At 41.5% G+C, this 268,775-nt stretch overlaps 1 long non-coding RNA gene across 1 annotated transcript; it reads right to left on the bottom strand.

Annotated features, from left to right (window-relative positions):
* Nucleotides 1-83,871: 83,871 nt before the first annotated feature.
* Nucleotides 83,872-246,956, bottom strand: LOC131480100 (uncharacterized). The gene is made up of 3 exons (XR_009245253.1): nucleotides 246,759-246,956; nucleotides 175,768-175,834; nucleotides 83,872-83,961 (listed from the first exon to the last, which is right to left on the bottom strand). It is a non-coding gene; the product is annotated as an uncharacterized LOC131480100 (long non-coding RNA).
* Nucleotides 246,957-268,775: the final 21,819 nt, after the last annotated feature.

The following is a 268,775-nucleotide window of genomic DNA, read 5'->3' as shown; positions in this document are numbered from 1 at the left end:
CGGGGATGGGAAGGGAACCACTGCACTGTTATTTCCACCCCGGCTTTCTCTCAGCCAAAACCCAAGCTTAACTGTCAAAACTGCCGGGGAGGGGGTGGGGGTTGTGCTTTGCCTTCTAGATCTCCACAGAACTTGAGGCGTCGTTTGAGTGTGAGCTTTGTGCACAAGCCCAGTTACCTGAGATCTGGGAGTGAAGGGAGCCTGGTGCAAATCTGAGGTGTTTTTATCATGCGGTTCAATGGGTGCTTGTGGGGGGGGTGGGGAGAGATGACACGAAATCTCCTCCCTCTGAAGCCCCTTTTCGCCTCCCTCCAAGCCATGCAAGTTCCTTGATTTGTCCACCACGAAAGGGCCAAAGGGCAGCGAGTTTTGTCTTGTCACCTCTCCGTTCCCCGAGCCCCCAAACGTCCTTCCAGCTGGTCAGAGCCCTGCAAAGCAAGTCAGGCTCCGAGAACAAACTGCCATTTAAAACCCTCGCTCTCAGCCTCTTCCCCAGAGCTAAAACATGGTGAGTCAGGGGTTCAGGGTCCGCGTTCCGGGGCGCAGAGGCAATGTCATTGCGGAGCACCAGCCGAGCCGCGGGGGCGGCCCGCCTGGGGGTCGGAGGCGGCTCGGCGACGCGAAAGCTGCTCCCCAGCGAGAACAAAGGCTGGCGCGGAGCGAGGAGCTGACTGGCGCCGCGTCCTGGCCGCCGGTGTCCTCGGGGCCCGTGGACACCTGGGCCGCCGCAGCGCCGCAGCCCGACCGTGCGATGACATCACCTGTTTTCGCGTTCGAGAACCCGATCGAGTATTCCGGGCTGCTTCTCTCAGAGTCTCGAGAGGGCCAGGGCTGCGAAGCCCTGCAGTCTGCGGGACGCAGTTGGTGGAGATGATTTTAAAGAAGGGCCCCTCCGGTTTTCATTTATTTTCTTTGGCAGCTGAAATTTCTACTTTTTTGGGGGGTGGGGATTCGGGACTGATACAAAATCAAGAAGGTACACGTGGAGGAGCTAGCAAGTTTAGCGTATCAAAAACTGTGAGACCAAAGTGTGCTGTGAAAATCACCAGTCTCCTCACTGCTCTGCTCATCAGCTGTCTCCTCGCTGTGCCTTTCAGAGACCAACACACACAAATCAAGTCTACACAAGGAACAAAAGAGAGACGGGCCGATGTCGGCTCTATCTAGAGTCATGCGATCTATAAAACCCCTCAAAAACGGTGAAATTATGTGTCTGGGACAACGCGTTGATCCATTTTGCTAGTGACAGATAAAGGTCGCCAAATGTTGTGTAGACAACAAACATGTAATCAGTGGCTTCAGAAAGTTCGTGGAAATACGTATCATGAAGAAATTTGTGAACTTCAGAAATTTGTTTTGCACTACAATAACTTCCAATGAGTTCAATTTTCTGGGAACTTTTAGAAGTCTTAAAAATCTGGATTAGCAGTGGCATGGGCTCTACTCCTAATAATTAAGTAAAAAGCTTTTAAAAAGTAAGACAATTTTAGTAAAAGAGGAAATTACCACATGCCCTTCAGTGCAGAGAACCAAGAAATCCAGGGGAAAGCTCAGCAGAGCAGATCTTCTAAGAACTGAAACATATGTGTCCCCATTTCGTAGTAAAATTCTTAGGCTATATTCTTGGCAGGTTCTGTCTTTTAAACCACATTTGATGTTAGTATGTTTACAGGAAAGGAGAAACTGAAGTATTAAATATCCTGAGTTTTTCTCAAGTAATACCTAAACTTCAATTTGAGTACCATTCTTTCTACCTGCACTGCAAGATTTCTAGTTATTTATTTGAAAGCCATAGGTGTAGGGAGAGAGAGAGAGAGAGAGAGAGAGAGAGAGAGAGAGAGAGAGAGAGAGAGAGAGAGAGAGAGGTGCGCCATCTGCTGAGTCACTCACTGCTGCACTGGTCAGAGCAGGATCAGGTGGAAGCCCGGAGTTGGGATTCTCGCACTTGAACCATCCCCTGCTGCTTTCCCAGGTACTTTAGCAGGAAACTGATTTGAAAGTGGAGCAGCTGGAACTCCAGCCAGCACTGATATGGGATCTGGTGTTGCAGATGGCTTAAATACACTATGACAAAATGCTGGCCCCAAGTAGGATTCTTAGAACCTTTGCCGTTTAAAGAAAAGCTAATAGTTGTAATCTTTTTGTAATGAGTCTCTTTACATGCAATGAGTAAATCTCAAAGAATGGCTAGTTAGGAATCCAGCCCTGTCCAATACCCAAAGATTGGCCAAGGGAACAAAGTTTGAAAATCTTCCATGATAGGAGATCAGATCCGTAATGGCTGTCTCCATCCATCTCTCCTAAATCTTTTACTATTTATTGTCTGTGATGCCACTTACTTGGCAGTTAATCACATACTATACTGTAGCATTTTTTACACTGAATCATTATTTATGTGTCTGAGTTTCACCCTTGTACTACTCAGTGCTGGGAACTCATTCTAAACACTGATAACCACTTTTTCTTTCTGGTCCTCACGCCCTCATTCCCAGCATGCTGTTCTGTCTCATAGTGATGTATGTCCAACTTCTTGGAACCTCCTTTCTCTCTACTTATCACCTGGCCTTCCTTCATTTGCTAGCCAGCCTGAATAACATAAAGCAAATATGACTAAAAGGATAGGTGACTTGTTCATCCAGCATCACACTGATCCTTGATAGATATTTGTGATTTCAATTATTACTGTAAACACTACTGCTGCAAGGTAGTGAGACTGTGCTCTTGTCTATACATCAACCTTTCCTTCTCTGACCTTGAACATACTAATTATTAGTTAGGGACTTGCTGCTTTCTCTCTCTTCCCCTCCTCCGCTTTCTCTCTCCTTCCCTCCTTCCTTTCTTTCCTTCTTCCTTCTCTTTCTCTCTTCCTTTTAAAAATTTCTTTGGATTTATAAATGAGTGATCTTGTCATAAACCAAGGATGTGGGGAGGACTAAGGAAAATGTTTTGTGTTGAGCACTTGTGATGGAAGGAACCCTGTTAACATGCTGTTACTTTCGGCCTTGATGCTGTTTACTTCTCTAGAGATTCTCATTCTAATGACCTAAGAATTGGGCCCTTATATAGTTCCAAAAAAAAAGGATTGAATGGGAAGAAAAACACAATTACTGAAGATATTTAAAAGATCATCGCTTGAGACAATAGATCGCATTCTAACATTTTGCTGTTTGAGACATGTTTTTTTTCTTTTGACACCAGTGCATTTGGATTGCATAGAGAGAGCTGCATTATTTACAAACTTGCAAATACTGTAATTTGCTTCTTGCACAAAGGAATTTACACTTCACACAATTGTAAATTGATTGCTCTCTTAGACTGCTAATTAGATTCCTGCTATTTTCCCAATGGCCCAAGACCAATACTACTCCAAAGCAGAAATAAGAAAATCTGACTCCAAAAAAGCGACTACTGTAGCTTTCATTCTCCATCCTCACTCACTTCCCCCTCATCACTCAGCTCCACTGAGAAAATTCTACCAAGATTCAGACTCTTTCAGCCTTCTCTCTTTACTCGAAGCTGGAGTTCTGCAGATCATTCTACCAGGAAGCAGAGCATTGATGAAATGCCTTACAGATGTGGAGCTGGTTGGTTGTTTGGGCCTGTACAATGTTAGCTCATGGAGTGATTTAAAAGAAAAACACGTTACTTTCAAATATTTGTAATTTAAGAGACCTTTTTTTTTTTTACAACAACAATCTAAGTTTTCAGCTTCTTCTGATAATGTGTCAAATGTGGTCACAATGGGTTTATATTCCTACATGGCAATCATCTGTTGAGCTCACAGCTTGTTGTTCAGTCTGAACATATACTGCCTAGTTCACTATGGAGCTTGACATCCCCAATATTGCTTGTCTTTTTTAATTGTTAATTATTTTTGAGAGGTGAGAGAGAGAGGGAGATCACATCTTCTGATGACTCCCCAGATGCTGACAAGCCCTGGGGCTGTACCAGGATAGAAGCCACGGGCTAAAACTCAGTTACTATTAGGCTAAACACCTGCCCCCTGTGGGTGTTATGTTTTTTGCTACTTTATTAACATTCTATTCTTGACTTGTAGGGATTAGAGTTTGCCGCTTCTATCGCTTCTCGACCTTTTGGCTAAGATCAAGTGAGTTCGCCACTTCTAGAACTACACACTTTCTGTAGCCTCTAAATTATTGATTGATCTAACTGTCACTCTTAACTTTATCATAGAATATGAATTAAAAGTAAATTTTTTGCCTCTTGATTATAATAAAAAGTGAAGGAAGGCATCAACTCCAAAGAATATATAGGAAATATGATGATATCAGGTAAATAGATAGTGGAATATACTTATATATACACACACATATATGTATGCTTTTATGCTAATAACTGCACTCCTGGTCCTAATTCTTCTGCATTTTAGCTGTAGTTTCAGGAGAAAGGAATCATAAAATATAGCTAGAGTAGAACACTAATAAAGCCATGCCAGATGTACTGAGAATGGTTTCTTTGATAGGCAATATCACGTAGAGGCTAGCAATCCTGCTCTTAGCAGAGTTACATATGAATTTGAACTTGAACTTTGTCCCCACTGCATAAAATGAGTCTTCAGAAGTTCATGGGACATGCATATTATGGAGGAAATATGTGTGGATTTCAAATGTCTTTGTTCAAAATAATTCATCTTCTACTTAGATTTTTTTCACAAATTTTTTTGAAGTACCCTTGTATATGACCTTGGGCAAGTTAATAAGTATCTCCAAACTCCAGTTTCCTTATCTGTGAAATTAGATAACAATTTCTCCTATCTCAAAGAATAACTACAGTGATTGAATAAGAAAATGCATTGTACAGGAACATTATAAGATCTTAGTAAATGGTAGTTGTACACACTGCAATACAAGAGTACTCTGTTTGTCATATACTGTGTGACCTTGGTCTAATTACTTAACTTTTCTGTGCCTTAACTTTTATCATCTGAAAACTGAGGATATTAGGATTAGCTTAGTCATAGGGTTGTTTTGAAGATTAACTGTGTTCTGTGTAAATAACCTCAAAACAATGTAAAATTTGTAAGAAATGCTACGAAAGTCCTATTATTGCATGCTTTGCCAGATTTTCTTATTGGTCTCTTTTTTCAATGCAAATCTTTACTTTTTAAGATAGTTTTTCACAAAAGTAAGATATTATAAGAGTAGTGGAAATAGCAGTGATCAGGAAGTCAAAAGACCTAGGGTTGAGTTCTGTACTGCTATGAACTGCGTGGCACTGGGGCCAGGACAAGATCCAAGTTTTGTGGGAACTAAAGCTTGGATTATATAATGACTCCCCCTTTGAGAAAAGAATGTAAAATACATGTGTATAGTCATAAAACAAACCGTCTAAAATCAGCAAGATAGTCACAAAGAGATTTTAAAAGCTGAAAAAGACCATTCACATCACAAATCTAGATGACCAACAATTTTTTAATTGCCCAATATACCCTAATGTCTTCTGTACATCTTTGGGATTGTCTATTCTGATGTTCTCTTCACATACCTGTGAGTTTTGTAATATTATCTACTTGGGAGAGAGTGGAAAGATAATTCAGTTTTTTTTTTCCTTCCCATACATTGCCAATGCTGAAAGCCCTAGGTCACATATGTATTATGAAACAGCATCTAGCCTTCCACCTTTGTGGAAACCTGGTAAATTGGCAAGGTCAGCAGTCGGAGTTATCGCTAGACTCCATCTGTTACTGAAATTATTAGAAATAACAAACACATATTGAAATAAATGTCTTTGGTCCACATAAATAGAATCCAGCTCCATTTCTATTTAGCCAGAGGTCATGAAGGATAGCCACAGCTTCTCCAGTGTCCCCAGGGTCAGTGAGAGTGAAGGGAGCACAGTGTAGCCTTTACTACCAGTGATTGAAATAGCTTACTTTTGAACTTGAATTAAAATTATGACCATGGGGAATACATTGCTTGGGCATCTCCCAAGGGGACAATGTTTGTGTTGGATCCTGAAGTTTAAACTTTGTTAACCCAAGACTAATTTATGTCTGAATAGAAAATTGGAAAGATCCCTTTGGATTTTTAATTCTGAGAATTTGCTTTTCTAAATATTTCCATGAAAACCAGCATAAGTAGGAGCATGTCTTCATCTTGGCAACTCTACTCTCAGAAATCCCTAAAGCTGTCTTGGTTTTGGTTTGTTCCCTCAAGTATGGTTCTTCCTGTTCCCTTCCTTGATATTCCAATTAATTGTCTCAAGTTCTTAATATCTTTCTTTCAGAGATGATGAAACTAAGACAGAATTATTTTTTATAATTTAAAGAAAGATCGTCTTAAGATACACTGACCACTGGGGTGTTAAAAAGGAGAATGGATGAATAAAATAGAAAAATCCAGGAGTAAGACAGTGTGGGAGTAGAATGCAGTTAATGGGAACACAGTGCATACACAGTGTGGTCAGAAGTTGTTGACAGTGTTAGATTTAGTATCATCAGAATGTGGGAGGAATTTGCAGAGAATCAACACATGGAACTGAGGCAGGATGGAAGGGACCCTTAGAAGGGTAGCGGTCTACTCTGGAGCTTTCAGATTCTCCGAATGTTGAAGGTACATCCAGACTCTGACCTCTTCAGAGTCAGTTGTATTTATCTGAGTAATTCTAGTACTTGTAATCTAAGAAGTTCTTGCAAATTCTGTCTGGATGAAAAGACGAGATGTTTCACAGTTTTTTAACTAGCAACCAAATGAACACAATATTATTACAGATGAAAGTCCTCAAATTGTCTTAAAATTGTGAACACATTGTTATGCAAAGGTAAACTCTGCCTTGTTAGTAAGAAGATAATCTTTGTAGCAACTGATGATGACAACAAAGGTAGCACCCTCAAAGATAAAACTTTGGCTGCAGAGAAGGCATTCCTACAGGAATGGCAAGCTTGGAACCATGATCGTAACTTGTAAGTTTCTGGAAGGCTGAAAGTTTGGAAGAGATTTTTTAGAAATATATGCCATTTAGATATTTCTTCATTCACTCATTTATTTATGGAACTCTTACTAAACAGCGAATACTGGTGATAGAAATAACAAAGAGGCTTCTAATCTGGCAGCGAAGCTGAAACATAATCTCTGTCTTGGTACAGAAGATACATGGAAATTTTAGAATAGTACGAGAGAAGGATTATTAGCAAAGAGCTCAGAAGGAGCTTCTGGACATTTCCAACTGGAAACTTGTTAGTGGTAGTGTTAGAGATATATGGCATGGAATTCTTTCTGCGTTTGAATGCAATTTACAAAGTCAGTAAGAAGGTAGGATCAACCCCTATAAATATTATAGAACAACAATATAGACTAGTGTATGATAAAGTTGCCACCTAACTCCACATTCAATACTAAACAATGCTAAATCTGTTATGAGTGGTTTAGTAATGAAGACACAGGGCATCTAACCTTGTCTAGACCTCCTGGAGGAAGTAAAGCATAATCTCACCCAATGGGCTGCCCCGTAAATTCTGAGGTGACTTCCAGGTATTTCATTCTGGAGGCTATTTCCATTTGCAACTCTCATCTTCATGTCTGGCTTCTTGCTCCTTCCCTCTTTTTCTAAACTTTATGTATTTTATTCTTATGTACTTGACAGGAAGAAAGAGTGGGAGTTCTTCCATCTGCTGCTTCATTCCCCAATGCATGCAACAGCCAAGGCCAGACCAGGCCAAAGACAGGGGTCACATTCTGTTGGTTTAAAGAGTTCTGCTGCAATCACAAAACTCCTGTGACTCTTAGCTTTTCACATTGTAGTAAACAAATTTTAATGCTGGGTACAATACGTTCGATTTCTGAGAAGCTTTATCCCTACTAAAATCTCACTCAATTTCTGGTGTTCTGTTGCACAGAAAGGTTATCATAGACAATAATAATGTATTTTATATTTTCTTGAAAAACCCTGGAAGAAATGGTTTTAAGTGTTTTTTTTTTATTTTAATTTTTTTAAGATTTATTTATTTTTATTACAAAGTCAGATATGCAGAGAGGAGGAGAGACAGAGAGGAAGATCTTCCATCTGATGATTCACTCCCCAAGTGACCGCAAGGGCCAGTGCTGTGCCGATCCGAAGCCAGGAGCCAGGAGCTCTTCCGGGTCTCCCGCACGGGTGCAAGGTCCCAAGGCTTTGGGCCGTCCTCAACTGCTTTCCCAGGCCACAAACAGGGAGCTGGATGGGAAGTGGAGCTGCCGGGATTAGAACCGGTGACCATATGGGATCCTGGTGTGTTCAAGGCGAGGATTTTAGCAGCTAGGCCACTGCACTGGACCCTAACTCTTTTTCTTGATTAAAGAGTATCACTGACGTTTACTGTCTCGTGTTTGGTCATTTATTTTTCGCTGGCCATTCTGCTAAGCTCTTTGTGTAAATTGGTAATTGTGTAGCATTTCCAGTATGTACATTTCCTCCTGTTACATCTCTACCTTATGTTACATAATCCTCATGACACCCATAGTGATGATGGTCATCATAGATGCACTAATGGAACCAGTCTCTGCTATTTACTGAGCACTTCCTATATGCCAATCATTCTGTAGTAACCTACATATCTTTCTTGTCTGATTTCATAAATATAAAAGTATAAATATAAAATTTTATAAAACTTCTATGAGCTGGTTACTATGATCTCTTTTACACATGATTTAAAAGAATTGAATACTTAGTCTCAGGCTCACAATTATCAGAATGCAGAATTCTGATTTGAACCCAGGTTGACTTGATACTCCCTGCCACTAGCACTTGCAATATTATGCAACTCTGCCTTGGCAATATATAGGTAATTATTATTGTAATTATTTTCTTACTGATTCTCTGTGTAAGATTACTAAAGTATGAGGCCTCCCAACTTAGATTTCTCGTAAGTTCACAAACTATAGTTTAGATATTTTGTTAACTGGTGATCTGTTGAAATATATCTTATGGAAATAAGAAAAGAATTGTTCATTATTCTCTAGAGTATTGACTACTGATACGTTACTCTGAAATAAGCCAATTGGGGGTCATCTTGGGATACCAAAAAAAAAAAAAACATGCTTTGAGATTCCTTAGGCTAGTCATGGAAATAAAGTAATAGGAATGATGGAGCTAGAGTTGATCAATTTTGGGACAGGCATCATGTTGCAGCCCTTCTTGTCGTCTTGTTTGGTGTGACTTATGAGGGCATTTGAGGAGTGACCCAATGAATCTCTCTCTTTCTCCTCCCCAAGCCCTTCTGCCTTTTTTTTAATTTTCCAAGTAGAGAAAAATAACTAAATATTTTAGAAAAGAGTTGACAAAATTGATGGATAAGGAAAGAAATTCTGTGGCCATTTTCACATACTGCTCCAGGAAAAGTCTGACTCTATTGCAATTGGCTAGAATTATCTCCTCTAAAATGAGTAAACTAGTCTCCACATATTCTGCCAACAAATTTGAGATACTCTTCTCCATCTCATCCATATCCTCTTCTAAGGCAATCTTTCTGCTAGTGGCCCTATTCTAGACAGACACTCTATGCTATGTGGCTGTCCCTTGTCTCAGATAACTGTGTCAAGGGACAGACACTTGACTCAAAGAAAGCAGTTCTGTAATCTGGCTATCCATCTATGTGCACTAGGTTAAAATGGTAATGTGGGCCAATCATGTTGCTTTCTTGGAAAACTGGCACTAGCAAACTAGATACTAAAGCAGTTGACAGCAATGTCAGATTCTAGGAGGATGCCATGAATCATATGCAAAGTGACACTATGAAAGAGCAGAAGATACAAAGAATAGAGGGTTAGAAAGCTAATGGGGAAAGGAGAGTGAGCAACACACAGAAGGACAGCAAAGAAATCAGGACTGGCATTTAGAGCTGCTTTAATTCTTGGTGCATTTCTGCTTCCAGTTCTTGTGCATCCTTGTAATGATTCTCTTCACTCAATGTAATCTTTGCTAATTTCATGAAATAAGTGCACCTCTGTTTCTTGCAACCAAAAGAGGAAATTGTCCTCCATTTCCATGTCAAGCACTAGTAAGTATGAATATTAACCTTAGTTCTCATTAGTAAGTGGATGTGAAAGTTAGACATTCCAAAAGAAAGAACTAGAAGTTACTGGGTCAGAAAGCCCCATTTTAGTTTTTGCACATAAAAATTTTTTACAGCCTATGTTTCATTAAGAAAGTATGCTCAGTAAAAAACCTCAAACTTCTTAAAAACTTTTTTTGTGTGTGTTATTCCTAGTTGGAGAACAGCAATTAGCAATTTATTACTCAGATCACTTCTCTTCTGCAGGCTTAAAGTTAAAGTGGTTCTAATGTCTTTGCTCTAAACTAACTACAAATAAAACTTTGAGACAAAGACTTTTCTTCCTTTCTACTCATTATCCTTTGTTCAAACTTAATGCCTTCAGGCCCAGTTTAATGATTTTCCAGAGTTTATGAACCAAGAATATAAAGGAAAAGCAAACAAAAAATCAAAGTTAAATTTTCCAAAAAGTTTCCAAAAACTAAGAAAAAGATCAAGTGAATGAGGATATCTTTGTGTTAAGTTAAAGATCAATGGGATGGTCTTCATGGTATAAAAAGGGGTCTAGGTAAATTCTGGGAGGTCATTCTATTTGGGCAATGCTGTCTAAATCTGATTCAACTTGCCAGATATGGAATGTGCCTGAACAACTAACTGATCTATTTTTGTACAGCCAAGCAGTAGCTTCAGATGAGTTCATCTCAGCTGCTCACAATAGATGTGGAATTTGTTTGGTTTCCATTCCTGTGCATCATACTCCTTATCTCTGCAGGAGCCCTGCTACTTCCTGTTCTCTCTCTCTCTGTTTATACTGGGATTATTCTAGAATCGGCAACCCTCGAACCTAGTTTTCTATCTCATAAGCAAAATAGTTGCTAGGATTTGGTAAGCCCTTACAAAGTAAAGGAGGTATTTCACTTCACTATGCCTGTGGGAGTCATCTTTGCAGGTACGAAAGGAGACGACAGTATCCCTGGGCAACAGTAGAAGAGCTGTCATTTTGTTGAACTTGCTGTTGATGAAATAGCCTTACTGTTTTTCTATACATATAAAACCTGTCACTTTGCATTTTCTGCTTCTCAGTCAAGAACATCTAGAGACTCACATATCTGCAGGGAACTAGAATGCCCAGGAATAGCAGCAGATGGAAACATTCTTATATTCCATGAGTATAATTTTAGCTGTAATCTGAAATATATTGCCCATGACTTCCATAAATGGGAAGTTATTTCATCAGTTTTTTTAACCTCAATATTATACAATCTAGTCTGTCTTCAAAAATTCCTTAAATTTTATTTTTTTAGCACCTAGTTTATGGTTTCTTGTGAGGATTTAATAAAAATATGTACATAAAAAGCTTAGAAGAGTGTCCTTCCTGTTATAAGCACTTGATGAATGCTAATTACTTTTATTATTTAAAAGCTTTCCTACAACAACAATTTTTTTCAACAGTCATTGAAAATTACCTGAATTTTGATGCCAAGTCAGGCTGTTTTGATTTTAGAGAGCCTCAGTTGCTTGATAACATGCAGGGTTTATTATTAAACATCTTTATTACATTTGTGCTTACAAAGTATATTTTTTGTCTTTGGTTAATCTACCTGGTCAAATTCTAAGAGAGAGAACACTATTTCAGAGAGATTATTCAATAATGAAAAAACTAAGAACAGGGAGAAATTAAATGACAAGAATGTGCCCTTCATTGTAATCTTTCTCCAAGTGAAGAAATGTGATCTTCTGGTTGAGTTTACCTGTGTACATAGCAAAGCATACTGTATACACACACAGATATATGCATACCTTCATATGTTCTTTTCCCCACACATTCTCTTTTTTTTTCTTTTTTTCCAAACTAAAGACAGGGGTCATTCTTTAAACTTTGAACTGAGAATTGTAGATTTCCCGTTAATGAAAAGAATATGTTTTTCCTGTTGAAGAGCTAGGGCTCCAAGGTACAGTTCTCTTGAATACTTTAAGAACTTTATTACTAGTGCTAGCTATAGTGGATGAATGGCAGTTTTACTTGGCCTAAGGCAATAATCTTTTGTGATATGAACAAATTCATAAAATTACATATGCTCTGTGTATTCTATATGATTTAGCCAAGAATTTAACCATGTCATAAATGAATCTGGATTTTATAAATATGGGGCTAGGATGAGAGGGTCCTTCCTTTGTATGGTATGGGGAGAATAAAGCTACATACAGTCTGTCTTCTCTGCCTTTCATGATTCCCTGCTGTTTATAGAAAGTCTATTTGTGAGTCTTCCTTGGTCATCAGATAAAATACTTTATTTCCTGATTATTTACAAAGTAGCAGACCCAGGTTGCAGGATATTTATACTGTATACATATTGTCTATGAAAACTTCATTGGGAAAAGAAATAAACAATCCATGTGCCAGAAAGACTGTGGATGTGAATGTTGAATGCACATGAAAAAGATCACTGCATTACCAGGTTACGACTAAATGATTTTTTCTCTTGAGCTAATGATGCAGTGCATTTAGGTTGGTTTGGCCTTCCTTGGATATCTTGAGCATAACTTCTACTTTTCATCTATAGTTCTTAGCAAATTGTGCAGTGATATCTCAAGTAAAAAGCTGCTGAAGTTAAGATTCCTGGTAAGTATGTCCCCTTTTGCATAGAAAGAGGGAGTGTGTTCAGCTAAATATGGTTTAGGTTCTAGATGTGGAGGGTAGCAAAGAGGAATGAAGTTTTTCTGGGTAGGAGAAACAAAGATGGGAAGGCCTGGATGGGTTGGCATCATGATTTCTGTAGCCCTGTTGCTGCCCAAAGCAGCTTCAGAACAAAGACCATTGGATTTTACCTCTGTGTAAGGCAACACGTTTGAGAGAATAGAGGCTGCAGGCCCACGATACTATTCTGGAATGAGGTCAGCTGCTCAGAGTTCACAGATCCCTCCGTATGACTTGCAGTACCACTGTTTTGAACAATATGGCATGATCTTAAAGTTTTTTAATGCTTCTTGTCTTTGTCCTACTATTATCTGATCTGCTTCCAACCTTTCATGCTCATGTATCTCATTTGTTTTAGGAACTTTTTGCTGTTCTTCCTATCGTCTAACTATTGAAAAATACTAGACCCCCAGTCTCTGTCCTATTCAAACTCTCCTCGAAAGTCACCCAAATTATCTGCATAGCAGTGAGTGGCTAGGGATGACCAGACACGGCTTGTTCACTATATGTAGTTCGTGCTTCTTCGAGAGGGAAGTCATGAGTGTGATTTTTGCCTAGACACACTTTGACGCTCCTGTGGTTAGCGCCACTCATGATGACTCAGCTATGCTTAGCCAAATGAAGGCGACTGTCTTCACAGAGTGGTAATAAAGACATTGGTGGCCTTCATGTGATGGAAAAAGTATGGGTTCTCTCTGTCCCTGTCTATGAACAGAATCTGAAACCTATCCATTTTCTTTTGAAAGAAAAACCCACTTTCATTGTTAGACCGTAAGCCCCATGAGGGAGCACGTATTTCTGGGTTCTGTTCATTTAGGTATTCCAGGAAACACAGATTGGAACTTTTCCATTGTGGTGTTCAGGAAGTGTCTGTTAATTTGAATTGCAAGTTCATGGAGTTATTCCTACAGCACAGCACAGCACAGCACAGCACAAGGCTTTTTCCATTAAATAGTACAATGCCAAATGAGAATGGCTGAGTATATTTTAATAAACTAATTATAGTATGTAGAAAAATAGATTATTGTACCCATATGGAACTTTGTATGAACACGAGTTTCTGACGGCAGTAAATATATCCTAGAGAACAGGATTAGAAATAAAGCAGAATATAGCATAATTCAGGAATACCTCACATGAAGGATAGTCAATACAGAGAAACAATATGTATATATAAAATATAAATTCATATTTTTTGCTTCTACCTGAAATGCAGAGTCTCTCTCTCTCTACTAAGCCAAAGCAGGAACTGAGAAACCTTTGTGTTCTCTCATATGGATGACAGGGTCTCTAGCACTCAGTCTGGCTCCCAAATTGTCTCTTCATAACAATTAGTAAAACATTTTCTCTGTGTGTGGCATTGGGCTAAATATATATATGTGTGTGTGATATGTGTGTATATATATATACACACATTCAAATTTTTTTATTGCAAAGTCAGATATACGGAGAGGAGGAGAGACAGAGAAGAAGACCTTCCGTCCAATGATTCACTCCTCAAGAGACCGCAACAGCTGGTGCTGAGCCAATACAAAGCCAGGAGCCAGAAACTTCCTCTAGGTCTCCCACACGGGTGCAGGGTCCCAAGGCTTTGGACCATCCTCAGCTGCTTTCCCAGGCCACAAATGGGGAGCTGAATGGGAAGCGGGGCCGGTGGGATTAGAACCAGTGCCCATATGGGATCCTGACATGTTCAAGGTGAGGACTTTCGTCACTAGGCCTCAGTGCAGGGCCCTATACACTTTAATTTAACCCTAACTTCTTAAGACCACTATTTTGCTGAGGAGCAAGTTAAGTTTCTCAGTCCTACAGCTGTACCACCGATAAATGGTGAAACTGGAATACCAACCCAGGCTGAACCAAAATGTCATGCTTTCATTCGTCACAGAAAATTGATTTCCCTTTTGGGTAGATGAATACATTTCCGAAAACCAGAACCTTTTCTTAGACATCATCTCCCCCACCCCCCGTTAAACTATCATTTCTCTTAGAACTGCTTCCAAAGTACCCTAAATCCTCACCATACTGGAGTCAGTCTCTAAAGCATAGGAACAACCCTCTTCAAACAGCTCAGCTCAGTTTTTTTCCACTGTACAAACAGGCTAAAGTAAGCATAACTTTGTCTTACCCATCCGTGCTAGACTCAGGTCTGGACACACGGCACAAATGGACAAGCCATGCATTTGGAAAGCCTCCAAGAAAGCCATCCCAAACCCTGAACGGTCCTGGCCCTGTTTCAAGATTTTACTAACCTTCCACAAATTGTGATCCCAGACATGTTTATACCTTGGCCCCCAGGATAATGGAAGCCACAAAAGAAGCAGAAATGAAAATGTCAATCCAGTTGAGTCCACAGTGTGGGCCAGCAGTTACAATGGAACTGACTGCCTCTTAGGTCACTTGAAGGTAGCACATGTGTGCTTCATGCAGAAGGGCTCCCAGAATAATCCAGAGCTAGTTCCTAGATGTTCCTTAATAATCGAATAGTATATGCCACTCACTAATAATAACCAAGATTTTAGTAAAAGCAGAGATCAGTAATCTGCTGAAGAACTCATCCAAGTTCACACATGTTGTAATTCAGCTATTACTGTCATTATTCAGGAATGAAAGCATTCAAGGTAGATGGCGGAGAATGGAGATGCAGGCAAGAGAAAACATTATTCACTGCTTATGCCAGCAGGTAAGAGCACTGACCATTTCCTCAGATTTTGAGGCATAAGCATTTACCTAGGCCATTGCAAGTGGGAAAAAGATACCCACAGTGCAAGTGGCTCCTAAGACATCATCTGCTCTTCAGGTTTGTGACAAAGATTTAAAGCATCAAACTGAAAAAAAAAAAAAAAAAAAAAAGCAAGTGAAACTGAGGGCCAAGTCAGAACTAGGGGTAACACAAGAACTGGGAAATCTGGACACTGTTGATTTCCTGTAGCCACTGACGGAAACCCCTCATTTGACATGAAGTAATCTGTTGATTTCAATATCTGAGGTGTGACATTTGCTGGTGTTGACATGGAGCCCTCTAAGCAAGTGCAGGGCTTTTTGTCTGGTATGCCAGAAGAAAACAGGTTCTTTCGGTCAAAGTAGCGCTTCTGCCAGCCTGCTTCCTTATTCTTGAGGGGCAGAGAGTGACGTTAACAAGGGAAATTGATATCATATTCATGAAGGCTCTTGATTCAGATGTTGGGCTTTCGTTTTTTATATTTGGATACAACTAGGGATGTGGGTCATTTGTTTTCAGTGCTTGTCATCTGTCTTATGAGTTTTTTAAAATTAGTTGTCTTCCTTCTCTGTAAGGTCATGATTTCATGAGAACAGTTTTCTTCATTGCTATAGACATGAATAAAGAAAATCAACACATAAACATCTTTTCATTTATGTTCTAGGAATAGTGAACTTATATGAGCTGAATAAAATGTGGGTTGCGTTGCTTATGAGTTTTAATAACCAGTGGTTGTAACTGAATTGATATATAAGTGTAATCTAGGTTTTGGGATAGGAGCGAGTGTTCAGGTGTGGTAAGTAACTGCTGCTTTGTCTGACGGCTTTCTCTCTTCCCTTGGGCAAGTCTTGGCCAATTTGGGTGTGGGAAATCGACTCATCCTTTACTCCCAGCCTGTCCTTGTCCTCTTCTATAGGGGTCTCTCCCTCAGGTGCAGTGGACCTGACATTGGTATGTGGCTCTCTGCTCTGACTGCCGCAGGCCGTGAAGCTTTTTTGGTTCAGCTGAAGTCCCAGCTGGTCTTTTCAGAGGAATGCTGCAACAGAAGGGAAGCAGTCCTTTAACTGCTTTGAGAAGAAACGGGCTGAATGTGTGGGGCCTCTACATTGAAGCCATATAGGCGAAAGCGGGGAAGTTAATGGATGGGGAAAGAGAGAGAAAGAAAAAGAGAGAGGCAGATCGGGGACGGGGGGAGAATCCTGACATGACACCATTAGAGAACACAAATCACAGCATTTTTTTTCTGCTATGTTCCACAGAATAAACAGTAATTAGAAAGTCTATGTTGCATTACTTAGTTTGCTGCATCTAAACGAAAGAAATCATTTCGATGGCTCCTGGAGGAAGCAAAGCTCAGCAGGTCTTGGTCTTAGGCAATTCAGTATTTTATTGGACAGAAATATGCTGCCCTAGAATCAATGTTCCAGCTTCTGAAACTATAGATAACTCAAATATATATAATCTCATTTCACTCCGACAGCTGCACATGAAGAGAGCAATTAGGATTTATTGATTCATCCATTCAATCAGTCAGTTAGTCAATATGTATTGCACACCTACTAGGTGAAGACATATCTTTTCTCCAGGCTGCCAGTGTAGCCCATTTTCTGATATGTCTCTCCTATCACTGGGAGTCTGGAACAATACCCCTGCTCCTTCATTAGAAGGACTACACCATGTCAAATGATCCCCTTTACAATATGGTGTCCAGAGCAGAACATGGGCCTTTCACAGGGGCCTGAACAAAGGAATGGGGGCTTAATGGTTCAAGGCACTGCTGAGGCTTTGAGAGGGCAGGAGTATGGGTTGCAAGAGGAGTACAAAAGAAGTAGGACCAGAAAAGTTGTCAGGGATAAGCTCATGACAGGTGTGAATGCCATATTGATGAGCATAAATCCTTTCCTACGAGGTGACAGAGAGTCTCTAAGGAAAGAGGACTACATGATCCGTTTATCCCAGATACTGTAAAATAAGTCTGTAAAGTAAGTCTTACTGTAAAGTAAGTCTGGGCCTGTAGGAAACAGAGCCAGGAAAACTAGCTGGTGAGGAGTGTAGGCGGAAACCATTCTAACAACAGGTGTGAGGGTGGAATGGGTTTCAAAGCCAATGAGGACAAGCAGGCTTGCTGTGCTCCAGGTCTAAGGACCAACAGCTTCAGTCCTGGAAGCTTGTAAGGAAATAGAATCCCAAACTTAACCCCAGACCTGCTGTCACAAACCATTCAAAGGCACATTAAAATCAGAGAAGCACTGATTGATCTAGGTGTTTGGCATACAGGGGTGAAGACACAAAACAGCTGAAGTTCCTGGCCTCATGGAGTCCACATTCCAGCAGGAAGAAATGGTTGAGGTAAAATATTTATAGAAAACACTAACACTGATTCACTAACTGTGATTAGTCCTAGAAGGAGGACACAGGAAAACTGGGAGATCAGTGGAACAGAATGTATGAACATGCAATTGATATTTTTTTTTATTAATTATTTTGCATTATGTGACAGTTTCATAGGCTCTGGGAATCCCCCTCACCCCTCCCCCTCCCCTCCCCCCTGGTGGATTCCTCCACCTTGATGCAGTATTACAGTTCAAATTCAATCAAGATTCTTTCCTTGCAAACATATACCAAGCATAGAGTCCAGCTATTTATTGTCCAGATGGGTTGAACAGTTTCTTGGGGAGACCTTTTCTGGTCCAAAGTTAGAGCTGGTAGAATATCATCCCAGTCAATTAAGAGTCCCAATATAACATCAACAGCAATTCATGCAATTGATATTTAATCAAAGTGCTCAGACCATACATTGAAGAGAGTATAATCTCTTTGATAAATGGCACTGGCAAACCTGGAAGGAGGAAATCAAAGCCATACGTCTTATTATGTACAGGAGTCAGCTCAAGATTAAAAAAACTTGAACTGAAGACTTGAAACCATGACGTTGATGTAAGAAAATCTAGGGGAAACCTTTCAAGACATTGGTGTAGATGATGACTTCATAGACAAGATGAAGTACAGGCAACAAAAGCAAAACAAGCTGAACTGGATTATATAAAAAACAGAAGCTTTTGCACAACAAAGGAAACAACAGGTGAAAAGACATCCAACAGAATGGGCAAAAACATTTGCAAGCTGCCTATCTGACAAAGCTTTAATATCCACTATATATCAACAAGTCTACTCAACAACAACAACAACAACAACAATAAAACAACCAATCTGGTTAAGGAATGGACTAAGAACTTCAATGGAAAGTTCCCCAAAGAATAAATACAATGACCAACAAATAAATGAAAAAAAAAAAAAAACTGTTGAACATCACTAGTCATTAGGGAAATATAAATCAAAGCCACATGAAATATCACGTCACTCTTGTTAGAATGGCTATTATCCAAGAGGTGGAGAGTAAGAAGTACTGGTGAACTTGTGCAGACAGGGGAACTCCTATACATTGTTGGTAGTAATGCAACCACTGTGGAAATTAGCTCTTCCACTGTGGAAAACGGTGCGGAGATTAGAATTAGAATTACCCCATGATCCAGCAATCCCACTATGGACTGACATGAACATATTGTTTCAAAGAGAAATCTGTGCTATCCAAAAAGATCATCATGTTTATAGCAGCGCTGTCCACAATACCCTAAACATGTAACCAATCATAGTATTCATCATCAGATGAATGAATAAAGAAAACAAAATACACAATAGAATACTATTCAGCTATAAAAAAAAGAATGAGATTCTACCATTTGCACCAAACTGAATGCAGCTGGAGGACATCATGTTGACTGAAATAAGCCAGACACAAAGACAGATACTACATATTCTTCCTTAAATGTGCAAGCTAAAATTAAAAAGAAAAAATGCCTGTGTATCACTTTTGCTGCACATATAGTTTTGACAAGCTTTGCTTTATATCTTTGTCACACCAATGGTTAAGAATGATATACTATGAAAAGAATCATATGCTAGTAAGAACTGAATGATACACTACTGTAGTGTTAATGATCTGTAATTATTTTAAAATTTATTGTAAATGAGTGAAATTGTCATCTTTCCATTTGGTTATTATTTATGGCCCTTGTTTATATTCTCGTTGAACTCTAGAGTCTTTTTGCTTGCTAAACTCTATTTAGCGAAACAATGAAGCTTGTGACTATAATGCGAATTAAAAATATGTTATCCTAAAAACTGAGGGGGCAGGGATAGAGAGAAGGAAGAGGGAGAGAAAAAGAGGGAGGGGAAGTACCATTATATTATTAGGGTTGTATCTATGGACTACATTGAATATGTTCTCTTTGTATTAAGATCACATTAACATAAGAATTGATGAGAAATATGATGTAGTAATTATCATACATTTGTTGTGACGCCGTGAATCTAATGCATTCATAAATTCCTTAAAAATTAAAAGAAAAGAAGGTTTCAGGCTAGTTATGAGATTTTGCTTCACTAAAGACACTTATATGTAGTGAAACGAAGAAGAATTACCAGCTTATGAACCTGTGTCTTCTCACATGAATTGCTTCCAAGCCGTTTGTTCCCATCCTCAGTTCCTCTCCACAGAATTTGACTTTTTTTTAAGCCTTCTCTCTTTCTGTATCTTACGTAAGTTATCAGTTTCCCAGCTCTCCCAACTTTTTTGTAGCATGTGGATCTGATGAACATCTTTCTTTTGTGTATGTTAATTTGGATTCTGCTTTAAAAAAAAAAAAAAAAAAAAAAAACTGATGGCAAGTCCCAGAGGTCCCTTAATCCCTATCATGGTAGCAATAGTGATTCCCTTGCAGCTGATTGTTAGTCAGTATCTGGAAGGGTATCACATGCTATTTTTTCCTGTGCTGTAGCCAGAGATAAATGACCTACTTTCAGATACTCACTGTTTCTGTGAACACGTGTATCACACTACCTAAAATAGGACATTTTAAATTTACTATGGACCTGACTATCAATAAAGTCTGAAATTATACTTGTCACTGTATTCCCAACTAATCCCATGCCATTTTTAAAGACATGCGTTTTGGGCAAAGAGGGCAGCAACAGCACAGGTGTGATATGTCTGTTGAACAGACAGGAGAGAGCAAGGTATGGAAACTGCCCATGGGACAACAGAATGCTAATGAGCAGAGATCCTATTGTTCAAGATGACAAATTGTTTGTCACCTTAGGTAACATGGAGACACAGAGATCAGTAAGTTTTTCTGTATTTGCACAGGAAGGAAAAATGTGAAGATCTCAGTGGTGTGAAATGGAGCTTGTTTCTAGGAAGAATTTTGACTAAATCAGGAGTCCAACACCAGAAACAGGAGAACTGTGAATCAGCGGGGATACATGACCTTACTATGTTCCCTTAAGGAAAAAGCATCAATTACTGGGAGCACGGGAGGAGATGCAAAGCCGGTGAAAGCAGCTGTGCATGTTCTGAAATGCAAGTCACGGTGCGGTGTTTGGGAGTTTCAGACTTCAAGAAACAAAATAAATCTTGGCACCTCTCTACTGTATGATCTGTTCCCCAATCTCCTCATTCTTTCCCTCCAATATTTTGGTCTCATAAGCCATTGTTGATGGATTCTCTCATTTTCAAATAAGGATGGATGGGGGAGTTTTGTTTTCACCGGAGCAAGCCAGATGTGGCTGACTCCTCTGCTTACGTAACTTAAGGAAGCTAAGATATTTCAAAGGGGATTTTAAATTGAAGACAAGGAAGGTTTGGAGCAAGCAGTGAAATGAAAGAGAAAGCCTAGCCAGACAAGATGAAAGCCAAGCAGAAGGGGAAGGTTAACCAGCCAGGGATAAACAAGGGCAAACCAGTGTCTCCTCAGAGTCGAGGAGGAGCTTGCTGGCCACTGTGAAACCGTCTGTGATATCCAAGTTATTGAGCTGGTTACTAAGCCTGCTATTTCTGCTCTGTCAAAGTCATTCCATTAAAATAAGTCTGCCACTGGATAATCTTACCCTTATAGAAACCTTATATAATATACGCAAATGTACATCTGAACTATTAAGATTTTTCCCTGAATGATGTAAGTAAAAGCTTGTGAATACCTAGAGATTTCTAAAATAAATGTGCATCTCAGTGTATCTTTAAGTAATTTCCAAAGGGCCTGGCATGGCAGCCTAGAGACTGAAATCCTTGCCTTGCACGCACCAGCATCCCATATAGGCACCGGTTCATATCCTAGTGGCCCCATTTCCCATCCATCTCCCTGCTTGTGGCCTGGGAAAGCAGTTGAGGACAGCCAAAGCCTTGAGATCCTGCACCTGCATGGGAGACCCAGAAGAGTCTCCTATGTTCCTGGCTTCAGATTGGCTCAACTCCAGCCATTGTGGCCACTTGGGGAGTAAATCAACAGACAGATCTTCCTCTCTGTCTCTCCTCTTGTCTGTATATCTGACTTTTCAATAATAATAAGTAAATCTTCTTTAAAAATCCGAAGACAATGGGGCCCCGGCGGCGAGGCCTAGTGGCTAAAGTCCTCGCCTTGAACACCCTGGGATCCCATATGGGTGCCGGTTCTAATCCCGGCAGCTCCACTTCCCATCCAGCTCCCTGCTTGTGGCCTGGGAAAGCAGTTGAGGATGGCCCAAAGCTTTGGGTCCCTGGAACCCATGTGGGAGACCCGGAAGAGGTTCCTGGTTCCTGGCTTCGGATCGGCACAGCACCGGCCCGTTGCGGCTCACTTGGGGAGTGAATCATCGGACGGAAGATCTTCCTCTCTGTCTCTCCTCCTCTCTGTATATCCGGCTTTCCAATAATAATAATAAAAAAAATCTAAAAAAAAAAAATTCCAAAGACAAATGTTGTCATGAGAGCTACTGAGAGGTGTAGAAGAGCAAAGTGCTGGATCTGGATCCCAGTGCTGATTCAGCCACAGACTGTACTGGCCCTTGCTAATCAGCCTCCCAAAGCTGAAAGATGTTATGTCCCAGTGGAAGCAGTTCAGAAACCAAGGGCAGAAAGCCTGGAGGTGACTCCCATCCTTATCATTTATGAGCTATGTGGCTGACAAAAAATTACTGTTTAGAAGTGTGTTTTCTTATCTATAAACTGGGGGAAGTACAGCACCTAATTCATCAGACTGTGGTGAGGGACGTAGGTGATAATGTAAAGACAAAATACTTTGCTTCCTCTAAAAAGCAATAGGCAAATGGGCTTCTGCCCTCACTTCTCTAGTATATCTGGGCTTCACAGATGGCTGAGATAATAAGTGAGAGCCAGTTTAGTCACTTATTTACAGATAGTCCTAAGTACTGTGCCACAATTCATTGTAGTGAGTGAGGACATACTTTAACTCTGTTGGTCAAGACTAATTTGAAAGTCAGCCCCACCTAGCAGATGTATAAAACACCTTCCACTTACAAAGAAAATGATAATGTTCTTGCCTTACTTTGTTGTATTTTATGGGGGAGGGGGAGGTTGAATGCCTAGGAGGAGACAGTGCGAAAAGAAAAAAAAAAAAGCATTTGCTTGGGGCAAATGAAATCTGTAATTTGAGTGCTGTAAGATGACTGAAGTGATCACATACATAAAAGAGGTCTTTTAATTCCATCTGAGCCATAACCTGATTTCTCTGTTGAGTACAATATCCCCACAACAAGAATTTGAAGACAGTATGGAGGGCGCTGCTGCAGAAGTTTTTCACCCAGCAACAGGATGATGTCAGCGGCCTGGGAACAACCAATCAGCGGGTAGCATGATTCAGAGTGTGGCTGGGATTTTGCTCGATTGTCTCCTAGCAAAGCAAGCTCAGCTCTGAAGTGCAAGGGCTGTTTGCACTTCCTCTGCACTTGAAGCTGAGACTGAAGAGCTCTGTAACTGAAAGCATACCAAGGGTATGCAATCTGTTAAGATTGTTTGCTTCTAAACAGCCAGTTCTGTGGGTAGTGAGTCCTTTGTATATTGTTTTACAAACAAATAGTTCATCATAAGTAAGCACTTGAAAGGCCGACTTTACGTGTAGTTCCTTAAAGCTGTTTGGACCCTGTTTAGCTTCGTGCACTATATGCTGCTGGGTAGCTAATGTACTATGTGTCAGGTTTTGTGCATACTCTTTAAACCTTACAGAGTTTAAACTTGCCTGTGATGCTTCAAGTCCTCTCTCTAATGGGTCAGGAAATTAACAGCTGTTTCATTTCTGGGTCAAAATCCTAGTTCTCTAACTGCACTAAAATATATTTTGTATAGGCTTTAAAAATAAGTCTAATTAAGGAAGTTACGATGTAATTCATAAATATCACCTTATGAGTTGGGGTAAGCTTTATGTTGGTATTCAGAAAATGTGGCATGATCTCCAGACTTTTTTTTTTTTTTTTTGCAGATCTTCTGATCTTGCTAGACAGTGACAGAAGACCCTAGAGAGGGATACAATCAAAGGGTTAAAGCTACTTACCCAGCATCATAATCTGTCACATCTCCCATGCAGTTTCCTCATCCATACCTTGTGAAGATATCAACCAAGGCCAGGAGGCAGTCTGTCCCATGAGTGATGAAAACACATCTTTTCAAAAGAAAGGAATATCTACAAAGAGCAAGTGATTTTTCATCTTGTCTTCATACAGAGCCTGTGGTAGCTGTCAGGAAGTTCTGCAGACTGAATCATTTGCCTAGAGCTGCCACAGTCTTTCTCTCCTTCCACAATTGGCCTCTTGACCGAATATTTCATTTTTCTCAATACTGAAATGAAAACTGTTTATGAAAGCAAGGTACGTGGAGCTAATTGTTGACAGGCTATTCTGAAATCTCAAAAAGACTGAATTTGGGAATATATTCAGAGAAAAGGTTGATGATGTGTTGGAGGGCAGCAACAGAGATCAGGTTTACCTGGGTTTGGATCCCAGCTTTGTCACTTAGCAGCCACGTCTCCATTCCATGGGTGCCAACTACAGCAATGCTTAGCACCGAAGATGACTGTGAAGATAAACAATCTCTCAGGGAGTACAAGCAAAGTACATAGTAGCTACTCAATAATTCATAAATCCTCCATCCACCCTCTTTATACTAGAAATAAACAACTTGTTGGCAAATAGAAATCCCAGAGGAACCCCTTTCACAAATGCTGTAGGATTTGTAATTAGCATGTTAAAGGATTGCTTCCAAGCCTTGAAAACATGCTGTCCTTTAAAGGCTCTTCTAGGCAGACCCTGGGAGCCTTGTTTACACTCCTGCATTAATTGGCTTAGTAAATCCACATTGCTAGCGCAAAATTAAATTTCAGTTTAGGCTCTGTTTGATTGAGCCCAAACTACAAATAAAGGTGGTTTCAGTATGATCTAACTTTCACTTTTCTTGGAACCTTAAGGTGAATGCAACGGACCCTCTAGTGCTTCTGTAATGCCCTGATACTCTTTGCAAGAAAGATGGGACCTGTGAAGTGTCTGTTAACATCCCTTCCTCCTCTGAACATCTCTCAGTGGGCCTTGGTTCTGGTACCCACAGGAGCTCAGGAAAGGTTTCAGTAGAACAAGATGGACAAAGAGTGTGAACTGAGTTGAAGGTTATGGGGAAAATTACAAGTTACAGCAGCTGTGGTGCCCAGAGAGTCAGAAGGAAGTTGAGTGGGGGATGCACTTCCTGGGTGAGGCCAAATCAGCTATTTTGGACTCTGGTTCCTCATTACTCAGTAGTCAAGAAGACCACAGAAATGGCAGAACTCTATTATTTCCACCTGGCCTTTCTCTTGAAAGATGCATCTGCTGACTAAGATAATGAGGTTGTAAATTCTCTGTCCAGTCAGAGTTTAGCTTACCATAATGCAAAGAATCTTCCGTCTTCTTTTTGCACAGAAAGATAAGCTGATTGCTTGCTCTGGGAGTTTCTGAAAGGCCTCATTAGGACCTTTCAGAAAGAGAAGAGAGGTACTGAGCAGGGCAGAGTGAAATAGAAAATGTGATGTCTTGACGATTGCTCCTCTATTCCAGTCATCTCAAGTCCCAGTGGAAAAGTGACCAAAAAAAAAAAAAAAAAAAGTAAAAATTGCTACCAATGTAACCAGGAGTCAGGAACTGCTGATTTTTAAATAACTGGATCTCTGTGTAACAACCCTAACAAATATTTACCTATATATTTAGGCAAGGGTGCTGTTTTGGATCAAATCCATATGGTATAAAGGATTCAATAAAATTCTCATTTGGAAATTTGACATAATTTAAGAATAAGCTCATTCCAGATATGATTAGTTAAAGTGAGGTCATACTGGAGCAGGGTGGGCACCTTGCTAACATACCTAATATCCTAATAGGAAGAGGCAGGGTGTATAGGGAGACTGACATGGGGCAGCATAAGTTTAGACACTTTACAAATCGCCTGTAAAGAGTACCTAGGCATTTCAGAATGAGTAGAGGGCCCATTTCATTCATTTCAAGGCTCCCAGAACTCTACATGAACACAGAGAAGTGGCCTGATGCATATGCAAGCCAAGAAATGGGAAAGATTGGTAGCAAACCAACAGAAACTAGGAAGGGATAAGGAATGCTTCCTCTAGGTTCCTGTGGAAGACTGGTCGTGCTGATTTCTTGACTTTGGACTGCTGTGGCACTTTGTTACATTGCGCACTGACAGACTACTGTGCATGGCAACAGGCAATGTCACTGGTGTCTCTCCAGACTGGGTAAACTTGCCCAGCTGTGTGAAACTCAAAGTAAGAGCAGAATGGATGACTCAAAGCAATCTAAAATCTTCAGGGAATACACAGTTGCCTCCTGGTATTTTACAGCTTTTCTTCCCCTAATCTAGCTCTTAAATCTTACTATCTTTTCATATGCACTTGCTCATGTATTAATTCAGTTATTTCTTGTCTGGAAAACTGCAAAAATTGTTCCCCTCCAACCCATAGAAGCATATAATAATTGTGCCTGAGAAATTCTCATGAAGGCAGCTTTTACACAGCATTTCCCTGAGTGCACCTTCACAGCATGGTGTTGCCTAAGAATCCTGCAGAAACTCCTTCTCTTGGCACTAGGCTCTTCACATCTGGACCAAACATCTGCCTTCAGGCTTATTTCCTGTCAACCCTTCTCAGTTCTCTTCATCCCCACCTTTCACATATTCTAGCCACCCTAAAAATATTGTTCCTAGTTATGAACTTCCCATTTCTAAAATCCTGCACCCACCTCCTCCCTATAAATTTCCCACTTACATTTGTGTTTCCCACAAGATGGTAAGTAATCTGAGGGCAGAAATTCAGTCTTGCTCACTGTTTCTACTTTTTTTCTTTCCTCTGTCACCTAACACTTTCCATAGCATATACTGTAAGCTTGTTAAGTATGGGTAGAGGAAAGAAATCTTTTTCCTCAAGATCCACTTCAGGATTTTCTTTTTTTGCTTCTTTGAACACTTAAATCAGGTGTTTTCTCCCAGATTCCACTGTACCCACATAATTTCCTTACATTAATTCTCCCATCTATGAATCCTGCCAGATCCATGCATGGTGATTCCCAGGAAAGTACCAAATAAATGTTTGGGGGAATGGACGGAAGAAGAAATGTTGGACAAGACGTGACCATTACAAGTATGGATATCATTTCTTTGTTCAGTGTGAAAATCTTCAACTCATCTGCTATGAGGGGAAGAATTTAACTTGGACTTGATTGACCTTTTTCTTTTAATCTGATTGTGAATCACTCTGTTGGTCAGATGCCTGCAGAGGTGTGGTTTCCTGCAGAGCCCAGCTCTTATTGGGGTCAGTCACAGCTGGCTCCTCAACCCCAGGTGGGATGGGATTGGGAAGTCATACAGAGCAGGGCATTCCCCTCAGTTCTAAGGGGTTGAGCATAAGACACTGCAGAGGGACAGGACACTGAGATGGCGGCCAGGAATTGGGTGGTCACTGAAAGCAGGAGTTTCACCATGTGGGCCTCCCCCTTTGATATGCCTCGGCTTTCTCTTTCTCTCTACAGCTCAGTTTGACCAAACAAACTGGTCCTGGGCAGCTGGGGAGGAAGTGACACTTTGTGACACCTTGTGGGAACCAATACAAACACTTTTTAGTAAAGGCTCCTCCTGCAAAACATTAGCTGCCAGGCTAAGCCTCACACACATGTCAGGAGAATCATGTTTTCAATTAAAATGATGATGGTCATGTATTTGTACTACTATGAGTCAAGTCTTTTCAGAGTTGAGAATGAAAATTGTTAGTGATGTGTCCAAAGTCACCCAGTTAGTGAGTGGCAAAAACAGGAATTTACCTCAAAGTAATTTGTCCATTTTTAAACCACTAATCACAGCAATTTCCCTGCCCATTACAATCTCTTAGATTGCTCAATGAATTAGTTAACTAAACAATATTTATTTAACTACTACAAATTGTAAGATACAGCTGAGGTTCTAAGGATAACATGGCAAATGGAGTTTACTCTTTAGAGAATAGAAATAGACAATAAAACATAAATAAATAAGTAAATGAATAGATAATGATAACTGCTATACTGAGGATTAAACATGGAAAGGGCAGAAAATGGGATTGACAGCCTTTGAAGGTCCACAGCAATTCCTGCCTTCTGGTGTTCATGACCTTGTATCATTTCCTGAGTGTGAACTGAATCTAGTACCCTAGATGTGTTGATTGGAATATGGTAAAAATGGATGGATAACATCTCTGAGAATAAGTAACAAGATTACTTTGTAAAATATTTTGAAACATTTTAAACATATAAGGTTCAATGAGATATCACAGTTCTATGAAGTTAACATTGCTATATTCATTTACATTAAGTAACAATTTGCTTTACAGGAGCCTTAAACTGTAAAAGGACTCCTCTAACTGCTGATGCACGTGTTTAACTTCCTGGAGCCAGGAGACTCACAGTCTGATACCTTCTGTTCAGTTTTGTTTAACGTCTCTGCCCAGGTCATTCCAAGCTATCCCTGCAGACAGAGAGTCCATTTTGATATTCTCTAATAACCCAGATTTCTGAGATCTGAAGTATTCAGAAGTCTGACCTTGACTTTTATGGGTAAGGCTTTCAGGGAATATTTTTGTATGCATTTTCTCAAGTAATAAAGGAATATAAAGCAAGAAATTCCTTCAGTAAGACTAGACCTTGAACAAGAGTTTAAAAATTAAACATTTATGAATAATAAATATTGAAAAGTCTAACCTCAATAGAAATAAAAAAGATACAAAGGCAATGATGAAATCATTTTTACTTTTGAAACTGAGAAATATAATTCTTTGTGTGTCTGATTCAGTGACCTACAGCCTTAGCCATCTCATGTGGCATGAATTGCTAGAATCGACATTCAAGTGCAACAGTAGTCATACATACAACAATTTTTTATGTCTCTGTGACACCAAAGTTCCTCAAACTGCTCTACCAAAGGCAGCATGTCACAGAATCCAGTAAGTGCTTATGGAATTAACGAACTGTAGTCAATATATACCTAACAGAATTTCAAACAGTGAAATCTTAAAGTATTTATTTAGGTCTATCGAAGCATTTGTTTTTATTTTGGGCAAAATGAAACAGAGTTTTGGCCACATAAATTAGAGAGTGATCACTTTATGGAACACCTTTCTGCCCCTAAAATGGGACTTTCAGTAGATTTTTAATAAGCAAAGTGGGACAAAGACCAAGATGCTGATAGGTGTATATAATCCCCATTTTGCGTGCTAAGAAGGCAAATGTGTAGCTATTCACAAAGAAAATAATGTACAAGGCAATACTCCACAATGTAAATGGGAGTTTTCTGACTTTTGCTGTCTTCTGCATACAGTGTTGTCATATTTCAAAATTTTCTATACTGACTTTGACTTACAGCTAGGAAAATTGTTTATTGTTATATAAGAAAGTGACATTATAAGCATTATAAAAGCAATTTTTCAAATGTCAGATTACAAAATTTAGATCTCTAAAACTATAAAATGTATGAATCAAAAGGTGTACAGTAAGAAAAAACACTTTTGCTTTCCCCAAAATGCTAGAATCATGCTAGAAAATCAATTTGCTTAAGTACAGAGAGAGTCCATGTCTAATAGTAGAGAGGGAAGCATTCAGCTTTGTTGGATTCAACTTTTTTGGTTTTTTTTTTTTAAGATTTATTTATTTCTGTCTTAAAGCCAGATTTACAGAGAAGAGAGACAGAGAGAAAGATCTTCCATCCATGGGTTCACTCCCCAGATGTCCACAAATGCCAGAGCTGGGCCTGAGCAGAAGGCAGAAGACAGGAGCCTCTCCCTGGCCTCCCGTGTGGGTGCAGGATCCTAAGAACTTGAGGCTTCTTTTGATGTTTTCCCAGGTCAGAAGCAGGGACCTGGATCAAAAGTGGAGCAGCTTGGACCAGAATTGGTGCCCGTGTGGGAAGAGGGCACTGCAAGACAGAATATTAGCTGATTAAGCCATGGCATCTGGCCTGTTTTGTTAGTTTATACCTGGGCTCTGATCCTGGCTGTGTAGCCTCTAACCCATTATTTAAACGTTTAGTGTCACAGATTCTTCATTTGTAACACGAGACAATTACCAGCATTCATCTCCTAGAACAACTGCTTGTATTAAATAAAATATGTGAAACAGAGTCTGTTTTAATCCATGATGAGTACTGCCTGTGGTGGCTCTGGCCACACTATTGTTTCTAACAAAGTATAGCTCTAGTTAGTCACAGACCTGCAATAAACTCTCTCCATTCCCTCTTGGAAAAGGAGAGGCTCACAGTAAGGCTTCTGAGTTTTCTGAGTGTGTGTGTGTGTGTGTGTGTGTGTGATTTATAAAAGCATGATAAAGATGATGAAAGGACTTAGATGAACTGACCCATTGCTGTCACAGAAGCAAACACTTTGAAATGTAGTTCATTATGGGCACTTGGAGTTTTCTTACCTTAACATTGTTCAGAATAATCACAAGCTATCAGTTCCCAGATGCGTTCTCTCAACCTGAACAGAGAATGGGATAAAAGCATGATAGCTTTGTGCTTGTGAGGTTAAAGCACCCTTCTCTGAACACTGAGTGGACACGTGAGGTTCGGATCCCATGTTTTCATTCCGTTGGAAATCTCACCTGGCCTGCTCAGCCAGTCTGTTTCTCTGTCTTCTTAAGTCTCTCTGTTGTTTTATTAGAATCTCCAGAGGACTATTCCTATGTCTCTTGTATTACAAATTGTGTGTGCGCGCGCACACGCATATGTGTGTGTGAATATAGATGTTACATTTCATGTTTTATTATTCCTGATTTCACCCAACTTCATTGAGCATGAGGAAACCTAAATAGCAGAACTTTAAGATTTCTGAATGAATTGAATGATAATTATTTAGAGCTGGAAAAGGGACCTTAAAGATAACATCTCAGAGGCAAAATCCTCAGGGAATGGTGAAGCAGCAATTTGCAAAGAGATCTTGGGTTTTAATCCCATAGTAGGCTGTGTGGTTTGAGAAACTGTCTAAGTTTCTGAAAAATCACCTGTGTCGCAGAACTTCTAAAGGGGTAGAAAGATAATTAACTTGCAAATAGTTGTCACTCAACAACATTAATGCAAAACTTTGCTCAAGGCCACCTAGCTGAGTTGCTGCTAAAGTTTGCCCAGCACTTTCTTCTTTCTTTGATCAACTCTGAGATTTTTGGCTGAATACTGTGGCTGTGTTAAGAGGATTTTTTTCAAGGAGGAGACGAAGTAAAGTTTATTTACTGTCTGCTGGATGGACAGGGAGCTTCACCCATATACCCATGGTAGTAAACCCTACGGAGATGAATGGAAAACAAATGAACTGCTACATTCTCATTACACCAATACTTTAAAAAATTATCTATCTATCTATCTATCTATCTATCATCTATCTATCTATCTATCTATCTATCTATCTATCTATCTTCTATTATTTGAAAGGCAGAGAGGCAGAGGTAGAACTATCTCCCATCTGCTGGTTCACTCTCCTCACTTTAGGCAACAGCCAACAGCTGGTCCAAGTCAAAATCAGAAGCCAGGAACTCCGTCTGGGGGTTATGCGTCAGGTACTCTTGAATGTCTTCCTGCGATCTTGTTCACTTTACTTCTCTTCACTCACATGTCAACAGCCAAGCTGTCTGGAGATGGAAGATCAGATCATTGCACTGAAAACCTCTGGGAAATTAGAGGAAGAATCATTTGTTGAGGATAACTGGAACTCCGGGTTCTTTGAAAGTGTCTGGGAATGCTACATTCTTACAGCTAAAGTGCTAAATGGAACTATTCTCAGCCTTCCTTTGAGTCTTGCAGGAGACATTTCAAACAGCCCAATAACCTGGTCAGTGCAAGATGACTATACCATGGCTGACAAATAGACTAACTCAGGACTTGCCACTGACCACCCAATGACTGTTTACAAGCAACAACAACCCTTATCCCCAAATAACAAGTTTTAAATGAGGATAATAAGCACGTATCCTATACTTAATCTAAATTTTTTTTTTTTTTGCAGTAAAATGTAGCCTAACCAGATAGAATCTTTCTCTTTTCTTCACCTTTTTTTTTTTTTTTTTTTTTTTTTTTTTTAAGTAAAGAAATACCAGTGAAGACCTGCCATGGACAAACCTTATTTTGGGCGTTTCATCATGTTATCCCACTCTTTTTATTTGCAGTAATCAAGTCAAATAGCAGGATTATCACTCTCCAGAAACAGTCATTGAACAATTTACTTATTTCCCTCATGTCACACATAGATCCCAAGGAAAAGAGACAGGAATGATGGGTCAAACTTTTTCTTCTTTGTTTTCTTTTTCTCAAAAGTATGCCATTTGATCACTCATTTTACATAATAAACATTTACTGAGTAAACGATGTGTTTCAGATATAGTGGAGATACCAAGTTCAAAAGTAGTTTCACTCTAGAACTCAGTGACATCACCTCTAAGATTGTCTGATTTTGTTTGGATCTGATTGTCTCAGAAATGATTTTAGATAAATTCATACAGAGTCTTATTAGGGTCATCTTAAATGGAAATTGTCATCTGCCAACTATCAGGTAACTTTCAAGCTCATCGTTGCTTCAGTGTGTGGAATACAAAAACATTGTGAGAGGTTGGACCTGTTAGGTGTGTAGGGTGTAACAATCCTACCAAGAGGTTGGGCTGTCATGGCATGTGATATGATGAATATCAGATAAACAGCAATTGCTCTCTTAACGCATGCTCTCTAAACAAAGGGACAGTTGGCACATGCTTCCATAAATGTAGACTTTAAACTTATTGAAAGTATGGAGAAAATGTTTTCCATTAGTAATGTGTAACAGGAGAATCAAGATGGCAGAATTGGGTAAGGATACGTTTAAACAGATGGAGAAATATTAGCCAGTGTGATGCAGAGAGGACACATTCCAGGAAATAGAAGAGGCTAGAACAATAGTAGAGGGGTACCAGTAGACTGACAGACACAAGAAAGCAGTGGACACAACAGTGTGGTGTAGTAGTGACTGATACCCCAGCAGCATTTAGTGAGCAGTGATCTGAACTGCACTGGCAGCCAGACTCCAGCAGCAACAAGTTGGGAAAGGACTTTCACTGGGAGCTCCAGAGGTGAACCCAGACAAAGAATTGGTCCTATTGGCCTGTTTGATTTAACCAGGAGCAGAGGTGGAGCATCAGATCCCAGACAGGTGGTGTGGGAACAGAGTGGCATCAGGCGCCATTTTGTGTAAAGAGGCTAGAGCTATGGGGAAGTATTGTACATGCATTGAGCTGGGAATGAACTCATTTCTGACTCAGTGAACTGCAACAACATAGCATCGTACAGGTTCCACCCAAGACAGGTCCAGGCATCCCTCACACCTGAAGGCCAGCAAATCAAGAACTCTACTAGTGGCACATCAGGTGCCATTTCTTACAGTGTGGCAAAGAATTTAAGACTTCAGGAAACAACAGTGAGCTGCACATGTGCTTAGCTCAGGGAGAACTCACTAAGGTCAGTGCATTGCACTGGTCCCACAGGGAAAATAATACTGACTATGGAAGCATATGGGTCAAACTAGGTCCGTGAGGCCCTCAGAACTAAAGGTCAACAGGTTCTGGCAAGATCAGCACCACCAACAACCCAGCTATATAGGACACCTGGTGTCTTCCTAATCCTGGGACCTACTCCAACCAGAAGTGGGAGAAAGGTTCTACAGACAACAGTGCAGCCACAGCATGGTATAACAGGAGGTGGAGACTGGTGAGCTAAGAGGCTATGGAGAGCATGGTGGAAATCTAACATAAGAACCCAGACCTAGAACTTGCTGGAGGGAGTGGCACAAGTGATTGCTATCAAAGAGCTATGTACCAACTGTAATCAGTAAAATCAAACTGTAGACCTGTGGGTGACAGAGCTTAGAAACCTGCCCCAAGGAGAAGAATCTGATAACCAGAAGTACAATGACCAAGAGCAAAACGAGAGACAAAGGCACAATGGATACTACTGAAGACTCCCCTACAAAGGAGCAAAACCTTTTGCCCACCTTAGAGTTCACTGAGGAAGACATCGAAAAAATGGGGGATACAGAATTCAAAACACTTGTTATCAAACTTCTTATCAACAACAAGAAGCACGTAAAGCAGGCATTCAAGGAATTCAAGGAATATATCATTGTGGGAATGCATCATATGAAAGCTGATATATCAGAAATGAAGAGTAGAATGGAGCAAATTAAAAGTACAGTGGAGAGTCTCCAAAATAGAATGAAGCAGGCAGAAGAAGGAATCTCAAAATTAGAAAATATCTCCTGTCACCAGGGGGAAACAAATAGCTGGAAGCAGAACTGGAGCAGGCCGAAAAAAAGTATTCAAGAATTGAAAGACACTATTAAAAAGCCAAATATAAGAGTTATGGGAGTCCCAGAAGGTGCAAGAAGAGAAACTGGGATTAAAGGTGTATTCAATGAAATAATAAGGGAAATTTTCTCTAATCTAGAGAAAGAATTGGGAAACAATATCCAGGAGGGGCACAGAACTCCCAACAGGGTTGACCAAAAGTGATCTTCACCAAGACATATGATAATCAAGCTCTCTTCAGTTGAACACAAGGAAAAGATCCTTAAATGTGCATGTGAAAAAATCAACTGACATATAAAGGAACGCCAATTAAACCACAGGAGATCTCTCATAGGAAACTCTACAGGCCAGAAGAGAATGGAGTGACACATTCTAGATTCTGAAAGCAAAAAATTGTAGGCCCAGGATAATGTACCCAGCAAAACTTCCCATTGTCTTTGAAAATGAAATAAAATTCTTCCACAGCAAAGAAAAGTTAAAAGAATATGCCTCTTCCAAACCTGCCCTACAAAGGAGACTCAAAGATGTTCTCTTGACAGAGAAAAGGAATAGCAATGTGTATTAAAAGGAATGTGCAAAGTTCTGGCAATGAGGGCCTGATGTGGTAGCCTAGTGGCTAAAGTCCTCACTTTACACTTGCCAGTATTTCATTTGGTTGCTAATTCTAATCCTGGTGGTCCTGCTTCCTATCCAGCTCCCTGCTTGTGGCCTTGGAAGGCAGTGGAAGATGGCCCAGAGCCTTGACTCTTACCTGCATGGCAGACCTGGAAGAAGTTTCAGGCTCCTGGTCTCAGATCGACTCAGCTCTGGCCATTGTGGCCACTTGGTGAGTGAAAAAACAGAAAGAAGATCTTCTTCTTGTCTCTCTTCCTCCCTGTACATCTGACTTTCCAATAAGAATAAATAAATCTTTTTTTAAAAAGTTCTGGCAATGAAGACCAGTTTAAGTGAAACTGTGTTGAGGGGGAAGAGCAGAAATACATAGTGTATGGCTAAAGGTTATTCTGTTGGCAAGGAAAATCTGGTCTCAAAGTCTGTTGTGGTTTAATATGATAGCTGATAGACTGTATGTCTTCAGAGCCTGGTTCGAACCCTAAGCCCCTCCTATTTGTCTTCTTGTGCTGCAGTAAGTCATTCAGCCTTCATGAGCCATTCTTTTCTCAAACATTTTAATTCCTATTTGCTGGCATTGTTGTGAAGATCAAATGAAATAATTTCTGTTAGCACAGCTCCCAGCAAATCATATATGCAGTAAGTGGTAGGAATTTTAATTAATTTAATTAAAAATCAATGTGGGAATAACAGATGCTAAGTATTTGGCAATACTCTTTTTTTTAATCTGTGGTAACATCAGTTTTCTAGCAGTTGTTTTTACAACTTGCCATCTATGTTTTTTAAACAATATTAGGATTCATCGCTCAGAATGTGAGCTCCTCAAGAACAAGGACTCTGATTATCCTCATGTACTTTGCATCTACAAAAGTGTCTGATCTTTGTACTGGGCTGTTGATAAGTATTGAATGAATCAGTTTATTGGATCAATCACACTTTAAGTGTTGTGGGAGACACAAAAGTGAACAGGTTTTTCATTCAAGTATATTATAATGAATTAAGAAAAAGAAATTTACAAATAGAAAATGCTCCTTCAAGTAACACTTTGAATAAAGAGAAGGACTCTAAGCTTAGAGGATGAGGAAGAGGGACAGGAAAAGGCGAGAGAAAAGCTGCAAAGTGGAATGATATTGGAGTTGATCTTAAATAATTTGGAAAATAAGCCCAATAGGGAATGGGGACAGTGTTGTTTGAAGTAAATATCATGAGAAAAGATACAGAAGCAGGGAAGAGCCAAGCATGCTTCAAAACAGGAAAAAAATGGTCTGGAGTTTTGTCACAGTGGATTAAGCCACTGCCTACGATGCCAGCAATTCCATGTGGGCATTAGTTCATGTCCCAACTGCCTAGTTCCCATCCAGTTTCATACCAATGGTTTGGGAACAGCAGTTAGAAGGTGGTCCAAATTTTGGGTCCTTGTCACCCATGTGGGAAACCTGGATGAAGTTCCTGGCTGCTGAGTATGGCCTGACCCAGCACTGGCTGTTGGGGCCCTCCGCAGAGTCAATCAAGGTATGTAAGACACTTCAGTGTCTCTGTGTAACTTTTTTAAGTAAGAAGAAAAGAAAGAAGAAAGGAAGGAAGGAAAAAAGAGAGAGAAAGAAAGAAAGCAAGAAAGAAACAAAGAAAGAAATAAAGAAAAGAAAGGAAGGAAGAAAGAAAGCACTGTTTTGCTAACAAATAGAAGACTTGAAGAGAAGTTAAGGAGAGGGATCGTATTTCTAAAACACTTTCTACAGAGCCCAGAATTGCATCCAAGGTTCAGTTAATTGGCTGTGAGTCATTGCAGTGGAGTCTTGTTGAAATGAATGTCCAGAAGGTCCAGAGAGAAGATTGTTTAGCCACAAGAAAGAAGAAGACTGGTATGAGAATAGCTTCAGACAAATGAGGAAGTGTGGTATTGATTATCATGCACTTTCCAAAATTACTCACCAGTACTGTTTGAGAGAATTTCACCAAATCCTAGGAAATTAGGACTTTGAAAATCAGTTTATTGGATTGGAATTAATGTGTCTCTGCATTTTCATTCTACATAAAAATATTGGTTCTTCCATCACATGAGTCTGTTTTTTTGGAAGAGCATGCTGTTGTGAAGGACATGCGCGTGTCACAGAGCTGTGACTTAACAGGTGGTATTCAGCTGTATGTAACCCAACTCACTGTAGCGGTTAGAACTGATAGGGCAACACATTGTCTAAATTCTGCACCATCGAAGAAAATGCGGAACTGAGCTGTAGTGGACGACACTTGGGTTTTCTTTAAGTTTCTAACACTTTGAAATGATAGAATCAGCCCCCAGATGATTCGTCCCTACCCAGATTAATGAGAGATAATAGTAACGGCCAGATTTGTTGAGCACATTGACATTCTGTGTTATCTTTTTTGATTTATTCCTCACAATCATCCAATGGAAGCAACTCCTGTTATAGTGGGAACTATTACAAACTTGCTAAAATAAGGTCCTATGTGGTTAAATTACTTAAGCAATTAGCAGAGATCTTGGACTCAAAGACATTTATTTAGTGAGTTAATTATTTCACTGCAACAATGAGGGTAAAAAAATTGAAAGATTCTATCTGTTAGTTACAAAGAGTTGAGGGAAAACACAAAACTTCCTAGAATTGGAGTTGATTTAATGGGGTGGGTGGGGGAGTCTCAGAAAGCATAAGGAACAGAAGCTAAAGGGCAGTCAATGAAGTGGAGATAATTGAAAAGCTAACAGCTCTCCTAAAGTGACATCAGCTTTCCTGCTTCTCAGTCAGGTGTAAATGGATGTTGCAGGGTAACGTCATGGTCCATCTGGTAGAGCAAAGGTATTTGAAATAAAATTCACATAGTGTGTCTGCTCTAGGACCACAGCCTTGAGATGCAGCCATGCTTGAATCCTGGGCACCCACCTTGAGCAGGCCTCTGTTGTCGTTCTGGTTAATCATTAAGCCTGGGGATTTGCTTCTACCAGAGACAAGCCAAGTTCCAGACGCATGACATAAGCAGCTCATATTTCCCTTGCCACACCCAGCCTGGTGCATTTCATGGAGTCAGCTCCATCCACTGAGATCTGCAGCTACCTATGCTGCTGAGAGAAAGAAAAGGCAGTAGTGACTCTGTAGCTTCTGAACCTCCCAGGCAACAGGAAGTGGAGAAGGAAACTCAGAAGACAAAACAGAGTTAGCCATTTCAAGATTTGTTTTCAACTCAGTTGAAACTCAGTTACTAGAATGGAGGCAGACCCCTCCACTACAGGAGAAATGTTTCTGTGTTGTTTTAATACGGAGATTTCAACTCTTCTAAAAAAGCTTTTGCGCATTCAGTGTTTGACATCTGTTGTGTAAACCCCAGGATCTTCGTAATATAAGTTTCTCCAGAAGATTCCTGTTTCCATTTGAGCTGAAAGTTGGAGTGGGTAGAAGCAGAAAGGGCCCAAGACAATTAAAGTAAATTGTGAGGGAGGAAAGGAAGTGGCTCAAATGTAGACCCGGCTCAGCAATACTTGCATTTGGAACAAGAGCAAACAAAGAGAAATGGAAACCAGATCTTAGACTAATCTGCCAGCTGACAGAGGCCTCAGTAGGATAAACAATTGGCTAAGTGTACGGACTCTGAGGTGCATCCAGGAAGGGCAATCTGTTCATCATTCTTCCGTCTAAAATGGCTTCTCATATCTTCATCATGCCTACAAGGCCCAGCATAATCTGGATTCTTTCCTCTCCATTGCTGGGCTGTAGCTACATTAGCTTTTCCTCGGTTTCTTGAACATCTCAGCACTATGTTTCATGTTGTACTCAGCCTGAACTTCATACATGCTTTCCTTTCTTCCTGCATGCACATTGTCTCCCCATTTCCCCAATTCAGCAACACACACACACACACACACACACACACACACACACACACAGAGTTATCTATCTGCCTTTCCATCAGAAAACGTTAGCAACTTGAGTACAACAATCATGCCATTCTTGGTCACACTCTATCCTCACACCTAGAACAGTGCCTTGCACATAGTGTGAGAAGTGATTCCAACATCCCCGCATGGACCTAGTGCAGCTCCCTGCTTCCCTTTCCCACTGCTTGTGAAATTCATGCCGTTCTGGTTATCCACCAATGAAATGTAATCTCATGCTGTCTTTCCTGAAAATCCCACCCCCCAATCTCTCGCAGCCCCAGCCACCTACCCGTGGCTCAGATCATCTCAGCCACCAGTCCCTGGGCCCGGCCCACAGCCCCTCCTTTCTCCTCTCTTTCCTTCCTTTTTACCTGAATCTCCCCGTCCTCCTCCATCCTGTCCCCTTCCCCTGCCCTGGCAGCCCTCACCCTTCCACCCAGACAGGAGAGGTTTCCCTTCTTTTCCTCCCCCCAGCGCCACTCCCGTTCCCACTCTGTTGAAATAAATGCCCTCCTACTATCTCATTGCGTCTGGTATTTTGGCTTGTGGTAAACTAATTGTGGAAAGAGGACTTGGCTGAGGGTATTAGCTGTGCGTAAGAACTTGAAGAACTTTAAGTGCGTTTAAAACCTAACAGTCAGTGCTCAACAAATATTTGTTAAGTGAACAAATGAAGCCAGATTGCCTCAAACAGTCACAGTTTCATCACATGCCATTGATCTGTTGGACAAACAGTATGAACACAAAGGGTGCTTACATAACACACTTCTACACTGTATCACACACTACATACCAATCAATAAGCAACTTGCACCTGCAGGGTACCAAAAGGCTTGCTTAGTGCTCACAACTTGACAGTTGAACAATTCTTTTACCTTCAAAACCTCAAAGAAAAACCACAGTAGGTAATTTCTGGTAGTTAATATAAAGATAAATTGCTGTCTCATGAACTTTGTTTTATACATACAATGATGTATACTTACCAGGTCTTAGAGATATGCATCTGATATACAGGGACTATGGCCACAATTGTTAAAAGCATCTCCATATTCAAGCTGTTCTCATCACGTCACATTTCTGCAGAAATCTTATTCTCACATTCGTTTATTTTCTTCACATTTCTAATCTATTGCTTTCTAGTCATTCTTTCCTTTTAATATCTAATGCCCTCGATTTCTTTCAGTTTCAAACTGTACTCCTTTGACCTAGATTTTCTCTGTCTCACTCCTGTTCTTAGTGAAGCAGCACTATCTAAGTGCTAGAGCTCTTCCTTACTCCCATGACCACCACGATTGAACTAATTTCTAAGAGGTTGCAAATGCTCTTCATACTACTCAATAAAAGATTGTTTTAGGTTTATCTGAAGCTATCTTTTAGACTTTATGTTGTTGGCCATCTGCTTAAAAGGTTCACTTATTCTTGATCCCTTCCATGGATCTTATTTTTCTTGACTTTGTATCTTTTCTGTTGCTTAATTCTGGTGTCCCGCAGAGTCCCAGTTCCATCCTCTGATCTTTTCCCAATGTATTTCCCAGGCTTCTTCTCCTTTTCATTAGCTAATGACTCTGAAATCTATGTATAGTCCCAGCCCTTAACTCCTGTTTGAGATTTGACTTTTTGTATGTATCAACATGTCTGCTCCATTTGTTTTCTTCTCCTTCAACACATTCCAAGCTGAGCTCACCAGTACTCCGGCATGTGCAGTTCCTGAGTATCTCTGATGAGGCTGTTGACTGTATCTGAAATGCCTTTTCCTGCATTTATTTACTTGGTTAACTGTCATGTGTATTTTTGAATTATCTTGTTTATATTTCTTTTGAAGTCAGAGGGAGAGAGAGAGAGAGAAAGTCAGAGGGGCCAGGCACCTGAATCTTCACTTGCTGTCTGTCAGGTGTGCATTATCAGAAAGTTGGCCCTGGCAAGGAGAGACGTGGACCTCCATCCCAGGCCCTTTGATACGGGATGCAGGCAGTCATCCTAAGAAGAAGGTTAGTCAGCTGGGCCATAATGCCCATCCAACACACATTTAAAACTCAGATTAGAATCAGCTTGTTGAAGAAGTCAAGATGTGCTGAAATTCCAGCCTGACTTCTAGGTCTATGAAGATTTGCCTTATTGTGTCAATGCAGTTTGTGTTACTTTTCACTAGACTCCAAGTACCTCGGGGAAGGGAGATTTTAAATGATTTTTTATGTTCCTAGTTCCTAACATGAATCACTGGCATATTATAAGTGCTCAATAAATATTTCTCAAAAGTGTTGTGTTAGTGGGGAACAAAACCTACGCATGCATTCACAGTTCACAAACAGACCCTCAGTTTTGGATTCAACAATCTAGTCAAGGCAGATCAGGAGTCTGCTATTGCCTCCTGGGCAGCCTTCTGAGATTTATAGTTGTGCTGCTTTTTAAATGGCTTTGTGCTTTGTAGATCTGATATAAATACACAGACAGCTTGAAATCAAAAATTAGAACTTAATTAGCTGTTAACTAAAACTAATGACTTGGAGAATAGACATTGCATAGCTTACCTAAGTTACTGAATTTCCCAAAGGGGTGGGGGGATAAATTCAAGATGCGGTTGAATTTATTCAGGATCTAATTAGAGAAGCTCTTCAAAATTGTATCACACCCATTATTGGATTTAATCATGCTTCGAAATTGTTGCCAGGATTATTTTATTTTTTTATGGAAGATCTGTAATAGAATTATAACATATCTGCTTTACCTGATGATTAAAACGCTCTTATGTTCTAGTTGTGGCATTAAACCGAAAGGTCATTTGGAGATTCTTTTCAGACATCTCTCCTACTTCCTTCAGTACCCGTTTGTTCTCTAATCTTACTGTTGAGGACCAGGGAGCTGACAGACTGATGATAAACTGAGTTGGGAACTTGTCTCAGATGCCTTTTCCTGTCACCATCTTAGAGGTAGGGTTTGTCTAGGGTGGGGAGAATCTTACCAAGATTATGTGATTATTGCCATCAACTGCTTCACAAATACTTGAATTAGTGAGAGCGTGCTTTCACTAATGCTTTAATGTTGATTTTGTTAGTTCTAATATTCGCAGTGAAGAGGGATTTCATTTCCTCCCAAGTGGGTTGATACATAAAACCAGAGGCCCAAGGATATACTGAAAAAACCTTTGTGTTATGATTCAAACTTAAGTGGCTCAGATGTTTCATGTTTCCTTCATAGCCTCCTCAGGATTATACATGGTCTGAAAAATAAAAAGCAAATCCCTGTAGTTCACTCTTAAAAATCATAATTCTGGATACTAGACCAGCATCATAGTTTACCAAGAGATTTATACACGCTACTTCATTTAATTCTCAAAACAAGTCTCATAATTAGGGCCTGGCATGATTGCCTAGCGGCTAAAGTCCTCACCTTGCATGCACCAGGATCCCATATAGGTGCCGGTTCTAATTATGGCAGCCCCACTTCCTATCCAGCTCCCTGCTTGTGGCCTGAGAAAGCAGTAGAGGACGGCCCAAAGTTTTGGGTTCCTGCACCCGCATGGGTGACCTGGAAGAATCTCCAGGCTCCCGGCTTCGGATCGGCTCAGGCCGTTGTGGCCACTTGGGGAATGAATCAGCAGAAAGTAGATCTTCCCCTTCGTATATCTTTGTCTCTTTGTATATCTTTGTCTCTCTTCCTCTCTGTATATCTGATTTTCCAATAAAAAAAAAAAATAAATCTAAAAAAAAAAAAAAAAACCAACAAATAAATCTCACAATAACTCCTGATTTACAGAGATGTTAGACTGACATGTCCAAAGTCACACCATTCGTGGAGAGTAGGACAAAGAGCCATACTGTGTGGAAGAAAGACTTTTTATACAAAGAACTTCTGAAATTTTGTTTAAATTTAGTGCAATCAAACGTTAGTTTTAGAAAGTATTTTAAATACCTAAATCTAGCAACAGCTATTACCCGAGTCAAGAATAGTTATTGTCTGGTTAGCATAAAATATTTACTGAGGTAAATTTCTTCTAATGTTGCTGTTATAGTTAGCTTTTCTGTAGTTAGTAATGTCATAGAAATGTCCTCAATTTTATCTATAGGGAAGATCAAAAATAGTTCTGTTGGTTGCTTTCATCTCTACCAGGTACTTCAGTGATAAAGAAGATAAAATTCCAACCATCTGTCCCTATGCTCCTTGTAGAGTCAAAGACGTTTAGAGCCAGAAGCTGCAAGTCACTGTGCAGCCCTGGATATGGAAAGCCTCTCCTAGCTCTATCATATATATTTTTGTAGATTATGTATTTTTATTGGAAAGGCAAAATCTACAGAAGAGTCAGAGAAAATGTCTCTTATCCACTGGATCATTCTCCAAATAGCCACAACATTTGCAGCTGAGCCAGTCTGAAGCCAGGAACCAAGAGCTTCTTCTGTGTCTCCCACGCAAGTGCAGGGTCCTAAGGCTTTGGGCCAACCTCTACTGCTTTATCAGGCCATCAGCAGGGAGCTAGATGGAAAGTGGAGCAGCCAGGAAACCAGCACCCATAGCAATGCCAGCACTTTGGGGTGGAGGATTAGCCAATTGAACCATCAAGCTGGCCTCTTTTATCAGATTCTCATAGCACTATATTAACAAGGAGTATGTATGTATGTCAGTTCCTGTTAATGGTTGGGATTGTCGTCAAGATTTTTCTTTCTTCGGTCATTTACCTCTATTTTTTCAGACAGTACTACCGATGAAGTCTCTGATCTGCATTCCAAATCTGATTATTCGCCACAATTTTTGCAGTTGGTTTATATACCTGTGAGGGTACATAAAATTCTACCGCAGGAACAAATAACCCCCACATCTCTGTGGTTAAAACAACCAGTGTTCATTTCTCACTCAGGCTGCATATCCCTTGCCTATCAGCAGGAAGATCTGCTCCGCTTCTTCCTCACTCCAGACCCCTCATGAAAAGACTCTAGAATCTGGAATGCCACTAACCACACGTGCAGAAGGAAGGCAGCACAGAAAGCCTGCAGCCAGCAATCAGGTGCTGCACCAGGCTGGAAGAGATTACACTTTACCCCAAGCCATTGACTGGAACTAGTCACAAGTCATAATCCTGACACAAAGGGAACAAAGATGTATAATTTTTCCATGTGCCTATAAGCTGAGGAAAATAGTCACAAGTCACTGTCATCCTTTACTTGAATTTGTAAAGAAGCATCCGAAAAAATTTTTGAAAATGTAAATCAGAAAATCTCTTCCTAGTCAACTGACATAACACCTTCAGTGTTGTCATGGAGTTCTTTAATAAACACTGTGTTAAATCTTTTTAAAATTTTGTCTTTATTCTTTTATTTTTAGAATGCTTCACACAGAAGCAGGTGACGGTGGTGTGGGAGAGGGAGGTGTGCCGAGCAGGCGCCTGCATCGTTCTTTGGTGTCCAGAGTTGCGGTGAGAGAGGTGAAGGCAGTGCCGGCTGTTGGAGGAGTGCTTCCTCACAGTGAGGACTGGCCGTGACTTCCTTAACTAGATTATGGTCTCTGATGCTAGCCATACTGGTTCAGCTTGGTGTGAGAGTATAAAGGAAGTAGGGAGTGGCTGGTTTTCTCTCCATACCAAATAGGTGTCCAGAAAGACAAAGACACATTGCGTTCTTTCTTATCTGATCTTCTGCCTCCAGTATCTGTAAAGCATGTCAATGTTCTGATTTTCCAACCCTCCCAAATCTTTGCCAGTATCTTGCCTGTGGCAGAATCTCCACTTTTTCATTGTTGCTTCTAACATTATCCTGACTGCAATGAGAATCTACGGGGACAAGTATGTATACCAAGAAAGGAATATAGCAACACAGGGAGGGAGCAAGCTATGTCTTAAGATCTGGTCTCTGCTTGGTGTTCTCTGTTCCTCAGTGCTATTATTATCCATTCTCTGACCCCAGACTCTGAACTCTGTCTGCGCTGACCTGTCGTGCTTCCTCCACCCTTCCTGCACTGGCTGATTTGTTTAGACTTGACTTCTGTCTTATCTAGATTTATGTTTTCTGTCCAACCTTTTTAGTCTTGCATGCTTCTGCAGAGTCACCACTCAAATGTTTCCCTAAGTATACTTTTGGTTCACAATACAATCGTGCTTCCCTTGGCCTCAACATGCTTTTAATAATTCTAATGTATTTCACAAAAGCAAGTCTCAAGTTGACATCTGTTTCTGGGGAGAAAGTTACGTTTCCTTACGTCACCATATCCTAGAAAGAAATGCTCTGAGAAATATAATTCATCTAATTTGAAAAAAAAAAAAAGTCTTATGGAGGTCCTGAGACATTGCTCCAAAGAACTTAACCTGATTTTTAAAATGTGAATTCACAAAAATATATGTGTGTTGTCTAGGTATTGTCTAATCCTACTCTCTTAATATACAACATTAAAGAAATTGAAGAGAAAGAGAATAAGAAAAATTGTCCAAGATTCCAAAATCAGTTCCTACTGTGTTGAATCCAGGCTTTAAGCCCAAGGCACTGCTTGCTCCAGTCTGCAACTTGGTCTCTGGGTTTCATATTTTCTTAAGTAGTCAAAACGCTGACATATCAGTGCTGATTATTTCAGTGAACATATGGGTTTTGGGATCCTAATTTTAGTAAATATACCTTTAGAGTGTAGAACTGTTCAAAATAAAAAGCATACCCATTTGTGGAATGTGGATTTTTTTAAAGATTTATTTATTTATTTATTTATTTACCTTTGCAAAGTCAGACATCAGAGAGGAAGAGAGACAGAGAGAAAGATCTTCCATGCAATGATTCACTTCCCAAGCTGCCATAATGGCCAGAGCTGAACTGATCCGAAACCAGAAGTCCAGAGCCTCTTCTGGGTCTCCCGGATAGGCACAGGTTCCCAAGGCTTTGGGGTGTCCTCCACTGTTTTCCCAGGTCACAAGCAGAGAGTTGGATGGGAAGCAGGTCGCTGGGATTAGAACTGGCACCCATATGGGATTCCAGTGCATGCAAGGAAAGGACTTTAGCCACTAGGCCACTGCGCCGGGGATGTGGTTATTAATATTGCTTTTTATATATGAGGGAACACATTAAAATTTTCTGTTTTTGTGCAAGAGAACTTTCTGAAATCTCCTTTTAGGATTTTCTTTCTTTATAAACAGTCTTTTGTTCACAAGTGAAATTGATAGGGTCTGAAAATCTAGAGTATCACTTTGACAGGAACAAGCATACAGTGATTCATAATATAACCTGTATCTCTCCCTATTAATTTCATTTAAAGAATCAGAAGAATCCATAATCCATAATTTCCAATTCCATTGGCATTTTTTGTCATTCCATGCCACGTTTAACTTGAAATACTTCCAGCTACAAATTCTCTGTTTACTCAGTCCAGCAAAAAAATAAATTTTAAAGTTGTTTAGAAGTTTGAAATCTCCTTTATGACAATACACTACATCTCCAAAAGAGATGGGCCATAGAAACAAAGCATTAGAACTGTCTCAATTAGGAATAAAATGCCCTTGTTGTCTATTTCAATAAGATTAAATACTTTATGGATTTTAGTTCTACATATTATTCATCCAATTTCATTTTAATCTGTTGTATGAGATTGTGAGTATTGCCCTGGGAAGATAATTACTTTTCATGAGTACATATTTTCATTTCATTGTTAACCAGAAGAATCAAGCACAGTTAATGAGAGACAAGAGTCAGAACATTTTTCTGTCATCATCCTCAGTAGTAGTGAAAGCTGTGGATACAAGAGAACAACTCAAAAGTATGAGGCAAGGATGCAGAATCTAAAATGTTGGGGTCTGATGAAGATGTGTTATGTGGTTCTGGTGAAAATCACTCAACATTTTCTTTTTTTTTTTTTTTAAAGATTTATTCATTTTATTACAGCCAGATATACAGAGAGGAAGAGAGACAGAGAGGAAGATCTTCCGTCCGATGATTCACTCCCCAAGTGAGCCGCAAAGGGCTGATGCGCGCCAATCCGAAGCCGGGAACCTGGAACCTCTTCCGGGTCTCCCACGCGGGTGCAGGATCCCAAAGCCTTGGGCAGTCCTCGACTGCTTTCCCAGGCCACAAGCAGGGAGCTGGATGGGAAGTGGAGCTGCCGGGATTAGAACTGGCGCCCATATGGGATCCCGGGGCTTTCAAGGCGAGGACTTTAACCGCTAGGCCACGCCGCCGGGGCCCTACTCAACATTTTCATACCTTCATCAATCAACAGAATGGAACAACAGGTATATCTGCTTCCCTAGTGTGCTGAGAATTTACTTAGAGGTCTGACGGCAATGAAAAGTACTATAAGTTTCTGTGGTGTGTGAACTGCTCAGTCAAAGCATTTTCAATGTACTGTGAAGGGAGAGCCAGCTGGGCTTGAGTTTTAAGAACTGGGTGCTGTGATTAATCACATAATCTAACTAGCTGAGGACCAGCCGTGAAACCAAGTTCATTTCTCTTTTTGTTATTAAAAGGCTTCTCATGGTACAGTGGATTATAATGCTACCTGAGATGCCTGCATCCCATATCCAGATGCAACAGTTTATGACAGCTCAAGTACTTTAGTCCCTGCCACCTGCATGAAAACGTAGATGGAGTCCTGGCTCTTCGCTTCAGCTTAGCCAAATCCAGTTTATGAAAGGCTTGTTCTTTCTCTGTCTCTCTTGTTTGTCCTGCCTTTTAAATCATAAAATAGATACATAAACATTTAAAGAATTGCTCCTGAATATGTGAATAAACTCCTTTACAAATGTACAATAGTATGAGGCAGAAATTCTGGACTTAGGTAGTTCAGGGTTCAGATCCCACACTGACCTTTGGTTTTGTTTTAAGCAAATGGCTTAATTTGCATGAGTTTGAGTGTATCAGAGGTGGTTGTTCTTTTAATTGTTGATTGTGAAGTTAAGATTACGATTTAAATATCCCAATGGATAAATGCCCCCCCAAAAGGGCATGGCACAAGCTAGATAAATAATTCCAAAGGTTTGAGGTTGGATTCTTGAGATACAGAGGCTTTGAAGGTAGGTTTTATGCCTAAAATTTTCTGAGACAGTGCTCTCAGATGAAACATGTCAAGTAGTGAGTGGAGGAAGGCAGAGTAAGGCAGAACTAGATGTAACCCGTATTCACCCTTGATCCCATGGGGAACTTGAGATGATGGGTAGCCTTGCAAGGCCTGCAAACTCTCAGGCAACGAAGCTTAATTTGACCTAATAGCAACTGCTAGAGCTGATAGATAATCTCTCAGGCCCTTCCAAGATAGATGCTTCACTTCTACGGAGGACAATTCTCAGGAACAGGTGGTAACTTCTGGCCCTTAGCAGCAAATGTGTATAGGAGCTGGGGCATGAAGGCACTGGCCTGGTAAAGCATGTGCGAAGAGCTTGGAAAGTGTCCTCCACACTAAGGCTAACTAGTTGCCCATTGAGGGCAGACACCATTTTGTGATATTGTATCTCCTGTTCATTCATAATTCAATCATTGACTCAACAATTTATTGTATGCATCTTCAATGTCAAGTATTCTTCTAAACACATGTATGCATCAGTGAACAAAATTAAATGAAAGTTTTTTTCTCTCGCACTACAGTAGGAGAGAGATAAGCAACTGGATACAATAAATAATTACATACCAGGTTATACAACAGTAAGTACTTTTGTGAATGGATAACAAGATTGTTTTTGTCATCAAAAATGTGCAGTATCTCGAGACTTCATAGTAACCTTATGTCTCCTGTGGAATACTGTAAATGGACAAGGGGTCCTCAAAGCATTCATGGAAAATGTGCATTGGGTTTTTAAAATTACATTTTGTGCTTGTTTGATGCTTTCTTGTATATGATACAGAACTAGATAGGTATAGATTTTTTAATAGCAGGGAAAAACTTATAGATTATGTTTAAGATCTGATGTCATCTGCACTCATCTCTGGGTCTATTTCATTTGTATTTTGGCTACTATTTGACATGATTTGATTGTTGTATCTGTCCTTTTCTCTCTAAAATTGGATTGACATTTTTCAGTTAATTATGCTTTCTGATAATTTGATTTTATTCAATAATTCTATAAATAGTATTTGAGTGTTTACTTTATGCTAAACATTAATGAAGTCTGGAGAAAACAAAAGTCTGTGCTCAGAGAACTTCTGATAGGCAGTCACCAACTTGCACAGGTCAATTTACAATTTCTCAACTTTACAATGGTGTGAAAGGTTTATGTATACAGTAAAGATTATCCTTTGCATTCTGCTCTTTTTCTCAGGTAGCGAGATGTTATGTAGTATTCTGTCACAATGCTGGTCCCCAGCAGTGAGCTGCGGCTCCCAGCCAGCCATGAAATCACAAGGGCAAATAACTGACACCATATCTATAAATAACTGTGTTGCTAAGCTAGGATGTTTGGCAGGTTAGGTGTATTCAATTCATTTTTGACTTGTGATATTGCTAACCTATGCTGGGTTTTTTGGGATGTGACCTCATGATAAGTTGAGAAGCATCTGTGTTACAGGAGATAAGGGAGCTCTCCTAAGAGCTCAGCTGTAAGGAAGAAAGCACCAGAGCCAGGATCCCTACACACAAAGCCCAGCAGAGGAATGGGAGATTAGTTGTAGCCTACAGGGTTCAAAGAAGCCATAAGGCAAAGTTTTTCCCTGGAGCTCAAGGGCTGTCTGGCATGTGGGCACTTGAGCATGTAGGTGATGGGCCTTTGGAGCAGAGAGAACTTATAACCAATAAACAGAAGCAGCAAAGCCTAGTATCTCTAATTCAGTCTGATTCATGAACTAAAATAATGGATTAAAAAGATAAATTTATGACTCCTTGAAGAAGAGTTAAATGTGTTCTGGTCAAGGATATTTCGGTAGGAAAAAAAACATAAACCGACTGAAGTTAACACATATAAAATGATTTGGTAAAATAAAACAGGAAAATGGCACAGCATTCAAGAAGGAAAGCATAATTAGAGCTCACTGAAATGTATACAGAATAAGAAAGCTGCAAAAGCTCACTCCATTTTCCCAGGCCAATCAGGTCTCTCGTCTGTACTTCTTTTTGTTTGCTTTCCCTTTCTCCTTTCCTTCCTATGTCCTGTGTGCACCTATTTTTCTCATAGCTCAGCCAGTATACCGTCCCTTCTCTGGAACCAGGTGATGAGCAAAAGCTACCATTTCCAGATCCTTTGGTGCAAACTTTGCATACAAAATCTTTCACTAGCTCTTTTGGGGCATTGTGTCCAACTAGTCAAGTCACCAGGGGGACTTTTGGGGGGCATCACGAACTCCCTGCCTTCTCAGTCGACTCGGTGCTAGGTGCCCCTGGAAGCAAGTCCTGTCTGGGCAGCCAGCGTGCATTGTGCATGGCCTGACTTAGTAGCTCCAGTCTTTAGGAAGAGGCGAGGAGCCTCAGACACTTTTCTTTTCTTTTCTTTTCTTTTTTTTTTTAAGATTTATTTATTTTATTACAGCCAGATATACACAGAGGAGGAGAGACAGAGAGGAAGCTCCTCCGTCCGATGACTCACTCCCCAAGTGAGCCACAGCGGCCAGTGCTGCGCTGGTCCAAAGCCGGGAACCTGGAACCTCCTCCGGGTCTCCCACGCGGGTGCAGGGTCCCAAAGCCCTGGGCCATCCTCGACTGCCTTCCCAGGCCACAAGCAGGAAGCTGGACGGGAAGTGGAGCTGCTGGGATCAGAACCGGCGCTCATATGGGTCCCGGGGCTTTCAAGGCGAGGACTCTAGCCGCTAGGCCACACCGCCGGGCCCCTCACACACTTTTCAACCAGGAAGTTCCAGTTCATTCATTCCCATTTTTCTTGCTATAGTTGCCTTGTTTCCAGATTTCATGAACTGCTGGTGACATTGTTGTCTTCTGAAATTGTTAGTTGTACAGACTTTAGTATCTGCGAACAATGAATAGACAGTACCCAGGGTCTCCAAGAGGCTCAATTGTACTGTCTGGGAATGTATGTGACAGCCTCTCACTAGATTTACTGCATTCTGTTGCAAGTATGTCTCCATTAATCTCTCTTTGAGGGACTCTGGGTACCTTGGTAGCAGAGAGTCACATCTTTGAGTTCAACACAGTACTAGGCATGTAACAGAACCTTAATAAGGCCTGTTTCTGCTTTTGAAGCACTTATCTCTCAGAAACTTATGTTGAATAGATAAATCTACATACATACATATTAGAAGTGAAGCCTGAAAGGCAAAGCGGGGAAAAAAAAAAGAGAATGAATCTTCCATTTACTAGTTCACTTCTCAAATTCCAATTGCCCAAAACATCCCTGGCTGGGCCAGGCTAAAGCTAGGAGTCAGGGATTCCATACGGGTCAAACATATGAGTGGGAGGGTCTTAAGCTCTTGCACCATCATCTGCTGACTCCAAGGATGCATTAACAGGAAGTTAGATCAGAAGTGTGGTAGTTAGGACTCAAACTGGCACTCTCGTAAGGGATACAGGCTTAACACACTGCACTGCATCACAATACTTGTGCCTACCTTCTGTTTTTGTATACTATTTTCAAGCATGCCAATTTGTTTGAGATTATGTATGGAAAGTTCTAAGCATAAATTACAGCTATGATCATTGTTGTTCTTAGGACTTGGTATTATTAAATTACACTGAAATGATTACGCAGGTAATGCTGAGGAAGAGATGGGAGCATGCTGCCGATGGGCATTGGGTCATCATGATCAAGCATAGCTTTTAAATCAGAGTCCCGTTTCAAGCAAGTTAGGCCTCATGCTTTTCTTCTGTAAAATGGGAATTGTAATGACTGGCTCTCTAATGTTTACCAAGCAACAACTCAAGGGTAAGAATGCATGCCAATAATTAGCAGTATTCCTGCTGCGCGGAAAGTTCCCATAAATACTTGTTATTAGAATCTCTCTCTCTCTCTCTCTCTCACACACACACACACACACACACACACACACACACACGCACACACTTCCCAATGCCAGCAAATACTTCGTCTTTGCTTCAGGAGATTTTTACTCCATGTGTCTGAATATGGCTTGACATTAACTTTACATAGAAGCGCAGAGTGACTGCCCAAGTAAGCTGTTTGTGTGTGTATGCAAGGGAGAAACATATAAGACTAGCTAGCTCTAGCTCATGATTCAAAATAATTGTTCCAGAGACCCTGGGTAAAGGCAGAGGAAAATCAAAGCAGCTGAATCCTGCTTCATCCCAAGCCAAGTGTTTACTGCTCCAGTAAAACAAAGCTGCTGAAAGAGCATCAGCAGAACAAAAGCAGAAACTTGGAAAGTAACTTGGAGAGATATTGGAGGGAATTGTAAAGAACCTGTTCCTTCTAATCCCAAAGTTGATGAAACAACAGAAAAGCTGGTGGAAATTAACCATTTGTGTTACATGCAGGATACCATATGCTGTTTGCCTTCCCTGGAGAAATAAACTTGAGCAATTGCTTCCCACTCCCCAGCAGGGCTGCTGAGCTCACTTGGGCTGTCTCGTGAAATGCAATTCAACAAGCCAGGCCCCAGCATGCTTAACCTTTGGACCATGGATGCCAGCGTTTCTGGAGAAAGAGCCAGTTGTGCTTGTCTTGGTGACTGTGATGCAACCACTGAAGGGGAAAAAAAGGCTTATACCCACTATGATTTTGCAATGGCTCCAACAAAGGGCTTAAAGGATTTCAGATGCATTTGGAAATTAAACTCTGCTGGTCCTCCTGAGCCAGCAGCTCTTCTGAATACCAGGGGGGCTGACAATGACAAAACCCAGACCCAACTGCTGATGCAGGCTTGGTGGTATTTGGGTTGTCTAGTCATGACAAGGCATAAACAAATCTCTTTGCCACTGTTTGCATGTGGAAAAATGGCATCTCATCCAGCTGCTTTCTACCCAGCTCTGTTGGCAGCTTGCCCCAACAGCCCCTACTCCCTCTCCCTAAGTGGTTCTTTGGGAAATTGACCTTGAACACAAAACACAGAATTCTTAAAGGATATGAATGCTCCCATTCCTTTTTCTCTGATTTAGAGGTATTTCTGGCCAAAATTGGATCAACAGTAAGAGACTCACAACATTTGCAAACGAAGTCAGCTCTTAACGGATTTCAGAGGTGGTGTCCAATTGAGAAAGACATGAGAAATGAGAGCTTGTCACAAAGGCAGGAATGAAACAAAATGTGATTTTTAAGATAGCAGTTTCTTCTGGTATCAATTCTGTGTGTTTACAAGGGTAAATCAGATCTCTGCAACCCAGACAAGAGAAAATAAGTGGGTGGGGGGCTAAAAAAGAGTGGTGTGGAAATGTTCTACCATTTGTAAGTGCATGTAGACTTACACATGGCAGATGCTGACCACTGTATTTATTTGGCTTACTGCAGGTTCTTTATAGTTCATATAATATTTGAGCTATAAAGAAAACAGTTTTTTGGGTGTGTTATCAAAATGCTTTGGATTTTACATTAATTATAATCTGTCAAATTAGGCAGAGGAAATATGGGCAGCCCCTGACTTGTTACACTTCTACTTAGGAATTTTTTTTTTTTTTACTTTGCAATGGTATGAAAATGCTACACATTCATAGAAACTGACCTTCACATTTGGAATTTGGATCTTTTCCTGGATTGGTGATATATGGCACCGTGCATTTTCATGGTGCTGGGCAATGGCTGCAGCCATAGCTCTGCTAGTCATTTGCTCACATGGTTACCAGGTAGAAGGATAGCACTAACTTTGTGTTAGACGTTTGTGTCGCACTGTGGCCCAATAGAAGTGTTCTGAGCTGGCTTAAGACAGGCTAGCCTAAGTCATGATGTGTAGGAGGTTAGATATATTCAAAAGGCAGTTTTGATTTCACAGTGCATCCAACATACAATGAACTCACTGGGATGTACTTGATTACAAGTTAAGGAGCATCTGGATTTACCAATAAACATTTACTGAATTGAAGGACCGTGTTTCCACACTCACATTGCTATCACATGTTCTGTGCCTTTCTGATGTGAAATGTTGTTTCCATATAACATGACTCATTGACACATAAAAGCTTGCACTGCTGAATTATACATATCAAAACAATGCTACTCATGGACAAAACTTCTGATGAAGGAGTATGCCTCCAAATACCAGCTGAACAGGGCTTTCCTTGGTGTCCAGTCTGTGAAGAAGCAAAGCAAGTCATAGCTGAGTTCCACAAGAACTATACAAGTCTCCAAATAACCAGAGGATGTTGGCAGGTTAACCTGCAAAGTGACAGATTGCTTGGATTCTTGGCCTGTTCTTAATAAAAATTTATACAGTCCTGTATACCTGTCCTTAATAAAATTTGACCTATTTGTTCTCTTTCTTAATGTTAATCTGGCTCAGTGAAGAGTTTGCCTCAGAATATGAAAATGGATTATTATTTATATATGACAAAGACAAATACAAGTGGAGAAAAGGATAGAGTGAGGAGCAAGATAAGCACAGAAATCAGAACAGCACATGTATGAAAAAAAAATAGACTTAGGGCAGTCACACTTACAGGAAGCTAAGAGATGAAGAGAACTCTGTGTGTGTGTGTGTGTGTGTGTGTGTGTATGTGCGTGTGTTGGAGAGTGAAACAGTAACATCCAATAGCCCCAGGAAGTTCCATCACTGAAAATAGAAGCTATTTCTGCTTTTCTTGGCTCAGTTCTTTGCTTATCTGCCTTAGCCTGGGTTCCACTGAAACAAAGCCTGAGCCAAGTCCTATAAAGAGCAGTCTATTTGTGAGTGGACCTAGAGAGCAATGGAAGTGATGGTGGGATGGACAGGGAAGGACCAAGGGCTGAATTAAGGCTGTGTTACTGAGTTGGCCCCTGCCACAAATCCTTGATCACTCAGGCTCTTTTGGCATTCATGAGTTGCATCAGACCATATCAAGACTCCTGGCCACTGTCATCCCAGTGTGGCATTATGGGCATCAGAACCTTGATATTTGTGAGTCGCACACATGAGACTGTTCTTGCCAGGAGTGAAGGCATTCTATGCCACAGAATCAGAGAAGATAGGTCACGAAGTGGGAGTACATGACCTGTCACTCAGGGGATACAATCTCAGTTGGCATCTGCCCAAAGCTACTTAAAGTTCTGTCTAGAGGTGGGAACCACAGCAGTGATAGGAGTGAAGAGTGGGGCAGAAAAGACTTAAGTTAGTCCCCAAGAATTAACTTTAATCCTTGATCATCACAACTTTTGCTTAAATAATTACAGAACCCTCCTGAGAATTCTGTCTGAGTCTCCCTTCAAAGTCACTTTTTGAAGTATCTTCCTGAAATCCAGGTCTGGTTATCTCCCCCATTCCTGGAAAACCTTCTCCTCCTCGAGCCTTCTTCGCTCATGTCTTCGCTTTGCTTATTCCTTGACTCTCTTTGGAAGTTCCCGTGTGATTCAAGAGGTAGTTTTCAAGATCTTTCTGGCCTCCTTTCTCACCTTCTCCAAACAAGTATCTTTCATATCAACCCCCCAAATTTACAACTTCTGTAGTGTAAGATCCTAAGGAATAATTTCAAAAGATCCATGCACCCTAAAATGTGTGGTCTAAATAAATAACATGACTTAAACCTATGTCATAATCTTGTGTATGCACATAAAGTGGAATGAATTTTAATTTTGTTTAGATGCTATCTAGTGTCTTTTGCCATTACTCCCTATATCCCATATGCTTGTAGCAGACATCAATCCTAGCTCATGTGGCAGGTGCTCTTTTGTGGTCCCAGGGCCTGGAAAATGAGCTGAGGGAAGGAGCAGGTGATGCTGCTGCCACTGGTGTGCTCTAAGCCTTTGGGTGTTTTTCTTTCTGTGAACCTACAAGGTATCCTCTGATCAGTATATCTGCTTTTGAGTATTCCGTGTTACACAACTGCAGGACCAAGCTTCAACAAGGTCTGTGGAGGGAGCACACATAGCCTCTACTCCATGACTTTGTTAAGCAAACCCAGACGGCACATTCTGATGACTGGGAAGTTGATTTTTGGCTAACTTGTTCCCAGGCACCACGGAAAGATGTCAACCTGTCTAGTGCCTTGTGAGGTGTCCTCATTCTCTGGCTTGATCTCCTTTGTCTTGTCTTCTTGAAGCTTCCTCTTTGAATCCTTCATTCCTGACTGCCCACCCCACCCTCTCTTAAGAAGATCTGTTCTTGGGGTAGAGTATGGTTAAGCACGGCAAATCGTAGGTGAAATTACCTAACCATAAACATACCTCTTCATCGTGAATTTTTTTTTTTTTTTTTTTTTTTTTTTTTTGTCCTTCTGGAGATAGTAGGATCTATTCTCTCTTGAGAAATGGCTAAAACTGCACCAAGTCTGTTAACTGTGAAGTAACAGCTCTGGCATGATTGTGCTAAGGGAAGACTATCAAGGACAGTGCTTTACCAGAGCACCTGGGCCGTCCCTGACACGAAACAGGATAAAGTTTTTTTCTGGCTTCTTTTGAAGATAAGGAAACCTACTTTGAATTTGTTGTTGCTGTTGTTGTTTCTTTGAGTGGCAAGGATGTGAAAGCGATTGGAATGGTGTCTTAATTGTGCTAATGGATATATAACTTTTAAGATAATCTTTATGAAAAATAACATAAAAAGATGTGCATTTTTGAACAAAGAAGTCAGGAGTCTGTAGGAGGAAGTCACTCCAGGGGCAGTTTTTCAGTTTCACATCCTAGAGGCAGTCACCATTCATGTGCTGTGCTTTTCTTTGTCCCAGCAACTCAGCACATTAAAAGATACACCTGCAATTCTATTTCTTATCATCAGATGGAAAAAATGATTGGCTTTTCGTTATGAGGAGCAGTAACTCAAAATTCTATCACCACCCCTCATACTACTCTTTATCTTTGTCTCCTGTTTTTCTTTCTTATTCAGTATTTCTTTCTTTTTCAGCTTTTAAATTCTTTTGTTGTTGTTCCAAAGAGGTACGTTCAGGCCCACGGGTGATTTCCGTGCTTGGCCAGGCTTGAGAACTATTGCCCACGTGGTGTCTCTCAGGAAAGCTGATGGGGGCGGGGGTGGGTGGTGGTGAAGAGGGCCCTGACAGATCCCCCGCTGGATGAACGGCCATCAAAATTCACCTTCAGTTTTCCAAAAGTTTTCCTTGGCTCCTGTGAGCCGCCAGCGTGAATACTCAGAGCTCACCTCCCTCCTGTCCTCTGACAACACCCCCACTGCTCCATCCTCCTACAGGGCTAAGGGCAGCTGCCACGCTCTCCCCCACATTCTTCAGGAAGTTCGCGCTGCGATCTGCTGAGGGAGCAATAGCTGATTCCGCTGTGGAGCTGGGAAGGGCATCTCTGCTCTCAAGGGAGGAGAACATAGGCTGAAGTTCTAGGGGTGGGGGCAGGGAAATATCCCAGCTCGGCCTCCTGAGTGCCTGTGTTTCAGCTTCCAGAGCAACTTAGCATTCCTCGGAGAGACACAGAGCCGCCTGCGGGGTTGGGAAAGAGGAGCCTGTGGAGCTCCTGGTGTATGCCCTTCCTCTCGCAGGCCGCCCCACACCATTGTATTCTGGGCAGACTGGGCACTTTAGCATATTCCCACTCCCAGCCGATTACAGATCACATTGGGGTAGCTACATTGCAGTGTACTGCTGAGAACAGGGAAGGTGGCTGTCTCACCCACATTCCTTCTCCTCCTTAATATAGATCTGGAGGATGACATTCTTTACCTTCATGGAGCACACAGCCATCCATGTCTGCTCCTCCTCACTGGAGAAGTCAACAAGGTCCCCATCCTCATGGGAACTGACTGATCAGAGGTTTCTGTCTTACACAAGAAAAGAAGTTCAGCCACAAGAAAAAAGGTAGCAGTAAACATGTTGACCGAGTTTGATGGAAATGCTGTACCTTGGGCAGGGGCAATGGCTCAATTGGCTAATCATCCCCTTAACAGGCACTGGGATCCCATATGGGTACCAGTTTGATTACCGGCTGCTCCACTTCCCATCCAGCTTCCTGCTTGTGGCCTGGGAAAGAAATAGAGCATGGCCCAGAGCCTTGAGACTCTGTGTCTACATGGGAGACCTGCAAGAGATCAAAAGCCAGGATCCAAGAATTGTTTTCAGGACTCTGACATGAACACAAAGTCCCACGGTTTGGGTCATCCTCCACTGCTTTCCGAGGCACAAGCAGGGAGCTGGATGGAAGCGGAGCAGCTGGGACATGAATGGATGCCTATATTGGATGACAGTGCTTGCAGGCAGAGGATTACCTAACTAAACCATGGCACTGGTTCCCCTGATTGTACCTTTTATTTATTTATGTTTTTTAATAAAGCAAACATTTATTAAACTATAATAAAAACAGTCCATCAAATTACAAAACCTGAGCAAGAAAAACAAACGGCACATGCTTAACTGTAGTTGACATTCAAATAAAATTTGCATTCCCAAAATATTATACAGTAATTAGAAAATACCAGCCAAAGTAATATTAGGATACTTTTACATGTACCTTTTAAATATAGCATCTTGTTCTTGTTTATCATATGTGAATCTTCAATTTCTAATCTTAAAAAAACTTCAATAATCTTTTTAAAAAACCCTCTAAAAGGGGGGGGGCTTTATTTGTTTCTTGGATTATCTGTTTCCTCTGTGATCAATTGCATGATTTTCTTTATAAGGAGGTGCTTATCTCCCAATATCTCTTGGTTATTTCCACTCCAAATTTGAGTGAGGGGTCAGTCATTGAATACGCCTTCTCTGCACATGTATACATCCTTGGATTATAGGATTACCTATGGGTTCTTTGTAAATAGGTTTTTCTCCAGAAGGCAACTTGGGGAGCTGTACATTGCAAAGAAAGATGGTTTCACTTTAGTCTTAGGGAGCTTAGAAAGACAATATTTCACCCAAGGGCAGAGTTCCTTTTCAACTTCTCAACTTGACTCCTCCATATCCCCAGACTGAAACACTATTGTAAGTTTCAGTGGGGTTCAAGAACAAAGTCCTGACAACACATATTATTCTAAGGCAACTATTCTTTCCTTTCTCTCTCTCTTTCTCCTCCCTCTCTCCCTCCCTCTCGCACTTCCTTTTTTCCTCTCTCCTTCCTCCTCTTTCTTTCTTTCCTTCCTTCCTTCCTTCTTTTCTTTTCCTTTCCTTTCCTTTCCTTTCCTTTCTTTTCTTTTCTTTTCTTTTCTTTTCTTTTCTTTTCTTTTTTCTTTTCTTTTTTTTCTTTTCTTTCCTTCTTTCTTCCAAAGCCCAACAGAAAAGCACAAGAGACAGAGAAAAAGCTCTTCCATTTGATGGTTCACTATCCAAATAGTCAAGACAGCTGGGGTTGGTCCAGGACAATCAGGAACCTGGAGCTCCACCTGGGTCTCCCATGTGGGTGTCAGCAGCCTCAGCACTTTAGTCATCTTTCACTACCTTCCCAAGCATGGAGTAGGGAACTGGATGGGAAGGATCAGTGACTGCAGTCAGTGCTTAGACACAACATGAGCCCTCTGTTAGCCGAATACTTAGAGGGGAAGAAGACAGATGTAAGTGTTAAAGTTTGACATAATGAATTTCTATTTTTCTGATCATATGTGTGGTTATTTCAGTGATCAATAAAACAAACTTTTGTTCAAGACCTTTGCTAAAGACATGGCAGGTTTGGCTGCAATGTACCTTCCCATTCAGTGGATACTAGCATTCCTATGTGGGATGCCAGCATTTCAGGTGGCTGCTTACCTGATGCACCACAATATCAGCTTTCCGGGGTTTTTAAAAATTGTTCAAGAGGAGGTACTCACATATTTCTGTGAAGATTATCACTTTTATTTCATGGACCACATAAAAAGAGTAAGGACTCCATCCCAAAATATTAAGAAGGAATGAGAAAATACAAATAAGATTCACTGAAGACAAGTATTGGGAAAGAGAGGATAACTTTCCATTATCTAAAAGTTCCCTTAGGACCACGTTTGAGTCTACTATTACCTTTATGTCATGCATTCATTTATTCGTGCATATATTTACTCTATTGATAAACATTTACTGAATGCCTTTAGCAAGCCAGGCACTGTGTCAGACCTTGAGAAAATGCTTAACATTGCAGACATGGTCCCTGTATTCATGCAGCTTATACTTGCTTGGGCATTTCATCATGTTGTTAAATGACTCATAGAGAAGTCAACAAAAAGGCATGTTTATAGATCATTAGACAATGACATTTGTTGGGTATTTCTCATGTATTTACCCCAGTGGTTAGCTTTGCAAATAATTAAAAAGTAAGGTAGATCTTGTTTATGAGGAATCTACAACTTGAAATGATTAGAGACTGTACAAATGGTATAGTCAGCAGATTTGGTGGCTGATAACACAAGGAATTCATGGTTTGGAAAGAGTCCTACTCATCAGTTTCTTTGGAAGTACTCTAGATGAGGACATTGGAGGTCTTTGAATGTCCCTCTGATACATTCTCCCTACTCTCCCTTTACCCATAGTGCCCACATAGATTTTCTAAAAGAAATAGCTTAAACTTGCTGCAGTTGAAACCTGTGTGAATGTATGTCATAGGAAGTGACAATTTACTTGAGACTTGAACAGTGAAGAGAAAGTTTGTGATGGAGTAAAACAGGATTCCAAGTCAAGTCATGTGAAGAAGGATTGGTGTAGCAAGAATCATGGATTTCAAGATTCTGTCAGCATGGCAGGTATAGAAAGAAGACCATGTGTGTAGCGGGGAGGGTGGGGGGAGAAGTGAAGAAGAAGAAGAGTGGGTGGCATAAGATTAGGTACCCAAGTTATCCCACTCCTAGGAATATGTCCAAAGGAAATGAAACTATATATGAGAAGGGGATCTATCATCCTATATTTACAGCAGCACAGTCTATAATAGCAAAGACATGGAAACAACCCAGATGTTTGTCAAAGGGGAGTGTTAAAGAAACTTTGTACATGTACTCAGTGGAATATTACTCAGTCATTGAAAAGAATGAAATTATACCATTTGAAACTAAGTGGTCCCAACTAGAGACCATTATACTCAGTGAAATAAGTCAATCCCAAAAGAACAAAAGAAAACACATAAGCCTCTTGGGTAAAATGATGCCATCATGCAATCCATGAGCCAGTGATAAATTTGACAAGAGAAAAGAAACTATTTGGAAGAAATGAAAATGAAAACAAAAACATCAAAACACATGGGATGGGACCAGCGGCGTGGCTTAGCGGCTAAAGTCCTTGCCTTGAACGCTCCGGGATCCCATATGGGCACCGGTTCTAATCCCGGAAGCCCCACTTCCCATCCAGCTCCCTGCTTGTGGCCTGGGAAAGCAGTTAAGGACGGCCCAATGCTTTGGGACTCTGCACCCGTGTGGGAGACCTGGAAGAAGTTCCTGGTTCCCGGCTTCGGAATGGCGTAGCACTGGCCCGTTGCAGTCACTTGGGGAGTGAATCATCGGACAGAAGATCTTCCTCTGTCTCTCCTCCTCTCTGTATATCTGACTTTGTAATAAAAATAAATAAATATTTTTAAATAAACACATGGGATATAGCAAAAACAGTATGGAAAGGGATACTGATCTTACAATTTGCACGAAGGCTGCTTTATTTCAGAGAAAATATGGTATTTGTTCTTTTGGGATTGACTTATTTCACTGAGTATAATGGTTATACAGTGGCATGTTTTTCAACTTGTGATTTTGTAAATTTTTTGTTTTAACTTCATACCTGTTGTTGGTTTTGTTTTGTGGATTTTCATTTAAGGGAAAGAATAGTAATAGCATAATAGAAGCTATCATATTCAAATGTGAAGATACAATGCAGTATGCATCCCTACTTCCAAACCAAAGATGGACTCTCAATGAAATTGTTGAACATATCTAGACAATGGGATGCTGAACAGTCTGAGATTGTCTGTACCAGCAATGTCAGGGCACACTTAAATAACAGACTGATGGACTTACGACTGCGTATGAAGGGCTATATGATTGTAATAACATGGGGGAAAATCAGTCGGGGAATGGGAATTTGGGAGGAAAGAAATCCTAGGTCCTATGGAATTGTACCATAAAATTCAAAATCAAATTAAAATATATATAACTTCTTAAAAAGATTAGGTTGGAAAAATAGGAGCTGAGCCATGGATTTCACTGCAGTAGTGTTGTATAAGAGAAACTGATTGAAGGTTCTCTGTCTGGATAATGCACAATCATTGTATGACTTTGTGATGTGCTATGCATTCATTTTTTATTTTAAGGTTTTGCTAATATCATATATACATGTACATACACACATCCAGAATATATACGGTTATATAAAAGAGTACTTCATGTAACAGCTTGTGTATTGATTATAGACATCGTCTATAGTCGTATATAGTCTCACGATAAAATGAACCTGTTAAAGGAGACAACAGATGGTTAAGAGTGAAGGCGACACTCAGTAGGGTGGGGTGGCAAGTACCACTATGCTCCTACATCTGTACTGTGAAAATGTGAAATTTGTTCACTTTATATAAATAAAAAATAACACATCCACCTGCCCCCCTGAAAGGAAATATTGTTACAGAAAATAAGAAATTGTACTCAGTATATGAACACCCTTTGTGTGTGATTCAGCTCCACTGTATAGTGAGTTCTATTCTTATATTTACCACAGGAACACTACAGAAAGGACCACAAACTCTTGCTCCACTGAAAAGGGGAGATGAGCTATCCGATTTCTTCCTGAAAAACAACGGAGATTGCCTGAGAGGGTATACATGCAGGCTGGTTACAGCTGCATCTTTAAATGTGCAGGCAACTTTCAATTACTGGAAGGGAAAGCAGTGAGGATTAAAAAAAAAAGTCTAACAACAGATATTCCAGAAGTCATTGAATCTTGGCTTTCAAGTGAATTGTGTTGTTTTCTTGCAACAGATTTGTGCTCCTAATTACGCCTTGCTTAAGCTAATAGTGAAACAAGTTTGCATTCAGAAAGAAAGCGCATATCAACTGGGCAAGGCAAGGAAAAGGTCCCAAAACTTGTTGAATGATGAGGTTGGTAGGAATAGTTGTAAAGGAAGCAGCCTAAGACTAACTTTGTTCAATAATTAAGAATAGCCCTCTGAGCACTTCACAATCCCCCTGAAGTATGCTGCATATAGGCACAAACATTGGAAAATTCATTATTAGTAAATCAAGGAACTAAATAAAAGGGGGCACAATGTTTTATATGATACACAAAATACTTTTCTGTTTAGGATCATTTTGTATTTCAAAAGCTAAATTAACCTTTGTTGTGACATGTGATTGGGGGAGGAGAGGACCAAATTTAAAAACTGCCTGACCCCCATGGAATTTAAACCTTAATTATCACTTAACCTAGGAAAGCACTGCCAGTAGTATAACAGTAAGGGCCTTCAGTACTGTAATTAAATCTCTGCTTGTGGGTTATGTGGGTAATTCTTGTAAGAGGGGCAAGTCAATTATGTGAACATTTAAGTGAGCTGTAAAATCCAGGGCTTCTTCTAGACACAAGCGCTCCTAAGTGGCATTGGAGAATTCTTGGATTATGAAAACCGTATAGTTTTACAACCCTACCCAAGAAATAGCTAAGATTGAGTACTATGCATGGGAAGGGATGCTCTGAGATGGATACCACAGTCATAGACTATCAGAACTCAAAGAACGTAGTGAAAAAAAAAATAGCTAAGATTTGTTGAGCATGTACAGCGGGCTGTAGTGCTTTACTTGTAACCCACTAAGCATCCAATCCAGCATCCCTGTTAAGGGTGAGGGAAAAGGTCTTCAGGGATTCAAAGACAGAGCCACGCTGCATAACTACAAATGGGCAGAGGCTGAACTAGAACCCAAACTTCTGACTGTAAATTCAGAACTTACCTTCTGTACCAGTTACTGTTTCTGTCAGCAGGAAGATCCTATCACTTGATCACACCTGCAAGCTGCTGCTGCTGATTCTTCTCCTTTTTTTTTTCTTTCTTTCTTTTTTTAAATAAAAAAATATGCTGGGCACAGTGGAAAAGGTTGGACTTTTGACTCTGGTTTGATCACTTGCTTCCTACTTGTAAGAGTTCCGCCTTCTGCAGCACTGCCGGGCCTGTCCATGGCTCTGACTTGCCTACAGCTACCTGGATAAAAGTCTAGCCTCCTTGTTTGGTCTAAAGATGAGGCTGGTTCTGTGGTCACATGCTGTCCTAGCCTCCTCATCCTTCACTTTGTTGCAGTGGCCACCTTTGCCCTCTACTCCAGCACCACGTGGCAGGACTGTGTTTCTTCCCCTGCCTTTTAAGGAACTCCTCAGGTCTCAGCATCCATCTCACTGCTTTAGGGAAGCCTTCCTGAATTCCAAGTCTAAAACATCTCTCTGTTACATAGTCTCATTGACCCTTTGTGGCTCTTAACCCAATCTTAACTAACTGGTTTTCCGTGTAGTTGTTTAATTGTCACAGCTCTACAGGAATAGAAATTGACAGAACAAGGACAAATTCTTTAGCATGCACTTTAGTATTCCTAGTGCTAAGATCCATAGGAGGCACTCCAAAAATATTATGAAAAGTAAATGAACTCATCTTGAGTAGATAACGTAGATAACTCATTGAGTAGATAACTCATCTTGAGTAGATTGCTCACGATTGTGAGCAATAAGTGGCATGTTCATTTAAGTCATCCAACTTTATGTGAGTGGTACAGGATTGCATAATCATGCATTCCATTATATGAACTCCTTTTCCCTCTAGGACAGTGTCTCTGAGGCACCAAGCTTGCCTGACAAATGGAATGCTGTTCAGGATAGCCTGGTTACAAAGTAACACCTGTGCACTCGGAGTCCTTGCGCAGCGGCTGCCCACTGATGGCCTGTATGGCAACTCTCCACGAAGCAGTGTTTTTGAAGAAACAGGGAACCTCACTCCGCAGCTGGACAGGATAACAGAGCACTTACTGTGGGCATGGTGTTCTTGGGGTCAAAACCTTAAACTAATCCCCCTGCTGAATTATGCAGCAGATAAAAACAACAGCAGCTGCTCTTCTCAGCTGGTGAGCTGCTGGAGCCTGAGCCAGCATGGTGTTCAGGTGTCCCTCCCCCCCACCACCCCTCGCTCCAAATGCAAACTCGACACAGAGTGACAGGGAGGCTCAGAATTGTGCATTTTTGTGTGCATATATGGAAACCTGTGGCTGAGATTCCCTATGGAAGGAAACCACCAGCGCTGCCCCTTCCCCCACAGCTGGGCTCCAGACTCCCTGCAGACAATGGATTCTGTTTCCCTCTCAGCATGCTCTCCTGTGGATTTTAACTCTCCTTAGAGCCCTTGACCCTTTGCAACTTTCAAAACTCCATGGGGAGTATGGGAGAGGAAACCGATTCTGAGTGCAGTGCCATTTTTTGTTTTGTTTTGTCTTTCCTCAACGAAAAGATGAGGTGGAACATGACCAGGGATGCGGGCAGCTGAGAAGGCAATCACAAACCCTTTAGGTACCAGCTATGGTGAGTCACTTCAAGTTTACGTTAAAGGGAAAGGACAATTTCAATGTGACTTAAGGTAACAAAGCTGGTGTTTAAGACCATGAATAAGGCATCAGATGTGGAACCAAGACTTGTTCCTCACGCTCTGTGTGGCTTTGGTAATTATTTCCGCTTTCTAAAAATGTTGGCTTCTCTGCAAAGTGGGTGCAGCTTTAATCCCTATCTTACAGATCAGGAAAGAGAAACAGAGAGCAAAATATTCTAGCTTTGTGGCCCATACAATCTTTTTTGCATATTCCTTTGTGTTTCACTCTTTTTTTTTTTAGAAAACTTAACATGTGCAAACTATTCTTAGCTGGAGGGCCAATATAAAAATAGGCCTACTGTCAGATTTGGAAGTTCTTGTTTAGGGTTAGACGATTAAGTGAAACAACTTACAGAAAATGCTTTACTTTGGACCTAAGGCACAATACATTTTCAATGAATGGTAGATGTGATGATTCATCCTGGTGATTGTGTAGAAGGCTAACACAAGACAACAATGAGAACTTCGACTTGTGCAATGACAGCAGCCCTGCCATGCACACAAACAGCAGAACAGACATTGAAACAGGAAAATGTAACTCCTACAACTTAAAGCCATCCATGTAACTGTCCTTATTTGATGTGAAGCATTTGATAATCATATATGCTTCAGAGGATTGGGACAAATGGATGTTTCTGAGTGCCAAGACTTTGTGTGCTCTTACAACATTACTCTCAGTGGGTTTCCCTGTCTTTCTTGTAGAAGAGGAGCAGAGGCTGGGAGAAGACCATTGTCCCTGGAAGCCAGGTCTGTGTGCTCAGGGACCCAGTGCTGTACCTGCTGCACGTTATAGTCAGTAACCTCTGACTTTTTTGAATACACATCCATGTGCCTCCCTGACCCTTGAATATATGGCTGCCTAGTGAATGGAATTGAATGAGTAGTTCAAAGGCTGTTCCACTTTGTACACCTTCTGTGTGCCAAACCCTGGGCTGAACACTAGCATGAGAAACAACAAAAAGAGGGTATGATAGAGTCACTCTTGTTGAAGAGCTCAGAGTCTAACACAGAAGACGCCACTGCTGTAAATAAGGACAACGCATTAGAAAACATTCTGCTAGCATTGTTTCCTAAGTCAACCTTTTTAGGAAGCCATGTCAATAGTGCTTGGATTTGTATTTTAAAAATCCGACTCTGATCTTGTCACAATCTGCTCAGTCCAGCATAAAAGCTTCATCACCTGCCTGTTACCCACGGAATAAAGTTCAAGCTTCCTGGATTGTATTCAAGGCTTTATACCAAAGCTTCCTAATGATTGAGCCAGATATACTCCCATAGCAGCCTTGTCCACTTCCTCTGTTGTCAAGCCTAAATATAATCCTTAGTCTACAAGTAGCTTAGGCTGAAGTTGTTTGGGGGGTCATCGTCTTTTACCACCTGTCCTAGTTTGTTATTGCATTGCTCACGGTGTCTGCTGACCGTTCCTCTTATTTTCTCTGCATTTTCCAATTTGTACATCTTCTTCATATGTGAAAATCTTGCCCTACTGTTCAGGCCACTTTTGCATAGTCTGCAGATTCTTTCAAAGAATAACCCAGAAGTTATCTCTTTCATGAAGAGATCCCCAAGTTCATTACCTCTGAACTTTAAAAGCATTTTGACTTTTTTTAAGGCACCTGTAACCTGCTCCCTCTGTACTACTGACTATTTTTCGAGGCAGGTATATTGTGAGGCTCCAGTGGCCAGTCTGCCTTGCCTTCTCTGATTTATTTGTGAAATTTTAGAGATATTAAATCGGTGGTTCCCAAGGAGGGCTGCACATTAGAGTTGCCTAGAGAGTTTTTCTGTTTTGCTTTTAATTTGGTTTTGTTCTTTTTTTCTTAGTATTTATTTTATTTTTTATTGGAAAGTTAGACAGAGAGGAGGAGAGACAGAGAGGAAGATCTTCCGCCCAATGATTCACTCCCCAAGTGAACACAATGGCCAGAGCTGAGCTGATCCAGGATATTCTTCCATGTCTCCCATGCGGGTGCAGGGTCCCAAGGCTTTGGGCCATCCTCTACTGCTTTCCCAGGCTACAAGCAGGGAGCTGGATGGGATGCAGGGTAGCTGGGATTAGAACCTGCACCCATATGTGATCCTGACGTGTTCAAGGAGAAGACTTTAGCCACTAGGCTACCGCACCAGATCCAGGTTTTGTTCTTTAATGATGACCAGGCCATAACTCAGATCAGTCAAAGTAGAATCTCTAGAGGTTGGGCTCCAGTGTCAACGTTTCCCAGGCTACTCCCATACAAAGCAAGGTTGAGAATCATTGCTTTAAACAACCTGGGCCTTGTTTCCAGGGTTGTGGTAAAAATTAAATGCAATGTTTGTAAAAGCTTGGCACAGCGCCTGATGCATTGCGAGCGTGCAATTACTGTAAATGATTGTCTTATATTCTCCCTGGTTTTGCATTTCATTGCCAAAAAATGTTTTGCACATAGTAGGTACTTGTTGAATCTAAAACTGTTAATGCCAGGGAGGTAGTGAGGACTAAGGAAAAATCCTAGCAGGTTATTGTAGCAAACTGGCCTTAGTGCAACACCAAAGGCTGTGTCCAAGGCAGAAACCTGGACGTGACAGCAGGCATGAGTTCTCTCTGGGTGCAGATAGTAGGACGGGAGTGGGAGGGAGCTAAAAACAATAAAGCCAAAAAAAGTTGGTCTGTTTTTCATGACCACATTGGCACTGGAATTCCTTACCATCACTGACGGTAAGATGCCTTTTTCAAGAACACACATCTCCCTGCCATCCCTACCCCCTCCAGCTCACCTTGATACACCACTGGCCAAGAGCCAGGCAAGAAAGGACTGAAGAGCTCTTACAGTCAGCACTATTAATGAGCTAAATGACTTGAGAAAGAGACAAGGGAACTGTAAATTATATTTATAAATTAAGTCATATAAAGCTGAACTAAGTAATTAAACTATGCACCCATAATTAAATTCTTCCATAACATGCAGGCCCTGAGATTTCTTTCTGCTGTAATAAACTAGCTTTGACCTCAGAATTGTTGGCTGTCTCTCCGGTGGGCTGATGACTCATGCAGAGGTCCTGGGACAAGGCTGTGCCAGGGTCACTTTCTAAGTAGAAGGATCCTTCAGCGATATTCAGCGATGAGGTCAAAGGGACGGGCAAGTGATGAATGGGGAAAGAGTCCCAGGCTTCCATAAGCATGTAAGAAGCCTCGCAGTACAGAGAGGTTAGTACCAACAGGCCCAGAAGCAGTGCTCTGAGGCTGACCAGCAATGGAGGGTCCCAGACAGCTCCCCACTGTCATTTCCTAATGTCCCCTCCAGGTCTCAGAAGTCAACAAGCATATTCTGAATACAACCCACATTTTATATCCCTCTGCTTCCCTCTTGTATGTTCTGCATGCCCTTCCCATCTCCTTTCCTCACCTAGCTATTTAGCTCTTCAGGGTTTAGGTCCTCACTTAGGCAGGTGGCAAGGCAGCCTCTAGCTCCCACAGCTGCACTGCGTGCAATCCTCTGCTGAGTCTCTATCCTTTAAAGATCCTGGGAACAATGCCCCTATTCTTAGCTCCTAAAAGTTGCCTGGCAACTTTTTTGTGTGTGTGTGTGCGTAAAACATGTCTGCTGAGTGAATAAATAAGTGAAGGGTAGCTCTGTGAAAAAGGCAAAGTGGTGTTGCCCTGATTTTTCAGATAGAAGAGTTAGATGAAGATCTAGAAGCCAGAGGCTATGCCTTACTCAGTTTAATGGTGCTCTGCACACGGAAATCACTTCACGAACGCTTGGCTAAGTGAATAGGAGACAATCAAAAGGACATATACTTTGACAGAACATTCCCTCATCCCAGCCTGCGACTAAACAAAGCAAGAATACTAGCAGGACAAGTGACAGTGTAAGCTGATGTTTACAGAACAATGCTGTTTTAATTAACAAAAATATGGGAAAGTCAAGAAATGCACCCAGATCTAAGGTGGAAATGAGATTTGTGGCGATGGCCTGGGGTGAGGGGATAAATATAGGCAAGATGGGTGTGAAAGCCTGGGGAACCCAGATGTTGGGGTTCAGGGAAGGGGATGGAGGATACTGGGGAGAAAAGAACAGCTTTGAGAGAGAGCTCAGGGAAGAGATGAACAGAACAGAGGAATGCTTTGGAGGTGGTGGTCAGCTGACAGGCAAACTCATGGATGATGAGGGAATGCTTCAAGGCTGAGAGATGGGGAGAAAACTGGGATGTATTGATGTGAACTCTGGGGTGAGGCCCAGCTGGCTGCATTATGCACAAGCTCACCAGGTGGCTTGGGGATGCATTGAAGTCTCCAATCTGTTGGTAATGTTTGGGGAACTGGCACTCCAGACTCACAGGGAACAGACAGGGGAAAGGCCCACCCCTGCCATTTGCTGACAAACTGCCGAAGACCCTGTTGGTAACAATCCAGGAAGTTGAAGGGGAGAGGATTGGACATTTCATCAGTGTTTCTCCCTATTAGGCTTTCCCTATGGTCAGTTTGTTCTCCAGGAAAGAGAACAACAAAAACAATCACTTGGGGAAGTGGCATGCCTCCTCTGAGCCTCAGCTTACCGCACCTGTGTAACTTTGAATGAATCTATGCTCAGAACCCTAATAGCCCTTCCCATTTTTAACCCTCTAGGGTGCCACCTAAGTGTGAATCAGTCCAGGGCTGGTCTGGAGGCAGGGAGGGGGAGAGGTAGGCATTAAGGAAGGAGATGAGGGTCAGTTTGGTTGACCAGGACTCTCAGGTATGTGTGAGGTCAGGGAGTTGCCGGGTGGTTAGTTTTCCATTTCAGAGATCCCAAGATGTCTGTATAGTTTGTATTAGGAGAAGGGCAGAGGGATGATTGTCCTAGAGGACACCTGCTCTGGTCACATGATGGCTGTTAAAGATGTATGGGAGAACAGGGCAAAGAAAAAGAGGCACTTCAGGAAGACATTCAGGGGACAGGTGTCTGTGTAGCTCTGCACTGCAGGACTGAGAGTGAGAAATGGATTAGGCGCCACAGTGTTTTATCAGACCAGATGTCCTGTAATGTAACCCCCCTCCCCCTCAATATCAACTGTTACAGGCCTGATGAAATTGCAAGAAAACCCCTGCACTCTCTGGTTGAGCCCTCATATTTATTTAGGTCATCTGTAACTTGAGAAAAATATTCCTTTCAATGCCCAAAGGCCTTTTGCTATGCCTCTCTTTTTCTTTCCTTCTCTCTCCCTCTCTCTTTACCCACAGATATTTTTCTGTAAATACTGCAGCCCAGCTCTGAATCACAGATCAAAGCATTTCTTCTTCATTCATCTTTTGAGGCCAAATTGCAATTTATAATGTCTGTGGTTTTCACTAATCTGTTTCCATGTCATCTCACTTTAAATCAACAGAAAGCAGCTCACAATAACACATTGAAGCTGCACCACGGAAGCAGAGAGTGTAATTTGAGCACTGCATTATGGAGCCTCAGGACCCACAGGTAGAACTATCTGGGGCCTTTATTATACCCAGCATTAATCTTGGTAAACAACTTGTTTTGATGAAAGCTGAAAGCCAGATGAAACAATGAAAATTCACGGTTATCAGGAAGCAAAATGTGATCCCTTTCTCCTCCCACCCCTTCCTGTACTTTCCAGCGACATCTAAGGCTTTGCCGACTTGGACCTGATAACAGAGGTCAGAGTTGGCTATTTCCCTCAGAGAACATGCCCATACACTGTTCCAGAACCTTTCAGTTGCATCAGAATCTAAGGGCTAGGAGGGATGCTGGAGGGACAGATTCTTTTTGGTTTGTTTTCCTTCCCTGAAAAAAGGCATTTGTGAATGCAGTTCTATGCCTTGTCATTTAGTCCTTGCCACTCATTTCCTGGCAACAAGGCTGACATTGAGGGTTTTTTTTTTTTTTTGGTTGTCGGTGGCAGCGGGGGTGGGGGGCAGGGAGACTGCAGCTTAAGTGGCTGCAGGGTCAAATGAAAGTATGGTAGACCAAGATTACACAGGTATTAATGGAAAACACTTGCATGGATGAGCTGAGGTTAAAAATATCATTGAATAAAAGCTTGCATTTTTAGGCTCATCAGTCTTCTGCAAATGCTGGATTAAACAGATACAGTTAACACTCTTTGGACTGCCTTAGACTGAATCCCTCCAGGAGGCTCCCAGGAGCTTTGTTGTCACTTAGGCCAAGCAGAAGGGGCTGATGATTTAGCGTTTCCAAGTCCTTGGAGTGCCTGCTGGTTTAATTCCGTGCCTAACTCCTTCCAGGTCACTAGGATCTGCCCTGTGTACCTGGCACAGATCTCCTTGCCTTGACTTCTGGGGAGTACACAAGCCACAGGAAGGTGGGAGAACCAGTGACAGCGTGGGACACAGGCACCCTGTAGTGGGAGAGCACGGATACACGTCCTTGCTTAGTCGCCCCTGGGAGGCAGGTGTACCATCACAACATCTTGTGCTGTATTTCTTTGGTAAGGCAAGTAAAGACTGAAATGTCCTGAAGAAGGGACATTACCCTTATCTTATAGATGAAGAAATAGAATCCCATAGAGATAATGGCAATTAATTGCTCCTCATTAACAGCTAGCAGTTGTTAAAGGGTAATCTCCGAAGGTTGTCTTCCTCTAATCTGCTCATGCAGACATCAAAGCTAAGGTTAAAAATCATCACGGAATAGGCAGAGTTGGGCACTTGTAGGTAATGAAGATTATCCCAATCTCACTGTGACTGGGTGAAAGAGATGCAGTTGTCCCAATTTCTCAGATGGATAAACTGAACTTTGGGATGTGTATACCTCCTCCTTAATGTCACAGAACTAACAGGTGCCAGAACTTGGATTTGCACAAAGGTTTCTGATTTTAAGCCCAGGGCTCTTTCCTTATTGCCTAACTCGGAATCAAAAAATTCCTCTGGAAATAGGGGGGAAATTCCTATGTTTATCTTGAATTTTCTGGATCGGTTCTCCACAACAAAAACTTGATGAAGAGTCTGATTTTCTTCAGAGATTGTGATAAATGGTCTCTTTAATTTTGTGCAATGTAATTGTGTTGTTTCCTGCTGAAGACAAAGGCTACTTTATGGATGTGATATGTAAATGTAGTTTGGGGATGATGGTTTTTGCAATGAACTAGACGTGGGTTGTCAGGGTCAGACAATAAATAGACTAGGAAAGAGCAGGGTGAGGACACTGTGGGGAGGAGTACAGCAGATCAGAATGTGATATGGTAAAAAGAAATTGTTTGGAGGTTGGCATTTGGTCCAGAGTTGAGTGGCCATTTGGCAACCCACATTCCATATTGCAGTACCTGGTTCAAGCCCCATTTCCTCAGCTTTTGATCCTGCTTTCTGCCAATATCCATTCTGACGGTTAACAGATGATGGTTCAAGTACTTGATTCCTTTCCATCCATATGGAAAACTGGATTTGGTTGTAGACTTCTGGGTTCCACTGGCACAGCCCTGACCATTGCAAGTATTTGAGGCATGAATGACAAGTATTTCTGCACGACTACTTTTCCATCTTTCAAGTACAATGAATTTGGTTTATTTAGAGGTAGATGCAATGACACACAGGAAAGCAAGGACCTGCTATTATGAGGTCCGTCTTTTGAACCTAGAGGAGTATTTGCTCTTGGAGCTCAGTCAAAAGAAATCTGAACTTCCCAAAGTCAAGCTAAGCCAAAGCCATACCCATGAAGTAGTTGTCCAACCCGGGCTGGTGAGTAACCTAGAAACAATATTTATAATTTACTTGTCAGTTAATATTATGCACTCTGAAATGTCTCATTCTATATAGTCAAGTAGGTTTCTGTTCATGGCTTCCTGAGAGCACTCTGCCCATCAAGTCACAGTGGAATGAGGAACATGGAAGGGAGGGCACCAAGCCACCATAATAACAGAACACCCCCAAAGAGAGAAGCAGAATGCTCCAGAAGTTGGGAGAGGAATGGATACTGATGGCACAACAGGTGATTTTGTCCTCAGAGTCCAAAGATGCCTTGGTGAAAGTGGTCCCATTCAATATCACATGAAGAAAATTCTTGTGTCATAGCAATCAGAGGGGCTGACTTTGCATCAGGTCTAAGAGGTTCTTTTAGAATCAATCTGGTCTTTGAAATTTGGGGAGAAGTTGTTAGAATGGTATTCTTCCCATCTGGCATAGCAAAAACAGAGAGAGTCAGATAAGTGTGTATCTTAATACAGGAGTAAGATTAACTAAAATAGGAGGAGATTTTGCTGGATCACTCTACATTTTTTTGAAAATAAACAGGGCGCCCAGGAAATTATTCATTTATCCCCATGCTGTGTTCTGGAAGGTATAATTCAGTTGATTCAGAAAAACAATATAAATATAGAAATTGGGGTGAGACTGCACAATCAAAATTTGTTCAATCACATTTAATTCTAAATTCTTATCACATTCTCCACTTTATAAGTACTGTGCTTGGTATATGGGGTGAGGGATGGGTACTTTTTTTTCCTGGGGACAAACTTGTGAACCTCTAGCAAAAAAAATCAAATAAATGGAAATAATGGAACTGGGACTAAAACTGATCTAGATATGACAATCAGACACTATCTTATCTGTGATTTTCTTTTAATGTTTATTAAAAAAACTAATACAAATAAAAAGAGATCCGGAAAGGTGCCCACTCATACACACAGAAGGAGAAAGTACTTCTAACCACTAGTTCACTCCCTCAAATGTCTAGAATTCCAAGGGCTGGACTAGGCAGAAACTGGATCCCAGAGCCCAGTCTAGGTCTCCCAAGTGGCTGGTAGGGATGCAAGTGCTTGAGCCATCACTTGCTGCCTCACAGGGTGTGAGTCTGTGGGAACATGGAATGAGCAGCTGAGATGGGACTGAAATGCAGGTAGTTATGCAGGCATCTCAAGAGGCTTTAACTAGTGCACCAAACACCTGCTTCCTGCTTGTCATATAATGTGAGTAACCCTGGGATCTTTTTTCTACGCAAAAAGAAAAACTGAAATACAATGAATGGGTTTGTGGTTTTGGAAAACCACAGGGAACTGATAGAGTTGCCAAAGTTGAAAGAGTTAAGAGGGGCAGCCCCTGTGGTCCCATTCTTAGTTCTATCTAGGGAGTCTTTAAGGCAAGCAGGTGGGTCCTGACACATAAGTAGCTTTCATTTTCTTTTATGTTTCCTTCCATTAAAATCTATTTATTTTATTTGTTTGAAAGGCATAATTACAGAAACAGGGGGTGGCCATCCATCTGCTGGCTCAGGACAAAACCAGGAAACAGGAGTTTCTTCTGGGTGTCTGTGACGGGGTCTCAAGGACTTGGACCAGCTTTTGCTGCTGTCCTGGGCACATTAGCAGGGAGCTGGGTCAGAGGTGAAGCAGCCAGGACTTAAACCGTGGCTTATGGGATGCCGGTGTCTCAGGTGGCACTATTCCACTGTGCCAGTCCTCACCATGGAATTTCTTAACCTTGACACTATTGTTGTTGTGGTTAGTTGTATGTGTGTGTGTGTGTGTGTGTGTGTGTGTGTGTGTGTGTGTGCTGTTATGTTCACTGAAGGATGTTCAGTAACAGCCTTGGCCTTTCCCTAGTAGGTGCTGTTAGTAACTGCTCTACCCAAGTTGTGATAAAAAAAAAATGTCTCCAAACATTGTCAACTGCACTTTGAAGGCAAGATAATCCAGTTGAGATCCCCCAGCGTAGCTGACGGTGAAGGAAAAGTGTACTTCAGGCTAAAGGACTCCTTTGAATAAAGGTTCAATAGTATCATTCTGCCTTGGCATATTGGGAATTGATGACTACAGGGTGAAGGAAGGAAAGAAGGGGAGAGAAATGGGGGAAGAAAGGTCTAGAAAAGTAGTATGAAGTTTTGTTGCAAAGCTTGCTCAAGAATTATTCTTGATTTGTAGGTAAGTAGGGGAACCTAAAGCTTGGGAGGAGGAGAGTGATAGGAAGATCAGAAGACAAAGATTGGAGTGAAGATCAGGGAGTGAGAGATAAAGGGATTTACCCAAGCAAGGATGGAGAGGGTGAGAGTGGGAGATCTTACTCAGGGAGATTTGAACCTTGGCAACAACCAGAATGAGGTATGTAACAGCAAGAGGGAACTGATTGGGGGTATAGGGAAGAAGATGCTGATGCCCTTGGCTTAGATAAGGAGATCGGAAGTGAGGCAAGAACAATGTGGTATATATACATGATGGGATATTACTCAAAGAAAGAGTGAAATCATGACATGGCCACAAAGTAGATTGGAAATAATTGTTATATGAAATAAACCAAACACACACACACACGCATGCACACACACACACAATCACGTGCTGGGCCCGACACAGTAGCCTAGCAGCTAAAGCCCTCACCTTGAATGTACCGGGATCCCATATGGGCACAGGTTCTAATCCCGGCAACCTCGCATCCCATCCAGCTCTCTGTGGCTTGGAAAAGCAGTAGAGGACGACCCAAAGCCTTGGGACCCTGCACCATCGTGGGAGACATGGAAGACGCTCCTAGCTCCTGACTTTGGATTGGCTCAGCACTGGCCATTACGGTCACTTGGGGAGTGAATCATTGGATGGAAGATCTTCCTCTCTGTCTCTTCTCCTCTCTGAATATCTGCCTTTCCAATAAAAATAAAATGAATCTTTAAAAAATATATGTCACGAGTTTTTGTCTTACTTGCATTAGTATGGAGGGATAATTTGCATGGCTTTAGACAATTTTTCAAGTTACAAATACTGCATCACTGAATCATACCATGCAAATGGCAATAGACCTTATTTCACATGTTAAAATAAAAAGCAATGGAAGCAAGGCAATAGTAACGGTGCTTTGTTCTTAATTTGGGTGTTTATGAGTGTGATTGGATGACTAAGGACTCACTGATCTGTAAACGTATGTGCCTTTCCAGTAGTTTTACTGTATTTTAACAAAATGGCTTTAAAAAGTGCCTTGTTAAACTCTGTTTCTCTTGTGCTTCCATGTGGGCACAGAGTAGTCACTCAATAAATTCTTTCTTATGGAACTTGAATGACCAGTTATGGATGCAGATGGAACAAGTCACCTGTTCATTACAGACGAAGGATGGCATCGCAACAGTAATGAAGCTGCTGTTTATTTAGCACTTACCTGGTATTGAGCCAAGGTTTCACACAGTATCTCATTCAATATACAAACAACACTATGAGGTAGATAATGCTGTATCTCTACCTTAGAGATTATTTCACTTATCACATGTTTATGAGGTGTCTGTTCTGTGAGATACTGTCTTAAACATCCAGGATTTATTAATGACTAAAGCAGAGAGGGAAAAAAATTTCCTGCCATTAGAACTTAGGTTTCGGTGGGGATACAAGAATGAGGAAGCGAGGACTGAATGAGAGGGGGTGATTTGCCTGTCAGACAGCTTGTGTGTGTAGAATGTGGCAATCTGCCTGCTATGGTGGGCATTGCGAAGCCATGAGAATTCCCAGGGAGGCACAAATGGAAAATGCCTCCACAAGGCAGACCCAAAAGAGGAAAGACTTCCCAGTGCTGGCATGTAAGAGTTCTAGAATCTAGAACCTGGATATGCAGACAGCTGGCCTGTTTTCCTAAATGACAGAATGACTGAATTATTTGGAGTTCCTGTAAGCTTCTGGTGTTTCCATGGCCAGAGATATGCCAGCAGGATTCTCAGTACCATTCAGCTTTCATTAGCTAGGTATTAATTGCCAAAACCCAGAATTTCAGCCAAGAGCCCATTAAAAATAAGGAGGTCAGTGGAGAGCTGTGTCTCTCCGACTTAAACCTTACCTAATTTATGTATTTTGCACTGCTTTTTCGGTGTCTTGAGAGGAAACCCATATCAGCTGTAAAATAAGTCCAAATGCAGACCGGACTCTGCTCTTTGGTCTAACCTGGTGATGTTCCCCAGTGCTGACACATGAGGCCAAGGGCAGTGCTGCTTGATGACCACTGCCCACATCCCTTGCTTAAATCAGTGGCACAGGACAGAGCTGCGATTTTACATATTTAGATGAAACTTGGTTCTTTTCTCTAGAGGAACAGTTAGGTGATCTTTTTTCTCACTTTACTCTTGGCAGGAGAAAACAAGAACTTTGACCTCTTGACCACTAGGTATAAAACTACAAATGAAAAAATGATATAAATGTTTGCAAACACAAGAAGGAGTCTGGAACGGGCTGAAATTTTAGTATGATTGAGGTCTAACAGCATCATCCAAGACCCAGGAGCACTTTTCTCCAATCCACTACCCTGACAGTGGCTTTATTCTCAGACTGGTGGTGATAAAATGGCAGTGGAAATCCCAGCTAACATGCACAGACCTGTGATGGCCGGGAGATGAAAAAAGGTTTTCCTTCTTCTATTTTAAAAGCAAGAAATTTTCCCAGAAGCCTCCTAGCAGAATTGATTCTCACTTTGAGTTGGTGTGCATTCAACCACTTGCCCATTGGTAAACAGTCTTGCTAAGGAGAACGAGACTGCCAGAGCTGGCATGTAGACATCAGAGTCATTCTTTGGAGTTGGGGTTGGCATCTGCTTTCTCTGATGGCCAGAACTGTGTGAAGGATGGTAGATCCCTTAAGGGAAGCTCATTTCTATTTGGATGCAGGAAGAGAGGTAGGCAATGGATCTTGGCTAAGAAATTGAGAGTATATACCCAAGAGCTCACCATCTGACTCCCCCAGGTTGAGAGCTATGTATTCTTCTAGAGAGGGGAATCAAATCACCCTTGTGCCTTCCTTCACTCAGCCCTTCCCCGAGGCCCCACATCTGATGGATTTGGATTGTGCCAGCTGGAGGCTTTTTTTTTTTCTTAATGCTAGTTATAATCTTACTTTGTTCTCAGGAAGGGCCTTTCTTCTAACAAGCTCCAGGCACTTTTACAAACTTGATGACCTCTGCCCAGAGGATTATTATCATCCATTTATGGAGGTGGTGTGAGGGTCATGTGGGAGCCCCAAAGACCAATCTGCAGGGAGAGCACCTCCCTCTCCAGGTTCTCCAATAGAAGTGACAGGCTGGAAGGACGGAGTCTCCATCCGTAAGGGAGGCTGCGGGTGCAGAGGTGTGGTCTGTTAACAAAGGCTGCCTTTGTGCTGACTGGAGTTTCTGGAAAAAGTTAGCTCCCCAGCAATCCTGGAGAGGTGCTTGGTGATTACACAGAGGCAAGTGGATTAGAAAGACTGAAACCAGTATTTGTCTGTGTGGCTCACTCTATTCCCTTGTGTTTGGGCCACTGGACTCACATTCAGTGTCTTCTCCATGCTGGTCACCATGCTGGGTGTTGGATACAGAGCCATGAAGAAGACACAGCTCCTAGCCTCAGAGAGCTCACAGGTTACAGGGGAGAAAAAGCAAAGAGCAGGCAGTTACACTACAGCTGGATAAATGCTTTGTCTCCCTTTCGATGGGCGCAGTGCTTCCTGCAACAGCTGCAGTTGAAGTTGAGATTTAAGGAACAATGAGGAGCAAAATACTGTCTGTTCCAAGAAATATCGTTTCCTGAGATTCTCAATGTTTTAGGAGCATTATTTGACAAAATACTAATTTAAATTATTTTGGAGAAAAAAAAATAGTGTAGAAAATGGTAGAGTAGGCACTCTCCTGGACTTTTGGTAAGTGGGCTAATGACACCATGATGTGGGGTCTGTGTCTCCCAATCACACTTGAGCACAAACTCCTTTCCCTCTACATCTTTCCCCGAGCGCTGTTTACAGCACAGTAACTGAGTCAAGACAGAGGGCAGGGTGGACAGGGGATTATAGGAAGCCTTTCAGTTCTGTTCTAAGAAGTACTGGGGCTGGCTTTTGATATACCAGCTGTGTTTATTCTGTGACCCTATTTGTATTTTCCCCAAATAATTGTACTCAGTGAATTGTAGCAAAAATCGGTTAGCAATGTGTAGACATAGGCCCAGTTTCTGGATAGTGGTTTACAAGTATGCTAAAGGTTGAGGGGAAGATTTCTCACACCAGGAAAGAGAAAAAGGATGAGACAATTCTTCTCCCTGGGTGTGATGGCTGGAGCCATAGAGCCATTTTACCAATGGCAAGAGGATCAACCTGATACGTAGGTGACAGAGCAGAGACTAAGGCAATGCTGAGCTTCTACATACCCACACCCAGACCTATCCCATTCTGTGGTTTTGTCTTTTTGCTAAATAAAAATATAATTCCTTTCTTTTAAATTTCAGCCAGGTCTTTGTATTACTTGCATCCTGATCAAGAGTGTTTCTTATTTTAATCTTCTCATATGATTTTCCCACTGGTGTATACAGTCATTTACTTGGTCAGTACTGACGGTTTGGATTAGCAAAGTAGAGGTGGAGTTGTCTGGGGCTTACATATCTTGAGGCAGCAGGTGGTACATTAGTGACACACAAAAGCAAGACCAAGATTCTCTGCTTCAGGTAAATGGACATGATTGGAAGCTGACTTGCTAGAGGGGCTGGTAAATGAGTGTGTTTGAAAAGCTGGAGGGGGAAGCCTCCAGAAAACCCCACCAGTCAGCTGGGATTCAGGAGTCACAGAAGCTCACCACTCTGCCAACTGCTCCAAAAAGGCTTGAATTGTTGTCTAATGTGACATACTTGTGTCTCCCACACATCCTTCTATTGTCACTGGGCTGATGTGGGCAGATCCATAGCCACTTCCAGTTTCCTTCCCTTTGCCTTTTAGCATCTAATGACTTCTTTCCTAATTCATCATTTATTTTAAATGATTCAACTTCATTTTCAGACATATTTAATGAATTATCATTTTGTCCAATGTAGATATATGTTGATATGATTTACTGGAAATGATGTCCACTGATTTTTTCTAAGCTCAAGATATTGCTATTGTTGTGAAATACATATCCAGAATTTGTTCATGTATATGATGGTTCATTTGATGCATCAAGTTGTCTGGGCCATGAGGGGTTTTGGGGTACCCAGGTTAAACATATCTGTGAGTATGTGAGAGAGGATTTCCAGACAAGGTTAGCATTTGAATCTGTGGATTTAATAAAGTGAATTGCCCTCACTAATGTGGACAGGCACCATCTAATCCATGGATGGTCTATGTGGAATAAAAAGTGCAAGGAAGAGCAGCATTGTGGCATAGAAGGTAAATCCATCACCAAAGATTCTGGTATCCCGTCTCAGCAGCACTTCAAGACCTGGATGCTTCTCTTCTGATCCAGCTCTTGGTTACTGGCCTGGGTTAAGCAGTGACTCAAGTGCTTGGGTCCCTGCAACCACGAGGGAGACCCTGATGAAGCTCCTGCCTTCGGTTTAACACAGCACTGGTTATTGCCATCATGGAAGATCTCTCTCTTTCTCTTCATCCCTCCCTCCTTCTCTCTTTCTGTAACTCTTTCAAAATGAATAAATAAATCTACAGAACATGAAAACAAAGTTTAAAAAGTGGAGGAGAAAGCACTTTTATCCTGACTGCCTGCTTGTTTGACCTGTGACATTATTTTCTTCTTGCCCTTGGACTGGAATATATACCATCAACTCACTTGTTTCAAACCTTTGGATTCAGACTAGCATTAAACCTCTGGCTTTCAAGGTCTCTAGCTTGTTTTCAGCCTGTGTAATCACATGAGCCAATTCTGCATTTACAATCACATTTCTACTGTCTGGCTTCCGCAGGTTCAGTGCTATGCATACTGTTGGTTCTGTCTTTCTGGGACAATTCTAACTAATACATCTTTCAAAATGAAAACTCCTTGACCCCTCTCCTCATCCCTTCCGCTGAGTAACCACCGTTCTACTTCCTGTTGCTATGTATTTGTCTACTTTAAGTGTCATATACAAGTGAACTTATAAATTGGTCTTTTTGTGACTGACTTACATCACTTTACATGATGTCCTCAAAGTTTATTTCACTTAGCAGAGTGAAGCCCTTAGCAAAGTGTGCATCCTCAGTACAGCGTGTGATAAGATGGCCTTCCTTTTCAATATTCGCTAATAGCCTTTGTGTGCATTGTATCACATTTCATGTATACACCCATTCTTTTTTTAAAGGTTTACTTATTTTTATTGGAAAGGCAGATATTCAGAGAGGAGGAGGAGAGACAGAGAGGAAGATCTTCCATCTGATGGTTCACTCCCTAAGCAGCCGCAATGGCTGTAGCTGAGCCAGTCTGAAGCCAGGAGCCAGGTGCGTCTTCCAGGTCTCCCACACGGGTGCAGGATCCCAAAGCTTCAGGCCATCCTAGACTAGACTGCTTTTCTAGGCCACAGGCAGGGAGCTGGATGGGAAGTGGGGTTGCTTGGATTAGAACCGGCACCCATATGGGATCCCGGCACGTTCAAGGTGAGGATTTTAACTACTAGGCTATCATGCCGGGCCCTATACACCCATTCTTCACTGGACATTCAAGTTGCTTCCACCTGGTTGTCATGCCTCAGCGTCACACTTACCTACTGATATGACTGATGTTTGAGTTGATACCTATTTCACTTTAAGCAGATTTCTCTATTGCAACTCATGAGAAGCGATGCCTGAGAGCAGCTCATCCTCATCAGAATGATCTTACTAATTAGTTTTTTTGAAGGAAAACTTTATTTTGTGACCGAAAAAAAAAACAGCAAAATTAGGATTCTATGTATGGCTAAATAAAAATGTAAAAAAGTAAAATGTGAGTATCTTCCCTTCAAGGTAACTACTGAAGCTCAGCATTATAGCTATTGACCCCTGCCAAAAAGCAAATTGTATTAAAAATTAATTTGGAGGGGGCCATTTTTGTGGTCTAGCAGGTAAACCTGCTGCCTGTGATGATGGAATCCCACATGGACAACAGTTCGGGCTTCAGCTACTCTGCTTTCGATTCAACTCCCTGATTATGGAGTGGGAAAGCCATAGGGGCATGGCCCCAGTAACTGAACCACTGACACCCACATGGGAGACCTAGAAGAAGCTCCTAGAAGAAACTCCTAGCTGGGCCCGGCGGCATGGCCTAGCGGCTAAAGTCCTCGCCTTGAATCTGCCAGGATCCCATATGGGCGCCAGTTCTAATCCCAGAAGCTCCACTTCCCATCCAGCTCCCTGCTTGTGGCCTGGGAAAGCAGTCGAGGACGGGCCCAATGCACTGGGACCCTGCACCCGCGTGGGAGGTTCCAGGTTCCCGGCATCAGATCGGCGCGCACCAGCCCGTTGCGGCTCACTTGGGGGGTGAATCATCGGACAGAAGATCTTCCTCTCTATCTCTCCTCCTCTCTGTATATCCGGCTTTCCAATAATAATAAAATCTTAAAAAAAAAAAAAAAAAAAGAAAGAAACTCCTAGCTGCTGGCTCTGGTTTGGTCCAATACTGGCCCTTGCAGCCATCTGGAGAGTAAACCAAATGAGAGAGAGAGAGAGAGAGACAGAGAGCCTCTCCCTCCCTGTGTAACTCCGACTTTCAAAATAATAAATAAATCTTTGCAAAAATTATTTTCTTATTCATAAGAAGCAATGACAGAAACCTTGCAAAATTATAATAAAGCTGCTAATTAATGTGCTCATATTTTATGCTTGCCAATTGGTGTTTATAATGTGAGGAATTTTCAAAATGTTCATGGGAAATGCGCTTTATGAGAAAGCTACAGAGGGATTTAAAAATTTTTTCACCTAATTAAACTTTTTTAAAAGTTCCAAAGTATATACAAATCATGAATGGGGTATGGCATATGAATTTTTGGAAATATTTATTTGTTCTTTATTTGAAAGTCAGAGTTTGAGAGAGAGAGAGAGATCTTCCATCTGCTGGTTCAAAGGCTGCAATGGCCAGAGACAAGCAGGTCCAAAGCTGGGAGCCAGGAGCTTTTTTCTAGGTATCCCACACAGGTTCAGAGGCCCAAAGCTCTGGGCCATGTTCCACTGCTTTCCCAGTCCATAAACAGGAAGCTGGACTGGAAATGGAGCAGCTGGGACTAGAACCAATGGCTATGTGGGATACCAACAGTGCAGGCCGATTAGCCTGCTAATATATGGTGCTGATACAAATGTAACACTTTTTTTTAACCTAAATTATATTTCTTTGTTTTAGAGGCAAGGGATGGAGAGAGAGAGAGAGAGAGAGAGAGAGAGACTGACTTCCATCCCCTGGATCACTTCCCAAATATGAATAAATATAAATGAGTTGGACCTGGTTCTGGGCAAAGATAGCAGCTATAAACATAGTCCAGGTTTCCCACGTGAAGATAGGAACCACAGTTGAGCCATCACTTGGTACCTGCCAGGTTCTGTGTCAACAGGAAGTTAGAATCAGGAGCTGGAGCTGGGGACTGATCCCAAAAACCACAAACAGGATTCTGGTATCTTACCTGCTAGGGCAAATGTCTGCACATGAACTTAGCTTTTGATTCTATTTTTGTGCCACTCTTTGAAACACTTTCATACTTCAGGAAGGTTAGACTGGTGAGAGGCCATCTCCCCAGTGCCACTGCCATTGTGCATACTACCACCTGGACTCTGCTTTACCTACGAAGGATAGGGAAATGGCCCAGTGCACCTCCAGGGGCAAGCACAGCAGAGCAAAACAGGCACAGCCCATCCTGGAGAGCTTTTCCTGTGCTCCTAAGTGTCATTCCCTACCCAGGTAAGGTATTCTTTCAGGAATGTTCTAACAACTAATTCCTGCCTCATCTCTGTGCTTTTGTACATGAGTTTACCACATCAGCAAAACCTAGACTATCCTTTGTATTTCTAGTAAAAATAAGGTTTACAAACACTGAGCTTTCTTGATTCTTGAGCCAAACAGCATAACAAGACTATAGAACAAGTGTCCTTTTCTAGGGCTCAGAAATGGTTATTTCTCTGCTATCCACTCCCAGGAGTTGAGTCAATTCTTTCTACCTTGGCATCTGTGGTACAGAGATGGCCTGATGGCAAATACATTTACCTGAAGCTTATTTAGTTATTTTTATTTCTATTAAAGAAAAACAGCTTGCAGATAAAGACACGAAGCCTCACAGAGGTGAAAAATTTTGTCCAAGGTTCAACATCCAGTAAGACAGAGCCACGAACAGAGTTGAGGTAGCTGTCAGTGAAAGTGAACGAAAAGTCAGAGCAGCTTGGGACTGGGCAAAGCTCATTTGTGCGTCTCATGTTTCTGCATCTAAAATGGGGATAGTAGGAGCAACAAGTTCTGTTGTAAGGATTAGAAATAATATATGTAAAGCACCGAGTACAACGCCTTGTTCTTGGTGGGTGGTCCATAACTGCTAGTGATTATAATGGTGCTGCCTGATTCCAAAACCTTTGAGCTTTCCTTGGAACAATACCCTTCCCACAGAAACATAAAAAGAAGCAGAGGAAAAAAGAGAGCAAAGGAAAATTGCACATCATCCATAGTTGCATCCTTCTGGTATCAGAAGTATTAGCATTTGGTGATTTTCCCTGTACCCGTATTTCTTTCTTCTTTCTTCCGTGAAGCATTTGCTTGAGCCCTGTAATCACACTGTATACACGATTCATCTGCTATTTACTTTTCACTTTTCATCTCATGCTAGGATGAACCTTAATGTCTGCATTCCTGCCATTGGGTTTTGTGGGAACCAACAGCTCTGCAGATTAGAAGCCTAGGTAGAAACAGCCCTTTGGGAAGCATGGGCATCTTCTGTATGGTTTGTTAAATGCCTCATCCTTTATTACTGGTTTTGAACTGTTTTGTCAGAGTTGGAGCCCCTCTTTGGCACACTGGTGGCTTCACCTTTACCATAATGGTGTGCTGTTAGAGTCTCAGAGCATTTACTGCCTCCTCTACCACGGCTTCACGTTTTTCCTCTCTCTGTACTTCCACCCACAGAGATGCTCAAGGCTTCAGACTCACCGCCAATCACTGACCCCTTCATCCTTTGCTGCCCATGCAGTCTGGCCCTTGACGAAGCTCTTTCAACACTGCACTTGCCACCTCTCACTCACAGGAGTCTGCACTATACTTCTGCTTACTTTTTGAAATTGCTGAATTTCACTATTATATGAACTGAGGCTGTTAACGAATACACACCAAATTCTGCAGAACTGTCACTTTGGGACAATACTTTGGCCTTTTTTTTTTCTCATTCCTAATTCTAAAACCTCTCCATGATCTTCAGTCTCTAACTCTGCCTCAGGCAGGTCAATAATAGAATTTCTTCTTTATGGGGAAATTGAAGGCATACTTCAATTAAGGACACCTCCTCAAATTTGTTTTCCTTTTTTATCAAATTTTCCTTATATATTTAGCCTCCCTGCCCTCTCATTGGTCTTTAACAAGAGTCTGATCTTATTTCTAAAGAGTTTTTCACCTCTTACCTTCTTTAGAATTATTCCTTAAATTGCTCATCTCCTTGAGTTTATGTTTAATGAATAAATTCTGACTCTTTTTCCAAACATGTACAAGTCTATCCTGTCCTAACACTAAGGTACACAACCAATAACAACAATAATAAGCCATTCCTTTAACTCAGCTTTCTTCTTTTCTCACTTTTTTCCTTTCATCACCAAAATGGCACAATGATTTACTTCCCCACTCTTTCCTTTTGCCCTGAAATTTTCCTTTTTTAATTTTTTTAATTTATTTTTTGACAACCTTGACATAATTAGGGTAAAAAGATTCAAGCAATACAGGAAGATGGGCAAGACAATTAGTTCTGTATTGTTTCCTTAATATATCTGATGTAAACGGGGATTTTAAGGGAGAAGCCCCACCCAGTCTCTCACCCACCCCAGGTCCCAGATGTGGGGCATGCTCCGAGGGTCTAGCTCAAGTGGTTTTGATAGTTCAACAGTTCTGAATTGCTGCCACTCTCACCACTCCACGCACGATGAGGTCGTTGAAGAATCCACTGATTGACATAGTCCATCATAGAGTCTCCGTTTGCCCAGTTTTTCACTGCCAACATATGGCTGGGTAGTTGATTGGTTTGTTCTGTCCTCTGTCTTTTGATGGTTAGGGTTCTGAGTCCGGAAGCTCAATTGGTTGGATCCCCAAAGAAACTTTGAGGTGTTCCCAGACCAGACTCCTGTATGTACTAGCAAGCACAAGGCCCGGCACAGTCCATTGCCCGGATCAGCTGTTGGTTGCAATTGCTGGGTTGGTTCTGTTTCCATCCCTGTCTTCCACTGGAACCAATGGGTGTCACAATTCAGCCTGGTTCTGCCCAACACATACAAAGCCCTCACACAAACCAACGTGGGCTGCAGCCTAGTCCCCAGAAATTTTCCTTTACATTTCAATGAGATTGCTTTCTTAAAAGTCATGAAGAATCCCGTTCTTACTGAATCTTACAGTTCTTCTCTCCTCTTCACGATGCTTCTCCCTGGAGAACTCAGACTCAGTTCCTGCCTACTACCCCCTGAAACTCACAGACTCTGTAGCTGGGGGCCTTGGACAACAGCTCTCTGACTTCCTGACATCGTGACTCTACCCTCCTCTTTCTTGTATCATACCCTTCAACAGATCCTTCTCACTATTCTTTACTGATAGCCTTTACTGATTCCTTATCCTTGCTGCTAGTGGAAGCATTCAACAAGGTTCAGTCTTTTTTCTCTCTACATAAGCCTGCTTTCTGGATTCACCTTCTCTTGTCACCTCTTTTTCACCAGCCCTGCCCTTATTCTGCCAATTTGCTCTTTCATTTTGAATAGAAATAATTATAGCTCACTAGGTAGCCCAAATAAGGTACTTCACATTTACCTCCCACTCAAAATGTACAAAACTGAGCTCATCATTTCCTCAGCTCTTAAGCATTTCCTCCCAGCACACATGGGCTTCCTCTAAGAACTTCTTCCACCTGAGGGTGAGTGTGAACCACATAATCCTGCACCCTTGGCCATGGCTGGTCGTAATCAGTCTCCCCAGGATATGGAATTATAGCAGACACTAGTTGGCTTTTGTCTGATTTGGGAGGTGATATAAAATTAGAAAAACTACTGCTGTGGATGACCACTTTCAGTTGTGAAGAGAGGAAGGACTGGGAGATGAAAATGCTGGACAGGTTGGCGTTGCCAAGGAGCAGGGGGGCTCTTGATGTCTTTTCTTGCAAGCTGAAGTTATACTTTCTGACTTTAAGTATGGAAGATCGTGCTCATGCTATCTTCTCAAAGTAAATTCTCCCCTTCTATTTAACACCTTTTTTATTGGGTCTCTAGTACTAGTAAAAGATTCTGGGTGAGCAAACTCCCAAACTGCCTTCTTTTTTTTTTTTTTTTTTTTTTTTTTTTTAAGATTTTATTATTATTGGAAAGCCAGATATACACAGAGGAGGAGAGACAGAGAGGAAGATCTTCCGTCCGATGATTCACTCCCCAAGTGAGCCGCAACGGGCCGGTGCGCGCCGATCCGAAGCCGGGAACCAGGAACCTCTTCCGGGTCCCCCACGCGGGTGCAGGGTCCCAAAGCTTTGGGCCGTCCTCGACTGCTTTCCCAGGCCACAAGCAGGGAGCTGGATGGGAAGTGGAGCTTCTGGGATTAGAACCGGCGCCCACATAGGATCCCGGGGCATTCAAGGTGAGGACTCTAGCCGCTAGGCCACGCCGCCAGGCCCCAGATTGATTTCCTTTAAAACTGAGTGGAAAAACTGAGAATGGAGAGACAGATACCCAGGCACCTTGCCACAGCAATTCTGAAGTTTTGGGTGCAGTATAAGGTATTGCTTCATTTAAGAAAAAGCAAATACTGTAGATTTTTGGTGGATTGAAGGAGAAAATGACACAAAATCAGGAAAGCCATCAGTTATCTAAGACCTACCTGCCTTCTTTCCATCTCCCATCTTTTCAGAATTGCTGTGGCAAGGTGCCTGGGTATCTGTCTCTCCATTCTCAGTTTTTCCACTCAGTTTTAAAGGAAATCAATCTGGGGCCTGGCGGCGTGGCCTAGCGGCTAAAGTCCTCACCTTGAATGCCCCGGGATCCCATGTGGGCGCCGGTTCTAATCCCGGCAGCTCCACTTCCCGTCCAGCTCCCTGCTTGTGGCCTGGGAAAGCAGTCGAGGACGGCCCAAAGCTTTGGGACCCTGCACCCGCGTGGGGGACCCGGAAGAGGTTCCTGGTTCCCGGCTTCGGATCGGCGCGCACCGGCCCGTTGCGGCTCACTTGGGGAGTGAATCATCGGACGGAAGATCTTCCTCTCTGTCTCTCCTCCTCTGTGTATATCCGGCTGTAATAAAAAAAATAAATAAATCTTAAAAAAAAAAAGAAATCAATCTGTATGGATCAGGTCAACAGGGTGATTTGGTTTCTGCGTAAATTTGGTCAGTTGGGAGCTTTGGCAAGAAATAAGATGGAGGGAGAAGGTAAAGTTGGGGTATTTAGCCTTTATTCCCTGCCTTTAAGGTCGTTTCAGGGTGTTTTATTCCTTGGCCAAAGATCATTGTTTAACTTGAGGTGGTTTCTAAATGACTCTGTATCCTTCCTGATTCTGTAACCTCTCCCTTTCCTCATCCTTTCAAGCCTTGATTTATTGAGTATTCTGTCATAGTTTCCTGTACCTTCTTTTGTGGTTCCTCTATTCCCTGTCCACACATTGTAACTAGTTCTTTAAAAATAAATATTCTTTGAATTTTCCTAAATTGAGTGGGTCCTTTTTTCCTACTGGGACTTTGACTGATGTAGAGCGATGACAAAAACAGTTTTTGCAAATTAAATATCTTCATCTGCATATTATGTTAGCACAATGCTAAGAACATAGTAAAGTCTTAGGAAGCAGTAAATGTTACTAGTCATGTCTTATTTTGTCCTCTACTGTGCAGCTCAGCTGAATGGTACACTTGTTCTTAATACTCCCTGTGCTTTCTCAGTTCCATGGCCATTCAAAGAGACCAACCCTTTATTTTCATCTGCTCATCTCCCACACTCCACTTGGTTGTCTTCCTTATCAGCAAGATTTGTCCCCATCCAGGTAACATTGTGTCTTTCTCTTCCTCTACCTTTCCATGGGTGCTTCCATGTTCTGGTACTTCTGAGATTTTCATGTATCTAAGGGAATCACTCTTTCCACTGTACACTAGTAACTCCTCTAAGGTACACCTTTAATACTATTTATTTGCTTCTAAATATTTCACCTTCAATCAATCAAAGAAGATTCGGAATAACCACTAACATCCCTTCTCCCCATGGTAGCCAGAATGATCCTTGAAAAGCATAACCAAAATTATCTCGCTGCCCCACTTAAATGTTCCCATGACTTCCTTCTACACGAAGTAATATCCCTATCCTCCCGGCTGTTGACAGAGTCAATTGATCTGCCTCTCCTGCCTCATTGACACACCTGAGGTCCTGAACCTGCTGAGCTGATTTGCTGTTGGGCTTTATCCGATTATCTCCTCTATTGAAATGATGGACACACCGCTGCAGAATGAGCCCCTGCCTGTCTCTCAGACTTCAGCTTTGATACCACCTCTGCAGAGAAGTCCTCATGACTTCTGTCTTTTCTAGAGTGAACATTTACGTCCCTCCCTATTTCATCTCATTCTCATTTTCTACCTAGCACTTCTGATTTTCTTTTCCCTTTTTAAACAGTTTAACTGAGTTGTACTGAACAAACCATATGCTGCACCTATTGATATTATCCAATCCAGTGGATTTCAGGATATTTAGAAAGTTGAGCATCCATCAAAGCCATCTAATATGGGACACTTTTATCACTTGAAAGAAAACCTTTTTCCCATGAACAATAAGGTGAAGCTCCAGCCCTCACTTTTGTATCACCTTCCACTCATTTACCACCCACCTCTAGAGACTGGTGTTCTAGGCTTTCCACATGCATAGATTTACACAATATGTGGTTCCAAGTGCACCTAGTGTTTAACAGTTTTGAGGTTTGTCGTGTTGTAACATGAATTTGCACTTCATTCCTTTCCATTGTCACATATTGTCCCATTGTAGGATCTGACATACCTATGTGCCTTTCCATCAATTGTTAATCATTGGCTTGCTTCTGTTGATGTTGTTTTAATCGTGTGTTTATCTGTCCCCACCATGGCAGAAGAGAATGTGCCTTACCTCTGTATCTCCCACTCATAACCAGAAATCCTCCAGTGCTCTACTGGTTTATGGCTTATACATGACACAGTTAGGACAGCACAGCGAGTGGAGCAGGGCCTAGAACAGGACCTAGTGCACAGTACATGCTCCCACAGCATTGTCTTGGAGCTGTTACTACGCAGAAGGTAGTGGGCATCTGTCTCTGCTGTCTGCCTCTAAGCTTTTCCTGCTCCTGCTGACTGCAGACTGTCTACTCTCTCCTGGGACCCATCAGGCTTGAGCTGCCACTATTCACGTCCCAGTCTGCAAAGATGAAGTTGGTTTTGGCCAAAGTGCAAGGAGAAGTCAGAGGCAATCAAGAGAGCTACAGACCCCAGGCTCCCATTGGCCTTGCAGCCATCACTGTCCTTCAGGATCTTCCCAGGTGAAGGAGTCCATTAACCCCTCTGTTGCCTTGGTCAGCTTGGTTTGGCTTCCTGTCACTTGGCAGAGAGAGAGTCCTCCTCACCCATCCGGCCCTATCACAGGAATAAACAGTTTATGAGAATTTCTCAAATGAGAAAGCATTGCCACTTCCCATTACTTCATTCTATTCTCTAAGGAGAGTTTCATAAACCTAAATTTAAACTTGAGAAAATCAAAGACTAGAGATGCCAAGTGGTCACGCAGCTTAAAATTGCATAGCCAATGGGCCTGGCGTGGTGGCCTAGTGGCCAAAGTCCTCACCTTGAATGTGCCGGGATCCCATATGGGCGCTGGTTCTAATCCCCGTGGCAACCCCCCTTCCCATCTAGTTCCCTGCTTGTGGCCTGGGAAAGCAGTTGAGGATGGCCCAAAGTCTTGGTTTCCTGCACCAACATGGGAGACCCAGAAGAAGTTCCTGGCTCCTGGCTTTGGATCAGCATAGCACCGGCCATTGCGGTCACTTGGGGAGTGAATCATCAGATGGAAGACCTTCCTCTCTGACTTTCCTCCTCTCTGTACATCTGATTTTCCAATAAAAATAAATAAATCTTAAGAAAAATTGTGTAGCCAGGGCAACTATTGGGCTAAACCCCAGCCTGGCCTTGGGAAGAAAAGGTGACATTAACTTGTTGAGGTTTTGGCTGTAAATCAGGTGTGTAGCACAATCCTTGATATGTTTGCTGAACAAATGATTGCATGAATTTGAACAGATTGTGGGGTGGGCATTGTGACACAGTGGGATAAACCACTGCTTGTAACATCAACATCTCATATGAGACTGCTGGTTCAAGTCCTGTCTGCTCTGCTTTTGAGCCAGCCTCGTGCCGGTGAACCTGGGAACGTAGCAGATGACAGTCCTTGACACCCTTGTTGGAGATCAAAATGAAGTTCCTGACTGCTGGCTTTAGTCCAGCCCAGATCTGGCAATTGCAGTTGTAAAGCAAGTAAAGTAGCACATGGAATCTCTATCACTCTGCTTTTTAATTAAATAAAAACAATAATAATTCAGGGCCAACACCTGAATTACAACACCGTAAGCCACTGCCTGGCACGTATACCCATGTGAATGTTGGTTTGAGTCTCTGCTGCTTTACTTCTGATGAAGCTCCTTGCTAATGTGCACAGGAAAACAGTGGAAGAGGCCCAAGTTCTTGGATTTCCTCAACCATGTGAGAGATCTGAATGAAACTCCTGGCTCCTAACTTTGGCCAGGCCCAGCCCTGGCAGTTGGAACAATTTGGAGAGTGAACCAGCACATGACAGATCTCTTTGCCTCTCCCTCCCTCTCTTGGTCACTTTGCCATTCAAAAAAGCAAAATAATCTTTCTTTAAAAATAATTTTTAATAATAAATTCATTTATTTTTTGATGATTTTTTTAAAAGATTTTATTGTTATTGGAAAGCCGGATATACACAGAGGAGGAGAGACAGAGAGGAAGATCTTCCATCTGTTGTTTCACTCCCCAAGTGAGCCGCAACGGGCCGGTGTGCCGATCCGATGCCGGGAACCAGGAACCTCTTCCGGGTCTCCCACGCGGGTGCAGGGTCCCAAAGCTTTGGGCCGTCCTCGACTGCCTTCCCAGGCCACACGCAGGGAGCTGGATGGGAAGTGGAGCTTCCGAGATTAGAACCAGTGCCCATATGGGATCCCGGGGCATTCAAGGCGAGGACTTTTTAGCCGCTAGGCCATGCCGCCGGGCCCGATGATTTTTATATAGTTGAAAGGGATGCATGCCTTTGTGGACCACTGATTAGGGTGGGGAGGGTTGACAAATGGGGAAAAGTGGGTGAGACAACTGCTTTCAATGTTCTTTTCTCTTTCTGTATCTGGGGAAAGTGGGCAGAGAGGAGGAGAGGGCTGCTCCCTGCAGCCCAACTGCATTAGTACCAGGGTATGGGGGATGGCCACCTGATGTCAGCCCAGGGTTCCCAATGTGGAACATATTCTGAGATCACTGCTTAAGTGTTTTCAATAATTCTGAGATGCCATTGATTTCATTGCTCCTAGGTTGAGGAAATTCTTCCAAGGCCTGTTCACTGACATAGTCCAACCTTAAGGTCTTGACTCATCCAGATACTCTCTCTCAAAGCTTGCCTGGGAGAGCTGTCCAATTTGTTTTGCCTTCCATGGTGCCAGATGTCTTCTGCATGCCTCAGTGAACATCTTGTTCCCCATGAGCATCTGGTTATGTTGTCTACTGCACAGGCCTCAGTAACCAAAGGGCCCTAGTTCTGACACATACACTCCAAGGCCAGACCACAGATCCTGTGATTTTCATAATTTTTTTGAGTCCAATAATCCAGTTGGCGGGGGGTTTCCCCAAAGAAACTTTTCCTGAGGTGACCACAGACATGATTTCTGTATGCCAGCCAATGTGGAGTCTGGTATCAGTATACATACACAAACTGCTAGTTGCAGTTGCCCAATCAGTTCTGTTCCCAGTCCCATCTCCTATGCAAACCAATGTATGCTGTGGCCCTGCTTAGCCCTGTCCACCACACACTCAGCCTTCACACATTGACTTGTATTGTATTTGAACAGAAGATTGATTTATTTGAAAGACAGACAGAGTTAGACCCTGCACGACAGCATAGTGGTTAAGCTCCTCACCTTGCACGTGCCAGGATCCCACTTGGGCACCAGTTTTAATCCTGGTGCCTTTTCCCATCCAACTCCCTGCTTGTGGCCTAGGAAAGCAGTCAAGGACAGCCCAAAGCTTTGGGACACTGCACCCGCGTAGGAGACCTGGAAGAAGTTCCTGTCTCCAAGCTTCAGATTAGCATAGCTCCAGCCATTGCAGCCACTTGAGAACTGAACCATCAGGCAGAAGATCTTCCTCTCTGCTCCTCTCTGTATATCTGCCTTTCCAATAAAAACAAATAAATCTTACAAAAAAAGGAAAGAAACAGAGTTATCAACAGAGAGAAGGAGAAACAAAGAAAGAAACCTCCTATCCTCTGGTTGACTCCTACATGGTGACACATGTCACAGGCTGAAGCCAGCTCTGCCATGTGGATGCAGGGACCCAAGCACTTGGGCCATCTCTGCTGCTTTTTCAGTTGTATTTGTAGGGAAATAGATTGGAAATGGAGTAACTGGGTCTCAAATTATCCTAAATGCCTACAAAAGCTGGAACTGGGTCAGACTAAAGCCAGGAGCCAGGAATTGCATCCTGGTGTCCCCCGTGGGTGGGAGGAATTTAGCTACTTGAGCCATCACCTACTGATTCCCAGACAGATTAGCAAGAAGCTGGATTGGAAGTGAATAGCCAGGACTTGAACTGGCACTCTGATAGGAGATGCAATCATCCCGAGCCTTGCTTAACCTGCAGCTCCACAAAGCCAGTTCTGGAACAATGCTCAGTGATGTCTGTCTCTCTGCTTTGAGTCCACCCCCAGAGCAGGTAAGGCTTCTTTGTGCTACTGTAGAGCTTGTGCTTAGGAGAATGCTAACAAGCTCTAGAAGATACAGTTGAATAATCATATAACTTGCCCTGTTTCAGGCCGTTCCTAGGCATTCCAGGGCAAATGAACCTGAAATGGGGGCCAGAAAGACAGAGGGTCAAATAAAATGAAACAGAGCCACAGAAAAGAAACCTACTTTAAATAGAGATGGCTTATCTACAAGGGGAAATGAAGCTCAAGTTTTCACAACTTTCTTCCCGACTCTTCAAGGATCTACACATAAGTTAATATTCTTTGTTAAAGAGGCACAGTTTTTCAGGCAATCTAAAATCCAGTCTGGTCACAACCTGGTCTGCTCTATTCCTATGGAAAATTGTCCTTGCGGATCAATTGAGATGACAATCTCTCCTCTTCTTCTTCCTGAAAAAACAAGACTCCCTCAGGCTGTGTTCTCAGTATCATACCCAAGCACCAAGCCTCAGCTATCAAATCTCGCACACACAACAGTTATGTCTGCTGCCCCATCTGTCCTCACATAATATGAGAAACAGGCCTCATTACCGCTCTCTGTAAGTGGTAGCTCCAGAGCATTAGTGGAAGTTGCTGATCCCTGGGCAGATACTCCTGACACAAGCATGTAATCAGAGCCCAGGATGGATGCCTGCAAGAGTGGGGTGTGTCCGAGGGGCATTCACGAAGAGCTGCCACTTTCCCAGTGTCTGATAGATGAGCTGACGCAGGCTGACTGTGCAGCAAGCAGAGTGACGCTAGCTGATTGGGCACTTTGCCTGACTGCAGCATTCTTTCAGGCACCTCTGGTGCTGCAACTGCAAGGGCAGATGGGGTGGGAAATCATCCTTTACGGAAATCCTACTGGGCGCACTTAACAATGTGTGTTTCCTTAAACCTTGCTTTGTTTTCCTCTGGTCTCTGGGTTTTCACTTCCCTGATGTGACTGTGGAGCCAATGGCCTGCAGGACTGCAGGCCTAGGAAAGCTCTTCATCTGCAGGTAATTAACTTGGCAGAGATGGAGGTATTTAATAGCTGAGGTTGATTGATCAAAATGTCAACTATCTCATTTCTCAAAAATGTTTTAGATGTGTTGTGTTTTTCCCCTAAGTACACGGTGTCTGTTTGAATTTCCCTCTCTCTCTTACATGAGATTTATTTATGCCTTTTAGGAAGAATAATTGATGTCTTCCATGATCTATCCTAAGACTCATATCCCAGAATCTCAAGAAGCCTGAGACAATGGGGCCAGCAGGTGCATTTACTCACCTGCCACTTAGGGTATAGGTCAGAACTTTTACCTGGAAATCCAACATTGTCCTGTTCTTATGAAAACTAAGTGACAGGGCTTTAGAAAAGGCTAGTCATTACCTCACATTCTTAAACAATCAGATTAGGCCATTTAGTGATTGCCTGGTGGTTGGACATCACAATGGTTAGAAAAGCCCCGCTTTACATCAACTATTCATGAAGTCCACTCAACCCTGGAAACATGGCTTGAGAAATAATTATCCCTGCTGTGCTGTTGAAAGCTTTGAAGCATACAGAGTAAATGACTTACTCAACATTATAGTGACTCAAGCTTATAAGTCACAGAACTCCAGTTAAATCCTTAGTTGAGTATTTCTGATTTCCAACTAAAAATGGGGGTTGTGTGATAAAGCCTAGCCATAAAGTATGTGGACATATACAAAACAAAGTGATGATAGTATGGCCAATACCCCATAGAGACCATAGCTGTAAGGTCACTCAGAATGCATACCTCCCAAAGACTTCTTCCTTTCAACTTTAGCTCTCACAATAGCAGAAATGTGGACTCACTTTTCTGCAATTAAAGTTCCTCACCACTCTTCAGCTTGCCCATTTTATTTTGCTGGATCATCTCGGTGAAATTCACAGTTGCTTTTTGGTTTCCCACAAAATCCCTTTATTGGTTAACACTTTCTAATCATCAGGTCCCCTTAGACATCACAGACAAGCCTCTGAACTAGTGGCACTGAGGTTGCTATTCATTCAGTATGGTTGGGATGGGTACAGGGTCATGTGGCACAAAAGATAGCCATGCTATTTCACATACAGTTGCAGGTTGTTTTTTTTCAAAGACTATGAGTGTTTTAGAAAGGGGCAGGTGGAGAGGTAGACACTCAGACTGGCCATGTGCAGAACACACTGCTCTAACCAACATTATTTTCTCTAGGTAAGGGATCTTGTATACCTAATATGTAGCAAAGGGGCTGATTTAACTTCTTGAAAAGATAGGAAAAAATTGTTGGTGGTTGTGGCAATTTGTGGAGCCAATTTAAGAAATCTCAGACTCCAAAGAAAAGAAGAAAGAAGAAAGTAAGGGATGAAAATGGTTATCAATTAGAGGGCTGATATTTGTGATATTTCAGCAGTAACATTACACAGTTAATGACTAGATGGGGGTCCCCGGGATATACAATTATTCACTGGGAGGCCTCGAGCAAGACAGTTCATGGCTCGAAGCCTGGTTTGCTTCTATAAAACAGAAGATGATAATAGCATACACTGCCTACCTGCCTCTCTTGGGGTGTCTGAGGACAAGTTAACATTTGCACGGTGCTTTGAAACTCTGGGATGAAAGGTGTGAACAAACTATAAAGAGATACTATACTTGGTGATTTGCATTTGGTCGTGAGCCACTTCGTTTTTTTTTTTGTTTTTTTTTTTTTTTAGTTGGGATGCCAGAACTGGCAGATGTGGTGGGAGAATAAAGGGGAGGGTCAGAAGAGACTGAGATGCCAGGAGCAAGGATCCATGGCTGTCCCCCTGGAGGAGATCCAGGGTTCAGGAGAAGCTATTGTAGCCAGGGGAGCTCTTCTCTGACAGAGCAAAGGGCATGGGAGCTATGACTTTTCTTCTCTCTGATTTTCAAAAAGTTTTCAAAGCAGAATAATTGGATCTAGTGCAGCCCCCCGTGGATCTGGGTAGACAAGGGTTTAGTAGCACCAGCTCTGCCCTGCTCCACCTGGCTTCTCTTCCTCCTCACTCATTTCTGCTCAGGTGACTTCAGAGGCTGAAGAAGGTGCTTACATGAGGCTCCATAACACCTCAGCCATTAAGCACCTGCCAGTGCCTTCACCCTACCCTCTTATGGGTTGGTCTCCATTCCTCTTAATTGTATTCTTTTAGGTGGTTCCTGTGCTCCTTTGAACTCAGTTCATGGACAGTAATCAGTGATGTGTGTGTGGTTTGATAGGAGGCCTCTCTCGGTCTTAGAACCTGCCTGACAGGTTCCTGGAGCTCTTGATATCCTCAAGTCCACACTAAAATCCTACTGTCTTGATTTTTACCAGTGCCCGCTTCTGCATTAGAATCCTATGACCTTTACTGATTTACTTCCTCACACTCACCAATAAAATCCTATTACTTAGATTGCCTGGAGAATGAGTTGATTGTAAAGGGACATTTCTATTTTAACTGAGGCAGGTTTCAGTGTAGACACCCTCATCCCTATGCTGGTATGTTTGAGAAGGGCATCTATCTGACCAACAATACCTATCCTACCCCATCACAGGAGCAGTTGGAGAATCTGATGGCTTAAAGTACAAGTGAGCACTTAGTAAACCATGAGCCATTATACAAATGTTAGTGATTAGGCAGAAGATGGCTGTTAGCTCCTGAACTTGTGTAGAGTGCATTGTAGAAATAATTTACATTAACTATTTAGATTGAACTTTTAAAATGTTTTTAAGTAATTCATTCAGAAACAGAAGGGTCCGAATACAGACACAGGTACCTCTGTGTACATGGAGAGGCACGCACAGAGGGCATTTTGGTTCCTGGGCTCTGTTGCCCCAGGTGACAAGTGCATGTGCCTGACTTCTGCACTGATTTCGAGTTGTTGAGATCTTTCAGCTCTCTGGTATTGCAGGGTATGTGGCTAGGACAACATACCTAGGGACAGTGGGAAATCATTGGAGGACAGGGTCCCAAGGACAACGGGAAGCCATTGCTCTAATTTACCTGTTCTAACATTTCCCCAGCTGATGCATAAAAGATGAAATGTAGACAGTTGTTAGTGCTGACAAACATCTGAAACCCATTCTGTGTTTGGGAAATTCTGCTCCTCTCCCCCACCCATGGAGGTCTTAACAGGTCACTATTCCCTGGGCATACCTCCTGCAGAAACTGATCAGGCCAAAATCTGTCAAAACTCCTTTGCTTACTAAGGAATGGGCCTGGAACCTGGATTTGAGGTTCCAGCTGCTGCTGCTCAGGGGAGACCAAGACATAAGATACGGCAGATTTACTGCAGCAAGGACAGAGCAGAATCCAGAATTTGCTGCCATCAGGATGCCAGGATCAGTGAAGTGTCCAGGCCCAGCAGAGCACTGCTAACATCCTGGCTAACCTTACTTTCTACCCTGCTGTAATTGAGGCTGGCTCCTTAGCCTCCCCAGGTCCCTGCCTATCTCTGAGGTTACTTCTGTCACCTTCTCATCAATTCTCTGACTTTCTAATAGATTTCCACGAATCCACTTTCTGCTTAAATGCATTAGCATTGGTGCCCATTGTTTGCTTGTAATCAAGAGCAAAGCAACTGCATAGAGGGTTTTCACAGAAATGATGGTGACTTGGGTTGAGTATGGCAGTGCAGGTGGTAGAGCTGACTGGAATGGACTTAGTGGTGTTGGAGGAAGAGTCTCCATAATTTCCCAATTGCTCACTTGTGGTATGTTAGTGTGCTCAGACTTCCATAATAAAACCTTAAACAGCAGACATTTATTTTCTTACCGTCAAGGGAAGTAGGGGCCTAGGGTTAAGTTGTCGGCAGGGTTGATTTCCTCTGGCCTTGGTTTGTGACTGTGTTCTTATATCTACCTTCTGTGCATGTGCATCTCTGTCCAGATTTCCATTTCTTCTTTCAAGATTTATTTTATTTTTATTTGAAAGGCAGAGTTACAGAGAAAAAGGAGTGTCAGAGATAGATACCTTCCACCCACTAGTTCACTCCCCAAATGGCTTCAATAGTTGGAACTGAGGCAATCTGAAGCCAGGGATCAGGAGCTTCTTCTGCATGTAGGACCTCAAGCACTGGGGCCATCCTCTGCTGCTTTCCTATGCCATTAGCAGGGAGCAAGATGGGAAGATGAACTAGGATTCATATGGGATGCCAGTGCCATAGAACACTGAGACGACAAAATTCAGCTTTTAATACGTGACAAGAGGCAAAGAGGAATTGAAGAAACTTGATATTTGGCTTGAAGATATTTGCATGTATTTGTGTAACCACAGAGTCTCGATGGAAAGGCCTTAAACTGTTATGTAGGCTTGTATCTGGGAATTCAACCGAAGCTATGATAAGGGCAGGGGCTTTTGTTCATACTTCATGCCCCAGGTGTAAGTTATGTTGTGCTTATTTCATAATTTACCTACAAAAAGTCACAGTGGGGCAGGTGTTTGGCTCAGAAGTTAGGTTGCTGTTTGGGAGGTCTACGTTCCCTTTTGGGGTACCTTGTTTGAGTTCTCACTCCTCTACTTCTAACCTAGCTCCCTACTGGTGAACATGCTGGGAGGTAGCAGATGACAGCACAGCCTCTTGGTCCCTGCCACCCAAATGGGGGGCCCAAATCTAATTCCATCCCATCCATTGTAGGCACTTGGGAGTGAACCAGAAGACAGAAAATCCATCTCTGTTTTTCTCACTGTTAAACAAAATGAAAATAAATAACTTTAAAAGACTATAAACAAAAAGCACCCTTTTAAGAAGAACCTTTGTGAAAATTTTGAGGCATTATCAAAGACAGATTAATGGAGCATGCTTGGGTGTATTGAAAAGTTGAGGGGAGAAATGAAGAGATTTTGTTGGTTAAAAGAAACGCTTTGTGAAAAGGAAAAGAAAAGATGGCAAACACAGGAAGACTTTAGTGTGGAACTTATCAATCATGTGCTTGAACCAGAAGGCTTCACAGTTGCAAAATGCATGTCTCCTTAAACAACATTCATTACATCTTCGGATGAAAAACTGTGTTGGATCTGAGGTTATCTAGATTCCAGGCCAGATATTCACCAACTAGCAAGAGTTTGCCTACATTTGAGATGAGGTGTGCCAGAGAGTGTGTGCGGAGACTGTCTGGCCTTGCTCCCTGTCTAGCATCTGGAACTTGGGAGGCAGGAATGTGGAGATGGAAAGGGCTGGACTGAGAGAGCCAGCACTGAAGAGATGCTTGCCAAAAGTTGCAGAAAAAGAACAGGTGAGGCTTGTTACTACTCACAACTGAGTTTAAGTCACACATCAGTCTGCTGGCCAATTTGTTCATTTCGGAGCCTAAGGAGGGACATTGAAAGCAGAGTGAAATTCAATTGCGTTGCTGTCCTAAGAGCCAATGTAGGCCCAAGTAGTGTGCAAGGACCCAGGGAGGCCTGGAGTGGGTGAGTTTCTGGGTGCAAGTTTCTTACAGGGAGGAGTTCTTAAGAGGGTAGACAGCTGGTTAGATCTGGAAAGAAGACAGAAATCTGATAGACCATATTCAAGATTCATGCCTCATTTTACCTCCCCATCCACTTAGCAGCACCTTTCAGCCAAATTCTAACATACACTGATGCCATTAGTTCAAATTAACTTCAGGAGAATAGCTACGAAGAAAAGCATATTTTTTATGAATTTTAAACGTGTAGGATAATAAAAGTGAGGCCAAAACAGCATTGCCAACTGGATCAGTATTGAAGAAAGATAAGAATAGTTTGTCAGTAGCATAGAAATGTTCACATGTAAATGGCTGCTGCTGCTATGGTTTTTAGGATGTTGGTTTTGGGGGTGGACACTGTGACATCTGGATCAAGTCGCTGCTTGGGATTCCTACACACCATAAAGCAGTACCAGCTGGAGTTCTGCGGCCATTGCTTGCCATCCCACTTCCAGCTAGCCCTTCTCGGGGGGCACCAGACGATGGCTCAAAGTAGTCACCCACATCTGAGATCTCAGCTGAGTTCTGGCCTCCTGAATTCTGCTGGCTCAGCTCTAGCTGTGTGGGGATTTGGTGGAGTGAGCCAGCAGATGGAAGATTTTTCTGTCTTGCTCTCTCTGTGTCTCTGTCCTTCTCTGTGCTTTCAAATACATTAAAAAAAACGCTATTTTTTAAGACCATGAAGAACAATATTTCTTCATATAATCTAAATTAAATCAGGCTTGTTTTTTTTTTTTTTAAGACTTATTTTATTTTTATTGAAAAGTCAGATATACAAAGAGGAAGAGAGACAGACAGGAAGATCTTCCATCCTCTGATGCACTCCCCATGTGACTGCAATGGCCAGTGCTGTGCCGATCTGAAGCCAGGAGCCAGGGACTTTCTCCAAGTCTCTCAAGCAGATACAGGGTCCCAAGGCTTTGGGCCGTCCTCCACTACTTTCCCAGGCCACAAGCAGGGAGGCAGACGGGAAGCAGGGCTGCCGGAATTAGAACCAGTGTTCATATGGGATCCCAGTGAGTGAAAGGCAAGGACTTTAGCAACTAGGCCACCACACCAGTCCCCAGGCTTGGGTTTTAATGGTGATCCTCATTTTTTTAGCAGAACTTTGCAGACACTAGGAAGCTAACCATTGCAAATGATGTCAAATTTAGCATACATTTTAACATCATTGATTTCTTTCATGGAAATTGTTTCTGTTAATTCCAACTCAATAAGAAAAAAGGTATAGCAGCTGGAAGCAATACACACACATATATATGTAATTTTTTGTCTATACTCGTCTATGTAAAACTTCAGAGTGGATGAGTGAGAGTTAATGAGATCGAGGGTTCCCTGGAATAAAACTGTGAGGTTGGAAGCACAGCAATATGGTTGTTAGGCTTCACTTCAGGAGCCTCATTTGAGCTATGCAGAGCAGTGGTGGAGGTGCTGGGGGGAATCACGCTTAGAAGAACATGCTCAAAGTTTCAGATGTTCCTGAAATCAAGATACCAGGCAGAGCATTAATACAGTTGTGTGTTAATCCCAGTGGTGCTAGTTCACCCCAATGATTAATTACAATACTGTTTGCCTGGTTTTAATAAGCCTTCCAAGAAGCCAGGCTTCTTCCCTCCCCCACCTCTGAAGTTATTCTTCATCTTTAACTCGGTGATTTTCAAACAGAAAAAAAATTAATAATAGCAGCCCTGGGGGCCTGCCTGAGCCAGCGCTCTCACTGGATTTGCTTCGCATCTTTCCTCTGACCTCTTTATCTCACACGCTTCCCCCATGTGCTGTTTCTCCTTAGGCTGTGAAAACACACACACATATTCACCTAAACCCCTCCTTAGCCTCCTGGAGAGCTTAACAGAAAACAAGTCTCTGCTTGTGGGGAGCTCAGGAAGGCCAGACCGGGAAGGCAAGGAGATGGTGGCTGCTCGCCACGGGCTTTCTGTTTTTTACTCTGCCAGATGGTTTCCAACCTCCTTTCAGTTCCAGAACAGCCTAAAGCCCAGGGTGGGCAGCGTGCCCACCCGGAGAGACATCTGTGTTTCTAGGAAGGCAGTCTTCTGCCCTTCCAGTACTTCCTACCTTTGCTGCCTCCACCAGGGAAACCTTGCCATTAGCAGAGGTGATAATCCTCCTTCAATGCAAATCCCCTGGGAAAAGAAACAATGTTGTGCATTGGTCAAGTCACTGGTACTTGACTGCAAGTGAGTTTCTGAACCTGGGAGGGCACCAGCCCGCTTGGATTCTGAAGGGACTAAGCGCTTTCATACAAGGTTAACAGGAATTTCAGCTGTGACTGCTAAAATGAATTGAGGTGCCCCAGAAAGAACACTTGTGGGGGAAGATCTGATACAGCTCTCTTAATCCTCCCACGGTGGCTCTTGTCCTGACCCCTGAAGCTTAGCTGCTATTGGCACCAGAATTCTTCCTACAGCACAGAAGGCAGAAACTGCATAGCGTGTATCTATAGACCCGGTGCTCCGTACAGTGTGTTGCAAGCCCAGTAGTCCCTTAAGGACTACTGTTTGTAGAATGAATGGTGCATTGACTGGGGTCTATCCTGTGGAGAACAACAAGCAAGTTTTCAGCATGCTTATCAAGCCTGGCCACCCTGGAACAGTGACATTGGCTGTCACCTTTGTCCACACTCTCAGGGACTCCCAAATCTGCCTTTGCACATTGAGCCCTGGGGCCCTGGGCAGCCCTCTGGGGGCTGTGCCAGGGCAGCTGCTTTCCCACTCCACTCCCTCCCCAGCTGAATCTCTGTGTTTTTCCAAACCTTTCCACTTGGCTCAGAGCCAGGAAAGCCTCTAAGTCACACTCAGAATTTCCATGACAGTGAAGAGACTAAATGAAGCCCTTTCCAGGCCCTGAAAGAGGGTCTCTCTTCCAATCCCACAGTGTCTGGCAGCACTTTCCTTCCCCCAATTTTGATACAAGTCTGTAGAAGGTCAATGACTCCTTTGAAAAAAAAAAAAAAAGGCAAACATGGACAAGTGCCCAGTTCCTAACCTGCTGACGGTGCAGTTCTCTGCCGCTAGCCCCCAGTTCTTTGCTGAAGCCTTCACAGCGAGTTTTCACAAAGGTCTGCAATCTATTATGCTACAGTTGACTGCTGCATTCAAATGTAAAAACAGATCCTTGGATCAACACTCTATAAAAAGCCAAGAAAAATGTGGTAGTGTTCTTTCTTGGCTGGAGCCAAAAACTTTCCGCAAGAGGAAACCTTTGCAACCCAACAGCCCTATACCTGTGCGGTTTGCGTTGCAGCCTGCTCCATTCAGCAGAATCCCTGCAAGCTGTGGAGGCAACAGGTATTAGCACCCTCACTGCGCAGAGGAAGAGCAGAAATCGCTAAATGATTTTTACAGCATCAGAGTCAGGGCGAGATGCCTCCAGGGCTTTCATTTCATCCTGCTTTCCTTCTTGCTTCCAGTCTGGACTAAGCCCTTCTGGAAGTTGGCACTTGAAAACCTCCACTAAAAATATGCTTCCCAGCTACATATACAGCTGCCTTCTTAAAATAAAACAGCACGCCAGCGGCCTGGAAGTCCTGGACGAGCCCGAGCAAAAACATGTTTTTTCATGCCTTCTTGGACACTGATTGCTGTGGTAGCATAAAATCCATACAGGGGGAAAAAACGTTAAGAAAGATCAGTGGGCATATTTGAAGCTCTGGAGTGGAGGGGAAGGTGCTCTTCCTGGTCCACTTGTTACCCTTCTCCTGTCTTGTCCCTCACCTCCAAGGATGCCTTAGGCTGTAAGGAGCGCAAAGTGTCAAGAGGGGTTGGAAGCAGTTTAAACCAGCGGCGCTGGACTGTTGCTGAGGCCACTGCCACACTGGCGTTAGCCACAGGAGCTCATCGCCGCCTCCCAGAGGACTGCCAAATTGCTGCTCGTACTCTGCTTCATTTGTTCACCTATTGGCAATTACCTTGCTGAGATCATTGTTTTTCTCTTCTGTATTTTTAGCTCATTATGAAACTTGCGGCAGGATGACTACCTCAGATCCTGTCTTTGCTTTTTTGAGTTTAGCAAGTAGCTTTGGCTGTGCAGCAAGGTTTGCTTTTCGCCTGTTTCAGACAAAATGTACGTGGAGACTTTGTTTTTATTCATGAGTTCATGTGTCACCAGGTACACATTTATCTGGATGAACATTGGCAAAGTGTACATACAAAACAGCTTTATTTAAGTATAGCTGATAAACAAAGAATGGTACACATTTAATGTATACAATTTGATCAATTTGAAAATATGCGAACACCTGGGCTACCATTACCAAAATAAAGGTAATAATATATCCAATACTTCCTAACATTGGTTTCCTTCTTTCCTTCCTCTCCTCTCCTCTGCTCTCCTCTCCTCGCCCTCTTATCCTTTCTTCTTCCTTCCTCTCCTCTGCTTCTGGCGTTGAAAACACTTAACATAATTTACTCTCGGCAAATTTTTCAGTCCACCAAACTCTTAATAATTATAGGCACTATATAGTATAACAGAAAAGAGTGTACAGTTCACATTTTATGTATCCATTTGTCTGTTAATGAATCTTTACAGTTTCTATGTTTTGGCTACTGTGAAAACAGAGATCCCTAGTTTGATCTATCCAAGATTTATATGGAAAACAGCCAGAGAGAGACAGTAAGAGAGAGGGAGACTGAGAAAGGGAGAGAAGGAGAGAATCCTCCATCTGCTGTCTCACTCACTCCCGAAACAGCTACAATGGCCAGACTTGGGCCCAACTGAAGACAGAAACCAGAAACTCCACCCTGGTTTCCCATGTGGTTGGTAGGGGCCCAAGCACCCGGGCTATGTTCTGTGCTCCTTCGGGCATATTGACAGGGAGCTGGATCAGAAGTGGAGCATCTGGAACTCACTTTTGTTCCATAATAGGGGATGCGATCATCCCGAGCAGCAGCTCCATTTGCTCTGCCATATTCCTGTCTCCCTGGTTTAATTTTGATCTACATTAGATTAACAATACATATTAAATCCTATTTTGGGGTCTAAAATTTGGATGAATTTACAAGCTTGTCCTTACTTTGGGATTTGGTGATTGTGTCCCAGTCCCCATGCTTAGCATAGTATCCGACACATGATAAGCACTCAGCGCATGTTGAACGAATAGAGACAAATGGGAAAATAATTTCCAGATGAATTTTCAGGCTTGGAGGAAATCTAATGAGTGAAGAAGCACCACAGAGATGGACTTTTCTCTTTCATCTTCTGGCATTGACTCTGAAGAATTAAAGGCCAGGGGCCACTGCTGCTTGCTGAAATGTATCCCCTCCAGGTCTGCCTGTAATTGTCCATGCCAGTTAGGTTCCAATTCAACTACTGCCTTCTTGAAATTACTTTAAATGTTTGTTGATGTGTTGTCCATACCTGTATTTTCAAAAGCTATTTGAGAAGCAGGGCCCTGCCTTTTTTTTTGTTGTGGTATTCTCCAGGGTTTAGAATAATGTCCAGTTCAGAAGCAGGATTTATTAAATGCCTATATGAATAAATCCTCCCTTGCCTGCTCACAGAAATCCCCGAGGGAGCAATCCATAGGAAGCAAGCAAAAACTGACAGCTTGGCTTCCCCCACGCCCTTTCTCTCTCTTCTCATTCGTTTCCCTGGCAGGAGCCTGCTGTGTCTCATGCTATCTATCCTTGAAATGTCCAATTTTCCTGTCTAAGCAGCTGGTGCTGAGCCCAGTGCCCATACTTTCTGGCTTCCATAGCTCATTCCTGATGATGTGGGTTGGGAATTGTTGCTGTTGACATGCTGACACCACTGCTCCTATTGGTACTATTGCTGAGCTGGTCTTTATCTGCTCTGTCCTGCTTTCCCTTTAGGCTTCCAGCCTTTTCCCACACCAAGCCACTGGCCTGCGTGGAAATGGAGCCCTGACATGGCGAAGTGGTCACAGCCTCTGGGTTGAAGAGTTTACCACTCACTCTGATCTGCGACGGTGCTCCTTCTTACCATCTTCCCTCCGTGTGTCTTCTGGTCCTGTTTTCCCACTTAAGCGCCTACAAAGGCATCAGCTGTAACTTTTGGCTGCTTTTCTGGACCACTGTTGCTATTCTTCCTGTGGTCACTAGATGATTTATCCGCCTGGTGGATAATGGTGTTGGGCCATCCCTTCCCTCATACCTGCTTTGCACAGCCTTTCCCCTTCTCCTTCTTCCTCTTCTTTGTCACTATAGTGTTTATCCCTTCACTAAAGCCACTCCACACTGGCTCTGCTATACCCAATCATACCATCATCATCCCTCCGGGTACCTTTAGCTATTTTATACTATTTCTTATGAAATGCACATGGTGATATACAGTATTTATTGTAAACTTTCTATATGTGCAGCTTGGTGATAAATCACTTATATGTTCTTGTCAAGTATATTAAAACCCTTTGAGGTATGTGTTAGTTGAAAGATGTTTAAGAAAAAAATTTAAAAATTACTTTAATTAAAATAAAAAGAAAGATGTTAAAGAGTGAATATATTGAAGTTCAGAGATGTTGGGTAGTTTTCCAAGGTTAGACCAATAGCAAATGGCAGAGGCTGGATTTGAACTCAGGTTTGTCTTGCCCCAGAGCTGGTGCATTGCACTGCCTTTTTATGCTATGACTATACTTCCACATGTTCTCAGAAGGTGCTGTGCTTGCTCTGGATTATGACAACATTGAATTCAGATATGCTTTTCTGGTTATAAAATCCTGGGTGAATTATTTCTCTCACAGTCCAAGGTGTAGCATGGGAAATTTCAGGGTAAATTAGATCTTTATTCACCTCTGCATCTCAGCTCTTCCTACACAATGTCTTTCCTTTTAGATAAATAATACTAATGATAGGTTACTGTTGATTCCGTCTTATGGCTTCTCCTGTTCCTCTTCAAATATAATATACTTAGCTCTGGCTGTGTGTCAGTCACTGTGGCTGGCAATTTTGTATATTATTTTTGTTTAGTTTCTACAACAGAGTAATGTAGACATTAGAAACAAGTCTTAGTGAAGCTACTTAGGGTTTTTATGCCTGCTTTCCTTCCTTGGTATATTTTTAAATATTTATTTTATTTTTATTCAAAATGTGGATCCACAAAGAGAAGACACAGAAATAAATATCTTCCACCTGCTGTTTCACTCCCCAAATGGCCACAACAGCTGGAGCTAAGCCTATCTGAAGCCAGGAGCTTCTTCCAGGTCTCCTACATGGGTGCAGGGTCCCAAGGACTTGGGTCATCCTCTGCTGCCTTTCCAGGCCACAAGCAGGGAACTGGATGGGAAGTGGAGCAGCCAGGATATGAATAGGCACTCATATGATATTCTGGCATTTGCAGGTGGAGGATTAGCCTACTGGGAAACTGTGTTAGCTCCATAGATATGTTTTAATGTTGTGAATGGCCAATAGAATTGTTTTCACTCCACTGTTCTCTATAATTGACTTTTCATTTGCAGATTGTCAATATAGTAGCAAAGGAAACCTCACATGCATTTTAGAAGGGCTGTAGCTTTGGGAGATAAGGCTTTACAAAACTTACTTTATGATGTCTGAACAATGTCAGACACCAAAAACTGAGATGAAATTATGTATTTTTCCACTTTTTCCTGGTATGGCTTTCTGTATAATCCTTCAGGCTAGGCCCAAGATTCACAACTGTGATGATGCAGTTGCCCTCATTTCTGTTTGCTTCATTTGCAGTTTGCATTGTAGTATTTCCAGGTGGAATGCTATTCTAAGTGAAACAAACCAACTTCTCATTCTATTGTATCATCCCAGAGTACAAGGAATTAATGACTGAAGCTGACATCCTTAAATTTTTGAGAATTATCTAGAACAATATCTTTATAGGCAAGGGAGGCAATCCATGGTACCACACACATCTTCTCCATCTTGCCTCTTGGCAAGAATCTGGATATACTACCATGCATGGCAGAAGGCTGAGTTTAGGGGCTGACAGATGTTTAATGTTTCTTTCTTCTGAAAAAAGGGTTAAGTTTTGTTAATTTTTTAATGAAGAAACTAATTGCAAATAGAAATTGTGCTCTGTTGCCCATGACCTAGTTATCATCAGTTTTGCATTATTTTCCACTTATGAATGGAGAACTTAATGTCTTTCATTGAAAATGGCCTTTATGTTTGGGGAAATGTTATGCTTAACATTAAAAGGGCAGGAGAAGGCCGTTGGACTGGAAAAGGGCATTCCTCTATTAATGTCTGGGAACATCTTCAAATTAGAATAAACTTTCTCCTTATTCTGGAAGAGTCCAGTTCTTCAGTTGAGATTCATTACACTCATATTAAGCTAACACTATAGGGAGGAATTAGACATGTTGGAATGGAAATAAAATGTAAATACATTTTTCAAACTTTGCATTTCTGGCAAAGTGTTGGAACTTAATTATTATTAAGAAATATTTAATAAAGAAAATATTTAACAGAGCTCCAAGTTTCCAGCACCTTGCATTTTGCAGGAAGTTCCAATGGACTGGATCATGGTGTTGTGGTTTGTAACTGAGCCTGAAAACTAACAGATTTGATTCAAGATAGACCTCACATGACTGTGAGCAGAACTTCTCAGGGATTTGGGTGACAATGCACAGCATGTTGGTGAGGACACCCAGTCTGGTGCCACAAAGACCAAGAGACCTGGGAAATTTCCAGACTTAATGAGCTTGCAGGGCTTGTGATACTCTCAAGAGGCTCCCTTTTGTGATGGGATAAGCTTCTCTTGGGAACTTTGTGGACAGGAGCTTGGAAAAATGGAAACATAAGCAAAAAAGGAAGAGAACTGTAGATATTGAAGCAGATGAGTTGGTTTTTGCCACATGAGTCTTCCTACCACAGATTCTCAGAATAAGAGGGCTGTGGAGTAGGTTCCACTGTCATGCACAAGGACATCATCCTAATAGAAGACATTTTGCTCATATAAATGAATGTCATGATAAGTGACATTAATGGGTAGTGTAGAGTGTTTTGATTAAGCAATGTTCAAGATAAGAATCTGTGCCTTACGCCTTCCAACCATTACACCATTATAATCTAGAGTGGCTGTTAATCTTACTCCACATGCTGAAGGCTGTCTGCATGTTATGAGCCATGACAACTGGGCCATTCCTACCGTGTTACTGCCAGAATATTTTACCCAGATTTTTCAGTGGACATTTTTCCTTGGTCTCCAATCTCAGACATCACATTTTCAAAAATCATCCTTCATTAGCAGTATCTTCTATGATTGGCCACTTCAGCTTTCTTCCCTTTTTCGTAGTTTATCTTTCCCATCTGCGCAAAGCATTTCCATGTTGATGTTTTGTATCTTTCAACTAGCTGAGATCAAGAAGAAAGGAGAGAAGAAGCAGTGATGAAGGTTCTGCCACCAGCTGGTGTTCTACCCAATCAGTATGCTCTGGGCCAAAATGCTGAGTAACTGCTGAGAGTTTTAGTGAAGCAATACCACTTAAAAGACCACTTTGAGATGTGGAAATTTGTATGTAGGCCCAGGAATACATGCCATCTTTCTGTCATATAGACTGTAAATATAGAGTGGCCAGGGCCAAGGTGCCAGGGAAGTTGGAAGGCTCAACTTGGAGTAGGAGAGGTAGCAGGTTTCATGAAGATTATTGAAAATCCTGGCAGGTAAGCCCAAAGTCAAGGATCAGGCATTCATTCAGATGGAGCACCACATGCCGAAAAAGGAAAAGGAAAATGGTTTGAGCTTCAGACTAGCCCAGAACAGGGTTTTGGTCTTAGTCTCACATTTGCTTTGGACGATTTATCATCTTTGAGTCTGTCTCCTTGTTGGTAAACCGGGGGCCATCATGAGATCCATCTCAAAGGTGTTCTGTGTGGATTAAAAGTGACAACACATTTTTAAAAACTAATACATTTGTGAAGCAATTACTTTTTGTTCTCTAGGCTCTGTTTGTTCTCTTTTTGGGGGACTAATGCTGAGAGACTTCGAAAGAATGAAAATAAAGAATAAAAAAATCAAATAAAATTGAATTTTGGAAGTATGCAAACCATTGTATTTAAGTGAGTGGAGGGGTGATGGGAAAAAAAAAAACCCTAATTCCTGTCCTTTAAAGCTTCCTTTTTTGCAACACACACATTCTTTTGCTCAGAAACAGCAACGAAGAACCTGGGAGGATGCGTGTTCTTCTTCCATCACCACCCACATGCAGAAATCTGGTCTTCCTTGGAAACAAAGGAAATTAAACATACAGAATGATGAAGTTGGAAAAGGCAAGACAGTTTCACAGATAAAGGAAACTTAGCACCATGCACATGAGTGGGGCTGCCCAGACTCACCTTGTAGGACATGTCAGAGGCAGGACTTGAACCCTAGTTTTTGTGATCCTCTGTGATTATCAAGCCTCATGTTGACATAAAAACTCAATTTATCCCGAGGCTCATATTTGACATGAATATTGTTTGTGTTTCTACACATATGCAATGATGAGGATTTCGGTTGTGCCTAGTCGCTTGTAATCTTAACACCAAATTCTAATTTACAAAGCAATAGCCAGTCTGGTTAAATGTGAAATCTGAGTTTTCAAAATCTTAATGAGTCCAATCCTGGTGTGAAATGTATTAATTTTTCACTTGTAGCCCTGGTTGCTAGGGGCTTCATCAGCTACATGACTGTGCCAACCTAGTAAGTCTACAAATTAAGAAGTGGGAAGAGGGTTAGTCTGCTTCTTGCTATCCTCTCTTGACCCTTCTCAATACACCTTAAGAAGCTGATCTGCATGGGCTTCAGCAATATGCTCACTTTGCCCTCTGTTTCCTGTTTAGTCACTGGCATGTCTTGCAAGTACCATAGGAAGAAAGGAGAGCAAAAGATTGCCTGATTCAGGGCCTGCGCAGTAGCCTAGCAGCATAAGTCCCCACCTTGCACACCCTGGGGTCCCATATGAGCGCCGATTCTAATCTGGGCAGCCCTGCTTCCCATCTAGCTCCCTGCTTGTGACCTAGAAAAGCAGTCAAGAATGGGCCAAAGGGTTGGGATCCTACACCCACGTGGGAGACCCAGAAGAAGCTCCAGGCTGCTCTGGCTGCTCTGGCAGTTGCGGCCACTTGCGGAGTAAATCAACAGACAGAAGATCTTCCTCTCTGTCTCTCCTCCAACTTTCCAATAATAATAATAATAATAATAATTTTCTGATTCTTGCCCTTGCAGCCTGCAATATTCCATGTGATGTGTACTTAGAGCAATTTCCCTTTTAATTTTAGTTAGTTTAAGCATCTCATTATTTGTAAGCAAATATGATTTAAAACATTCATAAAAGAGAGACGTGAGATGCAGAGTTGGAAAGAGTATCTGTGATGAATGTATAATAAATTAATCATACCTGGCAGGACAAATAGTGAGTTGAAATAACACTAAAAGAGATTTAGGCACTTACAGACATGCCTGTTCATCATAAAGGCTTTTAGCCTGTGAAGCAAGTTATCAGAAATATAATGGAAATTCTCCCATATAGAATTCTAAGAACAAGACAGCGCAGCTCATTGATAATATAAAAGTAGTCATGCCTGAAGCAGGAGATAATACGAAAAAGAAAAAGGGGTGGTTGAAATCTAAGATCTCTTGAAGCTGCATTCTGGATGATCACACAGTTGTTTGATAAACAACTGAGCTCCTGAAGTCACATAAGCATGGATTTGGATGCTTGTTATAATTTCCTTAAATTTAAAATGAGATTGAAAATATGGTTCTTGTGGCCATGGAATAACACAACATAAGAGAGCAATTGTCACAAGACTGAGCACACAACTAGACATTCAAAAAATATTAACATTCATCCTTTACTTTTACAATGTTTAAATCATAATAGAACAATTGCTTTTTTAAAAAAAAATTTAAATCTTGCTTGTGTGTAATATAAATCTATTTCTTTTCTTCTTCCAGTTATTTTATCTTTTAAAATATTTATTATTTTTTAATTTTTTTTTTATTGGAAAGGCTGAGTCACAGAGAGAAGGAGAGACAGAGAGAATGATCCTCCATCCACTGACTCACTCCCCAAGTGGCCACAATGACTGGAGCTGAGACAAAGTGAAGCCAGCAGCTTCCTTCAGGTTTCCCACTCAGGTACAGGACCCCAAGTAGGAAGACTGCAAGCAGGAAGCAGGAGGGGAAGTGGAGCAGCTGGGACACAAACTTGAGCCTACATGGGATCCTGGAACCTGCAGAGGGAGGATTTTAGCCTCAGAGCCATCATTTCAGGCTCTCTTCTAGTTATTAATTGACATCTAATGAATGGTTATTTCATTTGAAAGCTAAACACATTCCCATAAAGCAACACACCAAAGATAAAAGCAATCCAAGATTCTGGAAACCTGTTTTGCCCTATTATACCATTTTAGGTGTCCGTGCAACTTACCATTGAATGACAAGGAATTTTGCTCTCATGTTAAATGTCTGTGAATATTCAGTGCTGTCACTGTACTGTAATGGAATTTCTTCCATTTTTTTTTTAATTAAAAGAAAGGGTGGTAAGTCCAGGGCCATGTTTCTCTATTGAATGAAAGCTTTCAACAACAAAATTTCTCCTCATCTTCTTGCTCCTTGGAAATACAAGAGGTCGCTACATTATATTGGTTGTTGAACTGGAGAGACCCTGGTGTATTGAGTAAAACTAGTGAGATGAGTGGCAATTCTGGTACTCAGCAAAAGAAATGAGCTAAAAGAAGATACTTTAAGTAGCTGAAAAAGAGACTGCACTGTGCCCCAGTTGGGTTAATGATAGAACTGAGGTGAATTGGCACCGTTTCTAAAGTTTTGGTTGTTAGAACTCAGAGCTGAGAAAATGGGACTCAGAGTGTTGGTGTGATTTTCCCAAGGCTACCTAATATTTACTATAGGACCCTAAGCTCAAAACCCAGTCTTTCCTGCCTAGTTCAAATGACTGTGCTCTGCACCTAATTACATGTGGGATTTCGGAAATACTGCGAAGAGAAATGCTTAATCCATACAGAATAAGGCAAGAAGCATCTCTCTCTGTCTTCTGTCAGTCTAGACTGTGTTTCTGGCTTGAGTTTTAAGACAATGAATAGTTTGGTGTCTTCAATACTTCTGGTAACATTCCTCAGCAAACTATGTCATAAAACAAATTCCAACAGTTCTGTTCCTGGTCAGAATGTCTCAAAGCTACAATGACTCAAATCCCCAGCTTGGACAAGACCAGGATGTGGCCATCTTTGAGCAGAAGCAGGGACATTGGCTTCACCGACTTCTTCCTGTATAAATGCAGGCAAATTTGCAAGGTCAACACTCTTAGAGGAGGTAGTCACAGCTGCCCTCCATCCTTAGGTCTCGAATCTGATTTTCCATTGTTGTCTAAGTAGCTCCCCTGACTCCTACCTAAGTCTGTTCTCTCCTTGGGATCAGAGAAAGGAGAAACATTTCATATATTCTAGTAGTATGATATCTAACATCAAAGAACTGAGCCTTATCTTGGGTTAGCATTACAATCATATATTAAAGGGCTACAATTTGGACATGATATGGCCTCTGCTGTCAGGGAGATTATAATATCCCAGGCAGCAAGAGAAATGCCACTTAAGCATTCAGAATGCTATGACAACTTGGTGTGTGGGGTTTCTCATCAGCTTGGAAAACTTCCAAATGATTTTTGTTCCAATGGCAGCACTGAAATGGCCTTTGAAAGATCGGTAGGATTTTATAGGCTCAACGGCCAAAGACACGGAGGAAGGATTTGAAAGGACCAAGAGCAACAATCAGGACCAGTGGAGTCTGGGCCAGGGTCAAATGACAGTGAATTATTTAAATGGACAAGAACATTGGGTAATGATGGGAAGGAGATGGAGGATGAGCAAACCTTTTGAAATCATATGAAATGACTAGCATCTTGTGAGTCTTTGATTAGCACAGCTTTTGAAAAAGAAGATTCAGATGTCTTCAATAACTCAAGGATAAGGAAAGTGGGACTAGCACATTCACTGAGGTGACTGTCAGGCTAGCTGTTAAGAATGACCTGCACCGCACCTGTGGGGTGGGCACTTGTTCACACTGAAGACATGCTAGAGCTAGTCTCCTATCTAGCCTCTCCGGAAGGACTAAAGGATACTTGGCCCTTCTGGATTGTTTAAGGTTACCTTGTTTTGCAATAGAGTACTTTGTGAAATTTATTTTTTATTCCTTATTCTTGCTTTACTTAGGAGCCTTGGTAAACATGATACAAAATGTATTCTCAAAGGAACAAGTCTTGTTGCTGTTAAAAACATAGCACACTGCTGCTAAAAGCTGTGTCCTGTACACTATGACGTTTGAGAGTACTTAGAAGGTCTTTTCTTTTTTTTTTTTTTTTAAGATTTATTTATTTTATTACAAAGTCAGATATACAGAGAGGAGGAGAGACAGAGAGGAAGATCTTCCGTCCGATGATTCACTCCCCAAGTGAGCCGCAACCGGCTGGTGTACACCGATCCGAAGCTGGGAACTAGGAACCTCTTCCGGGTCTCCCACGTGGGTGCAGGGTCCCAAGGCTTTGGGCCATCCTCGACTGCTTTCCCAGGCCACAAGCAGAGAGCTGGATGGGAAGTGGAGCTTCTGGGATTAGAACCGGCGCCCATATGGGATCCCGGGGCATTCAAGGCGAGGACTTTAGCCGCTAGGGTCTTTTCTTGATGAAAACCCTAATTGAATTTTGAGTTCATGTTCTTGAACTTACCCGAAGAAGTGGAAGAATGCAAGAACAAAGATACCTGCATGACAAAATGTTCTTTGTTAAATTGTTTTGATCAGCGTGGCTTAATCGTATATATTTATGCTGCTACTATGAAGGCATTACCCATAATCATATTTTGGATAAAAACCAAAACCATAATTTGAGAGCTGTCTAGTGTTTTCTTCTCTGAAATAAAGTAGAACAATGATGCTGTCTTTGAAAAGGATTTAATTTAGACTTTAGGAAAGTTGAGAATGTTAATGACCAAAGAAAGGCCAGGAAAAATAATCAAGTCAATTCCAGACATAAAATATGCAGGCACAAGGGAAGAATTGTTTATGCTTTTGCAAAGAGATGACCCAGAAGATCTCAGGCAGCATTGAATTTTGTGCTCTATTATGTTACAGAATGTAAATTCTCAGTGGTTTTAAAAGCTATGTCATGTGCCAGTCCCTCTTAATTACTACAACACACAGTAGGTGCTCAATAAATATTTCCTTGAGGGGATAAACCAGATCTTGCTGCACTATATAATCTTCAAAATGACCAGCATCTCTAAGTTTGTTTGTAGGGAAAGTGAGTGGGCATGAGAATCAGAGAAGTTAATACAAGGATGTTATTAGGGACTGGATAAAATGTTAGCACTTGGGAAGCCTAAGCAGCTGCTGGGGAATGCAGCCGTCTTGTGCTCCCAGGGGAAGAAGCAAGGCTGCTCCCTTACCCTGGCACTTAGCACCTGTTTTAGGGATCACTGCCTGGAGATCAGCAGCTACTTTTAGTGCATGAAAAGTCCCTCTGGCTCTTAAGGCATGGGGTGGTTTGGGGAGACCTAATTTGGAAACATCAGGATTCATTTCAGTCAACATTTGTTTTCTCCAAAGGGCAACTGTCTACAGGTTTTTGTGTGTTTTACTGAGTTCCCTCTGCTCTGAGCAGTAGCCGATCATGTTTCAGGAAGCTATAGGCCCTTTGGAGAGTTTCAGAGCATGCACACTGTGTGCATACCATTATTATATTTAACCCACATTATAATACTATCTTCTTTATTTTTCAGATCATGAATGAGAGAAGTTAGCTGATTTGACCAAGATCACAGAGCTACAAGGTCAGCCGAGCTACATTCCCAACCCAGGCCTCTTGGTTTACATGCTGTATCTGTAATCCTTGCCTGATTCAGACTTCATCCTACCTTCACTGCTAGGGCAGCAGAGCTGTGCTGCTTCTGCACTTTGGCATCACAACTGGAGTCAAATTCCAATTCCACTACTTGCCGCATGACCTGAGCTAATTTGCTTAGCTTTTCCAAACCTCCATTTCCTCCTCTGATGACATTCCTGATTTTTCTCCCACAGGGTTGCTCCCTGCCTTAAATAAAGATGAATATTGCCTATGTTAATGGAAAAGGAAGGCCAAGTTGAGGTATTTGCAAGCTTGTCCATAGTAGCCTCTTCCTAACTTGGCAGTGACGTGCTTGCCCTTAATTCTGAATTCAAGAGGGAGAAATAAAGCTCTGCCTTAAAGTCTCTACTCCACTTGTATGGGGCTGGTGGCATTGTGGTGTAGTGGGTAGAGCAGTGACATCTATGATACTGGCATCCCATATGGGCATGAGTTTTTTGTGGCTGCTCTGTTTCTGATTGCTAATGCCCCTGAGAAAGCACTGGGAAGATGGCTCAAATATTGGGGCCTCTGCCATGCATGTGGGAGACCCAGAAGGAGCTCCTGGCTTCAGCCTGGCCCAGTCCTGGCTGTTGTGATCATTTAGGGAATGAACCAGTGAGTGAAAATTTCTTCCCAACTCCTTCTCTTTATATTACTCTGCCTTTGTCACCAAGTCTACCTGAGCCCCAAACTCCTTGTCTAGGAAAAGACCGTCCAAACAAATACACTTCCTAGAGATTTCACTTCATTGAGATTATGCATATACAAGTTTTCTGTGAATGTTAAATCATCATGCAAATGTTAGTTTCCATTACTTCCAAATTTGGCCTGTCAAATTAATACTTTTCCAGTTGTACACCAGATCTCTAGTTTTTCTTTCAAAGTGGCAAATATGCATACACTTCTCATTCACTCCTCCCTACTTCCTTGCAGTACTGCATCGGGGGCTCCTTTTTTCATGTGGGATCAATCACACAGTCCTCCTGTTCAAGCTGAACAAACCTGCTACCATCTCTATGTTGTTTGAGAAGAAAGTGCTAGAAGAACATGTCTGTGTTTAAGGGCTCGTTTTGAAGGGTATGGAAAGAAAGCCAGAGAGCTGAGGCACAGAGCAGGTTTGATTTCATTCTATTCCTGGCCATTAGTGAAGTACTTGGCATCTTAAGAGGTGTTTTGTAAATCCTTGCTGAATGAATGACTGTAGAGAATTGGTGACAAGGAGAAGGGCCAGATGCAGAGAAAAGAAAGAAGTGTGGCCAAAGAATTTAACTGTTCTGCCTGCTGCTTTCAGACAGGTTAATGCCAGACTGCTCTGAAGCTGTAACAGAGGAGGCCAGGCTGACAGGCCTGGAAGCAAAACACACTGTTGTTTTCATTTCTTTGTCTTGCAGACAAACACATCAGCTATTTGAAAAAGCAACTCTAGAAAACAATTAAAACTCTCTCCACTGATCTGGAGAGCTTAGCGTACACATTCTCTTCTAGAAATTCTAAGAGCCGAAAGACTATTTACATTTGAACCTGGGACAATACTTGAGGCCAACAGGTCACCTTGGATACTTTCTCCTCCAAAACTGGTTCCCCCTGAGTCATGACGTAGGCAATCTCAAACAAGAGGCAATTCCAATAACAGGCTGACAGCAATCCATTTCAGGTTTCCTCCTCCGTGTGTGTGTGTGTGTGTGTGTAGAGCTGGGGGGCATCCAGCATGTTATCAGTCACATTCCTCCCTGCAGCCATGCACTTGACCAGTCAAGTAGTCCAGGATCAATATATTTCACTTTATATTGGGTTACTTATACCCTGCTAACTTGCAAAAAAGATTTAAGAGCCCTTTAACCTTTTAAAACAAAATAAGGAAGTAAAGGATAAAAATAGAATCTTATAAAATGAGTCAAGGGATGAATAGACGTTACAAGGCACCTGAGATGATCTAATTCTTGCCATAAGTCACTAAACTAAACCCTGATTGTGTTTGTAGCTAGACCAAAAGGGTGTACATATTGATTACATAGCTCCCTCTCACCATCAGGTCAAAGTGAAAAATCAAAATTCTGCCAACAACTACAAGAGGCTCTTATATGTGTAACACTTGCTGATAGCACTCACCATCTCAGCCTCAAGAGCTCAGGCCTCTGTATGCTGCTGCTCTTCCAGCTAGAAAAATGCTACCAGCCGTCCACTTACCTTTATCCAGTTAACCCTGCTCACCCTTCCAGTTCGCATTTCACTAAGGATGCCATGTTTTTCCATCCAGACAGGGAAAATCCCCCTGGCTAAAGGGTTTCAGGGCACCTTGAACCTTTCCTTCAGCCACCTACCATCAACTGTAGATGAAATTCCAGCTGCACTATTTGCCACATGACCGGAGCTAACTTGCTTAACTTTCCCAACCTGCAATATCCTCCTCCTTTGTTAGTGAGAATCGTGGTTCCTCTCCACATTGGTGTCATTAGAATCTGTCCATCTCAGCGAACAGAAGCTCCCTTGAGGGCAGGACCTGGATAGGTGTTACTCACTTCTGTATGTCCCTATACCTTGCACTATAATAATGAGAGAAAGATAACGATGATAAGAACAGCTAAAATGTATCAAATGCCAAGAACTATTCTAAGTGCTGCAATGTATTTGAGCCTCAAACAGCCCTTTGCAAAGGCTCTGTGATTTTCCTCTAGCAGATGACAGAATTTCGTTGCCCGATAAAGGAACCAGAAGGTAAACTTGGTCTAGTTCAGATCTGAGTTCATAACTTCTGTGCTCTACTCTCCTTGGAAGTGCTCAAGAAACACCTGTTGAATGGCTAATGATTCAGAGGGTAAAACAGCCCAAGAACTTTGCTTTCTGGTTATCTAGTTTAATACAGGACTAAGACCTGGATAAACAGAATGAATCCGACGTATGAAAATCAGTTTCCGTGAGTGCTCACATTGATTGCATAAAGGAGTTTTAGGCAAGAGCTGAATCACAGGCAATTAAAAGAATTTGAATTTTTTAAAAATTGACCCTGGTAACTACAGGGTATACAGGCCTTTTGCCGGGCATAAAAGTGCCACATCTAAAGCATATAGATGTTTGTGAGACCTAAGTGTTACATTGATTGGAAATTTAGTTGGCTTTATATTCTGTTCCAGAGGTATGTTCTGTTCCAGAGGTATGTTCCAAGGTATGTGAATATCCGCTGTATTGAAAATAAGTGGACTTCAACATAGGGATTTGTTGGAAAGACTCATCCATTGAGTTAAAATCAGCAATCTCCAAAGAGAAAGTAGGATTTTTCTAAAGATTTATTTATACAGAGAGGAGGAGAGACAGAAAGAAAGATCTTCTGTTCATTGATTCACTCTCCAAGTAGCCACAACGGCTGAGCTGAGCTGAGCTGATCTGAAGCCAGGAGCTTTTTCTGGGTCTCCCTCTCAGGCACAGGGTCCCAAGGCTTTGGATCATTCTGCCATAAGCAGGAAACTGGATGGGAAATGGAGCTGCTGGGATTAGAACCGGTGCCCATATGGGATCCTGGCATGTGCAAGGTAAGGACTTTAGCCACTAGACTACCACGCTGGGCCTGAGAAGGTGGGCTTTTATCAAATTCCCCCATACAAATTGGGAGAGGCCACAGGGTTCTACACGAGACACAGGAGAATTGACTTGTTTAAGGGAAGTGCTTAGCACTGTTCCCTTTAAATAGTCTCTGAAAGATCTTTGGGTTCTGCAGTTTTAAGCAAAGGCATATATCCTAAAAAATCCTGCAGGACTTGATACCTGAAAGTGCACTCATAAAATAGTGATTGGTTTTCCTGTTGGGTGAGGTTGCTGTTGCATGTCAGTATTGGGAAGGGATTTCCTTTTGATGTGCTTAATGCAGACTTGTTCGCAATCAATTAATAATTCTATTTGTTTTTAATAATCATACATGATAATTGTTTAAGCTTTGTAACATAGAAATTGTTTATGTGCATTTTGAACCACCACCTGCAAATATTTATTACAGGTTTATAAAGAACATACCTTTAGTCAGCTTCTAGGTTGAAGGCAAGTTCCTGATCTCAAAATACTTACAATTTGTAGGAATGACACAGGTTCATTTGTGGAACACTTAGTATGTACCAGAAAGTACAAAGAAGCAAAACACAGGCAGCAGAGTATAGTGGGAAAAATCCTGACTTAGGCGAATTATGGCTCATGGCTCACCAGCTATGTAATCTCGGAGAATTTATTTGAATAATCAGAGAATCAGTTTTCTTTGAGAAATGAGAGTTCTGTGCTTTGCAGGATTGTTTCATGGAATAGAAAGAATCTATGTATTATTGTCTAGCACGCAAGAAGGACTCATGGGATTGCTTGTTTATTTTAACACAATTCCTGTCCTTGAAAAGTGCTCTTCCTTCTGGAGTATTATGGTTAGTAGTAAACTAAGCCTGTGAATATGGAATGGTAAAAATTTTATCTTTGCAAAATCTGATGAAGAAAGGGAGGCAGGGTGGGGCCAGGGAAGAAGGAGGCCATGAAGGTGTGTGGCTGTCTTCTTGGAACTTTATCTATGGAATGCATGAAATCTGTCCTTTTATTTTAATTTTAAAAACCTTAAAAGCATAATGATATGAGAAAATACTCACAGATTACTCTTTAGAGAATCAGGTTATTAAAGAGTTCAGATAGTGTATTTTTTTTAAAAGAAAGCATGTACAGAGAACACAGATGGAAAGAATAAATTCAAAAACTGTTCAAAGTAGCTACTCAGCTGCTAAGATTGTAGGTATATACTTCTTCATACTTTTACAAAACATGTAAAGTGTTTATAATGTTAAAATTTCCTATCAAAAAGATAAGAAAAACCTCATTTCAATAGAGGAGGGACGTTCACACAAGTCATTTCAACAAAACTAGGTCATGATCTTGATATTGCACAAAACTGACACCGACCAAAGGAGCAGAAGGCCAGAAAAGAGTGAAGATTTAACTCCCTTTGCTTAGGCCGCCAGGGAAGACCTCTCAGCAGAAGCTACTTCAGAGGCAGATACGGAAAGATGAGCGAATGTCAGCCACATGGAAAAAATACAAGCTGTTCTGGGCACAGACACACCTACAGTGGCCTGTGATGCCCATTTGGGGATGCTGAGGGGGTCTGTGAGTTTAGGAGAAGCATACCTGAGAAGGGAAACAAGTGGGAGACGAAACTGGAGAGCTGTATCAGTCAGTGTAAATGCTGGCCTCAGAGACATGAGTTCCTGATGAAGTGAGTCCTGTTTCCTTTCAGAAAGTTCTATTTTAGTGACAAAATCCTGGATTTTTTCCTAGCAAAAATGTTTTCTTTGGTTTCACCAAGAAATCTCCGTTTATTTGTGCCCTGAGCAAGTATTTTGGTATTTTGTTACAAACAGACATTAACCCAATGTTTCTGAGCATTCTTTGTCAGCTGCTTAGACGATTTGCTATATTTCTTTCATGTCTGTCTATCTCCCGCCTTTCTGTCTGTCTTCTCCAGCCCACTTTTGTGGGAGATACTGGCTCTTCTTAATGGGTCCCAGTGTGCTGCGTGTGAGGACAGGTGTGAGCCGTGATTGACAGCTGGCTCACATGGTAATGGGGATAACCTGCCTGCTGGGCATTTTCTTTTTTTCTTTAAATCCAATGCACTCCTTCTGCCCAGACTTCCTTGCTAATAAATTTCCTTGCAATTTTTTTTATCAAAAATTTCAGCACATTTGAAAGAAACAGTAATTTGATTTACATTCTGGAGGAAGAAACGATGGCTAAAGGTTTGAATATGATTTCCCTTTTTGGTACCATATTATGTTACACTTTGAACTATGGCATAAGATACTCATTTGGAGACAAGAGTGTATCACAATGCCTAGGAATAGTTTTATAAAATCCCCTCTGGACCTCACCTCGCACCACTTAATAGAGATGGCCATTCTGAGTTGCCACTTTGAAGGTAACTCCCATATGTAAGCTTAGAGATGTTAACATATCAGGAGTGGGGTAGGGGAAGGAGACTGTGAAACGTCCTGGCTTCTGACCCACTCCTGTCACCATGCCCATCTGTGCTGTTACCAACTATGGGACCCCACCCTCTGTGCACGAAGCATGCCTCAGAAAGCTTAAATTCTAGTTGAGGATACAGCGAATATGACAAGCAAAAGAGACGAGATTTCCAAAAGAATAAAGGATCCACGTGGACAATATTTTTATTTTCTTTTTCTATCACTGTTAATATCACATTGCTCTTTTATTTCCAGCTTTGCAAGTATCTATTTGTGAGCCTGACTTTCTCCAATGTGCCAAATGTAAAGGAGACATTTTCATCTTTGTCTTGCTTGACCACTGTGTGATATTCAGTAATAGACATTACTCAGGCCCTATGTTCATATTGACATAAACATTGTCTAAGTCCTTTATGTATATTTTCTTATAAAATGCTCATAACAACCTTAAAGTAAGTAGTCATGCTATTTCCATTTTAAAAACAAGGAAACTGTGGTCACACAGCTGGGACATGGAAGAGTTGAGATCTTCGCCAACTTCCCTCCTCTCCAGGCTGGTTCCCCTGCCCCCACCATAGTGCCTTTTGACTCCTTTGATCACTTCCAGATCCTTCCCATATTCCTCTTCCTTTGTCTTTGTGATTATGCTTTTTGCTCCACACTGTCCTTGAGAAATCTCTTCGACTTCTCTGTTTTTCTCTGTTGTGCATGTTTCTAGCTATTCTCCAAGTTTACATCATTGGGCCAGACTTCTCTTCTGGTTTTCTAAGGATCTAATCAGTGCATGCACTCGGAGCCTTTTGTTTACGAGTGAGTGCCTGCAACGTAGCGGGGACTTACGCAGTTCAGGTAGAGATGATGGTGGACAGGACAGGTGGAGGCTCTGCCCAAGGGTTCTGCTGCTCAGCGGGGAAGGCTGCAGATGAGCTGATCCAGCGTCAGACTTAGCCTGCTTTCTCTTTTCTAGATTTCAGTGAACAAAACTTGAAAATTTGAAAGTATAAAATAGAGACTGTCAATATCAAGAAGTGAAGATACATTACAGTATGCATCCCTACTTTCAAGCCAAAAATTGATTCCCAGTGAAATTGTTACATATGTCTTGACAATAGGGTGCTGGACTCTGCTGTTGTCTCTTCCTATAATGTCAGGATACACTTAAATAGCACAATGATGGACTTATGACTGTTTTTGAAGAACTAATACTATAGTAATAATATAGGGGAAATCAGTGGGGGGGAGGGGACATCCCAAAACCTATGGAACTAAATCATAGAATAAACAAAATTTTAAAAAGCCTCAGAATTGCCATCAGTTACCTCTTGTTCCTCAACCCTTATAACTGAGACTACCTTGTAAATACTTCTCAAGTGTGTTTCTTTCTCGCTATCACCACAGTCTTAGCTTCATTTCTCATCTGGAAAACTCAGCCAACTTTCTAGATGGCTTCCCTGTCTCTAATAGCACATTCCTTAGATGCATCTTTATACTAATCTTCCCAAAGTGCAAAACTTGATTGAGCTTCTCTACTCTTTGTATTCTCTGACTGGCAACACCACACCTCTTACGGTATTGGGTCTTCTTTGCGTGGGAGCTCCTTCCATGTAGTGAATCTAGACCTAACTCCTTTCTTCTGCACTCTACAATCCAATCCGCAGCAATTAGTTCCAGGAGGAGCAAGCCAGGGACAAGGAGATATCTCATCTATGTAGAGATCCTCAGAAGGAAATGGTCCCCTCTTGCTTGGGGATCTTGAAATATCAATTTTCTTCTTCCTAGAGAGAAATCTCTCTAAAGATGAAGGTGGCACATAAAAGAAGTGGTAATAAAGCACAAACTTAGGAAATTGTTTAAGCTCCTTATAGACTTCAAATTAAAGCAGTCAATGCAACTTCTTTTCTAAAAGAAAAATTTATTATTTGAGGGCTCGGAGGGATAGCATAGTGGTTAAAGTCCTCGCCTTGCACACGCTGGGATCCCATATGGGCACTGGTTCTAATCCCGGCGGCCCTGCTTCCCATCCAGCTCCCTGCTTGTGGCCTGGGAAAGCAGTCGATGACGGCCCAAGGCCTTGGGACCCTGTGCCTGTGTGGGAGACCTGGAAGAGCTCCTGGCTCCTGGCTTTGTATTGGCTCAGCTCCAGCCATTGCGGCCGCTTGGGGAGTGAACTGTTGGTCGGAAGATCTTCCTCTCTGGCTCTCCTCCTCTCTGTATATCTGACTTTCCAATAAAAATAAATAAATCTTTAAAAAATTTATTATTTGAAACATCATTAGAGAGAGAGAGAGGAAGAGAGAGAGAGAGAAATCCTCCATTCATTGGCTCACTTCTGAAAACGCTGTAACAGACAGGGCTGGGACAGGCCAAGGCCGGGAATTAGGGACTCCAGCTGGGTCTCCCACACGGGTGAAGGGACCCATACACTTAAGCCATCATCTGCTGTTTTTCCCAGGCACATCAGCAAGCAGGAGCTTGAACTGACACTCTAAATGCGATGCCTGCTTAGCCTGTTGAGTCCAAAGGCTGCCCCCATGTAAGAATGTGTTTTCCATGTCTGTATGGGGAACTGCCACTTATTGCCTATGGGATCTTGGCCAAATTATTTATGCTTTCTGTGTACCAGTTTTGTCATCTCTAAAATGAGTATAATAGTACATACTTCATAAAGTTAGACTTTTAAATGCATTAATGCACACAGAAAATTTAGAACACAGATATAAGTAAGTGCCCAGTGTGAACTATTTTCATTGTTCTTATTACTAGTGTTGCTTAACTCAGTTTGGTCTTGGGTTTGTTGACCTTGAAAGTGGCTTCAGGAATACCAAATCTAAAGCCCTATAACCTACTTACAGGGCTGATTTTTCAGCCTGTTCCCCAGTTGCTCCCTCACACTCTGTGCTCTTGTTATGCCGTATTAAATTTCCAAAGCTCCCCAGACATTCGTGCTGCCTCAGGTCTTATTTCTAAGTGAACAATGTCCTTTCTGCTCAGAATTCTCTCCCCCAATTACCCGCCAAGGTCAGGTTAGAGGATTCTCAACAGCAGGAAGTAGCGACTAAGGCAGGACGCTGGGGATTCTGGATCTGATTTTTCCACTGATGGGCTGTTGCCTCTCAGCAAGTCTCAGCAACCCGAGTCTTGCATTTTAAAAAAGATCCTCTCCTCCAATTCTCAGATGTACTTCTCTGTGAAAAGAATTTATTGATTCATTAATAGTCAAGGATTCCTTACTTAGTTCAAGTATGAGATGAAGCAAACACAATGCCAGTCAATTCTCTTCAACAACCTCCCCCAACCCATCCATTGCCAGAATGGAGGAGACAGACTTAACGTGGAGTTGGAGTTTGCTCCCCAGAGATGCACAGTACTCTAGCCAGGTAGACAGTGAGGCGAGGAAACTGGCATTGAGAAGGAAGTGTTTCTACTCATAGACATGTATTCGAAAACATTTTATGAATTTGAAAGACAAGGAGGTAGGGGGAGTCCTCTCTGGTAGATCACTCTCCAAATGGCCTCACCAGTCAGTGTGGAAGCTGGCTGAAGCCGGAGCCCACTGCTCATTCAGTGTAAGTGCTCCAATTGAGTGGCAGAAACTCAAATACTTGAGCTATCACCTGCTGCCTGCCAGGGTGTGTGTCAGGAGGAGGTTGGAAGCAGGAGGAGCATAAGTAGAAGGTTTGAGAGCTCAGACTTGAACCCAGGCACCCTGATAGGTGTTGGAGGGGTCCTGAGCAGCTTCTTCCCCACTGTATCACATGTGTGCTCTGTCCTTGCATCTTGAGAGGGAGGAGGCCAGAATTCTTCCTCTGGGGCTTTCTGACCCCAGCCTCCACCCCTGCTTTACTAAAATATCAAGAGCTCTACACCCCAACAGCAGTCAAAGGAACACGACCGAGTCCTTAGAAGCAACTTGAGTTCTGCCCTGTCTCTAATGCCCTGGCTAGGCTTCTAGGATATCTGGGAACAGTAATAAAATCAAGATGTTTCTTTTGTATCTCAGTGGGAAGATACCGTCTCCAAGGCGGCATCCTGGAGACTGTGTTTGGCTGTTGGATATGCACAAATGTAAATAATTTAAAGCATTGCTCCCATAGTGTTTTCCACATATAAAGTTTATTCTGTGTAAGTTTACCTCAGGCCTGGAAAGGCTTGGCCTCAGCCTAGGATGGATGGCTGTCTTCTTGTCAGGGCCCCCAGTCTGGCCAAGATCTTCAGATGCTGATGAGCTCTTGGGTGGTAGAGTTTGAGAAACATCAATGCATACATAGTCACTTTTTGGTCCATTGGAACTAGGATTTGAGTGAAGACTATTAAGGGATGTAAATGTGAAAATGCAACAGACACATCCTCAAGTTGTGTGCACATGGCCTAAATTAGACCACCTAAGTAGGCAGGATGTAAGACCCAGAAACTGTAAGAAAACAGATAATGAGAAGCAAAACCCAGCCCACCGGCAGAGAGAGCCCAGCATCCCTACAAGGGCTTCCTATAGGCTGAAGCAGAAGTACAGCTGTGTACTTAATGATTCTTTAATCAGTGATGGGCCACATATACAATGGTGGGTGCATAAGACTGAATTGCCTGCTATGTTGCTCTGTGGCTTTCTTTCTTTTTAAAAGTTTTTATTTATTTTCTTTCTAAAAATACTTATTTATTTGGAATAGTTACAGGAAGAATCTTCAATTCCTGGCTCACTCCCCAAAGGGTCGCAATGGCTAGAGCTGCAGACAACAATTTAACACTCTGTACCTTTTTTTGTTTAAAGTCTCTATTTTCATTTTGTTTGAAAGACAGAAAAATGGGCTACAGAGAAGAAAGATCTTCATTAGATCATGCCTCAATTGATCACAATTGATCACAACAGCCACATCTAGGCCAGGCCCAAGTCAGGAGTGTGGAAACAGACTAGGTCTCCCATGCTTGGATTCAGGGAGTCAGGTGCTTGAGCCATCCTCTGCTGTAGCCCAAGGTGCACATTAGCTGAGAGCTAAGACAGAAATCAACTGAGACTCGAACCAGGCTCTCCAACAAGGGATGTGGAATTACCAAGTGGCATTTAACTGCTGTGCCAACTGCCTGCCTCTTTCGCATGCTTTTCTTAACAGACATCATAGATCTCTTTCCAGGTTAATAATACCATAATTTTAGCTTTCATAACTGTATAATATTTCATATTAAGAATATATCATTTTAACTTCCTTACAATGTACAATCAATAAATACAATAAATAAATATGAAAATACACCTCCTTAAAATAAGTATGCACTGGCAATGTTTTTTTTAATATTTTGGGGGGTTTAGTTTATTTTTTATTTGAAAGTCAGAGTTACTAAGAGAAGGAAAGACAGAGAGGGATCTTCCATCTGCTGGTCCACTCCCCAATTGGCCACAATGATCAGAGCTCAACTAACCTGAAGCCAAGAGCCAGGTGCTTCTTCCAGGTCTCCCACTAAGGTACAGACTTGAGCCATCCTCCACTGCCTTGCCGGTCTTCAACTAGGGAGCTGGATCTGAAGTGGAGCATCTGGGACACGAACCACCATCCACATGGCATAACGTAGACAGAAGCTTAACTTGCTACATCATGGTGCCAGCCTCAAGAAAGTTTTATTTTTATTGGATGGATTTTCAAAAGCAAACTATTTAGTTTGTGTATTTTTTAATTTAGCTGACATTTCCAGTTGATCTTTTCAAAAGGCAGTACCAATTCAAAACTTCCCCTGAATACTCATAGGATAGTGAACATTTTTTCCCAATGTTTGCCAATCTGCATTTTCTCTCCTTTTTCATTTCTGATAGTTGCGTAGACAGAAAGTGATATATCTTTGTTTATATGTTTTCTTGATTAAAGTTGATGTTGATCATCCTGTCATGGACATATTTATTTCTTTCTTTATGAATATTCTTATTCCTTGCATATTTTTATAATGGGTTGATTTTCTCTTTTCTTCCAAACTAAAAACACTTTACATTAGAGATGTTAACCCTATGCTGATCATATGCATTATAAAATTTTCTTCACCACTGGCACTATCCATCATTGATGTTTTGAATTTGTTTACCTGATATTTTAACATCCAAAAATATTACCTAAAGGTCAGGATTTGTGGTACGGTGGGTAAAAGTACCAGCTGGGTTGTCTGCATCCCACTTCAGCATGCCTAAGGTAAAGTCCCACCTAATCCAGTTTCCCAATCCAGTTTCGAAGCAGCAGACGACTGTCAAATTATTTGGGTCTCTGCACAGATGTGGGAGGCCTGGATTAAGCTCCTGTCTCCTCATTTCAGCCTGGCCCAGCTCTAGTTTTGTGGGTATTTGGTGATTCTCTCTTTCTCTCTTAGTGCTTTTGAAATTAATTGAATAAATAAACAAATGTTTCTAAAATGTGAAACATATTAGTATGTCCCTTTATGGTTTTTTTGGATTTCTTATCTTTCAAGATTTATTTATTTGGTTTTTTGGCTGTTTGGTTGGTTAGTTGGCAGTGATATCTAGAGTCCAGGAGAGAGAGAGAGAGACAGAGACAGAGACAGAGAGAGAGAAACTCTCATTCATTGGTTTATTCCTCAAATGCTAGCAACAGCTGGAGGTAAGCCAGGTTGGAACCTGGAGCCAGGAATTATATTTAGGTCTCTTTTGCATGTGATATGGACCTGAGTATTTGGGTCATCACCCTTTTCCTCCCAGGAACACTGACAGGAAGCTGGTTCAGAAACACAAAGTAGCTGAGACTCGAACTAGGCACTCTGATAATGGTATGTGTGCATTTCAAGTGGTGGCTGAGCCCTCTGAGCCAAAATGTCTGCCCCCATATCACCCATCTTAGGAAAATGTTTCATATTTTAATGTTACATATTTATTCCTTTAAGTTTTCTTCCAATACATAGCTCTCCCACTAACTTCTTAATCATTTGGAATTAGTTTTTTATGTATGGTGAGAGTTAGGACTCTCTGAATCTCTTGGATGTGTGGTCAACTATGCCAGCAGCATTGATTAAATGAACTTCTCTCTTTCATTTAATAAAATAGTGGACTATACATGTCCACTTTTTCATATATTAGTTTTCCATATATACTTATATTTATTTTCTAAATTCTGATTGCATTTTGCTAGTCTGAGCCAAAGGCATAATATTTTTACTGCAACAACTTTAGGAAATATCTAATATCTGGTGGGACAAGTGTACCCTCAAAATCCTTCTCTTTCTTTTTTTTTCTGGGAGGAGGTTGGAGGAGGCTAGTCTTACACTTTTGTTCTCTTTTTAGAAATTTAAACTTTATATAATTTCAAAAGCATTAAGATTCTGATTGAATCTGCATGAATTTTGAAAGGATTGCCGTATTCAAGACAAATATGTATTTATTCTAACAATATGGTTTAACTGTTCATTTGTTCAGAAGTTGTTCCACATCCTGTAGTGGGGTTTCATGATTTTCTTCATTACTAACCCTGCAATTCTCTTGTTAAATTGATTTGTGGATGGTCTAGTTTTTATGCATATTGTGAATAGGCTTTTGTCAAGTTGGCTTCCAAACTAAACTCTCTCCCCCACATAATACCATGATTCCCACCCTCCTAAAAGTGCTCCCTGGTCACTCGTAGACTCCTTCCTCCAGCCTCATGCCTGCCCTGCCCTTGTATTTACCCAAGGCATCTGCTTCCTTCCTTTCCAACTCTGGCCATCCTTGCTGTCCTTCCCAGCTGGGAAACCGACCTGAAAGACGACAATAAGCACAAACATGCCTTTGGCGGAGCAGCATCTCCAGCAGCTTCCAAAGTGTCCATTTTCACGGGTCACAATGTCGTGGGTCCCAAGGGAAGATGGGAAAGTGCTGTTTCTTAAACATCATGCTGAATCTCTTCATTCGGTCTCAAATGGCCCTGCTTGTTCTTGTGCTCCCCCAAAGGCATGCTTGTCCAGTTCCCTCCAATTTGTACTCCTTCTCCTTCACCACAGGCCTCTCTAAATTTCTGGATACAGGAGCCCAGGAGCCACAGCAGCTGCCTGTTTCTTCCCAGCTCACTCTCAACATAGGTTTCTCTATAGTATAACTTCTCCTAGCCCACATCCGTGTTTTTGACTCTTGAAGGCATGAAGATCTCTAAAAAGATTCATGGGAACAGAGAGTTGGTTTTCTTGTTTATATGAAAACCTTTAAAAGAAAGCTACATGTGGGACTGGCGGCGTGGCCTGGAGGCTAAAGTCCTCGCCTTGAACGCCCTGGGATCCCATATTGGCACCGGTTCTAATCCCAGCAGCTCCACTTCCCATCCAGCTCCCTCCTTGTGGCCTGGCAAAGCAGTCGAGGACGGCCCAATGCATTGGGACCCTGCACCCGCGTGGGAGACCTGGAGGAGGTTCCTGGTTCCCGGCTTCGGATAGGTGCGCACCGGCCCGTTGCGGCTCACTTGGGGAGTGAATCATCGGATGGAAGATCTTCCTCTCTGTCTCTCCTCCTCTCTGTATATCTGACTTTGTATTAAAATAAATAAATCTTTTTAAAAAAAAGCTACATGTGCAGGTGAGGAAGATAACTATCTGAGACATTCAATTTCACTTATTATAGCAATGGACATAGAAACTTCATTTTTGTATTTTTATTGTCTTCCATGATATGGTTGTGTAGATACAAGGATTCCATTCTCCACCTCTCTTTCCTCCCTCCACATCCTCTGCCTCCCCCCATTTTCCCCAATATTATTACATTAGTCCTTCAGCAAGAGTCACAAATCAAACATTCTGCTATGTAATGCATCATGGTATTGCAGGCATTGGCAATGGTTGAAAATACAGTATCATACTGTCAACGTGTATTTAACAGTTTCATTGGTAGTCCTCTTTTTATTTGGGAGTAGAATTGCAAACTGCAATGCATCTTCATTTACTGACACGCTAGTCCCCATTATACAGTTCATTTATGAGAATATATATATATATATATATATACACACGTGTTTACCTATGTTTCTATCTGTTTTGTATTTTACATTAAAGTTGCTTTATATCGGAGAGAACATACAATATTTGTCCTTTTTAAGATTGGTTTATTTCACTGAACATAATTGTCTCTAGTTGGGGCCATTTAGTTGCAAATGATAGAATTTCATTCTTTTTAATAGCTGAGTACTACATCCACAGAATAGATGTACCACAGTTTATCCATTCCTATTTTGATGGGCATCTGAGTTGTTTCTATGTCTTTGCTGTTGTAGATTGTACTGCTATAAAAAGAGGGTTGTAAGTCACTTTCTCATATGCTAATTTCACATCCTTTGGATATATTCCCAGGAGTGGGATAGCTGAGTTATATAGTAGATCCATTTTCAGATGTCTTAGCACTTTCCATACTAACTTCCATAGTAGCTGTGCTAGCCTACACTCCCACCAATAGTGCAGTAGGGTAACTTTGTCTCCACATCCACACTGGTAGGTGTTGCTAGTGGATTTCTAAATGTAGGCCAATCTAATTGGAGTTAGTTGGAACTTCACTATGATTTTTTATTTGTATTTCCCTAACAGCTACAGAGCTTGAGCATTTTTTTCATATGTGTATTAGCCATTTGCTTTCGTTTTGAAATGTACCTGATAATTTCCTTTGCCTATTTTCATCACCAGGTTATTTGTTTTATTTTGTTATTGCTGAATTTCTGAAGTTCTTTGTAAATCCTGGATATTAGTTCTCTATCTGTCATGTAGTTTGCAGAGACTTTTCTCCCATTCTGTTGGTTTTGAAACTTCTAGATCCAGAGTTTCTTCTTCTTCTTTTTTTAAGATTTACTTTGTTTTTATTGCAAAGTCAGATACACAGAGAGGAGAGGCAGAGAGGAAGACCTTCTATTCAGTGATTCACTCCCCAAGTGACTGCAATGGCCAGTCCTGCACTAATCTGAAGCCAGGATCCAGGAACTGCTTCCAGATCTCCCACATGGGTGCAGAGTCCCAAGGCTTTGGGCCATCATTTACTGCTTTCCCAGGCCACAAGCAGGGAGATGGATGATCCAAAGTTTCTTAAGAGCTCAAATCCAGGGTTCTGTGTACTTTTATTCCCTCCACAGTCTCCACCAGGAGCAAGTTCCTTCCCAGCCTATGGTAAGGACTCAAGCAAGTATTTGGAAGAGGCTAGATTCACTCACCTTCCCTGTTTATCCTGGGGAGACTAATCTTTCTATACATTATGATAATGAAATTTATTGAGAATCTTATATGCATTATCTGATTTAGTCTGCATTAGCTTTTAATCCCTGTAACTAAAGTATGTGAGAGTATTTCCTTCCTTAGAAAAGTAGGGAATCCATGATTTTGGAGGTTTCAGATTTGACATCCCAAAAGTGGTGCTGATGGAATTCAAATGCACATCATATTTCACACCCTGAGCCTTTCATTGTCTTCATATATCTTTGTGGGGTGGTGTGTGGAATTCAGGTGTGGGAAGTTCATCTGAGTACCAAGTCCATTCATTTCCCCCTGGAGTTCTGTCCTGTGGTAAAACATGTTTGGCTTCCAGTTTCCATTTTTTTAAAGATTAATATATTTTCATTACAAAGTCAGATATACACAGAGGAGGAGAGACAGAGGAAGATCTTCCATCTGATGATTCACTCCCCAAGTGACCGCAACGCCCCGTGCTGCGCCGATCCAAAGCAGGGAACCAGGAATCTCTTTCAGGTCTCCCACACGGGTGCAGGGTCCCAAAGCTTTGGGCCGTCCTCAACTGCTTTCCCAAGCCACAGGCAGGGAGCTGGATGGGAAGTGGAGCTGCCAGGATTAGAACCGGTGCCCATATGGGATCCTGGCGCTCAAGGTGAGGACTTTATCCACTAGGCCATGCCGCCGGGCCCGTTTCCATTTTTTATCAAATGTCTCAACTGATTTGTGAATCTTAGTTTTATCGTATTTAAAAATCAGATCTTTTATTATATTTTTGAATTCTCTATTTTACAGTTGAAAATACAAGACAACTTATATAAAAAGGAAAGCAGAATATTATCTTTGCACACTAGGAGTGAAGATTTGTAGTTCATAGCATGTACTACCAGGTTAAAGTAGGGCTTATCATTTAGTTGGTTTTAGTTTGTTGTTTGCCTTACATTTATTTTGTAACTTTGTCTACTGTTTTCTCTGTTTTGTTTTTAATTTCTAAATTTACTTTTCTAATTTTATAGCAGCAGTAGATTTAAGGAACTTAAATTTGGTGTTGATTTTACTCATATTTAAATAATATTACAATAAAATAATTTCTGTCAACAGTAAGACATCCTTGAAAATATTTTTCCTTGTAAGCATCTTACTTAGAGACATACTTAAATACAGCTCAGCTCATTCGAGTCTATAGCCTAAGAAACATGGGTACAAGCAAGTGTTTGTAGATCTAGGAGTTAATAAGGCCACTTGTCTTAGGTTAATTCGATGATGTTTAAACTTAAATAACTGACAAAATAATTCAGGGCTGGCACCTATGTGGGCACTGTCTCAAGTCCCAGCTGCTTCACTTCCAACCAGCTCCCTGTTATTGGTCTAAGAAGGTAGCAGAAGATGGCACAAGAGCTTGGGACCCTGCACCTACACAGGAGGCTCGGAAGAAGATCCTGCCTCCTGGTTATCTGCAGAGTGAAACAATGGATGAAAGATTCTCTCTGTTTCTTCCTGTCTTTATAACTCTGAATTAAATAAGCAAAGAGAGAGAGAGAAAAAGAGAGTAATAATTCATCTCAGAAATCTATTTCATCAAGCCTGGTAAGACAGGCAGCCTCCGAATCATGTTTAATATAAAGGTTAAAAAATGTTTTAAATCATTTGAACCATGCTTGTGCCCCATTAGCTTTGTAGATGATGTGTAGGATATATCAGAGTGGGAAGAAGCAGGCAAAGGGAAGAGGAGGACCAAGCAAGGATTAAAGTTAGAGCCCAGGTATTATCTACAGGGAAAAGGAAGAGAGGAGGAGGTGGGGCTGGAGACCAGACCAAGTTCACATTCTTACAAGTATGAAAGCCTCTTTAATTTATTCTGTAAAGTCTAACATGAAACAATTTAAACAACAGCCTCCTTGATTTGGCCTGTAATCATATTAACTCAGTGGGGGGTATCACTCACGCTGAGTAAGATTCAGATGATAAGTTACAATTGATTTGGGTTAATAAAGTTATAAAAATAAATGGACTGTGCACTTATTTCATTTGCTGGATAAATAAAATCTACAAAAAACACTGATTTGTTCTACCAGTAATTATTGTGCCAGGCAGTGGTAACAAAGTCTCTGTGACCAAGGACAAAGGTCTATATGTCTGGGAGTGGAGGCTGAAGACAGACTCATGCTGGCATTTATAATTGAAAGTAAAAATGAGGAGAACTAAGATGGCGGAATAGGGTAAGGATACGTTTATGCGGACAGAAAAACATTTAATCAGGATGAAGCAGAGAGGACATATTTCAGGAAATAAGAAGGGACAGAACAACAGCAGAGGGGTACCTGGAGACTGACGGACACAGGAAAGCAGCAGACACAGCGGTGTGGTGTTGCAGAGACTGATACTCCAGCACGGCGATCTAAACTCCACCAGCATCCGAAACGCCACCAGCAACCAGGTGGGAAGGGACTTTCACTGGGAGCTTGGGTGGTGAACCCAGACAAAGAACTGTCCGTCCTAATGGTCCGTTTGATTTGACCAGGAGCAGAGACAGAGCAGCAGATCTCAGACGGGCAGTGCGAGAACAGAGTGGATTTCACAGCCAAGTCAGCCCCTTAGAGCTGAACTGGGCGCCATTTTGCAAAAGGAGTAAAGGGCAAGGGAAGGGACGGAGCATGCGCTGAGCTGAGAGTGAGCTCATTTCTGACTCAGTGAACTGTAACGACGTGGCATTCTTCGGGTTCCACCCAGGACAGGTCTGGGTAGCTCTCGGATCTGATGGCCAGCAGATCAAGAATTGTAGTGGTTGTATATCAGGCGCCATTTTGGGCACCGTGGCAATAGCTTTGGGACTGCAGGGGACAATAGTGAACTGTGCATGTGCTGATCCCTCGAGAACTTGCTGAGGTCTGTGATAGCACAAGTCGCACAGGAAATTAATACTGACTCTGGCAGTGTACCGGTCAAAACAGGTCCGTGTGGCACCCAAACCTTAAGTCCAACAGGTTCCGACAAGATCAGCACCACCAACAACCTAATTATATAGGACACCTGGTGTCTCTCTAATCCTGGGACCTGCTCCAACCGGAAGTGGGAGAAAGGTTGCAGTGACAAGAGTGCAGCCTCAGTACGGTATCAGGAGGTGGAGAGTGGTGAGCCAAGATCTGGGGCTGTGGAGACCATGGTGGAAATCTGAGGTAAGAACCCAGACCTGGAACTCGCTAGAGGTTGTGGCACAAGTGGCTGCAAAGTAAAAGTTGTGTACCAACCGCAATAAGTAAAATCGCATTGTAGACCTGTGGGTGACAAAGATTAGAAACCTGCCCCAAGGAATTCAAGACTCTGCTAACCAGAAGTGCAATGACCAAGAGCAAAAGAAGAGACAAAGGCACAATGAATATTGCCGAAGACTCCCCTGCAAAGGAGCAAAACCCTATGCCAACCTCAGAGTTAACTGAGGAAGACATCGAAAAAATGGGGCACATAGAATCCATAAGACTCATTTTAAAGATTCTGATCAACAATGAGAAGCTCATGCAAGAATTCAAAGAATTTAAGGAAGCAATAAAGCAAATGAAGGCTGATATATCAGAAATTAAGAACACAGTAGAGCAAATTAAGAGTACAGTGGAGAGTCTCCAAAATAGAATGAAGAAAGCAGAAGAAAGAATCTCAGAATTGAAAGGTATTTCCTGTCATCAGGGGGAACAAACAGCTGGAAGCAGAGCTGGATCAGGCCAAAAGAAGTATTCAAGAATTGAAAGACACTATTAAAAGCCAAATATAAGAGTTATGGGAGTCCCAGAAGGTGCAGAAAAAGAAGCTGAGTTTGCAAATGTATTTACTGAAATAATAAAGGAAAATTTCCCTAATCTGGAGAAAGAATTGGGAAACAAGTTCCAGGAGGGGCACAGAACTCCCAACAGGCTTGATCAAAAGCGATCTTCACCAAGACATATGATAATCAAGCTCTCTTCAATAGAACATAAGGAAAAGATCCTTAAATGTGCATGTGAAAAAAATCAATTGACATATAAAGGAATGCCAATTAAGCTCACAGGAGATCTCTCACAGGAAACTCTACAGGCAAGAAGAGAATGGAGTGACATATTCCAGATTCTAAAAGAAAAAAATTGTCGGCCCAGGATAACATATCCAGCAAAGCTTTCTTTTGTCTTTGAAAATGAAATAAAATTCTTCCACAGTAAAGAAAAGCTAAAAGAATTTGCCTCTTCCAAACCTGCCCTACAAATGATACTTCAAGAAGTTCTCTTGACAGAAAAGAGAAATAGCACCTACCAAAACCAAAGGCAAATGGGAAGAACATCCCAGTAAAATGACAACAGAAGTCTAAACCAATGAACAACCCATTCCTAAAATGACAGGACCAAAGTAACACCCATGTATATTAAACTCTGAATGTAAATGGCTTAAGGTCAATCAAACGTCATAGATTAGTAGAATGGATTAAAAATCAAAACCCATCTGTTTATTGTCTGGAGGAGACACTTCAACAAAGATCAGCGGAAACTATATCGCATGGGTTTTGTTTTCTGTTGTTTTCATCTCTTCAAAACACTTCCTTCTGATTAAATCATTCTGATTTAATCATTCTGATTAAATCATTCACATAGATCATGAAGTGGCATCATTTTCTTCAAGAAGGTTCTTGAGTTTCATTTCTTCAGCTACACATTAGTCATTTAATAGCATGTTATTCAACTTCTTCATGTTGTTAATTTCTTTTTTCTTCCAGATGTTGATTTTGTTTTGTGGCTCTTCATTTAAGGGGATGTATAGTAGCCGTGTAATGGAGACTGTCATATCTAGTAACATGTCATGTAACTTCATGGCATTGTACATTTCTTCTTTCTATTGTTAATTTTGAATCATGACTTTTCATTTAAGGAGATGTACAGTAGCTGCAAAATTGAGACTAACATTCAGATGTGAAGATATAGTGGGGTATGCGTTTCTACTTCCAGACAAAGATGGACTTACAATGAAACTGTTTACTATATCTTGACAATAGGATTCTGGACTCTCTGCCATTGTCTATGCCCGCAATGATGGACATATGACTGAGTATGAAGAACTGTATGTTAGTAATGATATAGAGGAACTGGGGGGAGGGAACTGGGGAGGGGATAAGGGAATATGAAATTGTATTATAAAATAATAACAACAATAATAAAATGTATTAAAAATAAAAAAAGAAAGAAAGTAAAAATGAAATGATGGAATAGTGTATAAAGGATTAGAAGACCGAGGGGATTCAATCAGGGTTGTTTCTCACCTGGTCTTGGAGATAGCGGTCAGAGAAGACTTTCTTGAAGGATTGGAGGCTGAAATGTATGTCCCAGCATGAGTCAGAGGGCAGAGAAGGGCGTGCTGGCTGGAGGGAACCATGCCAGTGAAGCCCAAAGATGTGCAGCAGCATGGTGGCTGGCTGCTACTTTTAAACAGTTCGGTGATGCCTATACTTCAGTTGTAAGGCAAGGAGATTTAAAGGGGGGCCGGTCATTAGAAGTCACTTCTGTAGGGTTACCATCAAACTCACCATTCAAATGGGGGCACTTTTGGGAAGGAGAGGAAGACACTTCATGCCAGAACCTCAGATGTCAGCAGGTAAACTTGGACTTCTGGCTACTCCACCTACAGGCTTCATCTCACAACTTGGATCTCCTCTCAGTGATAGGGAAGCATCGAGCACTTTTCAGCAAAGAAGTGACATGGTAAGGTTTAAATATCAAGTAAGTTATTATATATGAAAAGTCAAAGGGAAACTTTATCCACTAATTGCACTGGGAAACCTTTTTGTTCTCAAAGGCCATCTGAATAATTTTTAACATCATTTGTGGATCATATGAGACTATCAACTTAAAGCTTATACTGCTATGGATTTATTTGCTTTTTTATCTCACACATGGTTGCTTGCCAAGGTCACGCCAAATGACTTTGAGAACCTCACCGAACGCATGGGCTGTACATTCCCTTCCCCTGCAGGACACACACATTCAATAAGTCTTGTTTGAGAGCTGTCAATTGTTCACTCGTTCATGGGGCTAGATGTTCAATGTGAACAGAACCCAAATTGATTTTTTTTTCAGAGTGTATAGGTTACTGGGAAATACTTTCAATAATCAAACAAACAAGATAATTGTGAAGTTGGAAATGTGACAGTGCTATGAAAGATAAGTAACTAGTGCTGTAAGAATATATCATGGGGTTGGAAAGTTCAGAATTGAGCAGGAGAATCTAACAGATTTCAGTCTCTCTTCAGAGAGGAAGGAAGATATTTTTGAAAGAAACAAAACATGATGTGAAGATCCTGTGGTGAAAGATGTAGGAGGCCAGATGACCCAGAAATAAATGGGATAGGAATATATAAAATTGATGTGCATGGAAAATTCCATTATATAGTAATAGAACAGTGGGTGCAAATGTGATCACTCTCCAGCCAAATGGTATAATTTGCAATAACCTCACTCTGAGCTCCTCTCACTGTGTTTTTCAGTGGCCAAATTGACAAAACAACTATCATTCCTGCTATGAGGAACTGGGGAGGTAAGAGGGAAAGCATCCATTCTCTTCTAGTTTTGCCTTCTATATATCCTTCACTCTGCTTGTCTGCTGGACCGCTAGTAAACTGATTTTAAATCACTAAAAGCAGAAAGTCAAATATTGATGTATCACTTTATTGCACCCTTAAACCCAGACCTACCTTTATTGACCGGTCTGGCACAGCCAAAAACCTGGGAGCAGAAGGTCAGTGTGTTTTGACATGAAGAGCAATGGTGTGTGAGAAGGAGCATGGAGCGTGACCACTTCAAAGAGTCATAGATAACCACCTAACTCTGTATTACGTATCATGATACGTGCTGTATTATGGAATTATGTTTATATCTTCAGGAAAATGGAGAGTCCATGGTGACCTTTCAGATCTTTGGTCATAAAGATTTTTCTAGAAACAAAAAAAGCTAAGTGATAAATACTGTTGGAAGCTAAGAGACCAGTAGAGGTTACTGTGGTGGTCCAAACAAGAGAGGATGGTGGCACTGTGTAGGGCTTAAGGATACAGACAAATATGTAATTATTCCTATGTATTTTCTAGTGAATATTGCAGTTAAGTTTGTTCATATGATTAAGTGTGCCACGTGTGGACAGAAGCAACAGGTGGGCTGCCCAAGGCTCTCTCTTGTCTTGCTGTGGTGACGTTAGACTACCTGAGTTCCATATGGCAAGCTCCAGGATGATGTAGGGATGCATGATTTGAACTCAACTTTGATATAAGTAGCAAACCTTGGCTATGTGAAGACACTGAAATTTTGAGATTTATTGTTTTCAAAGCATGAACTAGCCTCTTCTGTTTTATATAGCTGGCAGTTAAGTGTGACAAGTACAGATAGGCAGAAGTGAATGGGTGTTATTAAGAGGTATTTTTTTTGGAAGCAAACCAGTAAGTGTTAGAGATGAATTCAAGATGGATTTAAATATAATGCCTCAGCTTCCAGGTGCATATTTAAGGCGATGGGTCACTGAGATGGATAAAGATAGATAAGATGTGTTGATAACTTTTCTGGAAGAAAACAATGGGAAGGATTATAAAGCCCCAAATCACAAAAAAAAGATCCTTTTTAAAAAAGATTCATTTTATTTTTATTGGAAAGTCAGATATATAAAGAGGAGGAGAGACAGAGAGGAAGGTCTTCTGTCTGCTGATTCACTCCCCAAGCGGCAACAACTGCCGGAGCTAAGCCAAGCTGAAGCCAGGAGCCTGGAGCCTCTTCTGGGTCTCCCACGTGGATGTAGGATCCCAACCCTTTGGCCCATCCTTGACTGCTTTTCCTGGGCCACAAACAGGGAGCTGAATGGGAAGCAAGGCTGCCGGGATTAGAACCGGAGCCCATATGGGATCCTGGTGTGTGCAAGGTGAGGACTTTATCCGCCAGGCCCAAAATGATAGGTTCTTTTTTTTTTTTTTTTTTTTAAAGATTTATTCATTTTATTACAGCCAGATATACAGAGAGGAAGATCTTCCATCCGATGTTTCACTCCCCAAGTGAGCCGCAACGGGCCGATGCGCGCCGATCCGATGCCGGGAACCTGGAACCTCTTCCGGGTCTCCCACGCGGGTGCAGTGTCCCAATGCATTGGGCCGTCCTCAACTGCTTTGCCAGGCCACAAGCAGGGAGCTGGATGGGAAGTGGAGCTGCCGGGATTAGAACCGGCGCCCATATGGGATCCCGGGGCTTTCAAGGCGAGGACTTTAGCCGCTAGGCCACGCCACCGGGCCCAAAATGATAGGTTCTTAACACTGATTCTTGACTAACAACTGATTGCTGCTGATTAGCTGTGATTCTAGTAATTTATTTCAGTTGACTGAGCTTTAGTTACTTCAGAGAATATGAAGCAGGAGAGATAGGAATCTATGTCTACTTCAAGTATTTTATTTGAAGTTTCATAGAGCTAGTATCAGGCCACAGAGCTAGGATTGTATAAAAAAATTACCTCCCAGAAGTTAGCAATTTAAAACAAGACTGTGACGTCTAAGTGTCTTTGGGAAAGGAATCCAGTTGTGCCGTAGCTGGTACATCAGGCTCAAGATCTTTCATGAGTTTGTCATCAAGTAGTTGTCTGGGGATATGATCTTCACTAGGCAACCGTCTGCTTCCACGATTGTTCATCTGGTTGTTGGCAGGCCTCAAAAGATCCGCTCCAAGTTCACTTACACGGTCTTCTCTAGCTGCTTAACAACGTGGATTCACAGCAAGCAGTCGAGAAGTAGGAGAGCAGGAACACTCAAGACAGGAGACATGGTATTAATATGCTCTCATCTTGGAAGTCACAGTTCTATCATAGTTTCATTCCTCTTGCTGTGGCCTCTGTATTAGAACAGAGTTAGTAATTCATGGAAGAGGAGAGCCTACAAGGGCCCGAATATCAGCAGCAAGGAATCTTTGAGAACGGTCCTAGGGGCTGCCTACCACTCCAGTGTTCTGGTTTATAAAGGAGGCATAGTTTATGGGATTATTTGTCCACAACAAAGTATGTTACTTTTTTTCTTCAAAGAAAATGACCTACAATCCATTATAATTGTGTTCTTTGCTGTTTCTGTAGTGGACGATGTAAATTCCTATCCATAGACATTCAATCTAATTTGTCCTGGGCCAAATTCTTGACAGACTGGACAGCTGGAATTTTTACACCAAAATATAAGGATCCACAGGTCACCATTTACCATATTCCTTGAATTTTCTCTTTTAAGAGCTGGGTTAATGGTACCCAGAGTATTTCCCAGAGAGTCAGCTATTTGTTCTTGGCTTGGAGAATGGTCAGAAGGCTTCAGTCCAGAGGTTATCCTAAAGAATTATGGGAAATCAGCAGGCAGTGGCCAAATGGAATGATTATATAGTGAGTGACAATAGGGCCAGCTGTTTATCTTGTCACAGAGGCATGTGGATTGCTTAGGCGATGCACATGTGACTGTTGAAATGTCCTATCTCTTAGGAAGCAGCTACACCTTGAAATGCACCTGATTCAGTTGAGCGGTGTTCTTTTCAGCCCCTCCACAGAGTTTTACACTGAGAACACATTTCAATCAATGTTCAATAACTGCTTGTTTCTAGTGGCTGGCAAAATTTCATTGCCCAGTTCACAAGCACATAATGAATATTTCTCTTACTTGCAATGATTTTTTGGTAAGCATCAATATTATGTTCAGTGCTTCATTCATTTCATGCAGAATTGAGGCCTATGCCTCAATTTAAGCCGTTCTTATTGAATTTTAACAAAACATGGAAGCTGTATTTACACAGATGCTGCCAGTATGAGCACTTATTTCATATTAGATCTAGTGAAGTGGCTGAGCGTCAACCCTTTCATTGTCTTCGTGGATATGACCATACACGTGAAATGACTGCCAGGCCCCAAGTGGCATATCCAAAGACAGGTTACCTGATGGGTTTTTCCACATGACTTTATCAGATTAAGTTACTTTTCTCTGATTCTGTTGATGTGTTATGTCTGGCATTAATAGAGACAGATCAAGCAGCTTATTGGGTTTCAACCTTAATACCACCACTTCCTACTGTTGTGAGGCAGATAACCAAGAAGGCACTATGACCCCAAGTTTTCCAGTAGCTCAGTTGGCAATTCAGCAAGCAATTAAAATAGCATAGATACTCAGTTACTATGCATACACTTTGTAGCAGTGATTATGAAAGTTTATAGTGGCTGAGAAATGAGGGACAATATTTTAAGATGGACATCTGGAGGAAAACTTAACGGATGCCTCTACCAGTCAAAGGATTTAGTCATTCATTCAACAAGGCTTACTCAAGCACATTCTGTTTTCATGGGCTTGTGCTTGTCTGTTGAGCATCTGACAGTACTCACAATCATCACCCCTACTTTATTTATATTGGCTCACAGTTTAGGATAGAAGAATGTATTAAAGGGAAATGAAAATTGGGCCTGATGCAATAGCTAGTGGCTAAATCCTCACCTTCATCTTCCAGGATCCCATAGGGGCGCCAGTTTGTACCCCAGATGCTCTACTTCCCATCAAGCTCCCGGCCTGGGAAAGCAATCGAATATGGGCTGAAGCCTTGGGACCCTGCACTCGACCCAAAAGAAACTCCGGGCCCTTAGCTTCAGATTGGCTCAGCTCCGGCCGTTGTGGCTGCTTGAGGTGTGAACCAGACAAGTTAGAAGCCTAGAATATTTTCTGGATCTCCTACATGGGTGGCAGGAACCCAAGTTACTTGAACTATCCTCTGATGTTTTCCCAGTAAATTAGTAGGAAGCTAGATTGAAAACATTGCAACTAGGAGCCAGCGTAGTGGCTCAACAAGCTAATCCTTTACCTGCAGTGCCTGCATCCCATATGGATGCTGGTTCTAGTCCTGGCTGTTCCACTTTTAATCCAGCTCCTTGTTTATGTCCTGGGAAAGTAGCAGATGGTGGGCCAAGTCCTTGGGCCCTTGCATCCACATGGGATATTCAGAAGAAGCTCCTTTCTCCTGGCTTCAGATCAGTTCATCTTTAGCCATTGTGGCCATGTGGGGAGTAAATTAATAGATGGAAGATCTCTTTTTCAGTCTGTCTCTTCTTGTCTCAGTAAAATCTGCCTTTCGAATAAAAATAGATAAATATTTAAAAATGAAAATAAAATCGTGCAGCCAAGACTGTAAGCCACAATCTGATAATGGAATAAACCATTGTAAGCAGTGGCTTAACCCACATTGTGTAACACCAGCCAAAGACGTTCTAGTTTTTAAAAATACAGTATTTGGTGCCTGGCACAGTAGCTTAGCAGCTAAAGTCCTTGCCTTGCATGAGCCAGGATCCCATATATGCACTGGTTCTAGTCCCGGTGGCCCTGCTTCCCATCCAGCTCCCTGCTTGTGGTCTGGGAAAGCAGTTGAGGATGGCCCAAAGCCTTGGGACCCTGCACCCGCACGGGAGACCCAGAAGAGACTGCTGGCTCCCGGCTTTGGATTGGCGCAGCACCAGCCATTGTGGTCACGTGGAGAGTAAATCATCGGATGGAATTCTTCCTCTCTGTCTCTCCCTCTCTTTGTGTATCTGCCTTTCCAAGAAAAATAAAATAAAATAATACAGTATTTGGGAGAACAACAAGTAATTCAGTGTTTTTGAGGTAAACAATGCAGAATATTGCATTAAAAAGAACTTCTGAATTTTGGTACTATTACCATTTGGGGCTTAGGGCCATTCTGTGTCCTGTGAACTGTTTATCAGTACATTTCGTTTCAACATATTAGATGCTAAGAGCATCTAATCCTAATACCCCACCCACAGTTGTGATACTTGGTAGAAAGCACAAGAGGAAAAATACTCAGGTATGATCCACCAAAAAGAGCAAAATTAGGTGAAGGAGGAAATGGCAAGAGGTATCAACAAGGAATGTGTGTACCATGTGAAAATGTTTAGATATTCATTTGCTTATTTATCCATTCATTTGACAATTACTGAGTCTTAAATCTAGATGCCTAGAAGGCAATAGTGAAACAACAGACACAAATCTCTGACATTCTAGTGGGTGGAGATCAGCAATAAATCTGAAGAACTAATATATAGCTGTTTGAAAGTGCTAATACTAAGAGAAAAAAAGAATAAAAAAGAGGCATAGAAAATTTTGCTTGGGATATTGGTAACAATTTCCAGTAGGATAATCATTATTAAGAGTGATAGTGGGTTTTTTTTGGTTTGTTTGTTTTTCACAAGAATAAAGAATGGGCCTGAATCCCTTCTTGGTCTTTTGGCTAAGATCAAGTATAAAGAATGGGCTAAATACTTACCTTGCAACTGCTAGGATTCCATACAGGTGACAGTTTGTGTCCTGGTTGCTCCATTTCCTATGCAGTTCACTGTTTGTGACCTGGGAAAGCAGTGGAGGATGACCCAAAGCCTTTGGACCCTGTATCCACACGGGAGGCTCTGAGGGGGATCCTGGTTCTTGGCTTCGGATTGGCTCAGCTCCAGCCGGGGAGACTACTTGGGGAGTGAACCAGCAGATGGAAGATCTTTCTTTCTGTCTCTCCTCTCTCTGTAAATCTGCCTTTCCAATTAAAACAAATAAATCCTAAAAAAACAGAGAGTAAAGCATAAATAATCTGTAGGGATATAAACCCATGGTCCCACATGTTATTGAAAATCTAATATTTTATATTTAACACAAATCATGTTGCTTGCCTCTGCTCTTTCAGATAAGTTTATACTCTTTCCATATGTTGCAGCTCATAATCAGAGAACAAATTTAGAAGTACGGCTCTTTTTTTAAAAAACTTTACTTCTTTTTATTATTATCATTTTTGATACATTTTCATAGATCCTGGGTTTTTCCTCATCCCCTCCCCAATTCCCTCCCCCCTCACTAGTTCCCCTATATCATTACTATAGTATAGTTCTTCATACACAGACATATATCTATCTTTGCGGGCATGGACAATGGCAGGAAGTCCAGCATCCTATTGTCAAGATATAATAAACAGTTTCATTGGGAGTCCATCTTTGTCTGGAAGTAGAGATGCCTACTGCATTGTATTCTCACATATGATAGTCTCCATTACACAGTTACTATACATCCCCTTAAATGAAAAGCCACAATACAAAATCAACAATAGGAAGAAAAATAGAAATTTACAATGCCATGAAGTTAAATAACATGCTGTTAGATATGATAGTCTCCATTACACAGCTACTATACATCCCCTTAAATGAAAGCCACAAAACAAACAACAGGAAGAAAAAAGAAATTAACAACACTGTTAAGTTAAATAACATGCTACTGAATGACTAATGTGTCACTAAAGAAATGAAAAAGAAAATCAAGAACCTTCTCGAAAAAAATGATGCTTCTGTATGATCTATGAATCACTGAAGAATTTAATCAGAAGAAAGTGTTTTGAAGAGAAAACTAAAAATCAAAATCAATGAGATACAGTTTCCATTGATCCTTGTTGGTGAAATGTGTCTCCTGTTGGCAACAGATAGATGGCTTTTGTGTTTTAATGCAGTCTACTAATCTATGACATTTAATTGATGAGTTTAATCCATTTACATTCAGGGTTAATATGAATGGGTGGTAATTTGGTCCTGTCATTTTGGCAATGGGTTGTTCATTGATTTAGCCTTCTGTTGTTATTTTACTGGGATGGTCGTCACATTTGCCTTTGGTTTTGGTGGGCACTACTCCTTTTTTCTAGCAAGAGAACATTTTTAATTATCCTTTGTAGGGCAGGTTTGGAAGAGGCAAATTCTTTTAACTTTTCTTTACTTTGGAAGAATTTTATTTCAAAGACAATGGAAAGTTTTGCTGGGTATGTTGTCCTGGGCCTCCAATTTTTTGCTTTCAGAATCTAGAATGTGTCACTCCATTCTCTTCTGGTCTGTAGAGTTTCCTGTGAGAGATTTCCTGTGAGTTTAATTGGCATCCCTTTATATGTCATTTGATTTTTTTCACATGCACATTTAAGGATCTTTTCCTTATGTTCAACTGAAGAGAGCTTGATTATCATATGTCTTGGTGAAGATCACTTTTGGTCAACCCTGTTGGGAGTTCTGTGCCCCTCCTGGATATTGTTTCCCAATTCTTTCTCTAGATTAGAGAAAATTTCCCTTATTATTTCATTGAATACACCTTTAATCCCAGTTTCTCTTCTTGCACCTTCTAGGACTCCCATAATTCTTATATTTGGCTTTTAATAGTGTCTTTCAATTCTTGAATACTTTTTTCCGGCCTGCTCCAGTTCTGCTTCCAGCTATTTGTTTGTTCCTGCCTGGTGACAGGAAATATCTTCCAATTCTGAGATTCCTTCTTCTGCCTCCTTCATTCTATTTTGGAGACTCTCCACTGTACTTTTAATTTGCTCCACTCTACTCTTCATTTCTGATATATCAGCTTTCATATGATGCATTCCCACAATGATATATTCCTTGAATTCCTTGAATGCCTGCTTTACGTGCTTCTTGTTGTTGATAAGAAGTTTGATAACAAGTGTTTTGAATTCTGTATCCCCCATTTTTTCGATGTCTTCCTCAGTGAACTCTAAGGTGGGCAAAGGGTTTTGCTCCTTTGTAAGGGAGTCTTCAGTAGTATCCATTGTGCCTTTGTCTCTCGTTTTGCTCTTGGTCATTGTACTTCTGGTTATCAGATTCTTCTCCTTGGGGCAGGTTTCTAAGCTCTGTCACCCACAGGTCTACAGTTCGATTTTACTGATTGCAGTTGGTACATAGCTCTTTGATTGCAGTCACTTGTGCTACAACCTCCAGTGAGTTCCAGGTCTGGGCGCTTATGTTAGATTTCCACCTTGATCTCCGTAGCCTCAGCTCCTGGCTCACCAGTCTCCACCTCCTGTGATACTGTGCTGTGGCTGCACTGTTGTCTATAGAACCTTTCTCCCACTTCTGGTTGGAGCAGGTCCTGGGATTAGGGAGACACCAGGTATCCTATATAGCTATGTTGCTGGTGGTGCTGATCTTGTCGGAACCTGTTGGCCATTAGACCCTTGGGTCACATGTACCTGTTTAGACTGGTACAATGTCATAGTTGATATTTTCCTGTGGGACCAGTGTGATGCACTGAGCTCAATGAGTTCTAGTCAAGTTCAGCGCCTGCACAGCTCAGTATTGTCCCCTGCAGTCTTCAATTCTTTGCCACACTGTAATAAATGCCATTGAGGTGCTACTAGAGTTCTTGATTTGCTAGCTGTCAGGTCTGAAGCCTACTTGGACTTGTCCAGGGTGGAACCTGTAGGATTCCATGTTGTTGCACCTCACTGAGCCAGAAATGAGTTCACTCCCAACTCCGTGCATGCCCAGTCCTGCCCCATAGCTGTTACCTCCTTAAACAAAATGGCGCCTTATTCGGCTCTAAGGGGCTTACTGGGTTGGGAAATCCACCCTGTTCCTACACTGCCCATTTTGGATCTGCTGCTCTGTCTCTGCTCCTGACCAAATCAAGCAGGCTAGCAGGAAGGGCAGTTCTTTGTCTGGATTCACCTCCGGAGCTCCCGGAAACATTTCTTCCCACCTTGTTGATGGTGGAGTTCTGGCTGCTGCTGCAATTCAGATCACCTTTTGCTGAGTGCCACTGAGGTATCAGTCACTGCAATACTACACAGTTGTTTTTGTTGCTTTCCTACGTCTGTCAGTCTCCAGGTCCTCCTCTGCTGTTGCTCTGTCCTCTCTTATTTTCTGGAATGTGCCCTCTGTGCTTCACACTGGCTATTATTTCTCCCTCTGTTTAAACATGTCCTTACCCTATTCTGCCATCTTGATTCTCCAGTACTGCTCATTCATTCAGTCAACAATGTGGAGAAGCCAACAGGCACTGGATCAGTTCTGGGGGACAGGTAGAGGAAAATACCACACCATCTCTGCTTATAAGCCCTCACAGGACAGCTCTCATATAATCTACTATTACAGTAATATCTGGTAAGGAGTTGAATAGATGTCCATACTTAAGAACTCACAGTCCAAAGGAACAATGGTCAGAGAGGAGATGGGGAAGGCTTTACAAAACAATGTTGAGATGGGCCTTGAGGGAGAAGGAAGAGTATTTCCTTGCCAGGAATAAAAACATCAAGAGAAGATTCCCGGTCTAGGTATGAATTGAATTTTAAAAAAAGGTAGTCATAGGTATAACCACTCTCCCTCCATCCAAATCAGTTTAAAAACTTGTATTTTTTTTTTAAATCATGTTTTCTGAGTTAATTCCTTTATCCTTGCTGGCTCCCAGATCCAGATCTTCTTGGGTTCAGTTCCACAAATATATACCTTAAAATGGGGTGCTGGCTGAGATGATTTCTACAGTTCCTTTCAGCTAGAATATTGTATGGTTTTGTTATTTCATGATTTAATGCCTGCCCTGTTCTTCTAGAGAAATGATTCCTGTGTTTTCCAAATCATTGTTTCCCTTCTCTTGAAATCTTTCCTCTTATTTTAGATATTATCACAGTTGCATGTCCTTCCCACATCAAAACAAGGTCAACCTACCTACTGCCTATTGTTTTCAACTTGCCTATCTCCAAGAGATTATTTGCCCAATGCAAATTTATATGTTTAGAGCACTAATGCTTAGGTGAATCTTTCCAAAGATCAAAAGAGCACAAGAATAAATTTGCCTCCGCCAGGATTTTTTTTTTTTTGCCATAATCAAGCTGTCAAACCATTGGATATTTATTTAGCCTTTTCGATAATCCAGAAACATAGTAGACACAGAAGAGAATACAGGAAAGGGTAAAAAAGTAAGCTGAACAGAAATGGAAATATTTAAAGAAATGTACATAAAGTCAATCTTTTTTATTGCATGACTGGCTCTCCTGGATTATTTGACACATAGAATTGCATAAAGAGTAAAAACTACTTAATGTTTAGAGAAAGATTTTGGGAAAACCATGATCATAACAGTTACAACACCCTATTAAATGCTTAGATTTTGGAGATTTAAAAAAAATTTTTTTAAAGATTTATTTTATTTTATTGGAAAGTCAGATATACAGAGAGGAGGAGAGACAGAGAGGAAGGTCTTCCGTCCATTGATTTACTTCCCAAGCAGCTGCAACGGCTGAAGCTGCACCGAGCTGAAGCCAGGAGCCTTTTCTGGATCTCCCACATGGGTGCAGAGTTCTAAGGCCTTGGGCCATCCTCAACTGCCAGGCCACAAGCAGGGAGCTGGATGGGAAGTGGAGCGCCGGGATTAGAACCGGGGCCCATATGGGATCCTTGGGTTTGCAAGGTGAGAACTTGGATACTGTGCCAGGCCTTGTTTTTTGAAGATTTAATCAAACTGTAACATAGGCTATCTCATTTAGACTCATACCCTAGCCAATGACATCAGCAACTCAGGCTACAGGCTGATGAATTATCTCAGTGAACATCTCTTGAACTCTGTTTCCATTTCCATTCCCCTATCTAAAGTTAGATATTTTCTCTTTCTGGATTTTTGCAAAAGCCGGCTTCACCGCCTGCCTCTGCTCCACTATACTCTGCTTCTGAGAGGTTTCTAGAGTGCCTTGCTGACTCCACTATTCTACTGCTCAGAAATGCATGTGGCCTCCTAAGATTCACAGGAAAAAAGTTTGAAAGTCCATGGCCTGGAAACAAAGAATATAGCTGGACTTAGTTTTGCACAAATTTTAAGCTAAACTCTTCCATTTGATATTTGTTTAAATCACACAATTCACACTGCTTTCTCAACATGGTCTTTCCTTTTGTACACCTATGCTGTTGTTAATGCAGTTGCCCTTACTGAATGGTCACTTGCCTTCATTCCTAGCTGGCAAAAATCTTAATGCTCCCATTTCTTAGCATCCAGAAATACCTCACTGAACCCCAGGGCAGGTGGGCTTCTGGGCTCTAAGAGAAGCTAGAATCAGAAAATTTGAGCCTTCCAGATCAGGTTGTCAGTACTACACCCAGGCTCTTTAAAAAAAAAAAAAAAAAAAAAAAAAAAAAGCAAAACAAAACAAAAACACCTCCCTAATGTCTTCATAAATGTGTGAAACATTTGCTTAAATTGACGAGATTCTGTTCTTTACCTAGAGAGGGGCTTCACAGCTGGTAAGCCAAAAGTATTAAAACATTCATTTCAATCAACCAAAAGCTTTAGATTGTGAAAGTACTCAAGATACAGTTTGTTTGTAATAGGACACCAAGTTGCTCTGGGGAGCCAGGACATTCTTTTGAATACCCAAGAGTCCAGCCCAAGCCAGACAGTTCAGCAGGTTTCTGACTCCACGATGAGAGAGAAAGATAATTCTGCTTGGGGCTATGATGTGATGCAATATAAATAGTTGGAATCAGGTAACAGTAGGTTGGTATTTACATTTTTAATTCCTGCTGTATTAAGTATCTTTCTGGTTTTTTTTTTTTTGCAGGGACTTTTATAGAAAGCATGATTAGAAGTAGATGCAGGACTTAAACCCAGACATTCCAATATGGAATACATGTGTTCCAAATAATGGCTAACCGTTCAGTAGTATAGCCCCTAATTCATAAAATAGGAGCTATATTAATTACCAATTCATATAATTGTGAGAATTAATTAATTATTCAATGCAATTAGAATAGCATGTGGAAGGGTACACTCTGTAAGTGCTAGGTTTTGTTTAATACTCACAGTCACCTTCTAAGGTGGGATTATTTTCATTGTCATTTTACAAATGAGAATATGGAGACTCACACCGTCAAAGTGACTTTTTCAGAAACATACAAGCAGGACTTGGAGGAGAAGGGATTTGAATTCATATTTTCAAATCAGGCTCTAAGACCTTTATTAATGCTTTTGATAAAAAAGATTCCTGTTGTTTGCAACATGACCTAATCAATTAACAGTTCCTGAAAAAGACAAGGCCTGGGGTAAGCTTCCTTACCAACACCAGGCGCCTACTCCTCCCCCAATGAAAGTGAGGAATTGTAGTACCTAGCAATAATGATCAAAAACACAAACCCATCAGGCAACAACAGACTAAAGATGGCTGGCTAGTGATAAACAGTACAGTTTTCTGTGAAACTCAGATTTTTCTGCATATGTTGGGAAAGTTTCACCAAGGAAAGAGTACATTTTTTCATTGAAGCAAGTAAACAAACAAAACCCAAAAGACAAAAAGCAAAACTAACCAAAGAAACTCCACCAAGTCTCATTCAGTACAGAAGTATATGACTTAGAAAAAAAGTGAGGCCTTTTTTCCTTCTGTGGAAATAGGAAGTTGTTTTGTTGGATGAATCACAAAATGACCGTCAACAGAGAAACATTCATTTATTAATCCATTCCTTTATTCAATAGTTACTGACCACATATATATATATATGTATCAGGTACTGTGCATAAGACATGACATCCTTGAAGAACAGACTGACTGTGACCCTAAGGAGTAGCTGGCCCCAGCACACGGTCAGTGGTGCTAGCCCTGTGATGCGGGAGAATGACAGACTGTTCTTCCTCTCTCCATTTCCTTTGCATCCCTCTATCTCTGTCCACCTTCAGCCCTTTGGCCACGAGTGGGTGACATGGATCCCTCACATGTTCCCTGCTTTGTTTGTCATGCAATCAGCCTTTTTCTTCCAGGGGCTCAGGGTCAATTCATGCTGACATTACGGGAACTCCTCTCCTGAAATCCAAAAATAGCCTAGTGGCAGTTGAAGTTTACAGTTCAAAGACACTATTATGGCTTTTCCTTGAGAGAGTGTACTCCTTCTAATTCTGTAGAATCCAGAATTGTAGTTATAGGAAGGACGAAACACTCAAATAAATTATTAAGAATGACAATAAGTGGATCACTTTTGGTTTCATCTCTTAGTTTTCAGACTCAGGATTCCTCCTACCAGGAATATAACATCATAGAGAGATTTATGACTTCATAAATAGACTGAATCCTGTGGGATAGTGTCTCGCACCTCGTACTTATAAGAAGATGCCAAGCTAGGGTTAGATATTAAAGACGCTTCTTGCAAGAAATATCTGTGAAGGAACATAAGGATCTATCTTGAGGAGACTAGGAGAGCCATGAGACTGGCATAGATCTGATATGTATGAAGGAGAAACAAAAGGAAGGAACATGTTAGACTGTAGGGAAGTTCTAGAAAATATTGTCAAGGTATAGGGAAGCCATACATCTTTCAGGGATGGTCTCTCTTACCGTCTCCATCACTCTCTCGGGTTGGAGCCCATAGCTTTTGGGAAGTAGGGTTGTAGCATGCACAGGATGGTGGGCATAATTAGCAGGAGTCTAGGGGCATTCATCAATTATGTCCCCATAGAAGGAGAGCTAAGAAATGCTGTGGCAATTTTTGTTGCCATCACAATTCTGTTGTAAGACAGACTTGCTGGAGACACAGGAGTGAGCAAGGGAGACGTAGTGTACAATATGTGAAGTGTATAGTCTAGTGGGATCAGTTCAGCAATTGTGAGTGCCATGAAGCCAGCGGTAGGGCTTCTAACCAGTGGGGGGAGCAGGAGGGAGAGGTTTCCGATGGGCCAGGCAGTGCGGCAGTAAATAAACAAGGCTCTGCTTGAATCTGAACCCGAACTGGTTTACTTTCTGAATCTGTGTAGTTGAGCAAACTTGTAACCTCTGCTTTCCTCGGCTTTGTACTTCACACTGTGGGGAGAATGTTCTATCTGAGTTTGTGCTGATAAAATCCCATACTACTCTTATAGGCCATTTAGGAAAGCAGATTTTATGCCTTTTCCAAGCACATAGCTTGTTACGCAGTTGAACAGGATTGAGTTCAGCTCTGAGCCTGGAGACATGTTCTGAAAATTCGTGGAGGACCTGGTCTGCTGAGCCAAACTCTGCTCATTTTCCAGGAGTCAGAGAACAGCAATGAGGGCCATTGGGAAACTTGTCATCCAGTGACTTTTCTATACTGTAAGAATGCTATTGCTGGGAGTTTGGATATAAAAGCTACTTTGCTCCTCCTGCTGGGACCCATGTTTTTCCTGGGAATTCTCCGCAGCTCCGTTCTCTGAGTTTCTCCCTACAAGCTCTCATGGACTTCACAGGCATGTCTACCCGGAAGCTGGGAATGTGAGAACACAAAAAATGTCTTCTCTACTGTCTTCTCCCAGCCAGACTCACCCTGCCTCTCTGTCGCACCAAGTCCTTTCTAAAAGGGATGTCCAGGCAAAGGCAGCACTCACTCCTTTGTTAAAAGCTAAGAGCTTTGTTATTAAAGCTGCCATAACCTAGGCCCAGCCCATCTCCCACTGACCTGCTCAGCCTCTCCTCTCATGAAGGGAAGTTCAGGTGATCCTCACCTGTACAGACAGCCTGCATACCTGTGGCCTTCCTCAGCTTCTTCTTTCTTCCTCTCTTCTGTTTGAAGCTTGCTTTGCACATTCACCTAACAGCTCCTGTGGGGGCCTTGGATTTCAAGTCTAGATTTTTTTGTCTATTCCAACAACCTGAATTCTTAAAGACTTGCACATTATTATTATTATTGTTGACTTTTTAGTGATGAATTTGGAAAAATTGTCCATTGTCTTCTAACATTAGGAGGGCCCAGGAATCTGTTAACCTGGTTTGTGGCCCCCTGCAATAGACTTAAAAATTACTCATAAAATGCATGTGTGCTGACTTTTTTCATCTCAGGACTATTTTAGAACAAGATTGGATGAACAAATATCATTTCACACAGACTCTGACCTGAAACATAATCAACTGGCATTTCCCCTCATCCTCTCATCCAACAACTACTGAGCCCTCCTCCACTGCCTATGACTCTACGAGGAGTAAGGAGGTATTATAGATGAGGAAATGGGACTGTCCCTCTTGGGACTGGGTGAAGAAAGGGGGCAAAGGGAATGCCTTTTCAAGGCTGTTTGATGAATAAAACTCTTTTCCAGATAATCTGTGTTTATTCTCTCACTTAATCCTCACGACTTCCCTTTGAGGTATGTATTCTGACCTCTGTTTTATGTAAGAGCAAATAGTGATCCAGGAAGAATAAACAAATACCTTGCCTTGCTCTCACATTTAGAAAGAGGCAGGTTTAGTATCGAGCTGCAAATCCCCTACACATGTTTTCCCCTTGCCCACTCAATTGATGTTACTGCCTTGGTACCATCACCTCTATTCTATTACTAGGTACTCTAAAATCTGTTAAGTCTGTCATTGTTCCTGTCTGTCTCCAATTACCAATGTCTGGTATTTCATTTTCTGCTCTACTTCCCTTTATCCAACCCATCCTTGATGATACTATTCTGGTTCTTTTGTTACTCAGATTTGCTTGCGTTCTCCATCCTTTTAATCTGCATCATAGAATAATATTTCAAAAATTATATTCTGATATTACCGCTCCCTGTTCAAAACAGTTACATGTTCTTCTCTGCCCATGACATGCAATCTCAGCTCCTCAAGCTGGAATTTTTTAAGATTTAATTTTATTTTGACTTGAAAGGCAGATTTATAAAGAGAAGGGGAAACAGAGAGAGAGAGAGAGAGATCTTCCATCTGCTGGTTCACTGTGCAAATGGTTGCAATGGCTGGAACTGAGCTAATCTTGAGCCAGAAGCCAGGAGCTTCCTCTGGTTCTCCTACCATGGGATCAGGGGCCCAATAATGCAAGCTATCCTCTGCTGCCCTCCCATGCCACAAGCAGGGAGCTGGATGGGAGATGAGGTAGCCAGGATACAAACTGCAGCCCACCTGGGATACTCGCACTTGCAATGTATGAATCAGCTGAACTATCACGTCAGCCCCCAAGTTTGACATTTAAGATCCTCTGCAGTGTTTCTCCTTTCTACCTTTCTCCATTCTGTCACTATTCTATGTTATGGGAAACCTCCACTCCATCTATGCTAACTGGTCTGCATATCCTCCCCAGACCATGTTGGAGAATTCCTGACTCCTGGCCACACTTTGCTATCAAAAGGCATCCCTACTAACCCACTGTGAGAGTTTTCACCTTGTTTGGAAGCTGCTGTGAATCAATACACCTGAATTGAGCAAAGGTCACTGAGATATATGGTTGTTTTTTTCATGGATGAAACCACTGCCTCTGGGATATGGTGAATGTTTGAATGTGGGGATTTGTCTTTCTCCCTAACCCTTTTTCACCAATGTGTATCAACATGAAACCAGGTATATGGTAGGTACTGAATCAAAATGAATTAGTTACTTAAAATACTTTTTAAGACAATGGGGTTATAGGTTTTATGAGCTATTTGTTGAGACCAGGATAAACAGAAAATGATAGTTCTATATCTTGGTGCCACAAATACCTTCCTGAAATGTTCCCACCAGGGTTGGCCGATCAAGGATTGGCCCACCAAACTAGTCCAGCACTTTTTAATTCAATCACTTTTTTGTTTTGGCTGTGTGCATTCTGAAAGGCAAGTTTGGGAAGGACAAGTTCTGGCATGGTCAGGTTTTTTGGGAAGTCACATTCCAGGTCCTTTTAGTCAGGACAGCTATCCTAACACATTCCAGAGTTATTGTAGTCCCCAGCATGTGTGCCAGCCTCCAACATTTCTGCTTCACAGGAGGCTGGGGACTGACAGCAAAGTGCTGCTGAGTTTTGATTTCGTACATGCTGTTTCTCTTTTAACTCTATCAGTCTGCACAGATCTGTGGCTTCCCACAAGCGTTTCTCACAATGAGACCGTGCATGAAGATCTAGGGCAGAGAGGATGTAGGGCAACGTCTGTGGGTTGCATTTAAATATTTATTCATTTTGTTTTCAGGTTCTCAGACTTACTTGTTTCTGCTTTCAAGATTAACCCTAGACTGGGACTCATTTGCTCCATGAAGTAGAGCAAATTATTATTATTGTGTATACCATAATAATAACTCAGCAGGTACTCTGAAAGGTTGTGGAAAGGACCCAGGATTGTTAAGAGTAACTTCCATTTGAATAGTGCATAACAGACTCAAAATGCTCTCATGTATGTTGCCATAAACAAATCTTGTGTCAACTCCTTATTGTAGCAGAATTATGGATTGGTAAACTGAGAGTGAGGTGTGAGGAAAGAGAACAATAACTTGAATGCTTATTGAATGTTAGCCATTGTGAAGTGCTTTTATACATCTTCTCACTGAATCTTCACAACATCCCCGATTAGCACCTGTATGTGTGTGTGTGCACCCTTGGAGGGAGAGTTCTCAACCTTTAAGTGTTTATGTACCATGTGAACTCTGTACTGAGTATTTTGTGTACTTTCTCACAAATAGGCTTCAATGGCCTTCACACTACAAGAATGCTGTTGATAACAGTCAAAGCTTAATCACTTGCTTATAGTTACAGTTATTAAGTAACAAAGTTGATCTTTCTACTTAGATTTGCAGGCATCTAAGCGACTAATAACTTATGCCAAGGTCACCCACATGGTAGTGGAAACTCAGGATTTGAACCTGTGACGTTGGATTCCACACTTGTTCTCCTTCTCCAGTGCACAAACAGCAACTGTGACATTAATTGCCATATACTGTGTTGATGACTGATATGGAAGGTAATACAATTTTTACAAGTTCAAAGAGAAATGAGAAAAAGTAAAAGCAGCATGGCAAGCTTTCTATAAAATTAAATCTATTTCACTTAAATGATTCACCTTCATTCTGGGATCATGACCATGACCTTTTGATTTTTTATTTGTTAAAATTTTATCTTCTATAAAATGAGAATAATATAAGGAACATTTCTGGTCCTACTTAAAAACTATAATTTCTTTAACAATAAAATATTAAGAAACAATGTCATAGGCACTATTTTCCCTGATCTTATTTTCATACTAATATTTTAATTTTTAATTTATCTTCATTTTATTTTTATTTTTATTTTTTTAAATTTTTTTAAGATTTATTTTATTTTCATTACAAAGTCAGATATACTGAGAGGAGGAGAGATAGAGAGGAAGTGGAGCTGCCAGGATTAGAACCAGCGGCCATATGGGATCAAGGCGAGGACCTTAGCCACTAGGCCACGCTGCCAAGCCCTATCTTCATTTTATTTGAAGGGCAGAGAGACATAGAGGAAGAAAGGAATGAAGGAAGAAAGGCATTAAGGAAGGATGAATGGAAGGAAGAAAGGGAGGAAAGAAAATATTTTGTATCTGTTGATTCATTCTACAAATGCCCTCTATAACTAGAGCCGTATCAAGCCAAAGCCAGGATTCAGGAACTCCATCTGGGCACCCGACATGTGTGACATAGATCCAAGTATGTGAGCCAGCACCTGCTACATCATGGGATGTGCAGCATCTGGAGACTGGCTCAGAAGCAGAACAGCCAGGACTAAGCCAGGCACTCCATGACATGGAACACAGGTGTCCCAAGGGGCATCCAATGCTCAATCCCCATTGCTCTTTTCTAAAGATACTAAGTACTTTGGGACTAGCTCAACAGAGAACAAACAAACAAACAAAAAAAAAGGAATGCGAAAGGTGTAAGGAAAGTAGATCTACAAGGGACCTCAGGACTTGAAGAAAGGCACTGTGGTAAGTTCATTGGGTCCATTATTTCTCTTATGCATCTCAGACTGGACATTAGAGAGATCTGAACCTGAGTCAATAAGCAGAGGCCAAAAATGTAAGTGAAAACAGTAACAGCTCATTCCTTCCTGAAGGACTGGGACAGAAGTGCAGGCAGCACTTTCCAGGGAGGTCCATACCCAAAAGCAGCAGCAGAGCCAGGGCCTAAGAAGGGATTCCCGTCTGTGATTCACACCATGTTCACCTCTAGTCATCTCTGTCTCTTGGTCATCCCCCAGCAATAGACAGCCATCTGTACCTGGTGGCCTCTGGTTTTCTAGTCTCTTGCTGTTGGAGACTGAGATGAGATCTTCCCACTCCTTGCAGCACTAGCAGTACTATAGGACTAGGTGATTCAAAAACAAGGGAAAGGGCCCAGCACAGTAGCCTAGCAGCTAAAGTCCTCGCCTTGAACGCACTGGGATCCCATATGGGTACTGATTCTAATCCCTGCAGCCCCGCTTGTGGCCTGGGAAAGCAATTGAGGATGGCCCAAAGCTCCAAAGTCTTGGGACCCTGCACTTGTGTGGGGGATCAGGAAGAAGCTTCTGGCTTCAAATCAGCTCAGCTCTGGCCAATGTGGTCACTTGGGGAATGAATCAGTGGACAGAGGATCTTCCTCTCTGTCTCTCTTTTTCTCTGTATATCTTACTTTCCAATAAAAATAAACAAATTAAAAAAAAAGAAAAACAAAAGAAAATCTCTCACCTCATAGGTCTGGTATCCTCTGTCCTCTACCTAAGGTGATTAGTTGGTCCAAGGCCACATCTTCTCATCCCATAGGTGGCACTAACAGGGATTCAGTGGACAATCTGTCACAGCCGGATAAAAAGGCAGTTCAACATGGTATCTCAAGAGCTCTCATAACTAAATGGTTCCTGGGATTATAATTTGCAAAAAGTAGACCAATAAATCTAAATAGGCTGTGTGCCAACTAGAATTGAATGGTTAAATAGAATCAAGAGGGGTACACATTTGATGTAGCAGTGAAGGTACTGCTTGACATTCACATCCTTACCAAGTGCATAGTTTTAAACTTAGCTTCACTTTCAATTCCAGGTTCCTGATAATGTGCACATAGGGAAGTAGCAAGTAATTATAGGAATGCTTGAGATGCTGCCGCTGACATGGAAGAACTGGACTGAATTCCCAGCTTCTTGGCTTCACGCTAGTCAAGTCTCCCTGTTGCAGATCTCAGGGGAATGAGCCAGCAGATGGAAGATCAAGCTCTGTCTTTCTGTTTCAAATAAGATGAAAATAAACAAAAACTTTAAAAATATAAATAGGACAAAGAATCTCCTATTCCTGTGTTTATAATGTCCAGAATGTAGCTGTCACTCATTGAGCTTACCAAGAATCAAGGAAATCACAACAAGAATGAGATAATAATCAAATAACATCAGTATTGGCATGAACCAGATGTTAACACTGACAGATTTTAAAGCAACCACCATAAAAGTGTTTCAACAAGTAATTATAAAATTATCTTGAAAAAAAATTAAAATTAGATAATCATAGTTTAAAAAGGTATTGTAAGAATGAATTGTATGGAAATTACGGAACAGACACTATAATAACCAAAATAAAAAATCCACTGGATGGGTCCAATAGCAGAATAAAGATGACAGGATTAGTTAATTTGAGGACAGATCAATAGAATTTAGAGAAAAAGGGGATTTGAAAAAAATTTTAACTGAGGCTCAAAGCCATGTAAGATGAGAGGATGCCATATCTCACGTTCAGACACCAGAGTCTTAGAAGGAAAAAGAAATAATTAATGGGGCGCCAAAAATGTAGCACATACTTAAAGTTTCCCAATTTGACAAAAAGCATAAATGTGCAAATTAGAGAAGCTTAAGCAAACCCCCAAATAAATAAATAAATCTGAAGAAATCCATACCAGAATGCAACACAAAATATTTTCAAACTAAAGACCAAGAAAAAAAAGTTTTTAAACAGCTAAGCAGAATTACAGATTTATGTACAGAAATACCAGTCTTAATTTTCATTTTTTAAGCAGAAAAAGAAACATACTTCTCAGGTACAGAGGGGAAAAAATCCCTGTTAACTGCAAATGCTCTATCTGGTGAAACTTCAGCCATGAAAGATAAACATGCAAGACAAAGGAAAACTAAGAGAATTTCTCACTTGCAGTTCTACATTTAAAGAATGATTAAAAGAACTTCTTAAAACAGGGAGGAAATGACATTAGAAGAACTGGGACTTCATAAAGTTAAAAAAAAAAAGAGAGAGAGGATAGAAATAGAAATAGTGGTAAACACAATAGGCCGTTCTCATGAACTATGAACTTTAAAAACCATACCTGATGACTGAAACAAATGATAATAACTATCTGTTGTGGTGCTTAATATATATTCAGGGAATAGTTGAGAAGATTATATTTATAATATATAGAGAATAAAAGACTTAAATGGAAATAAACTTCTAATGTTTTGTGAGCAATGGTACATAGCAATATCTGCAGTAAGTGCTAAGAAAATCATCAAGGCAATATACTTAAAATTAACACAAATAAAAGGCTATGGAATGATTATAAATATGTAAGTAAGGGAAAGAAAAGCAAGGAAAAATGAGAGAAGAAAAAGAAACAGAATGGGGAAAAACCAGAAGGCAAATAGTTAAATGGCAAGTTTAAACCCTAATATATCAAAAATTAAATAATTACTAAGTATAAATGGTCTGAACACCTATTAGAAGTCAATGAAGTGCATACCTTCTCTTAGAAGCTAAATTCAAATACAATGGAAATGTGGTATGTAGAAATCCCATTAGTATGTGCTGACAATGGACACAGAATAAAACTAAAAACAAAATAATTCATGTTTTTCTAAGAAAATGAAATATTTTGCACGATCAATGTCATAAATTATAGCATCGTCTACTAAAATGTATGGAATTCTGATCAAAGAAATCAAAGTAACGGTGACAAAGTGGCGAGGCAGGATTTTAATGTGTCGAAAGAGCGGGTGTATTAAAGATGTTGATTCTCCCTGAGTATAGGCTTAACTCATTTCTGTTTAAAAAATCACAATATGTTTGCAAATAGAGACAAATGTTCTAAAATTTACATGGGAAGGTGCACATCCTGGAATAAAATAACCTTTATATTTCTTTAAAAAGGAATTCAAAGATGGACTCCCAGTGAAACTGTTATGCTGGACTCTCTGCCATTGTCCATACCTACAATGTCAGTATATACACTTGAACAGCAGAATGATGGGTTCATGACTATTTCTGAAGGAATAAAATATTATAATAATATTATAGGAGAAACCAGTGGGGAGAGGGAATTTGGAGAAGGATGTGGAGGAAATTCCAGACCTGTGGAGCTGTATCTTAACAAACACACACACACACACACTCACACACAGAAAAAACTTACTTTTGGGAAAAAAAAGAACGCAATAGGTTTGTAATCATTCTGCCTGATATTAAGGCTGATTTCTATGTGGCTACATAATCAACAGTGTGACCCTGGGAAAAGACAGGGGCAGAAAGCAATGGAACACAATAATGAACCCAGAAGGGTACTCATAAGTATTACTTGACAAAGTTGCAAAAGCAGTTCAGTGAAAAAAAAGCCAAACTTTTCATACATGCTGCTAAAGCAACTGGAAATGCATAGGGAAGAAAGTGAACCTTAAAACTAGACCTCCTACTTGGTGCAAAAATTTACTGAAAATCAATCCCAATTTTAATATAAAATGCATGATAGTTCTAGGAGCTGTTATCACTGGGGAGAAGCAGATAAACAGGGCACAGAATGTCTCTATTATTTTTTATAATTTCACATAAATCTGAAATTACAGTAAAAAGCTGAGTTTAAAAATGTTGACAAGGGCCAGAGCAGTGGCATAACAGGCAAATTCTCTGCCAGCTAGTACTGGCATCCCATATGGGTGCCAGTTTGTGTCCTGGCTCTTTGACTTCTGGTTCAGTTCTTTGGGAGAACAATGAAGGATGATCCAAGGCTTTGGGCCCCGCAACCACATGGACGATCCAAAAGAAGCTCCTGGCATCCAGCTTCGGATTAGCTCGGCTCTTGCTACTGTAGCCATTCAGGAAATAAAGCAACAAATAAAAGACCTCTCTCTGTCTCTCTTTCCCTGTAAAATCTGACTTTCAAATAAATAAATAAATTTTTAAAAAAATAAAACAAAAAATATTGACAATGTATTTTAATCCTTCCTATGATGTTAACCATTTGTTAGTGTTCAAAACCCAGAAATGTTAGAACACTTGGCCACTGTGCATAAAGCAGTGAATTGGTCTTGGGGAAAGAAACCTGATTTTGATCAAGTTCTATTTTGTATGAGTGCTGCCTCAACTCTGCTGTTCCCACCAACTTACCAGTGGTCTGGGGACTAGGGGATCCAGACAGTAAGTGTGGGTAAGACAGCACAAGGCAATCCCTACTGCTCTAAGAACATACAAATCACAGCTCCTACTTTGTGATTCTGCCTTGCGCAGTGCACATCACAAAGAACATTTCACTGCAGCCTCCCAAGAAACACATGAGGTGCAGAAATGGAACACGGGCAGATCTGTCGGTATCCAGAGCTTGCCTTCCCAACTGCTCTCTGAGCTGTTGTGCCCATACCAGACACTGTCAGTTCCTTCTCTGAAATATCTGAACAAAGAACAATCTACCCAAAGGGAACAATGTTCAACTGTCTGTGCCACCTCAGAAGGGGTAGCCCGATGTGCTGCTGCAGTCCTGGGACCACTGGCTTCAGATAGTAGAGCAGTAGAGCATCTTAATATTTAGACATCATCTCATCCACTTGTATAAAAAAAGCAGACATCCATAACCACTGCCATTTGCTCCTGGCTTTATAATTGTTAGCTTTTATTTTTAGCAGTTTTATCAAAGTATAATATGAGTAATGCTTTTATGAGCATTCAGTATAGCCTTGATGTGGACATGGGTTTTAATTTCTCTTGCATAGGCTCACAGGGGTGGAATTTGTGTCTTCTATCATAAGCATATTTAACTTTTTAAGAAACTTCAAAGTTTGAAAGTGTGCAAAATACTTAGACTTTAAATGTTTCAGTAAAAGTTTCTTATTTCTGCTGTCTATAAAACCCAGTAACCCTTTACTTTAAATAAAATGCTTGTGTTTGAGATAGCCAAATGTTGTTCTTTTAAAAACAACTATTCCTAAGATAGGCATTTGTAATTTGTCGTTTAAATTTCCAGAAAATTTTCATTCATATGCCAATACGTATTTTAGATGTGGGTTAAAATGATCCTGCATAAACAATGCTTAGCATTTTCTTCAATTAATGGTGTATTTTGGAGGTCTTCCCATGTAAGTCCATATTGCCCTATCTTCTTTCATCTTTAGTAGTTTCATTGAAATGCAGTTGACATGTAAACGAACACACACATTTAAAGTATATTTCATAAATGTTGACATATATACAACTATGAAGCTATCAGTGTAATCAAAGTATTGAACTTATTTATCAAACGCCAAGTAATTTTTCATGCCTCCTAATATCCTTCTTCTCCTATTTTAAAGTTTTTTACTGCTAATTCTCACATCTGTTTTGTGCTAGACCCACAGAATTGATTTTTCTTTTTTTATTTTTTTAAAGATTTATTTATTTTATTACAAAGTCAGATATACAGAGAGGAGGAGAGACAGAGAGGAAGATCTTTCGTCCGATGATTCACTCCCCAAGTGAGCCGCAACGGGCCGGTGCGCGCCGATCTGAAGCCAGGAACCAGGAACCTCTTCCGGGTCTCCCACGCGGGTGCAGGGTCCCAATGCATTGGGCCATCCTCGACTGCTTTCCCAGGCCACAAGCAGGGAGCTGGATGGGAAGTGGAGCTTCTGGGATTAGAACCAGCGCCCATATGGGATCCCAGGGCGTTCAAGGCGAAGACTTTAGCTGCTAGGCGACTCCACCGGGCCCTCTTTTTTTATTTTTAAAGATTTTTTTTTTTAAATTTATTTGAATGTCAGATTTGAGACAGAGAGAGTCTTCCATCTGCTAATTTACTCCCCAATGGCAGCAATGGCTAGAATTGTGCCATTCTATAGACAGAAGTGGGAACCTCTTCAAAGTCTCCCACATGGCGCAGAAGCCTAAAGATTTGGGCTGTCTTTCACTGCTTCTCCAGGAACATTAGCAGGTAGTCACATCAGAAGAGGAGCAGCTGCGACTGAAATTGGCACCTATAAGAGATGCTGGTTGGTATGCCAGCACCAATTTTTCCTCTTATTGTGAGCTGTATTTTCCTGCATGTTTCCAGGCCTGAAAATTTATGATTAAGTGTCAGGTACTGTAAATTTAACCTTAATGGGTACTGCATATTTTGTATTTTTATGTCCTCCTGTAAAAAATTTTATGTGGTACCAGAGCTCAGTTCTCATCAAGGATTAAATACTCTCTGACATGGGTTACTGCAAGTCCCTTGTGAATACCCTATTTAATGAGCTGTGAGATTTTTCAGTTTAGTGAACAGTCACTATTTTTAATCCTATGTGAATGCTGTGCATTCTCTCTCTCTCTCTCTCTCTCTCTCTCTCTCTCTCTCTCTCTCTCTCATGGTTGTTTCCCAAACTTCAGATAGTATGTACATTTTGATCAGTATTTCTCTAAATACATGAGGGGACATCGATGCTGATTTTACACTATCTTTCTGAGCTCTCTCCCTGCTACAGTCTGTGCTGTGAACTTCAGACATCTTGGCCCACCCTAAATTCTCAGCTTCCCCTTTCCAACTCACATATCTCATATCATGGAGGCCCTATAGTAAGATATTTGGGTTTCTTCTATTCTTGTTCTCTCATAACTGCAACCAAGACTATCCCAACACATTGTATATTGAGACATGCAAATCTGGGCATATCATAGGGTGAACATTAGCAGGAAAGTTATTAGCTGAATGGGTATGTGCCCATCCTATTTTGATACATGATGCTGATTTATTTTCATGAAGTTGCATCTACTTAGATTTCATAGAATGTGTATGAAAATGACTTTTGGACCGCATCCTTGCCAGCAGTGGGTATTATTAAACTTGGTACTTTGGCCAATCTGATAAATTTTTAGAAATTGCATCTCATTGTTGTTTTAATTTGCATTTTTTAAGCATCTCTTCACTTGTTTGTTGGCTGGTTTCCCCTTTTCTACCCAAGTAATGCTGTGGACAGATGAGGCAAAGGCAACGGCCTCCCTCGGAACATCTTGTAATTTACTCTGGGATAGTTCATCTTTCACAGCTACAGGCTTAAACTATCTCTGGATTTTCTAATTTCATGGGATTTCTTTAAACTTAAATCCTGTCCCTTTTCTCAGAATGAGTTACTCTGCCCTTCTGAACTAATGTGTGGATCATGGTCATGACACACTAGTCCTTGCACTTACTGATTTTGGGTGGACAGAAGGAAACAAATCTCCATTGTCTCCAAAGATGGGCCCCTTGAATGTCTAGAAACCAGCGATGAACACACCTCCACATTTGAGTCAATAGAGGCCCTAACAATGATGATTACAAGTGCCAAGTCCTGTCATGTCAAAATTTTTGGTGGTTTTACTGGCTCAGAAGTTGAAGAAGTTGGAAGGAAAGAACCTTAAGTTCCGTCAGTCGTGAGTCCACGACAGTATGAGGTTAGCCTGTGTGAAATCTAGAGTTAGCATTGTCCTAGCCTTGGAATTTGTAACTAGTGTTACTTTGACAGGAGGATGTTTTGAGGCTCCAAAACCAGGGAAGGAAAGTTATACAACTCTTAACATCTTTTCCAACTTCAAATTCTGATAACTTGCTTATGCCACTAGCTACATGCAGCTGTCATGGTTCCCTCATTACTTCCAGACCTGTAGCAAACATCTCAGAGTCAACAATTAATAATTTATACTTCAGTAGTTCAAGGTTATCCTTTCTCCTCAGAGCATCTCACAGTCACAGCCTGATTTCTCTAAACAAGACTTCAGTCTGGTTCCATTTTGCCCCCATGGGTCTTCATGCCACTACTAAAATATTATCTTAAATGCGTTGGCTCAAAAATTATAATAATAGCTGCTTTCTGTCAGGATTTATCTTCTTCTGTTGCCTTGTCTTTTATTTTGACGTTTTTTACAGCAGGTTTTACATTTTTTGTTTATTTTTACTTTTCTTGAAAGGCACAGAGATGAGAAGAGAAAGAGGGGGAGAATAAGAGAGGAAGAAGGGAAGTGGGAGATGGGAGAGGAAAAGGGAGAAACAGAGAGAAAGAAATTTTTCACTTGTTGATTACTATCCCAAATGCCTACAATATCTGGAGCTGGACTAGGCTGAAGCTAGGAAACTGGAACCCAGAGCGGGTCTCCCCGATGGTGGCAGGGACCCAGATAGTTGAGACGTCATCTGCTGCCTCAGGATGCTTCACAAGAAAGTTGAATCTGAAATGGAGTTGGAACTTAAGCCAAGCACTCTGATAGGGCATGTAAGCTTCCCAACAAATGTCTGAACCATTGAGACAATTGTTCACCTCTGTAGAGTAGTTGTTAATACCAATGTTCAAGAGGGGGTAGGTAAGAATAATTTAAAGTAAAATAATAGTGCAGTAGCTATTCTGTGCATAACACTACGGGGACTCAGAAAAACCTACCAAATATTCTGCAATTCCATAGCGGTTTAATTTGACTGCAGAGATGAGATAGGCTCTGGTGGGAAATTAAAGTACCCTGCAAGATTACATTGTTGGAGAGCTCTGGGTATGAAGTGATTAGTAACTGCTAGGTAAATAAGAGAGGGAGGAACGACTAAAGAAGGCTTCGTGGGACTCAAGTTGTTTTGCAAAGATGAATTTCACAGAGTTTGTTAAATATTTGGAAAGTGTGTTAGAATTTATTTGGAGAGAATTGCTAGATAGAGAAGTGATTGAAAAGCATGCTTTTGTGATGCCTAGAGACTGTCGACACATAAACACAAGTACACACTCACAGACTCAGCTGAGTCACTGCACAAGCTGATAATGATTCTCCCCACTCACAAACAGCCAGCTCATTTGGCAAATGCACATGCTCTTTGGGGCCAATCCATTGTAATTTATGCATTCTAAGACATTAACAGGCCAGGCTCTAAAATGGTGCCATTCTACATTCTTGGAGAGAAGGAATCTGCTTCTCTCTGTAGTCTGTGTGATGGGTCTACGGAGCAGGACTGGATCTGCTTTTGTCAGAATCTGTGACAAATATGCTGTAGTCCATTTTCCACCCACTTTCCTGTCAGGGTAGTTTCTCCACTGGGCCAAGGCTGGGAGTACAGGTTTTTCTGAATACCACTCTCATACAAACACCTCCCCAATAGCCATGAGAACCCAGAGATTACTGGCTATGGAACAGTAAACTTTGAGCGGGGGGCTGTTCTGAGTAATAAGGCTAGAAGTTTTCAAACCCTCTTTGGAGCCCTGATGAAGTCCCTGCGTGGTATCAGTTGGAGGATTATGGACGATGGCAAACGCAGGGCAGATACCAGCACCCTACTTCTACTTCTGCAAAAGTAGTTCAGCTTTCATTCACTTAATTTACTCATGCATCATCATAATGTGCAATTACACAAATTTATAAACAAAATGTATAAAGGACGAGTTTGGTTTTAGTCTTTGATGTCAGTAAGTGCAAACTTAGGCTGAAAGAGGTGGAGTGATCGCCCAAAGTGGCTACCGAGTGGCTTAACAGTATTGGTGTCTCCGGGGTGCACGTGCTCATTTCTGATGCTGGAACATATGTCTTTGACCTTTGGGATTGCATCCTTGGCACTGACAATCTCATCATGATGTCACTGAATTTAAATATGAAGAAAAATTTCTACTTTATTTCCTATTTCCTCCTTCTCTCCACTGCCTCCTTTTCCTTTTCCCTTGACTCAGATGAAGGCACTTTCCAAGATTCCCTGCCTTATGAAAGAGGCAGCATGGGCTTCAATCACTTCATCCTAATACTACTTCCCCCATCGCTCCACCCCACTTCTCCTGCCCTCTTGGAACTGTAGCTATTCAATACATGAAACAGCATTCAACAGAATTGGAAAGTTACAGATTGACTGGTTGCTGGCTAGGTGGTATGTTTGACTCCTGCAAAGGAGCTGGAATTTCCCAGCATTTCAACAGTTTTGGAAACTCCTTCCCTTCTTCCTCCCAACTGCAGCTTTTGCCAGGTACCCCCTTCCTCCATTATTTGAATCAATAATTAAGCCCCTGCAGCAGAAAGGCAAAGTGCCTGAAAATTGCAGAATCTGCACTACAACACAGATGGTGAGTTCAAAGCCCTCCTACTTGCTGAGACCTGAGCCAGGTTCTCAAAAGCTGATGAAGTCAGCAATGTTTATGGCAAATGCAGCAAGTGAAACAGTAGCCTCCAGGTGAGAACACAGGCCTTGGCAGGCATGTGACAGAGCAGGTTCATTATATGCCCAAGGATGTGTTGAAAACCCCATTACTGGCGTGACTTGGAGAAGTTGGCACCCTCCTTATTAGTAATGGAAGACTAGCTTGTTTGTCTGTCTTTCTTTCTTTCTTTCTTTCTTTCTTTCTTTCTTTCTTTCTTTCTTTTTGCTGAATTTAACTGTAAATGGTGTTATAGCCTATGGCTGAGGGATAGCCATTGTAATCATTAAACATTGGAGGTTCTAAATGTTTTTATATCTCTTCAACTGAATAAAAATTTCCAGATCATGTACTAAGTTTGCAACAGTCTTTTAAGCATCCTTGATGATATAAGCCAGGAACTCAGAATCCTAGTTTTTCCCCTTAATCTTGAAGAAACAGGACGAATACACCAGGAATATCTGTAGTACTTCCCACAGTACTTTGTACATGTTTGGCTTTATATTTCAGTTTTATCTCCGTTCACAAAAGTACTCCTATTCTCAACTCAATAATCAACTATTTGTTGTTTGCCTATTTTGTTAAGTACTGTTTAGTATAGCATAATTTTATGAGCATAAGCTTACAGCTAGAGAGACCTGATTTTGAATTCTGATCCTACTATTTATACTAATTGCCTGAAGAACTCTAAGATCTCTTTCCTGGTCTCAGAAATGAGGATATTAAAATTTCTTTCAGAAGTTTGTTAAATTGTGTCTCGATGCATGAATGGCACCAAAGATAATTTTTACTGGACACTGAATGAATGACAGTCTTGTTATCCTAGGCATTAAGAAAATTACAAAAATGAGCAAGACTCAGTCCCTGCCTTTAAAACATGTATTCATGTACATTGCATATATAATTATGTAGAAAGTACACTAGATATTTTTATTATATATAATATAGTACATATAATTATATATAATACACTATATAACATTATTTATTATATAATGTGTTAGATGTATATAATTAATGCACTAGAATCCTCTAATTACTGTACATAAGAATGCCACATTTGAGTAAAGATGACCTGGCATATTCCTGCCACTTAAATTTAAGTTTTTTCATTTAAATTTAAATTTATTTAGCTTTTCCAACTATTTTGAGGGCTAATTAAAAAAAAAAAGTTAGGGCAAGAATTTATCAATAACCCAGGGGAAAATGGCAACGTTCAACAACTAGGTCCTTATCACTTTGGGGACAAGCATTTCTGAGGACTGCAGAGGAATTTGGTTCAGGCCAAATGGAAATAAAATTTAGCTGACCTTTGGCCATTTTGTACATTCTAGCTTAAGACATCTGCTACAGTTTACAGAATTCTTGCAGAAAGCGAGACGATCCTGTTCAAATCAGCTTAAATATTATTTATGCCATAGTATTACCTGTGCATGTAGAAAGAGCCCTGCTTGAACCAATTCCTCTAGCCCACAAGGGTGATGGGTCTATAAAAGGTTAGAAGCTGATCAATTGCTTTTCCTTTTGTTGCTGGAAGGGCAAAAACAAGAATTGTCTCACGAAGCAGTTTTGTTAAATGAGCTGAAGCTCATGGATAAGAATCTGGCTTCAGCAAGTTCCGCTACACCTCACCTGACTCCAAGCTTAACTGGGCTTCTCTAGCCTAATGGGCTTCTGTTATAGAATGACACCACAGAGCTCCAGAGCTGCAGTTGGTTAGGGCGTGGTACTTATACAGACCAACACCACTTTGGAGAAGGCTGAAGATTTAAGTAGGACTTCCAAGAATATCACACAAAGATTTTGGAGAAGTCTACATTCATTTACTGCTCATTCTATGTATAGGCCCTTGATTCAAAAGTCAAATGAATCTGTATTAAACAGTTGACAGAGGATAAATGTTAAAAGGCCAACTCCCTCAGGCTTCTGATCAAGCCATTGAATCATGGGCAAATGCCCTTTTGGAGTTTTCTTACAAGTCTGGACTAAACCTGGTCTGCTTCTTTTTTCAATACTCAAATATTGATCCATGAATATCTACCAGTTTCATGCTATCAGGAATGGCCTAACAGTTAGATGAAGTGGGCAGTCACTTACCCAGTAATATTTCAAAAGATATCAACATTTTTCTTCATTGAATTGTTCAATATACCCACTAGCATGTCTGTAAATCATATGCCACTCATCTTCTTTAGAAGTATTCTTGAGAATGAAGACCATTCTCAACACTAGACTGAGTATAGAAAATGTAAGCATTGTTGGCTGCTTTGATATAAAATGCAACAAAATGCTGGATAGCACTCTTTTGTTAAGATTTATTTGTTTCTATTGGTTACTCAATACCATGTCAAATAATTCCATAATGTTGAAAATCGTTGTTGATGTTATGTTGTGGCTTTTAATTGATCGGGATGATATTCTGCCAGCTCTACCTTCAGACCAGAGATGGTCTCCCCAAGAAACCATTGAATCTATCGGGACAATAAGATGCTGGACTCTATGCTTGGTATATGTTTGCAAAGAAAGAGTCTTGCTTGAATTTGAACTGTAATGCTGCAACAAGGTGGAGGAATCCACCATGGGGGGAGGGCATGGGAAGGGGTTGGGGGAATCCCAGAGCCTATGAAACTGTGTCACATAATGCAACGTAATTAATAAAAAAAAAAAAGATTTATTTGTTTCTTATTGGAAAGTTGGATTTACAGAGAAAAAGAGAAACAGAGGGGAAGGTCTTCCATCTGCTGGTTCACTCCCCAAATGGCTACAACATCCAGAGCTGAATTAATCAGAAGACAGGAGCTTCTACCCGTGTCTCCCATGTGGGTGCAGAGTCCCAAGGCTTTGGGCCATCCTCCACTGCTTTCCCAGGTCACAAGCAGGAAGATAGGAAGTGGAGTAGCCGGGACACGAGCCAGCACCCCTATGGGATCCTGCAGCATGCAAGGCGAGGATTTTAGCCACTAGGTTACTGTGCTGGGCCCAACACCCTTGGTTTTAAGGAGTCTCAATTTTGTAAGTATAAAACCAAGGTCTTGAATGCAGACATGTGATATGACTTGTGGATTGATCAATGATGTAGCTGGCAAAAGCAGCTGTGATGCCTGATGAAGATCGGTGAGTCTTTGTTTCCCCTTTCCTTCTCCTCCCTGCTTTGCATTTTTTCATTAATTATGTGAATGACTTGTTAGTCTACTCTTCATCAGAGGAAGCAGAACAGGATGGTGGAATTTGGAGGACAGAGGTGAAAGCAGGGATGCATTCTGATTTACCGCTCAATGATGACCTCTTTATTTACAAATCTCTCTTCTAAGCCTGATAAATATGCAAAAGTCCAGTATACAGCAGTTAGAAGTCAGTATTTTCAAAATTACTAATGAGCTAAACTCAAACTGACCCTAGAATTCCTTATATAATATGTCTATGGATAACTAAAGTTTTCAACATCGAATGTCTCTGGATGACAAAAAGAGAACAAAAAGAGAGGGGGAGGAAGGAGAGGTGAAGGCAGAGGGAGGGGAGAAGAGGGAAAAGAAGAATTTGGAGTTCTTTGGGGAATCCTAAGCGGATCAGACGCAGAGGCAGAGGTGAGGCAGGGGGAAGAAGAATGAGAGGAGAAAAGAAAACATGCCGGGAGTGGATTATGGGAGAACACCATGGGCAACCGGCCAATTAAAATTCCCCAGGGCTGGGAGACTGGAGAGCAATTTTAGAAGGGAGATGACTAATGTTCTGCTTAAAGTTGTTTTTGTTGGTGCTTTAGTGGGGATATTAAAGTCATAATTATTACATGAACAAATGTTTTAATTTCTAAGGGATTTATTTATTTTGTTTTCTAAATAAAGGGAGTGTTTCAGACTTATTCTAATCATTTTAAAATATGTATTTGTTTAGATGAAAGACAGTACCAGAGAGAGAGATGGGGGAAGGGCAAGGACAAAGAGGAGCAGAGAGTTAAGAGTGATAGAGAAAGAGAGATCTTCCACCCACCAGTTCACTCCAAATGGTTGCACTGACTGGAGTTTAGCCAGGCTGAATTCAGATCAGGGACTCCACCCAAGTCCCCCACTTGGAGAACTCTGCTGTTTTCCCCGGTGAATTAACAAGGAACTAGACTGAAAATTCAGCAGTGAGGATTTGAACCAGCGCCTATTACCTTTGCTGCCGGCGTCACAGAAAGCAGTTTATTTATTTATTTTCATTGGAAAGTCAGATTTACAAAGAGAAGGAAAGACAGAGAGGAAAATTTTCCATATGCTGGTTCATGCCCCAAGTAGTCACAACGGCCGGGACTGAGCCGATCAGAAGCCAGGAGCCTGTAGCCTCTTCCAGGTCTCTCACATGAGTGCAGGGACCCAAGGCTTTGGGCCATCCTCAACTGCTTTCCCAGGCCACAAGCAGGGAGCTGGATGGGAAGCAGGGCTGTCAGGACATGAATCAGCACCCATATAGGATTCCGGGGCATTCAAGGCAAGATTTAGCCACTGAGCCATCGTGCCAGACAGACAGAAAGCAGTGTAACTCACTGTGCTACAGCAGTGGCCCCAGGATTATTCTAATGTGAAATAATGTACATTGCAACTCATATAAATCCTACAAAAGTCAACTGAAACTGAAATATTTTTGTGATACATGGTTTGAATTTCCATAAGGCATGGAGTAGCATTTGTAATTAATTTTCCCTACTTCTTAGATGCCTAGATGCCCTCAACTGACATTTGTATTACATGGGCAGGGCAATCAGTAATGATGTATACCAGTTATACCTAGTAAGTGGTGTTTTTTTAAAGATTTGTTTATTTATTTATCTGATTTTTATTAAAGTCAGATATACAGAGAGGAGGAGAGACAGAGTAAGATCTTCCATCCACTGATTCACTCTCCAAGCGGCTGCAATGGCCAGAGCTCAGCCAATCTGAAGCTAGGAGTCCAGAGCCTCTTCCAGGTCTCCCATGCAGGTACAGGGTCCCAAGGCTTTGGGCCATCCTCAACTGCTTTCCCAAGACACAAGCAGGGAGCTGGATGGGAAGCAGGGCTGCCAGGATTAGAACTGGCACCCATATGAGATCCCTGGGCACACGCAAGGCAAGGATTTTAGCTGCTAGGCTATTGTGCTGGGCTGGGATTTATTTATTTTTATTGGGAAGGCAGATACAGAGAGAAAGATTCTCCATTCGCTGCTTCACTCCCCAAATGCTCATGTTGGCCAAAGCTTATCCGATATGAAGTAGGAGCCAGGAGCCTATTCCTGGTCTCCCACAGGGGCCCAACAACTTGAGCCATCCTCTACTGCTTTCCCAGGCCACAAGCAGGGAGCTGGATGGGAAGTGGAGTAGCTAGACACAAACTGGTGCCCCTAATTGATCCCAGTGCTTGCAGGGCAAAGATTAGCCAACTGAGCATCACACTGGGCACTAGCAGCACAGTTACAAGTGCTGCTTGTTGTGTGGTGTGTCAAAGAATAGCAGCAGTTCAGTGCAGATACCAACATGGCCTCTTTGCTTTTCCCTTCCCTCCTTCCTAACTTCTCTACACTGAAATAGTCTTTCTCAACCCATTCAAATACTTTAGATTCTACAACACTATTTGTTCCAATTCCCTGCTTGTTTGTCTTCATGGTGTGCAAAGATGGAGACTTGGACCAGACTTTCCTCCTATCCCATCTAGCAGGGCATTTAATACATTATGTAGATTAATTAAAGCACCTGAATGGAACTGAGTCATCATGGCCTTTGTTGTTTGTGAATGAGGAGGTGACTGGCTGCTGAACCACCTGGTTTGAATTATAATGACTGGGCTATTCACCTTCCCTGTTTTTGCATATTCCCACACTCACTGGTATCTATGTGGGTCAACCAGTACTTTCCACTACGCCTGACTGTATCCTTCACTGCCTAAGTTTACTGTACACAGTTAACATAAAGCAGATACAGTAAGGAAGGTAAAAACTCAAGTGACAATTTGAATCTTTAAGAAATAGAACATTCTCTTGAGGATGATGTAAACAAGGAAGGAAAGAAGATAAATGGGGAAACCTAAGTTGTTCCCTTGACTCAGCCTTCTTGTGAAAGAGTTCCCATGTTCTAGAATGCTATTGTCAGGTCATGTGGCAACAACTCCTTTACCTTTCTTCATCCCTGGTCTCCAGTTTTGCCTCTGTTCCTATAGTTGACCCTGCCATAAAATCCACCCTCCTTAAAGGAATCAAGACTGGATATGAGCTATACTACTGCAACAACATGGAGGAATTCAGTATGGGAGGAGGGCTTTTTGGAGGGGCTGGGGGAATCCCAGAGCCTGTGAAAATGTGTCATAAAATGAAAAAAAAAAAAAAAAAAACCCACCCTCCTGCCCCAAGAAATTTTAAATGCTTTCAAAGACTATGAACTTTCCAGACTAGACTGTAAGCTCCAGAGGGCAGAATATCATATTCTTTGTTTATTGAATATTAGAGTGCTTGGCATGGGATCTCCATAGATACTATGGAAGGACAATACAAAGGAAGCAAATAAGGGAAGGAAGGGGGAAGGGAGGGAGGGAGATGGTAGCTTGTTCTATCTGTGCCTCTTCTCTGAATTTCTAGTTATTCCTAAGAGTAGAATTGATGTCTTCTCATGATTTCACCTGTGTGCGTGTGTGTCAACGCCTTGATTACAGAGAATTCTGCTTCAATTCCAGTCCCCTTCGGTATATAATATGTTCTTAGTAAATGCTTGTTGATGAAAGAATAATTCGTTTAGAGAACTCAACTGTAGGCTGTGTGCAGGCCCAGTGTTGTCAGCACTTGAAATTGCTACTCTATGTTAGTGATAATCAGCATGATTGTTCCTCTCGGTAATCTCAAATAACAAAGTTGAGTTCCTGGAGCTCTGGGAAGAGAAATTGAGCCAATTTCACTCCACATTCTCCTCGGTTGAAACCACTCATAAGCAAGTTTTTCTACCTGAATTACACCACCTCCGGAAACTTCAGGTTCTGTATTATTATTTTCATGTTTGCTATTTTTTTCAAATACGATCAAACATGAAAAGAGGTATCATTGATTTTAGTGGCAGACCTTGCCTTATCAGTAGGATTCTTTAAGCTGCAGCTAATGATTAAAGACCGTCTGGTTGTTCTCACAGCTCTAATGACCTGGAGATGAGTTAACCTCTGCAAGTCTAGTTCCTTATCTGTGAAACAGACTGTTGAGGGTCAGCAAACATCTGCACACCGACTTTTCTAATACCATAATATTTTCTGCACTTTGAGACCCCCAGACACAGAGTCCTGGACATCCTACCCCTCTACCTGCCCATGTGACTAAAATAATTTTCTATACTCTGTTCTTTCTCCTTTTTAAAAGGTTCACTCACTGTTCACGAGTTTCTCATATTTGCTTCTGGTCACTTTGTGCTTAGGCTCTCCTCATTTCTAAGATTTGCAAATCACCTAGGTCTTGGGGTGACTTTCTCACCCTTTCTCAGCTTTTACGTGTTCTAGTTCTCCATGTTATTTATTATCCTCCCATGTTTCAGTGTTCAAATTTGGTCACTGACTTTGTGACTGTGACCTCGGCCACTCTCAATAAGGCTTGTGGACTACCCCACAGTCTTTTGGGTCATTTTTCTACCACATGCTTTCCTGGGCCCTAGATTCCTGTTTTCCATTAATTGTCCCATACAGGCACACCCTGTATGTCTTGTGTCAGCTCCTAAGGCCAGAGGAGTCACTTAGAATGGATGATATTTTCAGTAAAAGCTTCTGGGGTTTTCCAAATCCTGTGTTCAAATGCAGATAGGGAAAGTATAACTTACCTCAAGATAAGAACAATCATGTTAATTCAGGAGCTCAGCGGACAGATAGAACACAGTGGAAGCAAAGCTGAAAAGCAGAGAAGAGAGTATGGATTATCTGAATGATGAGACAGAAGAAAAGGGAAAACTTACTGTTCCTTGAGAGTACTATTTTATTTAATTTTTATCCAGAAAACTCACCAAATATTATTTTGGATGAAATATTGGGTTGCAACATTATAGAAACAGTGGAGTAGCCAACTCCAAACTGGTAAGGATTGTGGATATTTAAGCTCAACTACATGAAGCAGGGAGAAATCCCATAGCCTTTCTATTCCTTGCTGCTCCTTTCCTCTGCTTACTATCTATTACCACGCAAGCATGGGAGCTGTGGGGCTTAATTAACAACTTCTTACAGGTAATCAAATTGTCTAAAAATATCAAGGAAACTGTCACTTGTTTCAGCACGATGCAATAAAGGATACTGTAGAATTATAATACATTTGCTTCTTCACATTCCAGAGAGAGCCAGCATAGATTTGGGGCAGCTACTCCTTTATTCACAATCAGTATAAACAGGGTGATAAAGTTGGCCAGGTAAATGAAGCTGATTCCTTTTGTTTGTTTTCAGTGGTCTATTTCTTCTATTTTTGTTAAATAGAGCTCTGTTCATTGGGAAACTGCCTGGATTGTCAGTAGATCGTGGGATACTGTGCTTGTGGCTACGTGAGGGGCTTATATGTGGTCACTTAAGTGAAGGAAGCAGGCGCAGAAACGGCTGCTGTGACACATAGTTGGTCATCAAGACAGATGTAGTGTTGGGATATAACACACTCCATGCCAGTAATCCCTAAGTAGATTTTGTTTCATCAAGCGGTAAAAGTTAAAAGGACGCCATAGGATGAGGTAGAGGAACGATCAGGGAAGACAGTTGGACTGTGTCACGACGGTGGCTAGCAAAACAGGGACTTCTGAATGTTCCAGGATTCCGAGTCTCAGCCTTGTTCAGAAGAGTAACACATTCAGCATCAACTGTCCTATGGTAAGAGCACATACCAAGCAATTTCATATGGTTTGATTTAAGTCCCACGGCAAGCCTGCAATGTGAATATTATACGTCTACCTTATTTGAGACTCAGATCAGGTCATTTGTTTCAAGATTCATGGATGAGGCCTGGTCGAGGCAGGATTTGGAAATATGTTTGTATGACTAAATCAGATATGCTTGATTACTGTGCAGTACTGCTTCTTGTAGAATCCAAAATTGGGGCAATTGATATACTCCAAAAGGATTGTGCTCCTGGGAAAGACAGTATACTTTCCTTTAACTTCTCGTTGTGGTTCATTCTCCTTTCTGATGACACATCACACCTTCTTTGTGCTTCCATTAAATTTGAGCAGCAGGACAGAGGGAGACAAATAGATGTGAGCACTCCCATCTGCCTGTTCACTTTGTAAATGCTCACAGCCAACAATACTTGAGATATGCAAACGGCATCCAGGTGTTCCACATGGGTTTGGAACACAAACATTTGACCGTCACCATTGTGGAGTCAGGAGCCAGCTTTGGGAATGGGATCTAAGGACTCCAGAGTAGGGCATGGAACCTAGCACGATCGTAAATGTTTGTACCTGCACTTATGTTTTGATCTATGGCTAATACTAAATTTGTACTCTTTCAGAGAGATACATTTTCTTCTTTATCACTAATTAACAGATCATTAAATTAATGATCAAAAAACTATTTTATCTTCTTTTCCCAAAGTGTGTGGAGATGTGTTTACCATGACCTGGGAGACATTTATTTGTTTGTTTGTTTGTTTGTTTTTATATCACAAAATCACCATGGGACTTGTTTTTTAATGGGAGGAGGAGATATACAATAAGCAATAAACTACATATTAGAAGGTGGCGAGTGCTTTGAATCCATGTTTGGTCCACCCAAAAGAAGACCCAGAGACAAGGACTTTCATAGTATCACCTTGCTAGATGTTCTCAGAAAGTTTAAGTGAGGGAGGAGGAAGTAGAGAACGAAGAAATGTCAACTAACTGGTGGTTTACAGAGTTTTCTGTACTGAGCAGGGAGCTAGCCCCTGCTGGAGAACTCACTGAGCATCTTAGCATTACTCTCCTGAGAGCTGGGAAACCTGAGTTATTTATCTATTAACTGCCGCATGAGTTGAGAGATACCCTTGTGGGCATTAAGCCCTCCACTCCTCAGGGCTGTTTCCAGCATGGTCAACAAGTTTTAGTGATGGAGAAATCTCTCAGGAACACAGTCAGAAATGGGAGATTCCCAGCAGAGGCTGTCTGCCCACTACAGCTGAGGTTGAGATCCAAAGATGGGCTCAGGGGTTACAGGCAGGATGTCATCAGCATCCACTTGGTAGAGTAAAGGAGCCTGGGAGTCAGAGAAGAAGCAGATTTTCTGTAGTTTTAAATGCAGTGGTCAGGTTGGACTTAATAGCAAGACCAGGTTTTAATAAAAGACCAATATTTGTACAAAGGCTAGAGGCCTGTAAATATCTGGAGCAAAGCTTTGCAAGAGTGAGGAATAGTGCCAAGATCTAAGCTAGAAATGTGCCTAGAGCATTTGAGATTGGAGTGACTGAAGACTGTAATCAGGGAAACAAGTGAGACCTTGTTGACCCACTACTCTGGTATGAGAACGGTTTGGGTAAGATCCCCCAAAGTGTTCATGTATTGAAATTTGGTCACCATTGTGATACATTATGGAGAAAACTTGTCCCAACTATGTTGTTTGAAGATGGGCTTTTTTGAGGTACTGAAGATTAGATACATTTATCATGGGGAACTGAACACTGGTGGCTTTATAAGAAACAGAGGAGCAGAGATACACCGATACACATCCATGTAGCTTGTAATGATGTGATATACAGTGCCACTTCAGGACTCTGCCCGCCATGAAGGCTATTCCAGACATGGGCCCTAGAACCTTCCAAACTTTGGGCTAAATAAATCTTTTGCTTATTCATTTGTTTCAATAAATTACCCAGTAATGTGAAATGGAATAATACTTAGGGATCCAGAGCAGAAGAGGCAATGGAAGATGTTAGAAAGACATCGGTTTTTACTCTAAATGAAGTGGGGAGGCATTGGAAGACTCTTATCCTGATGCTGCAATGATCTGGAAAAGTCCATTGATGCTGTTTTTAGAGCTGATTTGCTTCGTTACATGGTCAGGAACATCACTAAAGTAAAACAGAAATGAGAGGCAACAGTGCTGTCTCCAAACTGGTCCATGGGATAACAGCAGACACAGCCTTTATTTCTCAGCAGTGTGTCAAGTTGCAGTTACTAGAACTGGAGTCTTCAGGTGTCCTTCTTTCCAAGGCTTTTCCTGTTGTCATTCACAAATGTAGGGTATTGAATATTGGCTTGTGGGTGAAATTCTTGGAATGTAAGGCAAAGAATAAAATTTAAAAATCACTTTGTGCTTTATCATCTGTATTATTTGATTTTATGGTTCTAGAATTACAAAACTTCTTTTTCTTATAGTACATTAGCAGGAAAGCTCTACTTTTGTATTCTCAATTATGGATGAGAAACCAAATTTCAAAGATCATATTTGATTAGCAGGCTGCATCACAAATTCTCTTGATCCAAGTTAGAATCTGTATTTACCAAATAACAGGAAATATTTTTTAAAGTATCAGTTTGGGGACAGAAATAGTAATATGGGCACTATTCAATATATTTACAATATGCTATCATTATTAGATATTTTTAAAAATTTCTAGCTAAGTGCATGGCCATTCTTAAAGCATAGGTAAATTATTGTTTCTCTTTGTATAAATAAAACAGGGTTACTTGTTACCACACCAAAAAAAAAAAAAAAAAAACTGGAAAGTCTAATCACCTTTTGTGGTCATTCTTATTTTTTATTAAGATTTATTTATCTTTAAAAAAGATTTATTTTATTTTTATTACAAAGTCAGATATACAGAGAAGACGATCTTCCGTCCAATGATTCACTCCCAAGTGACCGCAATGGCCGGTGCTACACTGATCCAAAGCCAGGAGCCAGGAACTCTTCTGGGTCTCCCATGCAAGTGCAGGGTCCCAAGGCTTTGGGCCGTCCTGGACTGCTTTCCCAGGCCACAAGCAGGAAGCTTGTTGGGAAGTGGGGCCACCAGGCTTACAACCAGTGCCCATATCAAATCCTGGTGCATTCAAGGCAAGGACTTTAGCTGTTAGGCCACCGCACTGGGCTCAAGATTTATTCATTTTTACTGGAAAGTTGGGTCAACAGAGAGAAGGAGAGACAGAGAAAAAGATCTTCTGTTTGCTGGTTCACTCCCCAAGTGGTCGCAAAGACCAGAACTAAGCAGATCAGAATCCAGGAGGCAAGTACCAGGAGCTACTTCTGGGTTTCCCACGCAGGTGCAGTGTCCCGACGCTTTGGGCTGTCCTCCTTTGCTTCCCCAGGCCAGCAGGGAGCTAGATGGAAAGTGGAGCAGCCAGGATATGAACCTGTGCCCATACGGTGCATACAAGGCAAGGATTTAGCCACTACACTATTGCGCTGGACCCTTGGTGGTCATTCTTAACATTAAAGTAGAATGGATACTGAACATATGTCTTAGCCAAATAGAAAATAGTTTAACATTGTGTTTCAAAAAAGATTCTTATGTTAGACTTCCTCTATGGTCTCCATAGTCCCAGCTCCTGGCTCACTACTTTCCACCTCCTGTGATACCTTGCTGCGGTTGCACTGTTGTCTGTAGAGCCTTACTCCTACTTTCTGTTTGAGAAGTTCCCCAAATTAGGGAGACACCAGCTGTCCTAAATAGCTGGGTTGCTGGTGGTGCTGATCTTGCTGAAACCCACTGGCCATTAGGTCTGAGGGCCACACGGACATATTTTTGAGTTACATAATGCTAAAGTTGGTATTATTTTCGATGTGGGACCAGTGCAATGAACTGAGCTCAGAGAGTTTGCTCCCAGCTCAAGTGCATGCACAGCTCACTGTTGTCTCTACAGTCTCAAAGCCATTGACACACTGCAGAATGGTGCTTGATATGCCACTCGTGGAGTTTTTGATCTACTGGCCATTAGGTCTTGGGGCTACCTGGACCTATCTTGGGTGGAACCTGTAAGATGCCATGTTGTTGCAGTTCACTGAGCTTAGTGAAATGAGTTCACTCCCAGCTTAGTGCATGCATAGTCCTCTCTGATAGCCTTTGCCTCCCTACACAAAATGGTGCCTGATTCGGTTCTAGTAGGGGTCTGAGTTCTGAAATCCACCCTATGCCTGCACTACCTGTTTGGGATCTGCTGCTCTGTCTCTACTCATGGTCAAATCAAACAAACCAGCAGGACAGGCAGTTCTTTGTCTGGGTTTACCTCCTGAGCTTCCAGTGAACTTTGCTTCCCACCTGGTGGCTGGTGGAGTTCCAGCTGTCATAGAAGTTCAGATTGCCACTCACTGAATGCCACTGTGGCATCTGGTCACTCCAACACCACACCATTGTCTTCATTGCTTTCCCATGTCCGCCATTCTCCAGGTGCTCATTTGCCAGCAGTCTGTCCTCTCTTCTTTCTTGGAATGTGTCCTCTCTGCTTTGCCCTAGCCAATGTTTCTCCATATGTTTAAACATGTCCTTACCATATTCTGCTATCTTGATTATCCAAAAAAAATTCATTTATTAACTTTATGATACAGTTTGAAAGGCTCTAGGAGTTTCTCTCTTCCCCTTCTTTGAATTTATCACAGATGGCTAATATTCTTGAGTCTTCAAGGTAAATTTTTCAGTTCTTAGTCTCAGTCCCAGATGTTAATCTCCCTCTTCTGAAAGTAGCGTGTAAGATTTAGACCATGTCATTTGACTTTTACTCACTGGCATTCTGGAACCATTGAACATTAAGCCATTTTATTTAACTGAGCTCTGCAGATTAGTAATAATCCATATCTGTGATAACTTGGAACCCATTTCCTTTTGCTTCATAAGATCACATAAGTAGGAAATACTTGTGCTTCAATGCTTCACATTCTGTAGGGAATATTTCCAATGACCTGTGTCTTAGATTTATCTGAAATCACTTAATAAGATGTAAATTATTGGGGCCCCCCCCAAAATATACTGACTATTGTACCCTGGACATAGCACCTGGGAATGTAAATCTGTAAAAACAACAACAACAACAAAAAAAAACCTCTCCAGGTAATTTTGACACAGACTGAAATTTGGAAATCAACAACCTAATAAAAAGGAATTGGGACTTTGGATGAATTTGACACAGTTTAGCTGACTCAGTAACTACTCCACTTCTTCGCTAAGGGTTAGGGTTGTATGTATTTGCTTTTATAAATCTATTTTCTCTCTTCTAAACATGTTTAATATTTGTAATCAGCTAACAATTTTCCACTTCATACTTCTTTTCAAATGACCCTGAAACTGTTAAGTAGCCATTTCAATGAAATTAAGTGGTTCATATTGGCATGGTTGGTTGATGTGTTCTGGATAATTAGAGAATAACCAAGAAATATATGATATATGTAAATTGCACACCTCCTAACATCCACCTGGTGCCATGAAATTGTAGTTGGGATTATGGAATGAGATCAAAATTGGAATATAACTATCAAAAAAGGATAGATGTAACACCATTCAGAATAGGTTGGGTGACAAAGAAAAAAATATTTTTCATGACATGATACAAGTACATTTCCCACACCTGTGCACATCACTAAGGTTTCATGAGACTGTGTAGGGGAATTGTCCCTGACATGCAGGTTCAGAAATCCAGTCTATTTTGATCTTTGTTTCTTCATTCGTTTTTATATGAGAATTCCTTGAATACCTATGTCAAAGAGGGAGATGATGAGACAGAGTCCTTTACATCGCTAAATAGATGCCTCTTCCTACATTCCTAGTTGTAGAGATTCCTAATACTTTCTCATTTTTGTCTTTTACTCCTTCAGAGATTGTACACACTGTTTTCCTACATAACATCCACTTCCCTGCTTTGGCCTGGGAAACCTGCAGAGGATGGCTAATGTGTTTGGGTCCCTAAATTCATGTGGAAGATCCAGAAGAAGCTTCTGACTCCTGGTTTTGGATTGGCTTGGCTCCAGCCATTGGAACTATTTGGAGAGTGAACCAGTGTATGGAGAATCTCTTTCTCGCTTTCTGTCTCTCCTTTTCTCTGAAACTCTGCCTTTCAAGCAAATATAAAACCAATCTTAAAAATTATAAAGATAACAAAATTCATAACTTAAAATATTAATAGATGACGTATCGATAATAGAAGAGCCAAATAAGTAAGTCCTATGTCCTTCAGATCCTGAAAAAGGACAAAAAATTAGGTTGAGATAAATGTGAACTAAAAACAAGAGTATCGATTAAAAAACTATCAATGAAGAGTTAGAGCAGTACTTCCTGACTCATAGTTTGGTATCAGTTTTTCTTCCAATCCTAAGAGAGATGGGAAGCTTATTTTTTGGTGAAACTACAATAGATTTGAGTCATCAAAGAGAAGGGGAAAAGACTAAAACTGAAAATACAATTCATATTGAGTGATGAGATTCCCACCATTCTTTATTCCACCTAACCCTCAAAATGCCAGAAACCAGCTTTAAAGTATTAGGCAAGGGAATGCTTGATTTTTCTCTGGAGAAGGTAGAAGCTCTCAGAATCAAGACCCATGGACCTGACATTTAGGATCTACTGAAGAAAAAGCATAGAAGCAGCATTGTGGTATAGCTGGTTAAGCATCTGCTTGGAATGGTTGCATCCCATAGCAGAGTGCTGGTTTAAAATAAAGCTACTCTGTTTCCAACTTAGCTCCCTGTTAATGTGCCTGGGAAGCAATGGATAATGGCTCAAATTCTTGAGCCCCTACTACCCATGTTGGTGACCCAGATGGTGTCTAAGCACCCTGCCTGTTCCTGACTTGACCCTGGCCGTAATGACCACATAAAGAGAGTAGGAAGTGAGCCAAAAGATTAAAATTTTTATCTCTCTCTCTCTTTCAAACAGTCTTTGCAAAAAAAAAAAAAAAAATCTTACTTGCTTTCCAATCACTCCACGATAAAGGCTATGGTTTAAAAGTCATGCCAATGCAGAGAACTTTCCACTTCAATGTGGTTCATAATAAATATTAACCACAAGCGTGATAAGACATTACAATGAAGTAAATGGAAAAGAGGTAAAATCTTTTGTAAACACATTGTTTTATAACAGTTAGGCATCTAAACAGAGAGTTGGAATGAGGCTTAACCCCTACATTATTTCATTCACAAGAACAGCATGAGGTGGACCAGGAACCTAAATCCAAAAGTAAAACAATAAAATGCTTCTGAAAATATTTGTGTTATTCTGGGGTAGATACAGATTTCTTAGAACACATAAAGCAATATTTTAAAAATTCATGAATTTTTAGGTGAATATCTTTGGTATGTATATTACTCATTTCTTTTTTCAAACTGCATCCAGATATGTTACTCTGTTGAGGTATCACAGGGACTTTGGTATAAGCCTTAGATACTGTACTGGTCAGCAGTCTAACATTGCTCTGGGATGCTAGTAAATATTACAGGAGAGCATGACTTGGGATGGGGACAGACCAGACCAGGCAGGGCTACAACGCCTGTGGGCCTCATGAGAGCTAGATCAGAAAAAAGCCAGGCTGGGCTGACTGTTCCGGCTGGTGTAAGCATAAATTAGAGTGGGTGAGGGTTGGCTGGGCTTTGCTGCAGCATCAGCTAGCAGAGGCTGGCACTGGGTGCTAATTCTGTCAAGTCAAACTCCAGAACCACCTGGAGAGTGCATAATCTGAGAGTGGGAGTAGCCTAGTAGGGAAATAGTGGGTACCTCCCTCTTGGGTTTCCATTTCCACTGGAAAGCATGAAAACCAGGAGTGGGGCAGGGGTGGCTAGATAGATCGGCACCTATCAGTATGTGAGTGGGCTGAATAGTAGGACTGGTTGGGTTAAACTAGGCTTCAATGCCCATTGACATGTATGAGAGCTAAATTGAATGTGGTAGAGACTAAACAAGTCTGCTGCACATACTGGCAAGCATGGGAACCAGGATAGGGGGCAGACCTGGTGGGGGTTATAGGGAGTCACCCCAACTAGGCTGCAACTCCCACTTGTTTAAGTGAGTGCCGAGTATGAAGTGGGCAGGATCGTGCTGGACTGTAACACCCATTGGTTCACATGGAAGACAGGGATGGAAACAGAACTGACCCAGCAGTTGCAACCACCAGCATAAGCTGATTGGAGCGATGGACTGCACCAGACCCGGTACTGGCAGGCAGACAAAAGAATCAGGTCTGGGATCACCTCAGACAAAGTTTCTTTGGGGATCCCTCCAACTTAACTGCTGATCTCAAAACCCCAACCATGAAGAGACTATGTCAGCCAGTGGATTCTGAAGAGATTTCATCGTGCTTGAAATGGCGAGATTGGCAGCAATTTTGAACTCTTGAACTATCAAAACTGCTTGAGCAGGACCCTCGGAGCGTGCCTCACATCGGGGACCTGGGCTGGGTGGGCTGGGTTGGGCTTCTCCCTTTGTCTCTCCCCTTACCTCAGATACAGAAAAAAAAATGGTATTAGTGTAGAAACAATGGTCTTCCCACTTTCCTGTAGCCCTTGACCCTTTGTACCCTAATCATATATACATATATGACTTTGAAATTTGATGTGTGTGAATTAGCACATTTCAGTTTTGAGTAACAACATTTCATCTACTCAACAGCCACAAGCAGATATTAGTTATCCAGAGGAAACTGCGAGGTTAAAAAAAGAGAACACACCCCAGGATGTGCAGTAGTGAACAATATTTAGAGATCAAGCATAGTAGGAGAATGCAGACAAGGCATTTCCACTTGGGGCAGTCACAAGCAAAAAGAGGGAAACATTTCATGAGAAAACAGTGGCCAACATTCATGATGCAAAATAGTCAGATAAGCATCGATCAATAACCCATCAAGAGTGATCTCAGTAGGAACTGTCTTGCTAGTGTGGTAAGGGTGGATGCCCTTTTGCAATAGATGGTGGAGAGAATATCAGGGAAAGAATAACAGCAATGACTATGGTCAACTAGATCAAGAAGCTTACTACCCAGAAAACACAGGAAAAAGATGAGAATCTGAAGGAATGGGTACTGATTTTTTGTTGTTGTTATTTGTATTAAGATAGACATACCTGAACATACTGTGTGTTGAATGGGAACTTAATATAATATTTTTGAGAAATGAGCCAGAAGAGAAAGATCTGGTAAACAACAAAAAAATTAGGAGAGGACACTTGAAATTTTAGATTTTGGAGATTACAACATCATGATTACAGTACTGAGTAAATGAGGTGGGATGAAGGGATAGGACACTGGATAGGAAGCAGTTGAGGAAAATGTAGCCAGAGTGATGAATGGAACATCTACAGAGATACAAGGACAATGAAACATCCAAGAAGATGATGAGCAAAAGACCGTCCGATGCTAAAATCATCACTGTAGAAAGAAGTACTCAAAGTCTGCTGCTTGACAGCAACAGGCAGGAGGACTGTTGATGAAAGAATTTGGGTGTTTCAAAAACAGGAGGAAAATGATCTTGAATTAAAAATTAGGAATGAAGTGAGAGAGAGAAAAAAACAACAGTGTCTGCTAATATCAGTCCAGAGTTAAAAGAGCAAGAAGTGGAAACAATGTTGCTCACATTGTCCAACTTCAGAGAATACCATTCACAAAGGAGATAATGTGAATGATGACTTCCTGATGTGTGTGACACATTCATAATAGAAAGGGAAAATTTAGAGAACTGAAAAAAATGTAGGAGTATATTCTGACGATTCAGCATAAATTCTAACAGGTCAGGTTACAGAACCAGACCCACGGAAGACATGGCAGGGCAAGGCAACCCTGGGTGTTATGGGTAGTCTGGGATGGTCAAGCTTCCTCAACATCTTAAATACTCCAAGCATAAATTAGACTCCTAAATGATTTGTGCCATTAAATCTAATTTTTTCAGGCCTCATTTTGGATAGCGATTGTAAGCAGCTCTGCCCCAGAAGTCTGCAGTCTGCAGCAGCCACAATCAATTTGAGTGCAGGTGTTCTGGAGTCAGACAATTTCCCCAGCACAGGCAAGGTCAGGCAAGTTTGTGTGATTTCTGACCTTTGCTGCTCTTCGGCCTGCCTCTAAGAGCATGGAAGGGAACATTAAGTTATTTGGATAGATGACCAGCTGCCTGTATGGCGGATGGTTTTCTCCATGGTTAGTTTCCTGAATATTTCTCCTATTATCATTCCCTGAGCCTACATTTCTGAGAGGTCATTGTGTTTAAACCAACGTGTGGAAAGTTCTCCCATTATTTCCAGAGATACAATGGATTTAGTTTGCTTAGAGATTTTTGAATTACCCAATAATAGTAAATGACATTTAATTCCTTTGGAAACCATTGAAAATGAGGTAGGAGCTACTGAATTGCCAAGACAGACCTGAGAACCCAAATTCCTTCATAATCTAGATTCCAGTTCACTATGTCCCTGCCTTTTGAAACACTCATTCTTTACATTGATAATCCCAAAGTTATTTGTAGAAGTGTGTAAAGAATAGATATCTAGGCACACTCATACATTTCTGAAGGTAAAGATTATGCCTTGCCCTCCTGCCCACTATTCCCAACATCTAGGATATTTGCAAATAACATAGAAGATGAATAAATGCCTACCCCTTCCCATCCTACAACATTCACTATCTGGTACCTTCTCATATTCTCCCTGGTCTCAGGGTTTCCGGCTTGCCTCTTAGCTGCCATCCATAAATCTTCATTCAAGGGCACCCTGAATTCTGAGCTGCTCTTCATTGTCTTCTTTTGAAAATAAAGTTTATATGAATCTAACCAAAAAGAATTTGCTGGTGATGTCATTCTGGCTACAGCCAATGAAATAAACAGTTTCCTAGGCTGAAACTCAGCATTTAGCTGTAAACTTGGGCAGGAAATTCAACCTCTCTGAGCCTCAGCTTTGCTACTTGAAAAATAGTGATAATAATGTTATCTTTTTCTTTCTGTTGTTGAGAGGACCAAATGAAATATTGTATCATCACAAAGATGCCTAAAAAACTTAATGTAAAGCTGAATTAAATTACAAGCCTCTTGTGCAAAAACATCTTGAAAGCCATATGTAATTTTAACATTTTTAATAACCTCTCATATTCACAGTTTTCAAAATTTGTGCACAAAAAGGTTCTACAACAATTTTACCCTTTAATTGCACTTTCAATAACTTTTTGAAGTATTCTGTTATGTAAGAAGCTTAATCCTATGTCAGCAGGTTGGTCGTGCTTTGCCTCAGCATCAGCTGGCAAGTGCTGGGACTAGGGATCACTCCAACTGGGCCACAGCTCCCAATGTTGTATGTGAGGGCCAACTGTGTCATGGGCAGGGTTGGGTTGGATCCCAGCATCCATCGGTTTGTGTAAGAGACAAGGCTGGAGACAGATCTAACCTAGCAATTGCAACTGCCAGTGTGTGTATGTAGGCTGATGTGGATGATGGAATGAGCCAGACCCTGTACAGGCAGGCACACATGGGAGTCAGTTCTGCGATCACCCTAGACAAGATTTTTTAAGGGCCCCCAAACTAAACCTCTGGACCCAGAATTCCAATCTTGGGGAGAATGACAGGACCTAGGATCTAACAGTGTCATGCATGTCAGAACTGGCCTCCTTAGTTGCTGAAGATGGTGCAGTGGACAGCATACCCAAATGCACATGGAGGATTTAGTAATCCATTGGAGCCTGCAGAGGACATCAGGTACCATAGCAGAGGAAGGAGGACAAAACAAATTGGTTAACTACCCCAGTGAAGCTTGACAGCAAATTTCTGGGTGAATGGAGACCCTAAGTTGGAGTATGTTAGTCAATAGACTTTGGAAGGATTTCCTCATCCTTGGATCTGCAAGATCGACCGCATGTCAAAGCTATTGACATTTTAACGCTATTAACATATTAACACTTGAGTAGAACCCTCAGAGCATGCTCCACATCAAGGCACTGAGATGACGTCAGGTGGACAGTCCCCATCCCTGGGTACTGAAGCGATTGGGAGATTGAGTGTGGCTCTCCCCTTGTCTCTTTCCTTTCCCCCAGATACAGGAAGAAGAAAAATAAAATGTGGAAATAATGGTCTCAGCCACTTTCTCCTAATCCTCGACCTCTCCCCCCAGTCAACTGTGTAAACATTATCAAAAATAAAATAAAAAAAATCCTGTGCCATCGGTAAGGAAAATTCGCAGTGATGACCATTAATATCACTGCCATGACATTCTAGCAGTGAATTCCATCTTTAGTCAAAGCTACCAGTTTCTTGGGAAGGGCCTAATAGCTCAAGACTGGGCTCTCTCAACTTCAGTTTCAGGATGCTTTCAGCTGCTGTTGGAAAATGTAAGAAAGCAAAAAGTGGTTCATATCCTCTTTAGAAACACATGCTGATACAAGCTGCAATCTCAGAGAAGCTTGCACAGGGTATTAGTTACAAACTCCAAGTGACAAAAAGAGCAATCTAATGACTAAATTTTCTCTTAACTAAAAGCTCCAAGCTCAAGGAGACAGTTTTGTCATCCTTTAGTGGCATACTACTTGCGTATCATACCAGAGTGAGGAGCAAGCATTTTCCAAATCAGCGTTCTGAAAGAGATGCCTTGCTTCTAAAAAAGTAGAAGTCTTGTCTTTTTATAAAAGACAAGAGAAATAAGGTAAGCCGTAGTCAAAACTTCGATTCCAGGCAGTAGAAGTATCTTGCCCTTAACCTGCTCCATTTTTCCCTCAACGTGTCTTTATTTTGCCTTTATCAAATGTACAGTCATTCAGGTACCATTAAGCTTCCATTAGATGTCAAGGATGTCAGGTAGAGATCAAAATGAATTCGTCAAAGGTTCTTCCTGGGGCTTTCTGACTGTGCTGGGAGATGGGAGTCGGTCATCTGTGAAGTTCACAGAAGTGATCTTAAAGGAGTTTAGGAATGGCAGAGAAGCAAAAGCAGAACCTGTTCTGAGCGCCTTTCCTGTGGAAAGCACTGTGCTAGGCACCATCTCATTGATCCTCGTGACCAACTTGTGAGGAAGCAAAGCAATGCCCATTTACAAACATGTAGGGAAACAGATGGAAAAATAGTAACAAGGAAGGACACTGTGACAAGCCTCAATACATGTTGCCTCAATACTGTAGCTTGACTTCAAATTTACAGTAACAACAACGAAAATCAACTTTCTCTTCTTTGCCATGTATTATTCTAAGCTTTATGTACACCCACTCATCTATTCAAGCTGTTAGGTATTCTCAGCCCCTCTCCGACACGCTCTCTGTGCCCTCCTGAGGAAGGCTGCTGAGTCTGAAGTCTCAGAATCTAAGTTATTAATCACTTTCTACATTGCCTCCATTTCCCCCCGATTTCCTATTTCATAATTTCCATTTCATAATTTTTTTAAAAAAAGATTGTTTATCCCTCACTGGAGATGTCAAATTCATTTTTAAAAGACACAAAAATATAATACTAAGAAGAAAGCTACAAAAATTTATGGAAAATACAATTAAAAGAGACAAAACAGAAACTTTAAAAAAAGATATTTATAATCATCTGCATTATGACATTCCAATGCTTTTTTTGGAGGCTAATGGTGTATAAGTATTTTACTAAAAGACAGATACGTAAAAATGTATATCCATACAATAAACTATATGATGTTTCCTTATATGTGTACATTATGGGTAAACATTTCCTTATATTTAAAATATCTAAAAATTCTATCTTCTAGTATTTTCATTAAAAATACCCAGTCAATTAACATTCTCTATATTTACTGTGCAAAAGAATCTCAGAGCTTCCTACTACTTACTAGAATATACTTACCAAGTAAAAATCTAATAGTTATTAATCAAATTTTCCCAATCCCTCCTTCCCCTCTTCCTGCCGCTGGCAACTATGATTATATTTTTAGCTCTTATAAGAGTAGCTGTTTTTTTATTGAAAGTCTACAGATAAGTGAGATAGATCACTTGTGTTTCTGAGCTTGGCTTATTTCACTTTACATGACTTCCACATTGGTATATCCTGTTGCAGATAGCAAGATTTTATCCTTTTCTCTGACTAATATACGACTAAATATATGTATCATGGTATCTTTATCCAGTCATCCATTTCCTGACTTGGTTGAGTAGTCATTTAATAAACAGAGGACTGCAGTTGTCTCTTTAGCATAGACTTTATATTCCTTGGTAGAAACCTAGAAGTGGCTGAATCAGGTGGCAGTCATATTTTTAGTCTTTTGAGCAAGCCTCATACTGTTTTTGGTTTTTTTTTTTTGCAATGGCTTTTCTAGTTTACATTACTGTCAAGAGTACAAAAAGTTTCCTTTTTCTCTACATCCTCACCAACTAATGGTATCTCCTGCTTTTTGATAATGGCCTTATAGCAGTGAGGAGACATTTCAAAATGGTTTTGATTTTCATTTCCTTGATGATCAGTGATGTTGAGCATTTTTCCACATACATGTATGCCCCTTGTCTGTCTTTGAGAAATGTCTGCTTGGATCTATTGTCCTTGAATCCCAATAGCACAAATATTTGCTCTTCTTATTCTACCCCACAGGCCTTCCTCATTTCTTTTTCTCCTCCTCCAATTATGTATTTGCAAATAGCATGTCTTCTAGCTTATTTATGCTTTCTTCTGTTTGATTTATTCTATGATTCATTCGATCATATTTTAAATTTTACTTAGTATACCTTTCAGTTGAAGCATTTGTACTTGATCTAATACTATTTCTCTTATCAATCTGTTAAAATATTAAGTCATTCTGTTTTCTTGAATTCCATTGAGTTTCCTCAAAACAACTACTTTGAAATTTTTCTCTGAGCATTGGGAAATTTCAGTTCCTACACGGCTGGCTTCTTGTACCTTATTGTGCAGTTTAGGTGTTGTCATAATTCCCTGGAAGTCCCTGATGCTTACAAGGATATGGTGTTGTACGCACACCTAGGGATTAGTTTTAGAAATTTGGCTTCCTTTTTGACTGTCATTCTATAAATTGTGAGAAATATGTTCTCCTGCTGATGTAGGATCACTGCCCATGGTTACACCTATCCATTCACAATGAGACTGGCCTAGGTATAAGACTGCTCAACCAGGATCACAGAGCCCCACCCCACCACAGCCTGTCTGCCAACAATTGTTTGAGGATAATACTGGACATACTGGGTGGGAAAGAGACTGGCAGTGCCACACAACCAACTAGGATGCAGGTCTGTAATTGACATTGGGGCAATCTTCATCTTCTTTCCAGACTGCCCACAGACAATGACTGGCCTAGGGATGGAAACCATTAGGATATGCCTAGCATTACACTTTACTAGCCCAACACTGATTTCTAAAATACAGTTCTTTGGTCTCTTGTTGTCTGCTCAAAGTTAGAGCAGGGTGATAAGAGTAGGTTTCTGATGGCCCAGATTGAGCCCCGGCTGGTCACACCAGAAGCACAACCTCTGTCACTCACAAGGCACCCAGGGTTGCCTCTGGGCCCACCCAAGGCTTGACACAAAAGGAAATGTATTCAACCCATTGGAGTAGAGGTGTCTGCTTGAAGTCAGGCAGGTGTAGAGTCTCAGTCTGTGAGCATTGGCTAGGTGGTTGTGGCCTTTGGGTTTTGTCAGGTGCTGGGTTCTAAGGCACAGTGCTAGCTAGCTCTCTGTCAACATCTGTATGACTGGAATTTCAGTTGTGTTGGTGATTGGTGAAAGGATGTCATAGGTCTCCTTGCTGTGCAAATAGCTTTCCTTGTACCTTTTGACACTTTTCTTAGTAGAATGTAGATATGGTAAATAAAGCTTTGGTGGTGATTTTGGACATTCAGGGACCTTGAGGATAAATGTCTTGTACTACAGCTAGAGAAAAACAAAATAATAAGAGTTGTCACATAAGCCCTGAATACCTAACTTCAGATTTCTTTCACATGACTGTGAAAGAAGGATTTATCACTTTGACAGCAGTTCTTTTTGGTCTCTGTGTCTATAAGCCAAACACAACTCTAGCTGATAGAAGGTTCAGCAGTTTCTCAAATTGAATGAAAAATACTAATTTTCAGAAAAGGGTTTCAATCTTGAATTTTCATCTTCTTTGTTAAATAGTGAAACAAAAAGATTATGCATCAGGAAAAACAGAATATTTTCTCTCATTACAAAAAAGTAATTAAAAAACTTAGGGTCATAATCTTCAGAAGAATATCTACAAGGAGATTTCTAGTTATAAATGCCAATTCATTTTAGGTAAGTGTTTCCCTTTCATAAATTCTTTCTTCCTCTTGGGTTTATCAGTGAAATCTGTCAAATTCATATGGTATCTTCAGAAACCCCATTTGCTTCCAGTCTCTATGCACTTACAATATCAGAAAATCACAGAGAAATCTACTGATTCCTTTCTTGCTAATTACAGAAGGATCTCAAGTCCTTGTAAAAATGAAAGGCTTTTCAAGATCATTGATAGCACACTTGAGCCAGAAAACATAATAGATGAATAAATGTGTGAATTGCTAAGGTCTTATGGTTAAGAATTTCCTGAGAGATTTGCATGTTTTCCTGTTTCAGGATTTTTCCAAGTACATCATTAATTCCTTACAGTATGGAACTGGAAGCACAGAGACCCCAGGATGAAGAAGGAATAAGAAAAAAAGGCATTTAGAAGATACAGATATACAATAAATACTTAATAACTAGCTTGGAAACAGGGAGGAAGGTTGGATCTGTCATGTTTGCCAATTTCTGTGTGGTAAATATGCTCAATACAGTTGGTTTTGAGCCACCAGTGGTTTAAGATCTAGCTTGTAAAATTTGCTGAGAATTTAACAATCAGCTCTCCAATGCCTTTGCAGCTGTCTCCAGCAGTCCATTACAGGCACACTCTCCCTTTAACTTCCTAATGGTCCGAGGAGGAGGTTGTTACAGGAGCACGTTAAAAGTTCTAGAATGAGGCCACAAGACATCAAGTACCTTTTGGCAATCAGGCCTGGGATTTATGCCATTTGCCAATTGGGCCTGGGATTATACACAGGCCTGTCTACATTCACGCTTGGATTCTAAACTCCCACACTGAAACAGTAAGGATAAAATGAAAGAAATGAATGAACTGAAAGAAAACTAAAGCAAAGATAAAGCAGAAAGGAAGCAGTAAGGGTGGCTTCATACCAAGATCAAGCAAGTCCTGTAGCTTTGAAACCACACAGGATACTAGAGCAGAGTTCAACTGTCTGAAGCCAGAGGGTCACACCTGACTTGATAATCTATCTTTAGATTGCCCAATGGTTTCTAAATTTCTGAAAGGTTGTAAAATACATAACTAACAAATAAGCAGGGGCTACCTGACAGACACTGAACAATGTGTCCTCCCTGCTCCTTTTCTCCTGCACAGGACATGATTTAATTACTAGTCTTCACTAGCCTGAGGTCAGCGGTGGAAGAGAGGCAGAAGAAAGGAACCAGTTTTTGGTGAACAACTCCCCAGTGCCTTCTGCATTTGTCATGGTTTGCACTTATGATTCCCATTTTAATCATGGGGGAAAGGAGGTTCAAAGACAAATTTTCTTTTCTCTATTTTCAGTTAGAGACATTAGGTTGGGACTTAGGACCCTTGAGTTTTAACTCTTGTGTTGCACTGAGCAGAAGCACTTACTCTGGGATTCAGCTTCTAGATTCTGTGCTCCTAGGCTGCTGGCCAAGATCTTATGGTCTGGAACAGAAACAGGATGCAACAAGATAGTACAATTATCTTAGGAATCAAGGACATCTTAGTGGCATGTATTAGAGAGTGCATAATTCTGAAGGGTGTTGAGTGCTAGGCTTCACCAGCAAGGTGACATGGAGCTGGTTCTGAAATGAATGATGTTCTGTGCAAAGGGCAGATGACAGTCCCTGGAAAGTATGAAAGAGTGGATGTTCTGAGAACAGGTAGGTACTCTGTGATTGCAACATAGATCCAGGATAGAAGACGAGTGGCACATTAGTGGTGGGACCCGGATTATGAAGAGCCAAATTCTGAACCCTGCATCTTGCGACTTCCTAGTTGCTAAGGGCAAGGCCATTGAACAGATAGGAATGGTAATACAATAGGCAAATTTAACAAAACTTTCAGGTAGACTAGCCAGATAAATAAAAATTAAGGACAAAAAAGACATTGATACCATAGAAATGCAAAGGATACATTAGGGAATCTTCTGATCAATTACATTGAAACAAATTGGTAGTGGATAAGTTTCTGAACATATATAATTGATCAAAATTGAGTAGGAAAACTGAGCAATTGATAGTAAGCAAACAATTGAATCAGTCATGAAAATTTTTCCCAAAAAGAGAAGACCTGGATCTTAATTCTTCACTGTTGAATTTAACCAACAATTATCAAATTCTTCCAAATAATTCAAAAGGAAAAAATCCTTCCAAACTCATCCTACAAGGTCAGCATTAACCTTGGACAAACAACAAATAGCTACAAACCACTGTCCTCCAGATACACAAATATAAAAATTCCCAAATACAAACATATAAAATATAACGTCAAGAATAAAATTTACAAACCATGATCAAATGGGAGTTATCCCAAGGATGTAAGAATGACTGCGTGTAGGCAGATCAATATCAGCAAAAGTCATAAGGTCAATACAAGGAATGAGAAAAAAATCCATAAAATTTAGTATTCTTCATGAAAAAAAACCCTCAAAAATAGATTTAGGAAGTAAATGCCTACTATATGTAACAAGGCAATATTATCACATTAAATGGGGGAGAAGTCAAAACCATTGCTTCTGGGCCCAGCACGGTAGCCTACAGGCTAAAGTCCTTGCTTTGCACATGCCAGGATCCCAAATGGGCACCAGTTCTAGTCCCGGCGGCCCTATTCCTATCCAGCTCCCTGCACCCGCGTGGGAAACTCAGAAGAGGTTCTGGGCTCCTGGCTTTGGATTGGTACACTTCCAGCCGTTGCGGCAGTTTGGGAAGTGAGTCAATGGATGGACGATCTTTCTCTCTGTCTCTCCTCCTCTCTGTATATCTGACTTTCCAATAAAAATAAAATAAATCTAAAAAAAACATTGCTTCTGATATCAGAAATAAGATAAGGATATCCCCTCACTCGTGATAATGTTGAACTCTTAACCATAACAGAATAACAATGCAAGAGAAGGAAATGAAGGGCATCTGGATAGGAAAGGAATTCCTATTTGAGCTGCTGGCAGAAAACATAATGTAGTACATACAAAATCCTAGCTAGAAATTATACAAACACACAGGCAAAAGTGTTATAACTGATACATAAATTTAGTAAGATTGCAGGATATTAGAGCAACAAATGAAAATTAGTAGCTTTTTTGTACACCAATAAAGACATTTCTGTGACAGAAATTAAGAAAACAATGCCGTTTGCAATAGCCACAAAATTGTATAAAACTGCTAGGCATTAATTTAACTAAGGAAGTGACATTTACAATGGAAATTATGGAACACTGTTTAAGAAAATTGAATAACACACACACAAATGACATTCCATGTTCGTGAATTGGAAAAAAAAATATTTTCAATGTTCTTGTTGTGCGGATTGATCTACAGTTTCAATGCAATGTCAGGGCCATTCTTAACAGAGCTGGATAAACAATCACAAAGGATCCCAAAGGACTCCAAATCAAAAATCATAATGCTATAGGCATTATAGTAAACATAAACACTTTCTGCGGAACTGTAGTAACCAAAACAGTATGGTACTGGCATGACAACAGGCACACAGGGAGCAGATTCAACCTCATGATTGAGAAGCTCACAACTCAGATGACATTAGATCAACAGTTGCGCATTCGGACTCCATCTTCCCCCGAGTGGGCAGCCGTGGGGATTGGTTCAAATAATTGGGAGAAACTGAGATTGTGTTACAACAGTTAATCAGCTACTTCAAAATACTAACTGAATGGGTTTGAATGTTCTGACTACACAGTGGTGGCTCGTGTTTAAGGTGACAGACATGGTAATTATCCTGTTTTGATCCCTCTACATTACATACAAAAATTGAAAAGTGTCAGTGAATTTACTCACTGAATAATAGGTCATACAGTAGCATTGTTTGAAAAAAGAAGTTCTTTATCTTATTTTTCATTTCTTTAGCAACACATTGGTAATTTAGTAGCATGTTATTTAACTTTGTGGAGTGATAAGTTTTCTATTTTTCTTCCTGTTGTTGATTTTGTTTTATGGGTTTCATTTAAGGGGAAGTACAGTAACTGTGTAATAGAGTATCACATCCAGATGTGAAGATGCAATGCAGTATGCATCTCTACTTCCAGATCAAAGGTGGACTCTCAATGGAATTGCTAAATATATCTTGACAGTAGGATGCTGGACTCCTGCCATTTTCTATACCTACAATGTCAGGATATACTTACATAGCAGAATCATGGACTTAGGATGGTTTACGAAGGACTACACTATGTAATAAGATAGGGGAAATTAGTATGGGGGAGGGAACTTAGGAAGGAAGTAAGAGATCCCAGAGTCTATGAAATGGATAATAAAATATAAAATAAATAATTAAATATACATATATATATATAATATTAGCTATGAAAAGAATGAAATCTGGACAAATGCAACAGAATAAGTAGAACTGGAAATCAATATTCTAAGAAAAATAAGACAGACCAGAAAGATAAATATCATAAGACGTTTTAATTTGTGGAAGTTAATGTATATAGTATAAAATTTGTCACATCATCTGCTACATATTTATAAACATTGCTTCATTGGATCATACAATGTAAATAATACACCATTCTTTTCTCATGTTCTGATCATTGATATGAATTAGTGACTTTATGATATTATATATCAATTTTCAAGAGAAAAGAGTATATTTGTGCATATATATATGCCTACATGTGAAGAGAATGTGACAAAATTTTAAAAATTGGGCCTGGTGCAGTAGCCCTAGCGGCTAAAGTCCTCGCCTTACATGTGCTGGGATCCCATATGGGTACCAGTTCTAGTCCCAGCGGCCCTGCTTCCCATCCAGCTTCCTGCTTGTGGCCTGGGATAGCAGTTGAGGATGGTCCAAAGCCCTGGGACCATGTACCCACACGGGAGACCCAAAAGAGGTTCTGGGCTCCTGGCCTTGGATTGGCTCAGCTTTGGCCATAGCAGCCACTTAGGGAGTGAATCATCGGACAGAAAATCTTCCTCTCTGTCTCTCCCCTTCTCTGTATATCTGACTTCCCAATAAGAATAAATAAATGTCTTTTAAAAATGTTAAAAATATTTAACTTTGAAAATGGAAAAACTCATAATAAAAGTATAATGAACCAACAAATAAAATACAAATTTTAAAAAATTTTCATAGAGGGAAGAAAGAGTAAAGAGTGCCACTGAGTTAGTAAGCAAGAAGTTGTACAAAATATTTTAAATTATTTAAATAACCAGGATTTAAATAACTAGGAAGTCTCATACAATTAGTGTTAATTCTAAGTTAATCAATATTAAAACCATGAAGATGAGAGTTTGGGTGTTTGGCCTTGTTACCATCCACTCATCTTCTCCTGACTGTGCTGCATACACAGGACGCCACCACACCTGGTTCCCATGTAAACGGACAGGTTGGTTGAGGCCCAGAAAGCAAGCCTGTCTGCAGCACAGGACAGACGGAGAGGTCAGAACATTTCCCTTTCTGCTCACAGCAGGAGCCGTATCCCCCCTGAAGCTCAGCTTCGGCCCTAGAAACAGCCCCACTGTGGTTTTAGCCTCCCAGGGGTGACCTGGCCTTCTTCCGTTGTCACAGCGCTGCTTCATGCTTCGTCCTTGTTATTAACCTCTGAGTTGCCTCATTATGCCTTGATAACTTTTCAGCTCTTCTAACACAGACTTGTGTAGCAGATTAGGGCTCTAGTGGTGACTTCCCTCCTGGCTTGCAAGACAGAGAAAGAGCGAGCAAGCAAGAGTGCTCCCTGGTGTCTCTTAAAAGGGCACGAATATTGTCATGGGGTCCCACTCTAAAGGCCTCATTTCCCCTAATGAACTCCCCCAACTCCCCTGGTGCTAGAGTGGTAACACAGCAAGCTAATCCTCAGTCTGTTGCATCAACATCCCATATGGTGTCAGTTCATGTCCCAGCTGCTCCACTTCCAATCCAGCTCTCTGATTATGGCCTTGGAAAGCAGCAGAGGATGGCTCAAGTCCTTGGGACCCTGCACCCATGCAAGAGACCCAGAAGCAGCTTCTGGCTTCAGATTAGCTCAGCTCTGGCCATTGTAGCCATTTAGAAAGTGAATCTGTGAATGAAAGACCTGTCTCTTGTTTCTCCTTCTCTCTCTGTAAAGTCTGTGTTTCAAATAAAGATAAATAAATCTTTAAATAAACAAGTAACTCCCAAAGGTCTTGTCTCCACAACTAATACATGGAGTGCTGGGAGAAATTTCGGGTCAGAAGCATTCAGTCTTTAAACCAGGTAACAGTAGTTAAACAGTTACGGTACTTTACAGATGAAGCAAATGAAGTTAGGAGGGGTAGCATGTCTGTCACAAAGTGCAAACATTACAAAATTGTGACTCAAATTCAGAACCAACTGCCATTAATGGCATGCAACTAACTGTTTTTACTGGATTAGTTTCCAATGTGTCTAAGAATCCAGTAATCAAACATGTATTTGATATGGCACCACAATTCACCAAATTCCAATGGCATGTAGAAGTTTGTGGGAAATGGCCTTAACTCTTTGAATCACAGCATGATTGATGGGATAATGCTGTAAAATTAACTTCTATCTCCTTACAGCTCACAAACAGTTCTCCTACCCATTATCTCATTTCCTTGTTTGAATTGCACATTACCCTTGTCAGGATAGGACAGATCTATAAAAAAAAAAACAAAAACAAAACAAAAAAAAAAAAACCTTAGGGTCAGAGCAGATTGAATTGTTCCAAATCACACGGCCAGTAAGTGTCAGACAGATGTGCGGGCACTGTCCTGATGGTCCTTATCGTAACAGCGGAACTGGAAAGTCCTTTAGAGATCCATCTGACCAGTAAAAACAATCCCCGCCCTCTTTGGAGCTGCTCCTAGGATTATTGTAGACTTCTGTGGAGTGTCAACAGATTCATTTACTGTTTTTTCAGATTGGAGATTTGAGGGCTAGCCAGTGTACCACGTCACCTCTTTGAAGTTACCTACCTCAGGAGAAGCTCTGCTCACCAGAAAAGGGATTTTCAAAGAACGTTGTATAAGAAGGGTTTGCAGTGAGAACATCCAAGCACTTGCCTGGTGGCAGCTGGCTCCACTGATATTTTAATGACTCTGTGTAAAAATAGATACCTCTAAAGTGCTTGAAAGCGATTTGTTCTCTTGAAGTAGGCCAAAAACATTCTTCGTTTTTGTTTGCACTCCTGATTTGCTCAGCAAAACCTCTTCTTAGAAACTAAGATCCTAGAGCAGAAAGGGAGCTTAAAAACCACTTTTAAAATAATGGGGGAAATGTGTTATTGAGTTTCATACAACTTACTGAGACACAAATTATTTGATCAACAAGTGAGCTTTCTCTGTGTATACCTCACTGTGCTGAGCGGTTTTGGGCAAGACAGATTAATTATGCTCAAGAAGTATACTATCTAGCCCAGGAATCTAGACACACACTCATATCCATATGTCAACATTCATTACAAAAATATAAAGGAGATCTGATATAGTGATCATGATAATTCAAGGCGCATCCAAGGACTGGGAGGACCTTTTAGTATTAACTCAATGCCGATAGTGTGAGATTTTTAATTATAAAATTTACCAAAAATAAATGAAGGCTATGGTAACAGAGGCCCTCATCCAAGCCATAACTGGACCTTGGCTTTGTCTATCCAGTATACAGTTAATTTTTGACAGCAAGTATCTGGAAGAACAAGAAAATCAGTATTTTCCACATCTGAAGAATTATTTTAAAGCCACAGCATTTAGCTCTGGAAAGATTTGGAGCCTGGTACTCCATGATGTACAGGGAGAAGGCTTACTGTACTACTACTCACTGTTTTACCCTCTATGCTAGCATTTAGTGAGCCTAAGTGGGCTTGTGGGAATCTTGAGGGGCAGAAGAGTGACAGGGCATGCAAACCAGGCTTGATGAGTACTGCTAGGTCAGCTTGGAGTATTAGCTTCCACCTTCTTATGGGATGGAGGCAGTGTCAGAGCTAAAATCCTGAACAGCCCATGGGGATGTTGTGAGTTGGGAACCTTGATCTAAATGTGTGTCCTTACTAGTATTAATGTGTGTGCCTTTACTAACCCCCTCAAAACAGAAATACGTAAGTGCAAATGCATTTTTATATAACTCTTTTTACTGAGTGAATCTTGGTTGTCTTCAGGTTTGTTTTAGAGTGTGGTAAATGAACTTACTTGGAAAAGTTTCGATGTAAAGGAGTGGTGTGTGGAGGATGAAGACCAGTTTTGACGCTGCACACTTACATATTTATGCATTTTTGTACATAAAGATACATACACAAATATGTATCTTTCCCTTGGAAGGTTGTGGTAAGACTCCAAAGTAGCCCATGACATGCAACTTTGGATATTGATATCTGTGTGCAATCTCCTCCCTTTTTTACCTGTGACTCGCTTTCAATCAACGGAATGTGGCAGTGTTTAGGAGATGTATGTGGTTATGTGCACATGATTACGGCAGAATACGGTGCCCAGCTTGTTAGGAAGCCTCGCTCTCTCAGCTGTACCTTTTGGAGAAGCTACCATGAAACCTTAAGTCTCAAGGAAATCAATTCTGTCAGAATTTGAGAAAACCTCTAATGAAAATCCTGTCCTGGGCAACATCTTAGCTGCAATCTTTTTTTTTTTTCTAAAGAATTTTATTTTATCTTTATTTTATTTGTCTCCAAAAAGCAGATCAGATTGATGAAGAGAAAGAGAGACAGAAAAAGATCCCTTATCTGCCAGCTAACTCCCCACCCAAAAAGTTGCAACAGGAGCTAAGCTGATCCTAAGCCAGGAATTTGCTCCAGGTCTCCCATGGACAGGATATAGGGTCCCAAGGATTTGGACCATCCTCTACTGCTTTCTCGGGCCACAAGCAGGGAATTGGAAGGGAAATGATGCAGACAGGACATGAACCAGCACCCATTGGGATCCTGGCACTTGCAAGGTGAGAAGTTGACCATTGAGCCATCGTGCAGAGCCCTTAACTGCAGTCTTAAACAGCAGATTGCACTAAATTCTGCCTGTACTCCCTCAGGCACTAAAACTGTGAGAGAATAAATCTGTATTGTTCTAGACTGCTACCGTTGTGATTGTTGCATAGCTTAGGAAACTAACACAAATTTTGGTAGCTGGGAGTAGGGTGCACTGATACAAGGCTCTTGAAAGTAAAAAACAAACACGAAGATTAGATGAAGGAAAATTACAGATAGCTATATACTTTCACAGTAGTGTTTTCCATGTTTTCAGAAGCTCATAAGCAAATTTGCTCTCCTCCTTAGCCACTCAAGCTCTCACGAAAACTATAGCAACATCCATCTCTTTATTCCTTCATTTTAGAGATATTTGCTGTGTGTCCATTACTGTAGGGATTTTTTCTCGTAATGGGAGTTATGTTCTTGTCCAGTGTTTTCACATAGTAACATGACAAAGCAGTATCATCTAAGTGTTCTGTGGGCAGCATTTAGGATCTCTGTGTACACATAATCAACCCTTTCTTGCCTTTCCCGCCTGGCTATTACTCACAGTCTGATGGAGGGATGCAGACAAGTAGTTACAAGTGTAAAAATAATTGTGAAGTCACATTTGTAGTAAGGGATGATATAGTGCAATATTACCTGGAAGAATTTAGTGAGGGCACTTAACCTAAGCATGAGACAGGTCAGGAATGATTGTCTAGAGAAAATAATGCATAAGCTGTATCCTGAGGGATAAGAAGGAGTTTGCCAGGAAGTAGAAGTGGGAGTGGTACCTTGGGTTGCAGGATAAGATTCTGTCAGAGGAAATGGCATGTCAAGGATCATAAGGCATGGAAGAACTTGGTGTGTTCTAAAGAACTAAATAGAGACTGGGAGGGTGGGGATAACAGGAAGATTATGTTTGATCAGATTATATTTGATTGGATTATATTGGCTTGGATTGGATTATATTAGATCGGATCAGATTCTGTTAGACTTAATTAGATTGGAATGGACTAGTTTGATCCGGTCTGGAATTGATTGATCAGGTCTGGACTGGATTGATCAGGTCTGGACTGGTCTGGACTGGTTTGATTCAGTCTGGACTGGTTTGACCGTTTTGACCAGTCTGACTGGTCTGGACTGGGTTGGCCATTTCGATTAGCTAATATTAAACCAGATTATATTAGATCAATTCAGACTAGATCAGATTATATTAGATCAGATTAGATTAGTATAGATTGGATCATGTTAGATCAGATCATGTTGGATCGGGTTGCATTAGTGTGGATTGGATTACATTTGATCGTATTATATCTGATTGGATTAGATCAGTGCGGATTGGATTGCATCTGATCGGATTATATTTGGCTGGATTTGAAGTGTGTGATTGGATTATATTCAATAGGATTGGATTGTCGTGGATTGGATTATATTTGATTGGATTATAATTGAGTGGATCTGATCGACTTGGGCCGGATTCTATTCGACCGATTGTGTTCGATTGGATTAGATTGGTTTGGGTTGGATTACATTCGACCGGATTATATTTGATTGGATTAGTGTGGGCGGATTATATTTCATCGGGTCATATTTGATTGAATCAGTGTGCGTTTGATCGGATCATATTTGATTTGAATAATGTGGATCGGATTATATCTGACTGGATTATAATTGATCAGATTGGTGTGGATTGGATCACATTTGATCGGATTGTATTTGATTGGATTACATTGGCTTGGGTTGGATTATATTAGATCAGATCAGATTCTGTTAGATTTAATTAGATTGGAATGGACTGGTTTGATTTGGTCTGGACTGGCTCGATCAGGTCTGGACTGGTTTGATCCAGTCTGGACTGGTTTGACTGGTCTGACTGGTCTGGACTGGGTTGGCCGTTTCGATTAGGTTATATTAAATTGGACTATATCGGATCATATTTGATTGGTTTAGTGTGGATTGTATTGTATTTGATCAGATTATACTTGACTGGATCAGTGTGGAGTGGATTGGGTTGGATTTGATTGGTTTAGTGTGGATTGGATTATATTTGGTCTGATTACATTTGATTGGATTAGATTGGCTTGGACTGGATCATATTCGATCGGACTACAATTGATTGGATCAGCACGGATTGGATCACATCTGATGGGATTACATTTGATCGGTTTAGATCGGCTTTGGATTGGATCATATTTGATTGGGTCATAGTTGATCGGATCAGCGTGGATTCGACTACATCAGATCGGATTACGTTTGATTGGATTAGTGTGGGTTGGGTTATATTCGATCTGATTATATTTGATTGGATCAGTGGGGTTGGATTGGATTATGTTTGATCAGATTGGTGTGTATTTGATTGCATTTGCTCGGATTGTATTTAATCAGATAAGCATGGATTGGATTTTATTTGATCGGATTATAATTGATTTGATTGGTGTGGATTGGATTATATTTGATCGGTCTATATTTGATTGGATTATATCGGTTTGGGTTGGGTTGTATTGGATTGGATCATTTATCGATCTGCAAGCAATCAGAGAATGACTTTTTTTTATAATAAATATCTCATGGGCTGTTGAGTGCCTTACTGGTGAAAAGATTTAACTGGCTAATCTCATCAATCCATTTTGTACATTTAGTAAGCATCATCTCTGCCCTACATAACTCTTAATGCAATTCACAGCACACAAATGGTTATCAGAATGACTATTATGTATGCAGTTTCATTGGGTGCTGGGAAATGCAGAGATATTTCTACTGAATCTTTGATTTCACAAAGAAAGACTAATTTACAACCAAGTATATTACAGGGGAATTTCACAAAGTTCATGGAAAATTAAAATTATATGGTCGTTTTGAAATAAAAAGTTTTGGAAACCATAAAAAGTTCTGGAAACCATGCACATTTTCATAGTACACATTCTCCTTGAAGGTTTTAAAGACCTTCATATCACACAGAACAAAATGTGTCATCTAAGTACATCCTAAAACACTTATTTGGAAATCTGTAACTTTTTTTCCAGATTTAACATAGGCTAGATCTATGAAAAAGCCTGACCACCTGCAAGGCAACCTCAACTTGCATTTCCATGTTCACAGATTAAGGGGAGAAGCAAGGTTAAGGAGGAGCCACTATTTCAATGAAAACCACATGTATTTTTACATGATTATGGTGCTGCTCTGCGGCCCCTAGGATCTTCCCAATTCCTCCCATTTTTATCTCTCTTCCTACTATGTATGCACAAAGTCAGCTGTTTCTGGCATGTACACATATGTCCTGCTTTCCCAGAGCAGGATGAGAAGAGGCTCAGTTTGAGAGTTTAATGCTGGTTCTCTTCAGCCTTGCCTCCCCTGAAGTCTGGAAACCAGTGTTCTTATATGTAAGAGGTCATGTTAGATGGGGGCCCAATGAATAACAGCTTTCCCTTGTGTGCTTCACGAACAACACTGGCATTATCAAGGCCCACTGGACCAAGGCAAGCCTTCACACAGTCAACCCCACCAAGCAATCATAGTTCTTTTAAGGATTAAATGGTACCCAGCCATCCCTTAGACTTATTTTTGAAAGATCCTTGAGGTACACAATCTTACAGGCATGTCGAGAGTGGGACAGTAGGAGAGCTTTACAAGCCTTTGAGGACTAGGAGTGCTCCTCCTCCTCTCTACTTCTCATCTTTGCCTTTCCATGTCCTCACCAGCATGTTCTTTTACAATGACAGGTAGCAGACTCATTAGCACTGCCTGCTTGGTCCAGAACTATGTGAACTCCCTCTTTCTTCGAGGCCATCCCTCTGCTCACAAATAGACTACTACAGGGTCATTCCAGCACGGCCAAGTGCCAAGGCTGGTGAAGGACAGCTGTCGGGACCAAGAACTCCGTCTTGGAACACCTTCCGGTAAAACCAAAAGAAATTCTTCAGATTTGTTTGCAGATGACTAGTCCACTCAAAAGATTCCAAATTCCAACCATGGATTTTTTTCCTTCTGAACATATCATTAGGTCTGATTGTGTGCCAAACCAGCTCCGAAGCAAGACTTTGTAACTGCTCCTTTTCATTCAGTATTATTTTTAGGGCAGATCTGTTTCTCATTGACTGGAGCCTGTTGGGCCCCTCCCTTGCCTTGTCATGTTCAGGACAGCCCCAGCCAGCTTGGCAGCCCTCCAAGGCCCATGCTTGCCCAGAGGTGCTGTCGCCTGCCCCTCATGACTAGCGGGGACAGGCCTGGGCTAAGGCTGCCTTTGTTCTTTCACAGCGGGTTGTTTTTCCTTGGCCTTGGATGGCTCAGCAAAAGTTACTGGATGCTCTGCAGGGTGGGAGCCCTGAGGTACAAAGTTTATATTGGAAACCGTGTGCACTGTTCTGGGTTATCCTTGTGGTGCCAGCATTTTTCCTTTTTGTCTGACAGCATGAATATCATGGCAGGGGAGTGGGGTGGGAAAGGGGTCACACACGAGTCAGAGCAGTCTGGCATGTGCTGTGGAGGATCCTTTCCCGGCAACGCTAATGCCAAGAGTGCCAGAAGAGGAGAGGGAGGCAGGGAGGAGGGTGGTAGAATAATTATTTAGAATCTGAAAAAGCCGGGCAGAGCAATGAGAAAAGAAAAGGACAATGAGAAGTACACAAAACATGGTAAAAGATACAGGGGATTGGGAGAGAACGTTAAAAATCGGAAAAATTTAAGATGGGTGCTGTGACATAACAGTTAAGCTGCTGCTGGGGTCCCTGCCTCACACATCAGAATGCCTGGGTTTGAGTCCCACCTCCGCTTCCAATGCAGCACCCCCCGGAAGTCAGCGGATGATAACTTAAGGGCTTCGGTCCCTGGCATCCACGTGTGAGGCCCTGCTGGAGTTTCTAACTTCTGACTTCAATCTGCTGTAAGCCTGGCTGGTTTGGACCTCTGGAACGTGAATCACTGGGGGAAATTTTCTGTGCCGTTTCTTTCTGTTCCTCTTTCAAATAAAGACAAAGAAGTAAACTTTTGGAATTGTAAAAAGTGATTCATCAATTAATCCTTTCTAGATTATTTTATCTGTGTCATTTGAGATACTCTAACATTTATATACACCAAATAATTCACCTGCCCTTGCACACAAGTCAGAGACCTGAAGGATGCTCCCGGCTTGCTTTTCCCACTGAGAGCTGACTGCCTGGCCTGATTTCTGCTCCACTGTGAGTGATGATCCTGTGCTGGACTGTGTGCCCCTTCCAACCTTCCTCATTCAGGACACTCAGTATTTCTAGTCCTAAGACTTTGGCTTCCCCTCTCCCATGTCATTTCCCCGGGCAGGGAGGAGTGGCATAAGATCTGCTTGTATCAAGAACCTCACAAATGCAGCCAGTTCACTAGAGAGTTGGAGAAGGAGCTAATGGCCTTATGCCTAAACAGTGTCTCACAAGAACTTTCCTTGCTTCATTTCTCATACTACATATACCCCTTTCTCTGGAGTTCTTTCAACTCTCTCTTCTCTTCTGACAGTATGTGATGGTCAATCTTTTCCAAATGGGTCCCTGAAAAATAAATATTCCTTCACTCTGATAATATTTTCCAGTTCCCAAGACGATTTTATAAATCTAATTTTAAAATAATCTTCACAAAAATTCTATGAAACTCAAATTATAACTCAGCTAATAACTGTCAGGACTAGCTCTTAAACCAAAGTTGTTTTACTCATGTCCTGCTTCTCAGGCTCCAGGAACCATTGTAGGAAGGAGAAGTTTTGGAGGTTGGGCCTCTAAGTATGAGCAGAGAGCAAGAAGATCTGAGGACCTTGAGATCAGGGATGGGAACCATGCTAATGTATTAGAAATCGCTTTGTTCAAGTCACTCACAGCTTTTTTCAGGCCCCAGCATTTAGTTTTCATTCTATTTTCTCATGCAACTGCAGCTCTATTTAACACATTCACTCCTTCATTGTTTATTCTGTATTCCAGGAGCTTGTCCTTCTCTTTCTCTGGCTCTCTGTGGGGGGAAGTAAGAGCCCTTGTTCAGGCTTGGGGCTGGCATTTCAATCCCAGACCGTTTTTTAAAATATTCTAGCAACACCTTAAATGGTACCTCCTCTGCAATAAGTTCACTTCCTTGTTCTTCACTACACCCAGAGTCAAAGACTAAGGCTGCACAGAATTATGTTTCAAAGATTTGCCTATTTATTTGGAAGTTAGAGTTACAAAAAGAGAGGGAGTGAACGAGAGAGGGAGAAAAAAAAACCCTTTGATTTGCTGGTTCACTCCACAGATGGCTATAACTGCTGTGTGACTGGGCCAGGCCAAAGCCAGGGTCATGAACTTCCTCCAGATCTCCCACATGGGTAGTAGGAACCTCAACACTTCATTACTTTTTCCAACCATTAGCAGGGAGTTGGATCAGAAGAGCTGCTGAAACATGACCTGACACCCATAGTTATGCTGGCACTGCAAGCTGCAGCTTTACTTCTTGCACCACAATGCCAATAGCAAGATTTTTTAATATACACAAGATTGAAGAAAGAAATCTTATTCCAGGAAGACCTTCCAAAGAACTCCATATTCCCAAACAGTCTCAGGTGGAAGTTGGAGTGATGATGAGCCTGCTGCTCAGCTCTCTGCTCTGATGCCCTGCTCCACACATACCTCCAGAGAAGAGCAGAGTGTCCTGGTGTTCCTTCAACCCTAATGGCTGTTCCTTCTCAAGCATCTTTGATTCTGATCCTGAACACAATGGAGAGCTCCAGGCTTTAGTTCTTTGTTTTCTTCCTTAAAAAACATTCATTGTTTTGTGATCTCATTCACTCTCATTGCCCTTAAACACCACCCATAGGCCAACAACTCCCACATCTATTTCTCCATCCCAAACCCAAGTTTGTGAATTGTGTAATCAGCTTTGCCACTTTGATGTTTAATAGATATACCAAGCTTACTATGTCAAACAGAAACTCTTAATCTTTTCTCATAAACCTAGTTTGACTAGAGTTTTTTTCTATTTCAGTTGATGGTAGCTTCCTTTTCCAGCTGCCAAGGCCAGCAAACTTGAGCTATCCTTGACACTTTTTACAAATAACCCATTTGAATTCAACCTATTTCAGAATCTGCCTTTTCTGACCACCTCCACCACTGATATAAGGTCCAATGCATCATAATCTCTCTCCTTAACTTGTTGCAACCCTTTCTAATCTGTCTCTTTGCATTGGCCTCCGCCCCACTTACAGGTATCCTCAATACAGCTATTGGAAGAATCAGAATCACATCAAGATGAGGACCAAATCATATAATATTTACTGATTCTTTCAATTTTCATGGCATCCTGGATATTCAGAATAAAGTTCAGAGTGCTCCCAACAGTGTAGTAAAGTTTTTGCTTAGCTGTTTGGAATCCCCCACCCCACATTCTTCCTACTTCCATTGAAAACCAACTGTACAACCCCTCATAGCAAGAGGAGAGATCAATCAATGGAGTCTTGGCTGGCCCTGGTTTGCCTTGTCCTGAAAAATGCAACACAAAGGACAGTGTGCCACTTCTAAGTCTGGGTTTGTCTTGGAACCTATCCTGTACCCATGTGGAAAAGCCTGGGTTAGCCTGCAGGCAAGAGAGACATGTGGTCTGGTCAGCCACTTCTTTTTAACTGGACACTGGTCAACAGTCAGCAGGTCCAGGAATGAGGCCATTCTAGGCTGATCAGCCTTGAGCTGAGTCAACACCTGACCTTCAGTAAATCTAGCTGAAATATGCCGAGCTTTTCCAAGCTCATCAGACTTCAGCTGACTCATGGATTCAGCAATAGTGGAAAATACTATTGACTTAAAACACTGGACTTGTGGGATTTTATTCCAAAATTATTATGGCAGTAAATAATGAAGAATTTAATGGTTATAAGGTCCTATTGATCCACAACTTCCTTTGCATATCCAACTACTTCTACCACTTTTCAGAAGCCTTTACCCTCTCTTTCTTTACCTGGACTGTATGAAGTATGCATCAGCCTCAGGACTTTGAATTTATTCATCTCCCTTACTGAAATATTTTTATCCACATATATCCATGGATATTCCCTTCACTTCTTTTGAGATAGTTTAAATGATACCCATTTTAACAGGAATATTCAAAGTATCTTTTAAATGTGATGACATGAAAACTGACACCACAACAGTTAAGGCAACACAGCAGGATCTGACCCTACTGTGTAAAGAATTACTCCAATAGCTGAATTTGGGGGAGTGCTCTAAGAAAATGGCCAGCACAGGCAACTGGATGACAGGGTGGCAGCTGGCTTGACAATTCGTAAGAAAATATTTTAGTACTTTGACAAGTATGACAATTGACTCTGATTATCAAAAAGGCTTCTCCCACTGCAGTATCCTTTCTCTCCTTTATCTCAGTGTGCACTCTAGTGTCCTCCTTTTACTTAATATTTCTCCAAAGTTCTTTCATCAATGTCCAACCTATAATATAGCCGCCTGGTTACTTATACTTTATTTATCCTTCTCTCCCTAGAAGAATGCCATCTAAATACAAGTTCCTAGAATATTGGAGATGTGCTACTGTTGAGCTTCCTGGTACAAAAGGTATAGCTGCAAGGGACTACTGAGCACCTGAATTGTGGCAAAAGCCCCTTTAAACTTAAATAGTTACACAGAGCTAGTAGCTACTGTATTGGAGAGCACAACTAGATAATAGATTTCTTACTGTAAGGACTCACTCAGTGCTATGTCCCACATGCACGAGTTGTTAGGTAACTATTTGCTGAATAAAGGCAGGAATGAACACCATAGGCAGAAGGACCGTAGACTGTTAGAGAGATGTCTACCACAAATGCTTTAGTGTTCATTTGAGGGAGGATGATTTGAGGACAGAGAAGGTAAGCTTCTCATCTGCTTTCCAAATCAACCTCTCGATACAGAAAGATGTTATTCCTAGGGAAGATTATGTGTCTGAATCAGGGTGTATTTACTTACTCTCGTCTTGACAAGCTGCCAATTGGGATCTGGCACAGGAGGTTTTTCTCTGGCCCGTCCTTGTGGAAAATCAGTGAAGAAAACAGGAACCCTGGCATATGGGAGCTTTTCTTAGCAGGACTCCTTAGCAATCCTGTGAGGAGGCTCAAGGGCTGCCAGCTGTCCCTTACAACACCCAAGAGGCCACATTTGGGAACTGTTCTCATTGTCCCTACAGGCTTGAAAGGTCAGCAGGGGGATTTTCCTTTTCCTCTTGCTTAGGGAATGCTCAGCCAATCCAAGGCTCACTGACAGCAGCTTATTCCCTACCCAGCCCCCAACACCACAAGTGGCTGCAGAACCAGCTTGCAATCAACAACAGCAAATATCAAGTCTATCCTGCACCTTACACACTGTATTACTTGTGATAATCCCAGTGATGCTGGTTCTGTGTTTTCACTCCTAGAAATGTCCTGATAAATCCTAGTAGGAGGGGAATTCTGTGCTCACCCAACACAGAGATAGCTGTTGCTACTTACAGGGCATTGCATCAAGCATTTCACTTAGTATTATTATTATCATATTTTCATTGACACCTTACAATATGTGGGGCAAGTATTCCTCTGGAACCTAAGAGGCTGAAGGATTATTCTGGGAACCAGCAAGCATAGGTCTGGGTAGTGAGTGAAGAAGAAGGCATTACTGGCTTCATTAACCCAGGCCTTCCGGAATGTACCTTCCCCCACCCCTCTGCAACATGATTCCTTGGCTAGGAGGCCCAGCCAGAGAAGGAAGAGCATTTCTTAAGGCAGATAATCACTTCTGTCCAGAGAAGTCAGCATCATGACAATTCCTAGACTGACAGCACCAAGTCTTTTACTGTGGGACCCTTTTCTCAGGGATCTTGCATAACCATGCCTACCCTCTGATTTCAGTTTCTGAGAGCTGATATTTCTCTGTTGAAAGGATTTGAAACCCTTAGATGGAGGTGGAACCTTCCAGGGGGCAAGTCTACAGAAATCCAGCAGAGTTCTGATGCAAAGCACAAATGGAGGCTCCAGTCCTACCCACTCCTGACATCTTTCTGATGGACTCTGGGCATGTCCGGCAAGGATTGAGGAGATGGACAAGCCAGGAAGTGCTAACCCGCAGCTGCACAATTCAAAGCAGTATCAAAATAACTTAGAGTTGGATGACAAATGTCATTGAAAGGCAATAGCAACACCACTGCAGTATTCCCTTTATTTGTCATTGGAATCTTTTTTTTTAAAGAAGCTTTTAGCTCAGTGTATCACTGAAAACACAAATCTTGTCACTGAAGAGTAGTAATATATAAAAAATCTTTCATATTTATTATCTCAATGGGTCTGACACCAATATTATGAAGTAAATAGTCTTACTAATGATGGAGGCGAGGGCAACAAGGCTTAATGAGGTTAAGCAATTTGCTCAAACTGATAATAATAAGTATCATTTACAGAGTCCTTGTGTGTTTTGAATACATTATCTCATGGAATGCTCACAGCTCTCCTGTGGGCTGGAGGCATTACTCCTCATGGAATCATGAAGTAGAGAGGGGAGATGCCAGCCCACAGTCATGTCATCCAGCTAGGAAGATGTGGAGCTGAAATGGGAACCCAGGCTGGCTGAAAATACATGGGGGGCGGGAGGGAGAAGTTGATGTTTCTAAAGCAGTTTGCAAAGTGGAAGGGATTGTATTATTGACGAAAAGGAGACATTTCTTGGGCAAAGAGGTTTAGGTTAAAGGAATGGAGGAGGTGGGATAGGAAAAGGGAGGGTAAGTGAGAGGTGTAACATCAGGGATAGGGCGGCTGGTGAATTGATCAGCATGGAAAGAGCATTGTGTTACACCTGGATAAACTTTTGTCTGTGGCGCCAGCATTCTGTATGAGCACTGATTTGAGTTCCAACTGCTTTACTTTCTAAACAGTTTCCCAATGCCTGTGAAAGCCACGCAAGATGACCCAAGTGTATGGGTGCCTGCCACCCTTGTGGGAACCCAGAAGCAGTTCCTGGCTCCTAGTTTCAGCTTGGTCCAGCACCTGCCATTGTAGCCATTGGGGTGAGTGAACCAGTGGTGGAACAGCTGTCTAAGTGTTTGTTCCCCAGCACTAACTCTGCCTCTCAAATGTCAGCTTCTCTTGTCTTTGGAAGCAGGCAACTTCTCTACTCTGCCCTGTTCTTTACCACTTACCTCACCTAAGACTTAGTGCAGAGCATGACTCAGCCTCCCTGCTCTACCCTCCCACACTCTTGGTTTTTAGGGTGAGGGAGATGATGAAATACAAAACTAATGGTTTAATCTCTGTAACCTAGTTCTGCCTCCTCTTAGAAAGCTGGGGGTGAGGGGTGGTGGTAAGAAGTATCTTCAAATATTAAAGGTACATTCTCTCTCTCATTTTTAAAGATTTATTTATTTTTATTACAAAGTCAGATATACAGAGAGGAGGAAAGACAGAGAAGAAGATATTCCATCCGATGATTCACTCCCCAAGTGGCCACTATGATATTTGTTTGCTCCTGCTGGGACACTCAACAGTCTGTTCCATTTTTCACACAATTGTCATATTGAAATAAATCATTTTTATTTTCCAGAAGATGAAATCAGGCTCACACTAAATTACTTTTCCACAGAAGAAGAGGAAAACTGCTGTTAGTCTAGAAAGGAAGCTAGAATAGGTATTATGAGACTATGTTAGAATGGGCTGGTGAGATAAAGCAAATCTGTCCTTCTCAGAACAGAGCTAGGCAGTAGCCTCCTTATACAAGTTCTCGTAGGCCTTCCTGAGAAAATTTTGTAATCCTGAAAGTTAAAACAATAATTTTTGGGCCCGGCGGCATGGCCTAGTGGCTAAAGTCCTCGCCTTGAACGCACCGGGATCCCATATGGGCGCCGGTTCTAATCCCAGCAGCTCCACTTCCCATCCAGCTCCCTGCTTGTGGCCTGGGAAAGCAGTCGAGGACGGCCCAGTGCGCTGGGACACTGCACTCGCGTGGGAGACCCGGAAGAGGTTCCTGGTTCCCGGCATCGGATCTGAACAGCACCGGTTGCGGCTCACTTGGGGAGTGAATCATCGGATGGAAGATCTTCCTCTCTGTCTCTCCTCCTCCGTGTATATCTGGCTTTGTAATAAAAATAAACAAATTTAAAAAAAAAACAAAACAAAAAAACCCAGTAATTTTTACATTTAGCTGACGTGGACAGAAAGATGCCTCTACTCTGTGTATGGGAAGAAAAAGGAAAAGCAAATAGAAGGAGGGAGAGATTGAAGGAGCAAGGGATGGAGAGAGAGCGATTGCAAATGATAAGCTCGGAATAGGTCCCTCATAAAAAAAATCTCTTATTGGCCTCTCAGCTTCCAAAAAAAAAAACCCCAGTTTGTTAATATTTCTTCCATTTACAAATTATTTTTTAAAAGAATGCTATGAATCATAAAACTGAATTCCCATTTTGATTTTCTCATGAAAAGTTTTTAATTGTGTCCACATCCTTTCTCTGTTTCTCACAAATCCCAATGTACTTACTAACAGCTGTCTGAATGGTATCAAAGCTCTTTCCAAAGGGCAAGACTTGCGAGAGCTGGTGTTGTTTTCATTGCTGAGACTTGATCCTTCCCTTTGCAATCTCTCTTTGAGTCTGGAGACAGTCCCAGTGGATGGCTGGCTTGTCAGTTAACTAAAGAGCAAACAATTCTGGAAATACAGAGATGATAGAGAGATCTCTCTCAGTCCCTAAATGACATTTATTTTATCCCTTCCCAAAGTATAGAAGGAAAGGAAAGCAAGTTTAATTATCACAGAGATATGCTGAAAGGAGTATTTCATGGTAATAAAGCATAGTAATAAACTACGGGGCCGAGACTCTGAAATCTAGTGTTTCATATACATAGAAAATTAGAAAATTTAAAAACTTAAATATTTGCATACACTGTGTGTGTGTGTGTAACATGTAGGTAAAGTTAAGGAAACGATCACCTACACTACTCCAGTGTAAGACGTGACTACAAATAGATCACTTGAAATTCTATTAAATCCATCCTGATGCAATGTTTCTTTCTCCCAGAGCTAACCACTGTGGTGAATACTGTGTTTATCTCTCCTAGGGCTGTTTTAAAAAAACCGCGTATGATAATAACCCTTACCTTGTTACACAAGTAGACTCTTGCTGACTGTGCTGTTCTGCAACCTGCTAGCTAGGTTCAGTTTGATGCCGAGATTTGTCTCCATGGGTGCGTTGAATCAGGCCCAGATATTTTCCATCCTGTGTAGTGGTGCATTGCATGAAAAAATCACAACTCGGGTAGCCATTCTTCTGTTAGTAAAAACTGGGTTGTTCTCAATTTTTGCTATTACAAACCACCCCCATTTTGAATCTTTTTGTCCATATCATTTAAGCATGAGCGTGGGATTTCATAAGTTTTAGTCCCAGTAATGAGAATGCCAAGTTTCAGTATATGACAAGAGTCTATCAGAGAGTGCTCCAGAATGATTGTACCAATTTTAGCTCCTAATAATATTAAATAAGAGTCCTCACTGTCCCTAAGCCTTGCTAATTGTGTATTGTTTAATCTATTCCGTACTGGTGGGTAGAGAATAGTACCTCCCTGGGCTTTTACTAATGAGGATCAGTATGTTTTCATAAGTTTGCTTACCATCTGTTCTCTCTTTGATCACTCGGTAACCTAGTTTTATTGGGTTTTCTTCTGATGCAAGAAATTTAGGAATTCCTTGTATATTTTATAAATGGTAATCATTTATTGGACATAGTTCACAGACAAAAAGTTACTTCCTTTTTAATTTTTTTTAATTTTCATTTCCTCATGCTGATTTTTCATAAACAGAAAATATATTCTGTCTTAAGGAACAGCATTACCTGAGTTGGATTTATCAATATGCTTTAGTGGCTGTTATATTTATGGAAAATCCTTTCCTAACTTGAAGTAATACTTATAACCAATCCTGGCACTTGCCAGTGGATGCTGCAGCCTAGCCTGGCTGGCCTGTACCCACTCTGGCTCTCATGTGAGCCAGCAGGTGCATCAGCTTAGTCCACCCTGACTAGCTCACCCCATCCCATCTCCGACACTCACCAGTGGAAACAGCAGCCCAACAAAGGAGTCTCCACAGTTCTCCTACCAGTCCCTCCTCAGCCCTGGATCTCGTGGGTATCAGCAGGTACCGCTACCCAGTCTGAGATGGCCAACCCCACAGACTCAGCATTTGCCGGCAGGTGCTACAACCTTTCTCAGCCCAGTCTGCCCCCAGTCCCAGCTTCCACCAGCATGTGCAGGACCCTAGCCTCGTCTGGCCCACTCCTACTCTTCATGTCAACTTGCAGGTATTGTAATTCAACCTGACGTGGCCTGCATCCTGTCCTGGTTCTCACTCATGCCAGTGTGTGCTATACACTGGCCCAGCCTGATCTACCCCAAACCCAGCTCATACATATGTTGATTGGTGCTGCAGCCCATTCTGGCTTGGCCATACCCCAGCCCTGGTTGTCATGTTCACCAGTGGGAGCTGTGGCCTAGCAGGGGAGTTCTGTAAGTTCCCCTACCAAGCTCACTCCCAGTATAAGATCTTGAGTGTGCTGGCAGTTGTTGCAATCCAACCTTACACAGCTGTTTCCCAGACCTGGTACTCACTGGCAGGTGCTGTAGCTAGCCTAACTGGCCTACACCCATTCCAGCTCTCCCTTGTGGGTGCTACAGCCCTGCCCGGCCTGGCCTACCCCAACCTAGCTTTTATGTGAGCTGGTGGGTACCACAGCCTAATCCAACCTGTCCCACAGTCATTCCATCTCTCATGAGCACCAGTGGGTGCTGAAGCCTAGCTCATTCTGGACTAATCCCAAATCCAGCCCACACACATGCCAATGGGTGCTGCAACCTTCCCCAGTCCAAACTACCCACAGTCCCAGCTCTCACACTCTCCAATTGGAACTGTAGCCTAGCAGGGAAGTCCTCAAAGTCTCCTACAGGCCCTTTCCCAGTCCTGGACTTGGCTCATGCTGGTGGGTACTTCGCCCCAGCCTGCAATAGCCCACCAGTAGTCTCAGTTGCAGCCTTGCCTGGCCTAGCCGCTCCCATCCACAGGTATTGTGCTGCTCAGCAGGAGCTGGCCTAGCAGGGGAGTACCCCAAGTTCCTCTACCAGGCCCAGGATCTCATGCGTGCCAGCGGGTGCTGTGGCCGTCCTTATAATCTGCCTCAGTCCTGGCTCCCGGTCTCCTCTTAGCCTTGGTTTCTATTAGTGTCAAGTGGTTTTCTGTCAAGTGAGTTCTATAATCCAGCCTGACTCAACCCATCACCACCCCCCAGCTCTGCACAAACCTGATGGTATTGCAGTCCCACAGAGGGAGAGCCTGCAAGTACCCTACACAATCTGCCTCCAGATGCAGTTCTCTCACATTCTGGTGGGTGCTGTGGCCCAGCCTGAGATGGCCCACCTCCTGCTCTGACACTCACAGGTGGGTATTGTGGTTTAACCCAGCCTGGTATGCACCCCCAGTCCCAACTTTTGCAGGTGCCAACAGGCAGCAGACAATGCTATATGGCCCAGCCCAAGTCTATGTGGATGGATGTCTTATTCTGACCCAGTAATATACCCTCTTGTTTCCCCCATCTAAACCACTCTAAGATCTCTCACCTACCTAATAGTGCAGTAGCCAGTTCCATGGAAAATCCCAGAAGTCATTCCTCCACTGTCAAACATACCCTCAGCTGCTCCCACTCCAATACATTTCTAGACTCTGTTTCCCGAGCAATCCGCAGCCTCTTTGCCTGGGGACATAGATAGTGTGTCCTGGCCTAGCATTCCCACCTTCCCCACATATCTTAAAAAACAAAAGAAAAAAAAATAGGCAACTATGCCGGCATACTGGTATAGTTAACACAAATTTGCCATTAATCAGGCCCATGATGCTGACACACTTGGCTGCTTTTCTCCCAGCAGTATAACACTTGACCACTACAAGGCAACCTAAGCAGCTGCCTGCAACTGAGGGGAGTACTAATTTTTAATTTATGTATTTTAGAGGGAGGGGGAAACGGGGATGGAGGGAACACTAGCACTTCCAACTGCTGATTCACTTCCCAGATGCCTGCAACAGCTGGGGTTGGGCAGGCTAAAACTGGAGCCTTGAACTCAACCCAAGAATCCCACATAAGGGGAAGGAACTCAACTACTGAAGCCATCACTTCTGTTTCCCAAGGTCTACATTAACAGGAAGCAACAGTCAGGGTCTTGAGCATGGAATCAAACCCAGGTACTCTTACACAGAATGCAGACATTTTAATCATTAGTTTAAATGCCCACTCCCAATCATAATTTCTCGCTGCCTCTCATAGAAAGGAAGAGTGGAAGAAAGAAAGGAGGGAGGGAGGGAGGCAAGGAGGGGGGAAGTGAGGTTATTCGTTTGTGCATTTGCTTTTTCAAAAGATAAGTTTTCGGCGTACTAGTTATGGTACCATTGGTATACCTACAATCTCCTAAAAGTGTCTGGGTTGGAGTCCTAGTTCCAGTTTTCTGCTAATGTGCACCCAGGGAGGCAACAGGTAGTTGGGTACCTGCCAGCTGTGTGCAAGAGGTGGATTGAGCTCTTAGCTCACCTGGAGAGGTGAGACAGCAGGTGGGAGCATCTCCTCTCTCTGTCACTGTCTCTGTCTTTGTCTCTCTCTCACTTGCTCGCTTCCTCTCCCTCTCAAATCAAATAAATAAATAAAATTAAAATGAAGACTGTGAGATTCATAAAGTTTGAATTACTTTTCTAAGATTATATAGTGCATAACTTAAAGAGCTGACGGCAGGTTTGGTGTTTAGGAGTAATGTTCATTCTATCTAACCTCTAGCCCTTTTAGTTTGGGTAAAAAAAAAATAGGACTAAAACGAAGTAGAGAAATACAATGTTGTTTGTAAAATAGTGAAAGAAAAACTGGACAGGGTCATATTCATAAAGATCTTGAATACATGAAATAATTAATTTATTATGTAGCCACACTGTAATTTCTCTTGAAATATAATCTCAATTTATACTTCCATATACCCTGTGCAGTTGATACTGTTTGTGTATTTGTGTTTTTTTAAAGATTTATTTATTTTTATTACAAAGTCAGATATACAGAGAGGAGGAGAGATAGAGAGGAAGATCTTCTGTCCAATGATTCACTCCCCAAGTGAGCACAATGGCCGGTGCTGTGCTGATCCAGAGCCAGCAGCCAGGAACCTCCTCCAGGTCTCCCATGCAGGTGCAGGGTCCCAAAGCATTGGGCCATCCTTGACTGCTTTCCTAGGCCACAAGCAGGGAGCTGGATGGGAAGTGGAGCTTCTGGGATTAGAACCGGCGCCCATATGGGATCCTGGCGCGTTCAAGGTGAGGACTTTAACCACTAGGCCACAGCACCAGGCCCTGTGTATTAGTTTTTAAACCTTTTCTTTTTCTTATTCCTGTATATCGGGGGATGGAGGACACAATGGGAGGGACCACATCAAGCTTCCCCAGTCCGCAATGTCATCCCACGGTCCCCACTGTGGAGCATGTTCTGAGGGTTCCACTCAAGTGGTTTTGATCTTTCTGAGATGTTGTTGATATCACTGCTTCAAGGATGAGGAAATCCTTGTAAGGTCGATGGGCTGACATAGTCCACCTCAGAGTCTCCATTCGCCCAGAAGTTTGCTCTGAAATTTCACTGGGGTGGTTGATCAATTTGTTCTGCCCTCCTTCCTCTGCAAATCAATGGGGCATGTGGCCAAGCCCAACCCTGACCATGACATTCTCAGATATCACATACACTAGGGGAAGCAGAAGCCCAGTCAGAACGACCCCCAGTAACCCTCACTGGACCGGCCTCCAGCCCTGGTTCCTGTGCCTGCCAACATGTGCAGTGGACTGATCTAGTCTATCCCACATTCCATTAGTAGACATTGAAGCCTAACTCAACCCAACTCACTCCACCCTCTAGCCCACACTTGTGCCAGTAGGTGCCACCATCTGTCCAGCCAGTCCTGCCCCTAGTCCTGTTTCTCATGCTCACCAGTAGGAGTTGCAGTCCATCAGAGGTGTCTGTAAGCCTCCCATGGAGCTGCTCCCTGCCCCGATCTTGTACACTCTCTAGTTCTACGTTCTAGCTTGACAGGATTTGCCCACTGTTCCAGCAGTTGATTTTTTTTTTTAGATTTATTTATTTTTATTACAAAGTCAGATATACGGAGAGGAAGATCTTCCATCCCATGATTCACTCCCCAAGGAACTGCAATGGCCGGTTCTGTGCCGATCCAAAGCCGGGAACCTGGAACCTCCTCCAGGTCTCCCACGCGGATGCAGGCTTTGGGCCGTCCTTGACTGCTTTCCCAGGCCACAAGCAGGGAGCTGGATGGGAAGTGGAGCGGCCGGGATTAGAACCGGTGTCCATATGGGATCCCAGTGCGTTTCAAGGAGAGGACTCTAGCCGCTAGGCCACTCCACCGGGCCCGATAGTTTAAATTCTTTCACTAGGAGTCCATATCTGCGTTGTATGCATCGAGATATACAGCACTTTGTCTCCATATGTGAGTATTAGCAGCCTCCACTACACTTCCACTGTATGTCCCCTAATTTACAGAATCGGTGAGCACAGTCCACATTGGAGTGAAAATAATAAGTTTCCATCAATGTGAAGTTAGCAAACATGCTACAAAAATAAAAATGCATCTCAAGAGTGGTGAAAGCAGGAAACAAAAACCTTCTTGTAGGAATAGAAACCAGTGTGTGACTCTTGTGACACTGAATGAATTACAAGTAATAACTTGGACTTCATTATTCATGATGAAACAAAACAGTGTTGAAATGGACACTTACAATCTCACGTGTTTATAAGCAATGTATCTCTTATGGATGATCGATTAATGAATCACAAAAACTTATTGGGAGAGATACAGGTAACTAAGAAGTGCAAAAAGGAAAGATTTACCTCAAAAATAATTAGATTTGATTCTACAAAACTGCATATTGAGACAAGCAAGAGCCATTCCAAAAGATGCATAGGAGACAAGGGGCTAATATTCAGAATATACAAAGAGCTTCTACATAGCCACAATTCAAGAGAAATCAACATGTAAAGAAATGGGCAAAGGAAATAGGCACTTTTCAAAGGAGCAAATCTAAATAGCTAATAGACATATGAAACAGTGCCCAAACTCCCTAGAAATCAGGGACATTCAGATAAAAACACTAGGGTTCCACTTAACTCCAGTAAGATTGGCCCACAGAGAGAAAACTACCAACTATTGCTGGTGGGAATGCAGGCTGGTGCAGCCACTATGGAAGTTAGTATGGAAAATACTCAGGCAACTGGAAATTCACCCACCATGTGACCCAGCAATTGCAGTCTTGGGAATATATCTAAAGGACCTGACACATGAGAAAACAACCTGCACCCCTGTATTCACGGCAGGACGATCAACAATTGCAAAAACTTGGAAACAACCTAGATGTCCATCGACAGAGGACTGGATAAAGAAACTGCGGTTCATCTAGTCCATAGAGTTCTACTCATCTATTAAAAGGAATGAAATACAATCGCTTGCAGCCAAATAGGCTGAATTGGAGACCATTATGCTGAGGGAAATAAGCCAGTCCAAAAAGGTCAGATACCACATATTTGATCTAATATAAAATAACTTCCATCAGAAAATCTCGAAACTGGTATGGCTAGTTGTTCCTTTTGTAAAAAATCTTTCCTGGCAAGGACTCTGGAATCTAAGATTTCCATAATCCTCTGTCATTTCCCATTTTTCCTTCCACACATCTGTCTGTATTGATCTTTAGGTTGAGATCAGGAAAGCTCCCAAACTATCTTCTATTTCTATTTCGTATAAAAACTTCAAGACTGCAGTAGGGAAGTAGGTTGAAAACTTCCAATTTCCTGAAGTAGTGAAAAAAAAAAAAACACGTTCTCTCCTTAATTAATTCATTTCTTCCTTTTTTGGTAATTTGGCACCTAATTTAATAAACACGGTTTTAAGACCTTTTTCTTAATGGTTCAAAATTTCAAAATAAAGTGACTTATGAGGTCATACAGCTAGTTATGACACACTCAGATGAGGATTATTTCTCTTGATTTTTAAAAGCAAGTCTCCTTCTGTTATCCCATGTGGCTGTCATTTTTCTGTTCTGCTTTGATATCTTATTTTCTCAACAGGACACTGGTATTCTCATCTTGTCTTTTTCGCAATGGCCTCCTCCGATTCTGCCAACACATATCAATCTCCTGCAACTTTCAAATACGAGTGTTCTACCCCATTGCCTCCATGTCCTATTCCTGGCGTTCCTACCTGGGCTCAATACTAAATCTAAGGAGCCAGTATTGAACTGAATATTAATGACCATTTAATGCTCAACCTCAATATGCTCCTTTTATTTAAAGCAACTTCAAAGCCTGCTCTTACATGAACAACTAAGTACAATATTTGTAGCGAGATTTATTGACTTCTCACTGCGTGCCAGACGCTATGCTAAGTATTTTATATAAATTATGTCATGGATAATGTGGACATTATGTCATTATCTCATTTGAGTAATGGGTTATAAAGGGACAAGTCCAGCTAGTGATATATTTGGAGACAGGTAAGGTTATTCAGCCCTATTTTTAGTTATATCATGCAGGCAGTAGTTTGATTCCCTGGGCTCGGGGAGAGAGCAGATGAAAAGCGCTTGTCTTGTCATCCACTGTCTTCAGCTCTTAGAGTAGTGAGTCTTCTATATGTGCTCCTGTGTGCCCAAGCAGTAAACACTAGTAGCCTGAGTAGCATTATCCAGAGTTCCTCCACTGGGCAAGATTCTCAGACCTGGGGCAACAATGCCTCAAGTATACCAGCGCTCTGAAACTCATTGTCAGTGATGCAAGAAACAACATCCAATCTATAAGGTTTCACATGCGAGTTAAAATAAATACCTAGAAAAGAGACTCTGGATATTGTATTTTCCATGGCTGTCTATCCATCAGCAAAATATTTTTGTGGCCAGGCCCCTGCTTTACCAGGACAAAAGCAAAGCAATAACAACAAGAAACAAACAACAAACAGAACTGTCAAATAACAGCTACACCAAACATGCATGTATCATGGATTTTCAATGTGTTATTATTGTCAGCTATAGTTTGAAATGATTACTTTAGGGTTTATTTGTATCTACAGTGAAACATAAAAGTGGGATCCCCTTCATGTTCACAATGCTTTTGGGGTTAAAAAGCAAAGCACTACAGCAATTTTGAGAAAGAACATATGAAGGAAATGAGGTAAGGGAATGAATTAAGGAAGTAATGAATTAAGTAATTAATTACTGCAAGGAGATGTCTGAGTCGAATACAGGTGTTTTGTTTTCAAATCTGATGTCCTCTCCCTAGTTACTTAAGTCATGTCATCATTATTTTGGGAAAATCAAACTATGACTACACAGAAAATTCTTACAGTCTACTAGGGATGGGTGATTTTATATTGAATTGGCATAGTCAATGTCCTCTAAGAAAAACCTCAAAATCCCCAACTGTTCTATAGTGTCTTCTGCAGCACAGTAACTGACAATAATAAGAAAATGCTCCATTTCCTCCTACTACATGTGTTTTAATTTCTGTGGCCTCTTTTTATGTCAATCAATCATCTATTATGGTACTGGAAAAGCAGTGTTTATAGGCTTTGCAAAATCACTTCCTTCTATTTGTGTCTTTGTGCATATCGTTCAGCCAAAGTATATTTCCACAGGCTTCATTTATTAAGCCATTCAGTAGTTATTTTGTGGACCAAATCATCTAAACCAGCCTGGCTTAAATCCTCCTCTGGGGTGCAAAGGTGTCAAGCATCACCTTGCTTGGTGTTAACCATGAGCTAAGGCCCTAGATCAGGCAAAAAAACAGGGGGAGGCTCTGGTGGGGAAAGGAATGTTTTAAACAGGGATATTTAAGTAGTGATATTGTTACTAGCAGAACAAGATCGAGTTACATCAACTCTCAGATGTGAGGTAGATGACATCAGGACACATAGGAAGCCAGAAGCAAGGAATCCCTGGAAAAGCACCTGGACATTGAGCTCCATCTGTCCAGATGGGACCACGGTGAGAGATCTCAGAATCTCAATCTTTAATATCACACTATCTGAGCCGCTTTAAATTCCCTTACTTCATTTGCTAAAATCTTCAAAAATTATAGTTTAAGATAATGGTGAATTTTATGCTCTTTGAATATTTTCATTTACTTCATTTGCCATATTTTTTAAAAAATATGTACGTATCAATTAGAAAACATGAGAAAAGACTGTATTTTCTCAAATTGATTTAACATTTTCTTGAGGATATAATGAAAAATATTCTTGGGAACTCTGCTCAAAATCATATGACTTTTATCTAAATAAATGGCTTTTCCCCTTATTTTCCCTCCTCAAATTATGGCTAGTGATTATTGGAGAAGTTGGAGTCAACTTGCAGCTCGAGGCCATTGGCAAATGATAACATTTTTCAAAATAAGCTTGGATGTGTACTGTAATTTCCATTTTTCAAGTAAAAAATAGAAATTTGAAAGTTAAATAGGTTCAGACATTGGCACAATGGTTTAGTCACTGTTTATGTATGCATATGTTTATGTATGTTTATGCATCATGTATCAGAGCGCTTGTCTACTCCACTTCTGATCTAGCTTCCTGCTAATACAAACCTTAGGAGACGACAGGTGATGGGTCAGGCACTCGCATCCTTGCCACTCCTGTGGGAGACCCAGAATGAATTCCGGGTTCCTGATATCTGCTGGTCCCAGCCTTACTGGTTTTGGCGTATCTGGGGAGAGACTCTGTAAATGAAAGTGCATTGTCTATCTCTGCCTTTTAAATAAAAATGAAAATAAGTACATTTTTAAATTGCTATTTAAGTTTCCCAAGTTTCCATGACTTTCAAGTTGTTATGCTTCAGAGAATCACTGATGCTTATCACTTGGCAATTAGTATATTTACTTGCCATCCATAATCTAATTCAACTCTATTACTTTTCATTAAAATAATAAGGCTCCAGAAAGTTTGAATACTACAGATGTAACTGCCTAGCAAGTGTAGAATGAATGTGTGAGTGTATTAAATTAATGATGAATAATAATTATTATTAGATTAATAATACAAATCTAGTTAGTTTGCTGCAATTCTCAAATTATACTGCACATCAGAATCACCTGGAGAGTTTGTTCAGACACAATGCTAAACTTCATCCCAGATTTTGTGATTTCACACCTTCAAGAGCTGACTCAAGAATTTACACTTCTGGGCCCGGCGTGGCCTAGCAGCTAAAGTCCTCACCTTGAACACACCAGGATCCCATATGGGCACCGGTTCTAATCCTGGCAGCTCCACCTTCCATCCAGCTCCCTGCTTGTGGCCTGGGAAAGCAGTCAAGGACGGCCCAATGCCTTGGGACACTGCACCTGTGTGGGAGACCCAGAAGAGGTTCCAGGTTCCCGGCTTTGGATTGGCACAGAACCGGCCATTGCGGCTCACTTGGGGAATGAGTCATCGGATGGAAGATCTTCCTCTCTGTCCCTCCTCCTCTCTGTATATCTGACTTTGTAATAAAAATAAATAAATCTAAAAAAAAAAATTTACACTTCTAACAAATTCCTTGCAAAGTAGATGCTGCTGATCCATGGGCTGCACCTTGACAACCACTGTTGTATAACATACCTAAAAGCAAATACGATTACCGTGAAATTTCTTGTTGACAGAAATAACTTGTCAAATACATTTGTCCCTTGTTAGCTTTACAAAATAATCTTTAGGGCAGGAAAAAAGAATCAAACGTTCTTTTCAAGTGGTATTTTTTGCTGCTGTCCAACTTCCTTCACATATTTTTAATGAAGTGTCCATGCTGATAAATGGAAAGGTATAAAATGAACAACAGCCAATACAGAGTTTAATGGGAGGAATAAAGTAGATCACAGGAAGCTGAGAATGAGAGTAATTGTAAGAACTATGTGAAATAAAGCTGGTGAAATTTGGACTCCAGGAAGATAACACTTCAAGTACTGGGTTGGCCTGTGGTGAACCCATTCATCATGCGCAGAAAACACTGGAGTAGACATGATCTCACACCCGAACAGGAAATTGTGTGAAATACGAATCAGACTTCTCGAAAGAGGATTCAGGGGGTAGAATTAGGACCAGTGAACCAAGCTTTGGGGAGGCGAACCCTAGCAGAGCATCTGAAAGAACTCTCTGCTAACCATTGCCCCCAACAGTAGTCCAAGAACTCCCAGTACAGAGAATTCTCCAAGGTGGCCATTGTCCTAGCAGCATCGGAAGACAATTGGAACTAAAGATAACAACGTGGAGGTTAACCTCAGAGAGACTGGTCTCCATTCTGCTGGCACCATGGTGACTCAAGGATGCTCGGACTTAAATAAGTCTAAAGTACATGACAGCCAAGATGCGACTGACCACCTGAAGTTTGACGGAAGCTGGGTACTGGACTCACACTGCTGCAGCCCCTAACTGCAACTTTGAATTTGATTCTGAGCATCCTCACTTAGCCAGTTTTCCTAAGAAATAGTTTCCCTGTCTCTAGAGGAGTAAAGCAGCCATAAACTAGCAATATTACAGGAGCCTTAGGTGGAATGTCAGACAAACTGTCCCTAACACACAGTAGGAGTTAAGCAAATGTTAAGTCTCTTCCCCTTTCTTCCTTTTAGTCAGGAAAAAAAAAATTAAACTGGGACCCAGAAAAGACTGAGTTTAGGTAAAAAGCATCTCTGAAAAAGCAATGACATAAAGGAGGCAATGCTGACTTTTCCACCTTTACTTACCACCACATCATGAAAATGGGTAAAAGTCAGTTATCACTGTTGAATCTCAGAGAGAAGAGCCAGGACTTTGGTGTGCGAAAGAGTGTATTCCTTAACTGCTTGTGCACACTTATAATGTGATATGGGGGACTACTGGTTCTCATTATAATCTAACTTTAAAAAAATTAATTTTAGTGTATATGTTTAAGGTGAAAAAAGGTTAAGATACACAGATAGTGAAATGACTGTTATAATGAAGCCAATTAACATGTTCATTACTTCACACAGCTATCCTTCTTTGTGTGTATGTACGTGTGGTGAAAGCAAAAATCTCACATGAATTATTAATTACACCCTGCATGTTGTACATCAGACTTACTCTACATATCTGCTTCTTTATATTCTTTCATTTAAATCTCTATTTCCTTCTTCTGTCTCTGTCTCTGTCCCAATAAATTTTTAAAAAAAATAATAAAAATTTACTTATTCATTTGTAAGGCAAAGTGACAGAGACTGGGTGAAGGGTAGGAGGTCTCTTCCAATCCCTAGTTCACTTCCCAAATGACCATGACAGCCAGGTCTGTGCTGGGCCAAAGCCAGGAACCATGAACTTAACCCTGGTCCCATACCTAAGTGGCAGGGACCTACAGGAGTTGAGCCATCTTCCCCTTCTTTCCCAGACAAATTAGCAGGAAACTGGGTTAGAACCAGAGCAGCTGGGAAGGCAAGCAGCCCTCTGATACACCAGTGATGCAAGCAGGAGTTTCATTCACTGCAACACAAGGACATCCTGTATTCCATTAAAAAATGCACTTGTATAATTTTTTATTTTTGAATAAGTGTCTGATTTTTTTCATAAGGTTTGAGTACTGATTTTCCTTTTATATTTCATATAAGCCAAAAAGAACTTGGGTTCTTGGAATGTTGGTTTAACCTCCTTAGTTTTTTTTCTTTTTTAAAATCAATTAAGTCCATGAAAAAAAATTAGCTATGGCAAATCTTTTAAATGTCTCATAGAGGCAAATCATAGTTTAATGGCTTCATTATTTCCATTACTAACCAGCTGTGTGGCATCATGTAGATATTAGGCTATTGTAGCATTAGAATTAAGTGACTAGCAATATTGTACCAAAATGATTAATATATTATGCAGCCAGAACTCAAAGAGGCAATTTTCAAAGGTTCTATAAATAGTAAGACTCCTTGCAAAAAGAGGGTCATGTTCCCAGAAAACATGTCACAGCTGATGTCCATCAACTGCCGAATGTTCGTCAGCATTCCACACGTTAGGAGGCAGTCCTTCTCTGAGCACTTCTGTTCTTAATTTATAGTTGTGTTCAGTTTGGTAGAAATGTCTTGTTCTCTGAAGCCAAACTTGAGCTGAAAGCTCCACTTGCACAGTGACTAACTTTGGTCAAGTTATTTCCCTCTAACTTCCATTTCTTGATAAGAAAACGCAGAAAACCAAATAAATTCATTAGGTTCTATATATACATAAAATGTTTAAGAACTAACCATATAAGTTCAATTATTAAGATAATGAATATACATTATTTTCCTGCTAATCTTTCCCTTTAACTTTCCTCATTAGAAGAAGCAGGACCCTCGGAGCGTGCCAATAAAAATAAATCAATCTTTTTTAAAAATTACTGCAACTCAAAATATTAAAAAAAAATTCATGGAGCCCAGTGCAATAGCCTAGTGGCTAAATCCTCACTTTGCATCCAGCAGAATCAAATATGGGTGCTGGCTCATGTCCTGAGTGCTACACTTCCCATCCAGCACCCTGCTTGTGGCCTGGCAAAACAGTTAAGGATGACCCAAAGCCTTTGGACCCTGCACCCACGTGGGAGACATGGGTAGAAACTCCTGGCTCCCGGCTTTATGTCAGTTCAGCTCCCACCATTCCAGCCACTTGGGGAGGAAACCAGCAGATGGAAGATCTTTCTCTATATGTTTTCTTCTCTTTGTATATCTGCCTTTCCAAGAAAAAACTAAAATAAATCTTTAAAAAAAGGATTTATTGGCACATATATTCTACACAGCAATACAACATGCCTCCAAAATTAATTTCTTTTCAGATTGCCTTTACTTTCCAGCATCTGAAAATACTTAAAAACAATGTGTTAAACATTTACATCTCCTAACTGGGAGGAAAGAAATGGACAAATTGTCAGTTTGCGGTTGGAATGTCAACCCAGGCTAGACAATATGGGCTGGGACTCTGAGCCACGTCTTGGTCATCATTATTGTGCCACGGGGGAAAACCCTCCATCTCCACTTATTGAGCCCTTGCTCTACGCCAAGCTCAGAGCTATGCATTTGGAATATAATAAATCATTTCCACATGTCATATGTATCACCCTAGCCCTCTGGAGTGACTAGAATGAACTCTGTGCCACAGAGTTCCAAGGATTTAACTGACTTCTGCCACTTGGTCAAAGAGCAGCCGAGTTGAGACTTAAGTCTTTCCAAATGCAAACTAGCTGTCCTAACTGCAAGCCAGCGTCTCTCAGGGAAAATGGGCCTATCTCTCAGGCCTTGGATGGACAGTATGACCTGAAAACTGGTACGAGAAGGGAGCATTCCAGGCTCCACCTTACATCCTCTGCATCAGAATTCGCCGTTTAATAAGATCCCTGGTGATAGGTATGCATGTTAAGGTCAAGGAAGCGGGCCCAGCGGCGTGGCCTAGTGGAAAGATTTGGGACCCTGCACCTGCGTGGGAGACCCGGAAGAGGTTCCAGGTTCCTGGCTTCGGATCGGTGCGCACCGGCCATTGTAGCTCACTTGGGGAGTGAAACATCAGATGGAAGATCTTCCTCTCTGTATATCTGACTTTGTAACGAAATTAAGTAAATCTTAAAAAAAAAAAAAGGTCAAGGAAGCACTGTCACAGACCAGATTTGTCTACCCAGGAACTCTTCCTTACAGAAGTGGCTGTGAGTCCATCATCTGCCAGTGGTGTGTCACAGTTTTGAAGAAGGATAAGCTAGCCACCAAACTGATTCCTTTCTCTCAGATTACATTTATATTTTAAAAATCACTGGCAAGCCCAATTATCTGATTATATCAAAGACTCTTTTTTTAAAAAGGAAATGTGTATTTCTAAAGTCATCATTCACAGGGTGGTACAAATAACTACAGCTGCCTGTTTCTACCAGACAAAGCCCAAAGGACCTCGCCTACCTGCCTTCTGTCATTGTGAAGTTAATCCAGCACAAAGTCACACTTGGTCTGTTTGCAACCTATTTGCCCCAGGAAACAATTCCAGGAGATACCATGTTCATGAGACACAGTGTCTCCAAGGGCTCCAGAAATGTTCAGCTCTGAATTACTTCTTTACAGAATCCAGAACAAAAAGCTGTGGATTGCCGAGTGTCTGATGAGTCTGTGGTTGAAGAAGTAATTTTTTTTTTCATTGTTGCTCCTAGCATTTGGAACTCTTATTGCCTAAGCACATTGAGAGAGGAAACTTGAGTTAATCTGTCCCCAACATGACTACTCATGTGAAATCTAAGGTACCTGCTTTGCAAAAGAGTTCAAAGGTTTGGTTTAAAACCCATTCCTGGGCCCAGCATGATAGCGTAGTGGTTAAAGTCCTCGTCTTGCACACGCTGGCATCCCATATGGGTGCCGGTTCTAATCCTGGCGGCCCTGCTTCCCATTCAGCTCCCTGCTTGTGGCCTGGGAAAGCAGTCGAGGATGGCCCAAAGCTTTGGGACCCTGCACCCACGTGTGGGAGACCCGTAAGAACTCCTGGCTCTTGGCTTCGGATTGGATCAGTTCCAGCAGGTGCAGGCACTTGGGATGTGAATCATCATACGGAAGATCTTCCTCTCTGTGTCTCCTCCTCTCTGTATATCTGCCTTTCCAATAAAATGAATAAATCTTTAAATAAATAAATAAATAAATAAAACCCATTCCTGATGAGAGGAAAACAAACCAATTATCAGAGATTGGTGGTGACAATAAAGACAATGTTATGATTCACTCAGAAAAGCCTGGGTTATGAACAAGGAACACTGTGGCATATAAATTACCGAGACCAGAGTTTAATGATGTGTTCTTTCTTATTAATTGCTCACTTGGTGACATGGTCTATAAAAATTGCATTTTAAAGAAAACAAAAGAAGTCCACTGTTTCATCTTAGACTTGGAGAATTTTACACATTGCTGAACTTCATGACCTTGGAGTGTCTTTACCTAACCCAGCATTTGTTAAAGTGAACAGTAACTTGATTTTGTTTCTGTATAATTATGAGGTAGAATTCCATGTGGAATTTCTACAACTTTAAGCAATCTTCTATTAAACAACATAAGCTGAGCTTTAAAATTTAGCACACTGATTATGTTCACTCGTTCAAGCAAAATATCCCCATCGTTGATATTCTCTCTTCTAAACCAAACAGAAAATAACATTTATTGTGTCTGGATTAATATATTTTGGGGCATGGGTTGGGTCTGCATGCAGCTGCCAGAGCAGACTGTGGCGAGCAGGCTAGGATCAGTTTGGCCATCTTCCCAAACAACCCCAATCACACAGCCTAAACGCCAGATGGAATGACAGAGTGGCCACGAGGACGGGATCACAGCTCTGTCAATCAGCGAGGCTGACTGACGTCTATCCAGCTTCACCAGCTGGTGAGTGAGAAAAGTATTAACATTTACAATGGTGTCTTCTCCACTGCAGCAGCTCCCGGCCCCCACCTGTTCCCATGGGCACTTCAGCTCATTTCAGAGATGCCTAGCCTCAAATAGTTCTGAGTCTTGTTAAGAGAACAGGTATGCATAACTGGAAAGTCCCTTGGTTCTCACAAGCTTATTGGCCTGGGAAAAGAAGTTTGGGGTCATGTGTGCAGAATAGACACCTCACAGAGCCTCTGCTGTCAGAGGCCTTCCGCTGCAAGAAATTGGCAATCTGGCTTCTATCTTCTTTATTGCTTGCTCGTGTTGTACCCGCTGCTGGCTTCCCCCTGCGTCCTGACGCACCGCAGTCCACCCACCTGTCAGCTCCTCAGGGCCATCTCTCTCAGTGATTACTCCATCTGCCTTCCTGGAGGTCCTTTCTCTACCTTCTGAGGGAATTGACTTCCTTTTTTGTGTGTGTCAGTCGGGTTTAAGGAACAATGCCAGGACAGAGAAGTGTTAAGATTAGCAAGTATAGTGAACAGCCCGTTTTCTAAATCTTCTTCACAGAACACAATCTTACACAGTAGTTGAGTCACTGACCTCAACATTTACAAAAACTTAAAAGGTAAAGGGATCAAAAGACAGCATTTCCAATGCTCATTGAGTAGTTTTCAACCTGCATGGCTCTCTGGTAAGGTGGAGCAGAGAACTAAATTGGAACCTAAGGTCCATATGTGGCTTCTCACTCAGTCATTCATGAGTTGAAGATGGTTAAGCCTGCAAGTTAGGGGTAGACTGCTTTACATGGTCAGGGCAAAGTAATATTCAGACAGCATAGCTATGCATAGAGGAAGCAGAGTTGGGCAAGGCAGCAAAGAGTGTCACAGAACTCATTGTGTGCCAGCTGAGTGTACACTCTAACCAAAAACAGTCACCCAGTTCACAACAATTTGCATTATCCATTTGCCTTGTAATGCAAGATGAATATGCTGATCTATTATTCCATTCTTTTAACCGTTCTTTTATTTAACAAATATTTATTAAACATTGTGTTAAATACAGATATAATCTGGATGGGTAAATGAATAAACAGACACGATATACAAAATGTTTTTGTCCCTTCAATGACAGCCATGTTCAAAACTAACCCCTGTTGTGATGATATTTGAAGGAAGGAGTTAGGAGAATGACTAGTTCATGAGGGGAGAGTACTTGGAAGAGACCTCAGAGAGCTCACCAGGTCTTCTTTCGTCACATAAAGACAAAAAAGTGCCTTCCGTGTCTGTGAACCAGGTGGCAGAACCTTACCAGACCATGAGTTGTCTGGCATCTTGGCCCTGGGTTTCCTGGGCTCCTACATTGTGAGAAATTCATTCATTTTCATAAGCCACAATCTAACATGTTTTTTTCTTTTAATAGCATTTCAAGTAGGCTAGCCAATATAGTTTGATAGAATACAAAGAAAACATTCTGCTTATCCATGGAGGTAGATACTAAACAAGCACCAGTAAATACACTGGTAATTACATAAGTAAATGCAGATTTTACCATTTGCATGAAGAAAAATAATAGGAACGGTATAACCATGAAGTTAGGGAAGAGTTTTCTGAGGAGTTCATGGCATTCCCATTTACAAAATAATATTATTTTTAGCTGCATTTGACAAAACATAGAGATATTAATATGATCAGGATCATACAGACACAAGCATGATAGAACCTGGATTTGAATTTGAAATTTAAATTGAGACTGTAGGGTGGGTAGGATGGAACCTGAAGCGGGGTTCAGAGGACACTATGTAAGTCATGTGGAAGTGGCAGCATGCTGCTTCGAACAAATGAATGCGGCTACCAAGTATGATAAACAGGAGGACAATCGTAAGATGAGGCTGGGGACATAAAGGGACTGAATCATGTAGAATGTTTCTTCCGATTCTAGAAATAATGGTACATTTTACACAGAGGAAAGTTCCTTTTATTTCCCTCAGTGTATGAGTCTTAAAGTTTTGCTATGTCTCCACCGTATGAACCTATAACAGTTCAGAAAACTTCAAAATAACCCAATGCCCCTTTGTAGTTATCAATTCTCCCTGCCATAGCACCCACTCAACTATGTTACAATCTTGTAACTTGGTTTTCACAAATATATTATAGAGGGGGAATGGTATGGCAGCTCGCTCAACAGGCTAAGCCTCAGACTTACAGTGCCAGCATCCCATATAATGGCTCGACTTCCACTCCCTGTTTTTGGACTGGGAAAACTGTCTAGGATTGCCCAAATCACTGGGACTCAGCCCTCACATGGGAGACCAGGAAGAAGCTCCTGGATCCTGGCTTCATTGGCTCAGCTCCAGCCATTGTGGCCATTTGGAAAGTGAACCAGCAGGTGGGTGGAAGATATCTGTCTCTCTCTCTCTCTCTCCTTCTCTATAAATCTGCCGTTCAACTAATAAATAAATAAGTCTCTAAAAAATGTCATATAAGTGGAATATACAATATGTGGCCTTTTGAGTATGCATTATTTCATTTAGCATAAAGCACTTGACAGTCATCTGGATTTTATGCATATAAGTAGTTTGATGTTTGCTATTGAATCAAATGGGAAGAATAAATTGACAAATTCACAATTATAGTAACATTCTGTGATGTGGATGTGTGACAGTTTATAGATTCGTTTAGCAGTTGAAGGAAATTTGGGATATTTCTGGCTTTAGTGATTAGCAATAAAGCTGCTATAACCATTCACATTTCAGATTTCAATCTAAACATAAATTTTAATTTTATTATCTCTCTAGAAGTGGGATTGCTAGACCATGTGGTAAATAAAATGTAAAACTCATGAAAGTTCTAGTCACTTTGTATTCTTAACCACATTTGTAATTGCTGCTTGGGCACATATATATATATTTTAAATCCTAGGCATTCTAATAGGTGAGTACTAATCTTTGATACAGTTTTAATTTCCAATTTTCTATTGACTCATGATGTTGAGCATCTTTCCAGGTACTTACTTGACAGAGTTGTTCAGGTTTCCTAACATTATTAATTTTCTGCCTACTTGCACTAGCAAGTATTGTGAAAAGAATACTCCAACTGTAATTATGGATGTTTGCTTTTTCATATTGCTAGAAATTGTTAAACATAAACATGTTTAGCATTGTTATTTTTTGATGAATTGATCCTTTCTAGTATTACGTAATACTCTTCGTTATTGTTAATAGTTTTTTATTTGAATTCTGCTTTGAGATTGAAGAAGCCATTTCAGCCATGTTTTAAGTAGACTGTGTGTGTGTGTGTTTGTGTGTGTGTGTGTGTGTGTGAAGAGACTTCTACAATTCCAGGTACATGAAATACTTGACACTGAACTATGGATTTGGAACTTTTTCTAAAACGTCTTTCCTGTTTGTTTTGTTTGCTAAATTTTCATGATCACATTCACTGTTTTTTTTTATTGTTGTTCAATCTACAGATGAGCCCACAGAATTCATTTTCTATGTCTGTTATCAAGCTTGTGATTTCAGTATTACCAAAGGAGTTACTCCTACAGTTTCCATTTCTCAGTTAGTATTTACTATTTGTTCATGCAATTTTTCTACATTTCATTCTATATCTTTTATCAAATGAGTATATTTTATCCTATTTCCCTATTTAGTAAGTTGAATAGCTGGAACACATCTAAGTCTAGTTTTACTGATAGCTTTGTCTCATCCCTTGAGTGCACATGTTTCCTGTATTTTCATGTAATTATAGTTTGTGGTTGACAGCCAGGCATATTCTGTAGCACAGTAGAGCATCTGATAAATAGTGTCCCTGGAAATAGAGATAATTTTCTTCGAGGATTGAGCTGGGGTTTGAGCTTTGTTGTTGCTATGTTTAGAGCATGACAGACTTTGAATTCTAATTGCATTACTTCACGTTTTAGGGTCAACCAAGTGTTTCTGGAGGATTTCTCTCAATGTCCTGTATGTGTTTGTACCTTGATCCTTTCCCTGTACCTGCTGCTCCTGGGAGGGGCAGCGATTCTCTATGCCCTTGCTCCACACCCTGCCCTCAGTAGGCTGCTTTACTTGTCCCTCAGAGCTTCCTAGCTGGATTTGGGGACCAGAGTGAAGCTATTCTCTGCATTCGGATCCTCAATGTTAGGTTAGTACTGTATTTCTGTGTCTCAGTGATGTGACCTTCAATCTCAAATGTCAGAAATCAAAATCCTTTTCTGCCCCTGCAGATTTTTTTTCTGGTCCCTTACCTTAGTTTCAAGGCTTTTGCTGATACTGAACAACTAGGAACCCACGTCCTAAGAAGGAGCAGTGACTACCATTTCCCTTCCCCAAACCTTCACAAGAAAGATTTTGAGTGTTTTGCATAGATGCATGTCTAACAGGAGTACTCAATAAGAATTATGGGAAAAATTCTACAAATGAGTACAGATTTCCTTTCTATCTGTAGGTGCTAAAGGATCTATCATCACATGTTGGCCATAATTGACCTTTAGCAATTTGTTGGAATTTAAACATGCTAGATTCTCCTAACTAGCTAGTGTGACATTCAGCATCTGCAGAAGGTAATCAAGACCCAAGTCCCGCGTTTCCACAGAGACATCCACCTTAGCTTAGATTTCAGGAAAGTTGTTTGCTCCTTGACTTCTGATTTGGTGACTTTAAAAGAATTCATGATTCTGTAGACTAACCAGTTTTTCTTGTAGTAAATGCAGAAGTGACTTTCCAGTTGCTACACGCTAAGCCAAAGACCTTCTCATGTAGAACTTGTAAATCACATTAAGGGGTTTGTGTTTTATGCTAAATGTGATAGAAATCCCAAGAATTTGGGACCAGTTGGTCTGGATTTCTATTCTCAATACCCATGTATTTAATATTTGTTGTGCATCTTCCATATGCCAGGAACTGAAGTTTCCAAGATAAATTTTAAAAATAACAAGAAATCTATCCTCACATAGTTCATACTAAAGTAGACTCATCTTACTGAATATTACAAATAGGTAACAAATGCTAATGTCAAGACTGTATTTTCAAGCATAGAGGTCTGGTAGAATCTAGACGGGAATATTTAATTTTGGCTCCTAGAGTCATGGGTAGTGCAAGATAGTGTTTGAGTGATATCTTGAAAATCAAGAGGAAATTGAGTCAGAGGCCCCTGAGTTGCATGGATGTCTAACATTTCCCTATATTTTTTTCTAAATAGCACTATTTAAGATTTTTATCTTCTATTTTTTGGTGGTAATAAGCCCCTAAGAAAAGAAAGGAAAAGTTGTAGGTTTACAACTATTTATAATAGCTAACCTGTATTTTTTGCTCAAGAACACATTCTCAGACATTATAATCTATAAACTATGGCTGCTTTGCTGATATCAAACCATAGAACTAATTCATTTTTAAAATGTTGGTTGGTTGTGATGTCGTATTATGATCTTTTTACAAAAGGAGATCTTTGGATCTTGCATCCAAGGGCCATGATTCATGCTAGGAACACTGAGACTCTGCAGTTTCGTGAATCATTCAGGGAGAATCTGAAGGAAGGCAGTGTATGAAATGTAGACTATCCGCATGCTTATAGTCATTTATGTTTGGCTTCTTCCAAAGGCAGAACCTGAGGTAAAGACTTTATTATAGATTGTTGATCTTGGAGGTGATTCCAGAAAGCATTAATGAGAAATACAGAAAGTTAAAACAAGGAAAGGAGAAAAAAAATCCATAAAATGATAAGTTACCACATCAGACATGTGGCACTCAATTCCACTGAGATTTCTTAAACCTATACATGGTCCCTCCTGAAAAGTCAGCCCTTGAGTAGCCATGTTCTGATTATATAACTGAGTTTGCTTGACATATTCCAACCACCACATCTGTATTTTCAGCGAAGAGGAATGATTCACTGTGCACCAACTGCAAAATAAGGTAACCAGTGTCCTACGGGATAAAAGAAAATGCCTGCTAATCAGACTCGTCAGACGAGCAGGGGGTCTGTAAGGAAACTGAAGGCAAGTGAATTGCAGGTCTCCATGACAAGCACGTGGAAGAATAAGAGAGCCAAGATGAAAAGGAGGCAGAATGAAACAACAGTCTCCCAAGCTTCCTGCAATACCGATGGATTCTCTAGGCTTCCTCCGGTAAGGCTCAATTGAATAAAACCTATCTCCGCTTCCTGAGACTAAGTTGTCACTTTTTCTTGGGCATCCATGAAGATGTATCCTTAAAGAGAATCTCCCATTTATTGAAGCAAAATTCAGTAGGTCAAAAAAGCTTTGACTTTCAAAAAATGACAGAAAGCAGCCACAAATTCCATATGGGAAGTATGATAGCATGGGCCATAAATCAATCTTACTATTCATAACTTTAAATATTTTAGAGAAAATACTCAGAATTTGACTGAAATATTTAGTGATTAGTACTAAGTGAAAGCACTTTTCTCCCTATAGAACTATTAACCCTGAAGTCAAAATAAACTGATTTTTATGCTCACATGCTAACACTGTAGAGGGCAAAGCTTATTTTAAAGGAAGACTTCTGATGTGTTTCCAGAAAACTGAGCCAGCCATATGAACTATTCGTTATATCTGTGTTGAGATTACTTATGTAACCAATTCAAGGGGGGACAACACTGTGATTTTAGATGACTGCTCTTTTCAGGATCCAATGTGAGTGAGACATGCAGTGTCCTGGTAATCAGCTTCTCACTGTCATGGATCTCCAGATAATCTAATCTCTGCTGAACTTTACAGCAGCAAACCGCAGTGTCCCTGGTCAAATTCAGTCTGGGTATCCTTGCTGCTGTCACTGAAACCAGGAGGCAAGCCACCCATTCATGCATGGAGAAAACCAAAAGGTTTCCCATATAACTTTTTTTTTCTCAGCCAAGAATAGCTCTCCAGAGGCAAGAGCTGTGCAAAAATGGGATTAACAGAAATGAGGAGACTTCAAAAGGTTTGCTAGTCTGATTATATGTATTTTAGCAAATATTTGTCATGGATCCACTGTGTGTCTTAACACTGAGTTCAACTACTTACTGGAGGATGAGCAGAACTATTGCTCACATGATATTTCTCCGACAGCCTACGCTAGACTGCAATGATTCTGAAATAAAATGCTCCTATAGTACTATATAATTCACAAATTGCTTGTATAAGTTTACATGTACACATATATTTGAATGCAATATCTTTTCTCATTTTTACCACAAACATCTTAAGGTGAGCAGTTTTATCAACAGTCTATTTTGTAGGCATGAAACTGTACATGACCATGTAGGAAGTTCTATGCTGACACAACACTGCAAATTTGTGCATGGGCTCATCTCCCTAATGCACTGGAGTTGGTGAACCTGGCCAGAGTCCTCTTTACTTTCCTATGGCCCAGTCCAAGCTTATGATGGTTTCTATGAGGCTAAGCCTCTAGTCCCCAAATGTCAAAAAACGTGTTCTCCCTGCTTCCTGAGGCAGCTTGCCAATGTGAACTCCTGATGCCAGAAGATCCCAGCATTCACAGCTGGGATACATTCCCCAGATCACAGACTAGGGTGATTTCCCCATGCTTTCTAACTATCCTCAGCCTTCGTTCCCTCAATCCCCTTGCTACAGACTTCCTACTGGTTACAGATGGATTCAGATCTCTGGAAGGCAGGTTTCCCATTAGGACACGTCATTAAAGCTGAGAAACACAGAAAAGTAAAACTTACGGGATGTAAACGCTGGTCAGTCAGTTGCAACTCACGAGAAACTCATGAGTGGCAAAGCTGGAACTGGATACAAGGTCTTTCTGACTCTTATGCCTAAGTCCTTAAGAAAACAAATAGATACACCATGTTCTCTATCTTATGTGGAAGCTAAACAACAGGAAACAAATCTTAACACAGAATACTGATTACCAGTGTCTGCCAGTAGTTGGGGGTCATGGATAGAGTTTGATAACAAGCACCTCTAGATTGAAGGAATAAGTTCCTAAGTTTGATGGTGTTCACAACAATTTGTTGTTAACTGTGTAAGTAAATAAGCAAAAGGAGCTCCAAGGCTCCAAACATAAAATAACAGCAAGAATGAAAAACATTGATTACCCTGATTTGATCAGGACACATTAGATGCACAAATCATGCAGTTATTTGTAAAATGATTTTTTAATTTGCAATTTTTATTGTTTTTTGATACAATTTAGTTGTTGGTGGGTTCTCCCTTCCCCCTCCCCAAATTCCCTCCCCTCCCCTTCTCCTCTGTTCTCTCTCTAGAATCATAATGTGTGTCCATGGTGAAAGTAAAATGATTTTTAAAGCAAATATCTGGACTTCTTTCTTCCTGAAGGTTCTGGTTAAGATGTTGCATTGCTTTGGAATACTGAGTGGGGCGTTAGCGGGAATAAATCTGTTCAGGAATGAAGTGTTGGAAAGTTGGGTTTGCTGTAACTGCAATTACTCATTTTATCTCTTATTTCATTTTCCCCTCCAGACTGAGAGTTCCTTAAAAGCTGGAGCTAAGCTTCTTTTTCCCCCTAGGCCTTATGCTGAGCGCACTGCTTAACACACAGCAGGTTTTCTAAAAATGCTTGCTGAATGAATAAATGATTTTTTAAAATTTTGCCCACATCCAAGGTGATGTTAAACATATGGAATGCAAGTGTTGATATCTCATTTAAACTGGTAGGAAACATCAATTACCATGATGCATCCCATGATATGCCCTCGTTCTTCAGCCACTGACTAAGCTGCCCTTTGGGATGCCTGCATCCAATATCAGGCTACCTAGTTTCAGGTCCAGACTCTTTCCTTCCAGCATCCTGTTAATACCTGGGAGACATCAGGTGTTGGAACCATGATCCATGGAAGAACAGCGCTAGGAGGACTTGCTAACAATTCTACTAATGCATTTAATTGTCTCACCTTTCTCTGGGCAGCATCAATGTCATTTTGCAGTTTCCATGCCATTCCTGGGGGAGACCCCACTGGCCTTCCTGACATCTGGATTCAGCCTGCACCAGCCTTGGTTGTTACAGGCATTTCATGAGTGAACCAGTGTTGGAAGATCTCTGTTTCTCTCTGCTTTTCCAAATCAGCCAGTTAGCTAGTCACACACATAGTCTAGTGGCTAAAGTTCTTAACTTGCAAGCACTGGGATCCGGTATGGGGGCCAGTTTGTATCCCAGCTGCTACACTTCCCTTTTAGCTCCCTGGTTGTGGCCTGGAAAAGCAGCAGAGGACAGCCCAAAGTCTTGGGAACCTGGAGGAGGCTCCTGGCTCCTGGCTCCTGGCTTTGGATCTGCTTATCGTCAGTTGTTGTGGCCACTTTCGGGGAGTGAACCAGTGGGTAGAAGGTCTTTCTCTCTGTATCTCCTTTTTTCTGTAAATGTGCCTTTCCAACAAAAATAAATAAATCTTTCTAAAAATTCTGAAAATAGCTAGTCATACTCCCAGAGAATGATCATGGAGGAACCACACTTTCGAAGGCAGCATAGGTTATGATCCAGGGTCTCTAACCAGCCCCTTCGAAGGCTTTAAAACAGCGAAAAAGGGACCATTAATCTTTGTGCCACTTCCATCTCCTTTCTGCATTCAGAGACATCCTCTCCTCTGCCATCTAAGACACTGAAGCACTTTGGAGTGCACAGTTCTACCTTTCTTCTCCGTAGCTGATCCACGTTCAAGTTTCTCCTTTTACCACTCAATATATCGATGGGGCCATTGGCTGGCTTCTGTTAACACTCTGTTTATGTCACCATGTGATTTATGTTTGGTACACAACTAACTAAAAAATATTTCACTCCATATTTTGCTTAATTAACAGAAAAAACATTTAGCTGAATTGATTTTTGTGTAGTAAAATAAAGTTGCCACGCTCTTGTTTTTTGAGGGGAACGAGGTAAATCCAAACCAAGACTTTTCACTTGTTAAAAAAAAGGCTGCAGATGAATTAAAGTTAGCCATCTATAAGCATAAAGAACAATTATTGAATTGGGTAGCTTTCATGATTTCACATTGCTCAACCCAGCAATGTGGAGTGAGCTACGTAGGCCACATAAAGAAACAGAGTACCAGGTACTCAGAGTATGTTTGACATTTTTCTGCTTTTTTCCCCAACTAGTGAAGACAAACACTTGTGCAATTAGTATACAACAAAGGTTATTATATTTTTTAAAATATTTATTTTTATTGGAAAGGCAGATCAGATTTACAGAGAGAAGGAAAGACAGAAAGATCTTCCATCCACTGGTTCACTCCCCAACAGGCTGCAATGGCCAGAGCTATGCTGATCCAAAACCAGGAGTAAGGAGCTTCTTTTGGGTCTCCCACACGGGTATAGGGTCCCAAGGCTTTGGACCCTCCCCTACTGCTTTTCCAGGCCACAATCAGGGAGCTGGATGGGAAGTAGAGCAGCTGGGGCACAGACCAGAATTCATATGGGATCTCAGCATGTGCAAGGTGAGGATTTAGCCATTGAGCACCAGACCCAGGTGTAATATTAAAAACAGTGCAACATTTATAACTTAATAGAAAGAATATAGTGGTAGAAATAACCAATTTTTCACTGAGGGGAGGGTCAATGTAATGCGCTGTTTGTAATTCTGAGTTGAACTTTACTCAGCTGAAGAAGAGGCAGGCCCTCTGAGTGGAAGCAATCACATGTGTGAGGACGCAGAAGCTTGAAAGCACTTCAGTAAGAATTAGAGTGTATTTATTGATTATGTGTTCAGCTACCTGATACTGACTGGGCATCTCCTATGCACTAGGCACTTGCCAGGAGTTTTACTGCAAGTGATAGACTTGTGTTACCAGCCCTTAAACAGATAAGGGTGAGGCAACCAAGAACTAGATGCGGCCTGAGAATCCAGGTGCTAGTATGCCTTAACCTAAGGATTGCCTGGGCATTGGTCAGGATGGGCAAGGCAGCTCCACTTGTCAGGAAGTGTGAGAGCTGGTTCTGGAGGGCTGGGCCAAACTTTAGCACACTGGCATGCATAAGAACCAGGATGGAGTGTGGGCCATGCTGGGCTAGGCTATTACACCTACTGATTTTTATGAAAGCCAGGGATGGGGGGCAGACTGGGCAGTGTTAGGTTGAAGCACCTACCAGCAAGAGTTGGGACTGCGGGAAGGCTGGACCAGGCCAGGCCAGGCTGCATCAACGGCAGAGGCCAAATTGCGAATGGATTATGCCAAGCTGATCAGAACAATGCTGGCACACACAAGATCTATGGCTGAGGACAGGTCTGGTTGGAGAGCTTAGGGGATATGCCGGCTGGGCTGCAATTCCTATTGGTGAACACAAGAGCCAGAATGAGGGTGGTGAAATGGGTTAGACATGGCTGCAGTATACCTTGGCATGAATGTGGACTCGGTTGGTGGGGTGAGATCACTCTGGGCTATACTCCAGCACCTGTTGGTGTCACAAGAGCCAAGTGGGTACAGGATGGGCTAGGTTAGGTCTTGGCACCCACTGAACTACAGGAGAGCTGGGTCTGGAGTAGGCCAAGTATCGCTGAGCTATAGCACCCAACAGTAAGAGCCAAAATGGGTGTGGGTTATTTGGGCAAGGTTGCTGTTCCTGCCAGGACAGGATGTGGACTAAGTCAGGCTGGGCTGACTGGACTAAGTCCACAAGTGTGCACAAGATTGGCCGCTTAGAGGAGACCTAGCAGAGGAGTTTTGGGAACTCCTCTGTGAGGACACGGTCTCTGAAGGTGAGCGCAAAAATCAAGACTGGTTGCAGGCCAGACTAAGCTAGGATACAGTACCTGCTGGGATATGTGTGGTTCAGGTCTGAGGGGCAGGCCAGGTTGGGCTAGTCCAAATACCTGCTGGCAGATAAGAACTAAAACGAAGTGTAAGACAGGCCGGGTTTAGTCACAACACCAGCCAGTTCACATTAGGGCCTGAAGTGGGGGCTGGCTGGGCTGGGCTAGACTGCAGCATCCACTGGCAAATGCTGAGTTAAGGCAGGCCATGCCATACTCGGCCCCAGCACCCAGCAGCACATGTACAAGACCAAGTTGGGGGAAAAGGAGTGGGAAGATGAGCCAGATGGGGTAGAGCAGTGAGGACTCCCCTGCTGGGCCATTGCTCCTGCTGGTGAGTGTGAGAGCTGGGAGCAGGGGCAGACCAAGCCAGGCAGGGTTACACCTGCATATATACACCTGCATTTATACCCTGCATGTGAGCTGGTTGAGGGGGAGAGCCAGGCTGGGTTTAGTGACTGTATCCACTGATACATGCATGAGCCAGAGTAAGTATAGGCTGATCTGGGTTTACCACAACAATCGCTGGCACGTGCTGGGAATGGGAACAAGTCCTTTCAAGTTAGACTGCAGAAACACCCAGAAAATGTAAGATCCAGGGCTGGGAGTAGGCCTAGTAGGGAAACTGTGGACACCTCTTTGATGAGCTTCAATTCCCACCAATAAGCATGAGAACCAGGGCTGGGGGTGGATCTGGCTAGACAGGTGGTTGCACCCACCAGCATAAGTGTGGGATGGATAGTAGGGTGCGTTGTGTGGAGCTAGGCTGCAGCACCTACTGGCATGTACAAAAGCAGAATGAGATTGGGACAGACTTGTCCAATCTGCTACACACACTGTCATGTACAGGAGCCATGGCTGCAGATGGGCCTGGTGGGAGTTACTGGGGGTTATTTCAATTGGGCTGCAGTTTCCACTGGTGTAGATGATGGCCGAGTGTATGGTGGGCAGGGTTGGGCTGGACCAAAGCATCCATTCGTTTGTATAAGAGATTTGACTGGAGGCAGAACTGACCCAGCAACTGTAACCACCAGTGTGTGTGTAGGCTGATGTGGGTGATGGACTGAGCCAGACCTGTACTAGCTAGCACACATATGAGTCAGGTCTGGGGTCACCTCTGATGAGGTTGCTTTGGAGAACCCCCTCAGCTGAACCGCTGGACTCAGAACTCCGGCCATGGGGAAGATCGCAGGATCTGTGGTCTGACTATGGAGTGCATGTGTCAGAACTGGCCTCCTCAGTTGCTGAAGATGGTATAGTGGATGGCATGCCCAATTGCACACAGGGGATATGGCACTTCATTGGGACCTGCAGAGGACATCAAGTACCATAGCAGAGGATGGAGGGCAGAACAAATTAGACAACTCTCCCAGCCAAGTGTTGACAGCAAGTATCTGGGTGAATGGAGACTCTAAGATAGACAATGTCAGCCAATGGACTTTGGAAGGATTTCCTCATCCTCAGAGCAACAAAATCAACACTGTTCTAGAACTATCAGAACCTGAGGGCATGTTCAACATCACGGACATGAGATGATGTCAGGTGGCTGTTCCTCATTCCCAGATACTAATGTGGCTTGGATACTGGGTGTGGTTTCCCTTTTTCTTTCCCAGATAGAGGAGAAGAAAAAGAAAATTTAGAAACAATGGTCTCACCCACTTTCTCCTATTCCTCAACCCTTCCCACCCTAATCAGTGGTCCACATGGGTATGTATCCTTTTCAACTATGTAGACATCATCAAAAATAAAATACTAGCAATTTTTCTAAAAATGAAGCCTGCATCACTGAAAAAGAAAAATAAACACTGTAACTGTGAACATCAATATCAATTTTGTTAATTTTGTGGATCTCTTAAACTTTTTACTGAGTCCTATTTTTTGGCTAATTATTTGATAATAGAATAGTCAGTAAGTTTATAAAAATTAGTAAATAAGCAAATAAAAATTTTTTTAAAAACCAATGTGTTTCAAACATAGACTCCACCAGGGTTAAAAGGAACTTGAATCAAGAGCAGATTTGGATATTTATAATGAAAACTCCAATAAATGGATTAAAGAAAATGGAAGATTATTTTAAAGGGAGATATCCAGGGAGAAGAAGGGGCTCAGCACTCATGCGGTGTCATGCAGCTCCTCTCTGTTGTCCCACCATGTCCCAAGAGGACCACTGAACTTTCAGTGCGAAGGCAGGAGGTGGGTAAAATAGTAGCTAATGTTCCCGCCCGTTGCCTGTCCTAGGCATCCTTCCAACTGACTTTCACTCACACTTCATTGCCCATGCCTTACTGGAAACAAAAGGATATTTGCTTATCATTGTGCTTCTGTGAAGTGAAACAAGAATTCCTTCACAAAGAGAAAAGGAGAGAATGGAGAAACTGGCGAGACTCTGAGCTGTCCCCTGTCACTCCTGAGCCAGTGATCAAGCTGCATGGGGATTCTGAGGCCTCCAGAATGTGAAACCAGGGAACGCAGCGTCAAATAAGACGTACAGCGCCACTCATTACACTGATGATAACTGAATCCATTATTGTTTTACTTTGGAATCCTTCGATTCTGAAGAAGAATTTTAGGACAGTTGGGAGAAAGATCATATTGATGGATGAGGCTTCCTGGATATCTGAGTGGCAAGTGGGGGGCTGGGCATATCCATGCTCAGGGTATCCGGACAGGCAGCAGAAGCTCTGCAGTGTCCACAACGCCTGAAATGGAACTCAGAAATGACACCAGAAGGTGGGAATTCCACAAGAATCCCAGGTGCTCTAGGAAACAGGCTGTCAATGTTTTAACTTAATGTCTATGTGAGATGACCATACTACTATAATTATTCCCATTTTAAAAGACATGGGTACCACAGAGTGCTAATGCTACCAGCTTGTGAAGTGTGCTCCACTCTGTACTGGGTGCATTCAGCAGAAGGAGCTACAATTGTCTCAGCATCTTCTCTGTGCTAAGCACCATACTCAATGCCTTGGCAGCAACAGCTGGTACTTAGGAGGGAGTGCCCCAGCCAGGGCTTTATATATCTTACCCAGCACTGTCTTACCATGACTCTTACCATTTTATATTTTACAGATAAAAAAAAAATATGGGATTTGCAGTGCTTTAACAACTCAACTAGAATAACTGTTTAAAAGTAACAATTCCTCCCAGGGTATTCCATCCATGCTTCTTTCCATGTTTCCTTATTGTAATTTTGTAGAGAGCTTAAGATATCTTTTTCATCTATATGCACAAAACATGAGAAGAAATGGCTGCTTGTATTACAGATAGAGAGGGTGATATACTGGAGAACTGCAAGCACTGGAATGCCATATGGGTGATGGTTTATGTCATGGACACTCTACTTCTCATCAGCTCTCTGTGGCCTGGGAAAGCAGTAGAGGCTGTCCCAAAGCCTTGGTACCCTGCGCTGGTGTGGGAAACCTAGAAGCTCCTGGCTCCTAACTTTGGATTGTCTCAGATCCATTAGGGGCGTGAACAAGTGGATGGAAGATCTTTCTCTGTCTCTCCTTCTCTCTGTAAATCTGGCCTGCCAAAAAATAAAATACAGTTTATTGGTTCCTGAGGATATCAAAATGGTAGAGACTGGTATCATGTGAAAATAAGAACAATGTTTATCCACCAGTGAGAGGGTAAGTACACATTCAATACATGAGTGTGGGCTATCCCACATTGAGAAATGCTCAACACAGGGCACTGAAAAAATGGTCCCTAAGTGAGAAAAAGGAAAGCTGAAAATGGTACCTCTTAAGTGGAGAGGTCTGGCTGAGAGCGAGTGAGGACCTCCAGAGCTCCACGATGGGAGGGTAGACAAGGACAGTGATTCGTCTAAGCAGGGTCCAAAGCAGAGACGGGACTTAATCATATTCCACCTCTTCTTATACCCCAACAGGATCTGCAAGCAGGACTGGGTAGACTTAGCACAGGCCTAGTTCCAGAAGTGACAGGCACCTACAGGGGTGGGAAGCAGTGTCAAATGGTAGTTAAAGAGATACATAAGAGTTCCTAAACTTGAACTAGTTATGCCAGGTGTATCACGGCCACATTTTTATCAGAGCATGAGGTTGGACCCATAGCTAGCTGATCTTATTTGTCTGGGTTTTTTTTTTTTTTACAGTAGCTACCTCTCATAAATCTAATTAAAGACATACATTTTGAAGCTTAAAGAATTAATGGCCTTGGTTTTTGAAATTCCAGAAGCAAAGGGAGTAGGGATAATTCTTTCAAGTAATTGGCACAATTGACCTTCCATCTTGCAAAGCTTCAAGAGCTCAGCCAGAGGAGCAGTGGAAAGTGTCAGAAAAAGAACTGTGTCCATCTTGCTCAACAGCCATCACTCTATAGGACAAAATGTTTGTTGTTAGAGAGGGTTGGCTGCCCTAGTATACAGAGTAATCCTATTGCCTGAGGTCACATCAGGCTGCCTGCTGTGCTAACCCTGCCTCACAGGAGAGTCAGAAACCCGAGGGAGGGCCTTGGTTCAGCCCTTCTGCCCCAAAGTCTGGCTGTCAGGAGACAGTCTGAGCAGCTCCATCAGCAACACAACCAATCACAAGTCTGAACTAATGTGTTGGAAAATCTGAGTTCTAGCACCGTGCCCCTCTCATCACCTTTCTGAGCTGATATCTGTAGGTAGGCACATCTCTCCTGGGGCAATCACATATTTATTGATGTGCAAGTGCTAGTCTCATTGCTTTTAAAGGAACCCAGTGGGTCCCAGTCATTTGTAGCTTCTTGCTACATATCAAGATAGGGAAGCTACCTTCTCCTCAAGCTTTCTGGTAAGACATGGAAATTCCAGAACACCTTCCTAGAAAAATGCAGGTATTAGCTAAGAAACTTACCTGAGCTGCTTGAATGCAGCTGGCACCATCTTGGGTCGAGCTGGGCACCCCACCAGTCACTTTCAGGGACGGAGTGCAGCCTAGCCTCTCGACCTGGGAATTCCAAGGTGCCAGCTGCTTGAATGCAGCTGGTGCCATTTGGGTTGGGTGGCCACTCTGTCAATGGTGCTGGGTGAAGCCCTCTGGCCACCCGGCGGTGAGCTCTGGAGACTTGGAGGTGTGGGCCTATGGGAGGGTCTGGTGGTTGGCACTGGTGGGGACAGGTAGGCACCTGATAGTTTGTGTCCAGGTAATAGGTGGCTTCCGGGGGACTTCCATGGACATTGCCACTGTAGAACAGGTGAGGAATTACTGCTGAGGAACATCAATGGATAAGGCCACCATATGTGTAGGTGAGGAATGACTACTGAAGGACTCCCAACGATAAGACCACTGACTTACAGGTAAGCCAGGGGACTGAGACCTGGTGGTTTGGAGGGGAGACTGGAAGACCTTTACAGGTCAGACAGATGACCAGCCCATATGAGAATCTTGAGTTGGGCTTATTAGCATGGAACATTGCTGACCACCACATGCCAGCTCACACAAAAGCTAGGGCTGGGGACCTGTCTGGCAGGATTAGATCCCAGTACCTGACTAAAGTGTCGGAATAGGGGATGGGTCACATTAGGGCGGGCCATCACACTAACCAGCACATAAGAGAACTAGGCCCAGAGGTAGATTCTGTGGGGGATATGTGGACCCAACCCTGTGGAAACACAAGTCTTGCTGGTTAGCTTGAGTTGGGGTGGGGATGGGAAGAGCTAGGTGTGGCCATGGAACCTGCCAATACTAATGGGTTCTGGGGCTGGGAACAGGCTGGGTAGGTCCGGGCTGCAGCACTTGCATCCACACCTTAAACAGAGTGTGGGGTTGCCTAGGCTGCAACATCCACCAACTCATACAAAGGCCAGGACAGAGGGGCAGGCTATGCCAGGTAGGGCCTAGTACCCACTGGCATGCGTGAGATCTGGGTCTGGGAGTGGGCCAAGTGGGGCAACTTAGGAAATACACATAGTGGGTCATAGCTCCTGCTGGTGAGCACGTGTTCCATGCCTGGGTGTTGGGCAAGTTGGGCAAGGTAGCTCCATCCATTGGCAAGTGTGTGGGTTAGTTTTGGAAGACAGCAGACTGAGCAGGTCCAGGTTGTATACCCATCAGCGAGAGTTGGGACTGGGAGCCAGACAGGTCAGGCCAGGATGCAGCATCCAAAAGCAGAAACCAAGACAGGTGAGGGACTATGCCAAACTGGGTCTGAGCAACAACTGGCACACACAAGATCTGTGGATGTGAATAGACCTGGTTGGGGAGCTAAGGGGACACCTTGGCTGGGTTGTGGTTTCTACTGGTGAGCAAGAGGTCCAGAGTGGGGGCTGCCATCTGGTCTGGACATGCCTGCAGTGTCCCTCGGCATGGTGTGGACTGGGTCTGGGACGTGCCAGACTGGGCTAGACTCCAACACCCACTGGTGCTCGTGAGAACCAGGTTGGGTATAGGACAGAATGGGCTAGGTCTCTGTTCCTGTCAAGCCATGTGTGAGCTGTGTCTAGGTGTGGACCAAGCTTAGCTGGGCTGTAGAACTCAACAGTAAGAGCTGGAATGGGTATGGGCCTGTCAGGAAAGCCCACTGTTCCTGCTAGGACAGGAGATGGACTAAGTTGGGCTTGCTCAAGGACCCACCAGTGTGAGCCAGATCTGGCACTGGGAGAGGTTCTGTTTGAGGAGATTGGGGAACTCCTCTGTTGGGACACAGTCCCTGCAGGTGAACACAAAAACCAAGACAGGGAGTAGCCCAGACAAGGCCAGGTGATGGCACCTGCTAGCTAGCATATGTATGGCTCATGTCGGGAAGAGCCAGGCTAGACTAGTTCATATCATCTGCTGGCAAATCTGAGCACAGAATGGGGGTGGGTCATACCGAGTCGAGCTGCAATACCAATCAGTTCATGTTAGAGCCAGGACTGGAGGTCAGTTGGGTTGGGCTGACCTAGACTGCAGCTTCCACCAGCATGGTGGAACTGGAATTGGGAGTAGACTCAGCCAGGCCAAGCTATAGTACCCAATGCAAATGCTGAGATGAGGCAGGCCATGCCAGACTGGGCTGCAGTGCCCAACCAGCACACATTAGATCCGAGGGGAGCAGTGTGGGGCTCCCCTGCTAGGCCACTATTTCCACTGCTGAGCAGGAGAGCTGGGATGGGGGCAGAACAGGCTGGGCAGGGCTACAACACCTGTTGACCTGCATGTGAGCTGGATCAGAGGAAAGCCAGGCTGGGTTGATTGTACCTACTGATACATGCATAAGTCAGAGTGGGTGTGGGTTGGTTGGGCTTTGCTGCAGTATCAGCTGGCAGATACTGGCACGGGATGGGGGCAAATTGTGTCAAGCTAAGCTGCAGAACCACCTGGAGAGTGCGAGAGCTGGGAGTGGGAGTGGGCCCAGTAGGGAAACAGTGGGCACCTCACTCTTGGATTGCCACTCCCACTGATGAGCATGAGAACCATGACTAAGGGCAGGCATGGCTAGACAGAGAGTGGCACCCACTGGCATCAGCGTGGATTGGATAATGAGGCTGGTTGGGTTGAGCTAGGCTTCAATGGCTCTTGACACGTATGAGAGCTGAATGGGATGTGGGACAGACTGGACCAGTTTCCTGTACATACTGGCAAGCATAGGAACCAGGGCAGGGGGCAGGCCTCGTGGAGGTTATTTTGGGTTGCTCCAACTAGGCTGCAGCTCCCACTGGTTTACATTAAGGCTGAGTGTGTGGTGGCCAGGCCCAGGCTGGGCTCCAACACCCATTGGTTTGTGCATAAGACAGGACTGGAGTAGAACTGACCCAGCAATCACAACTACCAGTGTATGTGCAGGCAACAAACTGTGCCAAGTCTGTATTGGCAAGCACACATAACAACTGGGTCTGGGATCAGCTCAGGTGAGGTTTCTTTGGGAGTTCCCCCAATTGATCTGCTGGACTCAGAACTCCAACCATGGAATTGCAGGTTCCATGGTCTACTGTGGAGTGCATGAGACAGAGCTGGGCATCTTTAGTGGCTTAGACAGAGCAGTGGGCAGCATCAGATGCACATGCAGGATATGGCAGTGTATTGGAGCCTACAGAAGACACCTGGTACCCATAAGAGAGGACAGAGGACAGAACAAATTGATCAACTACCCTAGCCTTGTGTAGGGAGTGAATACCTGGGCAAATGGAGACTCTAAAGTGGACTATGTCAGCCAGTGGATTCTGGAGAAATTTCATCGTGATTAGGGTGGCAAGATTGACAGCATCACAGAACTGTCAAACTATCAACACCACTTGAGCAGGACCCTCGGAGCATGCCCCACACTGGGGACTCTGGGATGGTTGGGAGGCTGGGTGTGGCTTCTCCCCTTATCTTCCCCCTTCCCCCAGAAACGGGAAAGAAAAAAGAGAATGTGGAAATAATGGTCTCACCCACCTTCCTCTAGCCCTTGACCCTTCACACTATGTAAAAATCATCAAAAATAAAATTAATTTTTAAAAATAGGAACTCACCTGACACATATAGTAAGACTCCAAGCAGACTGTAGTCCTGCTTATACAAATTTTTGTTTTATTTTTTATTGGAAAGGAAGATATACAAAGAAAAGGACGCAGAGAAAGATCTTCCATCCGCTGGTTTACTCCCCAAGTAGCCACAACTGTCAGAGCTGAGCCAATCTGACACCAGGAGCCAAGGGCTTCCTCTGGGTCTGTCAGGTGACTGCAGGCTTTGGGCCATCCTCCACTGCCTCCCTCCACAAGCAGGGAGCTGGTTGGAAAGTGGAGCAGATGAGATATGTACTGGTGCCCATATGGGATCCCTGTGGATGAAAGGCAGAGGATTTAACCACTAGGTTTTTGCACCAGACCTACAAACTATTTCTTATTTGAGTGACAGAAGGTGACTGATCTAGGATACCCACAGCTGTATACAATAACTATGCCCCTACCAAAAAAATCATTTTCGATGTAACTTGCAAAAAAAAAAATCACTTTCAAAGTAACCCATAGTGTAACCTTTTTTTTTTTTTTTAACAATAGCTAGAAAGGCACACACTAACTTTCTTCATAGACTGTCTGATAAGGTGTGAGGCTTGTAAGGTCATGATGTGGAATGTGTACTTTTAAAAGCACTCACATCACATATTAGGTCTTTTTTAATCCATTACATTGTTCTCCTCCTAGTAATAATGATATTCAATTTATATCCGATTTATTAGTTCAAACGTTTAGGTCATAATGTGTGGTTTCTGTCTGTTTTCACTGTTCATTCTATCAGCCGTGAAATCCTTCTAGCGTACCACGGAAGCAGATTCATCATCCAACCTCTTCCCAGCACTGCCATAATTAATACTGCTGCCTGAGCCAAGACTAACTCACCTGGATTTCCCCACTGACATCTCCATTGTTTTCCTCTGGCTGCATTCTTAACAAAGCAGTCAGGGCTGTTCTCTTAAATATTAAACTAGATCATTCTACTCCTCTGCTCAAAACTAGCCAATGCCTTCCTGTCTCCCTCAGTGAAAGCGGAAGCTCACACAGCAGCCTCGGGCTCCACAGGATGTAGCCCTCCTCAAATTCTATGGCTGGCTTCACTGACCAACTTCAAATTCACTAATTCCTCTCCTGGTAATTGTTCTAACCAAGCAACAGCCGCTGCGTGATCCTGCCTGTTCGTTCCAACTTCGCATCAACGCCAGGCCCTGGTACCAGTTAGTTCATCAGTCTCCAGTGCTCTTCCTCTATATCAGCTGCATAGTTAACCCTCTAATTTCAACTCTCTCTGTCTTCAAACAGAGAAACTCTCCACATGAAATCCACAAAAATCATGGATTTTTTAAATAATAAAAGATATATGAGATTACTTGAAATGAAATCAAAAGTTCTTTTTGATGCAAAAATTTCAAATCCATACACACAAGAGGTCTTCAAAACATTCAATGAAAATGTCTATTACAAAAAAAACTGCATAGATTTCAAATGGTTTTTTTGCACCGAAATAGACATCATTTAAATTCATTTTTTCAATAGCATTTTAGATACCCTCAAATATAGCTGTTTTCAAAATAGAAGGGGAACTCTAAGCATGACCAAAGCAGTAAGCACTTCTTGAAAGTTGGATAGTAATGGATTAAGTTCCAGCTAGAAACTGTAGCCTGGGATGCAAGAAGCTCTATAAAGTGCATTGCTATAGAAAAGTGAGTTGGCGATGAGAGGGTTAACCTGGAAGTTATCTGAATGCATAATATTGCAAACACAAAGGATAGTTGTTACAAAGGCCCTTGGGTGGAAGTGCCTGTGGAAGGAATTAAAGCGGCTTCCCTCTCAGAAGCAATACAAGTACCAGAAGATTGTTAATCTACCTAAACCTGTATCCTACCTTGGTCTTCCCAAACCACATTAGGGGCAGTATCAGTGTTTCCTGACAAGACCAATGTCAAGGGGAAGGAGGATGGGAAAAGTCATTGCACTTTCTGAGAATGAGGTTGCAGGAACCTTGAAGAGAATGGTTTAAAAGCATCTGTGGAGCAAAAGCTTAATTTTAGGGCTTTCTAGAAGAGACTAAACAAGCAACAGCAGAAGTAACGGGCCAAAAGTTGGGCTCCATACTAGCAGTGTGGGCCACTCGGAGGTCTAGGCAACGTGAGTTAGTGGCCAGAAGGAACAAGACCGTCTTTGGTTGCTGGAGAATACCCTCTGATTCAAATCTGCCCTATGCACAACAACAACAACAACAACAACCAAAATCTGCCAGATGGGAAATGCTTCTTATGGGATAGTGACAAAGTACACGCTTTACAGATGGAACAGACCGTAGTTCTTTGGAAGGGTCTGAGGACGTGAGACAGAAGTAGAAGTCTGGGGAGAGGCCACTTCAGAAGCTCCTCCCTGGGAATGGGTGCCAGGAGTGCAGCGAGAGCAAAGCAACTAACAGGAGGAAAGGAAATTTCCTTAAAGGAAGTGAAAACCCATTAGTCACTTGTATTTTAGTATAACTTTAATATTTGCTAAAAATATGTGACATAAGATACAGTTAAAGCTAATCAAATAATGCCATTTATATTCTTTCACTATATATTTTTGACATAATAATTGCACATATGAGAGTACTTCAAAATGTCAATGGAAAACAGAATTAGGAGATGCTTATCTTGATGCAAAAAATTAAAACCTGTGTGTTTTTTTTTACATTATTTGTGTGTTCTATGAACTATCTTTGATGAGCCGTTGCATATATTCAACACATGTATTGCAAAACTTCTATTCTAGTGCTTAATAAATTTTTGTGAAGTATAATCACTTTTCTGTATTGTAGAACATTAGAATTTTCATGTTAAAGACTTTATTTATTTTATCTGACAGGCAGAAAAGCAGACAAACAGACCTCCTACTGTCTGGTTCACTCCCATCCACAGAAGCCCACAGCTTCTCCCACATGTGGAACAGGAATGCAAGTACTTAACTGTTACTTGCTGCTTCCCAGTGTTCTCATTAACAAGAATCTGAAATTAGGAAAGAAGCTGGATTGAAAGCCAGGATTGAAATATAGGAAGCAGGCACAGTGAACAGAGCTTAATAGCCAGACTATACACCTAAATCTTTGTAAAAAATTTTTGTGCATTTGCTTGTTTTGTTTGAGAGAAACACACACACGCAGAATATAACACCATTTAAAAATAGCTACAAATGATAACATATTGTAGGAAGTCAAATGGAGGGGATACTAAGTCTCCCAAACATCTACTTACAAGCATGTAATAGATAAATGTTTATAAATATTTTAACTATAAAACCAAATCTGAAACTACTATGAAAATGAAACCTGCTTATATTACTATTTAACAGCACTTTTTCACCCACACTGTTTCTGTTAATAAATCCCTGGCCTCTGGCCCTTAGTTGAGTGATTTTCATAGACATTCTTCTGGAAAATGTCATAAAGTGACTTTGCTCCCCAATAATTATATGGGAGCAGACTATTTGTAGGTCAATGTTAGCAGAGAACACCTAAACAAATCACCTCTTTTTCAGTTCTTGACATTTTGAAATTACTATCTCCTTTTTCTTCATTTTACTTATTTTGATAGTCTGAGAATGCCAGGTCGTTTCTTTCTATCTGGTCCTTCATTCATTTGGTCATTTATTCAGTGCCAATCACTCTGATAGACTCCATAGACAATATGTAAGTCACAGCCCACATAGTCACGAAACTTGCCGTCTGGTGGAGGAGGGAGGAAATTTGGGCAGTTACTGGACGTAGTGTTAAAAAGGATGATTGAAGCTTTATACCAGGGTTCACTATAGGCAGACTGACAATACTGAAAATATCAAGGTGGGGTTGCTATGGGCAACCAATCCAATTCAATCTGGATTCAGAGATGGGTACTGCATTTAAAGCAAATGGTGTAGGTTGCACAAGCGTTTGGAGACCAACACAATGAAGTCTACATGAACAATTTCCCCAAATCTCCTTGTGGACACAGCTGTTCTGAATCTGCCTTGTAGAAGGAGCTAGGGAGCCTTCCCTGGTATGAAGACTCCACTTCCTCATTAATGCCCCGAAGCCCCATGGCTGGGTTCCACAGACCAGCTTCTCTTCTCTTTCATAAAGGATGTAAGTTTTCCTATAGCTCAGAAACAATATACAGCACTGATGAATGCTGAGAAAACTCAGCAGATGTGAGAACCATACCGGTGATGAACATGAAGCCAGTGATGTATCTTCATCCCACATGGGGGACAGTCTGACGGTTGGTGGCTCTGAAATAGGCACAATGGTTACTTAGTGTGGCCTCCAAACCCAAAGAGGTGCCCACTTGGGGAAGAAATGCAAGACAGAGTTCTAGAGCAGACCAGGAAGGTGTTTTCCACTTCACCTATAATACAGTAGAGTTTGCAAAACTCTTGGGAGACTTGGGGGAAGACAGTAATCCCTCAGTATACATGTGGGATTGGTTTTAAGTACCCTGATGATACCAAAATTTGTAGATGATCATATCTCTTATATAAAATGGTGTTGTATTTGCATACAACCTTTGTACATCTTCCCATATGCTTTAAAATCATCTCCAAATTTCTTAAAATGCACAACAGCATATGTTGTATATAAATATTGTTATATCATTTAGAGGGTAGGAACAGCAAAACATTTGCATATATTCAGTAAAGATACAATTTTTGAAAAATATTTTCTTTCTGTAATTGATTAGTCTGGAGACAGGGAAAGCTGACTGTATATACATCTTAGTTTCTTAAGTTTCCTTCTAACTGAAGTTTGGAAGACACTTGTGGAAATATGCAAACATTATTGGGGTGAGACAGGTTCATGAAGAAAATGAGGTTATCTTAGCATGAATTCAGTGGTACCAGGCAGGATCTGTTGAAAGGACATGGAAAAAGGTGAGATTTAATAGAACCTGAGAAGGTATTTCAAATGGTTGTGAAGCATGGGGTAGGACACATAAGGGATACTAAAAAGAGATTATTTATGCCCTCTTGGGTTAAGGTTTTGCGTAAGACAAAAGACTATCAAAAGTAGAGAACAAATTTTTCATTTCACAAATTCGCATAGGGCAACTTTCTGTATTGGAAACCCAGAAACTTTTGGCTAGTAGTACAACATAAGAATTCTTTCTCCAGAAAATATGGAACTGACTCAGGATGATAAAGATTCAGTGTTAGATTGGCGACGGGACAGCGAGCAACAGTAAAGCCTACTTGTATTTTAGCAGCGAGCAGAGAGACACCTGACCTCCAGTCTGCTTTCCTACTTCCTGTTTAGAAGTTATCTGGCATCAGACTTTATTCCCTTTCACCTACTTCTCTAGCATATCAGTTTCCTATTATTGCATAACAACTTACTATGAATTCAGTGACTTAAAGCAACACACATTCATTATCTCACAGTTTCCATGGATCTGTCTTTTGAGCTTGCCTGGGATCACTGTTCAGGGTCTCACAGGGCTACACAATGATTCGAACTGCTGGTAGAACGAATTTCCTTGTGGCTGTATGACTCAGTGCAGCAGGTTTTAGCTGGTGGTAGGCTGGCCTGAAAACAGGTCCCAGGCTCCCTGAAACCCAGACAGCACCTTTCTGGGTTCTGTCATGTGTACTCCTTCAATATGACTACTTACTTTATCAGGCCCGCAAGGAGTATCTCTTGCTCCATTCTGCTAATTTGGAGTCTCAGATAACAAAATAAGTGTACAAGTGACACTTCCCACTTTTCCTAAAGTCACTGCCTGCAAGTAAGTTACAGGTAAGAGTAACTTCCACCCACACTCATGGGAAGAGCACATTATACATGCTGTGGACACCTGGGGCCCAGAATTATAGGGTCCACTCTGTCTGTCCAGAATACCCACTTTTGGGACTGATTCTTACACTCTGTAAAATTACATTCTTATCCTCTGCCCTTAGGGAAAATTGTTCATATCACTGAGTCTATACATAATCATGCATTAAGCACAAACATGAACTCATCTTCTTAGAATCTGAAGGCCTTTATAGCTCCTGAAGTTCTCATCACTTTGGTAGCTTTCTCCTCAATACCTCAAATGTGATCATTTGAGCTGTAATCTGCACCTCATTCTGAATCTTGGTTTGCTGTTATTCCTTCTCGTCCTTCTATCCCACAGCATCTATATTTATAACAACTCCTTTCATGGGTAAACAATTTCACCACAATTTTTGGCTCCTTGTTTTGCTTTCTTTTTTTTTTTTTAAGATTTATTTTTATTTTTATTACAAAGTCAGATATACTGAGGAGAGACAGAGAGGAAGTGGAGCTGCCGGGATTAGAACCAGCAGCCATATGGGATCAAGGCAAGTACCTTAGCCACTAGGCCACGCTGCCGAGCCCCCTTGTTTTGCTTTCTTAACAGAGTGCATGACAAACTGCAACATCTCAAGGGTCTGTTTTTACTTGTGGTCTTTGACTTATTATATTACTGGCCAGTTTCACCTACTCAGTCCCCTTGCAATCTTCATTTTAATGGAGTTTTTGAATTTGACTCCTTGGTTTTAACTTCCTGAAGCTCATTTACCTCTGAGTTGGCACAGTCCACAACATGCTCTGACTGAGGAATGCTTTTCACATAGTCTTGGAAAGGTATCAGGCTTCGAAAAGCACCTGCACCGGCAGTGCGTGCCACCGCTGGGGCCTTCTGGTGAGTACAGTGCTGCCTGGGGTTGCACAGCACTCCTGCATCCCTCACCCAGTGAGCAGAATTCTAACCTTTCTTACTCCTGCTTTCACCTTCTTCTCATGCATTCACTTGAAAACTCTTTATTTTTCCACATTTTGTCCACAGTGTGTTTTCACCAGGTGTCTTAGGTCCCACCGATCAGACTCACTCCAGTCTCAACCATGAGTCAAGGACCTGGTGGGCTGTCACAAAGATCAATCCTATATGCTGCAAAGGGGCCAATTAGAAAACAAACCCCCTTTCCCTGAAGGAATTTATCATGGCCCCAAACAAAGCTGCTTCCAGCAGTTTCCTTCTTCTAGCTTGTTTGCAGCAGGAAGACTCAAATGTCACTCAGGGCCTATGGTTCATTTTCCATACACATAAAGAGATTTGACAAAATTCAGGGTTTTTTTTTACGAAAGAAAAAAGTTTATTTAAGCTCTGAAAATCTCAAATGCTTCCAGCCAGAAACTTTCCCTTTTCAAATGCTGTTTTTGTATCCTGCAACTGAGCCACAGAGAGATTGAAAGTTGTGTTGGTTGTGAGAGGCTTGTTTCTTGCTAGGCCACTGGGAGATCTTTGGTCAATGTGACTTTACGATTCTCTGTCAGACTCATCAGTAATTACATGTGTACCATGATGTTAAACATATATACCTTGCTTAGGTGCCATGCTGTCAGACATTGCTTGATGGGTCTGTGGTCAATTAGTAATAAGCCTGCAAGTATCACTTTTTATGGACAGATTATATATGTTTGTAAATATATAATATATTCATATAAGACATATAACATGTAGATATTGTGTTTTTACTTTATAGAATATTTATGACTTGTTTTATCTATTTGATGTTTATGCATGTACCCTGAGTATTATCCACACCAGATAGCAAGTAGAAAAATTTCCTACTATTCCTCAGGAAAATATACAAAGTTTATAAACATTAATCAAATCTCATGATGTCAATCTCACTCATACAGATTGCACTTCTTATACTCTGTATTTTACTTATCATAGATAAGGGAAAACATGTTATCTGCCTTTGGAACTGGCTTAGTTTATTAAGCAAAATGGTTTGCAGTTGCATCCACTTTATTGCAAAAGATAGGCTTTCCTTATTTTTATGGTTGCGTACTGTTCTATCATGAATGCATACCACACTCTGTTTATCCACTCATTAGCTGAGGGACATCTGAATTGATCCCATTAGTTATTGTGGACTCAACTGGTAAAAACAGGGAGGAACACATAACCCTTTCATAGGCTGATTTCATTTCCTTTGTATACATGCCCAAGACAAGGATGGTTGGGGTCTTTTTTTTTTTTCCAGATTCCTGAGGATTCTTCAATACTCCTATTCCCACCTATAGACCTTCTCTTGTCTCTACCTGTCCTGCTCCTCAGAGGAAACTAATTTTTGACTATTTTTGTTTCTTAGGTTCTCCAATGTTTATCCAAAATAATAGGTTTATATTGATATCTCTGTGGAGTGTTGGCATTTAGTTTTTAGCTCTATATTATGACAATATGATTTTAGCTTTATAATATGATCTATGAGAATTGGGTTACTAGTTTTTCTGAGGAATATTTAAGATACTCTCTTCATCTTTGATGTCCTGAAATTTTACTCTAATGTGCTGGTATGTGTCTATCTTTGTGTATTATGTCGGGCACTATGTAGCCTCTTTATTTAAAGATACTTTTCATCACTTCTGGGAAATTCCTCCTCCTTATTATTTTGTTTTTGATCATCTCTGCTTTCTCTTTCTAGAATGCCTATGAATACAATGTCAGATCTTCTAGGATTGGCCTTAAATATCGTTCATCTTCTTGCTCTAATCTTCCTAATTTCCTTTTCTCCTGTTTTCTAGTTTACCTCAACATGGTGCATATCCTATTTATCCGGAATATTTATTTATTTGTAACATTGTACTTTTAATCTACAGCTCTATTTTTGTTCTCCCATTTTACCTTTAAAAAACCTTCTTCTTGTTTCTTCCATGCCACATATTGTTGAGTTATTTCCAAACATACTAAATTAGCTTTTTTTGTTCTATAAGTTCTCTTCTACCCCACAGGTTCTCTTCTAGGGGACAGCTGCTGTGTTCATCTGACTTGAGGCTTTTCTGCAGCAACTGGTGAGCTTTGTCTGCAGGTATCAGAATAAGCAAGAAGCAGACTGAAAGAGCTCTCGGCCTGCCTAGAGGGCACGTCCAGTGCTAGGATTTCTCCAAGAAATTTGAAGATTGACAGACCTAAGCAATTCACAAGGAGGACCTTGCCCTGTGTTACCCTCATCTCTTCCAGTATCTTATATTCCACTGGAGAAGAATGCTCCAGTTACTTTGCTATGGACAAAGCCCTGGAATTGTACTGCATTTGGAGTTGGAGGCACATGGGGTTCTGGGGTCAACTGTTGTTGTTTCCTTTACTTTACCAACTGACATCCTTCCATCATCTGAATCCTACAAGCTTATTGAAATCTCCCTTTCCCCTGTTGGTAATTTCATTGTATGAGTTGCTTTTTAAAAAATAATAATAATACCTTTTAAGGGAGTTTCAGGGGGAAAACAAGAAGCATAAACATGTATGGCCATTTCATGATCCCGAGTGCAAATCCTCTATCTCCATTTATCTCTTTTGGACATTCAGGTGAGGCTAATGACTACAAGGTTTTTTTGGTTGTTGTTGTTTGTTCGTTTGTTTTTTCACTCAGAACTATTTGAGACCAACAAAAGCTTCAAAAGATTGAACTCATACCGGAGAAACTTATTTTAAAAAATTTTTTCCATATCCATGTCCCTACAAGTGAGGATCATAGCATCTACCTTTGTGAGTCCTATGAGGATTCAAGGATAGCATAAACATATGAACCTCCTCAAGCACAATGCCCACATGACAGAGGAGTCTGTGTTAACAGCTGTTTCTGCTGTTTTCCCTTGACAGATGCTGAATATAAATGTTAGCTGACAATAACAGAATTATTTGATATTACTTTGCCCCTGTTCCCAGAAGCAGCTCAAGACCTCATCTGCATTTAGGATAGACTGATCATGCGCATTGTTTGTGAGGAGTGACTGGAACACCGGCCTCAGAGATTGATAAGACCACCAGCATTTTAGAACCAGTGTCATTTTAAATATCTTTTCCCCTTAATTCTCAGTTCTTCCTAAGGTTCATTTTTTGTAAGTTTCATGCCCTTTAGGTTCAAATTTCGTTCTCCACAAATCTGCTGTAACCTTGCAACCCTTTTCTCCACCAATCCGCTGCAACCTTATGGTACTTTCCATGATGGCCTTATCCACCAATCCCTTGTGACCCCTATTCCTGACCGACCTATTACTGCATATGGCAACCCTCTGCAGCCTAACACCCACCCTTTGCCTAAAAAATGTTCCTCAGTGCCGCTGGCTCTCTCTCTGTTCTCTGCCTTCCCTCCCTCCCTCTGGCCACCTCTCTAGCTGAAATAAAATCCCTTTTGGATGGGTTTGTGGCAAAAATTCTTAACACTGCTAGTGAACTGATTTTAAGAGTTGCTTGTTTCCTTGAGGTTATTAAATTCTTTATACTCAGGGAAACAGTTCACAGTGGGAGTGAGAGGGGGCCTTGGTTAGTATCATTTGCTTGTTATTACTTTCTTGCCTCTACTACTTCTACTCTAGGTAGGTAATGGAAAGAGATTATCGAAGTTTTGTGCAGTTTGTGTGTTTTGCAATCACTGTTTCGGGGAGTTTCTTTTAATTCTCTTCAGATAATTGCTTCATTTGGAAGGAGTCAGTTTTCAGAGAGCCTGGGTGATGAAAGAAGGAGCGATGATCCTACGATGCCAGAGGCAGCTCCAGTCCAGAGCACACCATGCTCAGAGACAGCTCATGAATCAAGAATGAACTTCATACTGTAAAAAATCCCAGAAACATTGTGCCAAGCCAGGGCGTAGCTGACATATGCTCTGGGCATCATCAGCTAGTTAGGTCTTGCAGAAATATGAGGAGCAAGGCCAGGCAGAAGCCTTCCAAATGATTCATCTATTCTAGTTGCCTGAAGTTCTACAGAGAGAGGAAGCAGAGTATTGAGTGAACATGAGCATAGATATACACCATCTGTACCCAACTTTAAACGTCTCTTTAGTTTTTACTCCCTTAAGCTAATTACATCATACCCTGGAAGCCTTGTGGCACGGATCGATTGGTAGAGGGCACAGCAGTGTGCTTGCCAAATAGTAGGTTCTCTGCATATATTAATTGTTTTCATTTGCTCTGTACCTTCCCGGCTTCTCCTACAAGGAAACAAGACAATGATTACCAGACTGACCAGTGCTGTCTGTGTAAACAACAACGAACCCTGGCATTGTTTGCCTGGACTCTGGCCTTTAAAGGTTTGTACTCCCACAACTGGATGACTCATGAAAAGAATGGGTCTTGGAAGACAAGGAGCACAAATTTAGAACAAACTAAGAGAACTGGAAAGTGGATTAAAGCTATTTACAAAACAGTGGCATTGTGCAATCCTCAATATTTTTGAACTTTAATTTCTGAATAAATGTGTTGGCCCTAGAATTTTGTTTACAGCATGAAGAATTCACACTCACTCTGACTTCACCAACCTTGAAGCTCTCTCCTTTTCCTTTCCTTCCCACTGAGGACTTTTCTTGAAGTTGAGGAAACAAAGAGAGAAAGAAGGTCTTTTCTGCATTTTTTATCTTTGGGACATTCACCTTCTCGGTAGCTTATAGCTTAAAAGCAAGCAAGCAAATAATTATAAAAAACTATAAAAAAGAAAACAAAAAGCAGGTTTGTGAGCAAGAATCTTTAAGCCCACTTAGAAAAGGCATGTGGGAGTACAATAGGTATGAAATGGTATTTCAGAAGGGTTCCTTTCATTTGGCAGCAGTGTGGAAAGGAACCCAAACCAATGCAAATACTAGAACCCTCATGACACAAAAACTGCTTAGCCATTTCCCTACCCCTTCCAGCATGGCGGGGAAGAAATTGTCAGGGCAAAACCTAATACCTACATAAGCTTTTTTTTTTCTTAACATTTTCTAATAAGGTTCCAAAGCTGTTTGGCTGAAGATAATGGAGTGAGAGGGGGCCCAGGTATGAGTATTTTTAAATCACTCTTTGCCTTTTTTTGGGCAATTTTGAATGTCAGTCTACCAAAAGCTACAAGTGGATATACTGATATATCTTAGAGGTTTCCAACTCATGACACACTTTAAGATACATGAAAGACTTACCAGTTCCATTAATAAGGGGTTGGAGGAATCTGTTCCACATTCCATATTCCAAATTGAAAACATTTATCTTTTAGTCAGGTAAGTAAGTCTGTAGATTAATTTGTTTGGCTCATGATTTTGTTCTCTGTGGAACATCTAAATCTTATCATGGGTTAGCTGAACAATTTTTATATCATACTTTGCATAGTTTGAATGAATACATTGATTTCTTGTGTTGCTTCATTGAGGCTCATCTTCATCTCTATCCCCAGAATTATTTTCAATTTGAATTATAAAATATGATTTAAGTTACTAAGAAACAGGCAATGCAGCAATAGGGTCAAGCTGAACAGTCCTGGATTCAAGTTCTAGGCTGATTTAGCTAACTGTGTCTTGAATAAGTTAATTAAATCTATTGGGCCTTGTTTGCTCCTTTGCAATGGGAATACTAAGAGCTACTTCATAGGAGTGTTATGATAACGTAATCAAACTTTTGTATGTCAAAATCTTTGTGGTATACCCTCAAATATAGTAAACACTCAAAAGATACTGATACAATTACTAGCATCTTTTGGTTCTACTAGGAATGGTCTCTGAGTAGAAACTTCTACTGGTGAGCTGTTGCTTAGTCAGATTCAGTTCTGTTAAACCCTGGAGTTTTGTTTGTCCTTCCTTTAGTTACAGGAAGTAAGCCATATAAACTCTACCACCCTATTGGGCCTTAGGGTTAGAATCACACAGGAAGAGAGCTGTGCACAGTTCTAGGATTTCTACTGGGTCTTAAACATGTCCCTGGCATTCTATGCCTTATGTAAGATCCAAAAGCCATTTGAAGAGGTGATAAATAGTGGAAATTGTAGATGAATTCAGATGTGCTTAGACATCTGGGGTGCTTTTCAAGAGGTAATAAGTATCTTCCCCTGGTTTGAAACTGTTGATGTGCAGGTTTCGTGGGAGACAAAAGCGCTGGGAACAAAGTTTTGTCCGGCTTTCACTTTGTACAGAATCCCTTAGGGCTTTTTCTTACTCAGTATGTAAATTTGACCCCAGGACACAACATTTGTGAACAGCTTTGTGCAAACAACAAGACTCAGTTTGTTTTCCTCCTTCAAATTCCCCAAGGAATTTTCAGGGATGAACAGTGTCTTTTCATCCTGAGCAAGCAAGAATAGATCAGCATCTACTTGTCTTTCCACTGTCTTCCCTCCCTGCCACTTCCAAAATCTTCATTTAAGGATTTGTGGAACGAACAGGACAGGTCTTGATTTGTTTGTGGTGTACTGAAGTTGAAAAGAGCCAGGCAGAGAAGAGAATAATTTGCACACCTCAGGAGATTTGGAAAATACATTTTAATCAGAGAAATTCATTCAAAGGCACATCTTTCCAGTATACAAGTATGTAAAATAACTTTTAAAAAACTGTATTACCCTTTCAGTAGACTCTTGGAAATTTTCATAAGATCCCTGATAGTGTTGCAGGGAATTCGATGCAAACAATGATACCAACCTCGTTTCTTGTCTCACAAGAAAGAAAAATTCTCATGCAGACAGTGTACAAGGCAATATTTATTTAGGAAAGAGAGAAAGATGGCTCCTGCCATAGCAACAGGAGAGGGCTTCAAAGCACGGGGAAAGAACCCAGGAAATGGTGGAAGTGGTATCTTTTATGCATGATTTCAGGGAGGGGGGAAAAGGGTAGAAAGAAGAAGAAAAATCATTCCCAATGGGCAGCGATGTCTATCACCTTGTCCAGAACCAAAGGCTTTCAGGCGGATGTGACTGGTGGCTTCCTCCTCCTAGTCTGATATTTGATATTAACTCAGAGATGGGGTTAGTGTGGTCTATGTCTCTTTGCTTTTCTTAGGACAACTCTAAGAGTTGGGAATCAATCGATATGTTGATTTTATGCCTTTGTTCTCCCTCAAGAAGAGAATGTGCTCTTGGAAAGGTAAGAAATGGGGAGAAGCAAGCTTTTATGCTTTACAAGGTAACTTCACCAGGGACTAGAGATGGGAACTGCCTGTTATTCCATGTGACTGCTCACAATAGTCAGTCTGCAAATAAAAGGCAAGAGCTAAGGAATCTGGAATGCCAATGTGGGTCAACCTTTGCACAAGCAATATGCAACTTAGCTGATGACTTAAGATCTGACTCAGGAGACTTAGTATGACTGATTCGATTTCATCTTTCTGTGCTCTGTGGAAAGCCCAGTAACTTCCTAAGATTTCTGCAAATTCCCAGAGTCTGTGCAAACTCACAGTCACCTTTCACTGGAACAGTTTACACAAAAATGCATTTCAGTTCTTGAATCCTAAACTGACCTCACACAGAACCTAGGCAACCTGAACCCCACCCGACCCCCCCCCCCCCGACCACCACAGGGATCATAGATCCAGCACCCACTGTGCTGGCAGACCCAAGGACCAAGGCCAGGCAACTCTGGCCCAGCCAGACCCCTGCCTCTGGGACTCATGGACCAAGTATCCACTGCACAGGCAGGTTCAGGGACCCAGGCCAGGTAACCCTGGCCCCACTGGACACCCCTATTTCGTTTTCCTTTCTTTTTCTCTCCCTTTCTTACATTTTTCTTTCCTTCTTCTCTTCCTTTCTTTCTTTTTCTGTCTTTCTCTTTCCTTCTTTCTGCTATTCCTTTTCTTTTTTCTTTAATTCTTTCTCTCTTCTCTTTTCGATTCTCTCTCCTGCTTTAGTATGTTCATAAAGTATCACACTGTCGAATTTTAAACTCCAGTGATTTAGTAAGTATTTTCCTATATTAGAGTGGTTCCAGTCCAAATGGGAATTTTGGAGACAGTTAGACAGTTGCTTAAGTGATATTTGCTTCAAACCATAAAAATATATGCTGTAAAAGTATGTAAAATTCCACTGGAAAGGGACTCCAATCTAAACTCAAGTGGAGAAAACTCCTTATTAGAGTACTGACTGATAGGCTAGATGTGCATGAAACGTGAACAATTCTTATATTGATTTTTGTTTCCATAAAATAACAAACTGTTTCAATAAAATAATCCTAACTTTTTAAAAACTTAGTACCAAGATGGACAGAAAGAGCTCTATGAGATTTCTTTTCATAGTAAGAAGGGTTATGACCAAGCTATTTATTAGCTTCCAAAGGAAAATACATACCACATGCTTTTAAGCCACATTCTGTTGTCCATTGATGTTTTATTCCCACATGGAATGCATATGTACACGCTCACACGCATCACATTCAGAAGAACCCCTGGTTTAATACAAGAAGTGGAGGGAGGCAGACATGAGAAAACATGGGAAGAGCTCTTCTCCCAAAACAACCTCTTCAGTTTCATTCTGACTTCTGCAAATCCTCTAACACAAGATAAAGTACTCTATTCGGCAATTTAATAGAGAATTTAAAGTGTAATTGCAAAGGAGAAATACAGGTAGAATATTTTCATAGTGAAGTGAATGAACAGACCTTTTTCTTTAACTGAGAGCTATTTTATTGTAAGTAAATGAAACTCCAAGAGTGCTGAAGTAGGAGTAAGTGTAAAGGTGAAAAAGAGACTGTTTACTGAACTCCCGCCATATGCCCAGCAGTTTCTGTTATTTTCTTTCTGGTATATCTATGTATCTAGTATGTATTGTATAATCCCAAACACTTTGAAGGATAAAAAAAGATTGCTTTTTGTACTGTGCCACATCTGTTCAATCTTAGTCATCTCAAATTATTCCCTAATGCATAATTCAACAAATGTCTATGCTCGCATTCTCTCTCTCTCTCTCTCTCTCTCTCTCTCTCTCTCTCACACACACACACACACACACACCCCGCTGTGTGCTATGCATTTGGTAGGTGTCAGCAGGAACTGGAAAACAACAGCACCACTCCAACACAATTTCATACTCCTATTCTCTTTCTCTACTCTGATGTAGACAGAAAAAGCCAATGTTTTACACCTGAGAAAGCAAAAAGAACTTAACGTGCATGGCTAGGTAGGAGAATAGCAAGGGAGCAAAAAGAGAGTATGAAGGGTTTAGATGTGTCCCATTATCACTTAAACAAGATAGAATGGCATCGCATGTGTGTGTGTGTACACATGTATTTTCCATAATAAAAAAGGTGTGATGCAGGTGGACAATGCTGGCGAGCATTGCATGCAACAGTGCATGTTTTGAGGACAGTATGGTAGTACAACAGGCCAATGCTATGCCCTGTGGTGCCAGGAGCCCATATGGGTGCTGGTTCATATTCTTTCTGTTCCATTTCTGATCAAGCTCTCTGCCTGTGGCCTGGGAAAGCAGCAGAGGATGACACAAGTCCCTAGGACCCTGCACCCATGTGGGAGACCCAGAAGAAACTTGTGGGCTCCCAGTTTCAGAGCTAAACTAAGGAGTATTCACTTTGTGAATGATTCCATTTAAGCAACCCTCTCAAGAAGCATCATCCAAGGTGCCCCGTGAAAGGGCATGAGACTCACATGGAGACCAGTCAGCAGAAGACGCTGACAGAAGTGTTCTCAAGGAATCTGAACGTGCAGCTGGATTCACACACAGCTGTGTCAGGCATTGAGTGATAGAAGTGACACAGTTTAGGCCTGGCACGATAGCCTAGCAGCTAAAGTCCTCGCCTTGCATGCCCCGGGATCCCATATGGGTGCCGGTTCTAATCCCGGCAGCCCTGCTTCCCATCCAGCTCCCTGCTTGTGGCCTGGGAAAGCAGTTGAGGATGGCCCAATGCCTTGGGACCCTGTACCCACATGGGAAACCCAGAAGAGGTTCCATGCTCCTGGCTTTGGATTGGTACAGCTCTGGCTGTTGCGGCTGCTGGGGGAGTGAATCAACGGAAGGAAGATCTTCCTCTCTGTCTGTTGTCTCTGTATACCCAAGTTTCCAATAAAAATAAGTAAATCTTTTTTTTTTACTTTAAGTGACACAGTTCAGAAGAACACATTTCACGCCAGCCCTATCACTATGCTAGGTCTGAGGTATAATCAACTCCCAAAACATTCAGGCCCTCTAAAAATTGCGAGCTTTGAACAACTCTGGAGGGTGTTACCCTGGTTTGGGCACTGACATTCTTGAAGTACGCCAGCAGTGTAGAAAATATTTTCCTGCTGCTTGTCAGGTGACCTATGGAGGATGTGATAGTAATAGACTCCTTGAAGGAAACAGTAAAAGCTCTTCCAAGGAATCTCAGATATGATCAGGGGCTGGGAGATGGAGCACTGTACAGATTGGCTGGGGTTCTGCTATAGTTCATATGAGAGCTCTTCAGCTTGTAGGAATTTGGAGTGCGCAAGCATTCCTGCCTCAGTGAGGTAAAGTGTTTCCTCCAGTGGAAGAAGCACCACTCAACAGTCTGACTGCAACATAGAACTTATTTTCCCAAGTCTTGGGAGAATTCAAAATTTTTACTGGGTCCACAGTAATAATTACAGGTTTAGCTCCAATGCCAAGGGTTTTGTT

Source organism: Ochotona princeps, chromosome 4, assembly GCF_030435755.1.
Source record: "Ochotona princeps isolate mOchPri1 chromosome 4, mOchPri1.hap1, whole genome shotgun sequence".
Taxonomy (NCBI): domain Eukaryota; kingdom Metazoa; phylum Chordata; class Mammalia; order Lagomorpha; family Ochotonidae; genus Ochotona; species Ochotona princeps.
Note: the sequence above shows the minus strand (reverse complement) of the source record. Positions and strands in the feature narration are given on the sequence as shown.